Source organism: Eleutherodactylus coqui, chromosome 12 (genome assembly GCF_035609145.1).
Source record: "Eleutherodactylus coqui strain aEleCoq1 chromosome 12, aEleCoq1.hap1, whole genome shotgun sequence".
NCBI classification, from domain to species: Eukaryota; Metazoa; Chordata; class Amphibia; order Anura; family Eleutherodactylidae; genus Eleutherodactylus; species Eleutherodactylus coqui.
In genome coordinates this window covers 100572377-100860734 of record NC_089848.1, presented here as the reverse complement: position 1 = coordinate 100860734, position 288358 = coordinate 100572377, and the positions used below count along the sequence as shown (strand labels likewise).

The following is a 288358-nucleotide window of genomic DNA, read 5'->3' as shown; positions in this document are numbered from 1 at the left end:
TCACATTGAAAACAATGGTTGATGCATTCTGAGTAGAGATGAGCGAGCGTACTCGCTAAGGCAAACTACTCGAGCGAGTAGTGCCTTATGCGAGTACCTGCCCGCTCATCTCTAAAGATTCGGGTGCCGGCGGGGCGGGGAGCGGCGGAGGAGAGCGGAGAGGAACGGGGGGAGATCTCTCTCTCACTCTCTCCCCCCACTCCTCCCTGTTCACTCCCGCAACTCATTGCTCTCCCCCGCCGGCAGCCGAATCTTTTAAGACGAGCGGGCAGGTACTCGCATAAGGCACTACTCGCTGGAGTAGTTTGCCTTAGTGAGTACGCTCGTTCATCTCTAGTTCTGAGGGACGCAAAAAAAATGGACATGCAGCAATTTTTTTTTACCTTGCAGCACTGCTCAGGTGTATGGCTCATTCAAAAGAATGGAGTTCATATCTGCACAAGATTTGTGCATCCGCAACTCACAAAACTTGAGCGACATTCACGCTCGTGTGCACATAGCCTCAGTGTAGTTTTTATGCATCCCATATTTTCACTTACCTTTGCTATTTCTTCGAGCTTCATATTTACCGTGCTAAATAATTTGCTATTAAAAACCAAAAGTCCCTCCATTTTCTTGTACTTTCTGCTACAACTCCCCGTGTCCCCCTTCCTACTCTTTACCCGTTGCATATAAATGCAATATAAGATCTCTGGTTACTTGCTAGAAAGTGTCTTTTGTCCCTGGTCATAACTGCAAGGATGTTTTTCAGATACAGAATTTTATGGTTGGATTAAACTTTATTTTCCATAATAGGCCACCTAATAAAAACTCTGAAGCCATGTCTTTCCTCCAGCTGGGGGCCACGGTTAACACTTTCACTTCATAAATCATTATAGAACGACCAGATGTTCCCAGAAGTAAAAGCAAAAAAAGGAAAAAAATGGAATATATTGGATTGAAGGTGATTGAAAGAAAATGTGCTACAAATTGCTGGCCATGCAGATGTATAAGCAGATTAGAGAAAGGTGTTAGTCAAAAGAACGTGAAAATCCCACCGACAAAACGTCACTTGTGCGGATGCATTTAGTGGAAAGCAGAGAGATCGCAATGTATATAATTAAGTCATACATCTGATTCTAGTTAGGTCCCATCTCCTTCCTACTGGCCTATTAGAGTGTAACTGGTGCCGGCACATAACAGACGGCACGTGACAATTAGGATGTTACAACATGCGATAATTAACATTTGTTAAATTGACACCCTATTAAAAAAAGTTTTCTGCTCTAAGTTATTCAGTGTTCTTTCTTCTTGTTCTCTGCTTGTTTTCCGTCAGCGTGTCCACGTTCGGGGCTGCTCTTGGTTTGGTCTTTAGCTGACAGCTGTTAAGTCCAGCCCGGACGTGTAGGTTGTATCCAATATATACTCTAGTACAAACACAGAGAACACAAAATATATAATAAGGAAGAACAAAATGAGGAGTACAAGGAAATCTGACCCTAACGCCTAGTGTATGGGAAGACCCTATTTACCAGCGGAGCACCTGCCCTGATGCAGGTGACCCCACATCAAAACCCGGAGGTGACCCTGATTGTTAGGTTATGTGTCTGGGACCTGTGGTTCTACAGGTTTCCATGAGCACAGCTTCACATGTCAGAGTTATTTGAGCTGGCTAGATGTGGTGTTTCTCCACCAGTCAATCCCCTCTGGTCTGCTGCACATAAAGACCAGCATCTCTTGGAAGTAGATGCTGGTCATTTTAGTGCTTTACTGCTTTACTCTGTTGTAAACCCACTCAGAGCTGGTGTTATGCATGCTTGTCTGTAGTGTCTGTCTCTCCTTCCCTGAGGATGGTCTAGACACCTGTTGTCCCTCTCCTCCTTGCATTCTGAGATGCGTGCATACACTAGTGTGTGGTATGGTGACTGCACAGGTGCATGCATCCACAGGTTTCTCCCTATCCCTTTACAGGTGCAGCCTCCAAACGTCTGATGTCTTATGTGTGTGTCAGGTGGGTGATGCCTGACACTATTCCCTGTTATGTCAGCACAGTGGTTGACTCTCTGTCCCCTTGGTGTGAGGACATTTAGACTAGCTATAGTTTGCTAGCTTTATGTATATGACTTCTGGGTGAGGTTCCTGTTCTATGTGGTATGCATAACTTTGTGTGTTGGTGTGAACAGTGACTTGTGTTGTATGTCTGTGCAAGTGGCCAGACATGTGATGTATGCACAGTCCTGTTCTGTGTAGTGTGCATTACCGGGTGTGTTAGTGTGAACAGCGACGTGTTTTGTATATCTGTGCAGGTGGCCAGACATGAGGTGTGAACTGTCTTGTCCTCTGTTTTGTACTTATTTCCGGGTTCCTAATCAGAGATAGCCAGGTCCCAGATGAAAACAGTGGGTCTGTCCTTATCAGGACAATCTCCCTGCTTTTAGGCAGGGGTTTCCCACTTTCCCTGGTTAGTAAGGGACAGTTAACATAGTAACATAGTATGTTAGGTCAAATGAAGACAATGTCCATCTAGTTCAGCCTGTTTCAACCTCCCTGTTGATCCAGAGGAAGGCAAAAACCCCAGAAGGCAGAAGCCAATTAGCCCTTTCCAGGAAAAAAATTCCTTCCCGACTCCATAATTGCAGTCAGAATAATCCCTGGATCAACCTCTGATAGTTTCTACCTGTCTGTAAGACCAACCCTGCTGGTAACCTAATGTTTATATCCTGTAATATCCTTCCGCTCTAGAAAGGCATCTAGTCACCTCTTAAACTCCTCTATGGATTTTGCCATCACCACGTTCCATAGTCTCACTGCTCTTACAGTAAAGAACCCTTTTCTGTGTTGGTAATGAAACCTGCTTTCTTCTAGACGTAGCGGATGCCCTCTTGTTACCGACGCAGTCCTGGGTATAAACAGATCATGGGAGAGATCCTTGTATAGTCCCCTAATGTATGTATACATAGTTATTTGGTCGCCCCTTAGCCGTCTTTTTTCCAGGGTAAATAATCCCAATTTTGATAGTCTCTCTGGGTATTCCAGTCCCCTCATTCCATGTATTAATTTAGTTGCCCTTCTTTAAACCCACTCAAGCACTGCAACATCTTTCCTGAGCACCGATGACCAGAACTATACACAGTATTCCATGTGAGGCCTGACAAGTGCCTTATATAGTGGAATAATAATATTCTTGTCCCTTGCCCCCATACCTCTTTTAATGTACCCCAACACTTTGCTTTTGCAGCAGCTGACTGGCATTGGTTACTCCAGTTAAATCTACAATCCACTAGTACCCCCAGGTCTTTTTCCATATCACCTTTCCCTAGCAGTACCCCATTCAGTGTATATTGGTGATATCCGTTTCTCCTGTCCATGTACATCACCTTACATTTATCAACATTGAACTCCATTTACCATTTTTCTGCTCAAGCCCCCAACTTTTCTAGGTCCGTTTGTAGCCGTACATTGTCCTCCGTTGTATTAACTGTTTTATATAATTTTGTATCATCTGCAAATATTGATATTTTACTGTGCAGTCCCTCTATCAGGTCATTGATAGATATATTGAACAGGTTGGGACCTAATACTGAACCCTGTGCCCCCCCCCCCCCCTTAGTGACAGTGGCCTAATCAGAGTACGAACCATTTATTACCCCCCTCTGCTTCCTACCTCTGAGCCAGTTCTTTACCCAGATACACGTTATCGTCCAGTCCAAGCTGCCTCATTTTATATATCAGCCTATTATGCGGCACGCTGTCAAATGCTTTAGAGAAATCCAGATGTACGAGATCAATAGACTCTCCCAGGTCCAGCCTAAAGCTTACTTCATCGTAGAAGCTGATCAAATTGGTCTGACATGATCGCCCCCCCATGAACCCGCACTGATGAGGAGTTATTCCATTGTTCTCCTTGAGGTATTCTAGGATGGCGTCTCTCAGAAACCCCTCGAATATTTTTCCAGTTACCGTAGTGAGACTTACCGGCCTGTAGTTATCAGGCTCTCCTTTGGACCCCTTTTTGCATATTGGAACTACATTGGCAATGCGCCAATCCAGTGATACAACCCCAGTCTTGATAGTATCCATAAATATTAGAAATAGCGGCCTAGCTATCACATCCCTTAGTTCCCTTAGAACCCTTGGGTGTATTCCATCTGGGCCCGGCGATTTATCAATTTTAATCCTCTTTAACCGGCTCTGCACTTTCTCCTGTGTTAGGTATGTAATATTTTGCGAGGGATTCATTTTACTCCCCTGTATCTCATATGACATTTCCTTTTTTTCTTGAATACACTTGAAAAGAAACTATTTAGTAGGTTTGCCTTCCCCCAATCGTCTTCTATGATTTTTCCTGCATTATTTGTTAAAGTGCCAGTACTCTCAGTGCAAATCCTTTTACTGTTAATATAATTGAAGAATAGTTTAGGGTTATTTTTGCTCGCTTTGGCGATCAGTCTTTCTGCCTCCTCCTTAGCAATTTTGATCTTTTTTTACATATTTTGTTTTTTTCCCTGTACGATTTTAGCGCTTCTTCGCTGCCTACTTGTTTTAGTAGTTTAAACGCTTTCTTTTTTTTGTTTATTGTCCCCCTTACAGTCTTGTCGAGCCACATTGGTTTCCTTCTACTTGTAGTCCTTTTATTTTTAAAGGGTACGAACTGCCCGCATGAGGTGATTAGGATCTTTTTAAGCGTTTCCCATTTGTCGTCTGTACTATTATTTTTGAGGGTGTTCTCCCAATTAATGTTACCGATAGTACTTCTGAGCTTATCAAATTTAGTTTTACTAAAGTTTGTTTTTTTTTGTCTCTCCCTAATAAGGTTTCTTATTGAATGACAGCTGGAAATTAATTATATTGTTAATAATAATTACTTCATTGCGGTTTGACACCTCTTCTATCTGCCCTAATAGGGAAGTTTCAGTTTCTTCTGTTGCTTTTGGTGGTCTATAGAAAACCCCTATCAGGATTTTGTTATTTTTTTCTACCCGTATTTCTACCCACAGGGATTCAACGTGTTCATCTCCTGCACCTATATGTTCCCGTAGCCTCCGCATTAAGTACGATTTAACGTACGGACATACTCCTCCCCCTTTCTGGTTTCCACGGTTTCTTCTGAAGAGATTGTAACCTTGTAAATTCACTGCCAAATCGCAGTTATCATCAAGCCATGTTTCCGTTATTCCGACTATATCGTAGTTTTCATCAGTCATTTTAGCTTCAAGCTCACCCACTTTGCCAATCAGACTTCTTGCATTCGTTGCCATACAATTTATATGGGTATTTTTGTTCTTTAAATTCATTTTGCTACTAATGGTACTATTGGCTGTTCTGTCAGTTCTAACTGTACTAACACTACCCCCCTGCTTGACCCCCATTCCCATTACTTGAACCCAGGTCACTAACTACACTGACTACCCCTTGTTTTTGCCCCCACCCCACCCCAGTCCCTAGTTTTAACACTCCTCTAGCCTTCTAACCATCTTCTTCCCCAACACAGCTGCACCCTCCCCATTAAGATGCAGCCCGTCCCTACGCTAGAGCCTGTAGCTGACAGCAAAGTCAGCCCAGTTTTCCAGGAACCCGAACCCCTCCTTCTTACACCAACTCCAGAGCCACTTGTTTACCTCCCTAAGATCCTGCTGCCTTTCTAGTGTGGATTTAGGTGCCAAGAATTTCCAAGAAAACTACCCTGGAGGTCCTCACCCTAAGTTTGGACCCTTAGTCCCCGAAATCATTTTTGAGGGTCCTCCATTGACCTCTAATTTGTTCATTGGTGCCAATGTGCACCATGACTGCTGGATCTCCATCTTTATCTGGAAAGGTGCAATTGGTCTATGCAACATTATGAGAGTTGTTGCGGTTTTATTAGGACACCATCTTGCGTCCGTGCTGAGGCTTGGCGCTTTAGTGTGATGTATGGACTTAACACAGACTTTCTCTAAATGGTGACATGGAATAATGGCAAAGAATAGATGATACACAATGAAATACCACCAGAGTTCAGGGAAAAGATGTTCAAACACTTCAGTATTAACCAGCCATGGAATGTCGTAAAGCGTCATACTTACCCCCTTCAATGGCTCTCCGCCCAGCGCTGGAGTCCTGGTCCTCTCTGCTCCAAGCTTGGCTTATATTCACCATGATACAAGGTCTGTTAGAAGGTCGGAGGTGGACTAATAGGGAAGCTACCTTTCAATAGGTGGCACTGCAGAGATAATGTACCATCTACTATTTGCATACCAAATTTCCCATGGCTTATAAGTGTTAGGTTGTGCTACTGGGATCTGTTGTTCTATATGAGTTTCCAGCAGCACATCTCCATAGTTGGGATAATTGAGCTGGCTGGTTGTGGAGTTTCTCCAGCCGGCCAATCTCCATTGCTCTGCTGCATGTATATATCAGCCCTCTGCTAGAGGAAGCTGGGTTTTCCAACACCCTGGTGTTTGCTCCATGCATGGTTTTGGTGTGAACTGTCCTGTTCTGTGTGTGTGATCAGTGAGGTGTTCTTTGGGTCTGTGCAGGTGGCCAGACTAGGTATATGGACTGTCCTGTTCAGTGTAAATTGTGTTCTGTGTGGTATGCGATCCTTGGTGAGTTTGTTAGTTTTAATGGTGTCCTGTCTGTTTGGATCATTTATGATCTAGGATGAGGTCCCTAGGTTCCAGCACAGGGTCATCAAGCATTCTGGCAGGTTTCTTGGGGTTAGTTGTGTCATTAGGGTAGGGATCTGCGAGACAATGAGGACCCTTGAAGCGTGCTTGCGGGTTTAAGTTTGTTGGCCAATTAACAAACTAATACCTCATACATTCTATAGCAATTCCATCTGTTTATGCGTGCAGGTATGCAGGTGAGTGTCTTGAGTGTTTGTTAGTCATGATTTATGTCTGTTTCTTAGTTATGTCTGCTCTTCCCAAGTTCCACCGGAGAATTGCCAGCTTATGTGTGTGAAAGACGTAACAATAAGGCTTTTCATTTCTAGTAAGTGGTCTTCACAATGAGAAATTGTACCCTTCATAATCTACATAAGGAATAACACTATATCTGGTTCTGCTCTGAAACTGAAAGAATCTGGCTGTGACCATGTACTGTTCATAGTACATGTGATTATGGGGATCCACTTAAAAAAATTGGGTATTTTTTTCTGTACACCATTCCTTGGCCATAACATTTTTCTGTTGATTCTCAGAAAACCTCTTCAAAGCTGTGAAAATGGAGATTGTCAGAAAAATTTCAGTCCCTTGAACCGCCATTTCTTCAGTCTTATATCATTGGTTCCTACAAGCAAGTATCACGCATGTGCAGACTGCTGAGTTATGCGGTATGCTGGTATGGATGTGTGTGAGAACAGAAAATGTGGAAAAGAAAGTTGTATTGGTTAGTCACAGTAAATCGGTTCAGTAAGAAAAGAGTTAACCCATTTAAGACCAAGCACTGTAAATTTACGGCACTTGCTCCTGGGCTTTAATCCCAGGAGATAGTAAAAATATGGTGGGGATTAAAGCCTCTGTTCTGCAATCAATCAGAAGCATGTTAGGTTGTCAGCTGTTAGTCACAGCTGATAACCCGGAGGAGAAGGCAGGAGGGGATGCTCCAGCTACAGTGGAAAAGTGTGTAATAATAAAAAAAAACATGTGCATGTCTCCCAGAGGTCTTATATGATGTCATGGGGGACATAGATAGTAAAAAAACATAATTACATAAAAAAGTTTAAAAAAAATTTTAGAATTAAATAAAAATATACACATAAAAAAGAAAATAACCCAAAGCTGATGCCAACCAAAACCGTCATCGTATGCGCGCTGTAATTCAAAACCATACATATTATATATCAAAACGTCCAAAACAAAATGAGGAACCCAGTCCCATACTTTATTTTAGTGTAAACATACTAATTTAAAAAAATACTATAAATGTTAAAAAATCATTTTTTTAGCTTTTTACCCCCAATGAAACTAAAAAACTGGAAAAAAAAGGCAGTGAAAAAGATATTAAAAAATAGCCCTATTTGTCACAAAAAAAACACAGCAAAAATTTTGGTAGCTAAAGAAAAAAAATAGGGCAGGTAAACCACCATATGGGTAAAATCTAGGGATGAGCGAGTATACTCGCTAAGGCACTACTCGCTCGAGTAATGTGCCTTAGTCGAGTATCTCCCCGCTCGTCCTGAAAGATTCGGGTGCCGCCGCAGCTGACAGGTGAGTTGCGGCAGGGAGCGGGGCAGAGCGGGCGGGAGAGAGGGAGAGAGAGATCTCCCCTCCGTTCCTCCCTGCTCTCCCCCGCAGCTCCCCGCCCCGCGGCAGCACCCGAATCTTTAGGGACGAGCGGGGAGATACTCGGCTAAGGCATATTACTCGAGCGAGTATTGCCTTAGCGAGTATACTCGCTCATCCCTAGTAAAATCGCTAAAAAGTGTCTGATCCTTAAGGTGCATAACAGCCGGGTCCTTAAGGGGTTAAAGCTTCCCCGTACTTCGTGAAAAAGCTACCGTGTGTGTACGCAAGGGTTAAAACCCCCAAACAGCTTGGTTATACATGTTTTTTTGTTTCCTGATGGGGAAGACTCTGGTTTGGCTTATAGTCATGGTCTATGGCCTGTTAGAAGCTTCCAATAGGTGGCACTGCAGAGGCATTGTACCATTTCTAATTTGCATACCAAACTTTCCAGGGCGCATTTCCTTAAGCCTCGATGGCACTCTCCACAAGGGGAAATTATCCCACTCCCAACCCACATCATACCCAGCCAGACAGAACCCTACTGTGCACTGATGGCTAGGAACCCTGAAACAGCTGTCTGTACCTGGGTAGTTTTTCTCTTATGGACAACATTTTGGTTTTGGCTGATATCCTGATATTAAAAGATCTGTATGGGACCGTCTGCATGGGACAAAATTGTCCACAGGACGCAGCACCAATACAGATTTTGTGGATTTTGTTGTATTTTTAACTACAGAATGTCTTGCAGAATTTTACGTAGACTTAGTAAACTCAGTAAAAAAAATGCAGCGGTATCGCAGCGTTTAAAAAACGCTAGTGGGTAAAAGCCCTTAAATTGCGGAATTACATCTCCTGTTTGTTAGAAATCCACAATAACAATTCCGCAAGACATCCTTAATTCAGCAGAAAGCTTTACCTCTTCTAATCTAATCTTGCAGGTTTTGAAGTATAGAAACGTGGATTTTAGCAGGTGCGGAGTTCAAGCTCCCTAGGAATAACATGGTGACACAGAAATGTCTGAGGGGACTAATTTCATGCCATGTGAAAGGCTCCTTAGGAAGTTGGACTTTGACTTATTGGGAAGCTACCTTCCAATAGGTGGCACTGCAGAGGCATTATACCATCTTGTATTTGCATAGAAAAATTCCCAGGGGAGCATTGGAAGGTCTACAAGTCTTCTTACATCTACTTGATGCTTTCCGCAAGCAGTAGCATTCCCAATGTATATCTGACTATTATATGACCTGTATCCATCATCAGTTTCCACCTCTAATTCTCAGCCCTCTCTGAGCTGGTTGGAGGAGTCACTGTTATGTGTCTTCTATACATGGCACATTGATCAAACACCGGATTTCTGCCTCTCTCTATAAACACACACACCCAGTTCACTGAATTTTGGACAAAAGTTTGGTGTGATTTGGTTTGAACCAAACTGGAACTTTAACAATACCACTAAAATGAGGAGGAGTTTCTTCTCCTGTAGCTCAGTTTCCTTACAGTGCTGGGGCCTAAGGTTCAAATCTGACCACATCTTCATAGCTATTATTAGGCCTGTGTCCCAGACATACCTGCCTCTGGTTATTTCTGGCAGACGTAGGTGTCATCCGGTTCCCACAGTAACCTGAACTTCTGTACATTTCTTTACAGCAGTGCAGGGGTTAATTCCTGCAGTGTTTCAGTTCAGCTGCAAAGCATCAGCCATCAGCTTCCTATTTAGCTGTGTTGGGATCTTAGTCTCATTGCCTTAGTGCTGGTGTATTTTGCTACAGCTATCCAGTCTGGTTCCCATTTCCTAGTGCTTCTGTAGTTGCCCGGAGGGTCCTCCAGAATACTCACATCAACTTTGGTCCTATCACACCTGTCTATGCGCTTTCCTTAGTCATAGAAGGTGCTGCGCATCAGAAAAACCCTGTTTCTTACCTTCGTAGGCTCAGAGCTTACTGTTGGCAAATAGCTGGTTACCTATTGGCTGTCTGTCACGCCTCCATTGATTGGTGAGTGAGTCCAGGGCAGGAAACCTTTACATTAGTACCTATGCAGAGTGGGTGGAGGAGAAAAAAGTGCTGGAACTGGGAGAGGAAGTGAAGAAGTCGGAGCAGAGTAGAGCAGGAAAGGAAGAGGAAAGGAGTCGGAGGAGAAGGAATGTGCAGCAAGACGTGGTTGGAGAGGAGGAGTGTTAGTAGCTTAGCCATGAGAGCAGTATTCTTTCCGCTCCTTTATCAAGCCTGCAGTCAGGAGACCAGAGTTGGAGGCTTGAATTCAAAGCCAGAATTAGTTCAACTATCATCTAACACCTGGGTTATACACTTACAGTAAGCCCACCAGCTAACCAATACTGAGTAACCTCTAAGAGAATAGAGAGAGGAAGAGCATTGAATTATTATGTTGTGTAAAGTGTCAATCTACTGTTTCAACATGTTTAATCACTGCATCATTGTCAGCTTTGCTACATCCCTTAACGCTGCAAAGTTCAATTGTATTTCATTTGGCACAAGAAAAAGCTTCAGTAAATCTGCATGCTCTCAGTTAACTAATACAATCTACTGGACTCGTCTCAAGTTATTCTGCCATCATTAGACTTGTGAGTTTGGATTGGAGTACTGGCGTCACCCGTGACAAAACAACTGTTCATTCCAAACGTATTCTCATACATTATTCTTGCCATTATGTGACAACTGAGCAGGGCACCATTATCACCACTGTCGGGAGGGATTACAGAGCCACCCGTGACAACCACCTTACAATCCCTGTGGCTCACCCACTTTGGCGTGCTCACCTCGGCCGTTGCACTTCTCCCGTGTTCGTGCTCCCTAGTGCCGTCCTGTCTTGTATTGTATTCATCTCTGTGGTGAGTCTCTTCTGTTTCCGTATATTGTTCTCTGTGTTTGCATTTAGTTTTTATTTCTCCTTTCCGTTGCTCTGTCGAGGATAGACAGACCCTACGTGAAGACCATGGGGCCGTTCTTGTCAGAAGCAGGGCTTTTCCCCTAATTCTGTTCTAGTTTAGGACAAGACTCCCATCTCACGTGGTCTGTCAGAGGACATTGCTTTACCTATACTAGGTATTCCTTGTACCTCTCCTGCTTGCGGATTGGACGGACTCGCAGCATCGTGCTTCAACACCTCTGTCCACCGGGATCAGCTGCTAACCTCACAGGTCCTGGATTATGGTCTAGCTGTTAAGTTGGCACAGAAGGTCCATATCCACCAGCCGTAACAATGGCATTTGTAAGTTCTTCCCTCGTTTGATAATAACCATCTTTATTTATATAGCATATGCATATTACAAAGTGCTTCACATCACTTGATATTTTCTATCCCCATTGGGTCTTGCAATCCATGTTTACCTATTAGCATGTTTTTGAAGTGTGGGACGAAACCCATACAAACTCCATGCAGATGTTGCCCTTGGTCAGATATGAACCTATGATCCCATCAATGCTAACCACTGAGCCACCATGCTTCTTCCTCCTCCTCAATAAATGCATGCACTATATAAATAATGGCTTAGTGGTTAGCACTATTGCCTTGACCAAGGGAAACATCTGCATGGAGTTTGTATGTTCTTCCTAAAAGGTGAAGGTGATTATTATGAAATACAGGGAGACTATACAACCAACCTCCATTCAGAGTCAAATTTGTTGTGTTGTCAAATTTGAACCTAGGACCCCAGCACTGCAAGGCAACCCGCCTTTTTTATTCATTGATTATGTAGCTATTCCCCCAGTATATATATAAGTTGGCTATTGTTAGTTTGGTTAGTTATTTCTTTCGGTCTAAAGCTCCTGGTGTTACCATGCAGGGCGGCGCTGGTTCCCACGGCCGGCGCGCGGCGCTCCGATGTCGGCTCCGGCGTCCCAGAGCTCTGCTGTCGGGGCTCTCCCGGCGGCGTGGAGCAGCCAGCGTGCAGCGGCGTGGAGCAGCCAGCGTGCAGCGGCGTGGGCGTGTCTGCCCGTAGGGTGCCGCCCGCTCTCCTCCACCTTCCTTATGCAACAGTGGGAGAGTCGGCTCCTCCCACTCTCCGCCCCTGGGCGGAGGCTTTTAGTTAAAAGGCTGGCAGTGACCTGAGCTCACTGCCAGTTATTGGTTCTGCTAGCCTCTAGTCAGGTCTGTCCCAGTCTGTGCTAGTTGCTCGTCAGTAGCCTGTCTGTTTACCTGTGAGCTCCATCTCCAGACTTACTCTGCTTGTAAGTTTTGTTGGTTTGTTCCACCTGCCTCTTCTGTCGGCACTCTGTCCCCTGTTAGTAGTTCCATCTAGGTAGTCGCCAGGTCCCTAGCCAGCGCAGGGACCGCCGCCCAGTTGTCCGCCTGGGGTTAGCCAGGACCGAGGCAAGTAGGCAGGGACAGTGGGGTGCAGGAAGATCAGGGCACCCCACCTGGCGCTCTGGGGGGCAGAGTGCCGTAACATAATAACTGGCCCTTTAAAACCGTTTGTCATGGAGGCGATCAGTTCCCTCACAAACCAGCTGCAGGCCCTGGTGCCTGTGATCCAGGATTTATCTGCCCGCATGGTGGCCCAGGAGCAGCGGGGGGTGTTGCAGGGATCGGACGCCGCAACCAGCCCCGAACCCAAGTGCCCTCTTCCCGAGGCGTTTTCTGGGGAGAGGAACAAGTTTTTTGTTTTCCGACAGGCGTGCCGCCTGTTTTTTCGGATGCGTCCCCGTTCTTCCGGGTCAGAGGCTCAGAGGGTCGGGCTGATAATGTCCCTGCTGCGGGGCTCTGCCCAGACATGGGCCTTTTCCATCCCCGAGGGTTCCCCCTGCCTGCAGTCTGTGGACTCCTTTTTTCAGGAACTCGGGGGTATCTTCAATGAACCGGACCGAGTGGGGTTGGCGGTTTCGCGGTTGTTGGCGCTGCGGCAGGGGTCGGCTTGTGTGGAGGATTATTGCTCCAACTTCAGACGCTATGCGGGGGATACGGCATGGAACGATAGCGCGCTGAAAGACGTTTTTCTGCAGGGCCTCTCGGACGCAGTTAAAGACCTGTTAATTTCCCATCCCGTTCCCGGGTCCTTAAGGGAGGCTATGGAGCTAGCAGTGAAGGCAGACAGGAGGCTCAGGTCTAGGAAGCAGGACAGGCAAACCCATAGAGTCAAGGAGGTCGGTTATCCCGGTCCCTCTTCCTCCTTACCAGTCCCTGTGTCCGAGCCGATGGAGGTGGATCCGCTGGACCCCAAAGAGCGACGCCGGATCCGTTTGTTGCACCGTCTCTGCCTCTACTGCGGGAAAGCTGGACACCGGGTGATAACCTGCCCACTGAGGGCTCAACGCTCGCAGCCGGAACCGGCGGAAAACTCCGAGTCCTAGGCGATTGCAGGGAGGATCGCCTAGGACTTCAGGTACTTCCTAAACTTTTGGTACCGTGTCATGTTAAATTCCGGGATTTTTCCCGATCAGGGCGGGCGTTTATTGATTCTGGAGCAGCCGCCAACTTGATAAGTCTGTGTTTTGTCCGTACTCTGATGGCGGAATTTGTGGCGCTGAAGACGCCAATTCATTTTACCAGTATTGATGCTACCCCCCTCTCTACAGGCCTGGTACGATGGAGGACCCCAAGATTACAGTTCACGGTGGGGATCCTCCACTCGGAAGAACTGTCCTTCCTGGTTATGGAGAAAATGTCGGTTGATGTGGTGCTTGGAATGCCCTGGTTGGCACTGCACAATCCCCAATTTGATTGGTCCACCCGGGAATTGACTCATTGGGGATCATCCTGTCATGACCACCTGTCTACCATAGCTGTGTGCTCCGCAGATACGGTGCTCATTCCGGAGTATTTGTCAGACTTTCAGGATGTATTCTCCAAAAAACTGTCTAAGGCTCTGCCTCCTCATAGGGAGTGGGACTGTGGTATTGATCTGATTCCCGACAGCCCCATCCCTAAGGGAGCCATTTTCAATTTGTCAGGCCGTGAGCATGAAGCCCTCAAGTCCTATGTCTCGGAGGCTCTGGCCAACCGGCATATCCGGCCGTCCAGGTCCCCTGCCGGGGCGGGTCTCTTCTTTGTAGAGAAGAAGGACGGGACACTAAGGCCTTGTGTGGATTATCGGGCCCTGAATAAAATCACTGTGAAGAACCAGTGCTCCTTGCCCCTAATTCCTGACTTGTTGAATCAGGTGGTAGGGGCCCACTGGTTCTCCAAACTGGACTTGCGGGGGGCTTACAATTTAATTCGCATTAGAGAGGGAGATGAATGGAAGACGGCGTTCAACACCCCGTTAGGACATTTTGAATGTCTGGTCATGCCTTTTGGACTTTGTAATGCCCCCGCTGTGTTTCAGGGTTTTATGAACGCGGTCTTCCACGACTTTCTGGGGGTATTTCTGGTCATCTATCTTGACGACATTCTGGTGTACTCGCCTGACTGGGACTCACATGTGCGGCACCTGAGGTTGGTCCTGACCCGTTTGCGCGAGTATCAACTTTTCGTCAAGTTGGAGAAATGTACGTTTGGTTCTAAACAAATATCCTTCCTTGGTTATGTAATCTCACCCACAGAGATTCAGATGGAGTCTGATAAAGTAGCAGCAATCTCCCAATGGGTCAGACCAGACAACCTCAAGGCTCTTCAGCGGTTCTTAGGTTTTGCAAATTTTTACCGCAAATTCATTAGGAATTACTCAGTTATTGCTCAACCTCTGACCGACCTGACTAAGAAGGGGGCCAACTTGGGTAAGTGGTCGCCTGCAGCCCTTGAGGCCTTTAGCCGTCTAAAAAAGGCATTCACGACTGCCCCGGTGCTAATACAGCCGGACGCACAACTACCCTTTTTTATTGAGGTAGACGCGTCTGAAGTGGGGACAGGAGCAGTATTGTCGCAGGAAGTCAGTGGGAGGTCTGGGTATAGCCCATGTGCGTTCTTTTCGCGGAAGTTCAATTCAGCAGAGCGCAACTACGACGTGGGTAACCGCGAACTATTGGCTATCAAATGGGCCCTGGAAGAGTGGCGACACCATCTTGAGGGTGCTAGACACCCAATTACCGTATATACTGATCACAAGAATCTGGTATATCTCGCCAATGCTAAAAGACTCACAGCTCGTCAAGCCAGGTGGGCGCTGTTCTTCGCCAGGTTTAATTTCGTCGTGACATATATCCCAGGAGAGAAGAACGTGAAGGCGGACGCCCTGTCACGGAGTTTCGGGGTACCGGATAGTGAGACCATGACTCCCGAGAATATCTTAGCCCCCGGCGTGGTGGTGGCAGTTGTGGAGTCTAACTTCGTCCCTCAACTACAGGATGCTCAGCAGGACGCTCCTTCGGGGGTGCCGGAGGGCAGATGGTTTGTGCCTGAGACCCTACGCCCTAGAGTCATGGATGAGTCTCACTCGTCGGTTCTCGCCGGGCATCCAGGGTTCCAGGGGACCCTGGAGCTTTGTTCCAGACACTTCTGGTGGCCAGGCATGTCTCAGGAGATCCGCAACTTTGTGAGGGGTTGCTCGGTCTGTGCTCGCAATAAGAGTCGGCGGCGTCCTCCGGAGGGTCCTCTGAGACCGCTACCGGTTCCTTCCACCCCATGGTCGCACCTATCAGTAGATTTCATCACTGACCTTCCAGAATCCCAGAAGTGCACCACTATCTTAGTGGTGGTCGACCGGTTCTCCAAGATGGCACATTTTGTGGCGTTAAAAAAGCTACCCTCGGCAAAAGAATTCGCCACGATTTTTGTAAAGGAAATAATTCGCCTACATGGGGTTCCCCAAAATATTGTATCTGATCGCGGGGTTCAGTTTGTGTCGCAGTTTTGGCGTGCCTTCTGCAGAAACCTGGGAACGTCGCTTTCCTTCTCTTCAGCGTTCCACCCGCAGACTAATGGTCAGACTGAGCGGAAGAACCAAGATTTAGTGCAATATTTACGGTTGTTTGCTAGCGAAAAGGCTCATCAGTGGGCAGAGTTCCTGCCCTTGGCAGAGTTTGCACTAAACAACCGCCTTTGTTCTTCCACTGGGGTGTCTCCATTTTTTTGTGTATACGGTCAGCATCCTCGATTCCTTACAGCAGTCCCTACCCCGTCGGTCTGTCCTGCAGCGGATGTCGCCACAGATACGCTTCAGGGGGTATGGAAAGAGGTACAGAGGAACTTGGAGGCAGCGGGGGCCCGTATGCAGTTGCGTAGTGGGAAGAGTCTGTCTGTGTCTGAACCTTACAGGGTGGGACAGAAGGTATACCTGTCTTCTAAAAATCTCAAATTGCGGGTTCCGTCCTTGAAGCTGGCGCCACGTTTCGTAGGGCCGTTTGCCATCACACGTGTGGTGAACCCTCTCGCCTACGAGCTGGGGCTGCCACCCACATGGAGGGTTCACAGGGTATTCCATAAGTCGCTATTGAAACCTTTTGTCCCTTCGGTGATGCCCACCTCCGGTCCCCCTCCGCCCACCCTGGTCCGGGATGAAGTTGAATACGAGGTCCAGGAGATACTGGATTCTCGTCGGTGTCGAGGAACCCTACAATATTTGGTGGCCTGGAAGGGGTTTCGACCAGAAGATCACTCCTGGGTGGCCGCACGTGATGTTCACGCTCCCGTGTTGGTACGGCGGTTCCACCGTCGTTTTCCGTATAAGCCTGGTCGAGTTTCCGGGGGCCCGGAGGTCCCCCGTCAGAGGGGGGGTAATGTTACCATGCAGGGCGGCGCTGGTTCCCACGGCCGGCGCGCGGCGCTCCGATGTCGGCTCCGGCGTCCCAGAGCTCTGCTGTCGGGGCTCTCCCGGCGGCGTGGAGCAGCCAGCGTGCAGCGGCGTGGGCGTGTCCGCCCGTAGGGTGCCGCCCGCTCTCCTCCACCTTCCTTATGCAACAGTGGGAGAGTCGGCTCCTCCCACTCTCCGCCCCTGGGCGGAGGCTTTTAGTTAAAAGGCTGGCAGTGACCTGAGCTCACTGCCAGTTATTGGTTCTGCTAGCCTCTAGTCAGGTCTGTCCCAGTCTGTGCTAGTTGCTCGTCAGTAGCCTGTCTGTTTACCTGTGAGCTCCATCTCCAGACTTACTCTGCTTGTAAGTTTTGTTGGTTTGTTCCACCTGCCTCTTCTGTCGGCACTCTGTCCCCTGTTAGTAGTTCCATCTAGGTAGTCGCCAGGTCCCTAGCCAGCGCAGGGACCGCCGCCCAGTTGTCCGCCTGGGGTTAGCCAGGACCGAGGCAAGTAGGCAGGGACAGTGGGGTGCGGGAAGATCAGGGCACCCCACCTGGCGCTCTGGGGGGCAGAGTGCCGTAACACCTGGCCCCTTTCTCCTTAGATGATCATGTGATTTCAATTCTGACCAGCTCAGATCTGCTTGGGGTTATGGATTAATTTTCTAGTTGTTTTCTCACTTTGTGTGATGCTGCTATATGCACTCTATCACAGCAACTGTCTAGAGGGGGCCTGAAGCACTTCTGTTGCAGTTGCTGATGATGATCACACAGCTCCTGTCACACAGGTATAACAGATGAGATCACAGCTCATTCTCCTGACCGTATACTTATGGGCTGTAGCTTATTTAGGTGAATATGGAAGATAATGTTAAATAAACTGTTGCCCAGGCAGGCAAAAATGGAATAGCCTCAGTTAAGGCTGTGCTGATGCATCATGGGATAGATGTGAAGCTGGAAGGAAAAGATCCCAGCCTCAAGATGGTGTCTGATAAGCATCAGACAGAAGGCTGCACTACATAGAAGTGACTGGAATACACAGGAGGAGACCTCTGTACTGTGACAAGCAATCAGGTGAGGGGGGCAGGGATGGAAAAATGTGTTTTCACCAGAATGGCCCCTTAAGAGTGTTAGGCATCGCTCTACTACTGCTGTATGGGTTTGACTCCCAGGTTTCTCCAGTATGTCAGGAGTTAAGCTTTCCCAGTGTACTTCAGCTCATCTTCAGACTAGGAGTCATTACTCCTCTATTTAACTGAGCTGGAGACCATCATTCACTGCTGGGACCTTGGAGTGAGCACATTCTAAACTGTTTCCTGTACCAGCTCTGCTGCTTCTGACTGGTGAATTGGTCAAGTCTGTCCACAACCCCATGTCCGTAACAAAAGGTCCCAGCCATGGACCCCGCTAATCCCATCAACAGCGGTATTGCGGAGATACGCCAGGAGTTGTCTCTCCAGCAGCAGCAACAAGAACAAGTATTTTCTTACCTCTTTAATGTGAACACTCACCTAACCTTATTGACAGCCCCCACAGTTGTCCCGCAGGCTCCCTTAATGCATCTTCTTTGGCCTCTCTGCCTGTTGCCATTCCAGAGAGTATGGCTCTCGGCACCACCACGGTAAGAGGGAGATCTGAGACTTTGACGATGGTTTATTAATCAGTGCTCCTTGCATTTTGATCTGCTACCTCACCTATTTCCTATGGACCGTACTGAGGTTGCCTTTCTGATGTTGCACCTCTCTAATCAGGCACTAGCCTGGATGAACCCACTCTGGGAGAGGAGCGATCCAGTGGTTAACAGTCTTGCCCTCTTTGTGGAGAGTCTTTGACTCAGCAGGGCTTACTATGTAGGAGGCCTCCGTACTACTACACTTGTAACAGAGCAACCTTACAGTGGGCCTATATGCCATAAGATTCTGGACCCTAGCCTTCGAATTAGACTGGAATAACGAAGCTCTGGTGGCAGCCTTCTAGGAGGGTCTCGCCGGTCGCTTTAGAGATAAGCTGGCGAGTCAAGATCTCCCTTCCTCCCTGGATGCTTTGATTTCCCTGGCCACTAGAATCGATCTACGATTCCAGGAGAGGATAAAGGAGGTGGCCAAGGAAAGGAGGCCGGTATCCAGGTCTCAGAGGTCACCTTCCATTTCCCCTGTTCCCCCTTCTCCTCCCACAAAACTATAGCCTATGCAAGTAGATAGACTGAAGTTGACCGAGGAGGAACGTAGACGCCGACGGGTCAATGGTCCGTGCATGTACTGTGGTAACAAGGGGCACATAATTTGGTCCTGCCCATTCAGGCTGGGAAACTCCCAAGCCTAGGAACTGTAGGAGAGGCATTCCTAGGTGAAGATGCATCCTCTCTCAGAATAAACCTTTCTGTGTTGTTGTCCACTCCCGGTATTCAATTGTAGGTGTCCGCCTTCCTGGACTCAGCATTAGCTGGGGATTTCCTGCATTAGGCAATGGTGTATCGTTACCATATTCCTACCCTACAGCTTGAGAGACCACGGGTGATGATGCCGTGAATGCTAGGCCCCTTACCGGGGTAATACGATTTGTCACTGTGCCCCTGGATCTAAAGGTGGGTGTGCTCCATTCAGAGAGGATTTCGTTACTGGTTCTCCCAAGATCAACCAGTTCCTTGCTGCTGGGCCTGCCTTGGTTGCGTAAGCACAAAACTACCTTGAATTGGAGAACTGGTAAGATTTTGCATTGGGATTCTTCTTGCCATGTCAATTTCACATCTCCAGTTAGATTGCTTCACCGCGCAATCGTGCCCCAACACCTCCATGGTGTGCCTGAGCCCTATCAAGACTTTGCAGATGTCTTTGAAAAAAAGGAGGTGAAGTGTCTGCCACCCTGCCATCCTTATGACTGTCCGATTGACCTGGTGCCAGGTTTCACACCTCCGCGGGGCAAAGTATACCCTCTGTCAATACCGGAGACCAAGTCTATATATAAATATATGGGCACGCATGGATTCCATGTGGGAAATCCTGCACGAAATCCTCCCGTGCCCACTGCCGGCGACCCTGCGTACCTGTCAGAAGTCGTCTTCTTCTGCACATGCGCAGTACAGATCTCCCCGTGCCGTCGCCTAGGCGATGATGTGGATTCATAACACTTCTGCCATGCTCATTGCAGAAGCACAATGACAGGGACGGCTTCCATTGACTTCAATGGAAGCTATCTCTGCATATCCGCTCTGAAAATAGAGCATGCTGCAATTTTATTGAGGCAAATAAAATCCTCTGGTATGCATGGAGAGAGGAATCTCCACAAACATCAATGGGCACATTGAGCAGAGGATCGCCCGCACCTGTAGACAAGCGCAGAATCCGCTGCTCAATTTTTACCCCGTGTGCATGAGGCCTTAATCTGGGTTTCATCGGCAAATCTTCCTCCCCTGCGAGGGCCAGATTTTTCTTTGTTAAAAAGGATGGGTCTCTCCAACATTGCATAGACTATCACGGCTTGAATACTATCACTGTCAAAAAGAAATACCCGCTACCTCTAATCCCTGAAGTGTTTGGCCCATGTCTTCAAAAAACTCGATTTACGGGGAGCCTACAATTTGATCCGTATTTGCAAGGAAGACGAGTGCAAGACCATCTTCAACACTCGAGATGGTCATTACGAGTATTTAGTGATGGCTTTCGAGTTGTGCAATGCTTCAGTGGCCTTTCAGGAGTTCATTAACAACATCTTAAGGGATTTCCTTTATGTGTGCGTTATTGTCTATTTGGACAATATTTTCATTTTTTCTCAAGACATCAGTTCACATCACAGACACATTCTCACTGTGCTCTTGCGGTTAAGGGAGAACCGACTTTACCTCAAACTTGAGAAATGCACCTTCGAAAGAAGTTCTCTTCCATTTTGGGGCCACATTGTCTCTAAGCTGGGTCTACAGATGGATCCAGAGAAAGTATCTATCATATTAAACTGGCCCTGTCCGTCCGGGATTCGCACCATCCAGTGATTTCTGGGTTCCGCAAATTTCTGGGTTCCGCAAACTTCTACCGGCAGTTTTTTCCCCATTTTTCACCTTGCCCGCACCAATCACCACTGTCTCCCGTAAGGGGGTGAATGCCAAGCAATGGACCCAGGCGGCTTAAAAGGTTGCCTTTTAAGCTTTGAAAGCATTTTCTTCCACAACCCTGTTACACCGTCCAGACATCTCCAAGCAAATCTATCTGGAGCTTGATGCGTTGTCCGTCGGGGCAGGGGTGGTTCTGACACAGAAAGGATCATCTGGAAGGATGGTAACTTGTGTTTTTTTCTCCAAGGCTTTTTCAGCCGCTGGCCATCAAAATGGCTCTGGGGTTTTGGCGTTGTAACGCCCCAATGAACCTACTGTAGGTATGGCCGGAGGCCTAGACTTTGTCACGGTGACGCCACACTCTAGTTGGACACTCCGAATTATGTTGCAGAAATAACGGAGACAAGTCCAGTTTAGTTTAGTAATCTGAGAGTGAGCAGATTTACTAACTTTGGTATTTTACAACAACAGGTTAACTTTACAATTCTCTGAAGACATATTTAAAGTAGGTATTCAAGAATGCAGTAACAACAAGCAAGATACACTAATGTAGAATTGATGGTACTCCGACTTCAATGCTCTCTCTCTTATTTTCCTGGAGATTGATTTACTAGACAATTTCCCCACTAGTGAATTCTGATGAGACAATTTAGTTAGATTTGACTGTAGGATTTTATAGAGCAGAGGGACGAGTGGCTGAATGGCTAATCCTGGCTTTGGTTTCATCGGGTAGCGATAACTCACTGTTAGATGAAGATGAACCTCTGAAAGGATCTTCTGTGTTCTCTGCTGTAGGATGCCAAGGGAGCGGGTTGGTCACCACACTCTACCTTGTGAAATGATAACTGCTGAAGTAGTACTCCTCACCGACTACGGAACTGCAACCTCTCCTTCCTTACTCGTGGCTGAGTCTGCCTAACTGCTCTGCATCACTTCCTTTTATAATCTGTCTCTCTCCCGCACTCTTGAATAGGGACCTGTATCTTTCCTTCCCGTCCTTGGGCTCTGCACCAGTAAGATTCAACTTGATTGTCAGCCAATGAGTGACCAGCTGACATCAGGGTTGAGCTCTATGCTTAGAGCAGAAGGGGAGACACAGGGTCTCTCCCACAGACGGCACCTTCTGTATCCATGGTCGGCATACAGACAGGTGAGACAGGACAGGTGTGTGTGATTGTTCTGTAAGACGCACTGGGTCACTACAAGATTACCTTCTAGAGGGAGCTAATCACTAATGATCTATACTGATCACAAAAATCTGACTTATCTGTGGACTGCTCAGCAACTCAACCCTCGACTGGCCTGGTGGTCCTTATTCTTTGTCCGTTTCGAGTTCATTCTTCACTTCCGACCCGCTGACAGAAATGTCAAGGTGAATGAGCTATCAAGATCCTTTGATTGCAGCGATCAAGGGGAGAGACCGCAGTTCATCATTGATCTGACCAGGATTATCCCTGTGACTCATGTCCAAGTAAAAGATATCCCTCTGAGAAAGTCTTCTGCACCTGAGTCTTAGAAAAGACGGGTTCTGTCCTGGGCTCATTTTTCCAAGATAGCGGGTCACCCAGGGCAATGTAAGATGGGTGAACTTCTTCGTCGCCACTACTGGTGGCCGGGTATGATGAGGGACATTTGTAATTTTGTCTCGGCATGCACCTCTTATGCGCAAAATAAGTCTCCTAGACAAAAACCCACAGGTCTTCTCTGTCTACTTCCCATTCCTGTGGTCTCATGGCAACATATAGGCATGGACTTTATTATGGACTTACCAACTTCCAAGAGATGTACTGTTGTTTGGGTAGTTGTTGACCGATTTGGCCTACTTCATTCCATTACTAGGACTGCCTTTCACCAGGTGTTTGGCAAAAAAGGTAATTGAGTGCATCTTTTGTCTCCATGGGTTTTCTCTCCATATAGTGTCTGACAGAGGGGTCCAGTTCACTTCTAAGTTTTAGCGGGCTCTTTGCAAGCTTATGGAGGCAGTTTTGGACTGCGCTGAAGAGGGCTACCACTCTAGTGAAGAAGTTTGCAGGTTGTAAACATCAACCTCCCCACAGTTTGTCCCAGTGGATAGTCTGGCTCTCCTCTAGACACATCAAACTTAAAGTACCTTCATACAAATCAGCCCCTCGTTTCCTGGTCCTTTTGAAGTAATCAGGAGGATTAATCCCGTTTGTTATAAACTGTGGCTCCCTCCCTCCTTGCGTATCCCTAATTCTTTTCATGTCTCTTTCCTCAAGCCTTATGTCTCTCGTCCTCAATAGATTCTCTGGCAATGTCAAACCCACTACAATACAAGTTAAATCTGAGGAGACCTATGAGGTCAAGAACATTCTGGGTAAAAAGAGAATCAGGAACAAGACCTACTTTTTGGTAGATTGGAAAGGATATGGTCCCGAGGAGAGGTCTTTGGAGCCTCTGGAGAACAATAACGCTCCTCTGTTACTACAGAGATTCCTGCGTAGATTGGGGTTGAAGACGAGGGGACATAAGGGGGTGGGGGGTACTGTTAGGCTGCTGCAACTACCTGCTACATGTGCAAGCACTGCTGTGAATACCTGCTACCTATGGCAGCGCTGCTGCGACTACCTGCTACCTGTACCTGCTGCATCTGCCTGTCTCCTGCACCAGCTCAGTGTCATCCTCCTGTACCTGCTGCCGGCCACCTGTTATCAGCTGCCTGGTGGTTACGCCATCCTTGTCAAAATCACTGAAACTCCAGCGGGTCAGCTATCAACTCATCGGTAAGGCCGTCAGGGTAACCCCTTTGTCAAACCGGTGAGTTGGTCAAGTGGGTCTACAACCCCGTGTCCGTAACAAAGAGCAATATTTTACAATTTGGAAATTGGGATGTATTCCTGCTGTCTGACTCTTGACACTCTTTCCTATTGACAGCAGACACTCCCTTGCTGTTACATAATTGTTGAGTGCAGACCTGCAGGTAGGTATTTTACACCACAGAAGAATAAAGGAATTGCTTTGCTATAGACTTGGATTAAGGAATATCAGTTATTGATTGCGGTGTAATTTAGCCTACTGCAGTTTACCCAGCTGTACAGAAACAAAGGTCCCGAAGTATATTATCTCCTGGAAGCTGGGGCCCATTGCAGAGCAAGTGAATTGCCTTTACGCCTTAATGAGGATTGTCAACAAGCCCTAAGTGTTGATCTAAGGATTCACCTGCTCTATTCTCCAGGATCACAAGGTCACCCAGCCTAGCAATGCTGGTGGGAAACTTTACACTCCAAAGTCAATGGATCAATCCAATAGAATGACATTTCTTTATTTACACAGGAACGTACCTGGAAGCACCAAACCTTAGAAATGAGGACCACCGGATCAAGTGTCAGTGTACATATAAGGCACTACAATTAGTGGTCAAACACCTTGGAGGTCCTCAGAAATTACCGGGACTGTTAAAAAACATTGCTGCCCAATGTGGATCTTACTTGGACATTTTATCTAATTTAGGTTCCAATGTGTGAAAGTCTTTATTCCAAATCTATATGGATGAGTGCGGGCCATTATCACTGGGAGCTGAACTATCCAACAAGGCAGCTGGTAATGCCACCCAGCTGGCATTACCAACTGCTCGGTGATCTACTGCTAAGAAGACAGTAAGCTTATTCCCACGGTAGCATCTGTGCACAAACAATTGTGAAATCCATAGAAAATAGCACCCATTGATTTCCCTGGGTTTGTTCACATGCGTGTGTTTTGCATGTGCATTTCATTTGCGCAAAAAAATAAGCAGCATGCTGTATTTTTCTGCGCATTTCTGTACGAAAATGTTTAACTAATTTACTTAATTACCCATGTCAATGAATGAGAGCATGATTGCGTTTTCTGCACAAGTAAATGTGCATGATTTGCGTGTGCAAAAAGTACAGTAAAATATGTACTTACAAACGCAAGTAAGCAACGCCCAGCCAGCAAATGCGCACCAAAATACTCATATACTCGAGGAAATCTGGGTTAAGGCCCTTTCACACCAGCATAAGCATATTTGCACAGGCCTGAGCGCAGTGTACTTGCAGGCTGAACATTTTTTTGGCATGCGCATCGGCCTATTTTAATGTACTTTTTGCTCTCGTAGGGCATGTTCATTTGCACGCGGCAAACAAAGACGCACCGATTGAAATGCCTAATTAGTCTGAGTTCCAGATGTGTTCTTTCGCATGCACAATTACGCAGTGTTTAACGCATCTCCTAGCGTATATTGCTCACATTTACTATTGACTTCTATGGGGACTTTTGATGCGCAAATGCACAGAAAAATAGAGCATGCTGAGGTTTTTTGCGTGTGTCGAAAAAGCGCAGGAAAAAAGTTTGCATGTGAACAAACCAATTGAAATCAATGGGTTCTATTCTCTGCGTATTGCGTGCAGAAATTGTGTATGTGCAAATATGCCTGTGTGAAGCCAGCTTTAGGGTGCATTCACACGAACGTATATCGGCTCGGTTTTCACGCCGAGCCGATACACGTCGTCCTCATCTTCGGGGGGCGGGGCTGCAAGAGCCAGCAGCAGGACCTGAGCTCCCACCCCCTCTCTGCCTCCTCTCCGCCCCTCTGCACTATTTGCAATGAAAGGAGGTGGGACGGGGCGGGGCTAAGTTTCACAAATTAGCCCCGCCCCTGTCCCGCCTTTCCCCATTGCAAATAGTGCAGAGGGGCAGAGAGGAGGCAGAGAGGGAGCAGGAGCTCTGTTCCCACTCCTGGCTCTTCCAGCCTCCCCCCCCCTGCATATGAGGACGACGTATATCGGCTCGGCGTGAAAACCGAGCCGATATACATTCGTGTGAATCCAGCCTTAGACTACCTACACATGGGCTGCAAATGCTGCAGGAATTCCTTAAGAAAGGATGGGAAAAGAGAAAGAGGGTGTGGAGAGATTTAGACAAGAGGCAGAAGGGAAGTCCGCCTGCTGTGGCAACAAGGCGCAACGCCTGTGAGGAACAATGATCTGTGTAAGCAACATCAAGTCTAGAGATGAGCGAACATACTCGTCCGAGCTTGATAATCGTTTGAGTATTAGCGTGTTCGAGATGCTCGTTACTAGAGCCGAGCACCACGCGATGTTCGAGTTACTTTCACTTTCATCTCTGAGACGTTAGCGCGCTTTTCTGGCCAATAGAAAGACAGGGAAGGCATTACAACTTCCCCCTGCGACGTTCAAGCCCTATACCACCCCCCTGCAGTGAGTGGCTGGCGAGATCAGGTGTCACCTGAGTATATAAATCGGCCCCTCCCGCGGCTCGCCACAGATGCATTCTGACATAGTTCAGGGACAGTGCTGCTGGTGCCGGAGCTGCTATAGGGAGAGCGTTAGGAGTTATTTTAGGCTTCAAGAACCCCAACGGTCCTTCTTAGGGCCACATCTAACCGTGTGCAGTAGTGTGGAGGCTGCTTTTTGCAGTGTTGCACTTTTTTTTTTGTATATCGGCCGTGCAGAGCACTGCGTCCTGCAGTAATTTTACATAGTCCACGGCCAGTAGTGCTGGTGAGGCAGGGACAGTGAAAGACATATCCAGTCTATATACGCAGTGGGCTTTTCCAAAAAAATTTGGGAAAAAAAAATCTATTTGGGCTGCCTGTGACCGTCCTCAGTGTACTGCGTCTCTGCTGGGGGTAGTTGTCCTAATTCATACGCAGCCAGCTAAGTGTTACAGCAGGCTTGCTCAAAATTCTTTCCTGCCTCTGCTGTGCGTTCCGTAAGCGAAGTCAGCCTCCAACCATAGGCCAATAAGCGGCACATTTAATTACAGCGTTCTGTTTCTGCACTACTGGTAATACAGCATGCTGAGGGGTAGGGGTAGGCCGGGAAGATGTGGATGCGGGCGAGGACGCGGAGGCCCAAGTCAGGGTGTGGGCACAGGCCGAGCTCCTGATCCAGGTGTATCGCAGCCGACTGCTGCGGGATTAGGAGAGAGGCACGTTTCTGGCGTCCCCACATTCATCTCACAATTAATGGGTCCACGCGGTAGACCTTTATTAGAAAATGAGCAGTGTGAGCAGGTCCTGTCGTGGATGGCAGAAAGTGCATCCAGCAATCTATCGACCACCCAGAATTCTGCGCCGTGCACTGCTGCAACTCTGAATCCTCTGGCTGCTGCTCCTCCTTCCTCCCAGCCTCCTCACTCCATTACAATGACACATTCTGAGGAGCAGGCAGACTCCCAGGAACTGTTCTCGGGCCCCTGCCCAGAATGGGCAGCAATGGTTCCGAATCCTCTCCCACTGGAGGAGTTTGTCGTGACCGATGCCCAACCTTTGGAAAGTTCCCGGGGTCCGGGGGATGAGGCTGGGGACTTCCGGCAACTGTCTCAAGAGCTTTCAGTGGGTGAGGAGGACGATGACGATGTGTCTATCACTCGGGTAGTAGTAATTGGAGTAAGTCCGAGGGAGGAGCGCACAGAGGATTCGGAGGAAGAGCAGCAGGACGATGAGGTGACTGATCCCACCTGGTTTGCTACGCCTACTGAGGACAGGTCTTCAGAGGGGGAGGCAAGTGCAGCAGCAGGGCAGGTTGTAAGAGGCAGTGCGGTGGCCAGGGGTAGAGGCAGGGCCAGACCGAATAATCCACCAACTGGTTCCCAAAGCGCCCCCTCGCGCCATGCCACCCTGCAGAGGCCGAGGTGCTCAAAGGTCTGGCAGTTTTTCACTGAGAGTGCAGACGACCGACGAACAGTGGTGTGCAACCTTTGTCGCGCCAAGATCAGCCGGGGAGCCACCACCACCAGCCTCACCACCAACAGCATGCACAGACATATGATGGCCAAGCATCCCACAAGGTGGGACGAAGGCCGTTCACCGCCTTCGGTTTGCACCGCTGCCTCTCCCCCTGTGCCCCAACCTGCCACTGAGATCCAACCCCCCTCTCAGGACACAGGCACTACCGTCTCCTGGCCTGCACCCACACTCTGAACTCCACTGACCCCGGCCCCATCCACCAATGTCTCTTAGCGCACCGTCCAGCCGTCGCTAGCGCAAGTGTTGGAGCGCAAGCGCAAGTACGCTGCCATGCACCCGCACGCTCAAGCGTTAAACGTGCACATAGCCAAATTTATCAGCCTGGAGATGCTGCCGTATAGGGTTGTGGAAACGGAGGCTTTCAAAGGTATGATGGCGGCGGCGGCCCCGCGCTACTCAGTTCCCAGTCACCACTACTTTTCCCGATGTGCCGTCCCAGCCCTGCACGACCACGTCTCCCGCAACATTGTACGCGCCCTCACCAACGCGGTTACTGCCAAGGTCCACTTAACAACGGACACGTGGACAAGCACAGGCGGGCAGGGCCACTATATCTCCCTGACGGCACATTGGGTGAATTTAGTGGAGGCTGGGACAGAGTCAGAGCCTGGGACCGCTCACGTCCTACCCACCCCCAGAATTGCGGGCCCCAGCTCGGTGGTGCTATCTGCAGCGGTGTATGCTTCCTCCACTAAACCACCCTCCTCCTCCTCCTCCTACGCAACCTCTGTCTCGCAATCAAAATGTGTCAGTAGCAGCACGTCGCCAGCAGTCGGTGTCACACGGCACGGCAGCACAGCGGTGGACAAGCGTCAGCAGGCCGTGCTGAAACTACTCAGCTTAGGAGAGAAGAGGCACACGGCCCACGAACTGCTGCAGGGTCTGACAGAGCAGACCGACCGCTGGCTTGCGCTGCTGAGCCTCCAACCGGGCATGGTCGTGTGTGACAACGGCTGTAACCTGGTGGCGGCTCTGCAGCTCAGCAGCCTCATGCACGTGCCATGCCTGGCCCATGTCTTTAATTTGGTGGTTCAGCGCTTTCTGAAAAGCTACCCACGCTTGTCAGACCTGCTCGGAAAGGTGCGCCGACTCTGCGCACATTTCCGCAAGTCCCACACGGACGCTGCCACCCTGCGCACCCTGCAACATCGGTTTCATCTGCCAGTGCACCGACTGCTGTGCGACGTGCCCACACGGTGGAACTCTACGCTCCACATGTTGGCCAGGCTCTATGAGCAGCGTAGAGCTATAGTGGAATACCAACTCCAACATGGGCGGCGCAGTGGGAGTCAGCCTCCTCAATTCTTTACAGAAGAGTTGGCCTGGTTGGCAGACATCTGCCAGGTCCTTGGAAACTTTGAGGAGTCTACCCAGATGGTGAGCGGCGATGCTGCAATCATTAGCGTCACCATTCCTCTGCTATGCCTCCTGAGAAGTTCCCTGCAAAGCATAAAGGCAGACGCTTTGCGCTTGGAAACAGAGGCGGGGGAAGACAGTATGTCGCTGGATAGTCAGAGCACCCTCCTGTCTATATCTCAGCGCATTGAGGAGGAGGAGGAGGAGGAGCATGAGGAAAATGAGGAGGAGGGGGAAGAGACAGCTTGGCCCACTGCTGAGGGTACCCATGCTGCTTGCCTGTCATCCTTTCAGCGTGTATGGTCTGAGGAGGAGGAGGAGGATCCTGAAAGTGATCTTCCTAGTGAGGACAGCCATGTGTTGCGTACAGGTACCCTGGCACACATGGCTGACTTCATGTTAGGATGCCTTTCTCGTGACCCTCGCGTTACACGCATTCTGGCCACTACGGATTACTGGGTGTACACACTTCTTGACCCACGGTATAAGGAGAACCTTTCCACTCTCATACCCGAAGAGGAAAGGGGTTCGAGAGTGATGCTATACCACAGGACCCTGGCGGACAAACTGATGGTAAAATTCCCATCCGACAGCGCTAGTGGCCGAAGGCGCAGTTCCGAGGGCCAGGTAGCAGGGGAGACGCGGAGATCAGGCAGCATGTACAGCACAGGCAGGGGAACACTCTCTAAGGCCTTTGACAGCTTTCTGGCTCCCCAGCAAGAATGTGTCACCGCTCCCCAGTCAAGGCTGAGTCGGCGGTAGCACTGTAAAAGGATGGTGAGGGAGTACGTAGCCGATCGCACGACCGTCCTCCCTGACGCCTCTGCCCCCTACAACTACTGGGTGTCGAAGCTGGACACGTGGCCTGAACTAGCGCTGTATGCCCTGGAGGTGCTTGCTTGTCCTGCGGCTAGCGTCTTGTCAGAGAGGGTGCTTAGTGCGGCTGGGGGAATCATCACAGATAAGCGTACCCGCCTGTCAACCGACAGTGCCGACAGGCTTACACTCATCAAGATGAACAAAGCCTGGATTTCCCCAGACTTCTCTTCTGCACCAGCGGACAGCAGCGATACCTAAACAATACGTAGGCTGCACCCGCGGATGAAAGCATTGTTCTCTATCACCATCAATCTGTATATAATATTCATCCTCCTCCTCCTGCTCCTCCTCCTGAAACCTGACGTAATCACGCCGATCCGGCAATTTTTCTTAGGCCCACAAGGCTCAGTCATATAATTTTTGTAAACAATTTTTATACGTTTCAATGCTCATTAAAGCGTTGAAACTTGCACCTGAACCAATTTTTATTTTAACTGGGCTGCCTCCAGGCCTAGTTACAAATTAAGCCACATTAACCAAAGCGATTAATGGGTTTCACCTGCCCTCTTGGTTGGGCATGGGCAATTTTTCTGACGTACATTAGTACTGTTGGTACACCAATTTTTTGGGGCCCTCGCCTACAGTGTAATCAAATTAATTTTTAGCCCACCTGCATTACAGCTGACGTAACATCAGCTGTGATGGGCAATGCAATGGGATATTTTTATGTACCGCCGGTGGGTTCCAGGGAGCCACCCATGCTGTGGGTGCACACGGAGTTGTAACTGCATGTGTCCACTTCTAAAGAACCCCAGTCTGACTGGGGCATGCAGTGTGGGCCGAAGCCCACCTGCATTAAACATGACATTACCTCAGCTGTGATGGGCACTGCAATGGGATATATTTATGTACCGCCGGTGGGTTCCAGGGAGCCACCCATGCTGTTGGTCCACAGGGACTTCACAATAGGGAGTTGTACCTGCCTGTGTCTATGAATTAAAAACCCCGGTCAGGTTGGGGCATGCAGTGTGGGCCGAAGCCCACCTGCATTTAATCTGACGTTAGCTCTGCTGTCCAGGGCACTGCAATAGGATACATTTATGTACAGCCGGTGGGTTCCAGGGAGCCACCCATGCTGTGGGTGCACACGGAATTCCTATTGCGGAGTTGTACCTGCCTGTGACTATTTATAAAAAACCGCGGTCTGACTGGGGCATGCAGACACCTTGACAGAATGAATAGTGTGTGGCACATAGGTTCCCCATTGCTATGCCCACGTGTGCAGCTCCAGATGGCGGTGGCACAGGATTATATTTCTCATTGCTTCTGTACAGCATTGTGGGCTATCGCCCCGCCCCTTTTAAAGAGGGTCGCTGCCTAGCCGTGCCAACCCTCTGCAGTGTGTGCCTGCGGTTCCTCCTCATGGCAGATGCACTTATAAATAGACATGAGGGTGGTGTGGCATGAGGGCAGCTGAAGGCTGCGCAGGGACACTTTGGTGTGCGCTGTGGACACTGGGTCGTGCGCGCGCGGGGGGGGGGGTTGGGCAGCATGTAACCCAGGAGAAGTGGCAGCGGAGTGTCATGCAGGCAGTGATTGTGCTTTGTTGGAGGTAGTGTGGTGCTTAGCTAAGGTATGCATTGCTAATGAGGGCTTTTCAGAAGTAAAAATTGTTGGAAGGGGGGGCACTCTTGCCACTATTGTGGCTTAATAGTGGGACCTGGGAACTTGAGATGCAGCCCAACATGTAGCCCCTCGCCTGCCCTATCCGTTGTTGTGTCGTTCCCGTCCCTTTCTTGAATTGCCCAGATTTTCACAAATGGAAACCTTAGCGAGCATCGGCGATATACAAAAATGCTCGGGTCGCCCATTGACTTCAATGGGGTTCATTACTTGAAACGAACCCTCGAGCATCGCGAAAATTTCGTCCCAAGTAACGAGCACCCGAGCATTTTGGTGCTCGCTCATCTCTAATCAAGTCCTATCGATATTTAAAGGGGTTGTCCCGCGGCAGCAAGTGGGTCTATACACTTCTGTATGGCCATATTAATGCACTTTGTAATGTACATTGTGCATTAATTATGAGCCATACAGAAGTTATAAGAAGTTTTTTACTTACCTGCTCCGTTGCTAGCGTCCTCGTTCCCATGGAGCCGACTAATTTTCGCCCTCCGATGGCCAAATTAGCCGCGCTTGCGCAGTCCGGGTCTTCTGCTCTCTTCAATGGAGCCGCTCGTGCAGAATGCCGGCTCCGTGTAGCTCCGCCCCGTCACGTGCCGATTCCAGCCAATCAGGAGGCTGGAATCGGCAATGGACCGCACAGAAGAGCTGCGGTCCACGGAGGGAGAAGACCCCGGCGGCCATCTTCAGCAGGTAAGTATGAAGACGCCGGACCGCCGGGATTCAGGTAAGCACTCTCCGTTTGTTTTTTTTAACCCCTGCATCGGGGTTGTCTCGCGCCGAACGGGGGGGGTGGTTAAAAAAAAACAAAAAACCGTTTCGGCGCGGGACAACCCCTTTAAGCCATTGCAAGACTGTGAAACCGGGTCACATGAATATTTAAGACTTACTGGCTCCTCCGTTTCCTCACCTATTTGGGCTACAATGAGAACCGATCAAGAGAAACTGAGACTTTTGGTGTAAATACTGTTCTTGTTATCATTGGAATAGAAGTGTTACATTTTGGTTACTCATATGGCTTCCCGCTTTCCCTATGAGTCCTTTCCTTGGGGCAAAGGGAATTTCCGGGTGTTACGGTACTAGTGGGGTGCTTAGGTACGCACGGCGTGGGGCTCCCTGATCTACAAACACAGCACTGTCCCTTCCTGGAGATAGTCCTAATGGTGGACACGTCCAGGCCGCCAACTCTGACCCTACGCTTACTAGGGGGGACAGGCAGGGATCGCAGTACCTATGCAAGAGACTACCATCCACTAGCACCGACAGGAAAGGCAGATGACAAGAACCCACACGAAACAATACAAACGGAACAAAGGCAGATGGTAAGGCCTGGCTGATAACAACTTGGTCTAGTAGACAAGCTGATAGAAGCAAGATACAAACAAAGGGCGGACTGGAAAACCCTAGCTGATAACAGCGAGGTCTAGCGGACAAGCTGACAGAAGCAGGATACAAACAGAGGGTACTGAAAACTGAACATAAAAACAAGGTCTAGCGGACAGGCCTGGCAGATAACAGAAAGTAAAGCAGACAATAGCAAGGTCTAACGGACATGAAAATAATCGGCAACTCCCAGGCAGCAAGAGCTGGATATTATAGGGAGGAGCCGATAGGTCGATAGCGCTGTCAATCACCAGCACACATCTCAGACACATAGCAGGGTAATTAACCTGACTGGAAGGCACAGGAGATGTGAACCCTGGCTCGTCTGGACAGAACAAGGTGTGCTGGCAAAATTAACTATGAGCTGACAGGCATAACATCGGGACTCCAATGTTGATGACCTATCCTTTAGTACATCAATATCTGATCAATGGGGGTCCAGTACTTGACCTATGAATAGGACATCAATATTGGTGTTCCAGAAGACCCCTTTTAACTTGCCCATATCCAGGATGGTCAATGTTGTCTCTTCTAGAGGACACATTGCTTCCTGTTTGGGCCTACTTAATATTCCTGCCCGCAGGAACTGTTTTTCTTAGGCGGTTCCCATATTCTAGTGGTCCACCTACCACATTGTAATCAACTTATTCTCTGAAGACCCTTATCTACACCCTTAACCCCTTAGTGACCAAACCCGTTTGCACCTTAATGACCAGGCCAAATTTTGGAAATCTGACATGTGTCACTTAAACATAGAATAACTCCATTAAAGGGGTTGTCCCGCGGCAGCAAGTGGGGTTATACACTTCTGTATGGCCATATTAATGCACTTTGTAATATACATCGTGCATTAAATATGAGCCATACAGAAGTTATACACTTACCTCCTCCGGTGCTGGTGTCCTCGTCTCCATGGCGCCGACTAAGTTCAGCGTCTAATCGCCCGATTAGACGCACTTGCGCAGAAGGATCTTCTCCCTTCTGGTTGGTCCAGGCACGAGCGGCATTCTGCTCCGCCCCCTTCTACGCGTCATCGCGTAGCTCCGCCTCATCACATGTGCCGATTCCAACTTCCTGATTGGCTGGAATCGGCACGCGTGACGGGGCGGAGCTACGCAATGACGCGTAGAAGGGGGTAGAGCCAGAACACCACTCGTGCCCGGACAAACCAGAAGGGAGAAGACCCTTCTGCGCAAGTGCGTCTAATCGGGCGATTAGACGCTGAAATTAGACGGAGCCATGGAGACGGGGACGCTAGCAACGGAGCAGGTAAGTGAATAACTTCTGTATGGCTCATAATTAATGCATAATGTACATTACAAAGTGCATTAATATGGCCATACAGAAGTGTATAACCCCACTTGCTGCCGCGGGACAACCCCTTTAAGGTTTTGCATATCCAAGTAATTCTGACATTATTTTTTCACCATATACTGTATTTCATTTAGGTGGTAAAAATAGATTGATAAAATTGGTATATTTTTACTAAAAGTGCTAAAATTGGAAAAATTTTGAAAAATTGTCATTTTTTCACATTTTCAACTGCAATACCTCAAATATGTGCAAATATACTGTACAATTTTTCATGAGATATATATTTCCATCTGTTTACTTTATTCTGGAAGCACATTGGAAAAACTTCCGTTTTTTTAACCATTTAGGAGACGTACAAATTAAACATTAATTACATTTTGAGGAACACTTTGTTTTCCTCCACCAAGCCAAGATTGCAAAGGCTCATAGGTATGATAGACACCCCTACAAATGACCCCATTTAAAAAAAATACACATCTTAATATATCTCCGACAACAGCCCACGTGGCTTTAATCCCTAGAGCGAGTGTGTTTTTACAGCCCTGGGTATTAAAGCCCAATTAGGCGGGACGTAAAAACACTATGGGGCCGTCACTAAGGGGTTATGGATGCGGTCCTTTTTTTTTCCCCCCCCAAAAAATAACTTTTACTTTTCTGTTTACATCACTACATGAAGGCTTGTTTTTTGCGGGACAAGTTGTATTTTTCAATAGTACCATTTAATGTACTGAAAAACTTTCAAATAAATTCTAAGAGTTTAATGGAATAAGCACAATCCTGACATATTTGGGGGATTCTCGTGTTTATGGGTAACATATTGCAGCAAAAATGACAAGATAACTTTACTCTATGGGTCAGTACTGTCATGAATGGGAGAGATGCTCAAACCCCGATCGATCCTGCCTCTATCACCGATATGTCATGGATCGACTATTGCAAGTGTTTTCACCGCTGCGAACACTTGTCATGTCAGAGCCTCGATCAATCACTATAGCGGGATTGCAATCGCGGAGTCATTAGAATTAAGGCGGATTTGTACCCAGCTTTCCCAGGCTTCTGTACGCATGCAAAACAAAAGCACAAATTACCACCTGATCCGGTCTAATGGCTCCCGCACTCTACAATGCCCACACACACTTGCTACAACCACCAACTTTTGTTTCCCATGTTAGTTGGAACCCAGGTTTATGAATTGTTAACACAATCTTTGGAGTTATGGTTCATTTAAAAACGGACAAGCTTTGACTAATAAAATGGCAGATTAATTTTAAAAAGACTAGCAGTGCTAAATATGTACAAATATATATATATATATATACATATATATATATACATATATATATATATATATATATATATATATATACATATATATAGTCACTGGAAGCAAATAGGAAAGTCCTTACACTGTGGTGTATCTCTGAACGTCTGACAACTGGGTTTCTCCGGGGCCCTTGTTTTTAAAGTTTCCCCAGAGCACACCTCCCCCCCCCCCCCCCGCCCCCTCTAAGGCCATTAAGAGAAGGGTGGGGTCAATGCATATATACCTGTGAAAAACCATAGTTCCCCATTTGGGCCATAAGCCTGGCATACTTATGGACACGATTTTATCTACTCAGTGATATCAAACGTGACACGTAAACTATTTCCAGGTACACGGATACGCCATTTGGGAGTGTTCAGTGGTCTGCATCGCAATAAGTTTGGATGTGCTCTATTCTGGCCCACCTGATTCTGAAAATATAATTCATATCGGACTAGCATTTTCACATGACCTATAATCCTTGTTAAAAGATTTTTCCCTAATTTGAATTTTGAAGCCGGAGTGTCTGTGAGAAACCAGCTCCTAGGTGAATGAGTTTTCTTAGACTTAATTAACAAGTAAATGGTATCCTCATGCTAATTCTAAACTACTGGGACAAGTGGGGAAGAAGAAAGGAAGGGGGTTCTTTACATCACAGCTCTTGTCCAGGCTAAGGGGAGACCAGGTACCTATCTAAATGTGAATATTCAAAAGGCCACAAGCCTGAATGGGATTATACAGTGGATACAAAACGGATGCTGAATATAGGTCTAAAGTCTGACACACACTGCGAAAATGGCTGACGGCCTACCAGTCTCTATATCACAAGTACGTTGACTTCAATACCAAATTTATAGTTTATTGGCCCATCTACCAATGTCCAGGCGACCAAACTTTCTGATAGGTCCTAACACTAATACCAGGTGGTTTAATCTTAACCTGGGAAAGATGGGTACCTACCTCTCAGAATGCTCCTTTCTTGGGACTAAGTCTACAAGTAAAACCAGGGAGGGCAGGAGAGGGTTCTGAGAGGTAGGTACCCATCTTTCTCAGGTTAAGATTAAACCACCTGGTATTAGCATTAGGACCAGAGATGAGCGAACGTACTCAGTTCGGGTGTTTTTGCACTCGAGCACCGCTTTTTCCGAGTAACAGGGGGCGGCGTGGTGGAGCAGGGGGTAGCAGTGGGGAACAGGGGGGAGCTCTCTCTCTCGCCCCCCCCCCCCCCCCCCCACTTCCCTCTGCAACCCCCTGCTCCACCACCGGCGCCCCCCGAATCTTTTCGTCCGAGAAGTCAGTTACACGCAAAAAGCGGTGCTCGAGTACGTTTGCTCATCTCTAATTAGGACCCATCTGAAGGCTTGGTCACCTGGACGTTGATAGATGGGCCAATATGATTTGATCAAATTATATACCAAGAACCTTTCATCATTTAATGTGGTTAGAGTATTGATAGGTGTGTTTACCTTTGATAGTAAATGTATTATGAGTGCTGTTGCCTTTTTTGGTTTCTGCTTCCCCTGTATAATGGCCAGGAAATCACAGTGGTATGTTTGAATCTATATGTCACAATTTTTAAAGCCCTTCACAGATATAGATATAAAATTCAACTTTTATTAGGATTATTTTAAAAAAACGAAACAAGGGCAAACATAAAAACACTTACGAACATGTATTGACAGGACAAACAGGAAAGAAGCAGGAAGGTACTGGATACTGGGCCTAACACCCTAGTATGTGACCAATGCACTATTTTCTGTCTATCCCCTATAATGCTGGAAGGGTCGACGTATGACAGAATGTGAATGTTATAGCATAGTGTATTAATACACCATAGTTAGATAGATCTCTCATGGGTTAAGTCCACTCCAGAACCTTATTTTATTACCTTCTCGTGTTCTTATTTTTCTTCGATACCCAAAATGATATCCTCACTTTATTTCATCCTTAGATTTGCGTGCTTCATACATTCAGTGCTCGACGCGTTTCAGACAGTTCATCAGGAGCGGGGTATGAGCAATGCCTCAAAGTATAAAGGATCAGATAACGAGGATGATATGTAGCATTATTTTGCCTGTCAAATCAACACATAGACCATCGCGGAGTCCTTATTTATGTCTATGTTATGTACTCCGCTCTGATCGACCAACTGTTTTATTCAGTCCTGGCAGTGTGTTCTACTGAGTGGTAGGTTATTAGTCACTCCGATCTCTAGTCAGCCCAATTTTACGGGCCCCGGGAGTATAGCTCCTTGGTCAAGGGTGTTCAAGCCCGTATAGTCACTGTTAGATAACTCTGTTGGTCCGACCTTATTGTGCTGTCATGGATTAATGTCTGCGTTCAGCACATATGTAGTGTAGCCTACTGTCACTCCTAAATCAATGAATACCGAGTGTTGTATACCCCAGAAAAAGCCACTGTTGGGGAGTTACTTATGTATGCCGTTGTTAATGGTTAGGCATATACCAGTTTATTTTCGAATGGTCCCAGACACAGTGGCAGAAAAAAGGGGGGTGGGGGGGGGGACCCTCAGTACGATGCAGAAATGGCGCACTATAATGTGTTCAAGAGATCTGCAAAGCAGTCACCAAAAGGTTTTGTCATTGATATCTCGGTTAGCCAGCTCAAAAATGGTTATACTGATGATAGAGCCTAATGTCAACTATAACCCTGAATGAGACAGAAAGGTTGCTGCATCAGTCATTTGCAACTAGTAGATAATAGTTAGGGCCATGACTGAGCGCCAGGTAGCTTTTACTGCACAATGGCAGAATGCTTTTTTCGTTGCTCCTGGACAGCAGGTAGCTGAAAATAATAGAGAAGAAGATAGAGGTTAGTTTCTCTATTTCAGACTAACTCGCTTAGGCCTTAGTCAGACTGGCGTTTTTTCGCGCGATTTGCGCATGCGATTCGCGCATATATAGAACCAATGGTTCGCTATGGTATCAGTCACATCTCTTTTTATGCGCAAATCGCACGAAAAAACGCCCGTCTGACTAAGGCCTTAAACTGCACGTAGGCAGTATAGTTTTTCTAACTCACTACTAGGTAGAAACATAGATGGAGTGAAATAGATTATAGAGCAGAGAAATTGCCGATAGCACCTGCTGCTTCTTTCCTGTTTGTCCTGTCAATACATGTTCGTAAGTGTTTTTATGTTTGCCCTTGTTTCGTTTTTTTAAATAATCCTAATAAAAGTTGAATTTTATATCTATATCTGTGAAGGGCCCTGTATAATGGCCGGGGCTCGTAATTACAGGCTGAGCTCCCATTGATTTCAATTACAAGCACCGGACATTATACAGGTTGCTCCGACCCAAATGTATCCCAGGGGGTGCTTCCTAGTTAACCCCTTTATTAAGCACGGTCGGCGGACCACATAAAATGAGGTGATGGTAGGATTTGGCTCGCAAGCCTTGTGCCTAAGGCCTCATGTCAACGGGGAAAATCAGGCCCGCTACGGATTCTACATGGAGAATCTGCAGCGGGTCCCTCCTGCCCCGCGGACATGAGCGCTGAAAATAGGAATTTAAAAGAATTTACCCATCCGTAGTGGGCGGGGAAAGTCTTCTCTTCCTCACGGCCGGATCTTCTTTTTCGGCCGGCGGATGAACTCGTCACGGCTGCGGCACGTCGCCGGCACGTCGCCGACGTGCCGCGCGCATGCGCCGGGCACATCCGCCGAGCCGAAGCAAGAAAGATGCGGCCGTGAGGAAGAGAAGACCTTCCCGGTCTGCTCCGGATGGGTAAATTCTTTTAAATTCCGGACGGCTTCCATAGGCTTCAATAGAAGCCCGCGGGAGCCGTCCCCGCGGGAGACCCGCATGAAAATGGAGCATGGTCCAGATTTTTTCATGCTCCATTTTTTTAAAAATCCCTTTTATTGGCCATCCGCGGGTATTTATCTACCCCGCGGGTGGTCAATGCATCCCTATGGGGTGCGGATCCGCGGGCAGGAGAAGAGTTAAAATCTGCTGCGGATTTTAATTCTTATTTTGCCCGTGGACATGAGCCCTTAGGGTTTCCTTCACACTGGCGATCGGGATATCACCACGAGAAAATCGCGGGAAAATCACTTTTTTGTTCACGTGATCCTTTTTCCTGAGAATAATATTGCTTTGCATTCTGTGCGAAAAACAATAAGAGTTTTAAATGTTAAAATCACATGAATATTACAAGCTCATTAGTTGCGATAAATCGAAGGCTCCATAGGAAAACATGGGTGAGGATAAAAAAGAAAACGCAAAATGCAGAAACATAGGACATGCTGCGATTTTCAAATCTCGCAACATCGCAGGACAAGAAACATCGTAGATGGGAATGAAAACATTAAAAGTCAATTCTGCGTTTTCATTCACTCTTGCACCGCTTAAAAATCGCATACTTTTCTGGCCAGTGTGAAGGCACCCTAAGGCCTTAGTCAAACGGGCGTTTTTAGCTGCGATTTGCGCATTCGCATGCGTCCGGCGATTTTATAAAACCATTGCTTTGCAATGGTATCGGACACATGAGCGCTTTTTATGCGCTCGTCCGATAAATTATAGAACAGAAATCGCAGATCGCACCTATCTGCGATCTGCGATTCCTGTTCTCTTCTCTATATGCGCTCAATGGGGCCGGCGGCAGCAGCGCCGACCCCAATGAGAACATATAGAAGACAAATCATTCTTCTCTGCCACAGCTGGAACAGCTGTGGCAGAGAAGAACGATGTTTGCCCATTGAATTCAATGGAGCGGCAATACAGCCGCTCCATTGAAAGCAATGGGCTGCCGGCGTGCGCGGGGTGAATTGTCGGGAAGGGCTTAAATATATAAACCCTTCCCTGCAATTCATCCTAAAATGTGTTAAAATAAAAAAAAATTGTATACTCACCTTTCCGCTGCAGCCGGAGTCCAGCCGCGGCCGCTGTCAGTTCTCCTGAACTGCTTCTTGGCACTATTCAGCCGGCGGGGCTTTAAAATCCCCGCCTGCTGAATGATCTGCCTCTGATTGGTCACAGCCCTGACCAATCAGAGGCCGGTTTCACTCACACACCCATTCATGAATTCATGAATGGGTGAGTGACTGCTGCCTCTCAGCGCTGAGCCAATCAGGGGCAGGTCTGACTCACATCCATTCATGAATGGGTGTGAGTGAGGCATGCCTCTGATTGGCTCAGCGCTGAGCCAATCAGGGGGCAGGTCTGACTCACACCCCCTTCACACCCACTGCAGGACGGCCGCGCGGAGCTCCGGCTGCCGGGAGAAGGTGAGTATACAATTTTTTTTATTTTAACACATTTTAGGATGCATTGCAGGGAAGGGCTTATATATTTAAGCCCTTACCGACAATTCATCCTGGGCTCGCCCGCAGCGCATTGCTTTAAATGGAGGCGGCTCTATTGCCGTCTCCATTGAATGCAATGCGCTGGACAGCTCCGGCCCGTTTCTAATGAAACGCGGCTAGGAGCAGATTTTCGGGCGATTTGCGGGCGACTTTCGCGCACCGGTCACGCGATTTGCGGATGCGCATCCGTCATGCGATCCGCAAATCGCGCGAAAAAACGCCCGTCTGACTAAGGCCTTAGAGTGACAGATTGCTGATGGGTCTTTGCCTTAAACTCTAGTCTAGTCAGGGCTTTCGTTAATGTAAAGCGACTTATTGTTTGGCATAAACGACTTTTCAACGACTGCAGCTGACATGACCAAAAAAAGCATCGCTCATGTGCATTCCCCCGTCTGCAGAAGAGAATCCCGTCAGCGCTGAGGACTGCAGGATCCCACAGCGCCGTAGACCAGCGTGAGGGACACAGATGCTGGCGGCTAGGTGAGTATTATTTTTTTTAACCTAGTGTATCTAGTGCTTATTTTCAGTGGGACCTTATATTTCAAGCCCGCCCCTTTCCCCCCCAAAATTGGTGTAGAGCTTATTATCAGGTTAGGGCTTATTTTCAGGGGAAAATGGTAGGTCTGGTCATCGGAGCTAGATGAGGTGATGCCAGGATGTCATTGCCAACCTTGTGGGGTTTTCTCATGTAACGATGTGGAGAGTATACCCAGAATAGTGTGATTAAAGAAAAACATCCAGTGAAAGGAGATCCTGAGGACTGAAACAATTTGTCACCGAAAGGGGTCAGAGGAGGATGTCAAGAATCATTCTGATGTACAAGAGCTGCACAGTCAAGGAAACTGCAACTGAAAACAACGCTGGAGCTCCAACTAATTCGAGCGCTGTGATTAGATTGAGCGCCAGGCAATCAGAGCTGGCTCTCAATGAACCAATCACATTGTTTACCAGAGGCCGGTATTCAAAGCACCGTTACCCAGAGAAGAGAATCCTGTCACCGCTGAGGACTGCAGCCTGCAGTAGCGTGGGGACCAACGCGAGGGACACAGATGCCGGTGGCTGGGAAAGTATAAGACACCCCCCGAAAATAAGATACTGTGTCTCTTTTGAAGCAAAAATGAATTAAGACAGTGTCTTATTTTCGGGGGAACACGGTAGTTGGAAATCACTTACATTGCTGGATTTTCCCATCTAATGTGGATTCACACTGAAACTGATCCACGGAAAACTTGTCACGTGATTTAATGCTGCTCTCCGGAGTCATGGGAGAATTTCCATACAGGGATGCTGGATCCGTGAAAAGGCTGGGGCTTTAATAAAGTTCTCATTTACTGCACATTTACACTTTCTATAGTCAATTTAGGGCCACAGGGCATATGTCCCACCTTTGACCATAGTCAAGTTGAGTAACCTTGGACATGCTTTACCTATATAGGCTGTATTACATCTCTGCAAGAGTCACACATTTGGCGCCAATTTTTTTTTTTTTTAAGTTTTTCCTACATTTCCTTATCAGGATTTACTAATAAGTTGTAGTTTACTTGCTGCTGCACTGTATTGCAATTAACATAGAAAATGACCATCCCTCCCAATGTCTCACCTATAACATGCAGATCTGAGGGGTGACGCAGACTGTCTGACTATGGAAGATATTCATAAGCATATGTGATCATTTCCCCACATGTTCCTGACATGATTTAATCCTCTTATTCCTCCCTATAAAGGCTGTCTTACTTCCTCATAGGAATCACAGCTGTGCCTTATAAAAGAGTCACCATATAAACAAAAACACATCTTGTTCTTCAAATGGCCTTATAACTGCAGATATACATTTCAGTAGCTGGGAGTCGGGAGGCTTCATCCCTCTAATTACTCTGTTATTTGTAGCGGCTTCGTTAGATGTAAGATGTAAATGCGCCGAATTCAGAAAATTAATGAGATGATGCTTTTTCAGATTTCTTTCTTATATTGTGTTCATTTTTTTCATGCAAATACCCTGTTTCCCTGAAAATACGACATAGCATGATTTTCTAGAATTTTTGAGGATGTAAAATGATTTTTCAGGCTTTTTGAGGATGCTTGAAATATAAGCCCTACTCCAAAATTAAGCCCTGCTAACAGTTAATTAAAAAAGTCAATTTAAATAGTGTCCAGGCAGCTATACATGTAAAAAAGTTAAACCTTTTTGAACAAAAATTAATATAAGACACTGTCCTATTTTTGGGGAAACACGGGTAGTTATAGGAGTGATGTAAAAGCTGTCAGCCCCAGGGAGTGTTTTGGCTGTGGGGCGAGGGGACCCAAAAGCAAACCCCCAACTCTTGAACTATGTAAAGAGGGACAAGTTTTGTAACGCATGCAGAACACCACTGCAATTTTTTTCCGTTAGGCTATGTTCCTTTACTCTAATCCACTTCTTTTGTGTCCCCTCACGGTAATAGTGCTCCCAGTGCTCCTCTCACAGTGATAGGGCCCTTTACTGACGCACTCACAGTAATAGTGCCCCTGAGTGACCCCCTCACAGTAATAGTGTCCCTCTCACACTAAGTGTTCCCTCCTGCCTCCTTCAGTAATATTGTCCCCCACTTCCAAGTATCGCTATCATGCTATTGTTGAGACTAATCCCCAGTACAGCTGAGTCCCATTCAAGTCAGTTGCTATACTAGGCACAGCCACTATACAATGTACGGCACTGAGCCTGGTATGCAGTGAAGAGGCCGCTTTAATCAGCTGACCGGTGGTGGTGTCGAGTAGCGGACTCCATTGATGAGATATTTTTGAACATGGGATCAGATGAGGGTCTGACTAGGGCATTCCGCTGGGGCATCGATCGCCCAGATATACCTCGAGAATAGTGTAATGTTAAAACAACTTTTTCTCAACACAGGAAGTCGAATGTTGCCTTTTTTGACCAATAGACAAGCAGGATCAGGTGGCAGCATCTCAGCTGGGATAGCTCAAGGCAGAAACAGCTTGTCTCCGTTGTTAGCTGTGCCACACCGTGCCCATGTGCTAGTGATACTTTTACTGTGTCTGTAGGGTGGTTAAGTTTAGCTTCTCCGAGGGCCCTCACCATGTACCCTCTCTCTACCCCACCTCACTCCCTTAGGGAGATGCACATAAAAACCCATGATCACACTACTTGGTCACATGATCTCCATCGTCCAATCAGCCACCTCACTGCTCTAACAAAACATATTTCAGCAGAATACCTGGCTTATCTCCTTGGCCACCAAACCTTCCCACTAATACTCCTTAGCAGGGCTCAACTATATCAGCTGTGTAGCAGAGCTACCCCTCTACACTAATTCCACATTGGGAATCCCGCAAGGAATCCACCTGTGCCCGCAGCCGGTGACCCTGCACACCTGTCTGTGTTTTCTTTCATCTGTACTGCAGATGTGTGCGGACGTGTAGGCGCACATGCGCAGTACGGATTATTATTTTTTAAAATCTCCTGCTCTTCCCACGGAATCCAGGGCTCACTGCGGACGGGCCGTGGGGCGGACAGCTTCCAATGACTCCAATAGAAGCCATCCGTGCGGGAACCACAGTAAAATGGAGCATGCTGCGATTTTTCATCCGCGAGCAGAAACCAGAATTAGTTTCCGCCCGTGTGCATAAAGAATCGTTTTTCCATAGCATGCTATGGAGGATTATTGCTGCGGAATACAGAGGAGGACGCAGGCTCCAGATTCCGCAGCAAAACTATGCCCGTGGGTATGAGGCCTAAGGATAACTCATCTATATTTGAGTCCTGGAAACCTCTTTAGGGTGCAGTTACACGTTATAGAAGCGCTGTGCAAAAATCGCAGCAGAAGAGTTTACTATTAAAATGAATAGGATTAAGGGTGGATTCAGATGACCGTATATCGGATCGGTTTTCACGCCGAGCCGATATACGGTGTCCTCATCTGCGGGGAAGGGGGGGGGCAGGGAATGGAAGAGCCAGGAGCAGGAACTGAGCTCTCGCCCCCTCTCTGCCTCCTCTCCACCCCTTCTCCGCCCCTCTGCACTATTTGCAATGTAAGGAGGTGGGACGGGGGTGGTGCTAAGTTCCAAGAATTAGCCCCACCCCCATCCCGCCTCTCCCCATTGCAAATTATGCAGAGGGGCGGAGAGGGGGCGGAAGCTCAGAGCACTGCTCTTGGCTCTTACAAGCTCCCCCCCTGCAGAGAGAGACGACGTATATCGGCTGGGCGTGAGAACCGAGGTGATATACGTTCATCTGAATCCAGCCTAAAGCAAATACTGTTCCCGTGTGGAGGAAAAAAAATGCTGCAAATTCTCTGCGGTAACAGAGCTTTAAGGGCTTGTTCACACCAAGCGTTTGCTCTGCATAATATGCGCACAAAATTTGCACGTGCACTACACAGTGAATAGAGCCCACTGATTTCAATAGGTTTAGTCACGTGTATGTTTTTTCCATGTTCATTTTGGTGCTACAAAAAAAAAACCCTGCAGCATGTCTAATTTGGGTGCGTGATTGTTCTCAGTGAGAGAAACCACGTAATCTTGTAGATATGATACCTTTCAATAGCTAACAAAAATACATGATGTTACAGCAAATCTTCGGGTCTTCTATCAATCCTTCATCAGGCTAGAATGAAACAGGTTTGGATGGGGCACATGTGTACCTGATCTGGTGCAGTTAATGTCCAGTTGGAGGGCTTTATATCAGGGAAACAGGATGAAAACTAAGAGCCAGGATGAGATCTCATCGCCACTCAATTAAAGAGGGAAAGACTCTGTGGCAAAACATTTTTGTGGCTAGGGACACAGCATAGAGCAGATGAGAGTTATTATACTGAAGGGCAATTTCAAGTCGCAATTTCATGACCTATGGCCATGTTTGATACACTGAAGAATGGAATGAATCTCAGCACGGGATTTCTTGCATAAGTGGAGAGTATGAAAAGTCTGAAGGAAGTCAAAAGGAATGTCCTCTTCCCAATCATTTTTAATTTTTTTTTTTTTTAACTTTATAAAAATTCAGAACTTGACTTGTAATAATGTTGCCATCCAATAGGTGGTGCTGCATCTCCTTCCATGTGCAGGTTAAAGGAGAAAGACGAGACACATTATAAAACTGTCACATTCCTGAGCTCAGTGGACTGATTACGTATTTATGTCTTAGCTCAGTTTGTCTGATGTTTTACGTGGAGTTCAAAACAGTCTCAAATTTCTGCATGTGAACATTTGTATTTCAATCAAGAGGGGTGTCCTCTCTACATTTGTATATTATGTATGTGCCCCATTCATCCCAGTTCCATTCTAGCTTGATGAAGGGTCGATAGGCGATCTGAACGCTCGCTATAACATCATGTATTTCTGTTAGCCATTAAAAGGTATCATATCTACAAGATTACTTGGTTTCTCTCACTGAGAACAATCACACTTCGCTCTACTGGCTAACACGGTAATTTGGGGGTGTATTACGCACTAATTAGCCCAAGTTAAACTTAATTGGCCACTGAAATCAAGAGGGGGCATGCTTGCATGTTGTTTTACATATGAAAATACACAGGACATCTGCGTGCAAAAACACCACACCCATCATGCAGCTACCTGCGTAAATATGCTGAAGTCCGCGTGAAGCTGGCCCGCTTCACATGTGCGGATTTGTGTACGAAAAATTTCCCCGCGCAATGCACAGTGAATAGAACACATTGATTCAATGGATTCCTTCACAAGTGCATATTTTACCTGCACATCTCAGACACACACAAAAAAAACACAGCACGCTCTATTCTCTTGCGTATTCGCGCACCAAAAGTCCCCTTAGAAGTCAATGAGGATACACAGTTACACGCAACATATGCTAGGAGATGTGCGGCATTGCACAGAAAAAAGAACACATGCGAAACTCATTAAACAGGATAGCCATTTCAATCCGTGCGTCTTTGTTTGCCATCCGAGTGAACACGCCTTGCAGACAAAAATATGCCGATGCGTTCATTCTGCAAATACGCAGCGCTTGTGTGAAAGGGGCCCATCTCTAACCTGCAGTTTTGCTGTTTCCGAAATGTGTGAACGCACCGTTAACATATAAACAGAATGTGGCAAGCTCCCCCTAGTGGCGGCTGCAGGTAGCCACGATTTTATCATTGATCACTATATGGGTGCAGCGTATCTGGTAAAGGATATATCAGATATATTAATAGAGCGATCAGCACAAACCGTCGCGTCATATTATTAAAAATAACATGGTGTTAAAAGGCGGACATTCACTTTAAAATGCAGCCAGATGACGGCGCAAAAGATAGGATCACTTTATTTCCAACGATTCTCTCCCCTCACAGGAGCCCGAGGCTCTTTACTCACTTGCACAATGCAGCGCCTCTCCTAAACATTATTAATTTGGGGAAAGTAGGAACCATATTTTTTTGGATCCGACTCCTGGTCAAGTCTGGAAAAGTAATGCTCGCGTCGCCCCGGCGCAGGCATCTTACCGCATTCCTCCATCACTGGCTCGCTGTTTTACAAACTGAAAGAAAGCACACCTGACACTTGTGAGAGGGCTGAAGTGTCTCTGAGCGCGGGATCATGGGCACTATTTACTAAGTGCTGCTAATCCACAAGGTGCCTCATGTCTCGGCAAAGTTTAACGAAGGCAGATGGAAGACGATTCATTGCTCCCTGCTGGAAGGATATGTGCTGATATCGCTATATAAACGTGCTCCGTAAAGTTACATGGAAGCCGATATTCTGTGATGAGGGGGAGGCATCGCTTGTTCTGGGACTACAGGAAACTCTGCTGCGTCTCAGACATCTTTATTTCTACAATGTTTCTTACATGATCTCAAATCTTTCATACCTGAGAAAACATCGACATGTACATTGTCCGACCAAAGCTAATCGGCCCCCTGAGCAAGAATGAAAAGTATTTATTTCCATATGTTAATGCTTAGTGGGGCTCCTTTGGCCATAATGATATCAGATACTCTCTGTGGCATACTTTCTACTAATGTCTGATACACTTCAGCTGGTATTTCCCTCCATTCATCCTGCAAATGTCTGGCGAGTTCTCTTAAAGGTGGACGCTGTTCATAAATTCTGACCAGTTCATCCTAAAGATGGTTAGTGGGGTTCAGGTTGGGACTCTGCGCAGCCGGTCCAATCATGGGACATCCATATCCTCAACGCAATGACATTATCAGGCTCAAAGGTGGAGAACAGGGAGCTGTGTTGGATACTCACAGGATGCTCCGTTCCACCGCTGTGTCCCCATAGTTGGTGCATGCATACTGCCAGCTCTGTGCGTCTGCTCTACCATTCATCTCAATGGGAGAACGAACACACAGAACTGGCGGAAGAGCCACGCTGCGTGCGGGTGCCACCTTAGCAGGGAAAGGGCATTTAGTGAGTATCAAGCAAAGTTCCCCAGACTCCAAATATCTTACAGGGCTCAAAAGGTGATAAAGGGAACCTGTTAAGTGAAAATCCTAATTACAATTCATAGTATAACTCATGCAGTGCTGAAGATGAAGCTCCAAAATGTGATATTTCCAGAGTAGTAAAGCAATATATTGTCCTGGGATGAAGCCTGCTCCAATAGGTCGTGTTAATAATACCCTTATTAGTGTAAGTCAGTGGGTGACTACTTAAAAGGGGTTTCTCAGGACTAAAACTATTTATGACTTCTCAGGATAGGTCATCAATATTGATCCGTGGGAGTCTGCTGCTCAGGATCAGCTGACTCAGGTGACAGCAGCACTCAGGTGAGCACTGCGACCACGTCAGTCCATGCTAGGCACAGGATGATAAATTGTATAGCCGTTCAATCCCATTCACTTGCAAGGGACTGAGCTTCTCGCAGACCCTTGTGACTGAACAGGACATCAAATGTCTGTGAAGAATCTGTTGCTTATGCAAGCGCCACAGCCTCTTCAATCAGCCGATCGGGGGGCGAATCGCGAGCAGCATACCGCCCTGACCAAGTATTGATGACTAATCTTGAAGATAGGTCATTGATATAGAGCGATTCAAAAGGAACGGTGCAGAACCTATGCTGATTTCTTCATACATAAATTGACATAAAACAGCCAGAATGACAAGAAAAAAATTAGGCTCTTCCAGTTTTTATTGCACCTTACAGATGTTGGAGCTGTTGGTGACACTAGATGACCTAATACAAAAGCATCTTCGCTGCAATGGAATAGCGGAGAATGTACCTGGCAGAACTGGACTACCGACTTGACATCTGCCGTGTCAACAAAGGAGCAAATATCGAACATATGTGGGATGCAATAAAAACTTGGGAGTTCTCTCTTTTCATGTCATTCTGGCTCTTGCATGTCAATTGATGTATGAAAAAAAACAATCAGCTTTACATTTGCACCGTTCTTTTTTTAAATGCCTGGTAGTTTAAAGTCCCCCAAAACACTTTTAATCACCCCTGTAGTAGCGCTGTTACAGCGCTAAATGAGGTAATGCAATATGAAAATTATACACATCATGCACAAAAAGGGGGTTGTTGAATTTTTGTTTTTTAATGCTGCTCACGACAAAACATAATGAGCGATCACCTCTCTGCAGCTCCAGCCCCCCTAAAGACGCTGCAGTCAGCCTGTGTACTGGATGGCACCGGACACTTCAGCCAATGTGTCCGACTATTGAGGTCTACGACGTCCCAATCTCAGACTGCGTATGTAGCCTGGATACAGACTCGGTGCCGAGGATGGAGGTGCAGTGCTGGAACTGTGAGGACCCGAGAGACCAGCATGGGATTTTTTATTATGTTTTGACAACGAGAACAGGAATTTAAAAAAAAAAACAAGAAAAAAAAACAAAACACAACCCCTTTAACGCTCTATATCTCATCAGTTACATGTAGATGTTTAAGTGTAACCGCACTTTTTACAAACTTTTGACGAAAGTTTCAAAAGTTTTGATCAGTGGGGGTTCCGCTGCCGAGATCCCAGCTAATCGCTGAAATGCGAAGACCGCAGAGCTCAGCCAGCTGAGCGCTGCACCCCTTCTGCTGTCTTCGTTGCTTTCAAGCTTCTCTTGGCAACAGAAGATGGATGGTCTATAGATATCTTCTATGGGCGAGTGCTACAGTGACCTTATTTCAGCAGTGGGACCTCCACTGACCAAAACTTTTGATGTGTCGCTCTGACACGTAAAAAGTTTGTAAAAAATGCAGCTATTCTTTCATCTCTGTTTCGGGATTTTGCAGCTTGTTGTGTGGCAGTTTTATTTGTATCACTTAATACTTCCACGGTTATCGCTTTCCAGTGGAAAAGGCTAATAATTTTGTTTACCCCCATTCTCCTCTATGCCCTGGTCCCTCTAAACAGAAGATCATCTTAAACCCCTTAAGAGCAGAGACTTCTCCGTTCTGTTTTTCTTTTTACTGGTACTATATAATGTATGTAAATTTTTATGTGCGGGGTGGAGGTGGGGAAGGGGGGGGGGGGGGTTAAAAAAAAAAAAAAGTGTGTCTGTTTTTTGCCTTTTGTGTTTACACCATTAATAGTGTGATGAAAGCAACATGTCCACTTTATGTATTTAGTATTGCCATAATTGTACTGACCTGCAGAATAGTTTTTTTTGTTTTTTTTTAAATACTATCTGAGACCCATAACTTTATTTTTACATCAACGGGGCTGTGTGACGCGAGAGGTACATATGCAAGTAACAACAAAATAGGTCCGCGCTCCGGGAATATGGCACTTCAATACTTTAATCTCCACAACGCGTTTCATCCCTCTACAGGGACTTTATCAAGTGTGGCAATGTATTACATACACAACATTTATAGTAAAATTTACATACCTCCATTACATGCGGTCCGCTGATAAAGTCCCTGTAGAGGGATGAAACGCGTTGTGGAGATTAAAGTATTGAAGTGCCATATTCCCGGAGCGCGGACCTATTTTGTTGTTACTTGCATATACTTGAACTGAGCGGCTCTCTGTGAGAGAGACGGAGGAGGACCGCAGCTCCCCAGCTGACTGGCCCAGCAGGACATCAGGGAATTAAAGGCGCAGGAGTACATATTTATGAGAGAACCTGGATAAGGAGTGTTAGTGAGGACCCTAATAAACAGGATCCTCACTAGGCACCGGGTGAGTGAGATATAATTTATGCACCTATATCTATCTATACTTTTCTCAGTACACTCAGGCAGCGCTATCCTAATTTTTTTGCGAGAGGTACATATAACCTTTATTGAATTTGTTTGGGAGAAGTTGACAAAAAAAAAAAAAACCACCACTATGGCATAGTGTAATTTTAAAAAAAAATTCAGGACAAATAGGGCAATCTCAGCATCTAGGTGGTTAAAAGGCCATATACAGAACCAGCTCAGGTCGCGGATGCTGGTGAGTGTCTGCTGTAGCACAAAGCTGGTACCCGTTGAGCATTGAGCTGGCCAATCACTCCCCCACTGCCCCCCAGTGACCACATGACATATTTACATTCTCTAGTTGTGAAGGAGGTTTTAAAAAGGTAAAAAAAAACAAAAACAAAAACAAAGCAGGTTCAGAAATTATAACCAACACACTGAGATACTAGAGTTATGCAACAATTGCTTTATTAACAGATCGCCATCTAGTGGTCAGGTGTAAAACTACATCTGCTTACCATATTATGGTAAAGTATATAAGTTTTCCATCCAAGAGACAGAAAATGTTTTAAAAAAAAGGTCAAAAGGATTTTATGTCCTGAAATTTCCAGCAAGTGAAAGTCCCCAGTCTGCTACTGCTTATAGATCACGACAAGAAAACCGAACCTGCAAACGTGTTGCAGAAGAAACGGATGCAGTTTGCAATTAGCAATACAAAACCCCTTTTCCATCAATCATAGAGCCTACAGTTTATGAGCACTCGGCCTCCTTCACACAAGTGGGTTCAATTTTGGTATGTGAAAAACAGAACGATTTTTAATCTTTATGCAAGTCTGTGTTGCATCCATATGCGCTTTTTCCTCTCTTCTGTGCGTCATCAGTCTTTTGTTTTATTCTAGTGCACAAAACAAACCCAGGAGGCCCACCTTTTTTTAGATTACTTGGCAATGATCTGTGAAAAATGTCATACATGGATGACATACATCCGATCCTTTCTTTTGCGCACCTATTGACTTGAATGAGCGACCGACTGACATCCGAGAAATTTGACCAGAATAGGACTTGATTTTTTTTTTTTTTTTTACACCAAGCACCGGCCATTGAAAAAAATGCATGTTTGTGTAGCTCCATTGACTGTAACGGGTCTGTATGCTGTCATGTGCAGTCATTTGCAAAAACGGACAAGAATTCTGCCCATGTGAATAAGACCACATTAACACCTTCTTTTGGCTTCCAGACTGATTTCAATTATAGGAGCCGTACAATGAAAATACCAAAAATACCGGTCATGATTGCCGTAACCGGACCTCATTGACTATAATGGGGTCTGCCAGCTTGCAGCCTGAAACATTGTGCCGGATCTGCACCGAAGACCCTGAATGGAGCCTTGGATGCAGATGTTAATGGGGCCTAAACCTTGGTATAACATTTAAAATGAATCCACTATATACAAATAGTTAAAGGGATGGCACCAGGATCACAAGTTATATAGTATCTATAGGATAGAGAATAACTTGCTGATCAGTGGGGGTTTCACCAAAGAGACCCCTACTGATCCTGAGAACGGGAGAGGGTCCCATGCCAGTCATCCTCCTCACTGCAGGCTTACTGCACCCCCTCTCTCAGGAGAAGACTGAATAGAGGACGTAGAAGTGCGCTGCCACTCCCTTAGTTATCAGTGGGACTGCCTAAGATAGTAGAGTGGTAAGTGCTCGAGTATTTCTATCACCCCACTGGCACGCACGCGCTTGGCCAGCGATACACTCAATGTGACATCATTGCAGGTGGGAGAAGCATCCCCGTAGTGAAGAAAGGGGGGCTTACAGGATCAGTGGGGGTCTCTGCACTGATCAGGAAGTAACTAGCAATTCTGCTACATCCCCTTTAAAGCACACTACGGCAACACCAGGAACTCAAGACTGATATGATTTCCCCAACTTCCCTCCTACAAGCGCAGCTTGCTGTCCTTTGTCTGCAGAGCTTTAACTGCCAAGTCTGCCCTTTGCGTGAGTAACTCTGCCTCCTCCGCGGTCTTCTGCGCACGGACGTTCTTCAGCAGGAAATGGGAGATGAAGAGTTTTAGACCCTCGCGAAGCATTGCCAGTTTTGGGTTGTCAGAGATCCTGATGAGAGAGCAGGACATGTTACTGGTTATTACCTCCACAGGACCGCTGTAACAGAGGTTAGTACCACCACGTTGGGCATCTTCAGACACAGTGGATGGTTTCCACCAAGGATTTTGCAGTAAATCTTCAACTAACCCGTTCCAAAAGCCACATCTTACATGCAATGAAACCTGCTGTACTTGTGCACTGCAAATCTGCAACATAACAGGCATGCTGCACATTTGGGAATCCAATGTGTGTGAATGGGGTTTTGCAAGATCCCCCCTCACCAGCATTGTCCAGTGATCCCTCAAGCTATAATGGCAATGTCAGAAGCGCCTAAAACTGAAGCCCTTGCACCGGAGGATCCAGCCAATGAGCCCCTGCATGTCACTGGCAGACCCCTGTATTACTGAAGTGCCTGCACTGATTGGCTGTCTAGTAGCCTCTCCACACTATTAAATGTCCCAGGATGAGCTGCTTTTTCGAACACCAACTGCAAACGACTCCATGTTATTTTTTGGTGTTCTGTGCAGAACTGTGAAGATGCTGCTGTTCTCATCATAGAAAGTGATTTACATTTTCCAGCAGCTCTTTCTGACTTGCTTTATCTGTATTACTTAGTTTTCTTCTCTCGAGTTCACATTTCAGGGGTTCTTCCTAGAGTCTGCCTGTACATTAGATGATGGCACCCTAGCTCAGAATCGGTTTAGTTTATCATCTTTTCCAGTTCTGCGCAGCATCTTCGTTGTAATGCTGCCAGGGCTTGCTGTAGGTGGGACTACTAGTGTCAAGGACTACAGTTCCCATGATGCCAGCTAACTACAACTAACCTCCATTACAAATTGTAAGGGTGGCTTTAAACGGGCCAACTACAGGCTAAAAAAAAATATATATATATATATATAAAATATATCACTCAAACTGGCAATTTTCAGTGATGGTTGTCCCTTGTGAATGCAGGACTTAACAGGGTACTGAGCGAGAAGTCACTTATTAGTCGCTGGTCACTTTATTTCAGCTCATAGAAATAAAGCAACCAGTGAGCAAGTTCTCACGCAGTGTAAACAGGTAGTCAATCTTTCAACGACTGCCTGTTCACAGTGAATGGAGGTGGGTGGCTGGAAGAGATCCCGGAGCGCTCCACCTCCATTCACCATATGACTATTGTTCCTTTGCAAAAGCACAAGAGCGATAGTCATTGGGACAAGTGTCAGATACAGAAGTGCCCGACAGTTGTCTCATATAAAGCCACCCTAAGTAAGTGCTGTAATTACTGCTTACTGACTGTCTACAAAGAACGTCTCCGCCTTGAAGGAGCCAACCTGATCATGCGTTAAGGAAGATTTCCTTCTACAGCTTTTCATGGCAGCTCTGTTCTGATCACCAATCAGAAAGAGCCGAGAACTTAGTGCAGCTCCGCTGTTGTAGTCCTCACTGAAGTGAATGGGAGCTACGAAAACAGTATAGCACAGCGCCCTGCTCTGTCCCCCTAACAGTGTAGCGCGCCCTGCTCCGCCATTTCCTTAGCTCCTATTCACTTCAATGTGGACTACAGAAACAGTGCTGCGCTAAGAACTTGGCTCTTCCCTACGGCTCCGGCCAGGGTGGCTGGTTTTCCATCCTGGCTATAAACCGCCGTGATGGGAATACCACTTTAAATAGAAAATTCACCGATTTCAATGGGCACATTGTAATGCTTCATTTATCCTGTGGTGGCGCCGCAGGGAAAACAAAACACTTGTTTCCAGATTCTCTTGCATGTTATATCCGATCACCAAGGGTCCCAGCTGCAAGAGACCTTGTCATCTGCTTATTTCTGAGGCACCCTTCTAACAAAAAGTGATTGTCCAAAGTGATCTGGCATATGGACTCGTGTGTATTTGCTCTGGTGCAACCAAATTACAAAACCACTTACTTCCCAAATATGACAGCGAGATCATCAGCTTCAGAATCCATCAGCAGCTTGTAGAGAACTTGACGCAAGAAGGAAACTTTAACTTTATCCAATTCGCTGAACTCTATGACCTGGATAAAGATTTATACAACAAGTTTCAGTAAGAAACGTACAAGTTTTGCATTAAAATCTGCACTTTCATGCTTGTTTCCAGTGGATGGTCCTAACTCAGGATCAACAGCCATCCCTGTAAGCACATTTGCATAGAGAAGGCTGTCAGTCAGCAGGTAGGACCGCCCACTGGACTCCTAGGCCCACGTTATATCAGTCTTCTGCTGCTCCTCCTGCTCTATAACAGGGGACCTGCAGAGCAGTCAAAGTTGGCTCAAAGGGATTAAACATGACGATTTCTGAAGTTGCTCCTCCTTATATTTCAGGTGCATTGAAACAAATGGTTGTATAAGTGCATGTGTTAGGGGAGACGTACTCATCCTGTCTAATACTCATTGTGAACATAAGACTAGACAGTCTTAAAATGCACCAAATTTGCTACAGTGGTTCATGCAGGATGATAACTGGTGCATTTTTTTTTTTAGATACTTTTGCCTAATTTTACCTACAGGTGGGCTTACTGCACACCAAAAGTTTGGTGCAGAATGTGACATTTGAACCACATTGCTTGTGGAGTGAGGGAAATATACATATAAAATAGATGTGGTACAAGGCATGAACAGAGAATGGCGGGATTGAGAAAAAAAACATCCAGGGAATCCTTTGGATAAAAACAACTCATCGATGAAAAGGGTCAGAGGAGGATGTCAAGAATCGTTCTGTCAGGAGCGGCTAAATACAACTCTGGTGCGACAACAAATGCGCCCTAGAGCACAACTGGTCGTTTCTTAGCACGTGCAAAAGAGCACAAAAATTGTATCACTGAGCAGCGGAAAACCGTTGCCTAGTCAGATGAACCCAGATTTCTGTTTCGCCGTGCTGATGGGAGGGAAGAATTTGGTACAAGCAGCATGAATCAACGACCCCTTCCTGTCAGCTGGTCAGAACAGGTCAACCCCTCCATCTAATGTGCAGCCAGTACAAGAAGCTTCCTGTCCGCAGGGGCCGATATTCCTGCAGAACAATTTCTAAATCTAGTGAACTCTACCCCATGATGAATTGCTGCGGTTCTCAAGGCCAAAGAAGATCCAATGTGCTGCTCGAGTGACCAATCAGTATAAAATGGATATATAGCTAAATCGGAAAGTCAAGCATCACTGACCTCCCGGTATCGTCAATCCTAATTACTTACTTTAAAAACAGAGAGTGGCAGGGATTTGCTTTTAATCAGGCGCGTCAGAAATTGGGTGAGGTTCGAGAACGTGGTCGCTGACAGACTTCCCAAGTCACGAAATTTATCCCACATACTGAACTGAAAGGTCATCTGAAAAAGAAGAACACATGTGAAGATACGGCACCTTTATACGGGCACAGATGGGACCTGCTGGCCTAATGCTAACAGAACTGACAAGTTACTGAAGAGATACGGCCTCTCAGAGTGTGAGCTAAATGTAATAGGGTGTGCAGCACGGCGGGCGCCGCACCATCCTAACAGGCCATCGCTTTCCTCGAGTACATGGCCTTCTTTGCATAATTAAAATCTTAACACTTGCCAATATACCTTCAGGTGTGAAGATCTCCGCTTGCTGCCCTTCAATAGGAACCTTCATTTGTTCACCTCCAGTGGATGATGAGGTCTCTGGGTGCTGTGATGGGTACGGCTTATTAGAAGGCACGACTCCGATTCTCATATTGTAAGCGGTAATCCGTCGAGCATCGGTGTCTCCATCACAAGACCAGAACAGACTTATCCACTGGAAGTAAGAGTAAGGCCCAATGTCCACGGGCAAAATTGTATTGCGGACAATTCGCAGTTCAAGCAGCCCACAGAGATGAATGTGGCATCCGCACTTAATTTGACACCTGCGGTTTTGATTTGATAATGGCACGTGCAGAAAAGAAATCGCAGCATGTTCCATTTTACCGTGGGTGACGCGCGGATGGGTTCCATTCACCTCTACGGGAGCGGGTGATCCGCAGTGCATCCGCAAATACAACTGCGGATGCACTGCGGAACTGAAGGTTAAAGTCAATTAGGGAGGTGGGGAAAAGCCTGGGAGTTGGGGTTACTGATTTTTTCCACGTGGATGATCAGCTCTGCATCTACGTGGAAAGAAAAAAAAAACCACAAACTGCGAACTCCTGCAAGCAATAAAAAAAAAAAAAAAATTTAAATATTATATATATAATATCTACTCTCTATCTAATATCTACTCTCTATCTAATTTGTATCTATCTCTCAATTTAAGGCTGCCTGTCCACGGGCAATTTTTCACTGCGTTTCACGTAGCGATAATCCGGCCGTGGGGAACGAAGTGAAAGCTTTCCATAGACTACTTTCCATAGACCGCAGCCCCGCTTTCCACAAATGCTAGCGATTCTCCGCTCGAAGGATTTAAATTGTAGCATGCTGCGATTCTCCGTGGTGAGCCCATCTGTCGATAGGCGCAGCGCAGAGAGCAGTCAGCTCTCCCCTGCTCCCCGGGGGTGGCTCCCGCGGCGGAGATCTGTTGCGGGATATCGCTACGCCCGTGGACAGGAGACCTAAATGATGACTTGCAGTGCAGCTGCTACGGAAATCAACATGAAAAATCTACATGTGCCGTGCACATCAGGCCTTGGGCCCAATGTCCACGGGGAAAATAGATTTAGCTAAACAGTGCGCATCTCCCGCGTGTGCAATCTGCACCCATAAATACCCGTGGATATCAGGTTTTTCCCCGGTGTGCGAATTGCACGCGCAGGAAACCAACTGCATGCTTCATTTTGTGCGTTTTTTCCGCATGAATGGCTTCCACGGCTTTTATTGAAGCCAATGGAAGCCATCCGGATCCGCGGCACAGACGCAGCCGTCACTGCAGCCCTGCTGCAGAAAAGCAGGAGTTTAAAAAAAAAGCACCGGGCAGAAGAAAGAAGATCCGGCCGTGATAGAGGAGAGCCCTGCAGCGTCTGGACAGGTGCGTATACTCTATTTTTTGGCCTCATGTCTGCGGGCCAGGTGGAATCCGTTGCAGGATTCTGCACAGGGAAACCGTGCGGACCCGTGGACATGAGGCCTTAAAGGGGTTGTCCCGTGAAAGCAAGTGCGGTTATACGCTTCTGTATGGCCATATTAATGCAGTTTGTAATATACATCGTGCATTAAATATTGGCCATACAGAAGTTATACACTTACCCCCTCCGGTGCTGGCGTCCCCGTCTCCATGGCGCCGACTAACACTGCCTTCTCCTTCCATTAGACGCGCTTGCGCTGTGCGGTCTTCTGTTCAATGGGGCTTCTCTGGTGTCCTCGCGCCGGAGAGCTGGTCTGCGCATGCGCAGAAGACCTCGGCGGCGCGAGCACACCAGAGAAGCCCCACTGAACAGAACAGAAGACCGCACAGCGCAAGCGCGTCTAATGGAAGAAGAAGGCAGTGTTAGTCGGCGCCATGGAGACGGGGACGCCAGCATCGGAGGAGGTAAGTGTATAACTTCTGTATGGCCAATATTTAATGCATGATGTATATTACAAACTGCATTAATATGGCCATACAGAAGTGTATAACCGCACTTGATTTCACGGGACAACCCCTTTAAGGTTTCAGCTAAATGACAGCAAGCACACAACCTGGTGTAGTCTGTCTGACCCTGCAGTCATACCCCCTTTTATTGGAACCCCACTTTTTATTAACATGCACTAAATGGCCGCTTTATTAGAGACCACAATGCTTTCAAGATTGGAGCTTTCCTGTATGGAAATTGCCGTGACCCCAGACTGCGGAATAAAATTCCATGACATGTTTTCGTGGATCAGTTTCATTGTGAATCCACATTAGATGGGAAAATCCAGCGATCTGAGCGACTTCCAACAAGGTCTGATCATCAGTGCTAGACTAGCCGGTCCGGGATGTCACTGCCAACCTTGTAGGGTTCTCATATAAGTGTGTGGAAAGTATACAGAGAATGGTGTGATCAAGGAAAACATCCAGTGAGAGGGGACCCTGTTGACAAAAACAATTCATCACCGAAAGGGGTCACAGGAGGATGTCAGGAATTGTTTTGACCAACAGATGCTGCACAGTCAAGAGCAGCCGAATACAACGCTGGCGCTAACAGGTCTGAACACACAACTCATCATTCCTTAGCGAAGATGGGCGGACCACCAGTTCCAGCACCACTGTACCCCTAACAGAAAGGTGAGGCTCTAGTGGGCAAAATTTTAATCACTGAGCAATGGAAAAACATTGTCTGATCATATGGATCCAGATTTCTGTTGCCCCGTGCTGATGGGAGGTCAGAATTTGGTACAAGCAGCGTGAATCGATGACCCCTTCCTGTCAGCAGGTCAAAACACATCAACACCGCCATCTAATCTACAGCAACTACAAGAAGCTTCCTGTCCGCAGGGGCCGATATTCCTGCAGAATGATTTCATCACCCAGTGGAATCTACACTATGATGAATTTCTGCAATTCTGAAAGCCAGGAGATCCAACGTGCTACTAAGATGAATAAAGTGGCCATTCAGTGTACACTCAGTTATTCAGGATCAGATTACAGAAGGTTTGTTTGTAGTCTGTTACCATGGAAATGCATAGATCTAAATAGGAACTGTAGACCCAAAACGGTAGAAAATATAAATAAAAGCTGTTGCAAAGTTGCTTCATTTTTCTTCCCATTTATGTTGGAGTCATAGAAGTTGTAAAGGTGAACAAAGCATTTAAAAGGGCATCGTGGCCAGGGGCGTAACTATAGAGGGTGCAGGGGATGCGGCTGCACCCGGGCCTAGGAGCCTTAGGGGGCCCATAAGGCCTCTCTTCTCCATATAGGGAACCCAGTACTATAAGTAAAGCATTATAGTTGGGGGCCCTGTTACAAGTTTTGCACCGGGGCCCAGCAGCTTCAAGTTACGCCTCTGATCGTGGCGGATCATTACCTGGAAGCGTCGGTCAAATTCACAGAACTTGCTGGACAGGAAGGCGTAGAAGGGGTTGTAGGATTTCTCCTGCAGACAGCAGTCAATGAGAACATGGACGATCTCTCTTTCTTGTTGGTCTTTTAGGCCTAACCTGAAACAATTAAGGATAAATGAATGCACTGCCTATTATTTGTATATGGGCATCTAGAAATATTGGGAAAAACTAGTTTTTCTCAAATCGTTTTTTTTTAATTAGGTTTAAACAGATTTACAATAAGCAGATCTCCGGAGCAAAGAGGACAGCATGAGCGATAGCCAATATGTCAGCACAGACAATGGAGAACATAGAAATGGGACATCAACTGAGGTGAAATGAACACTTGTATCACATATCCTATTGTCTGGGTGAATGGAGCAGTAGCGCACCGTGCCAACTGGGTACGAAAAAAAGAATAAAGAGCAAAAACATAAGCATTAACCCCTTCAAGCCCCAGGATGTACATTTATGGAGTGGGATTGGAGGTCTCAGGTGATCCTGAGGAACAAGAAATTTTAGCCCACTTTGCTAGGGAAGAGCATTATGCCATTAGTAGTTACAGCAAGGCCGGTTTCACATCTACGTCAGAACGTCCGGCGGGATGTTCTGTCGCAGATCCGGCTGACAGTACTGGAAGAAAAAGGGCTGCAGGCAACGCTTTTTCTTCCATCCAAAAGCCATGCGGAAAGCAGGCTGACCCCATTATAGTCAATAGGGTCCGTCCGACGCGGTTTGGCTCGGTCCAGAGACGGAACCGTTCGGCCATGGAGATTCCGCTTTCCTGTTCCCTGAATGTTACGATAGGGAAGAAATGTCATGTACGCAGAACATCTTTTGCCAATGGCGTCCCTTTTTCAAGTGCTTTACTTACTTCAGTAGGTTCTCAAAAGCATCCAAATAGTCTTCACTGGTCATGATAACACAGAAGATGTTCCTCCTAATGTCCGTGTTCATCCGCTGCTTGCGGGCTAGCTCCAAGATCTTTGCACTGACCTTAAAAAAAAAAGAAAAATGCACATAACTAAGAAAATTAAAAGCCGGCCATGTTGCCTCCTCCTTGGGTGCCTAGCAAAAAATTCAGAGCCCACAGAAGGCAGAGACAGAGGCGTCCTTGTAGAAAATTAATTAAAAAAAAAACTTCTAAAACTTTGTAACTGTGTGTAATACTTGTATGTGAAATGGAAGTCCATTTTCTACCCGCGTGCCGCTTGTCTATGTTGCTGACATCACATATACAGATCCCAATGAGTCTTTGCGGCTCGGAGTATGTCAGGATCTACATCAGTCTTGAGGAAGGAGGGGGGGGGGGGCTGTCCTTTTATTTGCAATTTTTTCGAAGAGGAGAGGAAAAAATAAACTCGAAAAAGCGAAAAAAATGGGTTCAGCACTAAGGGGTTAATCAATATGCACCTCAAAATACTACCAGTGAGAAAAACAACTCATCCCATATAGAAGTAAGTCGATGGAAAAATAAAGTTATGGCTTTTTGAATGTGACAATGATAAAAAAAATATTTTTATTATAATGCTATACCGATATCAAGTGAGGTACCTTTCCAACAGCTTGTGCCGCCGTCTTGGCTGAGGACTGCCCAATCATTGGTGCTCCACTCCATGAAGATCCAACAATCCACCAGCGACCAACCTTGTCAGCTTCCAGAATATTCTCCAGGGATACACGGAGGCGAGTATCACTCCCAGACACACTGTTGTGAACCTGCGCAGTCACATCAAATGACACAACTTTATTGAAACACTGATTCATAACACATCAATAATAATATCATCCTCATTAAAAGGGTTGTCCAATAGTAAGCTACTGCTGACTTTTCGGGACAGGCCATCAGGAGCAGATTCATAAGGGGGGTTCAAGGTGGCGCACCCCTGCCAATCAGCTGTTCTCTGCACTGATACGCTTGAACATGAAGCTGATGTGTGCAGGAATCAGACAGCTCTGTTCCCACTGGAGTGGTCAGACTTGGTATTACAGGCAAAGTTCCCATTGAAGGAATGGCAGGTCACGGCAGTGGGAACAGAGCTGTCCGTTTTCTGCAGAAGTCATCTCAATACAGGAGTGTAACAGCCCAGTGAACAGCAGGTTGGTGGAGTTCCAAGGGTGATAGACCCCCCCCCCAATCTACTATTGTTGGCCCATCTTGCGGAGAGATAATCAATGCTTTACAACTGGACAACCCCTTTAAAAGGATATGGAACGATTTGTTTTATAAAGACAATGCCTATGTGTATCCTTGGTTACAAACCACAAAAAAAGCTGTGTTTTAAAGGGTTGTCTAATTGTACACTATTTATGACCTATCATTAGTATAGACCATGCATACTAGATTGTATGGGGTCTGCCACTGGAACCCCCCACAGATCAGCAGTTCTCTTGGCAAGTTCATGCTCTAAGCTGATTTCTAGAGGAAGCAGACAGCTCCGCTCCTACTGCAGTGGCCAGGCTTGGCATTACAGCTCAAGTTCCCATTCATTTCAGTTAGGACTTTGCCTGTAATACCAAGCCTGTCCACTCAAGTGTGAATGGCGTTGCCAGTTTCCTGCAGTCTAGTGCATGAGCGAGCGCACCAGCCTGGCAATCAGCAGGGATCCTGGGCTGCACTCCATTGCTGATCTAATAATTGATGGCCTATCCTAAGGGTAGTAAAACTAGGGATGTGCAACTGTACAACCCCTTTAACGCAAATACTTGACAAATATTTATCAACTACATCTTAGGTGACAAATCTTGCAAGATACACAATTTTTTCCCCCTTACCAAGGAGCGTTGAAGCCTACGTAGTTTTTCCACTGGTTCGGGATCATAACCAGGTATCTTTCGCATATCATTGTTCTTTAATGCCAACATGATCTCCAACATAAATCGAACCTGGAGTAAAGGAAGAAACAAATGTCTTGGTTACTTAACCCCTTAGTGACTGGCCTATTGCGCTTTTATGTCCAGCGGAGCGATTTCCCTTCATACACCTCAAATGCCAGCTGTTTCTTACAGCGGACACCCGGCGGCAACAGCTGCGATGACCCGCAAGGCTCGACGGCGCTGTTAACCTTTTACATGCCGCTGTCAGAACTAATAAGTACCCCAAACGATGTTTGGGGTTCCCGTTCCACGCCCTTCCCTCCCCCGTCAAAGATGAGATTCTGAAAGGCCCCAGGGCTTTCATGGCAGTATGCCCATCAAGCCATCCCCGTGGGGTGGCTTGATAGACTTCCTGTCAGATTGCAGTATGATATTACTGCAGGAGCGATCAAAGCATCGGATGCTGATGTCCCCTGTGGGGACTTAAAAGCAAGAAGAAAAAAAAAGTAAAAATAAGAACAATAAGGTTTTACTATTTAAAAAAAAAAGTGATAAAAGTTAAAAAAAAAATAAATAAATAACCTTTTGCCATATTTGTAATAAAAGACTCTAAATAGTAAAACCAAAATACATATTTGGTATCTCTGCGTCTGTAAAAGTCCAATTAAAATAATGCATTATTTACTCCGCATGGTGAACGCTGTCTCCAAGAAAAATTGTAATACAAAGTGATCAAAAGTCGTATGTATTCCAAAATGGTACCAATGCAAACTACAGGACGTCCTGCAAAAAACGAGCCCTCACGCAACTATATCGACGGAAAAATAAAAAAGCTATTGTGCGCAGAAGATGGTGCCAGAAAATAATTTTTTTCAGTACATTAAATAGCACTATTGAAAAATACAACTCGTCCCGCAAAAAATAAGCCCCATACAGCTACGTCGATGGATCGTTTGCCATTGATGCCAGTGTTTGCAATGGGAGGGGTGGGACAGGGGCAGAGCTAAGTTACGCTCCATCCCTCCCATTGCAAACAGTGGCGAGGGGCAGGGAGGGGGGCGGGAGCTCAGTGCACTAGCTCCCGCCTGTCCTGCCTCCTCCCCTACCAGAGGGGCAGCGTATATCGTCCAGGCATGAAAGTCTGACCGATATACGCCCGTCTGAATAAGCCCTTATCCTATGCAGAGTAGATAAGCAGATGTGAACCGAGAGTGGTGGCAAGACTGATGTCAGCGCCTCTTCAGACCACCTCAGTGGTGATCATCATTATAGTCGGAAGCACTAATTATCAAAATGAAATTAAAATTGTATCAAAATTAGAATTACAGATGGGCTCAATGTGATCCAACACACTGATATTGTTTCCCATAACGTTTTCTATTGCTCTTACAAGTTTTAAGTTTTTGTATTTTATTCATTTTTGCAATCTACAAACAAAAACTAATTGCAGGAAACTTTTGAACTTCTGCTACACTTAATTATGGAAACTCCACTTGCACACATTTTACTCAATGACCGGAAAGAAGAGCACTAGCAGCATGACCCCCATTAGGCAACACAATGCATTGGATGGCTGGCGGAGCCCTGGGCACGTGCAGAACTTCCACCAGTAAAGTGGCATAAGCCCAATTAGGAGGAATAGCTCAATGGGGGAGAATTAGGCACATGGGAGACCTGTGACAGGGGATTGGAAAGAAGGGAGGAGTCGGAGGCTGCAGGACCATGGCGGTGGCATGGGAGCATCACCACAGAGGGTGAGGAAAAGGTGGTGTCTGTATACTTACCCAGATGCCATACTGACCTATGCACTGAGAATGGTGTGGGTACTCTAGAAGAGTGTGCCCAACCTTCGTGGAGAAGGGAGTGCTCCTGTAATTAGGGAAGGGGGTGGTGGGGTGGGGAAGATGCTATTGCTGGTGGTTTGCGATTCACTTAGCCTGTAGACCGTGCTCCATTGTCTTCTGAGTGTAGGGCATACAACAGGGTGGTTGGCTCCACACTGTTAGCCTTCCCCAGGGAGAGTCTGGTGCCAGCCTTGTATTCCTAGTGCAGAAAGGAAACACCAGTTGAACACCGGCAAAGAAAGAGGTCTGCCTCATACAGACACTAAGCTAAAACTGATTAGCCTGGTGCCTGAAAAAAGGGTTCTGGCTGGTCGGAGGAGCTTACACTTTTGCTTAGTGTCCACCTCTTTGTAGGGGTTGTGTGAGGGTTTGTTCTTGCGAGGTATTATTTTTGGGTACATACAACTTTGTTTGCTTTTGCTTATTACATTTTTTCTTAGACTGTGTGACAAAAACAAAATGCCGTTCTGGAGTTGTGCATTTTTTTCTGACGGCGTTCAGTATGTGGGATAGATAATGTATTATTTTATTAAACTGAACTTCTACGAACATGACAGTGCAAAAAATATATTTTTCTTAGATTTTTTTTCATATCAAAAATAGAAAAAAGGGGACAGTTATTTTTAGTCACTAAAAAAAAAAAATATCATTTATTTTAATTCAATAAGGGACTTGTGATCGTTTGACTGCTTATACAATGTATTGCAACAATGCCAAGCCATAAGCGTATTATGCGGCTTCCCTCCCATTGATTTTAACAGGAGTGAAGCCACCTCTGAGACATCCTGCTCCGACCCCGATGGCTATGTCTGGCCCCGCTGCATTGACAGTGGGCCGGATAATCAGCTGATTGCCGGGGATCCCGAGCAGCAAATTTCCGGCAGTCGACTATTGATTACCTATCCTGAGGATAAATCATCAATAGTATTTGCCCAGGTGGGTTAACATCACTACTTTAGGAGATCACTAAGAAGTTGAGGAAGGAGACTTGAGGCCCATTTACACGGAGCGATGATCCAAAAAAAAAAAAACCGCTAAAAAGCGATTGTTTGAGTGATAATCGTTGCATCTAAACATGCAGCCATTCTGCACTTTTTGTGCACTAACAGCCAATCGTTAAATTCAGGTGAACCTAAAAATCGTCATGTGGTCTTATCAGCAGTTCTCCACGGGTAGTGCTGATAGCATTGTTTCCTGTTGGAGAACAAAGGAGCAGAATGCAGATAAGAGCCCTCTGACTATTAACTGCATTCAGCTAAAGACTTCATTTGTACGCTAATAAGCTATCAAGTACTTTAGTAGCTACTTAATACTTTATGCAAAATGATCGCTCTAAGCTGTCACGCAAACTGTCGCTTGAGCGATCATCGCTCCATGTAAATGGGCCTTAAGGCCATCCATGCTCCTCTGGGTAATATGTAAATAAGGAAGATGGAACAATACCTCCTCTGCAGCACCACTTATCAATTCCCAATCAATGATTTGAAGGAATGCTGCCATCCAATAGGCGGCGCTACAGAGGATTTCACCCCTTTAATCAATACATTTTGGACTAGTTCTCACTCGAGATTGATCCTGGAACTTCTTATCCACGGCACTGGCTTTGTTTTGAGCTTCGCAGATGAGCTCCTTTAGAGCCAGAGCGTCGTCTTTCCGTAGAGAGAAGCCGACATTCTTCAGCAGCAGCAGGATCAGCTCTATGTTCCTCTCTGTAAATGTGGACACCAACATCTTCAGAATGTCAAACATCAGGCGGGAGTCAATGACGTGGAAGTTGTACAGGTGTCCGATGAAGGTGAGCAGGTTGTCGCACTCTTTACTGTCCGTGACGTGTTCATGCTGGTCATGGAATTGCTTCACCACCGTTTCCAGGATGTGCGCCCCCACCTGGTAACAAAAAATATCCCCAAAACAATAGATTATTATGAAACTCCCAAAAGGAATAATCTGTAGTCACAGAGAATGGTGCAAATGAATGGAACAACATTTTACAGCACGCTTGGGTCTATTCAGTGTACAACAGATCAGGAACCACACTTAAAGGGAAAGCGTCACAATGATTGTGTGTGTTGATCCAACATGACTAGCCCGCAGGGCAATCTGAACCAACCGCTTTTTATGGCCAAACGACCCCAATTACCTTTGCAAATCAATCTTGAATATTTCAATCATAGAAGAGTCCCGAAACTCCGGACTACCACTGAAGTTGTGCTCCCAAAGCGATGACTGACCGCATAGTAAATGTACTGGTCCTAGTGAAATCCTGCGCTATCTGGATTTGTCACAGTGCAAGCTCAGAGATTTACTCCTGTACTCCGCCTAGCCTTATGTACCTCGCGTACATGCACAAGAAAGCTGCTGCGTGAGAGGGAGCCTGATATAAAGTGCAGTGCAGTAGCCTTAAAGGGGTTGTCCCGCGGCAGCAAGTGGGTCTATACACTTCTGTATGGCCATATTAATGCACTTTGTAATGTACATTGTGCATTAATTATGAGCCATACAGAAGTTATAAGAAGTTTTTCCCTTACCTGCTCCGTTGCTGGCGTCCCCGTTTCCATGGAGCAGTCTAATTTTCAGCGTCTAATCGCCAGATTAGACGCGCTTGCGCAGTCCGGGTCTTCTTCTTTGCTGAATGGGGCCGCTCGTGCCGGAGAGCGGCTCCTTGTAGCTCCGCCCCGTCACGTGCCGATTCCAGCCAATCAGGAGGCTGGAATCGGCAATGGACTGCACAGAAGCCCTGCGGTCCACCGAGGGAGAAGATCCCGGCGGCCATCTTCAGCAGGTAAGTAAGAAGTCACCGGAGCGCGGGGATTCAGGTAAGCACTGTGCGGTTTTTATTTTTAACCCCTGCATCGGAGTTGTCTCGCGCCGAACGGGGGGGGGCTGTTGAAAAAAAAAAACAACCCGTTTCAGCGCGGGACAACCCCTTTAAGTCATCAGACATTATCTTGAGCGGCATCTTTCTTACGCATGTGCACGAGGTATACAAGGCTAGACGGAGTAGAGGTGGAAATTTCTGAACATGCCCTGAAACAAAGCATGTGCTGGATTTCACTAGCGCCAGTACAGTTACTATGCAGACAATCTTCGTTTTTTGGGGCGTGGCTTCAGTGGCAGTCCGGAGTGCCGAGATTCATTTCCAGAAATTATAACTCTGCCGCCTCATTAGCATACAGCGTGAGAAATACTCAAGATAGATTTGCAAAAGTAATTACGGTCATTCGGCCATGAAAAGCAGTTGGTCCAGATTGCTTCCACTTGCCCTGTGGGCTTGTAATGTTGGCTTAAAACACAAAACTCTCATGACAGGTTTTCTTTAAAGGGAACCGGTCACTGGTTTTGGTCATATTGTGCCCCAGACATCACGATGATATCTAGAACTACAGAATTGCTGATTATTTACGATTAAAAAACTCACTTTTATTGTGTCACGCGCAGTATGCAGATAGTTGACCTGGAATCAACAGGTCAGGATGGCCCCAAAGGCTTCTAGAACAGCAGCTTTAGAGGGATTGTCCAAAATAAGTCATCACTAGTAGATTGGCAACCGTCCATTGCCTGAGACCCCCTGCCGATCAGCTGTTTGCTAGGCCAGCGCACTTTCTCACCGAGCCGATTTCTGCAGAAAACAGACAGCTTCGTTCTTACTGTAGTAGCCATTCATTTCAATGGGCACTTGGACTGCAATACCAAGCCTGACCACTACAGTAAGAACAGAGCCGTTTGCTTCCTGCAGAATTCAGTTCAGTACATGAGAGCAGCAGCCCAGCAAACAGCTGACTGGCAAAGGGGTCCTGCGGAGAGGCCATTAATAGTTTACAACCACTTTAAGTTCACCCCCTCCTTCCTAATTAACCTCTAAATTGACTAGTGAGGTCAGCACTAGTATCCCGCACACTCCGTTCCCTTCAAGTCCTCAGATCAACGAATTCAACCGTTAAATCTAGCATACACAAGAACACTCGAGCGCGATAATGATGGCAGCCAACTGGAGCATGCGCCGGATTACAGCGCACTCGTCACCAGCCCAGAGAAATGGTAATTAAGGAGGGGGTGCAGTTAGAGCTGTGACACTTTGTCTTTAACATCCACTGACAAAATTGTCCATTTATATAGTACATGCTTCATTACCTCAATCCCCACTGTATGGTGTAATACACTAGTGAGAAGTACATGCTCCATCATTAGTCGGTCAGGCATCAACGCTGGAGTGATGCAGGCACTGAGGACAACGTGGGATAAGGTGTCATTCATGTCCTTCCTACTGTTGGTCATGTAAAGTTCTTCCAGTTGCCCAGAGATAGACGCCATATTTGGTTCGCTCAATCTAGGAAAACACAAAAGATGTTAGCAGGTGCTACAAGCATTATTTCATGCAGATGTTCAGAATCCTATTACATACATGTCCACCTTTTAACACAATGTTGGTCTAAAGTCAACATATGTAATATATTGGTTAGGATAAACCACCATTATATATGGCGGGGGGGGGGGGGGGGGGGTAAGGGGATGATCTCTGGGACCCCCACTTAGAATGAAGGCGTTATAGTGCTGACTTAGGGCTGCAGCCCCTTCATTCTCAGGATCATTGGGGGGCTCAGAGAGGAGATCTCCACCAATCAGGCATATCCTAATGCTTGGCAATCCCTTTATAACATGTGAATTACCTATTAAGCAGGAGATTTTAAATTCTGTATCAAAAAATCTGACATCCAAATGCTATAAAAATATAAGAATTTGTTGCAGAGTTTGACCCATTTAGATAGAAGAATCAACACTGTGATCAGGAAATTCGGGTTAAAAGCATTCTCCCATGAAGAATATTGTACAGCCCATAACTATACACATTGTTTATATTTACACTTATTTAAAAATGTTTATATTACCTGATATTCCAGAACTAATGTTAGAATAGCGCCACCTGCTGTTTATATCCCCAGATATTCCAGGACTAATGTTAGAATAGCGCCACCTGCTGTTTATATCCCCAGATATTCCAGGACTAATGTTAGAATAGCGCCACCTGCTGTTTATATCCCCAGATATTCCAGGACTAATGTTAGAATAGCGCCACCTGCTGTTTATATCCCCAGATATTCCAGGACTAATGTTAGAATAGCGCCACCTGCTGTTTATATCCCCAGATATTCCAGGACTAATGTTAGAATAGCGCCACCTGCTGTTTATATCCCCAGATATTCCAGGACTAATGTTAGAATAGCGCCACCTGCTGTTTATATCCCCAGATATTCCAGAACTAATGTTAGAATAGCACCACCTGCTGTTTATGTTCACTGATATTTCAGGACTAATGTTAGAATAGCGCCACCTGCTGTTTCTATTCACTGATATTCCAGGACTAATGTTAGAATAGCACCACCTGCTGTTTATATCCAGATATTCCAGGACTAATGTTAGAATAGGGCCACCTGCTATTTAAATCCCCAAATATTCCAGGACTAATGTTAGAATAGTGCCAGCTGCTGTTTATATCCCCAGATATTCCAGAACCCAGTTTTACAACGAGTCACTATCATACATGATTTTCACCTGGCTGCCAAGGTAATTGGCTAAAAACGGGGTGCAAGTGCAGAAGAAAAAAATAAAAAAATCAGCCATTACTTATTGGACCAACCCAATAAACAGCGGCCGTATACTTACCGTCCTCGGGGCTTGTTCACACAAGTATACATTTTTGCACACGTAATATGCCGAGAATAGAACTCTCTTCATTGACACACGTGTGTATTTTTTCACGCGATGTACAATTGTGTGGAAAAATAAGCAGGACGTATTACACACTGCAATAAGCCAAAAGGAGTGAATGTTCCGGGACAAATATGCAGGAAGCCTGGGTATGCACTGCATATTTACACAGCAAATCAATGAGCCTTTCTGTGTATTTTTTTTGCGTGTTCAAATACAGTGTATTTGCATGCAGCAAAAACCACAGAAGTGGGCAAAATCCGCAGGCAAATGCTATTCTTCTTCTGGTAAGTATTCTTCTATTGGTATTGTTGTATTATGTCACCACCGGAAGTTAGGGGTGGCGACATAATTCAGGAGTTTAACATGCAGTCACACCCCCCACTTGTGATTGGCTGGGGGTTGTGGCCTGAGGAGAGGCAGTGTCGGCCCCTGAGCTATCGGCGTCATCAGTACAGGCTGGTGCGGCGACAGGAGGCAACGGTGGCCTCGGCACCAGGACAGGGAGCGCCGCCGGCGCCACCAGGAGATGAAGCCCCGACGGCAGGACCACAGACGCTGGTAGCGGAGGCTGGAGGGTGCGGCGGCAGCACGAGGACAGGTATTGGCGGCAGCACAGAAGCAGCTGCTAGTAGCCGTTGCAGGAGAGGAATTAGCAGCAGCGTCTGCATTTCATGTTGCCTGGCCTAGAGGGTTAGGGTGAGGGTTTATTTTCCTGTGAGGCTTACATATTATGTAAGCCTTACAGGACCACCAACCCTAAACCTCCAGGCCAGTCAATCTTGCACACCGAAAATGCTGCTACCAGCCTTGAAAAATCCGCCAATCGGGAGCTGGGTGCGTGAGAGGCGCGCTCCTCCTGTCAAACCCCTACCTTCCGGTGGCGTCAAGGTACAATACTACCCAGCACATTTACACAACTGAAATCCGCCTGTCTGAACGAGCGCCGACACCCGGCCTTTGTTCAGCACTGTAGTACCGTGGATAAGGGATTGCTCCGACCCGCCTGCCTCCAGTCACAGTAAACAGGCAGTTTACATGAACCGGTCCGTCATTCTGCATGCAGAAACTGAATGATAGGTAAATGAATTCTCATTCGCGGTTCAGTCGGGGCATGTGTTTACACTGAGCGGGAATCAGAACAATTAATCAGCCCGTGTAAAAAAAAAACCTAAGGCCGTCGTCACACGGGCGAGAATATCACGCGAGATTTGTGGGTTGTGAAAAGCACAAATATAAACCCCATTCTTTTGAATAGGGTCGTACACATGAGCAAGTTCTTCCCGTATGGCGATGCTGGAATCAAATCGCAGCATGTTGTATCTTGTGTGTGCTCTCGCACCGCCCATTGTTCGCCATGGGGCTGTCGGCAGCATCGCACCACATGCTAGGTGCACGCCATACGATGCCCAACTCTGCGAACCTCCGCAATAGCCATCAGCTGCAGCGGAGGTCCCCTACATCCCCGAAGTGATGCGAAACGGTTTTCTGAAAAATCAAGTTCAAATGAATCAGCTAATTTTTGGCGCAGTGTAATAACCCGCTGAAAAGCATCGTAGACCTTCTAGTCACTGACTGGTGGCGACTTCTGTAATTCTACATTCGCAGTCTGTCACTCTGCAGCGCGACGTGAAGCTAATCAGTCACCGACCAATTAACGTTCAATCATAAATTCTAACATACGAGTTGACGAAGCGATAATTGGAGAAGTCTTACACTTCCAGGTGCACTAATCAGAAAAAACAGCGACAAAGGGTAAACTCCATCCATCAGCGGGCGACCCGCCGCGTCCGCGCAAAACAAGGGACTACATTAATTAGCTGAAGCTGCAGAGTGATTTACGGCTGATTGAGTTTCATGCTGTCAATTAAAACTATGAACTATAAAAGAAGAAGCTGCACTCCAGGCCCGGAGCCAAGATGGAGCGGGCGGCTCAGGATCAAGGACGCCATTATTTAGGGGGCTGCATCGTGTGATACCTGTTCATCAATCCCTTCACGCTTTTCCTCAGCCTCTCCAGCTCTTGCCTCCTCTTTGCATCCGCAGCATCAGAAGATTGTCTCAGATGGGGAGGAACATATTTGTTGTCCGGACTTGAAGTCTAAGAAGAAAGTGGAAAAGGTTATCAGAGCTTTTTGTAGGACAAGATGAGAGACTGCTGCTAAGGAGCAACTGCAAGCAGATAGGACGATTCTTTTAAGAGGGATGCGCCATCAGAGAAAGAAATGTCTTATTGTATAAATATGTTTTTATATTAAACGATTTAAGGATTTGGAGCGATTTTATTTTTTTACATTTCTGATGTCCCAATCAATATATTAAAAAATAAATAAATAAAAATCCTAAAATCTGCAGTTCTCACACTGACCACTAGGCCTAATAATAGACAGTTACTTCCTGTTTCGGAGCACAAACTTTTCAGATGGCATCTTATTATCATCACAGGCAGGATTACACTGAGAGGAGACACCTATATATAGATAATACAGGATCCACCTTCACGATAGGTTATGTCACAGCTCACCTCTTCCCCCTCCCTGCACAGATCAGACTAATTGCATCTGAGTTATTCTGGCACAACTCATAATACAGCTGTGAGAAACTTTTATGATCTGCGGTGTCTGAACCTCCATTCCTGACCCAGATCCAACACTGGGGCGTGTAGTATGGGCCTACTCGGTGCTGATCACAAGAGGCTGACCGTTTGGCTAATTTAAATAACTAAGCCAGCCCCCTTCTGTGTCTACATCAGGCGAACGTGGCATGGACAGAGCGGGTCCACATCACATGACCTGGTGTCAGAACCACATCAACATGGTAGGCAAGGTGAAGGATTTTGCCTCCTTGGACAACCCCTTTAAATCAACCCTCTGGCTTCGGGGCAAAATTCTCTGGTGGGGGGTATGTTACTTGCAGTTCTACTTTTCTGCCATCCGTCTGATCGGCGGCTTCCAATTTCTGTTTTCGGCCAACCGAGATGGCCGATGAAGTCTTCAGATCACTTAATCCCCACAGGGTATTGTAACCTTAGACTGCTAATACACTTTAGCTGCTCTTTGATTAGTCAAACCTGCTCATGTCATTAGCCAATCAAGAGAGCAGTGCAGTGCGTGCTTCAGGTAGTCAGAAAATTGCTGAAGCCATCTTGGATGACCAAAAACAGGACCCCAACAAGTGGAAGTGAGAGGCAGCAGAGAAGAACAACTGCAGGTAACATACCCCCCTCCGCATCCTATCCCAGCACAGAATTTCGTCCCAAAACCGCAAGGTCGCTCTAAGAGCTTCCATCACTTCTTTGGCAAGAACCGTGCAGCCTTCAGAACTGTTCTTGCAAGCAAATCAACTGAACCATCAATGGAAGACGCAGGTGGATAAGTCAATGGTGTCCATCAATCACGCTTCGAATCAGTCTCAGCATCATGGCTGGTGTAAACAGGCCCTTAACACTTTCCAATCCAATTTGTATCCTGGTTTTCCTAGGGGGCTTACTCTCTTTCTGCCGTTATACAACGGCGCTATCTGCTGGCTAAAGCCAGTACTGCATGAGGTGACACATTGGATAGGCTCCGACAGCAGAGAGGCTGGCAATATACAGTAAGAGAACCCCGACGGACGTCTTCCAACATCGGAGCTGTGCAGCCTTAAAGGGGTTGTCCCGCGCCGAAACGGGTTTTTTTTTTTTCAACCCCCCCCCCGTTCGGCGCGAGACAACCCCGATGCAGGGAGGTAAAGAAAGCTCACCGGAGCGCTTACCTGAATCCCCGCGCTCCGGTGACTTCTCTACTCACCGCTGAAGATGGCCTCTTCCTCCGTGGACCGCAGCTCTTCTGTGCGGTCCACTGCCGATTCCAGCCTCCTGATTGGCTGGAATCGGCACGTGACGGGGCGGAGCTACACGGAGCCCCATAGAAGACTGCAGAAGACCCGGACTGCGCAAGCGCGGCTAATTTGGCCATCGGAGGGCGAAAATTAGTCGGCACCATGGAGACGAGGACGCCAGCAACGGAACAGGTAAGTATAAAACTTTTTATAACTTCTGCATGGCTCATAATTAATGCACAATGTACATTACAAAGTGCATTATTATGGCCATGCAGAAGTGTACAGACCCACTTGCTGCCTCGGGACAACCCCTTTAAATCATAATGTCTTCAGAGGTCAGACAGTGGATTGGAAAGGGTTAAAACTGGCTAACCGGTTTTGACAATAAGTGTAACTTTTTCATTTTCCCGTCAATGTAGCCATATAAGTGAGTGGTTTTTGTGAGATGAGTTGTGGGTTTTATATAACATATTAAATAACGTTAATATAGGAAAAACAGAACACGCTAGTTTCTAGTTTTCTCACTATATACTGTTGATGACCTAGAAGAGGTTAACAGCAGATCAGAGGGGCTCCGTCGCTCCCCTCCTGTTAATGTCAATGGGAGTCAAGCAGTGTATTGCACTTCCGCTCTTACCACCGATGCGAATGACCAGCTCCAACGCATTGACAGTGATCAGCAGGGATCCCGAGTGGCAGACCCCCACCGATCTGCTATGCTGACCTATCCCGAGGATAAGTCATCATTAGTTTGAAAGTGGGAATGTCCCTTTCTATCGATGGCAGGGGCTCAGACGCTAAGCCTGTGCTATACATAGTGGGAGCTGGCTGTGACAACAGCAGGGATCCCCGCTGTGAACTCCTCATATGTGGCAATCAATGTTGGGCGCGGCACATAAAGGCGCTCCCTCTGTCACGTCATCAGACCACCACAACGTAATCGCAGAGGGCCCGTGGGTTTCCATGGCAATGGGGTCTGGCTTATGAGCTCTATGAATGGCAATAATGCATTGCAGTACAGAAGTGGTTTTTCTGCCTGCCCCCCAAAAATGTAATAGATGTTATACATTATATGTACCCCCAGAAAATGGTAAAAACAAAAACTACAGCTCGCCACACAAAAAAACAAGCCCTCATACAGCCGTGTCAACAGGGGAGGGGGGGGGGGGGGGAGGTTATAGCTATTGAAAAGTGGAGATGTAAATTCTCCCCCAAAAGCACCACATACTTAGAACTAAAGTATGCCGCGTCATTAAGGGGTTAATCTGCAGTGGCTCAAGTGTATAGAGACCCTTCACCACTTCAGTCTGTCAACAAAGATTAGCAGGGAGAACTGGAGCGGCAGTGCTGGCTCAATGGAGAAATGCAGTGGAGAGTAGGACTTTCTCCCAATTTTGCCGAAACTTGGAAAACTCATCTAATGGGGTTGTACGAAAAACACCTTTTACCAACTAGTCATGGGATAAGTGATAAAAGTCTGATCAGTAGAAGCTCCACTGCTGAGACCCTCACCGATGCCAAGAATGGCGGCCCCGTGTCCCCCTCTTTTCTGCATGCACTCGCAGCAAGGTGGAGACTTAAAGGGGTTGTCCCGCGGCAGCCAGTGGGGTTATACACTTCTGTATGGCCATATTAATGCACTTTGTAATGTACATTGTGCATTAATTATGAGCCATACAGAAGTTATTCACTTACCTGTTCCGTTGCTGGTGTCCCCGTCTCCATGGTGCCGTCTAATTTCAGCGTCTAATCGCCCGATTAGACGCGCTTGCGCAGTCCGGTCTTCTTTCTTCTGAATGGGGCCGCTCGTGCCGGAGAGCTGCTCCTCGTAGCTTCGCCCAGTCACGTGTGCCGATTCCAGCCAATCAGGAGGCTGGAATCGGCAATGGAACGCACAGAGCCCACGGTGCACCATGGGAGAAGACCTGCGGTCCACCGTGGGTGAAGATCCCGGCGGCCATCTTAGCAAGGTAAGTACGAAGTCGCAGCAGCGCCGGGATTCAGGTAAGTACCGGACGTTTTTGTTTTTTTTTACCCCTGCATCGGGTTTGTCTCGCGCCGAACGGGGGGGCTATTGAAAAAAAAAAAACCCCGTTTCGGCGCGGGACAACCCCTTTAATGGACCGGTGGTCGTACATGCACAGTGCCAATCCTCTCATTTTTAAAGGGACTGCTAGCGATAGCCAAGTGCTTGTACTCAGCAATTTTCTTTAGCTCTACTCAAATAAACGGAGAGGCGCTGTGCGTGTATGACCGCCACTCCATTCAATCTCTACGCTGCACTGGGTGGGGGCAGAGGGCCTGCAGTGACAGAAGAAGACTTTTGTTCTGGGAGAGGTGATAAAAGTTATTTTGAGTACAACCCCTTTAAATGTCAAGGTTACATTTTATACATCGGTATCGCTGCAGATTGCTGTACACTATCCTACCACAAGTCATTGGACAACCGAGCCAGAATCAGAAGTAGTATTTATTTCCATATATTAATATTTAGTGGGGCTCCTAATGACAGTGGATACCCGCCGTGGTATACTTTCTACTAGCGTTTGATACACTTCAGCTGGCATTTCCCTCCATTCATCCTGCAAACATCTGGTAAGCTCTCTCAATGAAGATGGCTGCTGTTCATATATCCTGACTAGAGATGAGCGAACGTACTCGGATAGGCACTACTCGTCCGAGTAATGTGCCTTATCCGAGTACCTCCCCGCTCGTGCTGAAAGATTCGGGACGCGCTGCGGAGCGGGGAGCTGCAGGGGAGAGCGGGGAGGAACGGAGGGGAGATCTTTCTCTCCCGCCCGCTCTGCCCCGCTCCCCGCCGCAACTCACCTGTCAGCAGTGGAGTGCCCCGAATCTTTCAGCACGAGTAGAGCGGTACTCGGATAAGGCACATTACTCGGACGAGTAGTGCTTATCCGAGTACGTTCGCTCATCTCTAATCCTGACCCGACGTTCCACTTCCTCCCAGAGATGTTCGGTAGGTTCAGGTCATATGAACATCCATATCCTCAAACAAACATAAAACATCGGTGGATTTGTGACAAGGCAGGCTGTCTTGTTGGAAGTATGGCCGACCATTCCCACAGTATTACCACATTGTTGGCAGCACATAATTGTCTAGAAGGTCAAGTTACACCTCCATGCTCATGGCAGAAATTCGCACGCAGCTTTAATCAGGTCAATGGACAAAATTCACATGCAGAATTTCCGATGCATGCCACTTCCGGTGGTTTCACACGGGCGAAAAAAAATCATGCGATTTTTGCCTGATGCGTTAGGCAGTAAAAAAGCAGTTTAGGAAACCAATGATTTGCAATGGTTTCATTCCCATCAGCAATGTTCACTGATGCGTTGCTCAGAGATAAAACAAATCGCGGCACGCTCTATCTTTCTGCGATGTGCAATTTATTTATCTGCTATATATCCCTATGGAGCCTGCATTTTATCGCATCGCAATGCAACAAACACGCGATGTGATGCGATTTTAACATTAGAAAGTCCATTGACTTTTAGGATAAAAAAAATTGCGTGATTTTATCGCGGGCGGCAGTGATGCGGGACAATTCTCTAAAAAAAATAAAAACATTGTTGACGCTCAAAAATCGCAGTGAACAAAGATGTGATTTTGCGCGCTTTTCTCGTGGCAAAATCGCTATCGTCTGTGTGCCTTATTCATTCGGAAGTGCACTGTAAATTCCACATGCGGCCATCGCCTATAGACAGGACAAGAACGACTGATATCGCCCTCGTCAGTGTGAAGGAGCCGTAAGGGTGAAATCACGCCCCACGCCCAGCTAAACCATAGCTACACAAATTACTGACAAATTGTGCCGCAGGTGGGCATCATCTGGCTGTATGCAGCACCAGAACCAAGCCCACGCTGTAGTCCATTAAGTAACAGTCCCCTGCTGTGGTCCCACTTAAAGGCCCATTTAGACAACAATTCCCGCTCAAAATTCGTTTAAAGCCATCTTTTGAGCGATAACCGTTGCATCTAAATGCACAGACATCGTGCAGTTTTCGTACATGATTCGTTCCTCGCTCAATTCTAGTTTTCAGCTTGCGTCCCCCTGGTAGTTCACAGTGGGACGCGAGCTGTAAGCATGGAGAACAATGCAACTGTTTGCTTATGCAAAACTGTTGTATTGTTCCTCCAGTGATAGCGGCTGTGTCCCGTTTCGCCTACATAGCTCTTTAGTAGCTAATTTAGCTACTATAGACTATGCAAAAATGATCGCTCAAAACTGTCACTCAAACTGTCCTTTGTGCAATTTTTGAGCGATCATCTTTCAGTGTAAATGGGGTCTAAGTAATAGTGTTCTCCCAAAAAGCAACAGTGCCCCCGCTGTGATTCAACTTAGTAATAGGACCTCTATGTGGCCGTACTTGGTAATAGGACTCCCTCTCTGTGGCCCCAATCAGTAATAGGTCCCCCACAGCAGCCTCAGTTAGTAATAGTGATCCCAAATTAGTAATAAGATCCTTCTGTGGCCCAAATTAGTAATAAGATCCTTCCGTGGCCCAAATTAGTAATAAGATCCTTCCGTGGCCCAAATTAGTAATAAGATCCTTCCGTGGCCCAAATAAGCAATAGATCCTTCCGTGGCCCCAATAACTAATAGGGACCCTTCCGTGGCCCCAATTACTAATAGGGACCCTTCCGTGGCCCCAATTACTAATAGGGACCCTTCCGTGGCCCCAATTACTAATAGGGACCCTTCCGTGGCCCCAATTACTAATAGGGACCCTTCCGTGGCCCCAATTACTAATAGGGACCCTTCCGTGGCCCCAATTACTAATAGGGACCCTTCCGTGGCCCCAATTACTAATAGGGACCCTTCCGTGGCCCCAATTACTAATAGGGACCCTTCCGTGGCCCCAATTACTAATAGGGACCCTTCCGTGGCCCCAATTACTAATAGGGACCCTTCCGTGGCCCCAATTACTAATAGGGACCCTTCCGTGGCCCCAATTACTAATAGGGACCCTTCCGTGGCCCCAATTACTAATAGGGACCCTTCCGTGGCCCCAATTACTAATAGGGACCCTTCCGTGGCCCCAATTACTAATAGGGACCCTTCCGTGGCCCCAATTACTAATAGGGACCCTTCCGTGGCCCCAATTACTAATAGGGACCCTTCCGTGGCCCCAATTACTAATAGGTCTGCCACGGTACTCCAATTGATAATAACGACTCTGTGACCCCAGTTGGTAATACGGACTCTTCTCTGGCACCAATTAGTAACGGACTCCTGCTGTGGCCACAGTAAGCAACAGTGGCCCTCTGTAGCTCCCAATTAATAATAAGACCTACTGAAGCCCCAACAAGACACCCCTCTGTGGCCTCTTCAATTAGTATAAGTCCCCCTATGTAAAAGATAAAATGTGGTCGCTTGCAGAACTTATAGTAGCTTCCTATCAGAGAGACAGCGCAGCGTTGGACTTCAGGTTCTCCTGCAGCATCACCACGCTCCTCCCCCAGCTCACAGATACTATGGTGCAACGTCACATCCCGTCTCCTGTGTGACTGTCTCTCTGATAGGGAGCTACTGTAAGTTCTGCGACTTTTAAGAACAGGAGGAACGGTGGCCCAGACACTTGCTGGGGACCCGGCATGGTGGGCTCATACCTCCCTGCAAATGTCTAATTACACAATCCTACGAAAAGTATACAAGAACCCTAGATAGGCTGCCTGTATACGGACGACTTGTCATTGCGTTACCCGCGACGTTAATCCGGCCGCGGGTAACGCAGGGAATGCTTTCCATAGGCTTACTATGGAAAGCGCAGCCCAATGTATACAAGGATTCACGAGGCATGATGCGATTTTCCGCAATCAGCCTATCTATTAGACAGGCTCACCGCAGAGACCTGTCAGTTCTCCCCCCTGCAGCGGAATATCACTAGTGACATCTCGCCTTGGCATGGACAGGCAGCCATAAACCCTGAGCCAGTAGTGTAAAGAAAAACTTACCGGAAAGAGGTTAAAAAAAAAAAAAAAGTAAATAATACAAGTCGTGACTAACCTTGTTGACGGTACCTGGTTCATCCACTTCTTCCCCATCAGAGTCCCCAGGAGTCCCTCCTGACTGGTCCTCCTCCTCCTCCTGGGTGGCGTCCTCTTCCCCAGAGTCCTCCAGTATCGGCTCCAAGGCCTCATCCTCCTCAGACAGTTCTTCAGAGAAACCTCCTTCTACATCATCTCCCTCCATGTCCTCTCCCCCATCACTGTCATCGTCCATCCCTTCCTCCTCACTCCTATCCTCCTCCTCTTCATCACTCCCCCGATTCTTCTCACCCCCTTCCTCATTGCGGCCATCATCCACATGCTCAGACAGTTGGCGCAGCTTATCTGTAGTGTTTACCTCCTCTTCCTCATCATCATACACCCCAAATGTAGAGCCCCCAGGTTCCAGGACCCCCAGAATATAATCCAGACCATCCTGAGTGAAGGCCTGGGGTAAGGAGGCCTTGTTTTTCCTCTTATTCATCCTTAGGCTCCTCTCCAGCCTCTTGATCTCCTTCTCTTCTTTCTCATTGTCCTCCAGAAGATTCTTCTTCCTGGCTTCTTCTCTGCTGAGCTTTTTTTTCTTCTTCTTGGAGTCTTGCTTCTTTATTTGCTTTTCCCTTCCCCCGCCCTCCTGACCAGGTGCTGCAGGTTTGGGTGGCTGCTTCTTCTGACCCTTCTCGGTTGCTTCGGGTGTTGGTGGCTTTTTCTGTCCCTTCTCAGTTGGCCCCTGGGGTCCTTCCTTGCCTGAGAACTTCCTCTCATAGTAGGCTTTCCTTCTGATCTTCTTGGAGAGCCTCTTCTCCTTCCTCAGCTCCTTCCGACTCTTCGTCCTGCCTCCAGCCACCTGGAACCTCGCAGGGCCCGGAGTATTTCCTTCCGGATCCCCGCTGCCGCCCTCCGCCTTCTCCACGAACTGCTGCACGGAGAGCTGGAGCTTCTTTATCTTCTCGGGGCCGCTGCCCCGGCCCGAGATCTTCCGCTTCATCCCCATAACTTCCAGCTACGCACCAGCACCCACGTTGGACATGGGCGCCGCCATACTGCGGAGACCGAGCTGCTGCAAGGAGATAGAGTGGCTAACGCGGCTCTGTAATGAGCAGCGCCATCTAGTGCGCAAGAGGAGAATCACCACCTACAAAAATCACACTCTTCACGCTTGTGGCTGGAAATGTCTCCATTGTTCCCAGATTTGTTCAATGTTCCATAAAAATAGCTGAGAATGAACAAGAGGGAATATATAAGATATACTATTGGAAATACTTTTGGACAGCAGGACTAGAACCTGATCTGGACTGACTATAACAGGTTCATGTAATACATGTATAGCATATACACTGACTGGCCCTCTCACCGTTGGAGCCTCCCTTTATGGAAATTCTCCCAGTGACTCCGAAGTGCAGCATAAAATCACGTGACAAGTTTTGCGTGAATCAGTCTCAGTGTAAATCCACATTAGATGGGAAAATCCAGCGGAGTGATTTCAACGAGGCCCAGTCTGCAGTGCTAGCCTAGGCGGGGCCAGGATGTCACTGCCGGTATTGTTGTATTACGGTATGTCGCCACCAGAAGTTAGGGGTGGAGACATAATACAGCTGGGTTGACATTGATTGGCTGTCCCCACTTCCCTCTCAGCTCAGAAGTGCCGTGCTGTCCTTGCATGCCTGAGTGCTCAGAAGTGGCATGCAGATCTGTACTGCCGGGACGTCAGAAACACTTTCCTCGCCCCTAGTGTTGCGGTGCTCACCGGTGTGGAAGAGCCTGTCTGCTCCCCTGCCTCCACTGTCTTCAGCAGCTGTCACGGGCACTGCTGGCAACAGGACAATGGCGGAGTAGCCATCAGCGTCCGCTCCCCCCCGCGTGCGCTACCTTCACCAGATGTCATGGGCGCCAATGCCGACAAGCGCAGTCCCATGGCTGGCAACAGCAGCGTTCTGACTGTCGGCGGGGGACCGTGGCACAGAGTGCGGAGCCGGTAAGCGCACTGGGTGCTCGGCTTCACACACTCTGCAAACAGGAGCGTTCTGACAGCCACCGGGGGACGGTGACACAGTCTTCGGGACTCTTCCTGCCACTGTGCTACAGTCATTGGGAGCATAACCCAAGGCGAGGCTCTGCACAATCCTGGCTGCCAATCGGAAGCTAGGGGCTTGACAGGGGGCGGTAACTTCTGCAAACCCAGATCAGCCCCTAGCTTCCGGTGGCAACAAGATACAATTATAATGTCACTGCCAACCTTGTAGATAACCTTGAGTTTCTCATGTGGAGTGTATACCGAGAATGGTGTGATCAAGGAAAACATCCAGTGGAGGGGGATCCTGGGGACAGAAATAATTTGTTGCCAAAAGGGGTCAGAGGAGGATGTAAGGAATTGTTTTGATGGACAGGTGCTGCACAGTCAAGAGCAGCTGAATACAATGCTGGAGCTCCAATTAACATGTTCAAACATACAACTGATTGTTCCTGAGCACGGATAGGCTATAACAGCAGACGACTAGTTCCAGAATCATTGTGTATAAGAGAAACAGAAAGGCGAGACTCCAGCGGGCAAAAGAGGGCAAAAATGATATCACTGACCATCGAAAAAACATCACCTGGTCACGGGCGGACTGGCCATTCAATCCATCAGAAATGGTTCCTGGTGAGCCGGTCGGGACGTGAAGCCAGTGGAGGGGAGGAAGCTTATTGGTGAAATGTGAAAAAAAAAACCTAAATTATATTTATTACTGAATGGAGATTATGCGGGGCATTATTACTGAATGGGGATTATAAGGGGAATTATTACTGAGTGGGATGCTATATGCAGCATTATTACTGAGTGGGGGACATAAGGGGAGCATTATTATTGAGTTAGGGAACTTTTACTGTGGGCACTTATGAAGGGACTATAGACGGCACAAAAAGGGGGATACCATTACTGTGTGGGTCACCTCAAGTGGCATTACTACTATCTGGTAGCTCAAAATAGTCATGTATCCAGCAGCACAATATAAGAGATCCGACAAATTTGGAGAGCCACGTAGGTGCACACTTACAAACTGACCCAGACTTCACGGATCATTCCAAGTATAGCAAAGAGTAATATATGGAGCAGCACACACTTAAGTGGGGCTGCATCCTACATCAAGGATACACTGACGATTGCACAAAATACGGAATTTCCCTGTTACTGATTAGATTATTTTTGGGCTCATTCGATGTCATTTCTCTGTATAGTAACATAGAACATCATGGGGTTCTGCAGGCAACCAGGGACCACCTCAACCATTCTGGTTGGTCACATGATTGCATTGAGTTTGTAATGACACTTCTGGAGGATGTTCTAACGAAAAACGTGTTCCTATTTGACGGTACGTTTTACCGTCAGAAAAGAGGAAGTGTGATAGGCTCAAATGTGGCATCGACCTATGCAAAACTTTACATGGATCGCGTGCAGGAGTATCATGTATGTACCTCCCCAGCTTGGACCAAGGTGCGGTTAATCCCTTGCAATCCAATTTTGGATTCAGGGTTTCCTAGGGGTTTTTCTCTTTCTACCATTATACAACAGGCACCATCTGCTGGCTAGAGCCAGTACTGCGGTATAGGGCATGCTGGAGAGGCACCGACAACAGAGCAGCCAGTAATCTATAGTAAGAATACCATGCCGAACGTCTTCCGACATTGGAGCTGTACAGCCTTCAATCACAATGTCTTTGGATGTCAGACAGTGGATTGGAAAGGGTTAAGGTACATAGATGACATTTTCTTCATCTAACAGGGTACTGAGAGGGATTTGCATAAATTCCGTAGGGAGATCAACAATATTTTTGAGGAATTGAAGTTGACCATGGTCTTTTCCAAGAATCACATTCAATTTGCATTAACCTGTCCCTAATGTTGGGAACCTCCATTGCTATCTTATCGCAGGGGTCCCAACATTAGGGACAGGTTAATGCGCACTGAAGGACCAACTAGTGTATCGCCCTCTAAACAGACGTTTAGTCCATCTAAAAAAATGGATGTTTCTCTTGCATGAGTTGTGTGAGTTGTAACCACTTGATCAAGGCCAACAAATCCTCGCATCCTGGCACGGGTGCTACCTACACGATCCCTAGGAGGTTTACATGCCTCTCTACTTATGTAATTCACATGATAACCTGTCCATGTGGATTAATCTACATTGGAGAGACAACTACAGAGGTTAAGAATCGCATCTCGAAACATAAGAGCACAATTTGAACTGGGAACATGGACGCACCAGTAGCGAAACACTTTTTGGAAAAGGACCACACAGTATCCCAACTTCGATTTCACGTGATAGATGGGGTACCTAGATCATTGAGGAGTGGAGATAGGGAAAGGAGACTGAAGCGATTGGAACTCAGATGGATCTTCCTACTAAATTCTCCACAACAGCAGGGTTAAATGTCCAGTATAACCAAACACCTTACTTCTAGAGATGAGTGAGTATACTCGCTAAGGGCAATTGCTCGAGCGAGCATTGCCCTTAGCGAGTACCTGCCCGCTCGAGACAAAAGGTTCGGGTGCCGGTGCGGGGGAGCGGTGAGTAGCGGCAGTCAGCAGGGGGGAGAGAGGGAGAGAGAGATCTCCCCTCCGTTCCTCCCCGCTCTCCCCCGCAGCTCCCTGCCCGCCGCCGGCACCTAAACCTTTTGTCTCGAGCGAGGAGATACTCGCTAAAGGCAATGCTCACTCGAGCAATTGCCCTTAGCGAGTATACTTGCTCATCTCTACTTACTTCTGATGAGTTTTTTCTTTCATGTGCCCTCTTTTTTCACATACTTTAATTGGTCTTTATGGCGGTATATTTGTTTTTTCTTTTTGTTTTTTTATCCTTTATATACATTTAATGCATTGTTTCTTTTCTTTTACCCTATAGGACGGTATGGGAAACATCTGGATATAAGGCTACTCTTTAAACTCTAATTGTCTACCCTATGCTGCAGAGAATATAAACCATTATTCATTTTTTGGTTCTCATGATGATTGGGTGACCCCATTGTTATTATCTCTGCCTCCACTTGTGGCATATGTTGTTATGTAATAAAGGTTCTCGAAACAACATGTCGGTGAAGATCTATACACATGACTATGGATGGTACTAGATTTTGATACAGTGTATTATATATGGGTCTATTCAATTGGGGGTTGAAATATGAGCTTTACTGCATGTATAGTAAAAACACATCATTTCCTATACATTTAACTTTATTTAACATCTAATGTTAACATTTTACAACACTGCTGCCATAGTATCCGGTTGAGGTGGTGTACAGGTTGAACAGATTCAAATGATGCGCTCTGTAAGTGTGCACAGGGCAAGCCTTCTAGGTGCCATGTTTACCATACATTGCCCCTTCTCTAATAGGCTACTCATATATGCACCTCATGTGGTGGCTTTTGAGATATACACAATACGGTCTCTTGGGTATGTGATGTCTTCCTCTCGTGATCCTTGAGATCACATGCATGCTCCCTGTGAGCTGGATGTGCTGTGAGACGCTGATCGCGGTCTCTAGGGAGAGTGACGCTGTTCTCAGTCCGTGTGATAACGCGCATGCTCAGTGGGAGCATGTTACGTGATCATGAACACCTGAGTTTACAGCGCAACAAGATGACAAATTCCGGCGCAATTGGTTTGACGCGGAAGCTGGACGGAGTTGTGATTCATCCACATGGACCATCTAGGCCTATGTGTGCCAGATGTTTCCCATTTCCATTTGATTAGTAGAGGTGTGTTCTATGTTTGTGTTTGTGGTTAGTCTGTAGGTATACATATATGTGAGGAGAGTTTATTTTTTTTTGTAAGCTTGACAAAGGCCGGGACATGGCCGAAACATGATTTTTTATGGAAATTCAATAAAGGAAGTGTCATTATATGCTAGACATCTTTTACTGAAAAAGTCTGTGTGCTGCTCCATATATTACTCTTTACTAATATTTGGGTCACACTGGATGGGGAGGTTAAGGTCCTTTTAGATAGAATGATTATTAGAGAAGAGCAAGCATACTCGCTAAGGGCAATTACTCGAGTGAGCATTGTCCTTAGCGAGTACCTGCCCGCTCGGTAGAAAAGATTCTGGTGCCAATTCTGGTATCCAGGGGGCTTCTGGCTCAAAGTAGGCAGTCCCAGTCCTAGTTCACAGCTATTTGTGTGAGCCTTTGTTCGCTGACAAATTTCCCTAATAATTAGCGTTCGCCGTGCTTTACTAATAGCAAGCCTGCTCAGCCCCTAAAAGTCCCTTTACATGTGCATGTGGTTCAGTTTTTAATGAGGCCGACCTCACTTACGATCCATTGTGGCTGGATTCCTCGCTGTCCTCTGGTGTGACTTATTCCATTGGTCCAGCAGCACAGCATCATGCTCTCTCTTTCGATGCCACAGACAGTCATACTCTCTGTCTCTCTGGAGGCCTCTTTGCAAATTTAGGCAGTTCCCAGCAGCCCACTGTAAAGTCCCAGCGTCCTTTTTGCAGCTCCTGTTGCTCATCCTGCTGTCCAGAAGTCCCTGCAGCTTATTGCTCTAGAGATCCTCACACAGCTCTTGTTAATCCTCTGCCCTCTCTTCAGGCCTTTGTTCGACAGCAGCAACTTCCCTCCATCCAGCAGCATTTTGGTTTTCTGCAGATCGTTTTGCTGTTGCTCCAAGGGATCCTCTTCTGCAGGCTATTGTGTCCCCAACTTCCTTCTCCTGCAGCACTCAGCTTTGAGACAGCCCTGTCCGTGCACTTTCTTATGGCCGCATGCACGCGCTCGAGTTGAATTCCGCATGTGGAAGCCTGCAGCATAATCTAACCCTGTGCCCACCTGGCATCCACGCATACCTGTATCTTCTTATTCTTTTCTGTACTGCAGATGGTCTGCACAGCTCGCCGTTGGACATGCACAGTAGAGATTTTTTTTAAACTCCTGCTTCTCCTGCGGAATCTGCGCCGATCCGCAATGTCAGTTTTGGATGGGCCGCAGGTTGTACGGTTTCTTTTGACTTCAATGGAAGCCATCCGTGTGGAATCCGTAGGAAAATGGAGCATGCTGCTATTTTTTTTTTTTCATCCATGAATGGAAAACCGCAATTGGTTTCCATTCATGTGCATGAAGAATCATTTTTGCATTGCATGCTATGTGTGGTATTTACTGCGGAACCTGGAGGCGGTCGCCGGCTCCGGATTCTGCAATTCAATCCTCTGCAGAGCCTAGAAAGTTCCAGGATCTTCTTAATAAAAGCTGCTATGTCCTCCTCAATGTAATATTTCTCTATTGCCTGTGTGGCACAGTCTACTGCAGCTCGCTGGATGTGCTCAGACAAAACAGCGTTCTTTACATAACAGATAAAAAAAATTGTCAGCTAAGTTGTCCCCAGCCCTTAAAGCAGCCAATGGTCCAGGGACAAATTTAAAGCTTGATTGGGGAAAAGAAGTAATATTACCTGCTGTCTTCCAATTGTACCCCTCTTCCATGGATCTGCCAGTACTTGGGCTTCTCTTTTGCCATCTAACATGGCCGTAGCCCTTCTCAAACTACCCGATGCAATACTTCCAACAAAACAACACGCCTCATCACAAATCCGAACCTGTTTTACGTTAAATTGAGGATAGCGATGTTCCACCATTGGACTGGCTGCACAAAGTCCCAACCTGAACCTACTGAACATCTCTTGGACAAACTGGAACGTTAGGTGAGGAAATATGAACAACAGCCTTCTTCTTTAAGAGAACGTCGTAGATGTTTGCAGGATGAATGGAGGGAAATACCAGCTGAAGTGCATCAAACATTAGTGGAAAGTATGCCATAGAGAGTATCCACTGTCATAATGGCCAAAGGAGCCCCACTAAGTATTAACATACAGAAGTAAATAACCTTTTGGTTCTTGCTCAGGTGTCCAATTACTTTTGGTAGGATGGTGTATGTCTTCATTCATTCACTATATAGAAATTTGAGACAATCGGTATTCTTGCAAATCATTTCTGGAGAATTAGCAGATTTTTGTTTTAACATTGGAAAGCTGATATTTTTATAGTTTGACTTGACCAAAATGAAGGACATTTGAAGAAAAATACCATATGGCAATAAATAAAGCGAAGCTAAAAAGGGAAGAAGTTAGAAGTTTAGCCGAACAGAATCATAAATATGCCGTGCAATGCGGATCTGCCAGCGAGACGGTTAAAACAGCGACAGGCAATGTCGAAAAAAGATCAGAAACTTATTCTGCGTGTCCTTGATTAACATTGAGCCTTTCAGCTGATTCCGCACAGAGAGCCAATCCATTCATTACCGTTAATGAGACAGCATAAGAATGTATAGATTAAAAAATGCTGGTCATCAGACTTTATTAGTCACCCACTATAATTATTGACAGGGATCAAGGATATTAGGTTCCAAAGAAGATCACTTATTATATTAAGACTCCGGAGAGGTATAAAATACATTTAAATTTAATTAGAACGGAACATCCATAATTTCAGAATAAATCTCGCCCTTGTGTTTTTTAAAGATTAACTTGATTTATGTCCTTTGGCATTTCTAACAATGTTGGTGAGAAGTCCTTCACAAACCTCTGTGATCGGGAGGTAAATGAAACACAGACATGTATACAGTCCAGCCCCCCTGATGACATAGAAGCTTAGTTGTTCTACTGAAAGGTTCACCTCCAATATTTGTGTCGGATACATTTGGCCACCTTATTAGAGACCCCCATCTAGTGTTGGTTTGGACCTCTTTTGGCCTTCAGAACAACAGCAATTCATTATGACGTCCATCCATGGGTAACAGAGGACCAGGGTATGCCAAGAAGACATTCCTTACACCATTATTCCACCAGTCTGACAGGAAGTGGTCATTGATTCATTCTGCTTGCACCAAATTCTGACCCTCCATCAACATGAATTCATGTGACCAGGAGATGTTTTTCTATTGCCCAGTGATTCAATTTTTGCACCCTTCTGGCCACTGGAGTCTCGGCTTTCTGCTTCTCTTTAGTTAGGTCCACACCATGGAATCAAATGCAGATTTTTCCACTTGGATTCTGCCTCGAAACTCTTCAGCTAAACTGCCGCATATTTTGATCCTGTTCCATGGACAAAATCCATGTGTGGAGTTTCCAACAGGGATTCTACGCAAATGCTAAGAGGTGGCATGTCATTTCCATTTTCTTTTCACAATGTGGTTTCGAAATCAATGGTGAAAAAGTTTGCATTGTGAAGACAGCAACACTGCATTTTGTTTAAATGAATGGGACATGTAAGTGAGTTTAGGCATGGATTTTGGTTAACAAAATATTTATTGATTTTATAATGGTTTTAACAAATGAATTAAGACTTACAGCATTACATTGATGTGTAAAGTCAAGATGCAACAACATTGAACAAAACAATCAAGAGTTACATTTTCTGAAACTTTCTTGCATAGTTAATAAAATAACATAAAATACTCATTTTCCGCTTTTCCAAAAACTGTAATTCCCTACTAGAATGGATTAGTTTAAACACAGTAAGACCACAAACGGATTTACTGGGAGGGGAAGGACAGAGAAAGTGGAAAGAACACATAAGAAATGTCGAGAAGGGGGGAAGGGTTCAGGCTGTGATATGGCTCATCATACAAGTAAACCTGAGATGGGAAATTAATATGAACTTCTTCTATTGACCTGGTCGGAACTCATGTTCCTCATAAATCCACTGGGTAAGTAATTGAAATGCTTGATGTTAAACTGGATTGTCCTGGAAGGGACCCCCCTCTGGCTGTTGGGTTCCATAGACGCATGGACTGTGAATAATGATACCATACAAACACGTCTTTTCATACAACCCTTCACGATCCATAAGGATAGCTGCCAACTTCTCATTGACCATGATCCAAGATAATTTTGTTTTCACAAAGTCAATACTAACTGAGGTTTTCCTCCAGGAGCAAGAGATTGCAATATGTCTAGCCAGAAAACAATAGGCTATCCATTTGGTTGTGTATTTGGGGATGTTAGGGATTTGTTTGCCCAATAGAGCTTCACAAGGGGATTTTTAAATCCTCTGAAACATAAGCCTGACGTCCCCAGAAACATACCAGCTATTCTTCTTGGAACCAGATACCAACACATTGAAAGTTTATAGCCCGCCTCTATAATAACTATGTTAATAGAGAGTTTTGTGGTAGATATGGCTATTTTATGCCAATCAGAAATTGGCAATTCCTCGCCCAAATACTCTTCCCACCTCCGCTTATATGGGAGTTTATCCATGGGTTTTGTAAAGTGGGTGTACAATTTGGCAATTGTTCTAGAAACCCTGGTATTACAGTTGCATAGACTTTCAAAGGTAGTTAACTCCGTGAGACCTCGTCTATTGTCAGTAAGGGCTAAGACATAATGTTTAATTTGTTGAAGACAAAACATCTCCAAGTTAGGGATGGAGAGGACATCTGGGAAAAACTGAAATTGGCTGAAACCAAGTCTATCTACAAAATCAACTATTCTGGTGAGGTCCCTGGCTATCCACCATCCAAACTCAGTTTTTTTCATACCTGAGGGGAAGGCAGGATTACCAAATATACTGGATATGGAAAAGTGTCTAGATATCAGGTTATAAAGTCTATCTCAAAGGGCCAAGGAGGAAGACAAGGTAGGGTTCATGATTGCCTTTTCATGTTTCATTCTGTGCCAAAAAACATCTTCAAGTGATTGCAGCGAGACTGCCTGTGCCTCGATCAAAACCCAGTGGGGTTTATCATGATGGGAGAAAATGGAGGTTAATTGTGCTAGTTGGGCCACGTAATAATAGTTTATGATATTATGAAACCCCAAGCCTCCCACACTCCAGGGCGCGTATAGGGTAGACTGCTGGATACGCCTGGTTTTGTTAGAGAAAATAAAGGACAATACTTTGGATTGTAGGCATTGTAAATCCACTGCTAGGATAGGAATGGGCAAAACATAAAGGAGGTATAGTATTTTTGGGAGCCAAGACATTTTGATAGAGTGAATTCTACCTAGCCAGGATAAATTAGGTTGCCCATGTGTTTAGGTGTTGCTCTAAATTCTTAGTCAAGGAAGGATAATTAGCTTGTTATAGCGTCTCATAGGAGTTTGTGAGGTGTATACCTAAGTAGAGCAGACTCTGTGACCCATTGAAAATTAAAGTAAAGTTTTAGAAGTTTGAGCATGGGGAGAGGCAGGTTTAGATTTATAGCAAATGATTTGGTGTCATTGACTCTGAGGCCTGATATCGCTCTGAATTTATCCAGAATCTAATATATATTAGGTAGGGAAGTGAGAGGGGAGGAAATAAATAATAGCCAATCATATGCATATAGAGCGCATTCGTGTTCTTCTCCTCCTATGTGGATACTCTTAACATTTGCATTCACTCTGAGCAAGGATGCTAACATCTCAATTACTAAGGCAAAAAGGAGAGGTGATAAGAGGCAACCCTGTCTCGTACCCCTCTCGATTGCTATCATGTCAGATTCAAAACTGCGTATCCGGACTGAAGCAGAAGAGAAGGAATAAAGAGCTTGGATTAGGGTTCTAACTTTGTCCCAAATCCCATCTCCTCAACGATAAAAAGTAAATATTGCCAGGAGACTGAATCAAAAGCCTTTTGCAGGTCAAGACTGTAGAGAAGTCCTTGTTTGGTTCTTACTTCGTCCCAGCCAGACCGCACTGCCGAGATATCAATTGCCGTCTTGTCTGACCAGTGGCTTGCGGATGAGGGATAAATCCAATTTGGTCCAGGTGAACATACCGACCCATAAAGGTGTTAAGTTTAATGGACATGATTTTGGAGAGAATCTTAAGGTCATTATTGATTAGGGAAATCGGACGATAATTTTCAAATGTTGTGTCGTCCCTATTAGGTTTAGGGATTATGTGGATGAAGGCCTAGTTTACATTGGGGGATAAGTATGGAGTTTTTAGGAGAGAGTTGAGAAACCTAATCATTGGACCGCCCAGAGTTGCAAAAAATTTCTTATAACATATATTCGAAAAGCTGCGCAGGCCTAGAGCCCTAGAAAGTTTGAGTGCTTTTACCACCTCCCACGCTTCCTCTACAGATGCCTCTCTTTAAAGAATGTCCCTATGTTCTGGTGTTAGTCTTGGAAGGACCTTGTCTAACAATTTCCTACACATTTGCTGTGGGAAATGTTCTTTAGTATATAGTTTATTATAAAAGCAACCAAATGCTCTACCAATCTGTGCTGGGTTTTGGCTCAGGGTACCATGATGTAACTTGGGGAGGGCTGGAAGGAAGGGTCTGGGGGCCAGACGTCGGGCCAACAGTCTACCCTGTCTGTCTCCCTGTGAAAAAAATTGTATCTGGACCATCTTAATTGTTTTTCTGCTATCGTAATTAAGCAAAGGTTGAGCCCTGTGAGGGCTTTAGCTATCTCAGACAAAAGATCTGGAGAAGGATTCGATTTATGATGTTCTAACAGGGAAGAATAATGGGCCTCTTTTTGCTGTAGCTCCAAAACCCGTTGAGCCTTTATCCTAGAAGCCAATTGAATGAATCTTCCTCTAATCACCGCCTTATGTGCCTCCTAATAAGTAGAAAATGAGGTGTCTGCAGGGAGATTATGTGCAAAAAAATCCTCGATTGAGAGCCAATTATTGTGTCTGAAATTATTAAGAACCTACCCTCAGGGTCTTGGTAGGTCTTCCATAGTGCAAATGATGTTCATCTGGAGATCCATATCCCCACGCCTCTCTTTTTCTCCCTTGCAGAAGCCAGGTAGTGAGTTGGGTAGCTGCGGTGAAAGAATGTTGGAGTGAAAGCAGGGGAAAAATTAGTTACCTAGAGGAAAACTATGTCTGCCTGAGTCCTATGATAGTATTCAAAAGCCTTGCATCTTTTGATAGGAGAGTTAAACCCCTAAACATATTTCAACCAGATATTAAAATGTCTATAAAAATGTGTGATGCAAAACCAGAGGTCAGAACTATCATGAAGGAATCCCTCTGGATTACCCTGCCATGAAAAAGAATACCCAAAGCCCTGCATGGTAGGGGGATAGTTGAAGACAAGAGAAAAGGAAACAGACATGAGGAAGGGGGGAACTGGGAGTACAAGAATAACAACGAATAAACTATAAATGTTGGGGGAAGTATTCCCCAAAGTTGTGTCACAAATGTAACCAGGGATAGAGAGATGGTGGAAGTAATTTTCAACTGCCAAACCATCATGATAGGGAGCAGAAACTCCTAAAGCAGATATATATTCAAAATGTGCCTATATCACCTTCAAGTGCAGCTTTAAATAATCAACTGCAAATAACTAAACATAGCAATAACTAGAAGGACACCTGTGATTTGTGTCTAACCGTAAAGACTAAACAAAACAATTGGATTATCACATGAAAAACAGTTCAGAAAGCGGTTAATTCACTCGTGTGTAACAAGATGTAGAACAGACCCCTTGTGAGGAGGCCAGACTTCTGCAATTCAGGTTGTGAGTCCTGTCTTCCTCTCGGACTTCTAAAGTGGCGAGATTGGTCTTGAGTCATCAGTAGAGTTAGCTGGCTTGGGAAGCTCCTTAGCGAAGATGCAAAGTTGGAGAATTCGCCCTCTGCAAAGGAATTAAAGCCGTATTGCTTATCATAGTATGAAAAGCAGAGACAAAAGGGAGAGACCATCGATAGCGAATGTCACTAGAGTAAAAGTGGTTTCAGTGCCCTTCGCCTCTGAATTGTCCCAGGGGAAATATAGGTGAAAATGTAGGTCTAATAGCCTGCGAAGGAGATGGAACTTCTAGATCTAGAAGCTTGGATCACCTTCTTTTTAATAGGGTATGGCTTGAGAAAGGTGCTTTTTGTGCACCGAAACGCATCGCCTGAATAAAGCACTTTGTTTATTACTACGCTGTGGAATACAGTACTGCATTTTGTGGAAGACACTCATAGGAGGGGGCATCCGTGCATCATACCCCCCTCCTGTCAAAGTAAGTGTCATATTAAAACATCCTGCTTGTGATGCTCATGCATCATATGTCCTTAGTCTCTACTCCATACTGAGCGCGGATTTTTTTCTGACTTTCTATTATCTGTTATATCTGGGGGAGTTCTGGTTTCCAGACCCCCCTGTTTATATCTGCAGCTCTCCTTTGATTCAGAGGATTGGAGTACTGAGGAAAAGATTCATCTGAGTAACTTACCATACCTAATCCGATACGGATCACATCTACCTGTGGCTCTCTCTACGATTTTCTTGACTTCTTTTTAATAGAGTAGTAGTGAGGTTTCTCAATGTTATCTTGGGGGGGGGGGGGGGAATTTGGAGAGTAATTTGGTTGGCGTGTAGCCGCTGGCACTGGCATAGTGGACAGAGATTCCAAGCCCTCTAGCAGTTGTGTGATATCCATGCCAGTATCAGCTTTGACAGTATCAGCCATCGTATTCTTTGGTGGTTGGGTCTTCTTTTGCGACTGATCTGTCCAAGCATTATAGATTTTTGTAGAGATTGCTCGCATTACATGGTCAACTTACGTGAGCCTGAGCCCGGTCATCCTGTCCTCCAGTGATATATCGGGTCTTATACACTTCAGGACTTCTCTGTTTGTTACTCTCGCTGTCCAGGGTATACGCAGCAGCTTTTGCCAGTACCACAGCTCCAACGCATCAATCCACCTATCAACATTTTTCACCAATACGTATGCGTAAAATATAAACACTATTTATTTCTTAAACTCTTTTTATTTCTCCAAAGCATAATTATTAGAGATGAGCGAGCGTACTCGGATAAGCGGTACTCGCTCGAGTAATTTGCTTTATCCGAGTATCGCTGTGCTCGTCCCTGAAGATTCGGGTGCCGGCACGGAGCGGGGAGCTGCAGGGGAGAGCGGGGAGGAACGGAGGTAAGATCTTTCTCTCCTTCTCTCCCGTCCGCTCTCCCCTGCTCCCCGCTGCGACTCACCTGTCAGCCGCAGCGGCACCCGAATCTTTAGCCCCGAGTACAGCTATACTCGGATAAAGCCAATTACTCGAGCGAGTAGTGCTTATCCGAGTACGCTCGCTCATCTCTAATAATTATTTATAATATTATTCAGGTGGTATAAACCTCTTCGCAGCAGGCTCTAGGACTTCTCTAACGGCTCGGGACTCAGCTTATACTCAACCTTGCACTGACCTGTCATACTTGCTTGCTCTTTTCACTATCATGGCAACAGCACAACTCTCTTTGCCTGCCACACCCTGCTATTTATACCAAACATAGGCACCACCTTGCAGGGTGAGACGTGCCTTACCATTCGTCTGACGGACGCACATGCTCCACGCAGCACGGTGACTAGTTATGTGAACCTTCAGAATGGCTACCATGTCTAGGATAGAGACCACTCACACAATGTCCACAGGGGCAACGGCAGTGTGTGTTATATCAGTCAGACTACACACCAGCGCAGACAATGCAAAGTTCAAGCCGCCCATAGGGACGCATGGGACAGGAGGCCTAAAACACATGATCTGTGAGTAAGGACGCATGTACGCGGGCGGGTCGGATTCTGTATTCAGGAGCCCGCAACGGAATCCGACTCTGTGCCCAGCTGGCATCCGTGCGTACCTGCTTTACTTCAACTTTATCTGTACTGCAGATGGTCCGCACGGCTTGCAGTACAGATTTTTTTTTTTAACATCTGATTTTCCTGCAGAATCCATTGACCGCAGGAAAATGGAGCATTCTGCAAGCTTTCATCCGCAAGTGGAAACCGCAATTGGTTTCCGCTCGTGTGCATGAGGAATCATTTTTCCATAGCATGCTATGGAGGGTTATTGTTGCGGATAGCAGCTCCGGATTTTGCAACAAAAATCCGCCCATGTGCATGAGGCCTCAGGGTGGATTCACACAAGCAATAAAATTGCGCAATGTGAAGGTGAGTAAGAACACATAATTATGAAACCAATGGTTTTCAATGGTTTCCTTCACAAATGCGATGTTTTCACTCATGTGATGTTGCGAGAAGAGAAAAACGTGGCATGCCCTATCTTTCTGCGGTGCGCTATTTTTTTCCCCATTATTTCCCTATGGAGCCTCCTTTTTATTATATAGCAAAAGCACGAACTTGCGATTTGCATGCAATGTGTTTTTAACTTTAGAAAGTCTTATTGACTTATGCGCTTAAAAAATACTGTGAGAAAATCGCAAACTGCAGCGATATTTTTGCAAGAAAAAGCAGCACTGACATTTAAAAATCGTTGAAAGACATAAATTTTTTCACAATTTTCTCACAGCTATATGGCAATCGGCTGTGTGAAACTAGCCTCCGAGCTCATTTACACAGGCGTAAATATGCACTGTATCACGCGCATAATATGGAGCGAATAGAACCCATTGATTTCAATGGGTTAATTCACATCAGTGTATTTTTCATGTGTATTTCAGTTACATGAAAAAATGCACCAAAAGAGCACATAGAAATCTATGGGGATGTGTAATTACCCAGTGATCACTGCGTACTTACGCGCGGAAAAAAAGCAACACGTAGGGGAGCGTGGCAGGCGGCTGTGTTGGATTAAATTGCCGTTGAATTTTCGGTCTAGTGTTTTGGGAGAGATCACGGCAAGGCAGGTTGTGATTGGATATGTGATTAAATGTTTTGGTATATATATATGTGCAGTGTATGGGGGGGAGTGCATACTTGAAAAAGACGCAAGTCGAAACGTTGTATTACCATCTGTGAAGGAAATAAAAGGAAAAACCATCTTGAAACCACCGTGTATGCTGCCATCGCTTTATATTTCACCTTGGAACTTTTGGATCTGATCAGGTAGGATCTGTAAGGTGGCTCTTGCATTTGTGTGTCCATCCCTTGCGGGTGTTTAAAAGTGTGCTGCTGACATCCATCTACATACTTGTTCGCACAGAAATAGGACATGCTGCGATTTGTTTACTGCGCAAGTTTTCACGCGGTCAAATCGCGACTGTCTGCATAGGATTACATTATTGAATGCAATCCTATGGCAGCAGGCATGGGCGGAAATTCTGTGGGAAATACCAGCGCGGAATTTCCGCCCGTGTGCAGGAGGCCTAAGTCTATGCGTATGTTCTGGACTCTGGCTGTTAACGCTCAAATTTGTTTTGTTATGTTCTTCACATAATTTCAATAAAGAAAGAATTATTATTAGGGGTAACTACTCCCTACTGATCCTCCTCGATCTCTGAGCAGCATTTGACACTGTTGACCACAAACTCCTCCTCAGTATGCTTCGCTCCATCGGCGTAAAGGACACTGCTCTCTTCTGGTTCTCCTCCTACCTATCTGACCGCTCATTCAGTGTCTCCTTTGCTGACTCTACCTCCCCTCCTCTTCCACTTGCTGTTGGGGTCCCCCAGGGTCAGTCCTCGGCCCCCTCCTTTACTCCATCTACACAGCCCCTATTGGATAAGGCCTCATGTCCACGGGGAAAATAAGAATTAAAATCCGCAGCGGATTTTAACTCTTCTCCCGCGCGCGGATCCGCACCCCATAGGGATGCATTGACCACCCGCGGGTAGATAAATACCCGCGGATCGTCAATAAAAGGGATTTTAAAAAAAATGGAGCATGAAAAAATCTGGACCATGCTCCATTTTCATGCGGGTCTCCCGCGGGGACGGCTCCCGCGGGCTTCTATTGAAGCCTATGGAAGCCGTCCGGATCCGCGGGAGACCTAAAATAGGAATTTAAAAGAATTTACTCACCCACAGCGGGCCAGGAAGGTCTTCTCTTCCTCACGGCCGCATCTCCCTTGCTTCGGCTCGGCGGATGTGCCCGGCGCATGCGCGCGGCACGTCGACAACGTGCCGCCGGCGTGAGGAATTCATCCGCCGGCCGAAAAAGAAGATCCGGCCGTGAGGAAGAGCAGAGCGTCCCCGCCCGCTACGGATAGGTAAATTCTTATAAATTCTTATTTTCAGCGCTCATGTCCGCGGGGCAGGAGGGACCCGCTACGGATTCTACATGTAGAATCCGTAGTGGGCCCGATTTTCCCTGTGGACATGAGGCCTAAGCCATCAGGAGATTTGACCTTCAATACCATCTCTACGCTGACGATACCCAGCTATACACCTCTTACTGTGACATCTCTGCACCTTTCCTCCAGAACGCCACCGACTGTCTGTCCGCTGTCTCTAACACTATGTCCTCTCTCTAACTAAAACTGAACCTCTCAAAACTGGCCTACTGGTATTTGGTATGTCTGTATCTTGACGCCACCGGAAGTAATGGGCGGAGACAAGGCTGAGGCTGTTTGACAGGCCGGTCACGCCCCCACTTGGTGATTGGCTGCAGGACCTTCTCACTGCATGCAGCCTCCAGAGTGTGTAGCGGACGCCGGACAGGTATTTATGTGCTGTACCCCTGACTGCGCAGCCCAGCCTTGTCCCCTTTCCCAGCACTTGCCTCCCCCTTTAGTTGTGGCCTTTCCCTGGGTTTGGCTCCCCCGGAGCTGCATACCTGTGAGAGTACCCGTCCGGAGGGATTACTGGGCGCCTCGAAGGGGGCTTCAGAGGGACCGCGTACTGAGCACCGGTGACAGTGGTCGCAGGTGTCCATAGCATGGTGGCAGTGAGAGGGAAATATATGTGTATGCAGGTAGAAGATATGGATATGTATATATATTGCTATATGTCTTTCCTTTTTATATGTGTTCTAATTCTATGCAATACTATAATGCAAAAACTTAATATGGACCTTAATAATACTCGACCAGATATTATGCCAGAACTTTGCAAGGCAGAGAGATGTATTCTAAGGCTAAAAGAGAAACAGGATGCGCTGACCGCGTGTTTGGCTGGTTTCTTAGAATTGACTAAGTGACTTTTTGCACAGAGACTGAAAACCAGTAGTGTCTTATCTGGATAATGATTAACTTAACTGCCTATATGACTAACCCTGCCTCAGGGGGAACTGCAGACATTATATATATGGTTATGAGGTGGATTTGAGCCAGTAAGACAATTACACATTCCTAGTGACGCAACAAGGAGTATAAAACATTATGTAACCTGCAATAAAGTGTGCAGTTACTCCTGTGTGAGGAACGATGCCAGACCTCCGTGTGTGGTGTTTTCCTTTACCGTTGGCTACTGGGCATTTGGGTTGGTCTGATTGGTGCTGTACGCAGTATTACCCTGACAATAGTGACAGCGCCGTAACTTGCATGCAGGCCGACGCTAAGGAGAGTGTACAGAGACCAGCAGGTGACACTGCGTGCTAGTATCCATGGCACCCCAGGGGGACAGTGGCGGCAGGGATCCATGGGATGCCGGGGGACAGTGGCCGCAGCCATCTATGGCACGACCGCTGTCACACTGGCGGAGCTACCAGCGACAACCAGGTGCTACGGGGCAATTAATGTATTTCCTGGCAGCCGAACACCGACCCCGCTTGCCTCCCTGTAGCAACGTGGTAGCAGCAAGCCCACTGAGGGTTGCCTTGGAGGGAGGGTTACGGTTAGGGATACTTTCAGTGTTGGCTGAATGCGGCAGCCAGGCTCATCTTCCTGTCCAGCTGCTACTCAGACGCCTCTGCCCTGTGCCAGTCACTGCACTGGCTGCCCATCAAATACAGAATTCAATTTAAACTCACTACCTTCATCCATAAAGCTCTCCACAGCACCGTGCCACCCTACATTGCCTCCCTCATCTTAATTGATCAGAAATCAGACTCTTGAAATATGCCTCTTTAATTTTAACCTCTCATTCCCAGCTCCAAGACTTCTCCAGAGCAGCACCAGTCGTCTGAAACGCGCTACCCAAAACTATCTGGGCAATTCCTGACTTACAAAACTTCAGAGGTGCTCTAAAAACGCACCTCTTCAGAGAGGCATACCACATCTCCTAAACCAAACCCCTCTGTACTCCGCCTTATAACATGCTCCCTGTACTACAGACTGCAATCCCTGCTAGTCACCATCAAAAGTCCCCTGCAGTCACACCGAATCAGCTACCACACGGCTTAAGTCTGACCACTGTCTATGTGTATAGCATCCCACACTCTCCACCTCGCCGTAACGTGCACATCTCCAGTCCCTTTACCTTCTGTATCACCCCATTATTTGTAGTATGTAAGCTCGTTGGAGCCCCTCACCCCTATTGTGTCCATCAACTTATTACTACATGTAACCGTGATTTTTGTACTTTTGTCTTTCTGTATCCCCCTGTTTTTGTAAGCGCTGCGGAATATGTTGACGGAATATAAATAAAGATTATTATTATTATTATTAAAAAAGCAATATAAAGGAATTACACATAGTTTGGTCGCGTAAATACACTGCGTAGCTACACGACAAAACACGTATATACCCGTGTACTAAGTGTGCTTTTTTTGGAGCTGGCAGATAGTGAGGGATGCTCTGTGTAATAAGGGGGTCTCACAGGAGCCGATAGTAATAGCAGATTCCGCAAGCAATTTATCTGCAGTAATATGTGAATCAATCAAATGCATTGGACTACGCAGTTCAGCTCACCTTAGCGGGTTGGAATTGGGCAATCTGCTTGAAAAAAATAGAACACAGCATGTTCTAATTTACTGCGGATATCCGCAACATAGAGCCCATTGTACTAAGCATTGTCATAGGAAATACAAACAAACAAACGAAAAAAAGGCTTTCTATTTTCCTACGAAGTAGCGAGCGTTTCCGCCGCTCATACATAATGTTAATTGTGTTTGGGCGATGGAACACTAGCATCCATTGCCTTAAATGGAGGCCAATGTGCGTGGAGTCCGTGCAAAAATCGCGCATCACTGCTACCTGCAATTTTAGCACGAAAAAGTTAATAGGAGTTTCCAATGTTAAAAACGTATCGCGTTGCACGAAATCATGCGATGCCATGTGATAAAGAAGGAGGCTCCATAGGGAAACATGGGAGATAAAAAAAAGCACATCGCAGAAAGATAGAGCATGCCACCATTTTTTTTCTCGCAACATCACATCAGTGAAAACATCGCTAATGGCTCCTGCACACTTACGTTTTTTTCACGCATTATAGCTTGTCTTTTTTTCGCGTGATTGTCAATGCGACTTTCTAATGTTAAAAACGCACCAACTTGCAATGCGTTTTAACATTAGAAAGTCCCATTGACAATCGCGTGAAAAAAAAAGCAGCTATAAGGCCGCCTGCACACGGGCGGAAATCCGCCACTGAAAGTTTGCATAGGAGTGCATTACAATACGCACTCCTATGCAGACGGCCGCGGTTTGGCCGCGCGAAATCTCGCGCGGCAAACAAACCGCGGCATGTCCTATTTTTGTGCGGGGCTCGCACTCACCTGGCTGCCGGCTCTGGTCTGCGCATGCGCCGGCTGCGCCGCAGCCGGCACATAAAAGAGCCAGGGCCGCCAGGCGCAGGTGAGTACGCGCTCGTCTCTGCAGGCTCTCGTGTCGGGTCCCGCGGCGAGAATTCTCGCTGCCCGATCCGACCCGCTCGTCTGCAGGCGGCCTAACGCGCGAGAAAAACGCATGTGTGCAGGAGCCCTAAGGCTGGGTTCACACGGGGCGGATTTGCTGCGGAAATTCCGTGGGGAATTTCAGCGCGGCAAATCCGCATGCGGCCGCTAATTCCGGGATTAGCCAGCCATGTGGACGAGATTTCTGAGAAATCTCGTCCACACGGGACGGCAAATCCGCTGCGGCTAAGCCGGCAGAAGCCGCTGCTGCGGCGTGGATTTGCTGACAGCAGCATGTTCTTTTTTTTTTTTTCCGTTGCGGCCGCGCTTTCCTCTATGGGAGCGCCGGCCGCAGCGGAAGAGCGAGCGGCCGGGCCGCTTCAAAACCGCCGCGGGTTTTGAAGCAGCGGTTCTCCCGGCGGAAATCTCGCGATTTTTCGCTGCGGCCAAACCGCGAGATTTCCGCCGGGAATCCGCCCCGTGTGAACCCAGCCTAATGGGAAGGAAACCATTGAAAAGCATGGGCTTCACAAACATACATTTCGTTGTGCTGTCGCATCGCTGGAAAATCGCGTGATTTTGTAGCCCGTGTAAAAAAGGCCTAAGGGCTCATTCACACGGGCGTATTTTTCATCAGTTTTTCGTGAGCCGAAACCAGGAGTGCGTCTGAAATACGGAAGAAATGCAAATCTTTCCATTACAAATGTGAAGGAAACCATTCAAAAGCGCGGGCTTCATAATTCTGCGTTTTCACTCATTCTCGCATCACGCAAAAATTGTGCGATTTTACCGCCAATGTGAAAACGGACAAAGAAATTGCCGAGAAACTTGTGTGAGATTTGTGCGTTGCGAGCCGCACAAATCTCACGCGAATATAAACTCTACTCTTCTGAATGGAGTCATACACACGTCCATCTTTTCACGTTCCTCGGAACGCATTGCCATTGTTTTCAATAGGTCAGTGAAACACACTGAACGCCGTGCGATACGAGGTTTGCTATTAAAAGCAATGGGAAACACTTGCTGATCCGCTAACGCGCCTGAAAGCCGCGCCGGAGGATCGCTACTTCACAGAAGTGATGGGAGGCGTTTTTGCCAGAAAAACGCCTTACATCAGCATGAAAACACATGTTGGCAAGCTTGATTACTGAGTTTTTGGCGTAATATGGCGGTTGCCCTTGTATAGGTAGCCTAGGGGTGGCTCCACACGAGCGGATGTGCATTTGTGCGTGGCTGAGCAGTGTTTACGCGTTGATTGAAATAGTGAAATGGCTAATTAGTCTTAATGAGGTCCAGATGTGTTCGTTTTCCTGCGGAATTACGCAGTGTTTCACGCATCACTTTGAGTATTGCGCACGTATTTTTGCACCCACCATTGACTTCTCTGGAGACCTTTGGTGCGCAAATATGCAGAAAAACAGACCATGTTCTTTTTTTTTGTGCGACTGAAATGCGCGGCGAAGTACGGAAGTCTGAACGAGCCCATTGAAATCAATGGATTCTATTCTCTGCGTATCGCGCGTGTAAATAAGCCTGAGTGAAGTCGGACTTAGACTGCCAATGAAAATGCCGATCTTAGGCTGCTCTCACATAGGCGTTAGTAAGAATGTGTGTTTTTAAACGTAGCGTTCTACGGTGTTTTCAAACGCAGCCCATCATTGGAACGGCTGATGAGGTGCGTTAAAAATTGGTGAAACGCGCTAAAATAGAGCTGAACGCATTCAAACTCAAACGCTGGTCTGAGAAGACCCTCAATGGAGGCGTTTTACAGCGTTTTTAGCGGGCGTTTCAAACACCGCACTGTAAAAATATGCTCGTTTGCGACCGCCTTAGTAAACATAGTCAAATGACGGAACGCATTGACTATAAACGGCGCCGCCTGATTTCCACCATTTTACAAGAAAAAATACTATTTTTTCCGCCATTTATGACAGAAAAAGTATTGTACCGGTATATAGTCTGAAAAATAGGTGTAAAAGCTTATTTTTATTACATGTGTTCTGTTGTTTTTTTTTATTGTCATGGAAACATATGATACCAGGGGTGAAAAAGTTCCCTTTCCTGCTTTTTACACCAGGGCAGCACTATTATCTCTGCCCTTATCTAGCTCATCTTTGTTTACTTTCCACAGCCTCCATGACGAAGGCAGTGGGCGTCCATAGTAGCCGCCTCGCATCTGCCTCAGCCACCTGCCTCATCTAATAACACAGCGGCGCTCGCTGACAGGAAGGCAGAAGGCGGGAACCCAAACACACGGCTCCACCAATCACAGGCGCTGACACAGGAAACGACCCGCGGCTGCCCTGTCTCTGCACCAATCACAAGACGCGTTACTTGTGAGCCGCGTGTGCTCCAGTGTTTTGGGCAGAGCGGCGGCTGAGGAGGAGGACGAAGCGCATCCCGTGGACGGGGGGCCGGGGCTTTGTTATTGTTTGCCTCCTTCTGTCTGCAGGGGGCCGGTTGGACGCAGGATGGCTTTCTAGCTCGGTGTCGGTCCTTTCTGGGCTCCAGCAATATGAAGGATGGAAGAAGACGACGTGACCATCAGAGAGCAGAACTTTCACAGCCAAGTTAGAGAATGGATAGTAAGTTGTGACGAGCTGTGTGTCATGTCCCCTCTTGTCACACATGTGCTGCCCTACAGATGGGATGTGTAGGGACTCTGGTTGTCCTCACTTCCGATTGACTCCTGCACAGGATGTCATCTGGGTGTCAAAAGTGCATGAAAAAGTGACAGTGAGCGGTGACCTCTGGGGGGCGCTGATGCGTCAAAACATGGCTGTATTTACAGGGGCGGTTTGCTTGTACGAGTCTTGTGCGTTGTCAGACGCATGAAAATAGAACCTGCTATCTGCAACCGGTCTATTTACATGCGAGATAGAAAAATCGCAACATGCGTTTTTTTTGTTTTTTTTTTCTTTTTTGGGTGGTACCGCCCACAAAAAAAAAATGGTGTGATGTGTTTTTCCTATACAAATGTTTTTTTTTTTTTTGCGTTTAAATTCTCGCAAAATGCGCCGCACTCACGTGCAAACTGCGCCTTTTGTAGGTGTAATATCGGCCTCAGTGTCTCGGGGCTGATCTTGCACTCGCCTGTGTGACATTTGCGCTGCGCTTGTTGCCTGTGACCCTTGTCAGCTTCCATAGCGCCCTGAGTTAGGCCCAATGCACTCAGTCGGACTTGCGTTGTGGACTCCTGAGCGGGTCGTTCGCCCCCGGATTCCGCAGCAAATAGCGCCCATAACCATGCTTCCATGAGCGGACATTGATTGCAATTTTTCCGCTCGTGGAGGGAAAAATCACAGCATGTTCTATTTTAGTGCGGACAGCTTCCATTGAAGTCTATGAAAGCCAATCCATTCTGCAGTCCATCCACAGCTAACACTGCGGACGTGCTGCGGAATCCACGTTATCGCCTGCATAGTCTGTACTGCACATGTGTGCTGGCCGGCACATCCGCAACACAGATAAGACAGCGGACAGGTACGTGGGGTCACCGGACGGGCACAGGGTTGGCATCCGTTGTGGGATCCTGCATGCGGAATCTGACCCGGTCGTGTGCATTCGGCCTTATAGCTTCGCACGGCCAAATTTGCGCACATAATACGCTGAGAATAAAACATTCGTTTTTAGGATAGGTTCGTTTACTGTTCTGTATTTTGTGAGTGCATTTCGATCACGATTTTTGGTGCATTTGCGCACCTAAGGCCGGCTTCTTACAAGCTGTAGCGTGACTGCGTGCACTTCAGCGCAACGTATTTAACCACTGAATAAGGCTTTTTTGCGCTCGTATCTTAGTGCTTAAACAAACGTTTTTGCGCGCGTGAATATTGTGCCCTCAAAACATGACAAACCAATTGATCACAGTAGGTTTGTTCTCACAAGCGTGTTAATCATGCATATTTCCTACATGGGAGAAAAGACAGGACCTACCCTATCTTTCTGTGTTTTATGCAGCAGGCTCCCAAAGAAGTCTATGGCAGGCTCAGAAAATATATGGCAGACAACGTAGCCGTTGTATTCCATGGAAAGGGAGTATTGTGCACGTGCGCAAATTTTACGTTACTTTGCGCTGCAAGCGTGTAACAGTCTGGTCATTGACGTCTCCTAACCCTGTTCATGTGCAAATACACTCTGATGCGGTGAGCCTATTTGCACATAAGTTCACCCGTCGAGGCCCTCACTGCACTTTTTCTGCCCGCAGGGCGTGTTCACTTGAGTGCGGCAAACAAACAGAATGATTGAAAAGGCTGATTAGTTGTAGATGGGCTCTTTTTCCAGCAGAATTGGAGTTTCACACATCCCCTTGCGTGTGCATCTGCGCACCCCTGATTGACTTTGGCGCGCAAACACACCAGTTTGAAGCCGGCCTAAGGAGCGTTTCAGACAAGTGGATTTTGGCTCTGTATGTGGTGCATGTTTTGTGTACTGTAACATGGAGGTAATGGAAATCTAAGTATTCACAGGGCAGGACTTTTTTTTTTCTTCCCCAAAACGCAACATGACCTACCTTTTGTGTTTCTGCCTCCATATTGGTGTTATTTTCTACTGGATAAATATGGATCAGTATTTGCCCAGTAGAAGATAAAAAGAACAACAATACGGAGGCAAATACTGCTGAAATACAGTTGTAATATCATTAATTACGGATGTATTTAAATATGCTTCTCTGTAACCGGCCTTAGGCCTCATTCACACTGGTGCATTTGCCCTTTGCAGATAAGGGAGATGGAATAAAACATTCACAGTGACACCTATTGGAAGGCAGCATTCCTTTAAGCCAAAGTCAGACTGTTTATACAAGCCTTGTAACAATGTCTGGGAATTAATAGCAAAACAAGAATCCATGTACATACAGCTGTTTCAGGGTATTTGCCCTTCATCAGTTTACAGTAGGAGTCTGGCTTTGCTAGTGAGAGGCCTGGGATGGGTGTCTGAAACGCTATCTTTTATCCTTAGGCCTCTTGTCCACGGCTAAAATAAAATTTAAAATCCGGAGCGGATCACCCGCAGTGTGATCTGCGCCCCATAGGGATGCATTGGACACCCGCAGGTAATTAAATACCTGCGGATGACATTTTCCCTGAGGCCGGATTGCGTGTGTGGGAAAACACCCGCAGCATGCTCCATTTTAGTGCAGGTCTCCCGCAGGCTTCTATTGAAGCCTATGGAAGCCGTCCGGATCCGCGGTACAACCGCAGCTGAATTCCTGCTCTCTGGCGCGGGAGAGCAGGAGTTCAAAAAAGAATAGAGTGCACGTCGCATGCACGCTGCTGGAATGCCGAGCACATCCCCCTGGCTGAAGAAAGAAGATCCGGCCGTGACGGAGGGGAGATCCAAAATTAAAAAGAAACAAAAACGGGATCACTGCATGACAGCATGCGTGAGTACAATATCGCTGCCATATGTGGCTAAAGGCCAGCTGACCGCCTGCTTCACAGTGGTAAAACTCTGTGACTCGCGTACGGCCGTGTGAGCCCAGCCTTACAAGGAAATGCATCGCAATGTCAGCAAACATTTATTGCACCTACGTTGCACTCAACCATGTGAATACAGCCTTATTTCAATTGGCAAGCACAGGTGAAGCCCGGCGACTAGAGGTAATCTGTATACGGTTTCCACAGATCATCACTTTGATATACACTGAATAATTAGGCATCCCATTGGTGCCTGATACGCTATGTTTTCTCCTTTGGGAGAGCATCTAGACAGTGAGTGAGAAGACTAAGGCCTCATGTCCACGGGGAAAATCGGGCCCGCTACGGATTCTACATGTAGAATCTGCAGCGGGTCCCTCCTGCCCCGCGGACATGAGCGCTGAAAATAAGAACTTATAAGAATTTACCTATCTGTAGCGGGCGGAGAAGCTCTGCTCTTCCTCACGGCCGGGTCTTCTTTTTCGGCCGGCGGATGAATTCCTCACGCCGGCGGCACGTCGTCGACGTGCCGCGCGCATGCGCCGGGCACATCCGCCGAGCCGAAGCAAGGGAGATGCGGCCGTGAGGAAGAGAAGACCTTCCCGGCCCGCTGCGGGTGAGTAAATTCTTTTAAATTCCTATTTTAGGTCTCCCGCGGATCCGGACGGCTTCCATAGGCTTCAATAGAAGCCCACGGGAGCCGTCCCCGCGGGAGACCCGCACGAAAATGGAGCATGGTCCAGATTTTTTCATGCTCCATTTTTTTTAAAATCACTTTTATTGACGATCCGCGGGTATTTATCTACCCGCGGGTGGTCAATGCATCCCTATGGGGTGCGGATCCACGCGCGGGAGAACAGTTAAAATCCGCAGCGGATTTTAATTCTTATTTTCCCCGTGGACATGAGGCCTAAGGCCATTCATGCTCTTCTGAGTAATATGCAAATAAGGGAGATGAAATAATACCTCCACAGTGCCACATATTGGAAGGCTGCATTCCTTCAAGTCAAAGTTAGTCTCTTTATACAAGCCTTATAACAATGACTGGAAATTGAAAGCAAAGCCAGACTCCATGCACAGACAGCTGTTTTCAGGATATTTGCCCTTGGTTGGTGTCTGATCGGGCTCAACTGCTGGTATCTAGAGCAATGCTGGAACTGCAGAGGAAGTTATCCACTATAAGACTACCCCTTCAATCGTAATTCACAGCTCGCTTTATTTATGTGCGAGAATCCTGTACTTGTGTGCTGGGACTTAAGCCCATCCCCTGTGCTATACATCATCGCTGAGTTTTACAGAATCCACACCGCAAACCCGCAGCACATCTGTCCGGTTTAGACCTGGTGTAAAACTTTAGATTTGGGGCTACGTTGCAGCTTTGGCTGCAACACAGGTCACATAGCCAAAGGTGGCCCTGCACTATCCTAATCTAATAGAAGTCAATGGAGATTGTGGAGCAACTTGCAAATTGTTGTCTGTAACCTGCAAGTTGAGGGAAAAAATGGCAAGATTGGATTTTTTCCCTATTTTTGTATTTGAGGGTTGTAGCAACTTGAAATGGAGTGCAAGCTGCATGGACTTGTGTTTAGTTTGGGACATTGCAGTGCTACACCATGATCCTGTCTCGCTGCTCTAAAATCTGCAGAATTGTGGATATAGTAAATACTGTTCTGCTGTAATTGGTAAAGGGGTTGTCCCGCGAAAGCAAGTGGGGTTATACACTTCTGTATGGCCATATTAATGCACTTTGTAATGTACATCGTGCATTAATTATGAGCCATACAGAAGTTATTCACTTACCTGTTCCGTTGCTAGCGTCCTCGTCTCCATGGTGCCGTCTAATTTTCAGCGTCTAATCGCCCGATTAGACGCGCTTGCGCAGTCCGGTCTTCTGCTTTTCTCATGGGGCCGCTCGTGCCGGAGAGCGGCTCCTCGTAGCTCCGCCCCATCACGTGCCGATTCCAGCCAATCAGGAGGCTGGAATTGGCAGTGGACCGCACAGAAGAGCTGCGGTCCACCGAGGGAGAAGATCCCGGCAGCCATCTTCACCAGGTAAGTAAGAAGTCACCGGAGCGCGGGGATTCAGGTAAGCACTGTCCGGTTTTTATTTTTAACCCCTGCATCGGGTTTGTCTCGCGCCGAACGGGGGGGGCTATTGAAAAAAAAAAAAACCCGTTTCGGCGCGGGACAACCCCTTTAAGTTCCTGCTTAACATTTTATTTATCCAGCAGCACTATTTCTGACACCTTAGGCTTTTAATGTCTGGCACAAAGGGCTGCATACGGAGCGTGGGACGGGTATACAAATGTGTTCTACCACCTTTCTGCTCTGAAGTAGTGGTCCGTGCCAGGTTGTTGCTGCGTCCTTTTCCTCTATTGACACGCGCCTGCCTTGGAAGAGACGCCACTTGTTACTTTTGCTACAAGAGCCAGAATGTCACTCTTCATAAAATATCCGGGGCTAAGGTGTAATTTCTCTGAAAATAGTGGTTGCAGCTGTTATAATGCCGCTCTTCTCTTTGGCCACCTGCACACATGTGGATTTTTGCTGCGGATCCACAGACGGCGTCCGCACGGAGGATCCGCAACAAATACCGTTCGAAGCATGCTATGTAAACTCCGTTTTTTTTCCCTCACACTCGCGGAAACTAATTGTGATTTCCGCGAGTGGAGGAAAAATTGCCGCATGCTCTGTTTTTCTGAGGACTCCACATGGACAGCTTCCATTGAAGTCAATAGAAGTCGTCCGACCCACAACTCATCCTCAAAAAAAATCTGTAATGCGCATGACCAACGTTAAGCGTCCGCAGTACAGCAAAATCAGGTACGCTGGGTGACCGGCTGTGGTCAGAAAACGAAACCCGCATGCGGAATCTGGCTCTGCTGTGTGCAGGCAGCCTTACGTTTCCTACCTCTTATGTTCAGGACAGGATGTGACCTTCTGACCACGAGAAAAGCAGGAAGTGTAGGAGAAGCATGGCGCTTCAATTGATTTAATTGGGAGTGAAGCTGGTGCTTTCGCTTCTTGTTATCACTGATGACATGTGGGCGGGGCACTGATAGCGGGCCCGACGATCAGCTGGTAGATGAAAGTCCCAAATGGCGGATCTCCATCCATCAACCACAAAGAAAGACCATAATAGCCCTTTAATTCTTCTGTATATGTAAACTGATCCAAAGTGGTCATTCCTCTATACATGAGACTTCCACATCTGCTTGCTGCCGTATTTTGAAGTGGACTACACATGGACAGTCAAAGGGGCTATGCAGATATGCGTTTTTCTTTTGACACGGCCCTACGGTTCATGTAAATATCGGGGCATATCCAGTTCTAGTCCAATTTCCTAGACATTATTCAAGTAAGGCCCAGTGTCCACGAGCCGATCTGCGGGAGCCTGCAGCGGAATCGGACCCTGCCCGTGGCTGAGGACACTGCGTTACCAGTCCGGGTCTTCTATTGCCTGGTCAGCATATGTGTGCGGAAGCTCCAGCATGCATGCAGTGCTTTTTTAAATTTATTTATTTCTAATTAATTTATTTTTATTTTTGAACTCCTGCTTTTACGCGGCATCCGCAGCCCGTTAACAATTCAGTTGCGGACAGGGCCGTGGATCGAACAGCTTACATTGACTTCAACTGCACTGAAATGGAGCATGCTGCAATTTGTTTTCCGGACCAAAAGCTCTGCAAATCCAATCTGCAAGCTTTATTTCATTTGCGTATGTACAGCGTCTTCATATGCACCCATAGAGAACAGGGCTCTAGCGCACATAATATCCAGTAGAATAGAACATGCTGCTTTCTTTTATGTCCGTATTATACGCAATGAATATACACAAGTGTGAATGGAACAGTTAAAATCAATGTATTTGAATTGCCGTGATTTAGCGCGTACTGTGCAAGTGTAATACACAATTCAAAGACGCTCATTTCTCGCTTATGTGTTTTACTGCAAAATTTTCCATCCCGCACATCCACAAATTAGTTTTTAAGGCTAGGTGCACAATAGCCATGTGTGAGAGTTGTACAACGCACATCAGACCACTTACTGCTGAGGCAGCACATTGATATACATTTCCATGTTCTATTTCTCATCCGTGAAACGGACAAGAATAGGACCTGCCGTGAGTACGTTTCCCCCCCCCCCCCCCCATGTGGTCTACCGGTCCTCATGAAAAACCGTCAATGTGCCTTTCCTCATAGGTATATGATTGGACCGTGTGCTCTCTGTGGGTTAGCGGCGACACCACACAGCCCATAATACACTAGTGTGTGAGGGACCTCAGGGGACTTGGCAGACTTCTTCACCTTTCATATTCTTCTTTGCTGATCTAAGTAGCTGCTGTGACGTCAGACATGATTTCTCACATACATATCCCCGTTGTGTATTCAGTTGAGTATTCTAGTAATTTCTGACATCTATCGTCGTGTCTAATATTTTGCTTAAAGAGTTAATGGGAAACTTCTTTATGAAGAGAAGGAGCATGTGATATTAGGGCATTGCAGAATTAATAGGGAAAAGGTGTGACTGTTTGTCCAGGATCTGATATGGCAGATTTCAATACCAACCTGTATTTTCCCTCTAGTCTGCTGTCCTCTTCACGTCATGTCTGAGCCACCCATCAGACGTATATGCTGCAAGTATTCTTTGATGTATGTCAAGTAGTATGTGCTACCCATTGGCCACAGTTAAAGGGAAAAAAGTATACTGTGCAGTATACTCCTTGTGGTGACCTACTTGTTTTGTTTTTATGCACAGTATGCTGATGCACATCACCCGGCACTCTTTTGGCCTTAACAGAGGCGTGTGGATATGTTTGGAGTACGTTCTGCGAATGCTCCTGACACATTCTCACAAAACGAGATAAACTAGATGTGAACATTGCCTAAAGTGTACTTCCATGGATACTTGCCCATACAACCTGACATGGGAGATAGAGACAGCTGCACTTACGGCAGTACAGTTGCCTAAGAAATCATATAAATTACCCCAACATCCCACCCGGTAAGTATTGGGCATGTCGTATAATATAGTTATTAGGACCCATGTACTCGCTGGGTGTCATATGATTTCCTAATTGTTTGTACCGCTTTGTGCAGATGCGTCTCCCTGTATTCCCTATACATGGACATCTGTAGGAGAGTGTGTGGACAGCAATCTGAAAAGTCAGATTTCCCCATGACATCATGACAGCATACGCTGGAGGTTGCTCACCTGCTGACCTGAAGGGACAGGAAGAGGCAGAGTATAAAAAGAACCTCCCCTCCACCAACACCAGTGTTTTTCCTGTCCCTTCAGGACAGCAACGGCAGAGCTCCAGCGACGCTGTCCCATGCCGGAGGAGGACTTACCGGCGAAGCGGCGGCGTTTTTCTTCGGGCAGCCCCGGCAACCCCAGTGGGAAGTACCCCATCTGGGCGCTTTCCGGGGACTGCGTGGGCCGGGGTCCAAGTACGGGCTGCCGGCACCACTGCGGCCGTCATTTCAGGAGGCGGCCGCCATCTCTGGGTCCAGGGCCGACAGGGCGCTCCAGGGGGGTCTCGGCGGAATACAGCGCGGTGACATCAGACGCTCCGCAAAGGGGCGTGGCCTGCGAAGGGGGCGTGGCCTGGCGCGGCCGGCGCCGAATTTAAAAATCTGCTGCCCCTGCATCAGCTGGTGGTGTTTCCCCACGCTTAGGAACGATCCTAAGTACAGGAAGCGTTCCTGCAAGACGCAAGATGTCGGCCAGAGAGGACCCAGAGACCCTCCAAACTGTAAGTGCTCCGGTGGACCAACCTACACCTGCACTACATACACTTCCCGACTAACAGAGTTTCCCTTGTCTTACAGGACAGGGATACTCAAAAACCGAGCGAGGCTAGACGAAGGAGTAAAAAATGTCCAGTATGTCTAACCAAACTCGACGACTCCTGCACAAAAACGTTATGTGCTACCTGTTCCGCAAAAGTTATGCAAGAGGAAAAAACTTCCCTTATGGCTGAAATTCGGTCAGTCGTCCGGGAAGAAGTGCAGTCCTCCCTCTCGGACCTCCAACCTGGGCCTTCCGGGGTTACACGCAGGTCGGTTCCGGCGGTGTCTGAGTCCGACTCCGACATAGCGGAAAATATGGATTTTTGACGGGAAAGTGACGCAGGAGGACAAAAAATATCTTTTCTCTACCTCAGACATGGATCAACTGCTAAAAGCTGTACGCAGAACCATGCAGGTGGAGGAAGATGTGCAGCAACCCCGCACAGTCCAGGAGGATATGTTCGCGGGGTTACTCCCGCAATGGAAATCTTCATTCCCCGTAAACGCCACGCTCAAGCAGCTGATTCTAAATGAGTGGGAGAGCGTGGATCAGGCTCCGCTAATCCCTAGGGAATTCAAAGAACGCCTTTTGTTTTCGGGAGACGAGGTGTCTTTTTTGGACGAGATACCAAAAGTCGATGCGGCAATTGCCATGGTATCCAGAAAGTCCGGATTACCCTTTGAGGATACGTCCCACTTAAAGGACCCGTTGGACCATAAGGTGGACACAACCATGCGTAAAGCCTGGTCTACCTCCGGTCTGATCATGAAATCCAACATCGCGGCCACTTCCGTGGCTCGTTCCATGGCAATCTGGTTGGACCAATTCGCAGCCCTAGGCGACCAAAAAGCCCCTAGGGAGGAGTTCGCAAGTGGCATCCCTCTGCTACGGATGGCAACAGGGTTTCTGGCGGATGCTTCAATGGAAACAGTCCGCTTCGGAGCCCGCATGGCAGCACTATCGAACACTGCCAGAAGGACAGTGTGGGTAAAAGAGTGGTCGGGGGACTCAGCTTCCAAAAATAGCCTATGTACCCTACCGTTCCCTGGCGGGCGCATATTTGGACCAGACCTGGATCATCTGCTGGAGAAAGCAGCTGACAAGAGTCACGGACTACCTGCCACCAGACCACCCAAGAGACCCTTCACTCCTCATCCCTCGTCCACGTACGCCGGGAAGGGGAAGACCGGAAGATGGTCTTATCCAAAGGGCGGAAGGGGTAAGACTTTAACTTTTGTTCCTCAGCCCATACTTTCGGGCCCGGTAGGGGGCAGACTGGCTCGCTGTTCCAATAGCTGGCGTAGTATTACAACTAACGAGTGGGTACTGCACCTAGTGGCGGAGGGGTACAGGATCGAGCTACTATCCCGCCCCCCGGACAGATTTATGATAACCCCAACCCAGTCTCCAGGCCTAGAACAGGCTCTGTTGGAGGGCGTACGGAACCTGCAGGGTCTCGGCGCGGTTATCCCGGTCCCCAAGAAGGAACAGGGGAAAGGTTTCTATTCCCCCCCTCTTTCTGGTTCCCAAACCAGATGGCTCCCACCGCACCATTATCAATCTCAAACAACTGAATAGATTCATTGAATATAGGAAATTCAAAATGGAAACCATTAGAACTGCAACTCCTCTAATTGCCAGAGATAACGTAATGGCTACAATAGACCTTAAGGATGCCTATTTTCACATCCCTATTTACGCCAACTCACAAAAGTTCCTGAGGTTTGCGCTGAGGGTGGAGGGGGAAATCTGCCACTTTCAGTTCGTCTGCCTCCCATTTGGAATCTCCTCGGCTCCGCGAATTTTTTCCAAGGTCGTGATAGAAATGGTGGACGAAATCAGGGTGTCATGATCATCCCCCTACTTGGACGACTTCCTATTGGTGGCAGATTCCCCGTCTACTCTGAGATCACACTTGGAGTCCACATTGCAATTATTTAAGGAACTTGGCTGGATTATTAACGAGTCAAAATCCAACATGGAGCCAGAAACCAGGAAGAAATTCCTGGGTGTCATCCTGGATTCCAGTCTACAAAATTCATCCCTTCCTCCCCTAAGAAAACATCTTATCATAGAGGAATGTTCCAACCTCTATAAAAAACATAGGGTAACGATAAGAGACGCAATGCGGATCCTGGGACTAATGACTTCGTGCATCGGCGTGGTCCCCTGGGCCCAGTTCCATAGTCGCGGACTCCAGTCACTAATTCTCCGGAATTGGGACAAGTTGCAGGCTTCGCTTGATCAGACAATCCCTATTTCGGCGGAAGCCAGAGCTTCACTCCGTTGGTGGGTGTCGTCGGACAACCTGTCTCAGGCATCCGATTGGAATTTGGACCCGGCAGTAATAATCACGACCGATGCCAGCGCCAAAGGGTGGGGGGCCCACTTTAAAGGCGGTTATGTACAGGGGGCCTGGGACGTTCACGAGAAAGCTAGCTCATCGAACTTTAGGGAGCTTAAAGCGGTATGGAAATCCCTGCGTAGCCTGCAAACACGGTTAGTGGCGAAGCATGTGAGGATCTTCTCAGACAATATGACAACAGTATCACTCATTCGCCACCAGGGTACCACCAGGAATCCTCCACTACAACGACTGGCGGGGCGGATCCTTCAATGGGCGGAAGGCACAACAAAGTCCCTATCGGCCTTTCATATAAAAGGAGCCGAGAACTCAGCCGCGGACTTTTTAAGCAGAAGGAAAGTGGACCCAGGAGAGTGGGAACTCCATCCAGAGGTGTTCAGCCTTCTTGTGGAGAAGTGGGGGGTACCAGAAGTAGACCTCTTTGCGTCAAGCGCAAACACCAAATGCCGGCTTTTCTTTTCCAGAGGCGCAGAGAAACAGGCCTTGGGCACGGACGCTCTCTCTCACCCCTGGGATTGGGACCTAGCGTATGCCTTTCCCCCTCTACCACTAATCCCGCTCCTGCTAAGGAAATTACTGCAGTCAACCCTAACAGTAATTTTTGTAGCACCATATTGGCCCAAAAGACCGTGGTTCCCCCTCCTGAGATCCCTGTCAGTGGGAGATCCTTTCCACCTTCCAACAAGACCGAACCTACTGTCGCAGGGCCCTCTTCTTTACCTGGAAGTTCACAAGTTCAGGCTTACGGCCTGGAGCTTGAGCGGGTAAAGTTCCTAGGGAAGGGTCTTTCCCCTAATGTTATTTCCTCCATTAGCGAGAGCCTTAAACCCTCGACACACAAAATCTACTCCAAAGTCTGGAAAAACTTTTCAGAGTGGTTAGGCCAGGACATCCAGCAGCTGGACCAGCCAGACGTCCGTAAAATCTTAGATTTTCTCCAGGCGGGCCTGGATAAAGGTTTGAGTCCGAATACCCTCAAAGTCCAAATTGCGGCCTTGGGGGCATTCTTCGATCTCGCGCTGGCGGAGCACAGGTGGATTAGGAGATTTCTTAGAGGGGCGAGCAGATTACATCCATTCACACGGCCCACGGCACCACCCTGGGATCTGACCATAGTCCTTCAGGCCTTCTGCGATTTCCCCCCCCCCCCCTCCCCCATTCGAACCGATTACGGATCTATCGATCGCCTGGCTGACGTACATGGTAGCCCTGCTTGTGGCAGTTACGTCGGCCAGACGCGTGGGGGAAATCCAGGCCCTCTCACGAAGGGCCCCATATATGACTATCCACCCAGACAAAATAGTATTTTCTTTAGACCCGTCCTTCCAGTCTAAAGTATTGTCAGATTTCCACAAGGGCCAACCAATAGTTATTCCAGCCTTTTGCCAAAATTTCAAAAATAGAAAAGAACAAAAGCTCCACAATATAGACGTCAAAAGAGCGGTACTAGCGTACCTTGAGGCAACGGAAAGTTTCAGGAAGTCTGACAAACTTTTCGTTCAATTTCAGGGGCAGGCCAAAGGAAAGGCCGCTTCTAAAGATGCGATCGCCAGGTGGCTCAGGAGAGCCATCCAGGAGGCTTACAAGGCCAAGGGCATCCCCCCCTCCAGAAGGATTGAAGGCCCACTCAACGAGAGCAGTGGCATCCTCTTGGGCAGAGAGAGCGCACGCGTCGATTGAGCAAATCTGTAACGCAGCCACATGGACTTCAGGCCATACTTTCATCAAACATTATAGGCTGGACTTTAAATATAGTCAGGACGCATCCTTCGGTAGAAAGGTGCTCCAAGCCGTAATCCCTCCCTAAAAAGCCCATGCCACTTATTTGGTATTCCTCCAGCGTATGCTGTCATGATGTCATGGGGAAAACGGGAATTTTTTTCTTACCGATAATTCCCTTTCTGGAAGACATCATGACAGCATACGGCCTTTCCCCCACCCCCCCACCCCTTACCAACATGGTTACCCTAGTTTGTCCAACACATGAGGTAATGTGTATGCTTTGACTTCGTTTTCTGAGGTGTGTGATGTCAATAAAAGCACACCTTCTGGTTAAATAGCTGGTCACTGTGGTCATTTGGAACGCACTGGTGTTGGTGGAGGGGAGGTTCTTTTTATACTCTGCCTCTTCCTGTCCCTTCAGGTCAGCAGGTGAGCAACCTCCAGCGTATGCTGTCATGATGTCTTCCAGAAAGGGAATTATCGGTAAGAAAAAATTCCCGTTTTTCGTGAACTTCATGACAGCGTGGGATTGAGAGAGCAGGTGAGTATTTTAACAAAAAATGCGGCAACTTGCAAAATTGACATTGAATGCTCAGCAAATCCGGACCTAAATGGTGTGGACTTGCTGCAGGTTTCAACATGGCACAATTTTCTGTGGATTTTCCATGCCGACCCTCCAAACAGGAAAATCTACAACATTTAGCAAAGCAGCAGAGCAGATGTGATTTTTCTATATGCTGCGGGAAAAAAATCTGCGCTAAGGCCTCATGTCCACAGGCCCACACTGTTTCCCTACAGAACTCTGTAGAAGATTCCACCCGGCCCGCAGACATGAGGCCAAACAATACATTTTGCTCATCTGTCTGGATGCTGCAGGGCTCTTTTCTGTGGTGGCTGGATCTCCTTTCTTCTGCAGGGCGGATGCGCTCGGGATGCCGGAACCGTGCGTTTGATTTATTTATTTTTTTTAAACTCCTGCTTTCCCATGGTCCACGGCAAGAATGTAGTGACAGCTGCGGACATGCCGCGGGTCCAGGCAGCTTCCATTGGCTTCAATGGAAGCTATGGGCACTGTCCGTGCGGGAAAACCGCATCTAAATGGAGCATGCTGCAGTTGTTTTTCCGTGAGGGCGATCCACACGCCGGGGGAAAATGGCATCCGCAGGTATTTAATTACCTGCAGGTGCCCAATGATTTCCTATAGGCGCGGATCGCACATGCGGGAGACCCACGCAGAGTTTGTAAATCCATTTATGCTGTTGACATGAGGCCTTAACTGGTGGTGAAATTGACATGAGGTGCGGCTTTTAAATCCGCACCATGTCTATTACAGCAACGGAAATTCCATGCGGATTCCACCTCTTCAAATGAGGAGTGATTACTACACTAAAATCTGTACCAAATGCTGTGACTTTTGATGCAGGGTTTGCTCTGCAAATTTGCTATGGACACTCCACAGCAAATTTCCCCTCTCCACCCCGTGTGGACATAGCCGGCAGCATTTATTGAACCGTGTGACAGCACCCTTACAGAGCATAGAGCTCTTCATATTGACGCTATGGTATCACATGACAGGCGAGCTGTTAGGAGATCTCTATTTCCATAAAAATTGTCTAAAATAAGTCATTAAAATTAGTATCCTGGAACTATCATTAGGACAGCGTTTTCCTTCTCCTTAAAATCTTGTTTTGAGCTCTCAGTATCCTCGGGAGGCATCTGTAGGCAGCTATAGAACGCTGCATCGTCATCACTTCACTTGTGGAGATGATATATCTAGAGATGAGCGAGTATACTCGCTAAGGCACATTACTCGATCGAGTAGATACTCAGCTAAGGCACTACTCGCTCGTCTCTAGATATAACGTGATTGTTACGGTAGATAAAACAGGCCATTGTCAGGACTCTGTAGACGCCACATTACGTACAAAATACGCCTGAAGCACACAACTGTATGACGGTGCTGCACAACTTGTGTTGTATGAAGCCTTAATAACGTGGCCGGACTCCAATTTGATTTGTGGCATTTTTCCATCGGATGTCATTCGTACATAAGTATACCCCCATTTGTGTGGCGGCACACAGAATGCATGTGGTTTTGTAGAACAGAACAGTATGTACTTAACTTACCCCTGTAAAAACCTGGGCACACTATTTCTACTGCGCGCATGAGGTAATTTTTGGGAGGGCTTGACTTTGGAGAGAAGAAAAATCCTGTGTCAGTACTGTATGCATTGAGCTTGCTGCCGCCCGGCCATCTGCACTGTATAGTGTGAATGAGAGCAGTCAGAAGGTAATTAACTAATTTACAGGGGTTTTCCATGATTAGAAAATTGATTTTCTAATCCAATTATGGGCAATCCCTTTAAAGCATGTTTCCAGATATTTGTGCTGTTTCTCAGAATACTAAAAACCAGCGTGACACATTTTATGAAAACTGCTTTTTATTTTGAACTTTGGGGGAGATTTAACTGCTTTTCACCAGTTTTATTGCAGAAAAAAATGCAGCAAATGTGACGCACATCATAATTTGCAAATTATTTTCACTTTTCTCAGACATACTAAAAATGGAAGGGGCTTACCAGGAGGACGTAACGCGCACTAACCACCGCTCACCTCTCCCGGCTGCCCCGCGAGTCCCTGGTCAGCAGCTCTGGTTCTCCTCTCTGACATATTGTTTACTGGCTGCAGAACCCTTTTTATGGGACGTTCCAGGCTCCTGCAGCCAATCGTAGAGTTAGGGCTCACACAGGCGCATGTGTCCCACGTATTAAGCGTGTAAAATGCACACATATGCCTATTTAGTGCGTATGTTAAATCTCCATAGCTCATATAAGTGCTCATCAGGCACTAAAATGGGATATGCTTTTTCTTTGATTAACCCCCCCCCCCCCCCCCCAAAAAAAAAACAAAAAAAAACCATGTGTGTGGGGAAGGGGAAAATGGCAACTGTGAGTGACCCAATCAAAATCGCTGGACTTTTTAGTACTGTGTATTATGAAAAATATGCCTGTGTGAGTGAGCCCATAGGCCTCGTATCCACAGGCATGTGTGGATTCCAAGTGCAGAAATCCACAGCGGAATCAACCCGTACCCGCAGTCATGGACATTTTACTCACCTGTCCGGATGTGGTGCAGGTCTTCTCCATCCCGCGATTCATTTATGCCCGTGGACATGATGCTCTAATCTGAGCGTTTAAAGGGAACCTGTCATCAACTACATGCACCATGAAGTTCTAAAGTTTCTGCGGGAGATTTCCCTTCCTGGCTCTTGTCTGTACTGAGCCACGGCTGAGCCTCCGCTTGGGCTGCTCCTGCCCCGCCCAGACTGTGCCCTGTCACAGATTTTGAGACTGCTTCTCAGTGCTCAGCACTCGCTGGAGTTCTCATTAATACTTTCTCCAGTCCTCTGCTGGAATGGGCCTTGGTGCAACTCCTCATTGCCACCGACTACATTGCCCCTTAGTGTGACTGTACCAAAGGGAAGGTATCTGGGGGGCTGTGACTGGAGAAGGGATGGTTAACGGGCAGGGGGCTGTGATGACTAGAGGGGTGAATAGTATGTGGGGGCTGTAATAATGGGGGAAAATGGAAACCCAGCTGTTATATAGAACTAAACGTTTACATAATTGAATCACATACACAGAAATTCTTTGACAAGTACTGATGATCACAATTGTCCCATTCAGTTCCAATTAGTAAAGGGGTATTCCAGGCATTTACTATTGATGCCCTATCCTCAGAATGGGTCATCAATAGTTGATTGGGGGTCTGCTGCTTGTTATCCCGGCCAGTCAGCTGAACAATCTGGTTCGCTGTCAGTTCAGCGGGGCCAGACGTTTAGATTGGTGGTCAGAGCTGTAAGTGTAATAAAATGCTTCCCTCCAATTGATTTCTATGAGAATGAAATCTTCTGTTACACTAATGCATCAGTGGTCAGAGCTGGGTGTCCAGTTTGTCTGCACTGACAGCGGGCAGAAGGATCAGTTGATTGGCAGCTATACTAAGTGGCAGACCCTGCTGATCAATTATTGATGCCCTGTCCTGGGGATAATCTATATCTCATGTTTACATTAAAAAAAAATTGCTAATAAAATCATCATGACAGTTCATTTTTATGTGTTTCTGTTGAGTAATTCAAAGGAATCCACAAAACACTTTCCCACCCAAAATAAATAAGAGCTGGGGAGTGTGCCAGTGGCAGGGAAATTGGATTGGAAAGGGTTAATAATTTGTTTAAAGATCTTTTTTGGTATAGAAGTCAGGCTCACAGGCCTGTAGTTTTCTTGGGTCTACCTTCCCTTTTTTTCCGAAGATGGGACTATATTTGCCCTTTTTCAATCTTCTGGGACTTCTGGAATTTTTAAAAATTCGTATCTTGAAACTAGTGGGCAAAGGCAGATGTGTAAGGAGTCATTCTTAGAAAAATATTATAAATCTACATATTACAAACATTGAAAATACAGTTTCATGTCTCAAGTGTACTTTAAAGCAAAAGCACAGGACAAATGAACAAGTTAAGATGATTAAAAATAAGGCCCGGTGCCCACGGCCGGGTCGGATTACGACTGTGGAATTTTGCAGCGGAATCAGATTCAGCGCTCCCCCAGAGATCATATGCTCGCCTATCCGCTGCAAGAGTCTTTGTTGGGCGAGCAAGTGCAGCGCATGACGCATCGGTCGGGGACGTGATTTCCTGCGATACTTCGTGGGACGGACGGCTTCCATTGACTGTAATGGAAGCTGCCTGTGCTTTTTTTTTTTTCTTTTTTCTTTTTTTTTTTTTTTTCTACACAAATTAAAACCTGCTACGATTCTCCCCCGTGGGTGGAAAATTGCAGTTGATTTTTGCTCATGGGCAGGGGAAAATCATTTGTCATAGCATGTCTATGAACGGTTATTGCTGCGGAAATCGCAGCAGGTGTCTGGACGCGATTTCCGCACTGATAGTCCGTCTGTGGGCATTAACCATAATAGTTTAACTTTATTTCACCAAATCTACATTTTTGACTCTTCAAAGTAGCCCCCTTTAGCTGATATAATAGCTTCACACAATCACGGCATTCTTTCTACTATTGCATTCTCATATTGTTCAGAAATTTCTTCTCAACACTGTTGTAAGTTGCTTTAATTTCACCCTTCTGTTCAGTTCATCTCAAAGAAGCTCAATGGGGTTTAATTCTGGAGTGTGTGAAGGTCATTCCATTCTTTGAAGCCTTCTGGCTTCTTGTCTTGGGTAGCTCTGACACAGCATAGAAGTATGTTTTGGATCACTGTCTTGCTGTAATATCAACCTCTGACCAACTAGGTGTACACCAGAGGATATTGCCTGGTGGATCAAAATGCTGCAGTCGCCCTTTCTGTCCAGTCCGCCAATCGCCCTGGTTGCCAACTGTAGATCCAGCAAAAAGCCCCATACCATCATGTTTCCTCCTCCATGTTTAACTCCTTTAAGGACCAGGCTGTTTTCTTTAATTATCAAAATAATTTTGTGTGTCTTTTTTTCTCTCCTTTTTTTCCCATTCCCTAAACAACAACATATAAAACTATTATTATTTTTTTTTTTTTTTAAATATCTCACTTTTTGCAGTTTTTTATTTATTTATTTTTTTTTAAAGTTTTATTGGGGGTAAAAAGCTGAAAAGACAAACCTTTATCACCGTTTTCCTGAATACTCCTTTCTAAAGAGTTGTACATTTTGTGCCAAGCAATAAGTTCATCATCTCAACTTTCCTTCCATAATCCTTGGTCTATAGAGCTTTAGGGCTCATGTCCACGGGCAAAATATGATTTAAGATCCGCAGCGGATCTCCCGCATGCGGATCCGCATCCCATAGGGATGCATTGACCACCCGCGGGTAGATAAATACCCGCGGATCGTCAATAAAAGGGATTTAAAAAAAAATGGAGCATGGAAAAATCCGGACCATGCTCCATTTTCGTGCGGGTCTCCCGCGGGGACGGCTCCCGCGGGCTTCTATTGAAGCCTATGGAAGCCGTCCGGATCCGCGGGAGACCTAAAATAGGAATTTAAAGTATTTACCATCCGGCGCGGGCGGGGAAGGTCAGCTGTTCCTCACGGCCGCATCTTCCTTGCTTCGGCTCGGCGGATGTGCCCGGCGCATGCGCGCGGCACGTCGGCGACGTGCCGGCGACGTGCCGCCGGCGTCAGGAATTCATCCGCCGGCCGAAAATGAAGATCCGGCCGTGAGGAACAGCTGATCTTCTCCGCCCGCGCCGGATGGTAAATACTTTTAAATTCTTATTTTCGGCGCTCATGTCCGCGGGGCAGGAGGGACCCGCTGCAGATTCTACATGGAGAATCTGCAGCGGATCTGATTTTCCCCGTGGACATGAGGCCTTAGGGCTCATGTCCACGGGCAAAATATGATTTAAGATCCGCAGCGGATCTCCCGCATGCGGATCCGCATCCCATAGGGATGCATTGACCACCCGCGGGTAGATAAATACCCGCGGATCGTCAATAAAAGGGATTTAAAAAAAAATGGAGCATGGAAAAATCCGGACCATGCTCCATTTTCGTGCGGGTCTCCCGCGGGGACGGCTCCCGCGGGCTTCTATTGAAGCCTATGGAAGCCGTCCGGATCCGCGGGAGACCTAAAATAGGAATTTAAAGTATTTACCATCCGGCGCGGGCGGGGAAGGTCAGCTGTTCCTCACGGCCGCATCTTCCTTGCTTCGGCTCGGCGGATGTGCCCGGCGCATGCGCGCGGCACGCCGGCGACGTGCCGCCGGCGTCAGGAATTCATCCGCCGGCCGAAAATGAAGATCCGGCCGTGAGGAACAGCTGATCTTCTCCGCCCGCGCCGGATGGTAAATACTTTTAAATTCTTATTTTCGGCGCTCATGTCCGCGGGGCAGGAGGGACCCGCTGCAGATTCTACATGTAGAATCTGCAGCGGATCTGATTTTCCCCGTGGACATGAGGCCTTAGGAATAATGTGCTATGGTCAGATCCTACTAGCTTCCATTATCATCCCAATGAGGGAAGTGATACCAAAGGATAATTAACATTTTCAGTTTATTATGAACATGTAAGATGTTGTCGGGAGCGACTCTGTCATCCAGACTATAGTGCGGCTCACGGAGTGTCTCATTGGAGTAGTACGCATAACACGAGCAGCCCGTTGATTCTGGAGGACCGTACGTTTTCTCTGATATCAATTTGGTGCTCGTTTGTAATTTATTCTGATTTCCTTGCTTTTGTTGTACCGTATTTTATTCTTCTGTGAGATTAATTAAAAATGGGCAGCTTGACATCTGATTGGAAATTGATGGAGCTTGTAGAGCTTGTCAGAAACTTTATCTTCGGGAATTCATGTCACCAATCTTCATAGCTCGATTACGGGGTAAAATCCTGACAGCTGTCACCAAGCAAAGTGCTGTCACGCTGGTGAGTAAAACTGCATTATTATGTAGATCTTACCAGTCCCTCACTTGCTTCCATCAAATTAATCTCCCCTTATTCTCGGCACAAGAAAATAATTCTGTTTGATCTGTAAACGCTTTAATTGGCTTTTAAAGTGGATATTCACTCCTCTTATGTAGATATTTCACGTGTTAATTGATAACCTGAATTGCTGCCCGGTTTCAGAATTTATTGCCTGATCGTCTCATTAGTGTTACGAGCTTCACCTTTTAGATTTCGGCTTTTAATATTCCATTATTACAAAGGACAGTGATGGTGGCGGTCTGATCACCTCTTTACATCTTAACCTGATGACCCAGACTATTAATAACTTCTTATTAATAATGGCAGATAAATGAATCACCTCTTGGATGTACACGAGATAGATGGTCAGCAGATCTGCATTCGGGAATAAGGCTAGATAGAATCTATGCAACTTGGACATTCGTGGCCTAAAGTTTGGAGACTGTCACAAAGTTTACTACTTCAGTTTTTATAGTGGCAATATGCATTAAGGCTAGTTTCATGCCGGTGTGGTGGATATCGGGCCGTGATTCACGACCCGATATTGCACTTTCTACCATGTGAAAGCCTCGTGGATGCAAGGCCGTTTCATGTGAAAGCAGCCTCACATCACTGCGGGGAATCCCTTCATTCCATTGCTGTCAATGGGGCGGCAGCAGCGCTGGCCCCATTGAAAACAATAGGAGAACTTTGCGATTATCTGTGACAGCAGCTGCAGGGGATCCCTTCAGCCCCGCCGCGCCTGAAGAGATTTTCCCTGTGGAGATGAAGGAATTCCCCGCCACAGAGTTTTCCAGTTTTTTTTTTTTTTCAAGGGGGGCCAATGCTGCCAACTGTCCCACTGAAAACAATGGGTGATATCGCAGGAAGATAGAACATTCTATGATTTGTTTGTAGCCTAGTGTCACAGTGCCATGCAGCAAAACATCGCTCATGTATATGACCCCATTCAAATGAACGGGCTTCATATTTGTGCGTCTTGCAACGCACAAATCTCACGCGATTTTTATCGCCCGTGTGAAATCGGCCTTACTTTAGATTGTTCTGAAGAGGGATTGGGTGAATTGCAAGAAAATTGTAATATATAGTTTTTTTTTTCTCCTTTTTTGCTGTACTACTTTTTATTTCTTTAAGATAGATTTATCTATCTTTTAAATTATTTTCTGTTGCCATCTTCTGACCGCATTGGCTTTTTTATTTTCCTGTTGGCATAGTTGTGAGAGGGCTTATTTTGTGCCGGATGTTCTGTAGTTTTCGTTGGTACCATTTTTAATACATATGACTTTTTGATCGCTTTTTACTACATTTGTTCTGGGAGACTGGGTGACCAAGAAAACACAATTCTGGCGTTCTTTCTTTCATTTTTTTTTTTTTTTTATGGCGACGTTCACCATGCAGGGTAAATAATGCGTTACTTTTATGTATCTGACTTAAAGGGTTAATAATAGGGATGAGCGAGCGTACTCGGAAAAGCACTACTCGCTCGAGTAATTTGCTTTATCCGAGTATCGCTGTGCTCGTCCCTAAAGATTCAGGTGCCGGCACAGAGCGGGGAGCTGCAGGGGAGAGCGGGGAGGAACGGAGGTAAGATCTTTCTCTCCTTCTCTCCCGCCCGCTCTCCCCTGCTCCCCGCTGCGACTCACCTGTCAGCCGCAGCGGCACCCGAATCTTCAGGGACGAGCACAGCGATACTCGGATAAAGCAAGTTACTCGAGCGAGTAGTGCTTTTCCGAGTACGCTCGCTCATCTCTAGTTAATAACTTCCAATCAGCCGCGGTCGGCTGTAAGAAACGGCTGGCAGCCACGATATATGGAGTATGATCACCCTGCGATCTACCTTTATACATACCCTGCAGCTGCAGGACATAACTGTACATCCTGTAGCGTTAAGGGGTTAAAGAGGATTCAGGTACAGGATTGGTTCAACACCAGTGCAGAGCTTGCTTGGGACTGGCAGGTGTCAGTGCTTCTGCATGCACAGTGTTGTGAACGTTTTTGGAGGCTGGTCTGGTTTAAAGAAGGGCAGTAAAGAAGCCACTTTTCTCCAAGGGAAAACCTCAAGGACAGACTGACATTCTGCAGGAAGTGAAGGGATTGTACTGCAGAGGACTGTGGTAAAGCTTCTCTAGTGAGGCCCCCTTCAGACACTCTGGGACATTTGGAAGAATGATTGTCCAAAGAAGAAAAGGCGAGCGCTATAATAAGTAATTAGTCATGCCAACAGTAAAGCATTCTGAGACTATTCATGTATGGGGTTGCTTTTCACCCAAGAGGGTGGTCTCACTTACAGTTTTGCCTAAGAACACTGCCATTAATAAGGGCTAATGCCCATGGCTGGATTTCTGCCGCGTTTTACTGTACTGCGCAAGCGTGCAGGCTCGAGGGACGGGAATAACGCGGCGGATCCGGGATGTGAGTATGTGGGTTTGGGGGGGGGGGGGGGCGCCGTGGCGGACTCCGCTGCGATATTCCACTAACAGAGTCCGCCACGGCTGTGGGCGTGAGGCCTAAGGAATGATATCTAAACATCATCCATCCAGGAGCAAATTGGTGATGAACAGTGCCTTTTCCAGCATGATGGAGCAATATGTCACAAAGCCACAGTGATAATGAAGTGGCTCAGTGAACAGAGCATTGAAATTTTGGGTCTAGGAAACTCCCCAAATCTCAGTCTCATTGAGAACCTGTGGTCAATGGTCAAATAGCAGGTGGATAAACAAAACCTAGTAATTATGATAAACTCCAAGCACTGAGTAGGCAAGAACGGGTTGCCATCAGTCAGGATCTGGCCCAGAAGCTGATATCCAGCATGCCAGGGCGAATAGCAGAGGGGGGAAATACTGCAACAGGAAGAATGAGCATGTAGAATGCCAGAAATGCACTTTTTTTTAGTCACAATGTCTCCCAGAAAAAATGCAATAAAAAGCGATCAAAAAGTAGTTTTTAATCCAAAATGGTACCAATGCAATCTACAGCACGTCCCGCAAAAATGAACCCTTGCACAACTATGTCAATGGAATAATAAAAAAGCTATTGCGTGCAGAAGATAGCGGCAGAAATAATTGAAAAGAATTAAATATCTTTGAGAAAAAAGTAGTACAGTAAAAAAAAGTTTGGTATCGTAGTAATCGTATTGACCCATAGAATAAAGTCAGCATGTAATTTGTGTTGCAGTTCTGCGCCATAGAAACAAGACACCCTAAAAGATGGCAGAATTTCATTTTTTTTCCATTTCTCTCTACTTAGAATGTTTTAAGAGGTTTTTCATTGCATTATATGGTACATTAAATGTTACCATTTGAAAAATAAAACTCGTCCTGCAAAAAACAAGCCCTCGTACAGCTACACTGATGAATAAATAAAGGTTTTATGATTTTTTTTTTTTTTTTTTTTTATTTTTTTAAACGGGGAAGGAAAAAAACGAAAATGGAAAAACAAAAAAAGCTCCGTCATTAAGGGGTAAATATTCCTCCACACAAAAATTTCATGTACAGTTAGGGCCAGAAATATTTGGACAGTAACACAATTTTCACGAGTTGGGCTCTGTATGCCACCGCATTGGATTTAAAATGAAGCCTCTACAACAGAATTCAAGTGCAGATTGTAACGTTTAATTTAAAGGGTTGAACAAAAATATCTGATAGAAAATGTAGGAATTGTACACATTTCTTTACAAACACTCCACATTTTAGGAGCTCAAAAGTAATTGGACAAATAAACATAACCCAAACAAAATATTTTTTTTTCAATATTTTGTTGCGAATCCTTTGGAGGCAATCACTGCCTTAAGTCTGGAACCCATGGACATCACCAAACGCTGGGTTTCCTCCTTCTTAATGCTTTGCCAGGCCTTTACAGCCGCAGCCTTCAGGTCTTGCTTGTTTGTGGGTCTTTCCGTCTGAAGTCTGGATTTGAGCAAGTGAAATGCATGCTCAATTGGGTTAAGATCTGGTGATTGACTTGGCCATTGCAGAATGTTCCACTTTTTTGCACTCATGAACTCCTGGGTAGCTTTGGCTGTATGCTTGGGGTCATTGCCCATCTGTACTGTGAAGCGCCGTCCGATCAACTTTGCAGCATTTGGCTGAATCTGGGCTGAAAGTATATCCCGGTACACTTCAGAATTCATCCGGCTACTCTTGTCTGCTGTTATGTCATCAATAAACACAAGTGACCCAGTGCCATTGAAAGCCATGCATGCCCATGCCATCACGTTGCCTCCACCATGTTTTACAGAGGATGTGGTGTGCCTTGGATCATGTGCCGTTCCCTTTCTTCTCCAAACTTTTTTCTTCCCATCATTCTGGTACAGGTTGATCTTTGTCTCATCTGTCCATAGAATACTTTTCCAGAACTGGGCTGGCTTCTTGAGGTGTTTTTTGGCAAATTTAACTCTGGCCTGTCTATTTTTGGAATTGATGAATGGTTTGCATCTAGATGTGAACCCTTTGTATTTACTTTCATGGAGTCTTCTCTTTGCTGTTGACTTAGAGACAGATACACCTACTTCCCTGAGAGTGTTCTGGACTTCAGTTGATGTTGTGAACGGGTTCTTCTTCACCAAAGAAAGTATGCGGCGATCATCCACCACCGTTGTCTTCCGTGGACGCCCAGGCCTTTTTGAGTTCCCAAGCTCACCAGTGAATTCCTTTTTTCTCAGAATGTACCCGACTGTTGATTTTGCTACTCCAAGCATGTCTGCTATCTCTCTGATGGATTTTTTTCTTTTTTTTCAGCCTCAGGATGTTCTGCTTCACCTCAATTGAGAGTTCCTTTGACCGCATGTTGTCTGGTCACAGCAACAGCTTCCAAATCCAAAACCACACACCTGGAATCAACCCCAGACCTTTTAACTACTTAATTGATTACAGGTTAACGAGGGAGACGCCTTCTGAGTTAATTGCAGCCCTTAGAGTCCATTGTCCAATTACTTTTGGTCCCTTGAAAAAGAGGAGGCTATGCATTACAGAGCTATGATTCCTAAACCCTTTCTCCGATTTGGATGTGGAAACTCTCATATTGCAGCTGGGAGTGTGCACTTTCAGCCCATATTATATATAATTGTATTTCTGAACATGTTTTTGTAAACAGCTAAAATAACAAAACTTGTGTCACTGTCCAAATATTTCTGGCCCTAACTGTAGACAGGCCCGAGGAATGTGGTAGCTATATCCCCCTGCTCACAGTTCTCTACTGTAAACCGTTCATGAACCCGTGCCAGGGAGTTGCAGGACATGTGGCATGTTGCCCCATCTTGCTGTAGCAGTATAAGCAGTACATTCTTTCTTCTGGTGTTAGTTGGGCTCACTATTCATGTTCCGGGTCCAAAAGCCAATTCTCTGGTCTTGCAGTGGTGTTTCGTGAGTCGGTGGGGATTTTCAGTAGATCGGGGTAACATTCTGTGCATTAATATGACTTGAACAAAATGTGGTTTCATTTATCGTTATGAAGTCCTCTAGCAACCATAATCGGCAAACTTGTACCGTGATTTACCTGCTTTTGTCCAGCTCTTTCAGGTCCTGCCTTCATATGTGGTATGGTTTCACGTCCTTAGTGATACACCAACAGTCAGAGGTGATTATTAAGGGCTTTTTACAATTGGCTGTTGACTATCACGGACGACTTTACACATCCAGGCTGACGGAGGCCTCAGTTTCTTAGTGTTTGCAAAAGATCCTGTTTGACGCCATTTCTAAACCAGGCTCTGAATACAATGTTTAGCTGTTGCAGAAAGAACACCATGGGGCAGATTTTATGAAAGCTGTCTAAAAGACAATGTCTTTGTTGCCCATAGCAACCAATCACAGCGCAGCGTTCGTTTCTTAAACTGCCGAGATAAAGGGAAGAGGCTACAGCCTTCTCTGGTGGAGAGCGCAGTTCTGGGATTGGAGGTGGGCTACTTTTTTGTGGTCTACACATGTGCAAACCGGTTTTAAAACTTGTGCCTATTAGAGTACTTTTACCTGGGGATGAATGTTGCTTCTACGCTTTCACACAGGAGCAATAGCCATTCAGTAAATGGAACTGAAGCGCGCTGGAAATGTCTTCTAGCCGTCTGCCTCCATTGACGGTAAACGGACAAGTCATTCAAAAATTGGAGAGAACTCTCTCGCTAGTCCTTTAGTTTCAGTGAGCTGAACCAAAGTGACTAGTGACTTATGATCACCATTAAAAAACATTCCCTCAAAGTCTGGGATTCCATAAAGTACTCTGGGAAACCAATCTCCCTCACTTACCCCTCCTACCATTTTTGCATAACTCCTTATTCCCACCAGGTCTTGACTCCCCACTGTCCATTGAGAATTGGACAAGCAAAGGCATATCCAAAATACACCACTTACTTTCGTTAAATGGTATAATTACATTCCCTGCCCTTCAGGAGAGGCTTGGCCTACCATCTTCTGAAATATTCTGTTATCTACAGATCAAGAATTTCATATCCTCTCTTCCTAAAAACACATCTCCCCATTAAAAACAACCCCCTTCGAAACATTCTGTCTCAAATACCCACAAGCAAAAGGCCTTATCTCACAAATATATTCAGGCCCTGTACATACCTCGTACCGTTCGCAACTACCATATGTAGCAAAATTGGAGCGACCTATAGGCAACATTCTAGACGATCAATGGTTCCCAGATTTGGAGCTCAACCAATTGTGGTGCCCGCAATACACTGAAGTTAGAAACCTCCTATAAAATCTTACTACGCTGGTACTTGGTCCCTACAAGAATTGCTCATGCCGTTCTAGGCCGCTCTAAAGAGTTTCCGGGATGCTCCTCCCCAGGAGATATGTTCCACATGTGGTGGTCCTGCACTCGAGTCTGGATTAGGGTATACTTCCTCATCTATACAGTAACTAATCATAACCTGTGTAAAAACCCATGGGAAGCCCTACTGAACAAACGGATTACGAATATTTCTCTAAACTCTAGAAAGCTGATTTCGTTTTTCCTAACCACAAAAACCACATTGCTCGATCCTGGCAAAAAAACTGGATTTCTGAGGTTAAACGCCGAATGAATTGGTACCTGATTAATGAGAAATTAACATCAATATCAGAGGATAGGTACAACAGACTTCTAAATAATTGGAAGAAAATAACTCTAGCAGCATGCAGGTTGCTGTATAAGATGTAATCTATTGCCTCATGACAGGCAAAGACAGCGACGTTTTGGTCATATGGCGGCCTTCAAACTTGAAGAAGGCCATATGGCTGAAATGTCTCTGTCTGTGATGGGTAATAAATTGCATCTTATACAGCACCCCTGCATGCTGCCAGAGTTATTTTCTTCTATGCATGGATTTTCTATAGGAGTTTTTGTTTGAACTCCTTTCTGGCTGTTGCATCCTGTAGCCTGACCCAGAGTGGGGATATTGCTGGTGCTGCTACAACACTATTTTCTCTTAAAATTTCTAAATATTTGGACCCCATGGATAGATTACACCCTCCCTACAGCCCTGCCCTGGCTGACCCTCACCCCACAGGCAAACGGATCTAATCATTAACCCTTTTGGGACCCACCAATTGCTTGTATGTTTTAAATACCAGCTGAACTGACGAAGGGGTTATCCCCAAACGCGTTTTCATAAGCTGATCACGTACTTTATTAAATAAAAAGTTTCCCACACCTTTGGTCACTTCCTATTTGCTTTAATCTGGAGTGTTGCGCCTCCTCCACTGCCAGTTTTTTTTTTGTTTTATTCTCTTACAGTGGAGGCTGGCACCTTAACTGCACTATAGATACAAAGCCTGAAGGATAACCTTGGGGATCCCTCCCCCACCCCAATACCTGCTACCTCCCTCCTTCTGCAAGTTGGCCCTGGCCAGGCCACTGAGGTTCTTGAATCGTTTCTATGACAAAAACAACAATAAAAGTCTGAGAAGAATCTGGATATAACTGATTAGAATTTTCTTACCATTGTTTTAAAAACTCATTTAGAGAGATTTTTTTATTTTTTATTTTTTTAAGCCAACAGTTGGCCCGTGTAAAAGTACCCTTACAAGTGCCCAATGCCCACCTCATAGGGAAACACTGAGTGTCATCATGGTTGCAGTAACTTGTAGTGTTATTGCCACTGAAAGTTTCCACAGTTAAACTGTTTAGGCCTCCTTCCCACGAGCGTGACGGGGTCCGCCGCGTAATATTACGCAGTGAAGCCCGTCACGGCGCCCCCCAGAGCCCCTATACTTACCTGCGGGAGATAGCGTGAAATCGCTTCCCCGCCCACCACCGCCGCGTCACCGCCCACCACCGCCGCGTCACCGGCCGTGTCACGTGCACGGCCGGCCGTGTCACGTGACGCGGCCGGCCGCGTCATTTGGCGTCATATGACGCGCGGCGGTGGGCGGGAAAGCGTTTTTTCACGCTATCTCCCGCTGGTTACAGCGGGAGATAGCGTGAACGGACGGCTTCCATTGACTGCAATGGAAGCCGTCAGTGCGTACAGCCCGTCCTCACCCGCAGAAAATAGAGCATGCTGCGGGTGAGGACGGGAGAAATCGCGGTGCGTAATTCCGCGCTGGAATTACGCATCGTGAGCATTGTGCTATTAGGTTCAATAGAACCTAATAGCTGCGGGCAACGCAGCGGATTTTCGCCGCGAATTACGCGGCGGAAATCCGTTCGTGGGAAGGAGGCCTTATTCTAAGTTTTCCTAATGGAAGGTCTTGATGCGGCTGCAGCTATAGAGATTGTCGATCTTAAGTAGATTTGTAATTTAGAGGACTGAGACAAATAAGCCACAGCCATTTTGTGAGTTGCAATGGCATAATTATTTATTTGTTACTTTTAGAAAATGCAGAAGGCAAAAAAGTGATATCTTTAAATTTATCTTAAAATTTGCAATAAGCTAAAAACTCATGGGTAAAATATAAAGTGTCTGTAATATTTGTGTACCCAAAGGCCTATGACCTACTGCTAATAACCACAGGTATTAGTGTGGAGTTCTTTAATCAGTCATCTACGGTTTAAGGCCTCAGTCAGACAGGCGTTTTTTCGCGCGTTTTGCGCATCGCATGTCGGATGCGCATGCGCAAATCACATGACCGGAGGCGAAAAATCGCGGGGAAAATCTGCACCTACCCGCGTTTATCGTCGCTGCAAAACGCCCGTCTGACCAGAGAAAAATCGCCGTGCGCATCAAAATGCGCATGAAACTTCGTCTGACCGGCGAAAAAAATGATTTTGGTGCGCACATAAAAGGGCGAACGCAGATAGGCGCGATTTGCGAATCGTCGTGTCCTATAATTTTTCGCAAAAGCGGACATGTGACCGATATCATAGCGAACTATTGGTTCTATATATGCGCGAAACGCATGCGCAAAACGCGCGAAAAAACGCCCGTCTGAGGCCTAAAGCTGTAATCTGGGTGCCCTCTAGTGGTAAAGTATATTATTGCAGTTGTAGCAGGATGATGTGTGACATCTTGGTTCGATTCGTAATGTTTTTGGTGTGTGTTCTTTTTAAATCTGGGATAACCCCTTTAAAGCACAGACAGATTTATTTTTCTAAATATGGTAGAATTACAACACGTTTGTAGCTTGCTGCATCTGCGAGGTCGTTCCACTCTTCCTCATTGAGTTTTGTATACATGTCGGCAGTGGTGATATACCTGTGCACCCACCTGACTATTGCAGCCAGTCAGGTGGGTGCACAGTGTATGGTACAATGGCTGGCTGCAGTGGTCACGTGGATATAAAATCAGGTTAATGTTGCAGCCATGTAAATGGAAGCATGGTGTGGAGAATCAAAGTGATGGTGGATCAAATCAGTAAGTGTTGTGTTTTTTAATTTTACTGCATTTAGAAAAAAAAATAAAATAAAAAAAAAATATATATATATATATATATATATATATATATATATAAAGGCCTCCTGCAGATGGCCGGGTCAGATCTGGCAGCGATAATTCTCGCAGCGGGACCCGACCTGAGCACCGCAGACTCACCCCGCTCCCGCAGCTCCGGCTCTTTCATGTGCCGGCAGCCGGCCAGTGAGTGACGTTTCTGTGCTGGGCTCTGAGAGCCCCGCACAGAATTAGAGCATGCCGCGGTTTGTTTGCTGCGCGTGATTTCGCACAGACAAACCACGTCCGTCTGTATAGGATTGCATTACGGCACGCGTCCAGGGGCGGAAATTCTGCGGGGAATCCCGCCGCTGAATTTCCGCCTGTCTGCAGGCAGCCTAACTGAGACAACCCATTTTCAAGAAGTTTAGAGCGATACTTGAATTCTTACGTCTTTGCTTAGTTAGAATCAAAATGCTAGAATATAAATGCTAAGGAGGTCTGTAATATCCAGATTTGATGATTTGCCATTTTGTATAGTTCCATTTATACCAAATGAAAGATTTTATTTACTGTATGTAATATATACATTTTCTTGTTTCATGTGGTTAAAGGGCATCTGTTTACCATGACCCCTCCTCCTAAACTACTATAATGTGCAAATAGCTGGAGACACAACTCCAATGATCTAATTCTAATCTCTGAACTCCTTTTCACTCCATCCGCTAGTAAGACAACAAACCGTACTCTGTGCTGTAATGTATCCCTAGGACTCCTACAATGTGATCAACAGGACAGCAGGACTCCTAGTTGTCTCATTAGCATCCCGAACAGCTTACTGCAAAAGGGGGTCAGAGAAGTACATCTTGGGGGATCGGTGTGTCTTCAGCTATGCACTCATTATAGTAGCTCAGGGTTCTCTTTCATGGTGAGGAGTTCCTTTTTAATACCAATATTTACTACATGACTTTTTATACAATTTCTTTTCTTCTTTATCCTTTTTAGATTTGCTTTCTTTTGTTTGCCATTTTATACATCGTGTCTTATTTCATCATCAAAAGATACAAAAGGAAAGCGGGTAAGTCTCTGCCGATTTATTTCTTCTGAGATATATAACCCCACTACATGATAGTTGTATAACTGCTTGTACAGGGTATTCAGTGCAGATTGATCAGGCAGCTCGAATTTCTTTAAAAAGGGGGAATCTTGTGAAGACCACTCCTTACCATATACCCTATTAGGGCTTTATAGACGGGGATTGCTCTCCATGAGCGGCTTCTGTACTGGCAGACTTTGAGCACCCATGTTTGCTAAGTGGTACAAAGCAAAGTCAATGCCTTTAAGGAAAAGCAATCCACTTTGAAAGTATTATCCTCTTTAGAGAGGTTGTCCCATCAGAGACAACGCCTTTCAGAATGTGACCTCTGGGACGCTAACAGCTCATCGCCCTGGTCCCAGTCCAGGGATCCCCCAAATAGCTTGCTGGGGTAAGCTGTGGCCACCCAGGCAAACTTAGTATTACATGATGACCCTTCAATGAATGAGCCATCCTTTTATTATAAGGCCTGCCAAAGTCTAGCAGAATGGAGCATAGATTCCGCTGTGACACTCATATTCCTTAATAGGGCATATGAACAGAGGGTTGTGTTCTTGGCACACTCCCATTGAAGGGAACCTGGCTGACGGATCTTATGAGCTTATACACGGGCTCATGGGACAGGGCCACTCAATTCTGGAGTGTGATTTGTTATACTTGCCTGCCTCTCCTTTCTCTAGCTGTCTGCCTGGCAAGTCGCTGTTCGATCCATGCAGAAAGGAGTCCAATTGTGGGCACGTGCACTGAGTGCTCAGATGAGTATGATACATGAACCGAGTGGTGGCTACCTGGGTGGACAGCAAAGGAATGGCAAGCATTAAAAGCACAAACCTGGAATTTGGTGGCTCTTGTCCTATTAGCCCATGTGACGGGGCATAATAGGTGAACGTTAAGTACAATATACTGCGGTATTGCAGCATATTGTACAACCAAAAGTTCAAATTCCCTATGGGAACTAATAAAAACTGAAAAAATAAGTTTAATAAAAGGTTTTAAAATCTAGTAAGTATTTAAACCTCCAAACCCCTCCCTTTATTGTTTTTTTTTTAATTTTTTGTAAAATTTTTTTTAAAGGGGTTGTCCCGCGGCAGCAAGTGGGTCTATACACTTCTGTATGGCCATAATAATGCACTTTGTAATGTACATTGTGCATTAATTATGAGCCATACAGAAGTTATCAAAAGTTTTATACTTACCTGCTCCGTTGCTGGCGCCCTCGTCTCCATGGTTGCCGTCTAATTTTCGCCGTCTAATGGCCAAATTAGACGCGCTTGCGCAGTCGGGGTCTTCTCCTTTTCTCAATGGGGCTCCGTGTAGCTCCGCCCCGTCACGTGCCGATTCCAGCCAATCAGGAGGCTGGAATCGGCAATGGACCGCACAGAAGCCCTGTGGTCCACCGAGGGAGAAGATGCCGGCGGCCATCTTCACCGGGTAAGTAAGAAGTCACCGGAGCGCGGGGATTCAGGTAAGCGCTGTCCGGTGTTGTTTTTTAACCCCTGCATCGGGGTTGTCTCGCGCCGAACGGGGGGGGGGGGGGGTTGAAAAAAAAACAAAACCCGTTTCGGCGCGGGACAACCCCTTTAAAGAATGAAAGAAACCTGATTGGCATCAGTATTTCTTCAAATTTTCAAACTATTAATTTATCACATTATTCATCCTGCATAACAAATGCCATAATAAAAAATAAATTACATAATGCAAGAATTGTGTTTTTTGCTTTTTTCCCCACATCACTTGTTGTTTTCCATTTTTCTGCAATAAAAACCCCTTTTTTGGGAAACTATTTGTTATTCTAAATCGCTGCATTCAAAGTCCTAAAAAGTTTTCTATTTTTTTTCCATGGACGGAGCTTTGTGAGGCTTGTTTTTTTGCATAATGAGCTGTAGTTTTTATGGGTACAATTTTGGGGTACATACGACTTTTTTGATCACTTTTATTGCTTTTTTTGAGAGGCAAAAATGAAAAAAAAATTAGCATTCTGCCTCAGTGTTTTTCTTTTACGCTTCTTGCTGTGCATGTTAAAAAGTGTGTTCAATTTGTTGTGAGTTGTTATGGTTACAACGATACCAAATATGTGGGACTTTAATTTTAACAATTTTTTTTTTATATTAATAAGGGGAAAAAAGAGCAAAAAAGGGTATTTACTTTGCACCATAGCACCTATGATCGCTGTGGCAATGTATTATCACTTGTTATAGCAATCATAGCCATTCGCAAAGCAGGACACCTGTAGCTGATGTCCTGTTGCCATGGCAACCCGTCGAGCTCTCCGTGATTACATTGCGTGAGTCCGATGACGTCCTAGAGGGAGCGCACTCCCTCTGTGAACCCTTTACACGACACAAGCCCCATAGATCACGCCGTGTAAGTAGTGAATGGTGGGGGACCCTGTCCCAATGCACCCCCGTGGTTGCAATGGGAGACCAGCTATCGGTCTAATCCATGAATAGGCTAAATCCATGTGCAGAATTCAGACATGGCAAATCTACGGCAAAATAAACAACATTTTCACATCAAAAACTGAGTCAAAATCTGCACCATTGGTGTGGATTTTGACTCTGATTCAGCTGTGGATCGGCAGCTGATTTCAGCCTACACATAACAGCACTCCTTTCACCTCCAAATACTGAGTGCCGTCTGCAGCACTTGGGCTGCTTTCACACCTGTGCTGGAATCTCCGTTCAGAGGGCCTGTCACAGATCCAGCACAAAATACCACAAGAACAAGTCCGGCATGCAGGCCTTGTTGTCCGGTAAAATGCCGGTCAGCTGAACAGATCCCATTATAGTCCGGGTCTTCACTGCGCGCATGCGCGGCAGAGGTGTGTTTTTTTTTTTGTTTTTTTTTTTTGTTTTTTTTAAATTTATTTATTTATTTTTTTTTTAACTCCTGCTTTCCCGCAGAATCCAATTGACATTGTGGACGGGCCACGGATCAGACTGTTTCAACTGGCTTCAGTGGAAGCCGTCCGTGCGGCAACCATACTGAAATGGACCATGCTATGATTGTGTTTTCCAGACCAAGAGGTCTGCAGAACAAATCCGCATGCTTTAATTCCGCTGCGGATGCCCATGTTTCTCTATGGGTGGCTTAAACTGCGGCTCACCCGCGCAGTTGCCCCGCACGGATTCTGCAATTTAGGTCCACCCGTGGACATTGGGCCTTAAAGGGGTTGTCCCGCGCCGAAACGGGTTTTTTTTTTTTTCAATAGCCCCCCGTTCGGCGCGAGACAAACCCGATGCAGGGGTAAAAAAAACAAACCGTCCAGTACTTATCCGAATCCCCGCGCTCCGGTGACTTCTTACTTACCTTAGTAAGATGGCCGCCGGGATCTTCACCCACGATGCACCGCGGGTCTTTTCCCATGGTGCACCGTGGGCTCTGTGCGCTCCATTGCCGATTCCAGCCTCCTGATTGGCTGGAATCGGCACACGTGACGGGGCGGAGCTACAAGGAGCAGCTCTCCGACACGAGCGGCCCCATTCGGAAGGGAGAAGACCGGACTGCGCAAGCGCGTCTAATCCGGTGATTAGACGCTGAAAATTAGACGGCACCATGGAGACGAGGACGCTAGCAACGGAACAGGTAAGTGAATAACTTCTGTATGGCTCATAATTAATTCACAATGTACATTGCAAAGTGCATTAATATGGCCATACAGAAGTGTATAACCCCACTTGCTTTCGCGGGACAACCCCTTTAAAGGGGATTAGGGGTGGGGATCCACCCTTGAACTATTGATTACCTATCCTCAGGATAGCTTGATGGTAATTGAACAGGGGTCTGCCACCCGGGAACCCAGTCGATCGGCTGTCTATTGGGCTGGTGTATGGAGATTAAAAGAGGCAGCACCGTACACTGTGCAGTGGCCCAGGTTGGTATTGCATCTACTGTGTCCAGAAGCATTGATGAGACCGTGCCTGTTTCTTGAAGACCTCACTGTCAGCACTCCCCCTGCCTCTAATTGACATGGATGATGTCACTATGTCATCCACAAATGGGGTAAGAAGTCGATGTCCCAGAAGTCAGAGTGGCACTGACACACGTGCTGTTTTGTTATACCCTGTAATGGGCAGACTTGTTTTGCTCCTTTGTGCATGCCGCAGTGCCACTTTGACATCCACAACATCAGCTTCTTCTCCTGCTTGTGAATAATGTAGAGACGTCATTCATGTCAGTCATAGGCAGGGGGCTGGTTCTCAAAGAAAACTGTTGGCGGTAGGCACAGTTGGGCTGTGCCCACCGGAGTGTTAATCCTTGACTGGCATGTGCTGTGGGAGATTTTTTTTTTTTTTAATACAAAATTTTCTGGAGGTATACAGGCCTAATAGATGCATGCTAGTATTACTCATGAATAACTCTTTGCTATCGTGTAATCGGTTTAGAAGGGTTAAACCTGGTAACAGCAAGTGTCATATTTTCATCAGTCAAGTTAGAATTTTTTTTTTAATCTCACCAAAGATTTGCCTCTAAATAGACCCTTTATTTTTCATGTAGTTTTCACAACATACTAGTAGGACTAAAAGTAACTTTATCTTGCAGATGAACAAGAAGATGAAGATGTCACTGTCAATCGAGTTTCGTACGTACATTTCTTTTCCTATTAAAACCAAAGAGTTTTGGAGTGTTCATAATGTGTATTCAAATGTGGCAGATTGGTTGCTAAAAATTGAGCCTTGCCGAAATCCATCTGCTTGTTACAGAAACAAAAAAAACAATTTTTAAAATTAGATCGAAGTGACTGAAAACAAAGGGTCCTCAGCCCCCTGTAGTGATCAGCACTGCAGCCCCGAAATTCTCCCCATCTCTGTTGCCAGCAGAAGTCGGGTGACTGCTGCCTGCTAATCAGAGGCCGTAGCATCACCGCTCTGAACTCCTGGCATCATGGTGACCAGGGTATGAGCTGGTGAGGCTGCAGCTTCAAATTGGCAGGCAGTGGTCACCTGACTTCAGTACAGCGCTGGATTGCTGGAGCTGAGGACCAGTAAGTACCCTTGGCACTGTATAAAACCTGAACAGACAAAATAAGACATTATATACAGTATTATACTAATAGTAGGGGAGATGGCCATGATTGCAAGAGTTAACAGTCTGAGGAAATGGGGGTGACACTGGGGGCTTACAATCTGAGGAAATGGGGGTGACACAAGGGGCCTTACAATCTGAGGAAATAGGGGAACACAAAAGCTCACTATTTGAGGAAATAGATTAATAGCTTGTGTAAGCAGGCCCCTCACAACTATGTGGAAATAGGGGTGAGAGTCCTGATCGCAGAAGCATACAATCTATGAGGAAATAGGGGTGACATAAGAGCTTACAACCTGAGGAGGAATGTAGAAGTGCTGTAACCGGAAAAGAGTTAGATTGGGAGATGGGATAGGCTTTTCCTAAAGAGTTATGTTTTTAGGGCTTGCTTAAAAGTGGATATTGATGGTTAACCTGATTTGTTTGGGGTAGCGCATTCTAGGGAACTGGTGCAGCTTGGGAAAACTCTTGGAGAGGGATTATGAGAAATTTGGTCTAAGATTATTAGCAGAACAATGGATTGAACTGATTTTCAGTTGCTGAAATTTCTGCAACAAATCTGTCTTGGGCCCCCTGCACACTGCAGGGCCGGATTCCGCATGTGGAAACCACAAGTGTGCAGGAAGAATTGATTTCCGATAGCATGCTATGGGTGCTATTTGCTGTGGATCTGTGGATTCCGCAGCAAATCTCCATCCTTGGGCAGGAGCCTTTAGGCCAAATTCAGATGGCCGTATGTAAGTTGTGCTTGAGAATCTCGGACGTGACAGACGCATATTGGACGGCATACGGAGAGTCATCCGTGCGCTGTCTAGTCTGCGGCGACCATGCACATTGTGAAAATATGATAAACGAAAAGGATATGCAGCAATTTTTTATTTTTTTTCTTTTGTTCATTTTTTTCCCCACAGATATAAAAAAATACTGCTGTCTGATTAGCCCACATAAAAAGGCCCTTTAGACTTTATTCAAACAAAAATGGTTGACCGAATGCTCTTTTGCCCAGTCTTTGGGCTGGGTAAAAGTGCAAGGAGTCAGCCAACAAACAAACAAATGCTCGTTGATTTGCTGGTCGTCTCGTTAATGGAGCATAAAAACACGTGCTGTACATCTCACCGTGTAAACAGGAAGATGTGCAACCAATCATTGATGGGTCTGTGGGGCTAAACTATCAAATTTAAGGAATAGTCTGAATCTGCCCTGTGTAAAGGCCTGGTAGGCAAGTGCTGATCTTGTTGACTGGTGCTCATCTCCCAGAGCGACTTGCTCATTGTAAAATGACCTTTTAGGCGGGTGATCGAGCGTATTTGGGTCACATTTATGCATCAGACTTTGCCTGTATAAATTAGAATTGGTTTTGCATAGCTGTGAAGGCTTGGTTATAAACTGAAGCCATGACACTAATGTGAACTGAGCCTGAAACTGGTGTATAAGCGGTTATTACCCACATGCTGCAGTTTTTTCAGCACAGCATAATTTCGGCTGGTGTCTGCCTTTTCTATTAGAGTTTGTAGGCAAAAGATGCAGAAAGAACCATATCTAGTAGAGTAAGGCCATGGAGATTTTTTATTTTTTATTTTTGTCAACCTCTGTTTTCTATTAGGTGACTAATTGTATTGTAGTTGAATATTAGTTGTTGTAGATGTCGAAGGCCTCATACACACCTGCTCTTTTCTGTTTTTGGTGTTTGACTCCTTCATAGCAGAACTGTCAGATTTGAACGGCGCCTGGTTAACCCCATTACTATAACTGGGTCCATTGGGCTTCCAAGCATGCTGGCCAGTTGTTTTCCACCTGAAATAGTGCGGCATGCTGCGCTTTTTAACTTAGGGCCTTATGCCACATCTGCACTGGAGGCATATCTGAACTTGAGAGGAACAGTTCAATTAGACACACCTGGGTTGGAGCTGTTTCAGCATCATCGTACGTCATAAAAAGTATGTTTCTAGTCACTATAAAGATTACATTATAACCTCTCTTTATGTTTCACTCCTAGATTGTTCCTGAGTACGTTCACACTAGCGGTTTCAGCTGGCGCTGTTTTGCTACTTCCCTTCTCAATCATCAGCAATGAGATCCTTTTATCGTTCCCTAAAAACTACTATATCCAGTGGCTGAATGGCTCTCTTATACATGGTCAGTAGCAGACAGTAAATTCACTTTTTTTTTTTTTTTTTTTAAAACCCCTAATGGCTTTTTTGGAAACTTTAAAGGGAATCTGTCACCTCTAAACTAAGGTATGGTGCTTATAGAGTAGTGAGTAGAGGGGTGTACTTTTTGTACTTGCTGGGCTCCCTGTTCCTGTACTGTCACACAAGGAACTTGGCGCTCCATCTGTCAGCATTACTCTTCATTCAGTCTGTTGATGCACACGGCACGGTTCTCTCTATGGGAGTGCGTGCACAGACTGAATTAAGTGTCATGTTGATAGATGAAATGCCAAGTTTTGGGGGTAACAGTATGGGAACAGGGGGGCCGAGTAAGTATGTGTGTGTATATATATATATATGTATGTATATGTATGTATATATATATATATATATATATATATATATATATATATATATATATATATTATATATATATATAAAAATACACTGCCAGACTCAGTCGGATCTATCTTACAAACACTATAACTTAGTATATGTTGCTTATAAGAGGTGATGGGTTTCCTTTTAACTACTGATGACCTATCCCCAGGATGGGTCATGAATAGTTACATAGTATGTTAAGCTGAAAGAAGACAATGTACATTTAGTTCAACCTCCCTTGTTGATCCAAAGGTAGGCAAAAAAAACCCAATGAGGCAAAAGCCAATTTAGGCCATTTGGAGAAAAGAATTTCTTCGCGACTCCATAATGGCAGTCAGAACAATCCATGGATGGGCAGGGGTCCACCACTTAGGATCCCTGTCAATTAGTTCTGATCAGGCCCTCTATCAGTGTGGATGTAGCCGGAAGCAGACAGCTCTGTGCACAGTGCAGCTGCTCAGGTTGGTGTTGCATTGGTTTTAATGGGAGCTGTGCCTGTATTGCCAACCTGGTCCGCTGCTAAGTATACAGAGCTGTCTGCTTCTGGCTCTGTCCACACAAACGGACGGCCACAGCTGTTTGCCGAGGATCTTGAGCGATGGATCCCTGTCAATCAACTATTCATAACCAAAGCCCTGTGAATCTTGACTCGCTGCACTGATGGAATACGTTTGTTAGCTTATTATATTTATTACACTTGCGGCCCTATATATATAAATTGTGCAGCTGTGCAAGGCAGCTATATGTTCTAATTTAAAGGCTCTGTTAGGCTTCTTGTGTACAGTGAGATTCTCTCCTAAAAGCAAATCTAGTGGAGAAAACCTCTGTATGTATGCAGACCCATGGTGCATGCCAGCTTTTGTTTTTCGTTTTGAAGTTGTGAATCCTTTAACCCCTTGAGTGGCACGGCCGGAGATTTTCCAGGACTAGCTCCACTGCCCATAGCGATATAGCCCGGAAGGTTTACGGGCTATGTTTCACTATGGGAGCTGCAGAACATAATGCCATAAGGTGTGCTTGCACAGTCCCTCATAGAACAGTTCAGGACTTTGAAAATAGAAGCGGAAGATTGCCGGCAGATCGGTAATATCTCCCTGCTTCTTTTTTTCAAAGTCTTGCACTGCTTTGTTTACAGGTTGCCATGGAGACCATCGGCTTGTTAGAAGCCAGCTGATGGTCTCTATAGCAAGGAGAGCTGGTGCTTGGCTGTCAGAAGATAGCCAGGCACTACCTCTTACACTACCTCTTACTACCAGGCACTACGTCTTGCATCTATGGCACACAAACTGCAACAAAAATGACATGATAACTTTATTCTATGGGTCTATGCGACTGCAGCATGTAAAGGGCTGTCACCATTGGACCCCCAGAATGTGATCAGGGGGTCCTGATGGGTCTCTGTGGAAGTCCCTTAAAGGGACCAAAAATTTTTAAAATTAACTTTTTTCTCTTTTTTTTTTTTTTTTATTAAAAAGATAAAAATGAAAACGCTTTTCTCCATTTACTTTGTAAAAAAAATAAAAAAAACTAAATTACATATGTGGTATCCCTGCGTTGTAATGACCCAGAGGAGGAAGTTAGTACGTTTTTTAACCCTTTAATGACGCGGCCCCCATTTCCCCCCTCCCCCCCCCCCCCTTCTCTTTATTTTTTTTTTTCTCCCCCGGTTTAAAAAAATCTTAACTCCTTTATTTATCCATGGACTTCGCTGCATGAAGGCTTGTTTTTTGCGGAACGAGTTGCATTTTTCAATGGTGCTGTTTAAAGTACCATATAATGTGCTAAAAAAACGTTTACAAAATTCTTAGTGGAGTAAAATGAAAAAACGACATTCCGCCATCTTTCAGTGCGTCTTGCTTCTATGGCACACAAACTGCAACAAAAATGACATGATAACTATTCTATGGGTCAGTATGATTACTACGATACTAAACTTGTAATGTGTGTGTTTTTTGTTTTTTTTTTGTTTTTTTTTTTGCTGTAATACTTTTTTTTTTTTTCTTTTTTCAGACATTAAATTTTTTAAATCATTTTCTGCTGCATCTTCTGCGTGCAATAACTTTTTTATTTTTCTATTGACATAGTTAAAGGGGTTGTCCCGCGAAACAAAGTTGGGGTATACACTTCTGTATAGCCATATTAATGCACTTTGTAATGTACATTGTGCATTAATTATGAGCCATACAGAAGTTATTCACTTACCTGCTCCGTTGCTGGCGTCCCCGTCTCCATGGTGCCGTCTAATTTTCAGCGTCTAATCGCCCGATTAGACGCGCTTGCGCAGTCCAGTCTTCTTTCTTCTGAATGGGGCCGCTCGTGCCGGAGAGCGGCTCCTCGTAGCTCCGCCCTGTCACGTGTGCCGATTCCAGCCAATCAGGAGGCTGTAATCGGCAATGGACCGCACAGAAGACCTGCGGTCCACCGAGGGTGAAGATCCCGGCGGCCATCTTCGCAAGGTAAGTAAGAAGTCACCGGAGCGCGGGGATTCGGGTAAGTACTATCCGTTTTTTTTGTTTTTTTTTAAACACATGCATCGGGTTTGTCTCGCGCCGAACGGGGGGGGGCTATTGAAAAAAAAAAAAAAAGCCCGTTTCGGCGCGGGACAACCCCTTTAAGCAAGGGCTCATTTTTTGCGGGATGTACTGTAGTTTACTTTAGTACTAATTCGGAATGCATACAACTTTTTGACTGCTAGTTATTGCATTTTTTTTCCCTGGGAGACAGGGTGACAAAGTGCATTTCTGGCGGTTTTATTTTTTTTTCGGACTTCGTTCACCGCGTGGGGGTAAATAATGCACTACTTTGATAGATCAGACTTTTACGGATGGGGTGATACCAAGTATGTATTTTTCGTTTTATGATTTTAGTTTTTTTATTTTTTTATTATAGATATGGCAAAAGGAGGGTGATTTAAACTTTTTAGTCTTTTGTGTAGTAAAAAAAAAAAAAGGTATGCATTCAATACATTACATATACCCAAAAATTATGCCATCAAAAAGTACAACCTGTCCACCCCAATTGACACAATATACCATATGAGTATCACAATTAATAAAGCTAGTTGTGTGGTTTCACAACTGCGCCAGGGGTTCTGGTTTCTTACTGCGTTTCGGGAAGCACGAAAAGGGAATTCCTGGGCAGAACTACTGTCTTTGGACGGAACCGAACAGCACTCAGTCTCGAACTGGGTTACAATAAACCTTAAAGGAACTTTTTTTTTTTAATCTATTCTCAAATTTTGGAGTTAGATTATTTCAACAGTAGCCACTAGATGGCGATACAAGTCCATGAATGATCTTTGCGGGCCTCATCATGCTACATACAAATGAACAAAGTTGCCTGTCAGCAAAGATCAATAATCTGTGTTATAGTGTCAATAAGAACATGGGCAACAGCGTTCACAAAGATTTTTTTATCTTGGGCTATATTCACATTGGCATTAAGCTTCTTCACTATATAGATCTGTGAAGTAAACCGCTTCAGGAGTCGGTCACAGCAGTAACAGCTAATGAGTTCAGAAAAGGCTTACATGATGTCGTAAGGCCCAATTACACGTGAAGATTATCGCTCAAAAGTCATCAAAAAGACGGATTTAAGCGATAATCGTTCAGTGTGATTGCGAAAAAAATCGCTCATTTGTCGTTCGCTGTTTGTAAAACTGACTTTTTAGTCAGCTTAAAAAACCTTGTTGGATCACTGGCTTCTTGTCCTGTGTAAATGCTCCCTGCTTCCCGCTTCACATAGGAGGTGAAGCGCTGAGCGAGAAGCGGACGAGAACCCCGCGATCCAGCGGCAACTCTAAGTTTAACCCCTTAACGACCAGCCCATAGTGTTTTTACGTCCTCCCGAAGTGGGCCTTATTCTCTGAGGACGTAAAAACATGCTTCCTGCAGAGAATAGTGCCCCTCGGGCTGTGGACGTGACAGCTCCATGCTGTCGGTGTCCGCAGGTAGCTGACAGCATGGAGCTGTCATCCCGGGCTGTTCGGAGCCCACCCCGGCATTGCGATCGGCGCTATGCAATGGATAGCGCCGATCGCAAAAAAGTAAATAAAAGTGCAATAAAAGTTAAAGATTCAGCTGCTGTGATGGATCGGATCCATCGGAGCAGCTGAAATTACTCACCGATGTCCGTCGCACGAGTCCCAGCTGTCCCGATGCTCCGGGCGCCGTAGCCGTACTTCTGCGCATGCGCGCCTGGCGGCATTACGTCAGCCGCATGCGCAGAAGGCCCGGCGGCGCGGGACACTTAAAATCTCCTGGCTCCCGGCTCCTGTAGGTAGCCGGGAGGCAGGAGATGTCAGCGGGGACTGCGGTGAGCGGTCCCCGGTACCGCGATCGCCGTTATCCAATGGATAGCGGCGATCGCAAAAAAGTTTAAAAAAGTGTAAAAAAAGAAAAGTTTCACCTCCCCTCATGGATCGGATCCATGAGGGGAGGTGAAAATACTCACCTCAGGTCCGCCGATGTCCTCCGGGCGGTGTCTGGACCCCCCGCTGGCTTCTGCGATGTGCCGATGCGGCGCGCATGCGCAGAAGCCGGCGAGCCCGGCAAATTCAAAATCTCCCTGCACCCGGCTGTCACAGATAGCCGAGTGCAGGGAGATATGACTGGGGACCGCTGTATGCGGTTTCCAGTCATATGATCACCGTTATCCATCAGATAACGGTGATCATATAAAGTTAAAAAGTAAAAAAAAAAAAGTTAAAAGTAAAAAAAAGTTTAAAAAGTTAAAGTTTCATCTCCCCTTATGGATCGTATCCGTAAGGGGGGATGAAATTACGTACCCAAGGTCCCGGATTTGTTCCCTGGTGGGATGTTGATCCGCGGATGTTACCCCAGCTTCGGCGCATGCGCCCGTCAGCATGATGGCGGACGCATGCGCAAAAGTGAAAGATTGCCCAAGAAATATAAAATCTCCCTGCTGCTGGCTACAAAAGGTAGCCAAGAGCCTGGAGATGTCACGGGGAGCCACGGTATGCGGTTACTGGTCACGTGATCACCGTTATCCAATGCATAATGGCGATCACGTAAAAGTTCTTTAAAAAGTGACAGTTTCATTTCCCCCCACCGATGCGATCGGTGGGGGGAGATGAAACATCTTCTCGGAGGCTTCCGCATTTGAATCCAGATGCGATTATCCTCCATGGACCCTTCCGGCTGCTGCGCATGCACCCGCCGGCAAAATGCCGGACACATTCGCAGGAGGCGGGGAGCCCAGGAAATTTTAAATCTCCTTGCTCCCAGTGACCAATGGTTGCTGAGTGCTTGGAGCAGTGACCGGTGGCCTCGCTGAGCGGTCCCCGGTCACGTGATAAAGTAGCGAACTAACATTAGGCCGGTCACGCGTGACCGGAGAGGAATTTCAGGTTCTGCATGCGCTTGATCAGCGGTAATCCACGGATCAATCGCATGCATTGGATTACACAATTCCCCCCAATTAGCGGGTCGGAATTACATAATCCACTCGCAGAAACAGAACACAGCATGCTATATTTTACCACGAATATCTGCGACCTAGAGCCCATTGTGCTCTATGACCGCGGATATACTCGCACCCCATATGCAAACACCTTGTGTACGGGCTGCGGGTACCCGAGTCATCTCTAAGCGACGGCGCGGGAAATGCAAACAAAAAACCGCCTGTGTGAGTAGGCTGTTAAGCGCAGTACATTACGCAACCGTACGCAGGGTCACAGCCGGGCTCACAGCTGGGATCCGCTGCGGGCCTCCGCAAGCAGATTCCGCCTACGGCTACGTGAGCCCGGCGTTATTCAGACCGCTACCTGTAATACGCAATTTACAAGAAGCCCCGGGAACGCTCGCCTTCCTGCAGTTCCAGGAGCAGCTTGTTGAGCGCCTTCTCTGTGAGACCGCTGCACCGCAGCAAGATTACAAAAGCCTCACAGCGCCACTTTCTACAGCCCATCCCCGCTGCTGAGGTTACGAAATACCCCCCAAAATACATGAGAGGAGGGGGGGGGATACCCGGTTTTCTTGCCCCATGTGCCCAGCCCAACCAGCCTCCGTAATTACCCCTGTCTTCGGACATAAAACGCATTTATATTACCTTTATCTAATATTTAGGGAATGCCAAAAAATGGGGATGGTGGGGGATGGGGGGGATTATTTTTAGGAAGTCAATTTTTTTTCTGTATAAGTGGGCAATGGGGCCTTGAATTTATTCAGTTCTGCCCTGAAATCCAGCGGGCATTCCCTCCATTATGGGCCTAGCCATGTGTCCTGTAAGTAGATTAGGGCCACAATGGGTATGTTTCTGAACAGGGGACAAACAGGGGTATCCATTTTGGGGTGAACGTCTTCATTCCTATGTACACTGTACGAAAAAAACAGTTTTTAAATTGACAAAATTGCCAAACAAATGAAAATCGTAATTTTTTCCTTTTGCTTTGCTTAGATTCATTCAAATACTTTGGGGTCAAAATATGCAGTACACCCCTAGATGAATTTGTTAAGGGGTCTAGTTTTTAAAATGGGTCATTTGTGGGGGGGGGTTCTCTATCGTTTTGGACGCTCAATGGCTCTACATGTGGGCAATGGGGACTGGAATTTATTCCGTTGTACCCTGAAATCCAACGGGTGCTCCTTCCATTATAGGCCTAGCTATGTTTCCTTTAAGTAGATTAGGGCCACAATGGGTATGTTTCTGAACACGGGACAAATGGGGGTATCCATTTTGGGGCGAAAGTCTTCATTCCTATGTACACTTTCCAAAAAAAACAGTTTTTAAATTGACACAATTGCCAAAAAAATGAAAATCGTAATTTTTTCCTTCTGCTTGGCTTAGATTCATTCAAAAACTGTGAAGTCAAAAAAGTCATCCTACCCCTAGATAAATTCGTTAGGGGGTCTACTTTTCAAAATGGGGTCACTTGTGGGGGTTCTCCATCGTTTTGGTCACTCAATGGCTCTACAAGTGGGCAATAGGGCCTAAATCTCCTTCAAGCAAAATTTCTGTTCCGAAAGCCACCGGTTGCTCCTTTCATTTTGGGCCCCATTGTGCATATAGACGTAATACTAGGGCCACAATGGGTATGTTTCTGTGCACAGGACAAACAGGGGTATCCATTTTGGGGTGCAAGTCTTCATTCATATATGTGTGGTACAAAAAAAACTGCTTTTGAAATGACAGAATTACCAAAAAATGAAAATCGTATTTTTTTTCCTTCGGCTTGGCTTAGATTCATTCAAAAACTGTGAAGTCAAAAAAGTCATCCTACCCCTAGATAAATTCGTTAAGGGGTCTACTTTTCAAAATGGGGTCACTTGTGGGCGTTCTCCATCGTTTTGGTCACTCAAGGGCTCTACAAGTGGGCAATGGGGACTAAATCTCCTTCAAGCAAAATTTCTGTTCCGAAAGCCACCGATTGCTCCTTTCATTTTGGGCCCCATTGTGCATCCAGACATATGATTAGGGCCACAATGGGTATGTTTCTGAGCACGGGAGAAACAGGGATATCCATTTTGGGGTGCAAGTCTTCATTCATATATGTGCTGTACAAAAAAACTGCTTTTAAAATGACAGAATTACCAAAAAAATGAAAATTGTAATTTTTTTCCTTCGGCTTGGCTTAGATTCATTCAAAAACTGTGAAGTCAAAAAAGTCATTATACCCCTAGATAAATTCGTTAAGGGGTCTACTTTTCAAAATGGGGTCACTTGTGGGGGTTCTCCATAGTTTTGGTCACTCAATGGCTCTACAAGTGGGCAATGGGGCCTAAATCTCCTTCAAGCAAAATTTCTGTTCCGAAAGCCACCGATTGCTCCTTTCATTTTGGGCCCCATTGTGCATCCAAACGTAAGATTAGGGCCACAATGGGTATGTTTCTGAGCACGGGACAAACAGGGGTATCCATTCTGGGGTGCAAATCCTAATTTTCATGTGTACTATAGAAAAAAGTCCTGTCTTTCAAAATGACATATTTGCAAAAATATGAAATTTTTGTTTTTCTCTTCTAAATTGCATTGACTCCTGAAAAAAAAACTGTGGGGTTAAAATACTCATGACACCCCTCAATGAATACGTTAAAGGGTGTAGTTTTTAAAATGGGGTCACTTGTGGGGGTATCTATCATTTTGACTCCTATGAGCCTTTCCAATCTTGGATTGGTGTAGGAAAACAAAGTGTTCCTCAAAATGCTGAAAAGTTATGTTACATTTGTACGTCTCCTAAATGGTTAAAAAAAAACGAAAGTTTTTCCAATGTGCGCCCAAAATAAAGTAAACGGATGGAAATATAAATCTTAGCAAAAATTTCTATATTATGTTTGCACATATTTGAGATATTGCAGTTGGAAATGTGAAAAAATGACGATTTTTTCAAAATTTTCCCAATTTTGGCGCTTTTAATAAATAAACACAAATTCTATCGGTCTTTTTTTTCCACCTAAATGAAGTACAACATGTGGCGAAAAAACAATGTCAGAATCGCTTGGATATGCAAAACCTTTCTGGTCTTTTTCCATGCTAAAGTGACACGTGTCAGATTTGCAAAATTTGGCCTGGTCATTAAGGCGTAAACAGGCTTGGTCACTAAGGGGTTAAACTATCTGCAAGAGCGCTGATGGTCTTAGTGTGACGTCAGCGCTCGTGCAGTTGTTTTACATGAGCCAACAGTCTTTTAATGGTATTTTTTTTTTTTTTTTTAAAGGAGCCTTTCATATGGGACAGAATTGCACCGCAGGAAGCACTGTAAGCTGCATAAATTCCGCACCAAAATTCACAGGCTACCTGCGGGTTTTGATGAGGAATTGAAAACTGTCTAAAACCCTCCTTCAGTTCCACATAACAATCCGCAGTTAGACTTACGGATTTTGTTTTGGAATTCTGCAGCTTTGGATTTGACTGCGTCCTGCGGTGTTACTTTGTCTGGTGTGTAAGGTCATTGTTTTTAATGGGCTCATACACCTGAGCGATGTAAGAAACAAATAGCGGCATGTTCTATCTTTGTGCATGCTCTCGCATCTCCCATTGTCCCATTGGGACCGGCGGAAGCATCGCACAACATGCTAAGTGCCCGTGGCGTGATGCAATGTTTTCCCCATTGAAAACAAACTTTACATCTGTACTCAGAGATTTTTGCTTGTGGGGATGGGGGGGGGGACTTACTATGTCAAAACAAAAATATGGTGTTTTTGTAAAGGGGAAAAAAAGACTGTTAGACCACACTTAAAGGGGTTATCACAACATCTAAAATTATCATCGGTGAGGGTCCTGCCTCTGAGACCCCCCTCAGTTCCTGAGAACTGTGCTTCCATGTAGTCATTTAAAAAGACCCAAGTATGGAGTGAATCGTACTCTGGACAGCTTTCCGCTGGCTTCTCTGTGTCTGCAGCATTTATGAGTAAGGCTGCTTTCACATGGGCGACACAATCGCACGATTTTCTCGCAATGCAACAGTGCTACAAATCGCATGTATGTGAAGCCCATGCTTTCCAATAAGTTCCTTCACATTAGTGATGTTTTGTAGACTGCTACCCTGTTTCCCCGAAAATAAGACGTGTCTTATATTAATTTTGGCTCCCAAATATGCGCTACGTCTTATTTTCAGGGGGTGTCTTATTTCGCCGCTGCAAATCCGTCTGTGTTCGCTAATCCCTCAATTGGCTGGCTTTGTGGACGAAATTTCTCATAAATCTCGTCCACATGGGTCAGCGAATCTGTCACGACAAAGCTGGGAGAAGCCGGCGTTGTGGTGCGGATTCACCGGCCACAGAAACTGAAAAGCGTGCGGCCAGGTCTTGGGTTTTGAAGCAGCGCTTTCCCGGCGGATATCTCGCTGTTTATCGCTGTGGCCAAACCGCGAGATTTCCGCTGGAAATACGCTCTGTGAGAACCCAGCCTTAAGAATCACACACAGGTTGCCTGACTTACACACAGTCAGAAAAAAATAAGGGCTGTAAAGTAACGTACCTGTCTGCAGACTTTAATTACTGGTACCGTATCACCGACAGAAGGTTCTGTACCACTTGTAATCAGGGATGGTATTGCAGCTTCCGGCCACCAGGGGGAGCTCATCACAGCAGACGTGTACAGCAGGAACAGAATGTACAGTATGGCATTTTCCGACCAGCAGGGGGAGCTCACGACAGCACACTCGTACAGCACAGCAGGGACAGGATAACGGCGGCAGGAGAAGGGGTAACGGCAGACTGTCTTCAGATCTACCGATACATCTGGCAGTAGGAGACAATGGGGATAGCAGTAGGGGACAGGCCTCTTGACATGCCTGCACATTTACAAGCAATGGCCGCGGAAGGGAACATCGGGATCGGCGGCAGGTAACTGTCTTCATGTCCTGCATGCAGCTGCTCTGCAACGGACGGTGAAGGTAGGGGACAGCGGCGGCGGGCTAAAAGGCATCATAGCTGCATGCTCTGGTGTTCTGTTCGGTGGGCATTCTTACATACAAACACACTTTACTATGCCTTACTATCGGGGGATGCCTTATATTTGGGACTTCTTCAACTGTCTTACTATGTCTTTCTTTCAGGGGGTGCCCTATTTTCGGGGAAACATGGCATGTTGCGATGGGGAAAAAATTGCGGCATGCTGAAATACTGCCGTGATTTCTATGTTTTGTAGCCCATGTTTCCCTATGAAGCCTTGCTTTGTGTTATGTTGTGATGCAACTTTTATAGTAGGAAATCCTATTGTTTCCCGTAAAATAACCCCTAGCTACAAAAAACCCTCCAAAAACAATAAATCACCTAACCGGTGCTGTCCGCTCCACCACACTTCTCTGAAGCTTCGGCACACTTGTCTGTAGTCTTTAGCCAGCGCTTCCTGGTCAGAGGGTTCAAAAATCCTGCCTCCAAAAAGCGCAGGCTCTTATTGGCTGAGCCACGGCACTCGAGAACCAATCACTGCAGCGATCGATGAATCAATCGTCCCCCCGACTACAAAGTCGCAAAATCACAGTATTTTCTCGCACAGAACACAGCTGCGATATTGCTACAATTTTCTTGCGGCAATATCGCTGTCGCCCGTGTGAAAGAGGCATAAAACGTAATATAGTGTAATAATGACGGGAAGCCTGTGGTTCAGGCAGCATGAATCTGCTGACAGGTTCACTTTAATAACAAAGTAAAGTCTTTGGGTGTTTAAGTCTTGCGTCTACTTTGCTCCTGATTTTAATTAACTTTTTTTTTTTGTTTTGTTTCAAATTTCAGGTCTCTGGAATCTTGTTTCACTTTTCTCCAATCTGTGTCTTTTCGTGTTGATGCCGTTTGCATTCTTCTTTCTCGAATCTGAAGGCTTTGCTGGGCTTAAAAAGGTAAGTGTAATTTTTAAAGGGGTTGTCCCGTTACCAAACAACATTTCTGCAACAACTCCAACTGTCTGAAAATTACAAAAGAGCAGTACTTGCCCGTCCTCTGCCATGCAGTTCCTGCGACGTTGCCCCGCCGTCCTACCAGTGATCGTTGTGTAAGATTATGTCAGCAAAAGACACCTGACTGCAGCAGACAAACAGAGGCTGCAGCATCTCGCTTCAGAACTGCTGCAGTGGGTAAGTAATTGGCTCAGTGATAGAAAGCCATGACAACCCTGGGGCCTTTCAGAAGGCCCCCAGCTGCCATGACACCCGCACGGCTCCCTGCGATCTTATCGCGGGGTCCATACAGGACCCCAGAACATCATTCTGGGCATTTAAATGCCACTGTCTGAATTGAGAGCGGCATTAAAAGGGTTAACGCTGTGTGGCTCATTGCAGCTGTTGCTGCCAGGTGTCGGCTGTAAGAAACAGCTGGCACCCCAGATGTATGAAGGGAGGTCGCAGCGTGGTCTCTCTTTATGTGAAGACCGCCCATACAGGCTGTCAAAAGGCGTATCGGCGATCGATAAGTGGTAAATATGTAAATGACCTGGTAGGATTGTGCAGTAATATATCAGTATTTGCAGATGACACAAAACTATAAAAAAGTAATTAACACGAGAGGACACAAGGTGTTTGCAAGAGTGTCTAAGTTTGGGGCAGAAAAGTGGCAAATGAGGTTTAACACTGATAAGTGTAAGGTTCTGCACACGGGCAGAGGAATTACATGTCACCATTACACGCTAAATGGGAAACCACTGGGAAACACTGACATGGAAAAGGACTTGGGTTTTTTTTTTTAGGTAACTGTAAACTTAAGTAGAGCAACCAGTGTCAGGCAGCTGCTGCCAAGGCAAAAGCGGATCATGGGGGAGCATCAATAGGAGCACATGACAAGAACATTGTTCTTCCTCTCTACACATCACTACTCAGACCACACATGGAATATTGTGTACAGTTTTGGTACGTAAGAAGGACATATCATAGCTTAAGTGGGTACTAAAGTAATAGAGTGGGCGGACTACAATACCCAGAGAGGTTAGCAAAATTGGGATTATTTAGCTGGGGGATGACCTAATTAGTATGTATAGCTATATCAGGGGACAATACAGAGATCTCTCCCATCATCTATTTATACCCAGGACTGCAACAAGGGGGGCCCTCAACGTCTAGAGGAAAGACTGTTTCTACACTGACATAGAAGGGGGTTCTGTGTTATGATAACATTGAATTTACATTGTGTAATCTTTATTGAAACTTTATTCATTTTCATATGGAAAACATTTCAAAGTGTCGTTTTTTTTAAAATTCCATTCATGTACTCGAGTGCTTGTGGATATTTTTTGTTTTTCCGTCTGGTGCGTACACGAATAAATCCGAAGCTTTTCTGAGGTGTGAGCTGGCCACATACAGTTGTCCATGTGAGAAGCACGGATTCCCCAAATCTATCCCACACACTTGCAGCGATTGTCCTTGTGCTTTGTTAAAGGTTATTGCAAAAGCGAGTCGCACCGGAAACTGTAAACGTTTGAATTCAAATGGGGCATATCTGTTGGGATAATTGGAATCCGTGGCAACAGGACATCTTCCCCTTGAATTTCCCATTCAAAATTGTAGCTTCAATGACATTGTTCATCATCTTTTTCACCAAAAGTCTTGTACCGTTGCAGTCGTGGTGGATTGATGTTTCGGAGAAGAATGATAGGCACGCCAATTTTCACTGTTAAAATGTGCGGTGGCATAGCTGGAAAATCGAGTGAATTCAAGAATTCCGTCGGGTAATTGACAACGTCATCTTGATTCATCACAGTATCGGTGGACTTATACGTTGTCGCTTCACCTGGTATTACCGTTTGAATGCTGGAGTTGCTGGCATTGACATCGTTGTTGGTAGCCACTAATATAGCACATGCACGGAGACACTGATTATTGTTGTAATTCCGCACGATATTTGGGAAAACCCTTTGAATCAGTTCGTCTTTGGTTGATGTCATCCTACCAAAGTTTGTGGGCAATGTGATACATTGTGTAGATCTGTCGATTGCCATCTTCCCATTCCCAATATCCAGCAATTGTTTGGCGCATGCATCATTTTGTAGTTGAACACGCATGTTGGTTTTCAAAGTCAATTTCTTAACATGTCGCCATAGAACTGATGATTTGAGACCTGCATTAAGTTCATCAGCGGGTGTTGAATGTGGTATAACTGGCAGAGCTTGTTGAATATCACCAGACAATAAAATGAGTGCTCCACCGAAGGGCTGTCCATTTCCTCTCAAAACTTGCAGTGTACGATCAAGCGCTTCCAATGCTTTTTTTGTGAGCCATTGTTCATCTGTCCCATATAAGTTCACATGTTTGGAGAACTTTGCCCATTCCGGAATTTTTGGTGATATTGCATGTTGGCGTCTCAGTGGTTTGCAAATTCAACGGCAATTTCAGTACTGAGTGCGCTGTTCAACCACCATCCAAAAGTGTTGCCGCAATCGTAGGATAGATGTACTATGCCAGAAACCTTCGCCGGCGTGTACTCAACAACTTCCTGAAGTTTCATGGCCATCGGATGAATGGTGTAGTAATACACAGTGCACTGAGTAGATGAAGAGGTGCAGCCCCGTTCACCTATACAGAAATGTACGCCATGTCTAACCTGGCATACATTTGTGGTATAATTTACCCCAGGTGTAATTATACATAAATCTGTTGCTCTGGGACAGGCAAGCACACTGCTCAGAAGCCTGCCCGCTTTAATTAAAAAAAAATTTCAGTGCTAGCGCAGAAAGGTGAGAAGTCACACAATTTTTGCACAGATGCACGTTTTGTCGTGAAAAATGGTTGCAAATTTTTGCTCCTATTGGCCTAAAACCTTTCAAAAATTATCCCCTATATGTTTTTGGAGTATGAAAGGAAAGTGGTGAGCCCGGACGAAACCCTCACAGGCACTGGGTGATCATGCAAATGTTGCCCTTAGTAGACTTTAAACCCGGGACCCCAGCGCTGCGAGGCAGCAGTGCTAACCACAGAACCACTGTCTGCTGACCAACGTCTGTTTACATTTGACATCATTATAACACATCGGCACCAACTGTTCTACATTTATGCTTCCTTTGGTTGCCTTTCTGCAACAAAGTCTGCGACGAATGTGTGGGGTCACAGTGCGAAGACTTGGTTCACTGTACGTTGCCAGGTACAAGTGACCATGAGCAGGATTGTAGTGCTCAGAGCTCTGGCTTGTTGGTCGGTAGGGGAGGGGGTGGATTCAAAGGAGTGACTCAAGATGCCATGAACACCGCTCTGCGGGTTTACAAGTGCGATACCTCGGCTAGTTTCTCTGACCGATATTGTTCTCGCCCAAGTGAATACACCCAGATGTTAAACTTCTTATACTGCAATATTCTTGTACAAGTACCCAACCATTCCCATCTTTGTATTCCCTATAGCTTAGATACACATTTTATGCCTGATTTTATTTTGTCATTGTGTATGTTTTAAATGTAGTTATTGCTATTTTGATCTGTTACATCAGCTTTGGGATGTAGACGTGTATTGCACATGTCACTTCTATGCCACAGGCGGTTTTAGCACTTTAACATTATTTTTTTTTATGCGGTTTGCTTTTATATTCAATAAATGTGTCATTTGGTATAAATTTGAGGAGGAGTCATTTACGATTCTGAAACATGTTGATTTCCACAATTAATTTTCTCTGTTTTGCATTGACTTGTTTTTCATTTTTTAAGTGGGATGTTAATTGGCATTATTTGTTTACTGCTTACGACACGTTTTTGTTTTGTTTTGCCATCATTCTTAGGGATTTAGATCGGCAATTCAGTCTTGGTTTAAAAAAAAAAAAAAAGTACAACTTTTATTGTGCTCTCAGTATATTAAACCAGTAAATTAGTGGTTTTGGTATACAATACTTCATTGAGTCATCTTTCCCTGACCTGCGCCGTAAGCATTTAATTTCTAACTTGCGTTCGCTTCTAATAACCTCTTGACTAATGGCCTTGATTATGAGTATTGGATTTGTGCCATACGACTGTACATCGCAAAACAGACCGAGGAAAATACTCTGCTTAGTTTCTAATTAAAGCTGGGCATTAATATAAATGGACATTTAGGCCTTGAGGGGTTGTCTATAGGCTTTATTTTTCTGTAGCAGCTCTTTCTGTAAGCTTGCAGTGGCTGCCTTTTATAGTCTCCACCACCTTTTTATCCCCTTTGCCTTTACAGTAACTATGAACCCTAGGAAGTGGTTGTAAAATCGAGGAATTCTATTAGAAGATATGGTAAATATCAGGAACCTTTCAGACACAGTCCTATTCTGTCTGGCTGTGTTCACTTTGTAAGGCCTTTTAAGTCCACATATATAAATGTCTGTTGTTTTTAGGTTTAGGTCTGAGACTCCTAGAGCTATGGATCTTTTTCTGGAGTAGTTAAAGGGCTCCTACGGATCACTTCAAACACTGTGCTAAACTCAAACACTTTTCCATTGATTTCAATGGGGCTTCTCAGACAAGTGTTTCAACGCAGTGTTTCTTTGCATTTTTTCTCTCCTCTCCCTGGAGGGCTGAGAACACCATAAGCTGTGCCTTTATTTGCTGCTGTTAACCATCGCTGTTTCCTGGAGCTTCGCAATGTTTGAGCAACTCCTGTTTACTGTGAATGGAAGTGGACAGGCGCAACGATCCCCGGCCGCTCTGCCTCCATTCACTTGAACGGTTATCACTCCTGTGTGAAGCATTAGGAATGATGGTCAGGCGGTCCAGTGATAAGGATACCTTATGATAGAAAAGTATATGATCACAGCTCATCGCCACTTTAGTGTATGGGGCTGTGCTGTAACCGTTGCTTACCTGGGTAAGAGATGATAGTAGGAAGGCAAGCTGCTGGAGGCAGTGTAATGCTTTGGGCAATGATCCGCTTGGAAATCTTGGGATCTTGCTTGGTTTTGGTCGTGTGATTGTCATTTGACATCCTATGATGTCCTAAACTGTGCAGACCATGTACACCCCTTTTGTGGCAGTCCTTAATGGCAATGCCATCTTTCAGCAGGATAATGTGCCCTGCCACACTGCAAAAGCTGTTCAGGGTTGGATGAGGAATGTAACCAAGAGATCAAGATGATGACTTGGCTCAAAAATCTCCAGATCCTAATCCAATAGAGTATCTGTAGCATGTTTTGGAAAAACAAGTCAGATCTGTGGAAGCTGCACCTTACAACCTTATAGGACCTTAAGGATCTGCTGCTAATGTCTTGATCCTTTGATGCATGGACTCCACAAAACTTATGACGTTGTCCTGTCTGGCACCAGGGATGTAGTTTGCATACAATGCCAGCTCAGGAGCTGTGCATGCTACATCTGCAAGGACTCTCAGTTGTCACATACATCTGACACTGCTGCAATAGCTGGGGTTAGAGTTCAATCCATTCTTTGGTTTTTTTTGTGTCTCAAAAACTGCATCAAACAATTTAAACAAAACTTGCATGTGTTTGGGTGGCTTTACTCTGAAATACTGTTAGGGTGGCTTTACTCTGAAATACTGTTAGGGTGGCTTTACTCTGAAATACTGTTAGGGTGGCTTTACTCTGAAATACTGTTAGGGTGGCTTTACTCTGAAATACTGTTAGAGATGGATCAGATTCCATGATGCTTATATGAGATTATGAAGAGGGGGGGGGGGGGGTCGGTGGGAAGCAACTGCGAGAGAGAAGCAGAGGGACACACACACACTACTGCTGGCTCTAGTAAGTGTTTATCTCCCCTCGGGGCTGAATTCACATCTACACCGCTCAGTATTGCTGTATAATGTCCTCCCTGCTGTGCAACAGAGGTAGGTGAGCAGGATTATCTCCTCTCTGTAGTGGATGAGACGGGTAACAACTTGACTTGTAACTAGTCTCCTTATTTTCAATTTATCTCTGTCTATCTTTAAAGCTAGTTTCTCATGGCTGAGTGCGATATTGGCTGTGAACCTCTGCCTGATATTGTGCATGTGCAATTTTCCCACTGATGCAAGGCAGGCATTTTTGTTTCAAAAACTTCTTCCAACACTTAAGTACAGTTGCAGTCTTCAGCCGCGTCGGAGAATCGGCCAGTGTTTTCAATTGTCTTCAATGGGAAACTTTGCATCACACTCGCATGCACATCACACACCATGCAACGTGTTTTCCGGCCCTATTGAGAGAAAACGCCCAGATAGAACATACCATAATCTTTTCCCGCACTACGAGAAGAAAATGCTCGTGTATATGACCATATTCAAAGGAATGGGGTTCATATTTGTGCGCTGTGAGACCCATGAATCTCGTACGATTTTCTCGGCCATGTGAAAGCTGCCTTAGGGTCACTTAATCAGAAAACCTCACAAAGGTATAAGATGACTGTACAAGGGTTCTTAAAAATGTCCATAAGGAATTTGCTGCTGACTCTTCAGTAGTATATATGACCAGAACATCATCCTGGACTTCATTCCATAATGATACAAACATGCATAAAAGCGGACATGTGCAGCGATGCTACGACAGATGGCGTTGCACAATGTTTCGGGGAGCCACACCTACTTTCTCGACTGTCTAGGTCGAGCATTTTTTATACTTTATTGCTAGCAATTTAATTGTTGCTATTTTTTTTTAAATATTTCCCTACAGCAGTAAAACAATGTAAGTTTGCTACGTATCCGTAATGTTCATTATTTATGTGACCACAGAAACCTCTTGAAACTATAGGTGTCATTTAGAACCTTAGGCTGAACCGCGTCTGCTTTAACAGTCCAATACACCCCATGCTGCAATAGGAATTCCTGCCGACTGAAATCTTTCCATCAGCCAAGATATGAATTAACAAGCATTAAGACTCGCACTAGAGATTATAGACCTCTTGGGAGGGGGGCATGGGTGGATATTTTCTTCTATGCAAGTATTTTTGCAGTTGGGGCTTAATAAATGTTTGACCTTTTTTGATGCGCTGTTTGTCTTCTCCACAAAGACAGTTGACCCAAAGCTAATGCTAATTGGAGGAGATTAAACCAACAAAACGCAAATTTAGAGAACCACAGATAGACACATAATATGTAATAAAATATAATAAATGTATAATATACAATACCAAAGTCCAAAATGTTCACCCATGAAAAATAACCAAACCAAGTGGAAGAAGGACCTAATGTCACAAGCACCTACCACCCACAAAGAGTGTGTATTCTTTCCTGCCCCTCCCCTTTTAAAAAAGAAAATTAAATGGATGACCTATCCCATGCGTATTGAACAGAGTAGGTTATCAGTAGTTGATGGACCGAGGTCCACCGCTTCGGATCCCCCTTCATCAACTGATCGCCCAGACCGCTGTCAAGTGTAGTGGGCAGGACGTTGTTGTCAGCTGACAGCACTGGAAGTGGGAGCGTTCACTCCCATTGAAATCAGTGAGAGCGCTGCGCTGCTGCTCCACTTCAAGCTTATCTCCTGGTCAGGACGTCCAGTCCTTACAAGGAGAGAAGCATGAAGTAGAGTGGCAACATGGCACTACCATTGATTTTAATGAAACCTGCACTCTGAAACTAGTGCTTCTACTTTTTGTACTGATTAAAAACATCTGGCTTTCTGCACTGGACAGCGAGCTGGACGATCAGCTGATGGATGGGGATTCCAAGCAGCAGACCCCCGTCTATCAACTACTGATGACCTATCGAGAGGATAGGTCATGAGTTAAAGGGCAGAAAAGCCTTTTAACATACATATCCATAGAGGTAAAGACCCCTACCAACCATTGAGTTTATTCATACTACACAACTTCTTAGGTGTTCATTTATGCCATTTACAGTCCGGTCTATACTTTTGTCATCTATTTGCTGTGTAATTAGGTCCTTTCCCTTTTGGTGTGGTTATCTTTGTCCTTTTTGGTGTGTTTTTGTTGACTAATAAAGATTTTCTTACATATTTTTGTATCTGTGGCTCTCTCAATTAGTGCGCGGTTTGTCTTCTGTAGCTTTTGCTTATCGCTGTATATAGACACTGCAGTTTGTCTCAATAGAAAATCCTTCAGTGAGGCTGAACTGACATCTTGGTTCATCTCTCCTCTCCTGTGCCGTCTTACCTGGTAATTTATGACCACAACAAGATTTCTTTATTCTTATCAGTTAATGTATGATCACAAGTGCAGGAGAGAAGAGTTGAGGGCTGAAAACTAAACTCTCAGTCCAGCCTCACTAACTGATCTCCTATTAAGACTTATACTGCAGTCTCTATATACAGTGATGTATAGAAGCTGCAGAAGGCAAACTGTGCAAAATATTTAACCAAACCCTATTGTAAAAATGGTTGGCAGTCCAAAATACATGCATTTTAAGTAAAGAAAAAAATGTGTCCGCCAAAGGTGCCCATACCCTTTAAGCCCCCAAAACTACATGATTGGGCTCAAAGGTGAGGGAGCAGGGAGTCTGAAGAGCTGTGTTACTTGCTCACCAGGTGCCCCATACCTCCTCTCCCCCCCCCCCCCTTCAAAGTTGGCACACGCAGCTTGACAGCTTTCAGAAGATTCTATGCACATGCTATCCCGTACATCTCTGAGAGATTCTGCGCACAGAGCCGCCCGAAAGAGTCCCACTATTTGCACACGCTAACTTCGGAAACAGCGAAGAAACGGAGCTTCCGGTGAGCCTGAAACATAGCTACTTTTTAAGCCCCATAACGGAATTTATGGGGCTCAAAAGTAATGACAGGTTCCCTTTTAAGGTCTCTAAGGAATAAAATGGGAGAGTCAGAGTGGCACAACAAGATATACTAAGAGTGGCATAACCCCAGAAATAAAAATCGTGAAGAAACTGCTTTGCAATAAGAGTAAAAAGGCTCAACTAAGGCCCACATCATCTATTGCTCCATGTACCCCTGAGGACGCCAGTTGTCTGGCGAAACATGTTGGGGGAGCCCTAGTGCTAGGTTTCAGCTTCAGATCCATGTTGTAGGCATTTAACTCCTCACTACTGTAGTGCTTTCAGTATATTGGTACCACTGATACCAGTCAGTGACTAGTGTTGTATATGCATCAGTTCCCATGGTCATATTGGTTTCTCTAGCTCAGTGTGCATAAGCCATTGTCCTGGTGTCAGGGGAGTGAGCGCTATCCACTCTTCCTAATAAAATATATATACACCTAATGTATTTAGTGAGGCTTTATCCATGCTTGAATAAAAGGGCATGGCTCCCTGATGCTTTGCATCACAGTGGGGATCTTGGAGTGGAAGCAACTGAGTGCATGAAGGCTTCTATATGCATTGTTATGGAATAAAGTTTGAGATGATATCTGGGTTATATATGCTACCGAAGAGTGAGTACTGATTTCTTCATGGATACTATTAAGAACAAATACATATTTGCTTCTACCTTGTGCCGTGTATAGAGATGTCATGGCAGCAGTCTACACCCACCATCTCAGAGATGGGAGAGAATCTCTTCTCTGTATATACTGTGTTTGGAGACATCATAAAGGCACCCACCAGCTCAAACGGTGAAGAGGAGATCCTGCTCTCCTATGTATGCAGTGTATGGAGACAATATGGCGGCAGTCTACACCCACCAGCTCAGAGATATAAAAGAGATCCCTCTTTCCTATGCATGTAGTGTATGGAAACAGCGTAGCGTCGTTCTACACCCACCAGCTCGGGGAAGACACAGAATTCTAGATGGAGTCTGTAGAGGGTAAAACTGGTGACAAATGCAGGAAAGTAGTCCTATGGCCAAATTTAGTGTTCCTCATGTAGACACAATGCAGCTTATTCTGAAGATGACAAGCATGCTTTAAGAAAATATATATATATTTCACTTTACACTGACACTTCTTACTCATTTCTGCTTTCCCAGTGAAGACTCCACTGCTTCTTGTATGATTTATACCTTATAACCTGCCCTCTCTACCCTGCCGGTGCAGTAAGGTGCCTCCATCCTGTGTGTCATTGGTTCCCCCCCCCCCTTTTTTAATACTGCACATCATACTACAACTTGTTATATAAAACTGAACATGAGCGACAGAAACATCCTGACCAATTACCTAAATGATCCAGACGTTCCCAAAATGTTGAGTGGGATTAAGAGGTTAACGTCTAAAAACATCAAACAAACGCACTGATAATAAAAGCAAATAGGATAAGAAAAAAATGTAAGGTAACTTCCTCGCTTAATTAATTAGGTGGGCCAGGTGGAAATCGAAGAGGTCGGGTCTCCAGTTTGCAAGGTCTATAAAGCTGAGGAACATGACAGCGCAATGGAGAAGAAAGCAAGATTATTTTTTTTTTTAATATGCTTCTATCCTGTGTCACAGTTTGAAATTGTCCTGGTTTTTGTCCCTTTTGGCAAACTTACATAAAAGTGACCCAGTACTGTATTTTATGGCCAGACGAGCCTTTATTTTCCAGTGCTTTTTAATTCGTGTCAGACCTCCGCTTTTTAAAGAGTTGCAGCATTGGGTTTCGAAGCAAAGCCTGTTTGTCTCAATTGACTTGCACTGAATTCTTTTCATTATTTATTTTTTTTGCCACTGATCATCCATAAATTGTTGGAAATGAGTGATTAAGGAAGTGCTGCTTAATGTTACCAACACCATGCAGGTTCTCTCTATGACTTTTTGTGGGTGAGAGGAAATCGTGCACTGCCCTAACAATAAGGAAGACCCCCGCTGGGGACCTTTCAGGAAAATTTGTCTTGCATACTGGTTTGATCACCGGGTTTTCTTATTATACAGAATGGGATTTAACTATAACAGCTGCAGTTATAAACCAGTCACCCAGCGAGGTACAAATATGAGCAAAGACTGATAATTAACATTGCATATTGCTTGTTAGGAAGCGATTCTTATGCTTTAGTCAAACTGTCCCTGGAGGATCTCCTATTTCTTCACATTACAACATCCATATTTGCAGGATAAATACATTCACGATTTTGACATCTGCTTCAAACTTTTTTGTGTGTACAGATACTGTATGAATGGGGCCCATTTCTGTTGTTTTCCTGGCTGTTCAGTCATACAGAAGTTATAATGTACTTTTTCCCCCCAGTTCTCTGCTTGCATTCAGCAATATGTATTTTTCATTCTGTATGCCAAGACTCTGTAGAGCTCATTAAATGGTTATTATGACGTTATCCCTTATTAACAGGTTGGGGGATAACTATCGGATTGGTGGCACTCCCATCAGTCCCAGAGAACAGGGAATTTCCCTGTAACCTCTAATAAACTATTTCTGGAAGTCCCATTGAAATATATGGAATGGCAGCTCAATTCACTCCAGGGTGCACAGAATCCTGTTCTAAGGATCAGTGTGGGTCCCAGCAGTTGGACCCCCACTGATCCAGGTAGTTCATATTGCTTGAATACCCCTTAACCCCTTGAGTGGCAGGTTTCCTACCACCCTGTCGTGCCCACCAGGGCAGGTTTTTTAAAATGGTCTAATCATTGAATTTCAACTAGTTTTGCCGTTGCATCTCAAGAACCATAACTTTTTCATTTTTCCATTGACATGGCCATATAACGGCTTGTTTTTTGCGGGACAAGTTGTGATTTTTTAAACAGGGGGGAGGAAAAAAAGAAATGGGGAAAAAAGAAAAAAAGGGGCCATGTCATTAAGGGGTTAAATAATGTATTAACTTCCTTCTCTGGGTCACTACGACGCACACGGATACCACATGTGGGATTGTATTTTGGATTTTTTACAAAGTAAAGGGAGACAAGTGTTTTTTTTATTTTTTAAATTTTTTTACTTTTTTTTTATTTAAAAATTTTTTTTTTGTTGTTGTTGTCCCTTTTAGGAGACTTTCACAGGGACCCATCAGGACCCCTGATCACATTCCAGGGGTCCAATGGTGACAGCCCTTTACATGCTGCAGTGACAACCCTTTACATGCTGCAGTCACATAGACTGCAGCATGTAAAGGGTTAACACAGCAGAGATCAGAGGTTTTCTCTGATCTCTGCTGTAAGAGCAGGTACCTAGCTGTCCTCTGACAGCTAACAACCAGCTCTCCCTGCCACAGAGACCATCGGCTTGCTTCTGACAAGCCGATGGTCTCTATGGCAACCTGTAAACAAACCAGTGCAGGAGGTTGCCGGCATGTCGGCAATATCTTCTGCTGGTTTTTCAAAGCCCTTGCTTTGCTCTCTGTGGATCTGTGCAGGCAGAGCACACTGTCACAGCTTGTGGCATTGTGCTCTGCAGCTCCCATAGTGATACAGAGCCCGGAAATCTTCCGGGCTATGTTGCTATGAGCAGTGGAGCTCGTCCCCGGAAAATTTCCGGGCGTGCCACTCAAGGGGTTAAAAAACAAAACTAAATATATATAGAACCCTGTCTATACACATGGTATGACATTTGGAGATTAGAAAGAAACCAGAGTGCTCCCATAACAAAGGAGAAAACGAGAGTTCTTTTGTTCTTGGGTTGGGCAGAGCACTCAAAATATAGGGGCAAATTTGAAACCCCTCTTTCCCCAATTTCAGAACTAGCTTATTTGCTTACAAAATCCATACATTTAAAGGGACACAGGCAGAATCAATAAGTATTTACGCAAGTGATTCACAAGTGGCAACTTCCTTGATTTGGAGTAGCTCAATTTTTTTTTTCTTTTCCATTTGGCTCAGGCCACCATGAAGACTTCTAAAAGACTGCAGAGTTTGCTGCCTACGCATTTTTAGCCAGGGATATAATTGTAGGGGGCACAGGAGTAGTAGTCACACCTGGGTACTGTAGCCTTAGAGGGGTTCAAGGCCCCTCTGTCACATAGGGGCACATGGCAGCTGTTGGGCCCAGGAGATTCGGGTTATACCTCTGGCTCTTACATCTAGAGCCCATTCCCACCCTCCTGTAGTAACAGAAGTCCCCTGTCCTGCTGTTGCCCTGTGTGTGTGCTCATTGCTGTACCAACCGTGCTACCCGATGCCCCTAAATGTTCTACTTCTGCAATAAACCCCCTGATAATGCAGATACAGTGACGTCCGTATGAAGGAAGCGCTGGCTGAGCATACATGGTTAGCATTCCATTAATTTCAATGGGGCTGACAAATACCCGAGCGGGTTTCTCCAGGGTACATTGAAGTGAACAGAGTGCTAGTGCACAATCAACGCTCTATTCTATTTCCTCCTCACTGCTGGGAGTGCAGTAACACCACGGTGGGAATGATGGGGGACACGGGACCACTGATCTTGAGATCAACAGAGGTCTCATCAGTATTCTCCTCTATCCTATTTAAAGGGATCCCCACCAATCAGATTTACATCACCCGTCCTTCAGATGTCATAAGTCTATCTAGGTACAACCCTTTTAAGTGCTGCAAAACTGTTAAACACCACAATTCTCATAGGTTTTTTTCACCCTATTCAAAAAATTGTGCTTCTCCTTCACCTTTCACAAGTGGCACCCTTAGCAGTGTCCTACCTCTTATCCCAGGGACCACACAAGGGCTGACTGTGCCCCAACCGCCCCCCCCCCCCCCCATCCTGTTACCAGTTAGGCGTGATATAAAAATTCAGATGAGAATCGTTGGGTTAATCTTGTTGGGACGATGTAAATGTTTCGCACCCGCAGGCGTAGTCCTTAATATCTTACTGGCGCACTTGAATACCTGAAGTTTTGTGTGTTGTCATTTCGCAGTATAGTTATCAGACTCGGAGTCATTCATTCTCCATGAACTGGGAGAAATGTTTAGCAGTTATACATTATATTACAGGCAATGTCTTTCCAGAAGAGCTTTTTTTTTTTTTTTTTTGTACTGGAGACGAGTTGTTTAATCAGTGACATCAAAGGCGATGGTTCGTTCCTCGGTATTTTTGACATGAACCAACATTTCAAGAGTAAGAAATAAGGTCCTTTTTCTCCTGCAGAACTCCCATCATTAAACAATCACCCTCACTTAAGCATTTATTAGTTTTCGCATGCAGTTTCTGAGCGTTGGGGCCCTTCCTACCGTGGGGCAGGTCACACAGCAATTATTTTTTAATAGTTAGAAGCCATCACAGACAGCAGTTATTATAGACCATTTTTATTAACGTGAGGGCCGTTTCAGACAATACTTCTAACTCCAGCTGGTAACGAACATTTTGTTCCTCTAGTCTCTTGGACTTTCCAGATACCGGTGCTCTTCAGTTCCTAAACCATGTAGTGATGGGAATGGGGCAGCAATTTTCTAGGACTTCATAATTGAAGTACAGATAAGCAGCCGCCGCCTTTTCACGCTTTTCAAATGAAGGGCGATCTGTACTGATTTGTTTTATGCTACCACTCAAGCAAAAAATGCATCAGGGTGTAGAAAGCTCTTGGTCGTTTTTTTTCATGAAACCGTAAAATACAAATTGAGGATGTATCGGCAGGATGCTAATCTGAGACACGGACCCCTTTTCTTGTGTTGCTCTGCAGGTTTTACAGTGTGCGGTTTTTTTTGTTTTTGTTTTTTACATTTTTGGGATCTTTTAGAGTGAATGCACATGGTGGAAATTCGGCAGCGAGATTTCCTGATGAATTTTCGCCCGTGTACGTGGCCATAGGATTGCATTGCTTTATGTAGTCTTATGCAGACAGCCGGGATTTGACAGCATGAAAATTCGGGCGGTAAACAAATCGCGGCATGTCCTATTTCTGTGCGAGCCTCACAGAGACCTGCACAAAGTCACCACTGACTTGTCAGCTTTGTGCATATGCAGCTGGGTGCCAGCCAGTACATCGCAGAGCAGAGAGAAGACGCTAGAAGGAGGTGAGCCGGGGTCACTGCAGGGGCACGGGTCGCAGCATGATTCGACCCAGCCGTCTGCATTCACCCTTAGGGTGCTTTCACATCTGCGCTAGGGATTCTGCTTTCCTGCTAGGTTCGGGAAGCCGGAAAGCAGAATGCCGCGGCCAAAGGTTCAGTCTCTGGACGGAACAGAACAGCAGTGAGTGGACCCCATTGACTATTATAAGGTCTGCCCACTTTACGCCCATTTAGCTGGCTTTTGGATGGAAGAAAGTGTTGCATGTAGCACTTTTCCTTTCTGTATTTTCAGCCGCATCTGTGATAGAACCTTCCATCGAAGGTTCCAACACAGACGTGAAACCGGCCTTATTTATATAATGCAGACATTGCCTTAAAAACTAATTTTGATGCAGAACTGCTCTAAAACCCACAACATAAAAGTCTGGATCAAAATCCACATGTAAGAAGGCTGATTTTGATGTGGTTTTGCACCAATATCCGCAGTGGATCCTCTGCTGCTGCCTTTGGTGTGGATTTTAGCTCTTTAAATGAGGGGGTGAAATCTTCATGTACCATGCGGATTTTAAGAGGTGAGGTGTAGCCATACATCTTGCCATAGAATAGATATGTGGGCATGTTCACATGGAACTTTCTTTGGTTGATCCATATCTGATCTCTTCAACGTGGCTCTGCCAAAATAATCTGTGGCAGGACTCCGGGACTGAGCCTCAGAGTTTTGCCGTCGATCTGCACATGGACCCTATGCTGAATTTGCATCTACGGTCAGCAGTAATTGTGTTTTTTCTTTTTTTTTCCCTTCTTCTTCTCCATAACACAAGTTTCAAATTTTTAACTTGATGGGATATACAATTGATGATTACAATGCAATTTTTGGTGCAGAATCTCCATCAAAACTCTTTAAGAATGAGGCCTAGAGATACTTTTTGGGGGAAAGATTAAATATAACTTTTGAACCTCTGCTTTTTCTATGCTTGGAGTCCAGTGGGCGGTCTTACTAAATTATTGACAACCTGTGTTCATACAAAGATAGCGGTCAATCACTGAACAGGACTCCTAAGCACAGAGCTGAGGATTAAATGAATAAATCAAATGTTGTTGGTTCTTTTTGTGTCTTGCGATGTGCAAAAATTGCACGAGAAACCTGCCTGTGTGAATGCACCCTTAAGGCCTCATGTCCACGGGAAAAATCAGGCCTGCTACGGATTCTCCATGGAGAATCTGCAGCGGGTCCCTCCTGCCCCGCGGACATGGGCGCTTAAAATAGGAATTTAAAAGAATCAACTCACCCACAGCGGACCGTGCAGATCTTCTCTTCCTCACGGCTGGATCTTTTTCGGCCGGCGGATGAACTCGGCACGTCGCCGGCGTGCTGCGCGCATGCGCCGGGCACATCCGCCGAGCCGAAGCAAGAAAGATACGGCCGTGAGGAAGAGAAGACCCTCCCGGCCCGCTGCGGTTGAGTTAATTCTTATTTTAGGTCTCCCGCGGATCTGGACAGCTTCCATAGGCTTCAATAGAGGCCTGCGGGAGCCGTCCCCGCGGGAGACCCGCACGAAAATGGAGCATGGTCCAGATTTTTTCATGCTCCATTTTTTTTTTTTTAAATCCCTTTTATTGACCATCCGCGGGTATTTATCTACCCCCGGGTGGTCAATGCATCCCTATGGGGTGTGGATCCGCGTGCGGGAGAAGAGTTAAAATCCGCAGCGGATTTTAATTCTTCTTTTGCCCGTGGACATGAGGCCTAAAAGTGCTATTTTTGTTCACAATGACTGCTGAATGATAAATATGGCACAACTTTCGATTGTCTAGCTTTTATACCAACCCCCTTATTACTGTAGTTGGCTTAGTTTATACAAAAATATGCACCAAAATTTGCACCAAATTTCGATGCACGATCCTGCATTTAGGCCACGCCCCCTTTGGGCAAAAAAGTATATGAAAGTGTTTAAAACACACGGTGAATGTGGTGCAAATAATTTAAGATGGTTTTCTGGTACAACTTCCACCAGAAAGCTAGAATTAATTAAGACTAAAGCTGCTTGTTGATTTTGCTGTGATTGCTATTATGTGGTGCTTCCCAGCTCCAGATCTTAGGAGAGAAGATGATTTCGATATACCCGAATCTTCTACTTCATTAAGTTCTGTGTTAATGGTGTTTTTATGTGACTGTTCTCAGTAAGAGAAACCACGTTATCTTGTAGATATGATACCTTTTAACGGCTTGCAAAAATACATGGTTATAGCGAGCTTTCGAACCAATGCAGGATTCTGCTTCAGGCTTAAGTGAAATAGATCCGAAGAGGCATGAATATTATACTTATGACAAGGCACAGACATGGATGTGCATAATTTACACTTAATAGAATACTGCAACAGAAATACAAACCTCTTTAAATGGTCCACTGATAAAGATGTAAAGGTTTTCTAGTGTTAGGGGGTCACCAGGCCAGCAGTGTTATCAATGCTATAGATTTCTCATACTTCCCAGTCACACATGAACCCTCGTGAAGAATTTTTAGCCCTCTACTGAAAGTCTCAAAGGTTGTTATAAATTTATATCCCCAAATTCTTCTTTGGCTTTGTGACTTGAAATAGCCTTTCAGTATCATAACTTTCATATCTTCTATGTTGTGTCTGTGACTAGAAAAGTGCTCAGCTACAGGGACTTCTGTCTTTCCTTGTTAACTTGTGTGGCGATGAGATCTCATCGTGGCGATGAGATCTCATCCTGGCTCTGTTTTTGTCCTGTTTCTCTAACATAAAGGCCCCCAACTGGACATTTACTGCCCTGGATCAGCTACACAACATCAGACGTGGAACATTTGAATGTCCCGGGATCTTATAGTCCCGTTGTGTGTTGGGGATTTATATCCTGTCTGCGGTCCGTACATGTCAGCAGGTCACCCAACAGGTGTTTAATAAGTGCATTAAAGTGATGTTCTCATCTTGGACATACGGATATGCAATAAATGTCTTATAGATGTGGATCCCCCACCCTCTGATACCTGCACTTATTACCCCCTACAACATGGAGCCCCCAACGCCATCCTCCTGCCTCACCTCTTCGCTTGCAGTGACATCCAGACATTGACAGGTGGACAAGTTTTACAGTAACCGCGGAGCATTGTGTTCTACGTTGTTGACGCAGCTCATTTTAAATAAATGGGAGTTGCGTAAACAGCGTAGCACATTGAGCTACTCTTTCCTGAACCTGCGGGGTCCTTAGATTGTTCGGGGTCTGCGTTTTCACTAACCATCTATTTGCAGACACCGTGAGGACTGCCCTTCATTGTTTACCAGCCCCAGCTCTGTACTGTTAGCAGCAGCCCAGCCAGATATTACATCGCAGTCCCAGTCACTTGAATGAAAGTGAAGCTGTAGTAGCTTCCAATGCATTCCTCTGTATATTGGGCTCTAGAGGGCGCCTGTGATCTTCAGTACATATTTCATAATTTAGTCTCTAGTCTGCAGAGTAGTTTCTAAAAACTTCAGCAATGAAATGGTTAGAAAAGCAACAATAGATATTTCTTATGTTTTTGTGATTTGACTAAATTACAGGCAAACTGTAATGAGCTCTTATGTAGTCCAACAGCATAAAGATCAGCGTAGAGCTGCTGTGGTTATACCTACCCTTTTTTTAAAGTGCTTTCTTGTTGGTTTTTATTAATATGTGAGCTCTAAAAGTAATATAATTGAAGAAAACAAACAAACCTTACCCACCTTTTCTAAAGAAGAAACGGTCCGTTCTCCTTGCTTTTGTGACAGTAAATACTTGTAGGGGCAAGAACAATCATTCATAAACTGGGATAAGCAATTGCACAACGCAAAAAAGTAAGAAAAAATGCTACATAATTACTTAAAGTATTCCCTAAAACTGACAGGGATGTGATCTCAGAAAATGGCTACTTGTACAAATCAAGTTTTTATGTTAAACATCTAGTTTGACATTTTTTTTTCTTTCACAACTTATATTTAAAAAATAAAAATCCTATAATTTTGAAGTTTTTCAACTCCATTCTAAAGCCTAATAGTCTAATACTTCCTGTTCTGTAGAGAAAACTTCTCAGCCACAGGATTACACTTAGGTGACCTCTATATAGATAATAATGAGATCCACCATTCACATTAGGTGATGGTCACCGCTGACCTCCTGTCTAATGCGTCTGCGACTCATGAGGCTGCTGTAAAGCCTATCTCTGCAGCAAAGATAAGATAGCCACCCCCCATAGTCATGTAATAGAAAGTGTTTCACTATCTAAGATTATGCAAAGAGAACCTGTCATGTCCTCAGGTCAGTGGGGTGGGCTATACAGTCAGCGGGTGCCAAATATAACGAGACTCTGTACAAGGTAGGAGGAGGAAGAGAAAAGAGGAAAAACTGCGATTGTCAGCAGGGCTTCGGCTGTAAAGCTACACAACTGGCCATACTGCTTCGCAGAATAGGTTATCAGTGGTTGCTTATTGGGGTCCGCCACTTGAGATCCCCACTGATTGTTCAGCCCTCTCACAGTGCAGCAGGCCGGACGTTGTCATAGGTCAGGGATGTCCTAGTCCTTTTCACCGAGGACCACATCAGCCTTATGGTTGCCTTCAAATGGCCAATTGTAATTGTAAGACTGTATAAATGTAACAACTCTTTAACAGTTAACCTGTGTAATGCCTTCTATGGTGCCCTGCATAGTAAGATTTGGTTGGGGTGGGGTGTAGGTAGCCCCCCCCCCAATTAAGTAGGTGCCCCTAGTAGTTAAGTAACTTCTCCCAGTTGATAGACACACCCCTATAAAGTAGCATGGGGGTATTAATTATATAGAAAACTCCTATGCTGCTCTACAGGTAAGTGCCCCCAGAAAGCCTGCTGCAGGCAATGTGTAAGTGTTAAATTACCAAATTATAGAGGTGCTGACGTACTCCATTTACTCTACTTGCCTGCTACTCCTTCCACAACCAGGGATGAAAAGATAATGGCGCCTGGCGTGTTGATAACACGCGCTGTGGCTCCACCTCTACATTGTCATGGAGGCGGGGCCTGCTGCACCACGGAGAGCAGACGAGTGGATGGGATGGGGGTTGGTCTTGGAAGAAGTGTAATAGGAAGCAGGGCTTCCATTGATTTCATTGGGAGTGAAGCTGGCTACTACACCTCCGGTTCTGGCCAACTATGATGACTGGCCCGTTGCACGGACGGTGAGCCGTATGATCAGCAGGGATCCTCAGCGGCTGACCCCTGCCATTAACTATTGGTGACTATACCTGAGGATCAGCTATTTAATTTCTGGAATCCACTTTAAATCTCGTGCTGATACAGTTGCAGTCAGGGGGTCCCCTGCCATCTGTAGTTAGTTTTTTTAACGTGATAATCTGCCGTACCAGCATGTGACTCCTTCAGCCAATCAAAGAGTTGATGTCAGGTGTGCAGCGATCCTCCTAGCGATTTAACTGGAGTGGTCATGGGCTGTTAAGGACGTGTATAGGAGCAGCAGGGATCTAAAGGGTGACCCTCTGGGGGGGTTTTCTTAAGCCCAGAAAACTTCTTTTAAATGTGTCTGCCGGACTGTAGGATATATCTGCTGTTCTTTCATTGCAGCTTCTTTCCCCAAAACCTCAATGATTTCTCTTCATTCTAATTGTTCCATTTGATAAAAATGCTGTGGAGCGCACAAAAGCAGATCCGCCGGTTAGAAAGACACCAGCGACTCTTTAACATCATCTCTCTTTGTGGAGAATAATCCTACATGGCAGGACGACGGCATCAATGAGACGCGAGTCCTTTTGACCTGACAGCTGAACATGCGGACTAATATTGCCCCGTACTCGTAGCGATGGTTTAATCGCCGGCTAAAGCAACAGAGACAGGTGATGAACATGTCGGTTTGCTCTCAGTTCTTGCTTTAGACTAATCAGCACCTGCGTTTTATTATCATATTCCCATTCAGGGCTTACATTTATCTTCTCTAGATGACGGAAAATGGCTTGCAGTCCAAATGACTTGCTAAGTAAACTTTAACCTAATGTTACTAAGAGACCTCTTCTTCTTTTTTTTCTGTAGAAGGGGAACAATGGCCGAAATATTTATTTTCAGTGTGCCATGAATTGTGAGGTTTTTCCCAGGCTTGCTACATGGGCGGAGGTATCATGTATAAAGTGCTGTTTACATACCTTACAGCGGGTCAACATGTTTCAGCTTTTGCAGTATTCCTTTGCTCATTGCCATGGAAACACATGGCATTATTGCTGAGAATTTGGTGGATCTTATCTATTTTTTTGAAGTTTAGATAATGTTTTTCTAAAGCTTGTTCCTGATACTTCAACTTTTTTTTTTTTAACTCTGTTTACTTGACCACAGAATATAGTAAAGAAGTCCTATAATGTATAGAGATGAGCGAGCATACTCGCTAAGGGCAATTGCTCAAGTGAGCATTGCCCTTAGCAAGTACCTGCCCGCTCGAGAGACAAGGTTCGGGCGCGGGGGAGCGGTGAGTAGTGGCTATCAGCAGGGGGGAGCGGGGGAAAGAGAGGGAGAGAGAGATCTCCCCGCTCTCCCCCACAACTGCCTGCGTGCCGCCGGCACCCGAACCTTGTCTCTCGAGCGGGCAGGTATTCGCTAAGGGCAATGCTCACTCGAGCAATTGCTCTTAGCGAGTATGCTCGCTCATCTCTAATAATGTTCAACGTAGTACTTATTATAGATAATAACAAGTAAAACCTAAAAACTCAAAGGAGACTTGCAAGGAGAAATTTAGAACAGGCCTGTTAGGATAGAAAATTAACGTGTGTTTTTTTTTTTTTTTTTTTTTTTTTTTCTTTTTTAAATGGTAAATATGGTAAGTTTTCAACAAACTTTTGCTTATGTGGTAACTAGTCGTGGTGCAGATCCTTTTATTTACCTAAAATGATTTTTGTGCTGAAAAATCCCTAACCATTAGGGTTCACCCTTCTAATTTGGTGTCCACTGTCTGTTATGTGAAGTGTGTCTCTAGTAACCTATACCGAAATTGATTTTTAGGGGGGGGGGGGGGACTTTGCTGTCACATGATGCCCCTAGAAGCCTATGGAAAGGTGGAGGGAGACTCCCACAGAGATGTGGCTGCAGCTTCTAGTTAGTGATTTACTGTCTCGTAGCTACTGTAATCACATCTACACTGCTCAATATTGCTGTATAATGTCCTCCATGCTGCTGTTAGTTATGAGGGTGTGTTGCAGAGAGATAAAGAAGAGATCCTGCTCTCCTATGTGTGCAGTGTATGGAGGCATCATAGCAACAGTCTACACCCACCAGTGTAGCAAGCAAGCTGACATTCTGCTCCCCTATGTGTGCAGTGTATGGAGACATCAGAGAAGCCATCTACACCTAACAGGGATAGAGGAGAAGAGATCCTGCTCTCCTATCTCTGAGCTGGTGAGTGTAGACTGCTGCTATGATGTCTTCATACACTGTACACATAGGGGAGCAGGATCTCTTCTCTATCTCTGAGCTGTTGGGTGTAGACTGCCGCTATGATGTCTCCATACAATACACACATAGGAGAGCAGGATCTCTTCTCTATCTCTGATCTGGTGGGTATAGACTGCTGCTATGATGTCTCCATACACTGCACACATAGGAGAGCAGGATCTCTTCTCTATCTCTGAGCTGGTGGGTGTAGACTGCTGCTATGATGTTTCCATACACTGCACACATAGGGGAGTGGGATCTCTTCTTCTCTATCTCTGAGCTGGTGGGTGTAGACTGCTGCTATGATGGCTCCATACGCTGCACACATAGGGGAGCAGGATCTCCTCTTCTCTATCTCTGAGCTGGTGGTTGTAGACTGCTGCTATGATGTCTCCATGCACTGCACACATAGGGGAGCAGGATCTCCTCTTCTCTATCTCTGAGCTGGTGGGTGTAGACTGCCGCTATGATGTCTCCATGCACTGCACACATAGGAGAGCAGGATCTCTTCTTCTCTGTCTCTAAGCTGGTGGATGTAGACTGCTGCTATGCTGTCTCCATACACTGCACACATAGGGGAGCAGGACCTCTTCTCTATCTCTGAGCTGGTGGTTGTAGACTGCTGCTATGCTGTCTCCATACACTGCACACATAGGGGAGCAGGACCTCTTCTCTATCTCTGAGCGGTGGTTGTAGACTGCTGTTATGATGTCTCCATACACTGCACACACAGATGAGTATGATATCCTGTGTGTGCAGTGTATGGAGACGACATAGCAGCAGTCTACACCCATTAGCTCAGAGAGAACAGAGAATTCGAGGAGACGCAGAGGGGACAACTGGTGAAAAAAGCAGGATACAAGTCCTGTAATGGCCAGATGTAATTTTGTTCCTCATGCGCACACAGCAGGTCATTCTAAAGTCACTTGCAAAGTGCGGGCATGCTTTAAGTCTGATGGTGAGAGGGGTCCGTTTTTTTTAAATTTTTCTAACCCATCTAACATTATAGCTGTGGGTTGCAGACCTCTACTAATGGCTGCTTGCAGGAAGTTCTGTCTCCTAATGATGTCGCAATCATGTAATTTCAAGGTTCATTTGGTGTACCACCGTGGCCTTCACTATTGATCAGCATTGGCCGGGGCTGGAGTGGAATAGTTTCACCATGATGCAATGGGGGTTGGGGGTAGACTATATAGAATAAACAAAAACAAACAAGTGTACATTTATCTAGATTTTATTTCTATTGATTTATGTTTTTTGCCTTTCTTGTATTCGTCCTGAATAGGACAAGGTGGCCTTTTTTAGAATTACGGTTCCTTTATCACTAAAGTAGTAGAAGTTTTCACCACCCTTGTATAATCTGAACATGTGTACCGGCATAGTGATACATCTCCGACCCTCAGCAAGCAGTAAGTAAAATCAATTGCAGGCAGGTGTCTATAATAGGGTTGTTAACCTCATCAAGGATTTCCGCTGACTTCAAAACTTCCCGTCTGAAGGTCGAGTGCTCCGATATGTAACTGAAGACAGTGTTAACAGTCTAATTTATGGAAGCCTGTCTGGGTTTAATTTGCTCTTTTTCTTTTGCTTCTGATCCCACTCAGACCTGAATCAACGTGATCTCCACCTTTTGTCTGTGCACCTCTGTTAGATGGAAGGATTTACTCTGCAGTATCTCTTCTCTTGTTACAGTGTAGATGGATCACACGTGAGATTCGGAAAAAGTTCTGGAATTTTTTTAAATTGCCGAATTCAGTGAAATTCTGGGCACCTGTAGAGGCTTATCTTAACCCCTAGGCGACATGACCTATATAGACCTCATGTGTACAGGGGAAGTATAAAGCAGGTTCAGGAGTCCAGGTCCAGGGGGTTATCACTTTTTTTCCTCTTTTTAATACAGCGATCAACGCTATCTAGGGCTCATTCTGTCGCCCATTGGAACCACACAAACGAAGTGCGATTTGCAACGCACGAATGGATTCCCATGGCAACTAGAGGCCGTTCAACTCGGCCTATTGGACCCTGCCTCTGGCAGACTGTAATAATCTGATGTCATAGGCATAGTAGAATGCACTACATAAGTAATGCAGTGTACTATCCTAGTCATCGAACAATCACATGAACTTCAAGTCACCTTAAGGGACTGAAGTGTGAAGTTCAATAAAGTTTTTAATACAAAGTAAAAAAATCCAGTTAAAGAAATGCTCATTTATTCCCGCCCAAAAAATTTTAAGGGTCTCCTTCACACGATTGAAGCGTACTTGTGTGTTTTTTGTGGAATAAAAGTTGCCTGTTTGCACGTGCAGCTGCGTTTTTCTATACTGTCTGTCATTTTAGCACGCAAGTCGTGTGCATTTGAGCGAGGGGAAAATTTAAAATGGCCAAATTCTTTAATGGCTGCCAGATGTGTCCTTTCCCTGCACAAATGCTCAGGAAAATTGTATTCAAAATTGTATCAGCATTCTGTGTTTTTTTTTTTCTGTGAGCAATTGCGCACGCAAATTATACGCTTGTGGACCAATCAATTGAAATCAGTATGTTCTATTTTCTGCGTATTGTGCGCTCAAATTTTGCGTGCGCAAATACACACTACATGGACAAATTACCCCCCAAATTTTAAAAAGACAATGGACCTAATGGGGGTTACCGCACTCGTAACAACTGCGGACAATGAAAATATTTTATTTATTGCGCATGGTGAACACCACAAAAATAACTTTCAAAAGTGATGCCAGAGTTCCTATTTTTCTTTTGTTTGCCTTCTAGAAAATGGAATAAAAAAACAATCCAAGTCACTCATACCCCAAACTGGTAGCACTAAAACTCTTCCCACAATAAACAAGACCTCATGTAGCTCCGTTGCTGGAAAAATACAAAATACTGTGGGTCTTCGAATGCGGTGACGCCGATTCAATTGTTTATCTTTAAAACAAGTTTTTATTGTGCAAAAGTAGTAAAAAAAAAAAAAAATTATATATATAAATTATTGTATTGCGGTAATCGTGCTGATCAAGAGAAGAAATTTATGCCTCAGGAAGGTTTTTAAGAGGATCTGAAAGCTTGCTGTAACATCATGTATTTTTGTTAGCTATTAAAAGGTATCATATCTAAAAGATTACTGGGTTTCTCTTACTGAGAACAATCACATTTTACTAAATGGTGAATGTAGTAAAAGCAATACCCAAAGACAATGGAATTTTTTTCTGTCCCTAACGCCCTCCACCCTCCCAAAAAACACGAAACCTGTTCTTAAAGTTATACAATACATTATATGTGCCCCAGAATACCGCCATTAAAAAATACAACTTGTCTCAAAACAAGCCCTCATACAGCTATGTCAACTAGATATGCCTCTTGCAATACAGCAATGACAATGGCTTGATCCTGGAGGCACAATATAGGCTTGTCACTAAGGGGTTAAAGAGATTTTCTGGGATTCTACTATTGACGACCTAATCCTTTATAGATTATCAAGCCGTTCGGCGGGGGTGTCTTTCATTTGGGACCCTCGGCAATCGGCACTTTGGACAGAAGCTGACAGCTCTGTACACGCGGCAGCGGCTTGGGCTGGCATCGCATTGACTTCGGTGGAAGCTGTACCTGTAGGTACCAACCCGGCCCCTGCTGCAGTGCATACAGAGCTGGTTCTGTCCCCACTGAGAGAAGGCCTAATATCAGCTTAACGCCATTATGGGAGCAGGATAATGGAATCCGCTGGCAGAAATGAGGCGGGCTAAACGGACCCGTTTGACTATAATGGGTGCATTCAGGTTTTGTCCTGTGTTTTACAGGATGCAGTAGTGCGGCCATGTTGTTGTCTCGTGTTTTTACAAAATTCAGTGCCAGAATGAAGCCAAACTAATTATTGCTGATATACCAGTAACCTTTACTGTATAGTATCTAGTTGAGTTCACCTTGGTGCCATCCCAAAGTTATGGTGGTGGTGGCCGTGGTGCGCACAGCTGCTCCATTCACCCTAATGGAGCCGCCAACAACAACTAAGCAATCCCCTGCAGCCCGGTGAAGTGAATAGAGCGCTGGTGGGCATGTGTAGCCGGTGCTCTCGATTTCAGGACACACCTGGGTCATTGTCTCAGGATCTCTGGTGGTCCTAGTGATCGGACCCCAATCCTGGAGATAAGTGGATAACTTGCTGAAATGGTAATAGGCCTTTAACCGAAAGAAATAAGTAAATGCAGAAAACTTCAGCCTGAAGGGAACTTGGAATGCTGTGCCCCCTTATAGTGGTCCGTAAGGCCACTGTTTGGGTTTTTTTTTGTTTTTTTTTTATTAATGTGGGGTCCAGTGTAATTATCTATAGCCTGTGATTGGGGGGGACTGACCACCTCTGATCAATATCACAGATGGCCAATCTCCAGCCACAAACTGCACAGTGATACCCACAATGTTGCTATCCGCTGCATTCTCTCTGGACAGACTATAGCGGTTTTATTATTTATTTATTTTTTAAAGGGGATGTATCGCCTAATTTGTTTACCCAGAAATTCAAACCGTTTCCATCTTCTCTTTATGTTCTAATTTGTAGTGTTTTTGTTGTTTGTACATGATTATGGTGGCGACCATCTTGCCTGAGCTGCAGTTAATAGCATTTCGAGAGATTCTTTATAGCAGCCTCATGGGATGTGGTAACAATGAACAGGGAGAGACCTATTGACTTTTATGGGAGAGTGCTGTGGACTTGCTCCGTTACATGAGCAGGGAGGGGGAGGAGGTGAGCTGTGACAATCACCCATAAACTTTGGTGAGACAGTGTTGTGAGCATACTCTCTGGCCTGTGCAGGGAATGGAGGAGGTGAGCTGTGACTATTGTGAATGATTGATCCTGTGTTATCTATGTGTAGGTGTCGCCTATCAGTGTAATCCTGTCTATGATAATAAGATGACCGATGAGAAGTTGTTTTTCTTCTACATAACAGGAAGTGTCACACTAGTAGGCCTAAATATGTTTAAATATAAAAACTTAATTCATTCAATAAGGCATCTTCTGATGACTCATTTCCTGTAAAGGGACACTCTAACCACAGAACAGCATCATAGACTTCTATATGACGGAACCCAATCTACCACATAAGTGAACGAACCATTCAGTTATATTAGTTATGACCTACATATTGCACAGTTTACACAAATGGATAAGAAAAAAGTCGTATGGGACTTGCAGTGTCGTTTCTGTCCACATGAGGGCTCTGTAGTCTTCAAAGACTGATGCACAAGTCCATTTGCTTGTAGCGGCGTTTAAAAGGGATTACCTCACCATACCTGTGCGATGCCCAATTCTTGGCACGATGCCACATCTTGGCAGCTCGCCAGTGTCTTCCATTCGCTTGATTGGAATCACAGATACAATTTGCTAATCCACTTTTTCAGCCTTGAGAATCAGAAATATAATCCATCTTTTAAAAATGGCGTTGCACAACGATGACGTTATCAGGGAAGCTGACTTTTCTTTCTTAGAATATTGGAGTCGGTGAAGTCTTGTATCTTATTTTCATATTCGTCATCTTAAAAGTCTGATGAAACCAGGACTGGGGAAGCCGTGTATGATAAACGAGTTTTCTGCTTAAAATCTCAATCCACTTTATTCATGCAGCTCATGTCCATATGTACATGTCACTGACGATAAGTAATGTGTTCATTGACTTTGGGATCTCGGCTTGGGAGCAGAATTTATACATGGAAGTGAACGGCGCTCCATGGGCGGCATTTAATTTGGTCATTCGTTTATTTGCGCTCGCTCATATGGTTGACTCGCTTATGGATGAGTGGTGGCTCATTCGCGGAGGCCGTTGTAGGGGTGAGCACGTTTTTGTGGCTGTAGACTATTTGATTCATAGAAAATCTTGATGTTTAACATAAATTAAATGATAACACTATATACATAATATTTTGTAACCCCCCCCCCCCCTTCCATCCACAGGGAATCAAAGCTCGGATATTGGAGACGGTAGTCATGCTTATTCTTTTGGCATTGCTCATTTTTGGCATCGTGTGGGTGGCATCTGCACTGATTGATAATAGCTCTGCAAGCATGGAGTCTTTGTATGGTAAGTTTCTTCCCACATACCTGTTCAGATTGTTTTATTCCAAGCGGTAACCGTATCAAGCAGGGCCTGTCTGATCTCTTAAGCTGTTTGCATCTTCTCTTAGAAGTCTCCATTGTCATTCCTCTGCTGTTCCTCCTGGAAACATAAGTTGCAATAAACCCTGCTGTGTGGAAAAACTAGTGTGGGCTCTAGAAAACTGTTGTCAGTCATTTTCTTTATCATGTGTGGTAAACACAGTATCTGATGTGGCCACTAGAGGGTACTAATCATGAGGCATCTGTGAGGGAAAAGGAGTGGGCATGCCACTCACTGACCATAAGTAATAGGCTGGGAGCTCCTGGGGTTCTGCTACCCCATCTGTGGGGGAAGTGACCCCTCTGTACTGCAGCCCAAGAATGGATAATGGACTGAGATTATGATGAGATGTTATGTGATGACAGTAGGCCTGTGAGTTAGGGACAAGTTTGGTGTATAGTTAGTGGCTGGATGGCCAGGGCTTGTTGGAGCCGGTTTGCAGTCAGTGTGGAGTGCTGCCAGTTTTATTCCAGCATCTTTTTTGTGTTGGACTAGAACTAGCGGGTGCCAGATAAAGCGTTCCGGTTGTCAAGTAATTTTCTGAGAGTAACTCCAACTCCCTTGTCTGTTGAAAATGGTGATCCCGAGTCATGACTAATTTCCTAATGTCACTCATGAATAATTAAAGGGGTTGTTTCAAGTTATAAAGTTATCTCCTATCCACAAGATGGGGTATAACTTTATGATCCGTGCTGGTCTGACCACTCGCACTTCACGGAGCCCAAGAACGGTGGTCCAGTTGGTCCCCAAGTGAATGGAGTGTAGGTCGCATAGGTGTGCCGCTGCTCTATTCACTTCATTAATGGCTCCGGAGACTGTCAAAGTGATTCAACTCCGGTGCTGTAATAAAAGTGAATTGAGCAGCGGCGTGCCTATCTTGCCTCTGCCCCATTCATTCAGGGAACAACTGGACCCCTGTTGTTGGGGTTGGTGCGGGTCCCAGTAGTCGGACCTCCAATGATCATAAAGTTATCCTGTGAATGAGGGAGAAATGTTGTTAGTGGAAAAAACAATTTAAAGGGAACCTGTGCTCCACTTTGAGTTCCGTAAACTAAGTTAAATTGCTCAAAGGTGAGTGGGGATGCTGGGGAGCTGTTTTATATGCTCGCCCATTCCTGAGCTGAGAAGTTGGCATGCACGCACAGTAGGACTCTTTTCAGACATCTTTGACTGCGCTCTGCCATAGAGATCCATGAGAGAGGTGTGCTGACGGCCTTCTGAAGAGTCCTGCTGTGTGCTGGCTCTCATTTCTTAGGGGCACAGTGCCTGGTGAGTATAAAAGGCAACTCCCCAGACTCTCCTGTCCCCCCACCTTTTGAGCCCCATAACTTAGTTTATGGAGCTCAAAGGTGCTGACAAGTTCCCTTTTAACTTTCAGGTTCGGCACAATTAAAAGTCCATGTTTCAGTGTAAGTAGTTAGATAAGTGGCTGCAGGCTAGTGGTATATATTTTATGGGGAGGTCTGTAGGATCAGGCAGGTCATTATTACCCTCTCTGCCCATTGGAAGTGGGTCTGACAGCGCCCATGGACATAATAGTGATGTTGGGGCTACGTAAATCTACTTTCTCTTTGAGGATGAAAATGTGATAACTCTGGACCGCTTTAGGAGCAAATGATAAGGGTCCCATTACTGACCCCCAGCATCACTCCAGCCATCTATTTTATATACTGCTGCATTAATCGGCTCAGTAAAATTTCCTTCTTAACTTATCAATTATGTATATCGTTTTTACCGGTAGCTCATTTTAAAGGATGCCATAGACAAAAAACAAAAACCAGCCATTAATTTAGGTATTACTGACGGTCATCTCCCAATGTTTCATTACATTACACTATCTTGTTTCTTAGTGACAGTGTAACGTGTCATTTATTTAATTGTTGCCTAATAGACCAGTCAAATCATACACAAAAAAGGGCTCGACCTTGCTAAAGGTCATCTAGCTCTAATTTTTTATTTATATGTTGTTAGGACCTAAGCCAATAGTAAGAAACCAAGTTTGCAGCTTTGAAAGACCTCCAAGTACGTAATACCCAATAAACTGCAACATTTGTTCACTTTTTGCTCAGTATATTTTCAAGTAGATTAAATTTGCTAAAATGTGAGCTGTCCCATAGCTCCGTAGGTCCAGTACTTTCTGAGATACAGCTCTTCAAAAATTGGGCATTTGTTCCAAAAAGTGAAACCTTTTCGTTTTAGTCATGTATCCTGTCAAATCTAGTGTGAAGTACTCCACCAACGAGGACGGTCATAGGTAATGAATCTGAAATACATTTATTTTGCTTGGAATGAGGTGCCTACCTTGAAATATAAAGTACTGAAATTTTTTGTGCTTCATTGTGACAATGAAACTTGCCAGATCTTAAAGGGGTTGTCCCGAGGCAGCAAGTGGGTCTATACACTTCTGTATGGCCATATTAATGCACTTTGTAATGTACATTGTGCATTAATTATGAGCCATACAGAAGTTATAAGAAGTTTTATACTTACCTGCTCCGTTGCTGGCGTCCTCGTCTCCATGGTGCCGACTAATTTTCGGCCTCCGATGGCCAAATTAGCCGCGCTTGCGCAGTCCGGGTCTTCTGTAGTCTTCTATGGAGCCGCTCGTGCCAGAGAGCGGCTCCGTGTAGCTCCGCCCCGTCACGTGCCGATTCCAGCCAATCAGGAGGCTGGAATCGGCAGTGGACCGCACAGAAGAGCTGCGGTCCACGAAGACAGAGGATCCCGGCGGCCATCTTCAGCGGTAAGTATTGAAGTCACCGGAGCGCGGGGATTAAGGTAAGCGCTCCGGTAAGCTTCCTTTACTTCCCTGAATCGGGGTTGTCTCGCGCCGAACGGGGGGGGGGTTGAAAAAAAAAAAAACCCGTTTCGGCGCGGGACATCTCCTTTAAGAGCCAAATCCCAAACTGCAATGTATAAACTGGAAGGCAATGGTCCCACATCAAATCAAAGCTGTGGGTTCAATATTTTCGAATGTCTACTCTCATGAAGCTATTCATCCAGGCAGAGCGAATGGGTGAATGGAAGCTTCACCTGGACACTGTCCATAAAATGCTGCCATTCTTTCATTACGCCAGTCACTTGTTCTACGCAAAGAGCGCACATCTATACCTGAAGATATGATGGCTTTAGAACAGCAAATGGATCCAACGGAGTTTGAGATGTTCACAAAAAGAAGTTTCACAGTGCGCCGATCTAATAAGTTTTGGTTCGGCCTGTGGGACAGATTTGACTATCGAGCAGAAGCTGATGAGGTTGATGAAAAGCTGCAGTGGATTGACACAGGGTGAGGAATCTAAAGCAGTGTGTTCGCATGGTGGACCATGGGAATGGTGTTTATGGTGAGCATATGCGAGGAAGTGGAATGTTTGGCACCTCTCCTGTCCTACTGCTGAACAACATGTTGATATGACGCCTTTTTGAATCATTCAAGATAGTGCCAATGTTCAAAAACTGAAAGACAGGTTCATTCTTCACCATCCATTTCCCATTACTGATTAGTTGCTTTCCATCAGTAGTGGAATTGTAGGAGTTCGAGACATAAATTGCCACATGGCCCAAGAACTGGGAACCAAAGGAGTGATGAAAATTGTTGGTAACACATTTGGTAAAGTAACCTTCAAGCAGAAGGACAAATTGGTGGCCAAATTGGAATCCATCGCCAACTCCGTTAAAGTGGCAAGCGAGATTAGTCATTGATCCACTTAACAATTTTCCAGAGGGTGTGCATAACAAAGAAATTGGACGAGGAATTAAAAAAATCATTTTGGGTATCTATAAGCCCCATTCCTAATGTCTTTGTTCAATCAGCAGGGGATGCGAAACGGAACCAAGTCCAGTCTCTACTCTGCTTCTACTGCACTCGCCAGCCACACGCCAGTTGACACCAATACACAAGTAGTTGTGGATGGTGGATACCTTTTTAACACAAGGTTGTCTGGCACAGGAAAAATTCTGTTACACCATTGTCTCCATTCTATTGCTATGTAAAAAAAAAACAAAAACACTTTGGCAGCAATGTCTCGATTGTTTGTTTGTGATGGATACCCCGAGGAGGCCGCCAAGAAAAACCCCAAAAGTGTTGAACGACTGCGACGCTGTGCTGCTAGCTTCTGCAGTGACATACTTTTTGAGGAATCCACAATCATTCAACTATCTCAGGAAAAACTATTGGCCAATGAAAACAACAAGAGGCGCCTCATCACACTTCTTCGTGATACATTCGAGCAGCCGGGCGTAGAAGTCAAAGTAGCTGAATCAGGACATGATTGACATGGCACTATCCAAAAGTCCAATATTTGACTGTGTGATCATAGCAGGAGAAGATGTGGACCTCCTCGTCATCATTGTCAATGGTTTGGGCTCAGGCGCAACAAACCTCTACCTACAGAAGAGTAGCAGAGGTGAAGCCGGCTCCGACAACGATGAGCAAGACTACCCTAGGTTTACTGAACAACGCGAGGAGCCTTCACCTGCGCAAGAGAAAGATTTCTCAAAGCCAGGGCCTTCAAAAAAGATGAAATTATAATTGGATAGATATATATTTTTCTATTTAAATATTCATTATCTATTTTACACCTTTTTTCTTGAAATTACATTACATTACTACGTGAACTATTTTTCATTGATTTTTTTCCCCCCCCCAAAATCAATTTATACAGGTTTTTGGTTATATGCCTTTTGTGAGAGAACCATTGGCCATATCGGTGCCCGTCGGAGCGCAAATTAAAACAAAATAAGTGTATTACAAATTCATTAATTATTAGAGATGAGCGAGCACCAAAATGCTCGGGTGCTCGTTACTCGAGTCGAACTTTCAGTGATGCTCGCGAGTTCGTTTCGAGTAACGAACCCCATTGAAGTCAATGGGCGACTCGAGCATTTTTGTATATCGCCGATGCTCGCTAAGGTTTTCATTTGTGAAAACCTGGGAAATTCAAGAAAGTGGGAACCAAACAGAAACGGATAGGGCAGGCGAGGGGCAACATGTTGGGCTGCATCTCAAGTTCCCAGGTCCCACTATTAAGCCACAATAGTGGCAAGAGTGAGACCCCCCCAATCAGATTGGTCCCTGCGCTGAGCCAATGAGAGGCAGCAGTCACTCACCCATTCATGAATGGGTGTGTGAGTGAGATCTGCCTCTGATTGGTCAGGCTGTGACCAATTAGAGGCAGCTCATTCAGCAGACGGGGATTTTAAATCCCCGACTGCTGAATACTACTCACAGCTGTTCAGAGCAGTTCAGGAGGACTGCCGCCGGCCGCGCTGAACTCCGTCTGCCGGGACCAGGTGAGTATTTTTATTTTTTTATTTTTACACATTTCTGGATGAATTGCAGGAAAGGGCTTATATATTTAAGCCCTTCCCAACAATTCATCCCGCGATCGCCGGGAGCCCATTGCTTTCAATGGAGCCGGCTGTATTGCCGGCTCCATTGAATTCAATGGTCAGTGCTTGTTTAATCGAGACGAGTACCGCGTGGTGCTCGTCTCGAGTAACGAGCATCTCGAGCACCCTAATACTCGAACAAGCATCAAGCTCGGACGAGTATGCTCGCTCATCTCTATTAACTATGACTTTCCTTGTTGGATGACTATTTTTGACTATATTTTGACAAGATACATACGGTAACTAAAACAAAAATGTTTCGCTTTTTGGAACAAATGCTCAATTTTTGAAGAGCTGTATCTTGGAAAGTACTGGATGTATGGAGCTATAGGACGGCTCAAATTTTAGAAAATTGAATCTACTTGACTACAAATAAACTGTATACATATATAACTTTTTCTGTCAGAAGCATACTTTAGAAGATATTGAGCAAAAAGTGAAAATTTCGCTGTTTGTCGGGTCATTCAAAGCTGCAAACTTGGTTTCTTACTATTGGCTCAGGCCCTAACAACATATATAAAAAAAAAACAATTACAACTAGATGACCTTTTGCAAGGTTGGATGTATAAATTGACTGGTCTATAAACACTGAATGGCCACGTCATTCGCGCCCCCCCAACCCCCCTCCTCATCTACTAGTGCTTTTTGGACATCCTTTGGCCTTCAGAACCACAACAATGGCATCCATCCACGGGTAGGAAGCATACCCTGGTCCTCTCATTACACCAATACTCCTCTTCCACTAGCTGAAAGGAAGGGGTCATCGATTTCATGCTGCTTGCACAAGATTCTGACCTCCCATCAGCACAGAGCAACAGAAATCTGGATTCATCAGACCTGGTGATATTTTTCTGCTGCTCAGGGATACCATTTTTGCACCTTTTTTTTTTTGCCTATTTGTTTCTCTTCAGGCACAGTGGCGCTGGTGGTCTGCTGTTCTAGCCCATCTGTGCTAAGAAAGTACTGTTTTTGCAATCTTCATGTTGGAGCACCAGCATTGTATTCGTCTGCTCTTAACTTTGCTGTGCATGTTGGTCAGGAACCATTTATAACCTCCCCTTCTGATCCCTTTCTGTAACCGGTTGTTTTTGTCCAGACTGAAACTGACCCACAGAAAATTTGTCGCATAAACAAGTCTCTAATAAAGTGGCCATTCAGTGTATGTAGTAAAGTAAAACATGAATGTTCGCATGCCATGATAATATGGTGATAACAGCTAAATTCTATTTGTATTTGTGTCTTTTCTTTTATTTTTTATAACCTTTCTTTTTTTTTTTTATTCCAATTTAGATCTTTGGGAATTTTATCTTCCCTACTTATATTCCTGTATTTCACTCATGGGATGCCTCCTGCTACTCCGTAAGTAATGTATCGTATTATAAAACTTGTCCCAAAGGGGTTGCCTAGTTAAAAACTATTAATTGGGATATCCTCACGACTGATCATCATTAGTAAATCACTAATCAACTGTTTGCTGAGCCGCTGTGCTCCTGCACGGAGCTGATAATAAGCAAATAGCAGACAGTTCCGTTCTCGCTGCAGTGATCGGGCTTTGTGTTCAATAGAAACTTTGCCTTTAAGTGAATTGGAACTTGGCCTGTAATACCAAGCATGGCCACTGCACTGTGAAGGGAGCTGTCTGCTATCTGCAGAAATCTCTGTGCAGGGGCACATTTGATCAACAGGGCATTGGACCCCCGCCAATCTACTATTGATAGCGTATCCTAAGGATAGTCCATTAGTAGTTTACAACTGGATAACCCTTTTAATCTAGGTCTTTGTCATTGACTGATAAATTCTCAAAGGGATTATCCAAATTGATGGCCTGCCCTCACAATATCAGAATAGTGAGGGACCGCCATTGTGGATTCCCACAGATCATTTGATTGAAGGGGCTGCGAAACTCATGAGCTGTGAGGCCTCTTCAATGTTTACATTATTGCTATGGGCCTGTCTAAGAAATATTGGGTTTTCCCATTCACTTCATTAGTGTTCTGCAGTGCGAGCATGTTCAAGATCAGATGTAAATATTCAAAAGGCCGCTTTTGTAAGCGATGCAGCCCCTTCAATCGTAGTAACATAGTATGTAAGGCTGAAAAAAGACACATGTCCATCCAGTTCAGCCTATTCCCCCCCCCCCCCCCCCCCCACACACACAATATTGATGCAGAGGAAGGCAAAAAACCCCAATGAGGTAGAAGCCAATTTTCCCCATTTTAAGGAAAAACATTCCTTCACGTGATCGGCGTGGATCCTGAATGACGGACCCCCAGCAATCAGATATTGATGGTCTATTCTGAGGATACACCATCAATTTTACAAGTTTGGATAATCCCTTTTAAAGAACATTTGCAACTTCTAAGAAGATCATTAGCGGATCCTTAGGTGTGTCACCTTTTATAGAACCTAATGATTGCTGTGACAATCTTAATAGTCTAATTTGATTAATATGACGGTTCTAATATAAAAACCTGCATGAATATTAATAATTCTCTTAATTCTATGAGTGTCCCTAAATATAATTGCTTGTATCTCCTTACAGTATGTACACCTGTTGGCCTTTCTCGAATGTTTACAGTAATGGGTCAGCTTTTAGTGAAACCGACAGTAAGTGTTTGAATTATTTATTTTATAGTTGTAAGGAAAGCCCTGATGTAGACATATCTTTAGAGGGAATGTGTCATCAGAAAATGATGACCTGTATAAATCAAGTATGACAAACGGAGTTTTAAAGGATTTTTGATTATTTTCTTTTATTCTAGGTCTCTATCTAGATTATAAAAGCATCCTAAAATCCTGCAGTTCTTACACTGACCGCTGAGCCTAATACTAGTCTGACACTTCCTTTACTGTAGCCGTCCTCTCATTATCACCAAAGGCACGATTACAATCAAAGGTGACGCCTATATAGATAACACAGGATTCAGCATTCATAATCGGAGGGGTTACAGTTCACCTCCTCCCCTCCGTGCACAAGAAGTCCATTGTGTGCTGTAAAGCATCTCTCTAAATGCTGTTAACTGCAGCTCAGGCATGATGGCTGCCCCTACAGTCATGTACTGACAATTCACTATTCACAATAGGGGATGTCACAGCTCGCCTCTTCTCCCTCCCTGCACAGGTCACAGAGCATGCACACAACACTCTCCTATAGAAGTCAGTGGGTCCCCTCCTGTGCATTATGTCTATGGCCTATGAAGATGCTGTAAAGCAGCTCTCTAAATGCTGTTAACTGCAGCACAGGGGAGATGACCGCTCCCACAATCATCTACAGATAATAGAATTAAAAATCTAGAATCTGAAAAGAGTGAAATATTTTCACATTTTCTCATCTATTTCATTTTTAATTGGTAAGAAAATTGTAGCTGATTTTATTCCCTTTTAAAAGCAGCTTTTGATATTTCCTCGCAATTAAATGTGTTCAGTAATATGGGGTCTTTTTTTTTTTTTTTTAAACTATATACGACTTATTTCTTTAGAAATAATTACTGTCATGGAGGCTAAACGCTGAGAGTGACGGGCTCAATTAATTGTCGAAAGGAAGATTTATTTTTTTTTCCTCTCTAAGCTGCCTTAAAAAGTTCTTGTTTGTCCTGTTTCAACACTCTAAGTCAAGTAGGAGCGCACCGTTCTTATAATTCACTCCTCACTCTGAGGCGTCTCTTGTTCTGGTGGACAGCCACTGAATTCCTCTGACATTCCTCCTGAGCTCTTTATATCCCTCTTGCATCAATCCCAAGCCCTGAGTCCCATGAACCGGTGACCTTCATCCACAACTTTACTTGTATTTGTCACTGTCATTCCTTTCTTGGCATTCCCCATAGTTCTCTAAATTTCCAGACACATTTCTTGACTTCTGCTGCTGTTATGACAGAAATCTCTAATATACCTACATAATTTTAAAAAGTTCTTCTTTTTTGTTCTATCATTGTACAGAGTTCCACGTTTCTCGTGTCTTCTGTTTATTTATTTATTTATTTTTTTACTTCTGTCAAATGTATAATTATAGTCTAATTAGAGCTCATGTCCACAGGCAGGTCGGATTCCGCATGTGGGAGCCTGCAGCGAAATTCGACCCTGCCTGTGGCCGAAGACCCTACCTACCCGTCCGATTCTTTTTTTCACTACTGCAGATGTGTGCGGAAGCGCCGACCGGCACACATGCATCGTAGACGTTTTATTTTTCAAACTCCTGCTTTCCCGCGGATTGGCCCACGGATCAGACAGATTCCATTAACTTCAATGGAAGCCATCCGTGCAGGAAACGCACTGAAATGGAGCATGCTGCAATCTGATATCCGCACTTAAAGGTCCGCAAATCAAATCCGCATGCTTTAATTCAATTGCGGACGCCCATGTTTCCTTATGGGCGGCTTGGACTGTGGATTCCGCAATTCAAATTCGCCAGTGGACACGAAGCCTAAACTTGTGATGTCTTTTGTTTGCTTTCTTTTAACTCCCATTTTTGTATTTATTAACAAAAAAATAAAAGGAATAACAAAGTCTTAGTTGCTTTCTAACTGCATCGTTTTATGCTGATATGAATAATCTAAAACTATATATACACCATTCATTTTACATTTTAAATTATATGCTGCTGATGGGGTTTTTTTGGGTGGGGGCACTTTTTTTGTTTGTTCACTTTATTTTGCACTTTTATATAACACACACATATTTTGCAGCACTGTACAACACTTGTCCCTACTGGGGCTCACAGCCTAAGTTCACCTATTAGTATGTTTCTGTATTGTGAAAGGAAGCCGGAATACCCTGGGAGAACATACAAGCTTCATGTGGATATTGTCTTTGAACCTAGTTCTTCAATGATACAAAACAACAGTGCTAACCAGCGAGCCACTGAGTTTTATTTTTTTATGTGGTTAGTCTAGATTATATATTTATTTTGGTATAATTTATCTTAAAATATTTGTCATCAATGCTTTAATACATTGCCTTATACACTGGATAATGCCTCAGGTGGGGTACGACAAGGATCTGTCCTAGGCCCAGTGTTGCTCAACATTTTTATAAATGATCTGGAAGAGGGCATTGAGGGGAAACTGTTCAAATTTGCCGACGGCACAAAGTTAGCTAACACTAGAGAAGAGCGCGAGGATTCAAAAAGATCTAGCGAAACGTGAACAGTGGGCAGCCACTAACAGAATGGCATTTAACAAAAAATGGGAAAAAAGCACATAAAGAATGTGAGGAATTGGGTTTAACAGCAGCACATGTGAAAAATACTTGGGTATACTAATAGATCACTGACTGAACATGAGTCAACAGTGTGATGCAGTAGCAAAAAAGGCAAACACATTTCTGGGATGTATTAAGAGAAGCATAGAGTCTAGATTGGGTGAGGTGACTATTCCTCACTACTCTTCCTTTGTCAAATCTCATCTGGAATACGGTGTCCAGTTCTGGGCATCCAAATTAAAAAAAGATTAATTTTAGATGAATTGGAGCAAGTTCAGAGAAGAACTACCAGGTCTGCAAACCATGTCTTATGAAAAGCAGTTAAAGGATCTGGGAATGATTAGCCTGCATACAAGAAGGCTATAACAGACGACCACTTCCACCGCCATTGTGTCTAAGAAAAACAAAGACAAGATTCTAGTGGGCAAAAAAATCTTTAATAATTGTCTTATCTTTCTCTTTTAGATCCTTGAAGACCTTGATGAGCAGATGTACATCGTAACTCTGCAGGAAGAGGCTTTACAAAGAAAGCTCAATGGTACCTTTCTATGTAACTCACCTTTTTATTCCTTACATGGGTCGTTTAAAGGACTTGACTTTGCCGCCATCTGTTCAGCCAGTCCAAAGAGAATGCATCTGTAGACCAGAAGGGACAAGGCTCAGGAATCTGCCTCTCGCCTTAACACCACACTGTCCATTCTTATCTGGCTTACTCTTCAGCCTAAGGCCTCTTTCACAGGGGCGACAGCGATATCACTGCTACAAAATCGCTGCAATATCGCAGCTGTGTTCCTGCGATTTTGTAGCATCAGTGATGTGTTTTTGTTGCGAAAAATCAGGCAGTACTTCGCTGCTGCAAGCGATAAAATTGTGAGAAGGTTAAGCCCTACCCCTAACATAAGTCCTAGCTGAAATCCCTGGAGAAAAAACAAGGGTATACTTACCTAAAAGACTCAGTCCAGGTCGTCCTACTGCTCTCCGGAGCTCCGCTGGGCATCCTGTAGTACTTGTTCGCCCACAGAAGATAATTTTCTGGTTGCGAAATTCAAAGATCCTGTCTCTAGGAAGTGATGGCTCTGATTGGCACTGGATGAACGTAATCAATGCAGCGCCTAACAATGCGAAGGATTTGATTGGGTCATCAAACTCTGCATTGATTGACTGAACAGAGTTTGAAGAACCAATCACATTGTGGAGGCGGGATTTATGAACTGGCCAATTAATGCCGCGGCTCATCCAATTCCTAAATCCTGCCTCCACATCGTGATTTGTTCTTTAAACTCTGCTCAGCCAATCAATGCAGAGCTGGATGAACCATTTGCAGCCCTCACATTGGTTTATCGAGCGCTGCATTGACTGGCTGAGTAGCGCTGGATGAACAAATCAGAGCCATCGCTTCATGGAGGCAGGATTTTTGAATTTTGCAACCAGGAAGTGATCTTCAGCTGTTCGAACGAGGACTGCAGGACGCACGGCGGAGCTCCAGACAGCAGCAGGAGGACCCGGACCACGCCTGCTAGGTAAGTATTCCTTTTTTTTCTGGGAATGCAGCTGGGGCGTATTTTAGGGGTAAGGAATCACATCTTGCGAAAATTGCTAGTTCGTGAAATGCGAGAAACAAGAAGGCTCCATAGAGAAACATGGGCTACAAAACCTCGCAAGTCTCAGCAGTATAGAGCATGTCGTGTTTTTTTTTTTTCTTGCAACATCACATCCGACAAAACATCGCTAATGTGAGGGAACCCATAGGAAAGCATGGGCTTCACATACATGGGGTTTTGTAGTACTGTTGCATTGCGACAAAATTGCACGATTTTGTCGCCCGTGGAAAAGCGGCCTAATGGGACTAAACTGACTGGCATTAGGATCTGCCTATGACCCTACTCTCTTGCCCCTCCAGTCCAGCAATGCATTCAACTCATCCTATCATAGGTTGATCACGAATTACATGGACTGTGGCTGTTGTGTAAAATTCTTTGAAGATTTTTGGCATGTCACAGTGATATGTTAGCTTTTTCCATCCATGTCGGATCCCCACTGATCAGTGAAACAAGCTCTTATAAACCGCTATTCTCCTTTTTCCATTTGGACTGTGAGCAAAGCGGTGTGCAAACTCATAGGGGCAAATTTACTTAAACTGACATATAAAGCACAGGTCTAAGTAAAGATTGCATGAAGTGAATATATTAAGAGGCAGATGCATCTTTTACACACTTGGTGCATCTTCAGGCCATTGGTGTGCTAAACCTAAAATTTTTGCCAGTTTGGAGTGCAAGCGGCATGGTGTGTGGATTTCCTTACTTTTAAAGCAACCCTCCAGTCCTGAACATATAAAGATGGCTGCACCAGTTCTCCAACTACCTGATGCACACTGTGCACTAGTGTGCATCAGTAATCTAAGACACTACATGCTGCTCTAACTGGCCTGCACTGCTCACATGGGCAGCATTTGGCAATCAAAGCAGCATGTAGTGTCTTGGACTAATAATGCATAGTAATGCACAATGTGCATAGGGTAGTTGGAGAACTGGTGCGGCCATCTTTAAAGATTCTTCTGGCGTGACCCACCCATGTTTGAAATCTGAACTCTATGTCGGCTTACTAGCAAGTGTAAAATATCAAAATGTCACACGTTTCGGCACACCAAAATGCCTTGCCCAAAAAGAGCATACAATGGTGCACAGTACTCGGTTGAGCACTTCTGCCTTTTTTGTTTCAGTATATGGCAAAGGTTTTATGAAATACCAGGCTGCTATCGCATTGCAGCGTTTCTCCCCTGTAAAACACAGGCAAAAACCAATTGCAGCTGACACCCGGACTCGTCATAGTTCAGATACCGGTCACAATCGGCAGAGCTCCACCTGTATTTTTGGGAGAGTGACGCTTGTTGAATAGCTGCATAATAGCCCCTTAGGCCTCCTGTCCATGGGCAATATTGCATTGCGGTATCGGCGGCGATAATCCGATAAATGTTTTCCATAGGATTACTATGGAAAGCGCAGCCTGATGTCCAAGAGCAGAAAATTGCCGCAATTTTCCTGCTCGCATATAAAAACTGTGGCATGCCGCAATTTTCCTAAGATTGATAGGTTCATTGCAGAAAAGTGCAGTGACTTTAGCATTCTCCCGCGGTAGAAATCCGCTGTGGGAAAACTCTACGCCTGTGGACAGCCAGCCTTAGGGCTAATGCCCAGGTACGAATGATCGCTGCGGAAATCGCGGCCAGACAACTGTCGCGAATTCAACAGCAATAACCCTCAAGAGACAGACCATGTAAAGCGTTTCTCCCATGCCCACGAGCGGAAATCAGCTGCGATTTTTCTGCTTGCAGGGAGAATCCCAGCATGTTCTAATTTGTGCAGGAAAACGCATGGGCGGCTTCTATTGCAGTCAATGGAAGCTGTCCATCCCGCGATACTTCCGCTGTGAGCGATTTTGGAAGTATTCCGGGAAATCGCGCCGATGCATCATACCCTGCAATGCACATGCTCGCTGGTAGAGACTCTCGCCGTGGATCATGGAGAGGTGAGCATAGGGTCTCTGGGAGGCAGCGGGTTTGATTCCGCTGTGATATTCCACAGTCTGAATCGGACCCGGCTGTGGGCATGAGGCCTTAAAGAGGTCTTTCGGCAAAGGCTGATTACCGATAGGTAATCAATAGGTAATCGCTGGGGACCCACTGCATGGTCTCCCTGGTGATGGCCTGATTACCCTGCTTGGCTGTCAGTCATAGAAGGTGGAACCGCAAGTGGCCTAGCTGGCTTCACTACCCGTCACATTGGGAGCTGAAACAACTATTACACTTCCGTCACTTCCACTGCAACAATGGAGACAGCCGATTCAGGTCTCTCTTTGATTTCAATGTGAGTGAAGCCAGCTAGGTCCCCTCCAGTTGTGCCTCCTATTACACATGGTCAGATGGTCAGGTAATCTCCTGTGACCTGTGGAGTCCGGGGATGTAACTTTTATACTTGCCTTCCTCGTTGTTCCTCTAGTGATCAGGTAATCGCCTGGGATTCTGTGTGGCAAGTCCCCAGTGATTTAACTATTGATGACCTATTTTCAGGATGGGTTATCAATAGTTTTTGTCCAGATAATCCTCTTTAAGCTGCTATTACAGGAGAGATAGCGACAGCCGCTGGCGCTCGCGTTGTCCCAACGGTTGCTGGACTGTACCTGAAAGTGCAAGCGCAGCCTGGCAGGAAGTGATCTTTCACAAGTGTTAACAGCGCTTGTGTTTTAGCAGCTTTACAATTTTTAACTTTTACAATCTTGGAAAACGCAGTTAAACTGTTCAGTAATCGGCTGCAGGTAGATCCCCCGGGGATCCTCTCCTACATTAGTCATCCACGTGTTCGTTGTCCTGTCTGCTAAGCAGTCACTTGTTTGCTGGCGTTTTAGACACTAACGATTGAAAGACGTAAACATCTGTTGCTCACTGTCCTTGTAATTTATGTTGGTGGGATTTCTTGGTTTCACATATTTTTGCTCTATTTGTGGAGTTGAAAAGACTTTTTATTTAAGAATTAACAAATGCTGATTGATGGACAACAGACGCCTGCTATTGTGTGGTAAGGCTTGTATGTATGTTTAAATACCAAATTTGTGCAATTCTCTAAATTTTGTCTCGACCAGAAACTTTCGTAGTGAGACTTCCGGGTAGATTCTCCCCCTCCACTCCCCTCTCCCTCTGCAATCTTAAAGTGTTTTTCCTGGCAAATGATATATTGATGATTCATCTTTAGGATAGTCAATCAATAGTTGATTGGCTGGATTCCACCCCTTGGGACCCCGACCGATCAGCTAATTGGGCGCCCGCTCTCAGCGCCTTAACACACGGGAGTATGGAGCGAAAGCATTTGGCTCCGACCCCTGTATAGTGACTGGCGTTCATAATTTCAGCACTCATTAAAATCAGTGACTGCTGTGCCTGTGATTACAGGTGCTGGCCACTTACACAGCAGGCAGAGCTAATTGTTTCCGGTCCTTACCCATTTGTGTTGTGGTGCTAACAGTGGGCACCCAATCAGCTGATCTATTGATGACCTATCCTAAGAATAGGTCATCAATAGTATTTGCCTGGAAAACCCCATTCGGGGTGCATTCACGCCAATGCAGAAATACTGCATTTTGTTGCCAAATTTCCAAATCTGATCCACCGCAAATCTGCAGGTTAAAGTTGCAGTATAATCTTTTATCCCACTCACTTTGCCAATAAACCTTTCCGCTGCAGCATTTCCGCAGCTGCACTGTAAGGGGGTTTCTAGGACTTGGCAGAGGAAGGGTGTAACAGAATGCCAGTCAGTTGTACGCTGAAAAGCCTCTAACACTACATACATTCTGCAGTCGAATATGCAACGGTTTGATCACTTACATAAAGTACCCGTGATGAATAAAGTGCTCCCTCACAAAATGTAAAACCCCACATAATTATCGCTACATCTAAAACTAAATAAACTGTAAAAGTATTGTCAATTTAATCTGCACAGTGAGCAGAATGTTTGGTTTTTTTTTTGCTTTTCTTCTTTGGGAAGGAGGGGGGGGGGGTGCGATGGAAGGTGACATATCTATGGCTGCCAGTTGCCCCTTAAAGGGACAGTAATCTTTTTTTTTTTTTTTTTTTTTTGTGGCAGTTGTATTTAAATTGGGCGCCACCTCTTCCTTCCTGCCTCTCCCTCTGTACCCTAAGGAGGCTGCTGGTTTTTGGTTTATGCTGATTAATGGTGACAGTGTGTAGTCTCTGCTGATCTTTCTAAAACTTCAGAGGTTAGGGTCAACCCACCTTTTACCCTTTTCCTGTAAAAATCAGGGCCAAGAAGAACTTTTCTGCATCCTATAAGAAACCGTTCATTCACAAATCCTTTGAAAAGGTGGTGAATGAATAGTGGAATCTCCTCACTTGTGGAAAGCATGCATGGAATTCATCATGAAGTTGCTTCCGTTTTAAGGGAATCTGTCAGCACTTTTTAAGACACGGTTTTTGAACCAAGCCCAGCTATTGAACCAAGCCCAATTTATTGTCCCATGTTTATTTGTGAAGCCATACCTGTGTTATCGCTGTTTAAAATGTTCCTGTGCAGCATGTGAATTGGGGAGAGTGGTCCAGTGTTCGCCCCAGACCGTCTCTCTTCTCAGCAAGCTTTGCTGTATGCCCGGCTCGCTTTTCTAAGGTAGCGCTGCAAATTCTCACAATGCCACTCATTCTGATAGCTCAGATTTAGACCTTTTTGAAGATTAAGAGATTGATGTTGTTGAAAGTGAACCTTCAGATGGCCATTTTGGGGAAAACTTTCTTTTTTAATGTACTTTCAATACAGAACAGCCATTGAAAGTAGCCAGAGCAACCAAGATTGAGAATATGAAAGAACCAAGATCTACGTATACAAGATCGAATATTGGAGGACCTGGACTGAAAGACGGCACTTGCTTTCCACAAGAATATCAAAATATGATCACTAAAAGTTGTAGAGAAAAAAGATCTTTAGGCCTTAGTCAGATGGGCGATTTTTTTTTTTTGCGCGATTTGCGCATGCGTATGCGTCCGGTGATTTTATAAAACCATTGCTTTGCAATGGTATCGGACACATGAGCGCTTTTTATGCGCTCGTCCGATTAAATTTATAGAACAAAAAATCGCAGATCGCACCTATCTGCGATCTGCGATTCCTGTTCTCTTTTCTATATGCGCTCAATGGGGCCGGCGGCAGCAGCGCCGACCCCATTGAGAACATATAGAAGACAAATCATTCTTCTCTGCCACAGCTGTAACAGCTGTGGCAGAGAAGAACGATGTTTGCCCATTGAATTCAATGGAGCCGGCAATACAGCCGCTCCATTGAAAGCAATGGGCTGCCGGCGTGCGCGGGGTTAATTGTCGGGAAGGGGTTAAATATATAAACCCTTCCCTGCAATTCATGCTAAAATGTGTTAAAATAAAAAAAAATTGTATACTCACCTTTCCGCTGCAGCCGGAGTCCAGCCGCGGCCGCTGTCAGTTCTCCTGAACTGCTTCTCGGCACTATTCAGCCGGCGGGGCTTTAAAATCCCCGCCTGCTGAATGATCTGCCTCTGATTGGTCACAGCCCTGACCAATCAGAGGCTGAAAACACTCACACACCCATTCATGAATTCATGAATGGGTGAGTGACTGCTGCCTCTCAGCGCTGAGCCAATCAGGGGCAGGTCTGACTCACATCCATTCATGAATCCATGAATGGGTGTGAGTGAGGCATGCCTCTGATTGGCTCAGCGCTGAGCCAATCAGGGGACAGGTCTGACTCACACCTCCTTCACACCCACTGCAGGACGGCCACGCGGAGCTCCGGCTGCCGGGAGAAGGAGAGTATACAATTTTTATTTATTTTAACACATTTTAGGATGGATTGCAGGGAAGGGCTTATATATTTAAAGGAGATGTCCCGCGCCGAAACGGGGTTTTTTTTTTTTTAAACCCCCCCCCCGTTCGGCGCGAGACAACCCCGATGCAGGGGTTAAAAAAACCACCCGCACAGCGCTTACCTGAATCCCGGCGGTCCGGTGACTTCAATACTTACCGCTGAAGATGGCCGCCGGGATCCTCTATCTTCGTGGACCGCAGCTCTTCTGTGCGGTCCACTGCCGATTCCAGCCTCCTGATTGGCTGGAATCGGCACGTGACGGGGCGGAGCTACACGGAGCTACACGGAGCCCCATAGAGAAGAGGAGAAGACCCGGACTGCGCAAGCGCGGCTAATTTGGCCATCGGAGGCCAAAAATTAGTCGGCACCATGGAGACCAGGACGCTAGCAACGGAGCAGGTAAGTAAAAAACTTCTTATAACTTCTGTATGGCTCATAATTAATGCACAATGTATATTACAAAGTGCATTATTATGGCCATACAGAAGTGTATAACCCCACTTGCTGCCTCGGGACATCTCCTTTAAGCCCTTACTGACAATTCATCCCGGGCTCGCCCGCAGCGCATTGCTTTCAATGGAGCGGGCTGTATTGCCGTCTCCATTGAATGCAATGCGCTGGACAGCTCCGGCCCGTTTCTAATGAAACGCGGCTAGGAGCAGATTTTCGGGCGATTTGCGGGCGACTTGCGCGCACTGGTCACGCGATTTGCGGATGCGCATCCGTCATGTGATCCGCAAATCGCGTGAAAAATCGCCCGTCTGACTAAGGCCTTACTCTCATAAGCTTCAAGAGGAAGTATTTTTCTGCTGAAAACGATGCTGGAAAGTGGGTTAAAACCCCGAAAGTGTATGCTTCTGCAGCCCGCCCCTGAAAACACATCTATCCTTTTGAGGATACTGGTCTACTGAAAAGTTTTGTGGACAAAGAATCTTAAAGTCTTGAGAGACTAATACAGCTTACTTTCAGTTAGTTGGACAGCAGAGTTTTGCAAAGAGGCGTAGCGTGGATTTTTTGGAAAAATGGCTGACCTTTTTTTCCCTTGTCCTGGGCAAAACTCCTTGAAGCAGTGAGAGGTGAACTGCAATACCAGACTCAACCCATGGACAGATATTACTCTGCTTCTGGGAAAAGCACTTTTTGTTTTTTTTGGTTAGTTTTCCCTTTTTAGACTCCTCCTACGATCTCGAACTTCTGGCCCATAACTTTGGATTCCATTGAGCCGATCCGCAGGGATACAATGTGGTCAAGCTGAAATAACTTCTTTCACTACTGTCTCGCTTTACTCTTCAATCAGAAATTGGTTGTTCTGTCATTGAGGCATATTGGAAAAATGATTCCTTACTGCCAGTCAGTAAGAGAGAAATCCCGTGACATCATGGAGGCTATATAAAAATCTATGTTAAAGGGAATCTGAAATCTACTTTTCGTCCTATAAGCTCAGTTTACCTGCTCAAAGAAGGCAACCTGTGGAGTCCGGGGATGTAAGCGTTATACTTTCCTTCCTCGTGGTTTCTCTAGTGTGAGCGCTGGAAGCCACTACTGAATGTATTGAGTGGCGCAGTGAAGAATTCTTCCCATTCTAATTTTATAATGGGTGGACTACTTAGCAGTGTCGACCAATGCATTTAGCAGCAGCTTTCAGCGCTGACATCTGGGGAATGACTGGGAAGGTAAGTGGAAAACTCCATTGCGCACTTTCTTTCAGCCCATAAGTTTAGTTTTATAAGGCTTAGGCTAGGGTCACACAGGGCGGATTTGTTGCGGTTTAGCTGCGGTTTTTCCGTTGTGGTTTTGACGCAGAAGAACTGCTTCTGCGGCAAAACCGCTTCAAAGGTTAATTTGGGCTTGCAGATTTTGCTGCGGATTTTCGTGCAGAAAAATTCGCAAGCGTTTTTTTCCGCAGCGCTTTTTTTTTACTTATGTTGCGTATTTGGTGCGGTTTTGGCTGCGTCCATAGAGGTCTATGGACAAAAAAGCGCTGCGGAAAAGACCAAAGAATGAACATGCTGAATCTTTTAAAACCGCGACGCAGTTGCATTTCCGCACTGCGGCTGTGCGGAAAAAATCCGTCCTGTGAGAACAGCTTTTTGGCAAATCTCATTTGTACTGCATTGCACTGCAAACGCAGCGGTGTTGCCGCAGTGCGGATATGCAACGGCAATCCGCGGCAAAACCGCAGCAAATCCGCCCTGTGTGAACCTAGCCTAAAAGTTGTTGACAGATTCCGTCTAACATCTTATTTTTAATGCATTTAAATGTATGATACCATGTGACAGAAATTAGAGAGGGAATGTAACAGTTTTTCCTGTAAATTACGGACAGCTCCTTCCCTAGCTGCTCCCCAGTTGTGAAGGTGCATCCACTGCCTTTCCAGTGAGCCATTACAGAGGGCTGCATGATGGTGTAAAGGAGAGCGGAGAAAGCTCCTGTTAAGGCCAGACTCACATGGGCATATGTGCAAAAACACGTAGTAACGCAGGCCATTTGTGCCATGAGTAATGCACAAAAACGTACACAAACTGCTGGACTTTTTGCACTTGCAGGGCCTTCTCACATGAGCGTAGATCACAGCCGCACCACAATTCAGAAGGCTATTTAGGCTAATTAGTTCCAGATGTGTGTTTTTCTCTGCGAAATTGTGCAGAGTATTAAGCAATCGCGGCTGTATTGAGTGGGCATTTGTGCACCTCCCATAGGCTTTTATGAGGCCTAAATTAGAGCATGCTGCGTTTTTTGTTTTTTTTTCCCCCATGCGCGCACAAATGCTACTGGTGAGGATGAACCCATTGAAATCAATAGGTTCTATTATCTGCGGATTGCGCATGCAAATTTTACACACGCAAATCTGTGTACAAACGCACCCCTGTGCATGTGTGCCCTTACAGAGGACTGTAATTCACCCCAGCTGCTACATAAGAAGGAAAACTCAACATGACAAACAGAAAAGTGTATATTCTTTTTCTGCATGGACTTCGTAAGATTTGTGCATTGATTTTTCATGCAAAAGACTTTAAAAAGTATTTCCTCTACTTAAAGCCTATAGACAAGTTTGTGGCACTGTTTTTTTTTTTTCATTTAAATGCGTATATTTTAGGTTGGCAATCATTTTTGCAATAGGGTTTGATTAAAAAATCTTGCATGGTTTTGTCTTCTGCAGCTTCTACAATATCCCCGTATTTGTGCAGTCTAATACTCAGTAGATCTGTCTGAGGGCTTATTCCAATGTACGTTTTCACACCCGGCCGATACACGCTGTCCCTCTCTGCAGGGGGAGGAGGCGGGCTGGGAGCAGTGCACTGAGCTCCCGCTCTCTCCACCCCTCACCACTGTTTGCAGTGGTGGCGGAGCCAAGTTCTGCCCCACCCCGTCTCACTGCAACTAGGGGTGAGGGGCGGAGAGGGGGCGGGAGCTCAGTGCACTGTTCTCGGCCCAGCCCGCCTCCTCCCCCTGCAGAGAGAGACAGCGTATATTGACCGGGTGTGAAAACCCAGCCGTTACACGCACGTCAGAATAAGCCCTGAGGCTGCACTAACTGCTTAGTTTCCCTCTCCGTTCTTTTCCTGCACCACCTTATTAGCTAATTTATGACAACAGCGAAGACAAACTCTAAAGTCCCTTTTAACCGGTTATTGCCATATTGTAAATTTCATATGAGAAGTCTGTAGGATATGCAATCATTTTGTGATTGGTGAGGCTTTAAGCTCTGGGACCCCCCAGTCCGAAGGATAAAAGGGCCGCAGTGCTACTGCAGGCACCACTGTGCAGGAAAAACTTAGAAGGCAGCACCACATGAACGCTACGGCCCCTCTAGTTTTATGGTCTGTGGGGATCTCCGAGGTCAGACCCCCAGCGGCCACAAGGTGATTGTTTATCCTGGCGGTATGCCATCACTGTAGAAGATAGGAATTACCTCTTTAATGCTGAACGGTTTCTACTGTGTTTGCCTAAATCTTCATGGCAGAGTGAGTTAATAACTGGAGAAGTCAATGCAACGGAAGGGAAAAAATCTTTGGTTGAGTTTCAATATGTGAATTAAATCTAGTGAGGGGGAAAAAAGAGGAACTTAGAAGTTGAATTTGTGGTTAATGAGCGTAACAAATTATGACTTACACCATCTAACTAATTAATGAGAAGCTAAAACATCAATTACATCAGCACACAGGCAAGATTTAATACTCCATCGATAGAGAATTGCTCAGCAAAAACTAATCCCGCACTGAAGCTTGCAGAGGCAGCAACTGCAAAACTGGGTAGCATGACTTTGACAGACCGGCGGAGAAACAGCAGTTCTGCTGCTCTGATTTACATGGTTTGCGTAGAAGTGGATTATCGCATGAATGAACCGATCTGCCGCTTCCACTTTCTACTTCAGTTCACCTGTTTCCCAGTGATGAAAGCTCTCCGGAATGGAGCTCTTCAGACTTTAACCTTAAGTACTACAAATTGGTGAAAGGACAGGGTACTTGGATGACATCACAAGAGAACGGTTGTCATCACACACTAGTTTTCGTTTTCTGCAGCCATCCACAATGAATTGTCTCCCTAGTTATGGTGTTCCAAGTTGTTTAGAGGTCATAAAAGTAGTAGAAGTTCGCTCCTTCCCGCTGCAGCAAATTTTTGTTTTTTCATTTTACTCTACTCTAGTCCATTTTTCATAAAATTAACTTTTTTTTTTTAAACTTTTTTTTCAACCATGTACAACTAAAAGCATAACAATCTTTTTATTTTTTTTTTTGTAGGACAAATTGTATTTTTCAATAGTACCATTTAATGTACCATGTAATGTTTTTTTGAAAGCTTTTCGGAAAATTAAGTGAGGTGAAGTGAAAAAAAACACATTTTCGCCATTTGGGGGATGTTTTTAGGGCATGGGCAGTTATCTTTATTCTGTGGTCAGAACAATTATAGTAATAACAAATTGATACAGTTTGTTTTATGTTGTGCTGCTTGAAAAGTTTTATATATTTTTTCATATTTCTTGCTGTCGCAATCCTTTCACCTCTATCTTTTTGAATTTTTTTGTTGATACTGGGTGAGTTTTTTTTTTTTTTTTTTAGAGGGCAATCTGTAGTTTTTATTGGTAGCATTTTGGTGTAGCCTGCTTAAACCTTCATTGATGGTGCATATGGGTTCAGTTCAGGTCCCTTCCAGGACATTTTTTTTTTTAAACTGAAACCCCAATTGGGACTCCTGGACAGAAGTCCTAACAAGGTGTGCCCAGGCCCGTGGACTATGTTCACATCTGCATTCTTTTAGCCGTAACAGATTTGTCGTTTTCTCTTCAAAAAAAAAATGTGTAACTGATGCAAATGGAGTCGTCAAAAAAAGGGATAGATTCTGTTTGCATCGACTAGACATGCGATTTTGGTTTGTAAGAAATGTAGCTCTGTTCAACAACTGTTCATGCGCAGGTGAAACGCATGCTTTATAAGGAAGCTTAAATGGAGTAGTTCCCATTTGTGTCCGTCCCCCTATGGCATAAATAAAATTCACTTTAAAACCTGTAAACTCCATTCTTTTCAGTTTCTGTCAATTTGGACCAAAAAAAAGACATCCCGCCAGTCAGTCTCTCTCCCTCCGCTTTTACTGTGTGCTTCAGTGCCTGAAAGCCGCGGGGTGTGATAATCTGCCAAACTTTTCCGACGCATCCACGGTGCACCACTGAAGTTGAGCTGTAGACACCTCAACCCGGTGTGCGTGTCTGTTTTCTGTGGGGGCTGCGCAGCACAAGCATGGAATTTCGCTGTGATTTGTGCGGTCAGCGGCAGGAGTAGGTGGTCATGTAGTGGAGGGGGCGTGCATAATGTAATGCCTCTGTGACATGCAGGCTCTTGCGACCCCCCCCTACCCTCCTTGATTTGAAATGTGCTCATTTGCATACTTTGCGCCACTTTATAAATGTACATTTTTGGGTTGATGAGCTTCCTGGGAATGCATACAAACATGTCTGGGGTGCATTAAAGGGAACTTGTCATGAACTAGAAACTAAGTTATGGTGCTTATAGTCTAGATGATGTGGAGTTCGGGTCCCCCATTCCTGTGGTGGTCCCCAGTGAAGTCAGAGAGCACACGGTAGCTTGACTCTTTTCAGAAGGCTGTGTGCACGCATACTCATTGGGATGAATGGGAGTGCATGCACAAAGTCTGAAAAGGGTCAAGTTGGTGTGCGTGTGCTGACTTCGCGGGCGGACACCGTAGGAACAGGGGATCAGGAGAGTATGTAAAGAGACTATAAGCACCATAACTTAGTTTATGCTGTTTATGGTTGATTGCAGATTCCCTTTAAATGTGCTTGAGAGCACTATGGTGGCAGTTTATAGTCCAAAAACCTGCTGAGAGGTTCCCTTCAACGGGGGTGTGAAATTTTTTCTCGGGTCAAACATACATAAGGCAGGCTGAGGGTTCAATAAACCTTGAGATGTTCGTTGGAGGGGGCCCAGAGGATTGATTTTTTTTATTTATTTATTTATTCTTTTTAATAAGATTTATAAATTGTAATGTTATAAGAAAACTCTGCGCTCCAGTAGTTCCAGGCAAGAAACTGTTAATCTGAAGTTCTCAGTACAAAGCTGTAAGGTCTGAAAGGCCGTACCTTAATACTTTGTTCTGAATCCACTGAAGGATTAACGTCTGTCTCTTACTCAGTGCTCAGCAAAGCCCGAAGTGTCTTTATCAGCAGACGTATTAATCAAAGGAACATGCTGATATTACTCTGGCACTTGCATGCTAATGAGAAGATGAAGATGTTACCACATTTTTTTTTCACACTTAGCATTTTACAGTTCTTATGATGATCTGCATATTGAAGGAAGGTAGAACAGGTATACGCCATGATAACATTCACCCAACATGGCAGAAGATTTGCTAGTCTAGATAAGTCAATTTCAGATCATTTGAATATTCCTTGTGCATTCTGCGAAGAGCAAAGAATTGCTATAAGCAGGAAGATTGCCAGGATTAGCCAGGTCTAGCTGCTCGGAGGGCATCGCCAGACCAGAGATTGGAGCTGCAGGAAGATCATTTGCATATTACCTGTGCATTCTGGGAAGAGCAAAGAATCACTGTAAGCGGTAAGGTTGCCGGGTCTAGCCGCTCTTGCTGACAACTTTATCTTCCAAATGGTTGAAGAGAAAACAAGGGGATCTGCTATCTTGGACCTAATTCTTAGCAACAGGGAGGAAATGGTTGAGGGAGTAAGGGTGGCTGGGACCTTAGGAGGCAGTGATCATGCTATCCTTGAATTTTGGATAAAAAGGGGAGGAAGACCCGAGAAAACTCAGACCTCAAGGTTAGATTTCAGAAAGGCAGATTTTAATGAACTCAGAAAGAGGGTCGGAAGAATCCAATGGCTGGATATTGTTAAGGACAGAAATGTCCAAGAAGGTTGGGAAATATTGCAAAATGAGATTCTCAAAGCACAATCGTTAATCCCTAAAAGTAGGAAGAATGGGAAGCATTTAAAGAAACCAGGATGGATGAACACAACTTGTTAAAAAGGAAGAGAAATAGGTTTATCAAATGGAAAGAGGAGGGAATATCTAAAGAAAAATTTAATGCAGTCTGCAGAAACTGTGGGGCAAGTGTCAGAAAAACTAAGGTAATAATGAATTGAGGCTTGCAACAGAGGCCAAAATAAATTTAAAAAAAAAGTAATTTGGGGGGTATGTCAAAAGCAAAAGAAAAGTCAAAGATGCTATTGAATGCTTACATGATGAAAATGGTGAATTGGTTAATGCTGTTGAGAAGGCCGAACTTTTAAATTGCTATTTTGTATCGGTTTTCTCTCAGAAAGTAGATGGAACATCAACTGATTTTCCCTGTGTTGTTAGGGGAATAAAAGAATGCAGGCTATTTATAAGCTGAGAGATGGTGAAGGAACACTTGGCTAACTTAAATGAATTCAAGTCTCAAGGTCCAGATGAATTACATCCTAGGATACTAAAGGAAGCATCGAAGGTAATTGCTGAACCACTCGCCATAGTCTTTGAAAATTTCTGGAGAACAGGAGAAGTCCCAGAAGATTGGAAAAGGGCAAAGGGAATAAGGTAGATCCAGGAAACTACAGGCCTGTGAGCCTGACTTCTATACCAGGAGGGATCTTTGAACAAATTATTAAACAGAATGTATGCAGGTACTTGGATAATTAATCAAAGCCAGCATGGGTTTATAACAAACAAGTCATGCCAGGCAAATCTAATTTCCTTCTATGACAGAATCACGGCTGGGTTGATCAGGGAAATGCAGTGGATATAGTGTATCTTGACTTTAGTAAGGCATTTGACAAAGTATCTCATACCATACTTATTGAAAAAATGACCAAATATGGGATTGACAAGGCAACTATTGGGTGGATTCAGAACTGGCTGAGTGATCGTACTCAAAGAGCAGTCATAAATGGCTGCACATCCAAGTTGAAGAATGTATCAAGTGGGGTACCACAAGGCTCTGTCCTAGGCCCAGTGTTGTTCAACATTTTTATAAATATTCTGGAGGAGGGAATTGATTGGAAGCTGATCAAATTTGCAGATGACACAAAGCTAGGAGGGATAGCTATCACTAGGGAAGAGAGAGAGAGGATTCAAAAAGATCTAGACAAGCTTGCACAGTGGGCAGCCACTAACAGAATGGTATTTAACAAGGAGAAATGCAAAGTCCTACATCTAGCCAAGAAAAATGGAAAAAAAGCACATTCAGAATGTGAGGAATTGGGCTAAGCAGCAGCACATGTGAAAAAGACTTGGGTATACTAATAGATCATAGACTGAACATGAGTCAACAATGTGATGCAGCAGCCAAAAGGGCGCAAACAATTCTGGGATGTATTAAGAGAAACATAGAGTCTAGATCACATGTGGTAATTATCCCCCTCTACTCTTCCTTAGTCAGACCTCATCTGGAATATTGTGTCCAGTTCTGGGCACCCCACTTTAAAAAAGACATAGACAAACTGGAGCAAGTTCAGAGAAGTTACCAAGATGGTGAGCGGTAAGCAAATAAGGCCCTATGAGGAACGGTTAAAGGATCTGGGAATGTTTAGTTTGCAAAAAAGAAGGCTGAGAGGAGACTTAATAGCGGTCTACAAATATCTGAAGGGCTGTCACAATGCAGAGGGATCAGCCTTATTCTCATCTGCACAAGGAAAGACCAGAAGCAATGGGATGAGACTGAAAGGGAGGAGAGACAGATTAAATATTAGAAAAAACTTTCTGACTGGGAGGATGATCAAGGAACAGGTTGCCACGGGAGGTGCTGAGTTCCCCTTCAATGGAAGTGTTCAAACAAAGGCTGGACAAATATCTGGGTTGATTTAGTGAATCCTGCACTGAGCAGGGGGTTGGACCCGATGTCCCTGGAGGTCCCTTCCAACTCTACCATACTATGATTCATTGTACGCACGCTCTACCCAGTGTAGTAGTAACTACTGTAAGGCAGCCTCAGGCTTGGGGCCTTTAACTTCAAGGAATCAGATCTCCACATAGAAGAGGGTTGGACCCAATAACACTAGAAGTCCTTTCCAACTCTAAAATTTACGAAAGCCTTTTAATGATAGAATGGTAATCTACTGTATTTTTAGAAGGATTTATGACTAGTGCCGCCCTTTTCAATATGTCCTTTGACCTGTGCTGGAACTGCTCGTCTGCGGTTGTATCCCAACCTTGCTGAGAAACGTCGGGTTGTGCATTTGGATACTTTAGTTGGAGCACTTAGCGGCTCTTCTCTGTTCAGTGCCTGTTCATTTAAAACGATTCCTAACCCGCTCCTCTGGCCCCCTTCAGCGACTATTTCTTTTCCTCCACAGGCTCCCATTTTGCTTTTTTTTTTCTTCGATCATGCCATTCTCAATATACTCTCCATGCGTTCCCCAAGAAAACTCTACACGGTTGACAGTGAAATCCTGGTCCAGGCTTGATTGGAAAGTCCAGCGATCTGAGCGAGTTCCAATCTATCGTGGACTCCTAGTGTCTGTAACAAAGTGTCCATTCAGAGTTCTGCTAAGATTAATTAGTATCTCTGCTGACGAATCCAGCAATAGGTTGTCATGGCTTCATCACAAACAGGTGCCATGATACTCGTGTGAACAGAACCTTAAAATGTAGCTTACAAGTAATCCCTATGTTAGGTAATTCATAGGTAAAGTGGAAAGGGGCTGCGTTAATATTCGGAGGGGAATGAAGCAATCAAAGCCAGAGTTACTGTATGGGTTTGTAAGCCAGAAAAGTTTTTTGCGAATGAAGAATCCATTTATTTAGTATTGTGAGCGGCTAGGTCTCTGCATAAAAGAAGCAAATTTACCCCAGGTTTCTCGCTTCATGGAAAGTTTCTTTTATGTAGAAAGGCTTTTGTGTACATGATCTATAAACTCCACCTAACCTCAGCTGTGTAGTAAATGACCCGGGATGGACAAAGTCAAGGTGAACATGTAACCCTGAAGCCTTTGAGTGTAACGTTACCATTAACTCGGTGTTCTGAAAAATGATTATAATGCACCTCTGTAAAACATCAGGAATGTCAGCGCTTATCTTGTACACAAACAAATCCCTGACACTTTTGCCTTTTGATTAACCCCGGTGAATTCCTTAATATCTAATTACACTCAAATTATACATAGGAAGTTTCAGGAGAGCTCTGTAGCAAAATGTATAATTACGTGCCATCTCGCTCCGCACCCAAGGGTTGGCTTTCAGTTTGCTAACACAATCGAGAGTTGTGATTTGTCCATGCTACCCCCCACCCCCCCCCCCCCTCAAAAAAAAAAATCGGCGAAGGTAACTTTCCAATGTCTTAAGTTTCACATTATAGCATCAGGGTTTTATCGAGAAGAATAAAGCAAAGGAAGATTTTTATTTTTTTTTTTCCTTTTCTAGTATATTAAATATGCCTGCAGCTATTGGTTTTCCAAAATCCACAGAGACGGGTGTGGCAGGATCAAAAATCCGTATTTGATCAAAGTTGTTGGGTTAGACGGTATCTTTGCAAAGTTAACAAAGATGAAAGGTGCTGTTTTTATTGTACGCTAGTAACAATGTAATTTCAAACTAATTGGTGTAGAGATGCCAATCACCCGAAGGGAGTGCAAATAGATACTCTTACTGTTTCCTTTGAGGTACGAAAACCTGATGTTGGGGCTGGAAGAAAAACAAAATAATACAGTTAAATTGACCTTAAATGAGCTGCTTTGTGGTTTGTATGGAGAATCCATCACTTTTTTTTTTTATTTTAGAACTAGTCCATGCAAGCCATGTCTACCAACTTAATCTATTGGCTAGACTATTCTGACACCATGTAATGGGCACTTCTCTGAAATGTTTTTCGTGTCTTGTTTAATGCCAGTTATGGACAAATTTAAATTTGAGTCAAGTCAATCTTAAAATAACCCCTTTATCACAGGGTAGACTATCGAAGTCTGATTGGTGGGGTTCTCACCGTTCAGAACGCCAGCAATTCCAAGAATGGAGGGGGTTTCCTGTCCCCCTTTCTTTCTTCCTTTACCCCACCACAGGAAGGAAAAGGTTGAATGGAGTGGCAGCCGAGCATTCTTAATGCTGCTCCATTCTTTTCAGTGGGATTGGCAGATATAGCCAGGTGCTTGAAAATGAACGGCACCTCAAATGCCTCTCCATTCAAGCTTCTCTTACTACTGCGAGTGTAGTGAGGCGAAGACTAAGGGACATGGGACCCCTCTTCTTGGGATCAGTGGGGGCTTCAGCTTTGATAACCTCATTTATCAGAATATGATCACCTGTTCTGTGGATAGGTGATAAGTCAATCTTGGGGAATACCAAGATTGTCCACTGCCTGCTGTGATGGGATGATGTGGAGAAGGGGATGAGTCCTTGTGCTCATTGAAATGTATAGAGAGCAGAGAGGAGGGGGGAGGAGAGACTCATGGACACTGCCTGCAGGTAATAAGTCACAGTTTACAGTGTTTCAGCTACAGAAATCACATCTATGTTGCTCGGTATTATTCTACATTGTGTGTGTTTATAAACATTAAAATTAATCTGTCAGCTTGAACATGCTTTCCAAACTGCAGGCATCATGTTGTAGAGCAGGAGGGACTGAGCAGAGAGATACATAGTTTTAGGGGGGGAAAGTCTGTTTTTTGCTTTATTAATTTGAAGGCTGTTTTTTTTTTTGTTTTGTTTTCTGAGCTTAGAGGTCAAGTGGGCGATCCTATTGGTGACAGCTGTGTATGACTGTACATACACAAAATAGGCAGAAATAAAGCACAAGGTATACAGAACTATATAGCGATCTACTTAACTCCTTGTGCTCTATAGCAGGCTGCCAGCAAAATTGACTGTACTTTTAAGCATGCCTATACGGTTTTCAAGTGTATACATTAAGTATATAGCAATATGTCTGTAACCGTCACATCAAAAAACGTAAAGTTTTGTAGTTAAACTCTCCTTTTAAGGCATTTCATAACTAAAAATGAATATTAAACGTATGGAAACACACAGCCATACATTTCCATACATTTTCCGGCAGATCGGCAGTTCTCTGTATACAGTGTGCAGAATACAGCACAGCAGCCAGGTTTCTCCTACCTGCCCTGAGAGGATTGAGTATCAGATGTATACCACGCTGAGGGGGAAAATAGGAAAAAAATGCAGGATATGAGTCCTATAATGGCCAGAAAAGATGTTGTTCGTCGTGTACAGACGGCAGCTTTTTCTTAAATGTTAGCTGAACTTTTAAGATTTTCTTTTTGTTTTTTGTGTCCCCCCCCCCCCTCCCCCCCCAGGAGGAAATTCTGCAGTAGATAACAATGCAAAGAGGATTGAGCATGATCTTATGAATGCAAAGGCTATGAAGTCCAAACTTGGTTAGTACGTTTATGTTTTGGCATCCCCTATATACTTTATAAGTACTTTGGTATTATATGATAACCTTGCTCTGTGTAGGTCCATCTCCCACAAATCAAGTTATCCTTTAAAGTGAATGTGTCATCCGAAAATGACCTATTATATAAATCAAATTAAGTCAGGATGGGTACATTTTCTCCTTAGGGAGAGCACCTAGAAGGCGTGAGGAGACTTATAAGGCCATGCATGGTCCTCTGGGAAATATGCAAATGAGAAGATGCAATAATGCCTGTACAGCACCACCTAAAGGAAGGCAGTATTCCCATCTCCCTATTTACGTATTTCCCAGAGGAGCCTGCATGTACAGTACACATTAACAACTAGACACTTCCTGTTCTGTAAAAATAAAATCTCAGCCATCATCTCATTATCACAGGCAGCAGTACACTGAGAGGAGACACCTATATTTAGATGACACAAGAGCTACCTTTTACAATAAGTGATGGTCACAGCTCACCTCCTCCACCTCCCTGCACAGGTCACAGAGTATGCCCACAACACTCTCCCATAGAAGTCAATAAGTCTCCCCATTGTGTTTATGGCCCATAAGTCTGCTGTAAAGCTCAAACAAGATGGCCGCCCCCCATAGTCGTGCACAGACAGAATAAAAAAAATCTGCATTTAGAAAATAGAAAACCGATTTAGGAAAATGTTTCACTATCTGGTTTTAATCGGTTAACAAAATATAGATGATTTCCCTTTTTAAAAGTATAATGTCTCTTCAGAATGATCATGCCCGTTTTCTGTGGGGTCTGCGATTAGGGAGTTGGCGTCTGCTGAGCTCTTGGCTGTGTTTGTCACTATAATTATACAGCTTTGTTTTTTGTTTGTTTGTTTTTAAAGAGAGACGTAAGAAAGCTTCAGCCTGGGAGAGGAACTTGGTGTATCCAGCTGTAATGATACTGCTGCTCATCGCAACGGTAACTGTATCCCATCACCCCTTCTGTAGAGGTTGTCCTAAGACCTCCTTAACCGTTGGTAATATCATGGCTTTGTATTTTCCTTTTTAGTCATTCTCTGTGATTTTGGTGTCCTGCAACTTCCTGAGACTGCTGGTGGACGAGACTGCAATGCCAAAGGGTTCAAAGGTAGAGGGGTCATGGATTTTAGTGCAACAAGTCTCCTAAAATGATCGACACTGCTACAAAAGATTTCGGGAACACTTACAGTTGTTGTTCCAATATAACCAGAAAGTTACTTACACTTCAGGGACATTTAATCTGTCCAGTTAGGAAGCAGAAGCAATTGGGAATCCATGTCACCTGTTTTGTTGCGAATAAAGTGACAAAAGAGGAACAGCAGGACGCCCCAAAAAGAGACTGGAGACAATTCCTCTCCTTCCGGACTGATTCTTCTCGACTTCTGCTTTTGCTGGTGTTCTTTCACTACTGGTACATGAGGTGCTACCTGCACCCTAATTGGGTTGTACAGGTAGTCCTGCTCCTCCAGGATGGCAAATACCAGCCGTCACAAGAAGGCTTGCTGCGTTTCCCCCCCACAGTCTCAATATCCTGGAGTAGATATCAGGACATGGGCCATAGAAGGGCATCAACCCAGCATCAGCACTGGAGGAGCGCTGACAGGGCCCTACAAATATCATCCAATTGACTGCGTACACTGAACCATGCTCCGTACATGAACAGCACTTGGTCATAATTGGGTTAAGGAACTTTTAGGCCTCCTTCCCACGAGCGTGACGGGCTCCGCCGCGTAATATTACGCTGTGAAGCCCGTCACGGCGCCCCCCCAGAGCCCCTATACTTACCTGCGGGAGATAGCGTGAAATCGCTTCCCCGCCCACCGCCGCCGCGTCACCGCCCGTCACCGCCCACCGCCGCCGCGTCACCGAGCGTGTCACGTGACGCGGCCGGCCGCGTCATATGGCGTCATATGACGCGCGGCGGTGGGCGGGAAAGCGTTTTTTCACGCTATCTCCCGCTGGTTACAGCGGGAGATAGCGTGAACGGACGGCTTCCATTGACTGCAATGGAAGCCGTCAGTGCGTACAGCCCGTCCTCACCCGCAGAAAATAGAGCATGCTGCGGGTGAGGACGGGAGAAATCGCGGTGCGTAATTCCGCGGTGGAATTACGCATCGTGAGCATTGTGCTATTAGGTTCAATAGAACCTAATAGCTGCGGGCAACGCAGCGGATTTTCGCCGCGAATTACGCGGCGGAAATCCGTTCGTGGGAAGGAGGCCTTAGTTCAATTTTGTCAAATGAGTGTTTTTGTTTCTTGCTGCCAAAGCAAACACAAATCTGGGGAGAGGTGATGCCATGCCGAACTTGTACTACTTTACCCTGGCAGGGTGTTTCTTGCTTTCTCTTACATTAATGCCCAGCAGATGGACACAAAATAATGTGGCTGACCATGAAAGTTTGATTACTTTTGGGCCTGCATCTGAATATATCCTAAATCCTACTAGTATGTAAAGTGACGAAAAGCCAAAAAAGTCAACTTCTCCTGATATCCTAGTCCAGTATATGAATTATGCAGTGACTACTGATCCGATTTTCTGTCAGTCTTTACCATTTACCCTTGATACAATATATTTTACTTTAACCTTTGGGGGATATCGTTCATGATGCATTCATACTTTCTGCATTTTCTCCTCTACCCACACGGAAGGAATTGAATTTCTTCCCTTTGTAAAATAATCCTCAGGTTTTTTTTTTTCTCCCTAAATTTACCACTTGGCTTTTTGCTTGTCTGTTTTTGTGTAGAAACCTGCACAGGTGTAAGAAACCATTTCATGAAGCGAGCTGTTGTCTGCGCTTACGTTTTTTGGCATCCGTGGCACATTCTCCTTTTAGAACCTGTCTTAGACTTTTATCTTTTTCTTCATGATACCTGTACAGCGGCTTTGGTGAATGTCTGCAAGTCAGAGGAAGCTGGATTCTGGCCAGTGCTCTGATCTCATCGCGTGGAGGAATTAATTTATGTTCCGCAAGAATCATTAAGCCCGTCTTAAAGAACTTTATCTTCCCTCCGTAATTACGCTTAACATTTTTAGATACTGTTTGAGGTTTTGTTTCTTTTTTAATACCGTGTAAAAGTTTACAAAAAAACCCAAATATTTTGCATCTGGATGTATGATATATTTTGCACACAAATTCCCACCATGATTTTAATAAACTCTGTATGATAAATTTTCTGGCGCATCTGAGTGCACTATTAAAAGGGGTTGTCCAATTGTAGATCTATGAATGGCCTATCTGCAGAATGGGCCATCAATAGTAGATTGGCAGGGGTCTACCACGCAAGACCCCCACCAATCAACTGTTGGCCGGACTGGTGTGATTGTGGACTGAGCGGATTTCTTCAGGAAGCAGACAGCTGCATTCCCATGGCCGTGACCAGGTTTGGTATTACAGGTAAAGTTCCCAATGGAGTGAATGGCCTGCAAAACCAAGGCTGGCCACTGCAATAGGAACGGAGCTGGCTGCAGAAATCAACTCAGTGCATGTGAGCACATCGGCCTGGTGAACAGCATGGATCCCAGGCGGAGAACTCATACAGGTCTTCTACTGATAGTCTATACGATGAAGCTCATTGCGCAGTTTAAACAGCGGCCGTTCAGTTGCGAACGGCTGCTGTGTTATGTGAATAGAGGTGAGGGATCGAGAGGAGAGAAATCTCCTGCACTGCCCCGCCCCCCCTACTGGCTGCTCCGTGAACCAGCCTGCTCTGCTAGCTCCCGTGCAGGAACATGGGAGTAAGGAAACAGAGGGATGAGTATCGGGCATCTTTTGCCCGACAGTCGTCCCGTGTAAAGGGACCTTTACTCACATATTCACACCCTAGTAGATTATGTGCCTACTTTTCTTTAAATGCCTTATGTGCAGTAAGGTAGAAATGCTGAAATGGAATTTTCATAAAATATATAGGATTTTTAAAAGGGTTATCCGGTTGTAAACTTTTGATCCAACGGAAGATCGCAAAGTATCCCACTCTATAGGCATGGAGGGGGATACGTTGCCATATGTCTTCTGAAGTCGTTCAGCATAATGCTATCCACCCTCCCCCCCCCCCCCCCCCCATCACTCTCACCCCCTACCACATAAGGGTGTAAAGGGAAGTGCTGCAAGTGGGTGAATTCACCAAGGGGTGAGGGAATTATGAATTATGGCAAGAGGGGAGCCTATACCCATCCTTTTTTTTGTTTGTTTTTTTTGTCCGTCTGCCGTCCCCACTACTCTGCTATCCGCTTGTTTCCACAATCTCGTGCCCTCTAGACATATGACTACTGCAGCCAATCACTGGCCTCAATAGTACCAATACTGAGGCCAGTCATGAACCGCTGCAGACACATGCTTAGGTGGAATGTGTTTGGGCTACCCAGAGATGAGTGAATCAGATTCACGGCAATACAAAATTGCACTTGTATTGACCTCATGAGAAATAGACGCAGCTCCGTGCAAAACGTTTAGGCAGGTGTTGAAAAAAAAATGCTGTGAAGCAAGATTGCTTTCTGAAATATAAGTGTTAATAGCTTACTTTGTGTCGATTAACAAAATGCAAAGCGACTGAACAAAAGAGAAATGTAAACCCCATCAGTATTTGGTGTGATGCCCTTTGTCTTCACAGCAGCATCAGTTCTTCTAGGTACACTTGCACACAGTTTTTTAAGGAACTCGGTAGGGAGGTTGTTCCAGACATCTTGGAGAACTAAGCACAGATCTTCTGTGGATGTCGGCTCGCTCCAATCCTTCTGTGTCTTCATGTAATCCCAGACAGACTGGATGATGATAAGATCGGGACTCTGTGAGGCCAAATCAGCACTTCCAGGACTCCTTGTTCTTCTTAATGCTGAAGATGGTTCTTGCTGACATTGGCTGGATGCTTGAGGTGGTTGTTCTGTTGCAGAATAAATTTAAGGCCACGCCCTCTATTTGTGATGGCTTTCTTGCTTTGCAGCGTTCCCCCCCCCCCCCCCCCCACACACACCTGCCTAAAACATTTGCACAGAACTGTTGTATATTGTAAAATTAATCAGCATGGAATTTTGATAATTATAAAAAGTGGAGGAGATTCTCGTTAAGCTCCATAGTAAAGAAAAATATTACTAGTTATGCGTCATTCAGAACTATTAATATACGAATGAATGAATGAATGAATTTTTATTACATTTAATAATATTGTATGAGGTTTGTGAAAAATTAGCAAACTTGTTTTTTCTTTTTTCCCCAGGGTCCAGGTTTTGGAAATGCATCGTTGTTCACCTTTGGGTTTGCTGGAGCTGCCTTGGAAATCATTTTAATTTTGTATCCTTTTATTCCCTGACTCACTTCTAACTTTATTTTAGTTTTTTAAAGGTTTAACCATCTCGCCATTCTCTCTGTCAGACTGGGAAGTCGCTGCTTGGTGCATTGCACGGGGTCATCTCTGCTTTTAGTGTGCACATAGAGAACAGTATGTGTTTTCTCAGTGAAAGAAGAAATCGGTCCACACAATGCACCAAGCAGTAATGATGGGAAACCGGAGGCCAGGTAAGTATTGAAGAAAACACCTGTGGGCTCCATGGCCCATGTCCGATGAGCCTATAAACTTAGTTTATGGTGCTGGTAGGACATGAGCATTTCCCTTTAAAAAGGACCATCACGGCGATGCCAGCATCGTGACCTTGCGAGTCTTGCACCATATTACAGGATCAGACTTGTGACAGCAGTCTGCGCTGAGCGGATCCAGCAGTCTGCGCTGAGCGGATCCAGCAGTCTGCGCTGAGCGGATCCAGCATTCGAGCAGAGAAGGTCATCCGCTAACAGGGAAGCAGATGCTACAGCACTGCTTTCAGATATGTATGTAAACCCCTTGGCAATGAGCAATCTCTATGATCTACCAGGTGGACAAAACTGGATCCCCTCTGCCGCTGTCACAGGTGTGATATGCTGAAATAGTATAAAACTCATAAGGTCGCACTGCTGGAGCCACTTTGGCATTGTCTGCACTGATTGGACAGTGACAGAGTGACTGAGGTTCATGCCTCTTTGACACTGGGTGGGGGAGACCTCCCAGTTGCCAATTTTATTCTTTAATTTGCATATTGGAAATGAACAGGGCTAATTATTGGGAAATGGAGGCACTTACAAGCAATGCAAGTAGCAACCACAAATAATGCAGTTTTGCTGACAGATCCAGCTGTACTTTTTGTTGTGAAATCATCATATTTGAAGAGTCTGATGAGAAATTTCACAGGCTGATTCACATCTGTCTCCTGGAGTGCTGGGTGGGTGTGAATCCATCAGCTTAGCCCCTCTACAAGCACTTGAGGTGTTTTGTGTTTCCATCAGAGGTGACTGAGTACTTGAGCAAATCTGTTGCATTCTTCTACTGGCAGACTTCCATTACTCAGTTTCTTGTTACCTTGACTCTTACACAGTTATCTGATGGTTTCCTCTGTGGTCGGCTTCTACAGCCTGCGTTTTTTTGGAAGTTTTACCCCCAGGAAAGATGACACGACAATGACAAAGGTAACAGTAAATGGTGATCACCCTTATGGCTGCAGTATTGCACCCCAATAAGTGTTTTCAGCTCAGAAGCCATTCTAGTAATTGTTTCTGATGGCTCATTTGCTGCAGCGTATTTGTTTGTCCCTCCGTAAACACAATGAACTGTAAGATTCTCTAAATGCAGAATTAGTGGGAAAAGCGGACGTGCGCTCTGTTTAATTTGGACACCATCCATTCATCGGATAAAAAAAAAAAAGACCCGAGAGAGACGGCAATTACCAGACTTGTTAACCAGCCATAGAAGCGGTGAAAGAGAAGTTTTCTTTTTTCTCAAAGGAGCGTATCGCTAATGAGTAACTTTGTGCGAACTGTACTTCACTCGGGCAGTTTGATGTCTGAAGAAGCTCGGCTCCTGCGAGGAATACAGGCCACTATTCACATTTAAATAATTAAAGTAAGGCTTGGAGGGGCTCTTTCAATAACTTCTTACAAGTTAAGGCTAATTTGACTTTGCACAATCTGACACCAGCCTGAGAAGAACGAAACTGTTAAGTAACGCTTTAACAAAAACGTATACGTTTATTTTTGTTGGATATTCCCACAAGCCGGCTGAGGAGGTCAGGAACTAAGGAGCAAGTATTGTCCTGTTTAATTGCCCATATGACACGGTTTTCTTAATAGTCTTCTTTTCTCCCATCTCTGAAACTCTCTTAACCCTTATGCTCTCAGCTAATTACAGTACGAAAATCTACTCCTAGAAGTTAATGATTCAGAGAGTCAGTTGTGTAATAAGACATAACCCTGAAACCGTTAAAATGTAGTCCTTACGATTTAGGAAAACATCAATGGATTGTGGATTAGCAGAATTTGGTGCAACAGATTGAGATCTGGTTCAAATAAGGGTTTCTCAGAATGTCAATTTCTTTGGGAAGGGAGAAAAGAAGAGCGATTTCCTCATATAATAATGTTGGAGTAGAAAAAATACAACCCAATGCATGAAGGCTCTTGGCACTTTGTTTCTGGCCCGGTTGCAGAGTTGGGTTGTAAGGCCTTTTGTGGTCTCAGGAAAGCAGAATATTGAGCACCAAGGGAATGGTAATGGCTAGTTTTTACCATGGACTACTTCAGACTAATCTTCTAAGATGTGCAGGTCTGGGCTGTGGCTTCTATCTTTACATCCAATATGGATTTTGTAAATCAAAACTCAGTGGAAAATGGAGTCTGAGATTAATGTTTCTCCTTGCGGAAAGCACCACGAGGGTTTAGGGAGCTTTACAGAGCATACAATGCTCCCTAGGAAAAAGCTATGCAAATGAGTGCTTGAATAATGCTCTTCAGCGCCTCCTATAGGAAGGTAGCTACCCTGTGTATCAATATACGAGGCTCAGGCCTTGGTGGCATCCTTAGCAGCAAAAATGACCACCTAGCTGAATTCCTGGGACACTGATGCAGCGTGTAAAACGTCCTTCACTGGACTTCCCTTTGTAGGTTGCCGCCTCTTTGGTGCTTGGCAAGACAAAATTATTTCAGAAGCAATCAGTTGTAAGAGCTCCCACCTAGCTCAGAACAGCTCTAGCTGAACGAGGTATACTCAGAATAAGCGCCCTCTGTTTCATTCCTTTCAGCGCTCCAGTTCACATACTGCAGATGCCAAAAAAAAACCATACAGAATCCTAGGAGGAAATCTTCCTTCAGACCTCCTGGCAATCCCGTCCTAAGGCTCCCAAGAAGTCCTCGACAAAATCCTTTGCATGAAGGGTGGCTCCTTCAAGACATCTGTTTTTCCCACTTCTCCAATGCCTGTCATCGCATCCATGGAATGAGGCGAAGTACTGTCATCCATTGACATCAAGGACACATTCCTCCATTTGCAGAGCACATCAGTGTTTCTTGCGCTTCACAGCTCAGTACGAACACTACCAGTTTGTGGCTCTCCCGCGGCTGTTCATAAAAGTTCTGGTGACACTGATAGCCCTTCTACACTCCAGGAAGATTCACTATCCCTTATCTTGAAGACCTCCTAGTAAAGGGACCTTTCCACTCGGCTGCTCTGGAGAGTCTCTAAATTGCCATGGACACTGCCTAATTTTGGGTAGATTATCAACTGTCATGTCCTCTCTCTTTCAAACTGTCTGGAATTTCTAGGCCTGGTCTTTGATGCGGTAAATGCCCGTGTTCTGCTACCATTGCAGAAACTTCAAGCACAGACTCTGATCCCCATTTGACATTGCATGAGAGTTCTGGGGTTAATAGTCTCTTAGTCTGGGGCGATCCCATTCAGTCAATTTCACGCCTGCCCTCTTCAATGGACAATCTTCTTTCAATGGGGTAAATCCACATACTTGCTGGATTGGAAAATTCCCTTTAGTTCACCAGGGGTGATCCTTTCTGACACTTCAGCGGTTGGTTAGCAAAGACGCCAGTCTCATCAGATCGGGAGGGACGTTGCACAACTTCACAGCGCGGGGGACCAGCAAAGTACAAAGGTTGTCCCTCCCGATTAAATGTGTTGGAGCTTCGGGCCCATACTACTGTCGCTCAATTATTTTGCGCAGCAGCTGTCGGGGTTGTCAGTTCATTTCCAGTCAGACAACGCGACTGCTGTTGCGTACACAAAACCTCAAGATGGAAACCCACAGCTCAGCAGTCATGGAGGAAGCTGAAAAGAATCCTGGCATTTGCAGAAGCACACCTCCCAATGATCTTGGCAGTCCACATACCAGGCATGGACAACTGAATAGCCTACTTCCTAAACTGAAAGTCAACCCAGCAGAATGGGAACTCCATCCTGACATCTTTCAAGACCTGTGCTGCAGACTGAGTCACCTGGATGTCGACATGATAGCATCCAGAATCAATTGCAAGATTACAATCTTCATGTCCAAGTCGAAGGATCCCCAGGCGAGTACAATGGACGCCTTTGTATTTCCATGGACAGGCTTCAAGTTCCGCTACATATATTCTCCATTCTGGCTCATTCCTCTACTCCTGAAGAAGCTCAAACAGGAAGGTCTTCCAGTGGTACTTTTGGCTCCGCACTGGCCTCTATGCACATGGTATTCAGATCTAGTCAACTTACTCTTCGACTCTGCATGGCACTTTCTACTTTTGAGACTATATTGTCTTGCAGGGATGCCTCTTCTATCCAGGTTTGGCTAAACTTCGTTTCACGGCATGATTGTTGAAGCCATGATTCTGAGGGATCGGAGTTAAGGTTGCGTCCACGAGTAGCTGATTTGCTGTCGGATTTTGTTTTACAGCTTTTGGTGTGGATCCACAGGCCTTTTTACACCTTCAGTTTGAATTCAATTAAATGGATTAAATAAGCGGTTAATCTGCATAAAACTCTGCAGCAAAATGTGCACAAAATCTGTTACATTGGAACGCACCTTTCATCACACTAAAGTAGGTCATTAGGTCTTCAGAGCAAAATCCTAACATTCCTAGGAAAGCCCTGTTTGTAATGTGTGACTATGATGGCTACAGCAAGTTGTAATATGGATTTCTTCTATTGCAGATCATTGGGAACTGTGTCTCAATTCTGGTGCTCAGCTCAGCTCTACCAGTCATGTCCAGAACATTAGGTATGTCTGTTGTGCAAATTTTTTTTATGCGGTGATCAGTTACCAAAATTTCCTTTTTACACCACAACTGTATTTTGAACGAGCTCTGTTCATTCTGAGAGAAGAGGACATTAAATTAGAACGATCTCTGTTGTTCCAAAACGCTAAACGGCTACTGATGTGTTTTCAGTATTATTTTAAAGCTGCAGTTCTGTAGTTTAGTTGGGAATACTGCATAAGCAGCTGTCATTTTAGTCAATGTGTACAACAGAGAGAGAGGGAGGAGAAGGGGAGACCAGCGGCAGCAGAGAACTGTCCTTCTCTTGCCTCCACACCCTTAACCCCCAGGAGAGGGAAGGGTTATCATGAATTTTTGTTCATGTTGTCACCCACCCTCACCACCCATCAATCAGAATACATATGTGCTCTCTTATTGTCCCATATGGGGTTTTCCCCAGAAGAGTAAAATGATGAGGACTAACCCTGTAGATGCAGCAGTCATTCCTGACCCATGGCATCTAAATGTTTTTACAGAGAAAAAATGTAAACTTTATCCACTAACACAAGGCTTTAAGTATGGAAAAAAAGAAAAAAAAAAGTACACATATTTGGTATCGCCACATCCCTAACAACCCATACTATAAAATATCACCATTTATTCAGCACAGTAAATTCTGTAAACAAAACTTTTAAAAAAATAGACGTTTTCTGATCTTACTTACCCAAAACAGGAATAAAAAATTAAATTTAAAAAGTCAACCTCAAAAGGGTACCAGTAAAAACTACAGGTTGTCCCACAAAAAGCAGGCCTGATACAGCTCTGTTGACTGAAAATTAAAAATACTGTGGTTCTGGATTGTGATGACGCAAAATCTTTAAAGTGGTAAAGCCTAAAACCTCTATAAATTTGGTGTCCTCATAAAAGGCAACATAATTCTGCCACACTTTGTGCGACATAAAAATAAATAGCAAAAAACAATGGTGCAATTCATTTTTGCTGCAGAGCCGTGTACACAAACAAAGAATTTAATAAAAGTTACTCAATGCATTATATGTACCCAAAATGGTTCCTAAAATAACTAGAACTCATTCTGCAAAATACAAAATGTCATACAGCAACTTTAATGCAAAAATAAACGAAATTAGGACAGCTGGAACACAAAAGGGAAAACGATTTACTAGTCCTGGAATGACGCGGTTAGTCACATAAATCGACCTGTCCGATCACTGCCGTTCCCTGCGAGCAAGAGCGAGTGTAAGTGGATTTAAAATTTTATCTATATATAGACGTATATAAGAGGATTGTAATGCTTGAGAAAGGCAAAGTTCTATTGCCGAAACGCGTTGCACAATAAATGTATTAATCGAGGAACGGATCGCAGATTTTTCTGGGCTCCTGAGCGCGGGGATTTTTCTTGTATTGACTGCACTTCATTACATCCCAGAATTGTGTTTGCCTTTTTGGCTGCTGCATCACACTCTTGACTCATGTTCAGTCTGTGATCTGTTAGTATACCCATCTCATAATTAAGTCAGTAATTACTCCATTCTCATCCAAGTACTTGCATACAGTACAGTAGAAGGGCCTGCAGAAATTGTAAAAGCTGCCTTCTGTGTGGTAATCATTAGGGACAGCTGTGTGGGTGTGTCTGGAGGAGTTAAAACCTCTTGACACATTCAGTTCCCTGTTGAAAACTAGAGAGCCAGGCTACAGAGGCAGCATCAGGAACTGTAAGCCTGAGGTCCTATGCAGACCAGACTAGGCCCGTCACGTGTATATCAGGGAAGGACAACCCGTAGACACCCTGGTTGGGGGATAGTGACAGGGACCCTGCGGGTTGTGAACCCTAAAGGTTGTACCAGTAGGTTGCCAGTATGTTGTACCATGTAACCTGTTGCCTGGTGAAATAAAACTGCCAAAGCCAGAATTTCAATTAATCCGGGTATTCGGAGTTTCTTTAAGAGTGGTGACAACCATCTTGGATGGAGAAGATGGTGAGTAAGTAACCTCCATCCTGCAGCCACATGTGTTCCTCTCGTGGTGGCTTCCAAAAGGCATTTTCCAGCAGGATAATGCTAGGCTGCACACACGCAAGGGGATCACAGGAATGTCTCCACAACATTTGTCAAACACTCTCGTGACTGCCCAATCACCAGATTTATCACCACTAGAATATGTATGGGATCATCTGGGATGCCAATTTTTACAAGTTTGCACAATCTAGAACCTCAGTTACAGCAAACGTGGAGCGATATGCCGCAGGATACCATACGGAACCTGTATGCCTCCATGCCCACATCACCTCTTGCATCCAAGCATGAGGCAGCCCAGCAGGGTTCTAGAAACTCCATGCCTGCCTGTATTACATCTTGTATCCAAGCTAGGGGCGTCCTAATTGGGTACTAAAGCCTCCATGCCCACCTGCATCACATCTTGTATCCAAGTTAGAGGCGGCCAAGCAGGGTACCAGAACCCCCCATGCCCTCCTGTATCACATTTTGTTTCCAAGCTACAGGCGGTCCAACAGGGTACTAGAGCCTCCATGCCTGCCAGTATCACATCTTGTATCCCAAGCTAGAGGCAGTACAATAGGGTACTAGAGACTCCATGCCTATCCGTATTTTCTTAACAGTATCCAAGCTAGAGGTGGTACAACAGGGTACTACAGCCTCCTTACCCTCACGTATTGCATCATGTATCCAAGCTAGAGGTGGTACAACAGGGTACTAGAACCTCCATGCCCCCAGTATCACATCTTGTATCCAAGCTAGAGGTGGTACAACAGGGTACTAGAGCCTCCATGCCCACCTATATCACATCTTGTATCCAAGCTAGAGGCAGTACAACAGGGTATTAGAGCCTCCATGCCCACCCGTATCACATCTTGTATCCAAGCTAGAGGTGGTACAACAGGGTACTAGAGCCTCCATGCCCACCTATATCACATCTCGTAGCCAAGCTAGAGGCGGTACAACAGGGTACTAGAGCCCCCCCCCCCCCCCCTACAAGGGGTCAGTTCTCACAATAAATTCTCCTTTTGCTCTGATACTGTATTTACTTATAACAACGTTACAATCCTACAGATAGTTTTATTCCATCCGACGACTTCTAGGGGTAGGATTGTTCCGACATTTAGTGTATTTTCTACCATGTGAGTATTACAGCGGTTGTGGCAGCACTGACTGAGAGCTTCCCGTTTTTGCCTCTGTCACTTTTTGGATATTCCATTTCCTTTTTGACTATGTAACAGATTGGATTAACTCTTCTGTCTCTTGACCAGAAGAAAGCCAAGTATTAATCTGTGTGTGTAAACAGATATAAAAATACTGTGGGAACTAACAAATAGCCTTTTGTGCGGCTTAAGCCCGTTCCCTCTGCGCTTTGGTAAAGCTGATTTTGCGTGCACAATAATACAAGATTGTTGGTAACAGTTGGTAGTAATGTACACTAGTCATTGAGAGGAAGGGCGCTTGCTGGGCACAATTGTTGTTACAAAGAAAACAAATTAATAGCGAAAGCCGCCTTTTTTCTTTTCCTGCCTCACAAACGACATTCCTGAATAGTTTGCCATAGAGATCAATAAAAGAATGAGATAGAAGGTAGAAAGAAGGATGGTACAATTAGAGCGCGGCAAACAAACGCGCTGTCACAGCTGTCCAAACAGGATTAATAGACTGCATTAGGGTACAGTGAGTCATGTGGTGCTTTGCAAAATATCAACATGCATTGCGCTACATGTTATGCCCAGCGCTTTTCAATAGATAAAAGGGAGTAAATACGTTAAACAGATTCATCATCTTCTCACAGTATTTAGGGGAAAAAGTTTGTTTTCTTTTTAAAAAAAATTAACTCAAAGAAGTAACTAGATCGGCAATGATGGGAAAGGCAAACTCAAGCGATAAAGTGATTCAAATGACATTTCTTTTTCTGTGCTTAGTGTGGAAATAAAGGTAATACTTCAGAATCTTAAAGGGGTTGTCCCGCGCCGAAACGTTCTTTCTTTTTTTTCAGCACCCCCCCCCCCCCCCCCCCCCCCCGCGTTCGGCGTGAGACAACCCCGTTGCAGGGGTTAAAAAAAGAACACCGCACAGCGCTTACCTGAATCCCCGCGCTCCGGTGACTTCTTACTTACCGGCTGAAGATGGCCGCCGGGATCTTCTCCCTCGGTGGACCGCAGGGCTTCTGTGCGGTCCATTGCCGGTTCCAGCCTCCTGATTGGCTGGAATCGGCACGTGACGGGGCGGAGCTACACGGAGCCGGTATCCTGCACAAGCGGCCCCATTGAGAAAAGAAGAAGACCCGGACTGCGCAAGCGCGGCTAATTTGGCCATTAGACGCCGAAAATTAGACGGGCTCCATGGAAACGAGGACGCTAGCAACGGAGCAGGTAAGTGAAAAACTTCTTATAACTTCTGTATGGCTCATAATTAATGCACAATGTACATTACAAAGTGCATTAATATGGCCATACAGAAGTGTATAACCCCACTTTGTTTCGCGGGACAACCCCTTTAAGTGACGTCTTTACAGTTGGTGGAGTGGCTTGGGCCCTCTGTAGCCTAGTACATGTACTATGTGGTAGTAGCTAATAACACACAGGCCGTTGTACCGCTCTTGTGTTTTATTGAGTAACATACACAGTGTAAGGAAAATAAAATAAGTGAACCCTTGAATTTAATAACTTGTCCATCCCCTTTGCAGCTACAGGAAACATTTTGTATAGGCGATTACAGCCAAATATGATTTTCACAATATTGATTATGTAACCATCCCTCTCTGCAATTGCGTTTCAGATCATCAGTATTTCTGGGATGCCTTGCATGCACAGCACTCTTCGGGTCATGCTGCAGCATCTCTATTAAAATTGCATTTAGTTTCAATAGCAAAATGTAAAAATCGCATATGCATGAACCTTGCATGGACGTATAAGTGCGATGTGATATTTTTTGTAACTTGCCCATACGAAATAATGGCTGAGTTTTCTGCAGAATCACAAAAAAGTTTCTAGCTCGTGGCATCGCTGTGAGAGAGAAATCACATATGAAAAACGCCTATTAAAAATAATGGTTTGTATTTCTGAGTGAGTTTTGTACGTCTCGCAATACACAAACTTACACAAGAGTATCTGCTATGTAAATGCTGCCTAAATGTGCTCTATTGTGATGTCATGAAAAGGGAGGGGTCCAATTTTTTAAAAATTCTCTTCAGGAAGCTCCCTCTAGTGGTGGTAGTAGGCAGCCAAAATATTGTCATTTAATTCTGTTACTGTGTACCGTGAATTTGGAAATGTGACACCTTTTGGGCGCTCGTGTAATAGCACCCTAAGCGGGCATTCACACATAGCGGGATTGGTATAGATTTTCTGCCCTGAAAATCTGTAGTAAAAACTGCGTCAAAATCCACAACAAACTTCACCCCTTCAGTTTAAAGAGTGAAATCTGTTTATCGATGTCAGAATCTGCACCAACATCCGCAGTGCACAATACAATATGCTGTGGAAGTTGGTGTGGATCCACACCAGAACATACCCTAACATACCCTAACAGAAAAACAGAGCTCTGCACCCTGAAGATGTAATTAAATGGGTATTCTCATCTGAGACTTTCATGACCTATTGATAAGCTGTGGGACTGGCGTCAGTCTCTAATTCCTGCCCCCACTATCCCTGGCTTGGCTGAAATCGTTGTCTGCGGGTGGTCGGAACTTAAGGGAACAATGTCGAGAAATTGAAGTTACGGGCACGATCAGCACACTGAGCTACGCTGTTTCCGCAGCTTCCAAGTTATGGCAACAGTATAGTGCTGCAAGCTCAAGCTTGACCGCCTCTAGCCACTGCATTCAGCCAGGCCAAGGGCAGTTGTGGCCAGAACTTAGTGCAGGTCCCAGAGGTGAGTTATGAAACGATCAGATGTTCATGACCAATCCTATGGATAGACCTCGAAGGCCTCAGATGGGGATACCCCTTTTAGGGTGCATTTTCACAATTGTGAAGTGCGTCGGATTCATTCTCGCTTGAAGTACTTTGTGTACATTGGAAAAGTACTGTGCTTTTATGGTAATTACATTTGATGTATAACATGATTTACGTTCTCATTCTCTGTTTTGTGCATACAGGAATCACTAGGTTTGACCTGTTGGGTGACTTCGGGAGATTCAACTGGCTGGGGAACTTCTACATTGTTGTTACATACAATTTGATATTTGCCGTTGTGACAACACTCTGTTTAATGCGCAAATTCACTTCAGCAGTTCGGGAAGAGCTACTAAAAGCAATAGGTAACATCTACTTCTATCTTTGTTTGCAATAGAAGGAGCCTGTAACTGGAAACGTGTCAGATGGAGGAATAGGATTTACTAGCCGGATCAATAAGTTGGCGCAATACAACTAAAGATGATGATTACCTTTTAGAGGGGTTATCCAGACAGGCAAAATGCTTACCTGATTACAGTGGTGCCAGCACCTCCACTTCCTATGCAGGGTCACATGGTTGCATGTACGTCTTTTCAGGTACCAAAAGATGCCATTAACATTCGAGAACCGAACTGAGATCCTCCTGATGTTCAGTAACTGATGTTCAGTAACAGAAGTTCACGTGAAGTTGCTGAAACTTCCAATCCAGAACACCCAGGAAGACGCCATTGAGAGCACGAACTGTCAGGAAACTGATTACGAAGTTTAGGGGATCTGGTTGTGTCGAAAACAAACACTGCTTGGATGACCAGTTCTCAGTTTGTCCCGTACAGTTTACCTGAACTTCTGAATTGGTTTCCTGACACTTCATGGCCGTCTTCCTCGATGTTCTTGATTGAAAACCTCGGTCACCTCATGTGAACGTCTGTTACTGACCATCAGATTGATCACAGTTCTGTGCTGGATTGTTAATGGCATCTTCTGGTACCTGAGAAGACAGGTGATTTAGTAATATAACTTTATTAATACTCAAGACATCATCCAACTCGAAAATGGTGGCAGGTAATGAAAAATAAACTGCAAACTATTTAAATCCTGGATCTCAGGACCTCCTTTTTATTGAAGTTTCTTGAGCTGAATCCAACTTGGCTCCTAGAAAGATGGCTGAAAGGCACCACTATAGTGTTAAAATGTTTTCCCCACGCATCTTAATGTTCTACGAAGTTTCCTATTTGTATCTCTTTTTACCTAAAAGATATTCCGGGTCGCCTTGACTTTTGAATCGCCCTATAGATAGGTGAAGCTGCGGATATGATTTTTCCCTATACTTCCACAGTACCCCGGTCCAAAATAAGTTCTATCACTCTTTGCTTATAAATTATGGATTTTCATGTTGCCAATGACCAATTCCTTGTTTCTTCACAGGTTTAGATAAACTTCAGCTATCCAATGAGCCCAGCGACTCGCCATCCCCAAATGGGCATCAGAAAACACTGTGAATTCCCACAATTCTGCTGCGACTGACATTTCTCCGAGCTCAGAAGGTGGCTGGTTGCTTGATATGTTGCTGTTCATGTCCACACAGCTCTATAGACTTAGCAAAGACTTCGAGAATAGGTCACTTGTGGCCTCAGAGCTGCACTTCTGTGAACGAGACTTTCACTTTTTCTTTGCAGAAGTTAAATGTGACTGTAGCTGAACCTCTAGAGAACTTACCAAGAACCAGGGCAGGTTCAGCTTCATGTGTCAAAAATGTTCTGCAGAGAAATGGTGGTAGGCATTACTGACCATTAAAGGGGTTGTGCCAAATTCTAATGTTATCTCCTATCTACAGGGAATATAACTTTTATGATCGGTGGGGGTCCAACCACTGGGACCCCCACGATCTTGAGAATGGGGGGTCCAGTTGGTCCCTGAGTGAATAAAGCGGCGGTTGCACAGACACGTTTCTGCTCAACTCACTTCAGTGTTTGTGGTGGAGATTGCTGAAGCCCTTGAACTCTGTAATTTCCGGCGCTGTACCTGCATGACATCCACTACATTCACTCAGGAACCAACCGGACCCTCGTTCTCGGGATCGGTGGGGGTTCCAGCTGTCGAAGCCCCACCCATCATAAAGTTATCCCTTGTCCTGTGGGTAGGGATTAACTTTACAACTTGACACAACCCATTTAACATTCAACTCCTTAGGAAAATAAGGCTAGTTCTTCGTAGATAGTTTTCATAGATGAAGCTCATTGGTGGAGAGTTTGGGGACACCCTTGTCTGTCGTAGTGTCAGAAGTTGTGTCTTATTGGATTGTTTCCTACTGCGCTTCTCAGGTTGTGTGTATGTCCTGTCGTTAAATATGGGTACAACTTGTAGAAACCATTTAAAGCAACCAAATTTGTCCAGGGACCAGAGGGAGGGAGTTATATTACCTGGTGGTGTCTGCCCCGTTTGTCCCCGGGGCCCCTCTTTTGTTCTTTCATAATGGCCGTGGTGCTCTTGCTACTACTTGTTGCACGATGTGCTCTACTAGTCCGAACAGTGCATGCTGCCTCCTGATTGGCCAGCGCTGGCCAATCAGAGCAGCGTGTACTGCTTTAGACTACCAATGCACCAGCAGTGCTCTGTGTGTATTGGGTAGTTGAAGAATAGCCTTGGATGTATGAAAAGAGACCCTAGCAACAAGAGGATCAGTGGTCGAACCAAGAAGAGGATGGCACGAGGTAATAGAACTCGCTCTCTTTTCGTTCTCTGGATACATTTTGTTTCAAGACTCGAAGGTCGCTTTAAAGGTATTAGGTTGATGGCAAAAAGGAGGTTGTATGGCAACATGATTCACAAGACTTTTCTTGAGCCGCACTTCAGTAGAGGTGTGTGTAAGTGATGGGCAAGATTTACGTTGTTGCACTCAATTGCTACATGCTGTGACTACCGAAGAGCGCTGCACACGCTGTGAGACCTAAGTAGAAGGTTGGCCTACAATGTTACATAGGCCAATCACCAGCTTTAAAGTGGAGCAGTGCGCTCTCCGGAGAGGTCTGTGTTATCCAATACCCACATTCCCTATAAAAGTAATAATTTTGGAGAACCTTTTCATAAAACTCTGTCTTGAGTTCTTCTGTCGTTCCTCCTGGAAACTTATGAATAAATTAACAGCTGGGTGTCACTATGACATTGTCCAATTAGTGTTGATATTAGCAGACTGTGTAGGGGACAGCACTTTGACAAGAGAAATGGAGATGCCCAATTGTTTTCAGTTCATTCATACATTTCCAGGAGAAATAACAGAGGACTGACACAATCCAGACTTAAAGGATAAAATACTATTGATAACCTATCCTCCTTCACTTCACTTTCCCTGTAATACCAAGCCTGGCCACTGCAGTAGGAACGGCGCTTTCTGCTTCCTGCAGGAATCACCTCGGTGCACAAGCGGCCCAGTGATTAGCTGATCAGTGATGTTCTTGTGTGGCAGACCCTCGCTGATCTACTGTTGGTGGCTTATCCTGCAGATAGGTCATCAATGGTTTACAACTGGACAACCCCTTTCACATTTCCACCAATGTTCCTGTAAATAAAAATTGTCAATATTCGAACTCGGCTTTTATATTCCCTGACAAGGTCCTATTTACAGGATTGGGAGTAACTGAGACTGGAAATGCGGACCTTCCATGTCACCGTTAGTGGCAGCACGCTGCCGCGGTCTTATAAATGGCCAGCCAATGAACTTTGGTTACGGCATATCGCTCTTCTGAGTCCGTGGATTCTAAATCACAAGGCTTGAACTTTTCTAACTGCGATTGTAAAAGCAATACTCCCATCTCATACTGTGTAGTGTCTGCAAGAATACTAGCGCCGACTCGTTTATCTTGTTAAAGGGGCAGTCTTGGGAGAAAACCTTAAAGGGGTATTTGATTAAAAGGAAGTTATTCTCTATCCACGGAATTGGGGATAACTAACTGACGGGTGGGAGTCCAACCGCTGGGACCCCCTATGAGAATGGGCGTCCTGTTCGCCCCATTTCCACTCACTTCTGCATTGCAGCTCCGCTTAGTAATTTCCCTCTTCCCTATTGAAATAATGGAGTTGCACTGCGCATGCACTGCCAGCGCTCCATTCACTCCAGTCGCAGCAGCGATACCGCTTCGACCGCAAGTGAGAATAGGACCCCTTTGTTCTCGGGATCAGTGCAGGTCCCAGCGGTCAGTGCCCCACTGATCTGTCAGTTTTCACCCTTCCAGTGGATAGGTGAAAGCTTGGAGAGAAAAAAAACTCCCTCTTACCAAAATAGCCCTTTAAATTGAAATCTGCTCAGTGCTGTGTAAACGCATAATAAGTCATACTGCAGCAGATCCCCTGCCGTTCCCTTGCTGCACGCTTCTTGTGGCTGCAGTGACTACTGCAGCCAATTACTGACTGATCCTGAGTTACATGGGATATGGCAGTCACATGTCCATGTCGGGACAACATCGCCGGAGCATGAAGAAGAGCGCAGTGGGGGACCTGGGCACTGTTAGAACAGCAGCTATAGGGGAAGCAGAAGAGGTGAGTACGACTTAGTTTTCTGTGTATTTTTATTCAGCGCTGAGCAGGTTTCATTTTATTATATTTTTTTTCTCCACAGACCGCCCCTTTAAAGGTTTTTCCGGGAGTGTAAATGATAATATAAGTAGGGAAAGGTGAAAAATAAGCCTCTTTTCCTGGCCTTCCTGTTCTGGCGCAGGAGTCCTACTCCTTGCAACGCCGATCCTTACAGAAGCTGAGGCGGTTACATGCTAGTCATTGTGCACATGACCACTGAGCCAGGCACGAGCTTCAGCAGTTGTGCTGCCACGAATGGCCCGTGGCTGCTGACGGCAGTGATTTCTTGAGCGGTCATGTGCACAGTAGATGGAACGTGACCAGCTGCTTCCTCTTAGGATTGGAGTTCCTGCCCTGGTCTGAGGGGGAACCACAGGAGGTATGGTCTTGTAGGCTATTATTTTCTGATGTCACATACTACGCTGGCCGTGGCACTGGCATTAATGATGTGCTGTTTTAAAAGTGAAGGTAGCACTGAAGACATCCTGCAGAGAGCCTTCCCAAAGAAAGTACAAGGTTTTTGTTTCTTGGAAAGCACAATACAATAATATCACTCATTGTGAGCCCAAAGCATGGCGCACCTTCTGGAACACCCGGGATGCCGTTGTGTAAAGCCTCGGGTAACTGTTCCAGACAGTTGCATATGGAGTCAGACGGGTGTTACATGTATAATCCTGCCTTCAGCTCTGCGATATATCACAATCCACTGCGTAGCAGACGCTATTATGTAGCCCAAACTTTCTTGTTTTATGTGTTTTTGTTTTTTTTTCATTCCCATTAGTGCATAGTATGTTATATCACATGTAGTATAGTTATACGTCTGTATACACAAGACGCAGCGTTACTACTGCAGAGCTTGTATGTTAGCAGATTGAACCCCGGCTCTATAAAGTGGCTACTGCTGACTGCAGCATCTCTTGCATTACACAGCGGACATCGCTGCGCTGAATGATTCTCTGCGGCTCACAACCGCAAAGGTGTTTTGCAATAAACTTTTAATATCTCTTGTCTATGCACCGCTACAATTAGAACATAACATGAACTTAAAGGGAACCTGTCACCGGGCTCATGCTGTCCAAACCAGGGACAGATATGCCCATTACCCCCTGTGTATGGGGTGTTCCGAAACGCTGCAGTGTTCCAAAATAAACACACTTTAAAGTTGGACTCCGAGTGCTGAGTCAAAGAGGTGGGCCGAGCCAGCCTCCCCTGCCCACTGCATGTAGGAGGACAGGTCTCTGCAGGGAGATCACTGTCAATCTGCTGGCAGGGAGAGGCTGGCTCCGCCCACCTCTTTAACTTAGAATTGAAATTTGACTAGAACCGGAGATCTGAAATTCCCCAACGTTTCAGAATAACAGCTGCCCAGGCGCAGCGGGCATATCTGTACCGGGTAGCATGAACCTGGTGATGGGTTCCCTTTTAATGTTCTAGGCAATAGTGTCTTCCATGTTCATGGTATTCATCAATCATTGCTGCACAGTACAGTCTTAGAACATCCTCCAAGCCCCTTGTCCTAATGGGACTTTATGTATAAGTTGTCGGACACGGACTTAAACCCTTTAGGTTATATAGTTTGAGCATTACTAGTAGCGCCTTTACATCCGAGAATCCTCTACTCCTTCGCCTGTGTTCCCTTATATGTGAATCTTTCATTGCTTGTATATAATATCCATATGGTTCTTCTCAGATGACTGCACCAAAGTACCTTAGAGCCCCTCAGTCCCGTTCATTGTACCCTACAGCAGATAAGTCCCACTGTGGTGTAAAGGAACATGTAAACGCAGCACACGTCAACATGAGAGTATATATAGAGAAGAGGTGGCCGCGGTCACTATAGTGTATTTTAGCCTGATTTTCTACAGTCACAGCATCTTCACTGCATTAGAGCATATCCATTAAAGTTCATATCTGCTATATAAAGGCAGCTCGGCCTGCCTATCTGTTATAGGATGCACCTACAGTATTAGCATTAGGCCAAACAATTAAAGGAACACTCCAGGCAAATCTGATACTGTGCCTATAGCAGGGCCAGAGGGGCAACAGAAATCAAATTACACCAAAGAGAATCCTTGTCGGCCTCCACCCCTTCAGGTCCTGGCATAACACACTATTGGTTTTGTCATGATATCACTTTTGCACATAGAAAACAGAATCTAACTCCATATGAACATCCAGGGCCAGCAAAGTGTTACCAGAGATCACAGTGTAGTCAAAGCTAATGCAGATTGTGCAAGTTGCCACAATCCACGGATCCCAAAAATTCTGACCTCAGTGGATTTGTTGGGATTTGCAGTCAACTTTGAGTCTCAGCACGACTGCATTGACTTCCGTTAGATTGCCAGATCGCAGGGTTACATTGTGATCTTTGGGCAACTGCTTTCACAGCTGTAGTCGCTCTGTAGCCTCTACAAAGGTCTGACTGTTCTGATCGGTAATCGCATCCTATCAGCGGCCTCCTGTCATCGTGGAGATATGTCCACATTCCTCTGTGAACGCGGACCTCAGATTTTGTTGCTGGCCGGCCCAGAATGCTGTGTGGGATCTCAGCACTTCGGTAAGACCCTGTAGACCACCTGCTTTGGGAGCCATCGGTGGTCTGAGCTCACAGCTTGTGTTTATCTGCCTTGATTCCCTCTTTTAGGGGAATTTTATGACATTTTGTAAAACATGGCTACTTTATTCGGAAATGACGCCATGCTTGCCCATGGACCAGCTCTGGTATTGTAGATCAATCCAATTCACTGAAATGGGTCTAAGCTGCGACACCAGAGGCAGCGCATGGATGAGTGTGCATTAATACCATTGTCCATTGGAGCAACCTCTGCTTTATACAATCAATTTAAATGGCTAGGACTACAAACTATATGGCACGATCACTTGCTGTGACATTCCTTGGAAAGCATCACGTTTTTGGTAAACATAACAGTGGTTTGGGGGGTTTTGTAACTAAATACTACACTATAAATCACATTACCATCACTGTTTTCTAAAACCCCATGTGATACTCGTCCTCGTTCCTGCCCAACGGTCCAGTCCATCCCTAGTGATAAGGGGTTTTATTTGGCGTTCTACATAAAGTTGATTAACTAGGTATTGTCTTAGAGGGGAGGTCCAGCCACTTATAAAAAAAAAAAAGGTCTTGGAGTGCTTAAAAATAATACCTCACCGAATCCCCTGTCGCTTCCTGAGGTCCTTGCTCTCTGTACTACTTATGTGACCACTGCAGCCAATCACTGACCATTGTGGTGTCCTGCTACAGCCAGTGATTGACTGCAGCAAACACACGGCCGAGTCAACAAGGACCAGAATAGTAATTGGCTGCAGCAGTCACATGTCCGAGTCAACAAGGACTAGGGTGGCCAGTGATTGGCTGCAGCAGTCACATGTATAAATTAACAGGGACCAGGATGTATAGAAACAAGCTGGGGACTGCTGGGAAGCATCAGAATAGGACCAGTGCGGGATCGGTAAGAAAGTATTCTCACTTTTATTAATTTAAAGCATTCTGAGCATTTTCTGTGGCCGAACACCTCCAGGCAGGCGGGTAGAGCTGTAGATGAAGATTGCTCATGAGGCTCTATATACACATTCCTTATTCATCAGCCCTTGTTAAAGGGGATTTGATTTATCGAACAGTACCTAGTATGCCGAGTCTGGAGACGTAGTTAGGATCTACCCTGCTATTTTATAAGATCCCACCAATATGTGAACTCTACCCCATCCAGTCGTTACGCAGAGTAGGTTTTATATGCCAAAACCTGAGCCACCCCCCCTCACCCACCCCCTATCAAAAAAAAAAAAGAAAAACCGCAAGTTCATATATTACAAAAACTTCCACTCTTTCCACTTCAGTGGATTGTAGATCCCAGACTGCAGCGTTTATTTCCAGCCCAGGGCGGAATCCCCAAACTGATCTCCATGTAGCTAAACTTTTAATATCTACCCTTCCCCCTCTTACTACAAGGCAATAATATAGAAGGTGACTTAAATACTGCTAGCTCTGCGGTTGGAGAGAGCGGATCGCTGGGGGAGTTTAGGTTTAGCTAAATTCAGTGTTATCACTTTCTTTTAGGTTCAGAATTTAACATTTTTGGTCATTTTAAAGGGGTTTGGTAATAGTAGCGTCATAAATAAGCAGATGTGATGAGCATTAGCAACTTACAGTAAGAGCTGCTACAGATGACCATATGGGCAACACAACGCATTTGCGACATGAACTTGGTAGATTTACGTGCATTGGCGGATAATGCTGTGCTTTTTGCGTACGCAGGGCCTGTTCACATGTGTGCGCAAAACACATTGAGAACAAACCCATTGACATGAATGGGTTCTATTCACTGCGCATTGTACGTATATTTTACACATGCAAAAAGGCGGCAGCTATGGTCGTCTGAAGAAGTCCCAAGTCCCAGGCTGCTGTTTATGCATTGCTGTACTTATGGTAGTGGTCTGTAAACTGCTGCTCCCTAATAGCTGCAGCTTCACTGGCCTCCGGCATTGGTGCAGATATTCGCTGTAGTGCACAAGGCTGACGTGTAGACGATACATACGATAACTGCCCCTCAGATATCAGTTCAACATAGAATGAAAACGACAAACTTCCATATCATGCTCTTCATCATAAAATGTACACAAGCCAGCAGCAGTCCGCTATACACCTGCTTTATCGCACATTACCGGAGGGCAATATGTTCACCCACCCACCGTCCCATCTGTTTACATGCACCCAACGCCCCGCTTCATCTCACTCTTACATTCAGCGAATACATTTTGTGTTTACCGATTTCTCCTTTTCATTGTGACCGGAGAATAGACGGAGTATAAAATGTGAATACGATCACTTCAGGACGTTTCGTTGTGGTCTGTGCTCGGGTTTATTTGCATTGCATTTTGTGTGTATTTTACTGGACTTTTTGTAAATGTTTATATGTTCAATAAACTTTTTTTCTGTGTTTCCTAATTCGTCGGTTTAGGAGATTTTAAACTTTTCATCAGAAACCTGAAACATCACTATTGTGAAGATGTGTAGAATATCTTAAAGGGGATGTAAAATCACAAAATGACTTTGTAGAAATCACGTTTTATGCTAAACATATTTTTAACTAAATGTAACATTTTCAAAGTCATGGTCTATAGAAAAACACAATCCTGAAATCCTCCAGTTCTCACACTGCCCACTAAACCAAATCATAGTCTTATGTTTCCAGTTCTGTAGAGAAAACTTCTCAGCTATCATCTCATTGGCATCAGACAGGTTTCCAATTGGAGGTAACACCTAGATATATGTGTATAACACAAGATTCACCATCCACGAATTGTGATGGTCACAGCTCGCATCCTCCCCCTCCCTGCACAGGTCACACTCTTGCATAGGAATCGGAGGGTCAGCTCTTTTCTATTATGTGAATGGTCCGTGAGTCCTGCTGTGATAGTTATATAGAGCTGCACTAGCAATTACGAGCGCCAGAGGGGTCTGAGTAGGGCATCCGTGCCAACCCTATTGTATCGCAGTGGCCACTTTCTGGATCACCCCTTTTACAAATAGAATTTTTAAGTGACTGAAGAAATGTCAGGGGCTAGAGAAGGAAAATATAGAGGATTAAATATGAGAGGTTAAAGGGGTTGTCTCACGAAAGCAAGTGGGTCTATACACTTCTGTATGGCCATATTAATGCACTTTGTAATGTACATCGTGCATTAATTATGAGCCATACAGAAGTTATTCACTTACCTGCTCCGTTGCTAGCGTCCCCGTTGCCATGGTTCCGTCTAACTTCGGTGTCTTCTTGCTTTTTTAGACGCGCTTGCGCAAATGGATCTTCTCCCTTCGGCTGGTCTTGGAAGCATCTGCGTTTTGGCTCCGCCCCTTGTACGCGGCATCGCGTAGCTCCGCCCCATGACGTGCGCCGGTTCCAGCCTCCTGATTGGCTGGAATCGGCACGTGACGGGGCGGAGCTACGCGATGACGCATACAAGGGGGCGGAGCCAAAACGCCGATGCTTCCAAGACCAGCCGAAGGGAGAAGATCCATCTGCGCAAGCGCGTCTAAAAAAGCAAGAAGACAACGAAGTTAGACGGAACCATGGCAACGGGGACGCTAGCAACGGAGCAGGTAAGTGAATAACTTCTGTATGGCTCATATTTAATGCACGATGTATATTACAAAGTGCATTAATATGGCCATACAGAAGTGCATAGACCCACTTGCTTTCGTGAGACAACCCCTTTAATAAGACACTTTGTAGCAAGCCTCAGGTGTCCATAGAGGGGCGAGTATTATATATACTGGCATACCAAAAGCCATGGGATAGCTGTATGTAAATTGATTATGAAGTGGTGTTACATCATGTGGCACTTGGGGATGCCCACATCTATATAACTAGTGAGGTGTTATCTTGTGAGTGAGGGTGAACATTGGGCAGCATGCTCATGGGGAGGGGATGTAGTCAGTGTTCAAACAAGAGATGATAGTGGGTGCCAGACGGATGGGACATTCAATTTCCAAAGTTGTGCAGGCGTTCAGCATTCCCCTATCTGCAGTGTCAGAAGTCATTACCACCCATAGTGGACAATACATTGGCCGGCCACAAGTGCTTAATGATCGCATCCTGCGGCATCTGGCTTGAATTGTCCGAGTAAACAGACAAGCGACTTTTACAGATATCACAGCCACATTCAATGCAAGAGGCCCCCTAGGATACTGCACTGTGCCATCGGGCACAAGTTGTCCAGAATTGGTTCAAGACCATTTCAGAGAATTCCTATGAATAGTGCTTGTATGTTCGTCCAGCTTGAGCCCAATGAAGAATTTATGATCTGTGGTGGAGAGGTCCGGTCCCACCTGTGATCCTACAACTACCGCGATCTGTGGGTGGCTAGGCCAATGGCTAAACTTCTCTCCAGTCATCTTCCATCCACTTGTGGAATCAAGGTCACACTGAATTGCTTCACTGCGCCAGGCTCGAGGGCATCCTACACTGCATTAGTTCCTGTTCCATGACTTTTGGCATTTCGGTGTACATGCTAGACATATTATATGTCAGTCTAGTTTCTTGTGATTTTTTTTTTTTTTCTTAACCTTTTTCCCCGCGTAGTTTCAACAGCCACTTCAGGAAAGTACATTTTTCATCTCTGCCCACTGCACCTGATTGCAAAAGACATAGAGGAGACCTCCAGCATGTGACAGGCAGTCACTTCGTTGCAGTGCAGCCTCCTGTCTGATGCTTATCAGAAACTGTCTTGATAAAGGCCCATTTAAACACAACGATTATCACCCAGAAGCCATCTTTTGAGCGATAATCATTCTGCCTAAACGCGCTACCATCGTGCACTCTTCAGTGATCGATAATTTCTAGCAAGCTATGGTAGAAATCATTGATCACTTATCAGCGCCGCACGCTGATTTTCTTTGATAGTATTCTTTCAGCCGGCAGTTGTCAGCGGGACATAAGCTGAAAGCTCTGAGAACAATGTAGCTGTTTGCATATACAAAACAGCTGCTTTGTTCTCTGTGCTATCGCGGTGGTATCCCGCTCTGCCTGCATTAACTCTTATGTAGCTAATTAGCTACTCAGTTATACAAAGATGATTGCTCAAAACTGTCACTCAAACTGTTTGAGCGATTATCTTTCAGTGTAAATGGACCTTAAGACTTCTTCCTACTTTCACTATTCTGTGCTATCAATCCCATGATGCATCAGCACATCACAGCTTACAGCGTGTACAATTACCTTCTGTATTTACCTTAATAAAATACAGACGATAATTATAGTCAGAAGGATGAGCTGTGGTCTCCTTTATTATTACTGTGTGATCATCATCAGTAACTCTGTCTGCAGTTCCCCTCTAAAGATCATTGTAGTAGGGTCCACATAACATCATCTGAAAAACTGACTTATGTGAGAATACATAAACCCAAATAAATCTGAGCTGGTCAGAACTGAGATCACATGACCCACCAGAGGGGAAACAGTCCAGAAGATTCAGATAGAAATGAATATCTAACCAAGGTAACAGTAGTCACTCCTATATACTGTGGGGCAGCTACATAATAAATAAATAAAATTATCGGGGAGGACCTTTATTAGGGCCGGATGTTTAGTCACAATACAAAACCTTGATAAGTAAGGGGATTAGCTGAAAAGAGAACTTAATTTTTTTGAACACTGTCCTTGTGGCAGTGAATAACATATTCTTGTATTGAGGGGCGATCCTGTGTTCTCAAAACCATTCCGTCTCCTTCATAAGTGGCTTGTGTATATTAGTAGGAAACTAATTTACTGTAGTAATGTGTGTGCGTGTATGTATATATTATACATGAAATGACATGCACGGCACAGACACAGCTCTGCTCCATGACGAGCGTCACAAACACTGCTCTGCAACATGACGTGCTGGTACAGACTCAATTGCATGTGCATGTCACAGACACAGTTCTGCTACGTGACATGCGTGGCACAGACACAGCTCTGCTACATGACCATCACACCCACGGCTCTGGTACTTCGGCGTGTGACAAACACACAACTGTGCTACATTACATATGCATGTCAAAGACACAGCTCTGCTGTATGAGAGGCACATCACAGACAGCTTTGCTGTGCGACAGGTGCATCACAAACAACTCTGCTACGTGAGATGTGCAAGTCACAGACAGCTGAACTACATGCACATCACACACACAGCTCTAGTACAAGGGCGTGTGACAGACACCCAGCTGTGCTACATGCCATGTGCCTCACAGACACAGTTCTGCTACATGACATGCGCGGCACAGACGGCTCTGGTACATGACCTGCACGGCACAGGCCCAATTACATGCGCATGTCACAGACACGGTTCTGCTACATGACATGCGTGGCAGACACGGCTCTGCTACATGACATGTACTAGTCACAGACGCAGCTCTACTACTTGCACATCCAACACGTGGCTGTGCTACGTGACATGCGCATGGCACAGACACGGCTGGGCTACGTGACATGCGCGGCACAGACACACATCTCTGCTAGATACACGTGACACACAGTTGAACTACATACATTCTTTGTCGGCCTGTGCTGGTCTGCTCTCACACAGGTGATTGATCACATGATAGTGACATCTGCACAGGTCCTGTTAGCACACGGCTGCTGGCAGGCTCTGCTTTACGCATTAGGACCTGCGATCATGCCACAATCGTAATCAGGAGACGGAGCTAATTGTCGGTGGCTGATCACATGACTGACAAAGATCATGTAAGCGCATGACTGCTGTCATGCTCTGCATGTTTCATGCTGTAGGACCTGCGATGACGTCACCGTTATGTGATCAGGGCGGAGTATGAGAAGCACCCACACACATACTCACGGACAAGTGGTCGTTAGTCGTTTGACTAGTAATTATTAGGAAATTATAGTACCAGTGTTTCTGATGGCACAATGCGCCACACAGCTGTGCTACATGGTACATGCATTACTATGCCCACACATTACACACACAGCTCTACTACATCCATCCTGATTCCCAGACATCACACACAGCTCTACTCCTGAATGTTGATGCGCACACATCACACACAGCTTTACTACATGTAATGTGGTAGTCTGGAGGTGGGATTTATGAATCCTGTAACCAAGAAGTGATGTTATACAAGCACAGAGGACTGCAGGAAGCACAAGCCGGAGCTATGAAGAGGAGCGGAAGGGACCTGGACCTCCACCGAGTCTGCTAGGCAATTATAATAAGACACCCCGCAAAGATAAGTCCTAGTGCCTCTTTTGGGGCTAAAATTATTTTAGGAGAACCGTGTTAGTGACCCCCTACAATGGCTTCAGTAATATTAGGACTCCGCTATATCATCCCCAGCAATAAAAATGACCCTCCACGTTGGCCTCAGTAGTATTAGCGCCCCCCCAAAGACTCATATACTTAGCCATCTCCTGGTCTTCACAGCGCAACTGCTCCTCTCAGCACTGCTGCCGACAGAAGTTTGTGCGCCCGTCTCCTCCCCTCCCTTGCGGAGAGAAGGGGAGGAAGTTCCGGATGCACACACTGCCATCAGTGTGTGTATCCAGGCACGCCTCTCTGCAGAGTGATTACTGGTTGGGAAGCTGTTGCACCCTAGCCAATAATCACTTTAATGGTGACCAGACGTTCCCAAAGCAGGACTATCCAGGCTAAATCCGAAGTCTGGTCACCCTCATATATATAATTTTTGAAGCCAGAATTTATGTCTGTACAGTTCTACCAACTCCAAGACTCTGACTGCACAGTCCTGCTTAACCCCTTAGTGCCTGCCCACACGTGTTTTTACGTCCTGGGTGTCTGGGCTTTAATCCCCAGGGCCGTAAAAACACACCAGGGCTGCAGACTAAAGCCGCGGGGTCATGAAATGTAACAGCCTGGAGCTGTTATCGGGGATCGTGGTATGCAACCCCCAGTCACGAGATCGCTGTTATCCAATAGATAACGGCAAACACATTAAGTTAAATAAACTTAAAGTTTTTATCTTCCCTCACGGTATGTGGCCTCCGGTCACGTGATCACCGTTATCCAATGAATAACGATGATCATGTAAAGCAAGGGGAGATGAAATTACATACCTAAGGACCCTAGATTTGTCTACGACTGGATCTTTATCTGCAGACCTTACGCCGACTTCTGCACATGCGGCCGTCGAAAAAATGGCAGACTCATGCGCAAAAGCCGAGAATTGCTGTGGAACTTTAAAATTTCCCTACTTCTGGCTACCAAACATAGCTGAGAGCCTGGAGCAGTGACCTGTGGTCTCAATGAGCGGTCCCTGGTCATGTGATAAAAAGATAGCAATCTACCTTAGGCCGGTCTCACATGACTAGATAGGAATTACAGATTCTGCATGCGTTTGATCCGCGGGTCAATCAAATGAATTGGATTACATAATTCTGCTCACATTAGCAGGTCGGAAGTACCTAATTCACAAACAGAATGCAGCATGTTCTATTTTACTGCGTATATCTGTGACATAGAGCCCGTTGTGCCCTTAAGGCTGGGTTCACACAGGGCGGATTTGCCGCGGTTTTGCCGCGGCAAATCCGCCCGCGGCCGCTAATCTTGGGATTAGCCAGCCATGTGGATGAGATTTCTCAGAAATCTCGTCCACACGGGACGGCCAATCTGCTGCGGTAAGTCCGGCTGAAACCGCGGCTGCGGCCGCCGCAGCCGCGGTTTTAGAATATGCAGCATGTCCATTCCTTTTTTTCATTCCGCTGCGGCCGCGCTCTCCTCTATGGGAAATCTGCGGCCAAACCGTGAGATTTGCGTCGGGAATCTGCCCCGTGTGAACCCAGCCTTAATATGCATTTTCTATTCATTCACTTGTACGACTCGGTGGTCAAAAACTCTCTGGTCTTTATTCATTCTTGTAAATCAATTTCAAAGGTTCTGCTCAACCAAACTGTCATTTTACCTAAATCCAACGGTAGAGAACATTATGGGGTCACTTGGTCCGTGGGAAGAATTAACAGGAAAACATTTTCTTTTGGTACGAAGAGCGGCACAAAGGGCAAACAAGACGTTCCCCCAATGAAAACTCCTCAAATGCCTGAAGACAAGTGTGGTGAAACACATGGGAGCAAGACAGAAGGACAGTAAGACGGGGAGGTGGGCTCCTGTGTTCTTCGTTAGAGGGACTCAGCGGCATGATACATATGGGACAGTCCAGAATTTCCTGCCGCACAGCCTAGATGAAAGAGGAATTAAATATTCTCAAAGCTGAGCGACTCACACACAAGATCAGCATATGAAATGGAAAACCGGGTGCGCTCCCGATGCAGCGCAGCAATTTTTTAAGTTGCATCTTAAATGTCTGCATGTCATAGTCTTAAAGGGAACCTGTCGCTTCCGAACAGCAGTATAAACTAAGTTATGGTGCTGTTTGGGGAGGTGATTGGGATTCGGGGGATGTGTTTTTCTTATAACCTGTGTTCGTGCGCTGTCTCCTGATGAAGCCCGTTGGCAGTCTGAAAACATGACTCTTTTCAGACCACCGTACGTTCGCTCTCCCATAGACATCAGATTTCCAGACCGCCTGCAGACTTCACCACGGGAACATGGGAGCAGGAGAATATGAAAAAGAAAAAAAAAACTGCAGCCCTGTATGATTACATAGCAGATGGCCGAAGACATTAATCACAGCATTTAAGGTGTTAACAGCAAGGACGGGTGTTCTCACTGATCCCCACTGTTGCAGCATGAGGCTGGCTGTCAGTCACAGCTTTTGAGCCCATGCCATCCGTAGGACGTAAGTGTAGGCCCTAAAAAAGGAACTGCTTCCCAGGCAGGGAAAGCATATAGAGCCTGGGGCGGGTAGGGGTTAAAGTGGTTGTCCCACCAAGAATAAAGGTTGTAGTTAAATCTAGACCAAAATGATATATATTTTTTTATATATTTGAACGGGACTAACGTTAGAATAGCGCCCCCTGCTGTCTATATCCCCAAATATTCCAGGACTAATGTAAGGACCACTATTACGTTGTTTATGTCCCCGGATATTTCAAAACTGATGTTAAAATAGCGCCCCCAGCTGGAATATCTGGGGTTATGAATAGCAGGTGGCACTATTCTAACATTAGTCCTGGAATATCTGGGGATAGAAATAAAAAAAAGCAGAACTAACTTCATACAACCCTTCAATGAATGAGCTCACATCCGGGTGTCCTTTACCACCAAAGTATGTTCCATTTTACATGACTTCCACATCCAGTATGCCATTTCATAATTGTAAAGCAACAGAGAGTATATAGATGTCTAGTATATAAGGAGATCTCACCTGGAGCTGGATTTTTTCCCAGTCAGCTTCATCAATTTCTAGGTTACACTTTTGTTCCAACTGATGGAAAACCTTGTGGCTCATGGCAATTGAGTGATCAATCTCTCTGAACAGGCCATCGAGGTCGGAGCTGCAGCATCTTACCAGCCGGTCTGAGATTTCTGAGAACTGAGATATAAAAATAAATCATCATGAAACTGGAAAAATATTTACCTAAACTATAAAGTACAACTGGCTAAAAAACTCCAAGCGGAAAAGAAAAATCCCCTACCATTTTATGTCTTCCTTTGTAGTAGATGTACAGTTCTGTGCAAAAGTTTTAGGCGGGTATGGGAAAAATGCTGCAAAGTAAAAATGCTTTCAGAAATAGAAGTGTTAATAGTTTATTCTTGTCGATTCGCGAAACACAAAGTGACTGAACTAAAGCAAAATCTAAATCCCATCAATATTTTATGTGACCGCCCTTTACCTTCACAACAGCATAAGTTCTTCTAGATACACTTGCACACAGCTTTTGAAAGAACTCGGCAGGAAGGTTGTTCCAGATGTCTTGGAGAACTAAGCACAGATCTTCTGTGGATGTCGGCTCGCTCCAATCCTTCTGTGTCTTCATGTAATCCCAGACAGACTGGATGATGATGAGGTCAGGGCTCTGTGGGGACCATATCAGCACTTCCAGGACTCCTTGTTCTTCTTTACACTGAAGATGGTTCCTACTGACATTGGCCAGATGTTTGGGGTTGTTGTACTGCTGCAGAATAAATTTGGAGCCAATCGGACGCTTTCTATGTCTGAAAATATTCTTACTTTGCAGCATGTTATTCCCACACCTGCCTAAAACTTTTGCACAGTACTGCATCTACTTCCACATCCCTTATGAAATATATGTCAGCTCTTGTTCACATCAGTGTTTTTATTTTCATTTAAATGGATCCGTCTTGGAGCAAATAGCAAAACGGAATTCAAACAGAAACAGACAGACGCCATAACTTTCCTTTTTTAACAGATCCGGTAGACAGATAAAGTAAAAAAAAAACAACAGTTTCTATCAGTTGTTTCCATTGATGTGCGTCTAGATCCATTTTATATCCATTTTGACTCTCTAACCTTCTCCGCATGCTCATTTAAATATGGCTCCAATATCCGGACATCAAAAATGGATCCAAATGGAACCTTTTCCGTTCAGTCCCATCTCCCATTGACTACAATGTAAAACAGTGTCTCACAGTACCCAGATACCCCCAAGACTCAGGCAGATTCAAACAGTGAAAAAACAAATGAACCAACTACAAGGCTAAGCAGCAAGGGCTAAACTAAAACTAACTGCAAGAACAAGACTACACTTACAAAGCTAGACTAGGAGCAGGACCATAGCTTACACTATAGCCAGCGACAAACTGCAGAGGCCAGGATTATATAAGGAAAAGCTAACCAATCAGGAACTTCTCTCCAAACGAGCTTGGGCAGCAGCGGAGTGGTCAGCTGTGGCACAGTTACATAGCAACTGCCCTAACAACCAGCTAGAAAATAGGAGATGACAAAACAGAAGTAGAATTCCCGCTGATCGTACGGTGAGTCTAGAGAGACTTACGAATCTCTCACTTTTTCTGACATGCTATTATGTTGTAGCCTTGTGCAAATTCAAAGTTTTACCCCATCATTCTGCACTCAATACCTCATAAGGACAAAGTGAAAACAGAATATCTGAACTCTTTGTAGATTAAAAAAAATTGAAAAACTAACATTTTGCATTGACAGAAGTATTCAGACCGTTTAGTATGACACTTAAAAATTTTGCTCTGGGGGCCTTCCATTTCTCTTGATCATCTTTGAGATGTTTCTAGATCTTGTTTGGAGTCACTTGTGGTAAATTCATAGTAACATAGTATGCTAGGCTGAAAGAAGACAATGTCTATTCAGTTCAGCCTGTATCCACCCCCACCTTGTTGATCCAGAGGAAGGAAAAAAAATAAAAAATCAACGAGGCAGAAGCCAATTTAGCCCATTTGGGGAAAAAATTCCTTCCTGACTCCATAATGGCAGTCAGAATAATCCCTGGAATTATCCCTGCAAAAAACTATTTAATAGATTTGCCTTCCCCCATCATCTTTCACAGTTTCTCCTGCAATATTTGCTAAAGGGCCAGAGCTTTCATTGCAAAGCCTTGTACTGTTTACATAATTGAAAAATGATTTAGGGTTATTTTTGCTCTCTTTGGCAGTCAGTCTCTCTGTCTCCTCCTTGGCAATTTTGATCTTTTTCTTACATAATTATTTTTTTTCCCTGTATGTTTTTAGCGCTTCTTCGCTGCCTTCTTGTTTTAATAATTTAAACACTTTCATTTTTTCACTTATTGCCCCTCTTACAGTCTTGTTGAGCCACATTGGTTTTCTTCTACTTGTAGTTCTTTTATTTTTAAAGGCTCACATGAGGTCATTAGGGTGTTTTTAAACTTCTCCTATTTGTTGCCTGTACTGATATTTTTGAGGATGTTGCCCCAATTAATATTGCCAAAAGTAATTCTGAGCTGATCAAATTTTGCTTTACTAAAGGCCCCCTGCACACGGGCGGAAATTCCATGGTGGGATTTCCCGCAGAATTTCCACCCGTACACACCTGCATAGGATTGCATTACAATACGCAATCCTATGCAGACGGCTGCGATTTGTCTGCGCGAAATGACGCGCAGAAAACAAATCGCAGCATGCTCTATTTCGAGCCCCGCACAGAAATGTCACTCTCCGGCCGCCAGCTCCAGTCTGCACATGCGCCAGCTGCCCGGCAGCCGTCGCATGTGCAGGTGAGTGCCGCGCTGCTCCCTGCAGGGGCGCGGGTCAGGTCCTGCTGTGAGAATTCTAAAGTTAAGTTTTTTTATTGCTCCCTAATAAGACTTCCTATTGAATGACAATAGTGGGCACTATTTCCCAAGTGTTCCTCAACCTGCAGCCCTATGATTCTGTCCGGTCTGATGGCAAATAATAAGTCCAGTTGGCTCTCTAGTTGGCTCCCGTACAGGTTGGCTATGGTAGTTATCTTTAATTGTTCTCAAGAACTTATCATCTCTGTGAGATTCGCAGGTTTTGTTTTCCCATATTATATCTGGATAATAAAGTTTTTCATAATAATTACTTCATTGCGGTTTGACACCTTTTCTATTTGCCTTATTAATAAGTTTTCAGTAGAGATTAGCGAACACGTTCGGCTCCGCCCCTTTTTCGCCCGAACACCGAACTTTGCGAACACTTCAGTGTTCGGGCGAAAAAGTTCGGGGGCCGCCGTGGCAGCGCGGGGGGGTGCGGCGGGGAGTGGGGGGGAGAGGGAGAGAGAGAGGGCTCCCCCCTGTTCCCCGCTACTGCCGCCCGCGCCGCCGCGCATCTCCCCGCCCCCCGGCGGCACCCGGACACTTACGCGCGAACACTGCAGTGTTCGGCAAAGCCGGTGTCCGGGTGCGGATGTGTCCGTAACGGACACGTTCGCTCATCCCTAGTTTTCAGTTTCTTTTGTTATTTTTTGTGGCCTATAGAAAACCTCTTTCAGGATTTTGTTATGTTTCCTTCCCTGTATTTCTACCCATAGAGATTCCATGTGTTCATGTCCTACCCCTATATCTTCTCGTAGCCTCTGCATTAAGTAAGATTTAACATACAGACATACCCCTCCGCCTTTCTGGTTCCCACGGTTTCTTTTGAAGAAATTGTAACTTTGTAAATTCACCGCCCAATCGCACTTATTATCAAGCCATGTTTCCGTTATTCCTACTATATAGTAATTTTCTTCAGACATTCTCACTTCAAGCTCACCTATTTTATTGATTTTCTTGCATTCAGTGACATAATTGTAAAAGACACTCCCCTGTCTACATAAGATCTCACAGCTCACATTGCATATCAGAGACAAAACCAAGCCACGAGGAGGAAAGAACTGCATGTAAAGCTCAGAGAAAAGATTATGTGGAGGCACAGATCTGGATGAGGTTACAAAAAAAACTGCTGCACTGAAAGTTCATAAGAGCACAGCAGCCTCCATAACTCTTAAAAGGAAAAAGTTTGGAACTAGCAGGATTCTTCCAAGAGCTGCCAACCCATCAAACTAAGTAATAAAGGGAGAAGGGCCTTGTAAAGAAAAGTGAGAAGAACCCAATGGTCACTCTAGCTGAGATCCACAGACCCTGTATGCAGATGGGAGAAACATCCAGGTCAGCCATCACTGCAGCACTCCACCAGTCTGGTAATTATGGCAGAGTGACTAGAAAGAAACCTCTCAGTAAAAGACACAGGAAAGCCTGCTTGAAGTTTGCCAAAAAGCCCCTAAAGGACTCTCAGACTGTGAGGAACAAGATTCTCTGGCCTGATGAAACCAAGACTAAACTTTCTGACCTCAATTCTATGTGTTATGTCTGGAAGAAACCATGCACTGGCTATCAGCTGCCCAATACATCCCTACAGTGAAGCATGGTGGTGGCAGCATCATGCTGTAGGAGTGTTTTGCAACGACAGAGACAAGGAAACTGGTCAGGGTTTATGTAAAGCTGAATGGAGGAAAGAATAGAGATATTCTTAGAATGGAATCCTCATCCAGAGCACAAGGGTCCTCAGACTGGGCAGAAGGTTCACCTTGTAACAAGACAATGACCCTAAGAAAAAAACCAAGACAACACAGGAGTAGCTCAAGGACAACTCTTTGAATGTCCCTGAGTGGCCAGCCAGAGTCCTGACCTGAACCCAATCGAATATCTCTGGAGAGACCTGAAAATAGCGTCCATAGATGGCCCCCATCCAACTTGACAGGGCTTCAGAGGATCTGCAGAGAAGAATAGCAGAAAATCCCCAAATCCAGATGTGCAAAGACTGGAGGCTGTCATTGCTGCTAAAAATGCTTCAACTAAGTGCAGAGCTTGAATACTTATGTCAATGCAAAATTGTAGTTTTCCTTTTTTAAAAATTTACAAATTTTTTTAGCATTCTGTTCTCACTTTATCATTATGGAGCATACAGTGCAGAATCATGGGGAAAACTTGACTTTTTTTAATTTGCCCAATAAAATGTAAAAAAAGTGAAAGGGTCTTACTGGACCCACTGTAACTGGATGTTGTCCATGAAAATTACAGCAAAATGCCAAAACAAAACAGCAACTTGTGGCGCCCACCCACTGGCGATTTTTTTTTCTTTGCGTTTTGCGTTTTTCCTGCAGAGCAATTAGAATTGAATGTACTCCTGTCCACTGGCGTTTTGCGTTGCGTTGCGTTTTTTAACATAGGAACTGTCAGTTGCATATGTGTCCTTATTTTTCTCCTAACGCACCCATGAAAGTCAATGGAAATTAATGGAAAAGCCGCGAAAACGCGGCAAAAAACGCCGCGAAAACGCAGCATTTTTCACGCGCGAAAATCGCAAACGCCAGTGGGTGGGCGCCCTAAGGCACAAAAAAGGAGGGACAAAGAGAATTAGCCATATAGAAATCCTCAGGATTCTCTCTCTATGCAAGATAATACCTAGGAAAAGGAGGATCCTTTACAGATATGTACGAAGAGATAGGTGTACATGCTGTACACTTAACCCCTTGAGTGGCACGCCCGGAAAATTTCCGGGGACGAGCTCCACTGCTCATAGCAACATAGCCCGGAAGATTTCCGGGCTATGTATCACTATGGGAGCTGCAGAGCACAATGCCACAAGCTGTGACAGTGTGCTCTGCGTGCACAGACCCACAGAGAACAAAGCAAGGGCTTTGAAAAACCAGCAGAAGATATTGCCGACATGTCGGCAATGTCCTGCTTTGTTTACAAGTTGCATAGAGACCATCGGCTTGTCAGAAGCAAGCCGATGGGCTCTGTGGCAGGGAGAGCTGGTGCTTGGCTGTCAGAGGACAGCTAGGTACTAGCTCTTACAGCAGAGATCAGAGAAAACCTCCGATCTCTGCTGTGTTAACCCTTTACATGCTGCAGTCTATGTGACTGCAGCATGTAAAGGGCTGTCACTGCAGCATGTAAAGGGCTGTCACCATCGGACCCCCGGAATGTGATCAGGGGTCCTAATGGGTCCCTGTGGAAGTCCCCTAAAGGGACAAAAAAAAAAATTTAAAAAAAAAAAAAGGAAAAAAATTATAAAAAAAAAAATAAAAAAACCACTTGTCTCCCTTTACTTTGTAAAAAAATCAAAAATATAATCACACATGTGGTATCCATGCGTCGTAATGACCCAGAGAAGGAAGTTAATACATTATTTAGCCCCTTAATGACATGGCCCCTTTTTTCTTTTTTCCCCATTTCTTTTTTTCCTCCCCCCTGTTTAAAAAAATCACAACTTGTCCCGCAAAAAACAAGCCCTCATATGGCCATGTCAATGGAAAAATGAAAAAGTTATGGCTCTTGAGACGCAACTGCAAAACTAGTTGAAATTCAATGATTAGACCATTTTAAAAAACCTGCCCTGGTGGGCACGACAGGGTGGTAGGAAACCCGCCACTCAAGGGGTTAAAAGGCCCTTTTACATGTCCGACAGTCTTTTCAGCACCTTCCTGAGCGCTGACATCACTGCTAAAGTCGTCAACGCTCGTACGGAGCATTCAAACGGAGTCCTGTCAGCGGGTTGCTGGCTTCTCGCTCAGCGCTTCCCCCGCCTATGGGAAGCGTTGAGTGGAGAGCTTTTACATGGGATGAGAAGCCAGCGAGCGCCAACAAGGTTATTTAAGCTGACTGAAAAATCAGCTTAAACAACCGTGAACGACAAGTAAGCGATTTTTTTCGCTTCACACTGAACGATTATTGCTCACTTTTGCTTGTTTGAATTTTTAATGATAATCGTTGTGCATAAAAAAGCCTTTAGGTTGAAGTCATTACAACTCAAATTTATCCCCTCCACCGATTTTATGCCAATGATGTTTCAAAGATCTGCTTCGCATACGAGACAACAAATTAGTTTACAAATGTAACTTATAATTCACTGTACCAAAAGGTGGAATTCCGGAACCTTGACAACTTTGTTTCTTTGAGCACACTTTAGTAATATAGTTTACTTACCTGCTCCCCTTGGATTGACATCCCTACAGGCTGGTCACATGACTGCCTGGATGCATTTTTGTGACCTCCGCCTATGATGTAGGCCCTACATCATGCCCCCCCTTCTGGTCGTGTCCATGTGTGCTGGATGCAATAGTGCTTGTGGGCTGAGAAGCCAGTGCAAGTAATTATGGGTATCATCAACCTCTGCCGGAAGTTGTGACAGTGAACACACCGAGTGGGGAGCGCTGAATTCAGCAGGAGCGGCAGAAAACTCATAAGGGAATCATAGGGGGGTTTGGACACTTGGCATACGTTTTTATCAATGCTCTCTGACTGGTATTTTTGGTAGTTCAGTCTCTCCCTCCCCTGACCCTTTTTTTCTCCTTTTTTTATTTTTCCAGATTCCCCGATTCACTTCATGTTTTGAGATTTTTAGAATGCAATGATGTTGTAATGTCTGGATTATTTGATTCAGAATTATTTATTATTGTTCATGTTTTTTTATATATGTAAAATCTAAAATACTCTCCAAAAATAGAGATATTCGGAAAAAAATAGCTTGAAGATTCCATTAAACTATGTCATGGCTTGAGAAGAGTATGGCAATAGGCTAATTGACATTATTTGAGTTGATTTGCGGTGCGGCCATGATGGTATTTTACGGCCAAACTTCCAGGTCTACTTGTCTCTTTGCTTTCCATCATGGAACAAATCTAAAGAAATTAGCCAAGACATCAGAAAATGAATTGTGGCCCTCCACACGTCTGATATATCCTTGGGTGCAATTTCCAAACACCTGAAGGTACCAAGTTCATCTGTTCAAACCATAATATGGGGTCACTCAGTCGTCAGACCATTTAGAGAGGAGACACGTTGATGCGATCAGGCACCAAATGAAGTCAATACTCTGTGCAGATCACTCACATTGCTCCACACCAAACTAATTAAACCATAGAGAGGAGCCAGGATCGGAAGGCCGGTGCAGGAGGGAAGTACATGCTGGGCTTTGGGGCACAATATGGAATGCAGGCATCTGTGGCTAGCACAATGGGGGCATCTAAGGCACTATTAAGGGGTATGTCTGGCAGGCACTTTAGAGGGCTATTTGAGGCACTGTATGGGGATAGAGAATAACGTGCTGATCAGTGGCAGCTTCGCCACTGAGATCCCCGCCAATCTCAAGAACAGGGGTCCTGTGTCCCTCTTTGTCTGTCACTGTGGGTGACGCTTTTTCCACCCCACAAGCACGTCAGAATAGATGGAGTGCTGGCCGAACATGTGTAGTCAGCGCTCCACGTATTTCAATGGGGCTGATGGAAATACCGCCTCATTCAGTCTCCTCATCGCTTTAGGGGTGCAGTAACCCTGCAGTTAGGAGGGCAGGGGACACAGGATCCCCATTCACAAGATCAAAGGGGGTCTTCAGCGGTGAGACCCAAACAAATCAGCAAGTTATCCCCTATTCTGTGAATAGGGGATAACTTGAAATCTTGGTACAATTGCTTTACATAGCCTACACTCCGGAAGAACATCTGTATAGGTGAACTTATGACAAGCACCATGGAGACATGTGCCCACATGGCACGCACTAGCTTTCTTTTTTCCCCGTAGGTAGAGGCGCCATCCCTCTGTACCTCCTTCACATGTTGTAGGGTATGAAACTATGCAGAAGTGAAAGCAATGCACACAAAGTATTGACACGACAACCACCATACATCATAACTTACACTCCAACTACTACAAAGAGCTGACAATTTAATCCGGACAGACAACAGATAAATCATTCCACAAGCCTTTCAGAACAACTTCAATTACTACTTTTTCTAATTATCCATTTTTCATCCAGCAGAAAGCATTTCCTTATAGGATATTAATGAACCTGACATTCTGCTCTCAACTTCACCAAATATCGCAGTCTGAAAAGAGGCGAAACTTCAGCAAAGTCAATGAGAGAAGCTTTCCATTAGCGGCAATGAGCAGTCCTCGGGCTTAGAGAAGTGTTTGCTTAGCAGAGAACTGTGCTGCTCATTATGGCCAGCGGCCTGCAGCCCCGGCATTGTGTTCCTATGAAGAAAGACGACAGATCGTTACAGCTTTTATAAAGTGACGTAGTAATGTAAACCAATTAAGACACCATGTACGCCTTTCATATCCAGCCTCTAATCTATCTCTGCTGAAAGCCCCTTTGTTGCCGACGCAAACATGTACACAACCCTATATTTGTTGGATATACACTGCATCATTCAGAGGAACAGGTAGAAAGGTGCGCCTCCTCACTAATGAACTACAATACATAGGTATAGAGGTCTCCGCTCTCTCCTAAGGACCAAGCACGGTAAATATATGGCACTTGGTCCTGGGCTTTAATCCTGGTCGATAGCAGAAGTACGGTGCGGGATTAAAGCCTCTGCTCCTGCAATCAAGCAGGAGCAGGTCGGGTCTTTAGCTGTCAGATACAGCAGAGGACCCGGAGGAGAAGCTAAAAGTAGTTTTTAGCTGCTTCTGCCTTCCAGGCTACATAGCACTCCGTGAGAGCTATGTACTAAAAAGTTGAAGTATTACTTCCACTGTGCGACCCAGGGATCATGTGACCGCCAAGATCCCCTGTCACAGCAGAGCTGCAGGGTCCTAGGAGACCCTGATCAGCTCTGTTAGTGACTATTGTCACTACATGGGGATATTTTCCCTTGTATCTGGGGCTCCTATGGATGCTCCAGCTACAGTGGAAACGTATGAAATAAAAAAAAAAAAGAAATACAATGTAAAGACCTCTCTTCCGTGACATCTTGGGGAACATAGATGTAAGAAAAATAGTTACAAAAAGAAGTAAAAAAAAAGTTACAGAATAGAATAAAATAGTCAAACCTCAAGTTTCATTGTCTTCTAGTTTAGCAGGTTTCCAGTTTCATTAATTTTGCAAGCCAGAGTTTCGCCTCTAGTTTCACTAGCTGCTTCTAGTTTTATTGGCAGTTACCGGCACACGTGATCTCCTGCTCAGCGTCTCCTCCTCCTGATGCTGAAACGCTACCCTCCTTTCTCCCAGCGTCGCTGTGGGCGCTAGTAAAACAGTACTGTAGTGTAATGTAAGTGGCCGTGTTTACCCAGATAACATAGTGATAACTTAGGACAGATAACACAGTGATGTCACCTGCAGTCCTATGTAACACCACAGGTAAAACACAGTGACAACGCTGAGGACAGATGATGAATCATTATCTATCCTCATTATTAATGATGTCACCTGCAGTCCTATGTAACACCACAGAGAGCACAGTAATAACGCTGAGGACAGATAATGATGCCAGCTACAGTTCTACGTAACAGTAGAGAACACAGTGATAACGCTGAGGACAGCTAAGGATGCCACCTGCAGTCCAATGTAATAGCACAGAGAACACAGTGATAACGCTAAGGACAGATGGTGTAATAGATGTGACCTGCAGTCCTATGTAACAGCACAGAGAGCACAGAGTAACATGTTCAATAACATGTAATGTTCATTTATTCTTTACAGTAGTCTTTTATATTCATTCACTGTTGTTATTGGTAATAAAAGCATATTTATTCTCTATTAAATGTAGTTTGCTGTGCTTTTTGGAATGTCTAGAACAAATTAATTGGATTTACATTGATTCTTATGGAAATAATTGCCTCAGGTTTCAAGTTTGGCCGATTGCTTTCAGATGGATTACCAACGAAACCAGAGGTCTGACTATATATATATATAAAAAAAAAAAAAAAAAAAAAAGGGAAAACACACCGTATGCACCCTGTAATCCAAAACTATACAAATTATAAAAACGTCCAAAACAAAATGAGAAACCCATTCACATCATTTATTTTAGCGTAAACATACATATTTTAAAAATAAATAACTATGAATTTATTTAAAAAATTATTTTTTTTGTTTTTTACCCTTAAACTAAAAAACGGGGAAAAAAAGTAAGTGAAAAAAATATAAAAAATAGCCCTATATGTCACGTTAAAAAATGCAGCAAAAATAATTTTGGTGGCAGAAGAAAAGAAATAGGGCAGTAAAACCACCACAGGGGAAAAATACCTAAAAAATGTCTGGTCCTTAAGGGAATAAGACTAGTCATGTAGTTGGTGATAACACATTATTCACATGTAATATGGGCTTTTATGCAGATACCAAGGTTTATGTACTATGAAGGAGTCTTATAGATCAGTGTTCCCCAACTCCAGTCCTCAGGGATCCCCAACAGGTCATGTTTTCAGGATTTCCTCAGTGTTGCACAGGTGATGTAATTATTGTCGGTGTCTTAGACATTGCCACAGGTGTACTTACTATAGGATATCCTGGAAACATGACCTGTTGGGGGTCCCGGAGGACTAGAGTTAAATAAACACTGTTTTAGATTGAGTATTCCTCTACAGCGCCACCTACAGGAAGGCAGCTACCCTATGAGTCAATATCTGACCTTTTAATAGACCTTGCAACATAACAAGGAATGGAAGCCAAACCAGAATAACAATGTATAGACAACTGTCTCAAGGTTCTTGTCCCTCATCAGTAGGGTTCATGTTGGCTATGTGAGAGGCCATTAATATGATTCCAGGGGTTAATGTTTCTCCTTGTTGAGATCATCATAAGGGTGTAGGTATAGCTGACATCCCTAGTCATGTTGTAAGGCTTGTTAAACGCTTGATATTGACTTATAAGGTAGCTACCTACCAGTAGGTGGTGCTATAGAGGATTATTCCAGTACTCATTTGCATAGCTTTTTGCCCAGGAAGCATTGCACGTCCTGAAAGCTCTCCACAAGGAGAAACATTACCTCTCCTCCTCTACCCTCGGACTCACATTGATGTTCTTCTACTCAGCCAACCAGAATCCTGGAATGGCTGTAAATACTGATGCAGCACTTCTGAAATTGAATTTTGTGATGCATAATATAGCATGCCTATGTAATTTGTGTAGCCCAACATTCATTCTATGTGCATAATGTGCCAAATGACTGTATAAATACATGAGGGCACAATACAAGGATCTCTCCCAGGATCTGTTTATACCCAGGACTGCAACGGTAACAAGAGGGCATCCACTACGTCTAGAGGAAAGAAGGTTTCATCACCAACACAGAAGAGGGTTCTTTACTGTAAGAGCAGTGAGACTGTGGAACTCTCTGCCTGAGGGTGTGGTGATGGCAAAATCCATAGAGGAGTTTAAGAGGGACTAGATGTCTTTCTCAAGCAGAAGGATATTACAGGATATAGACATTAGGGGACAAGCAGGTTTGTACTTCCGGGTCTTATATTTAGGTAGGAACTATCAAAGGGTGATCCAGGGATTATTCTGACTGCCATTACAGAGTCAGGAAGGAATTTTCCCCCAAATGGACTAATTGGCTTCTGCCTTTTGGGGTTTTTGCCTTCCTCTGGATCAACAAGGAGGTTGAAACAGACTGAACTAGATGGACATTGTCTTCATTCAGCCTAACATACTGTTACTATGTTAAACAAAAGTTAGGGGCATTAAATAAATAGATTGAGCACGTCAAACATAACCCATACTAGAACTGTACATAGGTATTATTTGGCTTACATCTTTAGGGCAGTTTCAGACGACCATATATCGGCCGGGTATTCATGCCAGCGTCTCTGTCTGCAGGGGGAGGAGTCTGGAAGAGCTGGGAGCAATGCTCTGAGCTCCCGCCTCCTCTCCGCCCCTCTGCACTATTAGCAATGAGAGGAGGCGGAGCGGGGGCGGGGCTAAGTTCCCAGGATTTAGCTCTTCCCCCGTCCAGCTTCCCCTCATTGAAAATAGTGCAGAAGGGCGGAGAGGAGGCAGAGAGGGGGCGGGAGCTCAGAGAACTGCTCCCGGCTCTTCCAGCCTCCTCCCCCTGCAGACAGAGACGCCGTATATCGGCCGACGTGAATACCCGGCCGATATACGGTCGTCTGAAACAGCCCTTAGTCATATTGCACGGCCTGTAAGTGCGTTTTCACACGGGAGATGGAATTGGTCAGCATTATGCACCCTTATCCACACCTTCATTCACTGCTGCAAATTCTGCATCAACACCCACAAGTCTCAATGCGGATTTTGAAGCAGAATTTCCGGCAGAATTAAGCCATTTTGAATTATGCATCAAAATCTGCACAGAGCCATACGGATATTGGTGTGGAATTTACAGCGTATTGTGGGCTATTCCCACCTGTGTGAAAGTACCCTACTAGGGTCGGATATTAACTCACAGAGTAGCTAACCACCAATAGGTGGCGCCGAGGGGTCAGACCATCACTGCTTTGTAATGATGTACAAATATCGGCATGGCAGAGAACCAATACAAATATATAGCGCTCACCTCAGCAGAATCTAAATAATTCAAAAAGATGATACGTTAGTCCACAATAACTTGTGAGAAGGCAGAAGAGTCATCTCCAGGGATACAGCAAGTACTTGAGGAAAACGTCATCCAGTACAGGAAAATAAAATCCGGACATTTGTCAGTGCAAAATTAACAGATGAAGCAACACTTAAAAGGGTTGTACCAAAATTACAAGTTAGTCCCTATCTACAGGATAGGAGATAACTTGCTGATCGGTGGGAGCCTCGCCGCTGAGACCTCCAACAATCCCTGCTAGTTCTGGGCTTAGGAGTCCAGTGGGCAGTTCTATCTGTGATGGATAGCCCTAAGAGTCCAGTGGGTAGTCCTACCTCTCCCTCCATGCACGCTCTTACAGGAAAGCCTGCACATGCAATGATGACCCGGCCTTTTTGGAAGTCGCTCAGATCGCTGGATTTTCCCAACTACTGTGGATTCACACTTAAACCGATCCACGGAAAACGTGTCCTGTGATTTTATGCTTCACTCAGAGGTCACGACTCTAATCTCCATACAGGAAAGCGCCAATCGTGAGAGTGCCAAGGGCTCTAATAAATTGTCCCTTCAGTGAACGTATGTGCATATCCACTGGAGAAGAAAGATAAAACGCCCCTGTGCTAACGTTTAAATCGTCCCCCATTAAAAAGCATAGAAATGCAACAAAGAAGCGATCACCTGTAACTGCTTTTTATTTTCTACATGGCTGACAAGACAACAAAGACGTGTTAACAGATCCACAATGCTGAAATTAGCTAATGTAGTACAAGGAGATTACGGATGTCTGGAAAAAGTATATACAAAGAAGAAAAAAAAGAAGGCGCAGGTGAACTTTCCACATTGCGAGGAGACTTTTTTTTTTTCAGGTAATCCATCTTAATGTCAGCAAATTGCTTACTAATGTGTTGATTTACTGCAATCTCGAAAAGTAAAATGAAAAGGCCTGGAATTTACTGCAGATGAATGAGTCAGTGAGAAGACATTACGGGGTTAATATCTTCCTGCCTGCCCCGACGGGTGCTAGTTGATGGCAGAATGTTTGCTGGTCAGACCAATAAGTAAACCCACGACCGGCCCAGCGCTTGGTGAGACTTAAATTAAACCATTTGGAGAAAATGTCATAACGGGAGAGACAAATCCTACAGCCTCCCACCTTATTTCACAGCCAAACTAGCTCCTTATAAAGAGCAGGGCCGGCATTAAATCCTGCTCCGGATAATGTAATGCATATGAAAAAGATTTACTGGCCCCCGTAAAATGAGCTGCTTCAATTAAATGGCTTATGCAAGCACGGTTTATAGGGAAGGATCAAAGCGGCAGCGGCTACATTGTAGGTAACAGTTTGCTTTCTGTACACACAGATTGTGGATATTGACATAAATGAGATAGTCGCTGTGACCTTTTAGGGACTCTTAGATCTTAGTAAAACTACTGTGGCTCTGTCAGACGTGTAATAAACATATCATTCTCAGTTCATGTCCTGGACGCAATCAACAGAAACACGGGAACCCAGAAACTAGAGGAAGACCATGATTCACCTCCCGTGTCCCCGGAGAAACAGCAAGACGCTTCTCTCAACATTACAGGGTTTAACGAATAGGAAATAAAGGACAGAATGTTATTTTATGACCCCTAATGATAGATTGAATCGCCCCGGGGCTGATTGTTACCTCCCGCTTAATTAAAGGGGTTCAAGACAGCAAATCAAAACCTTAACTAATCTGTGTCTATCTCATATCTATCTAGAATCTATCCCATCTCATATCTATCCCATATCCATCCCATATCTAACTATCGACTTATCTCATATCTATTTATTATTCATCTATAGCTATCTATCTCTTTCATATCTATCATACAATATACAGTACATCTATCTATATCCATCTATATATATCTATATGTGGCGATGGGTGTGATATGGCCCATTCAGAAGACACATGCTGACTTAAAACTGCTTGGAGGAATATCCCGTCAAGAATTTGTGACGGGTTGAGGTACATTGGGGCAGATTCACCATTAAAAATGTGTCCGGTGCAAAATGAGCCAAAAAACTGTCTTACGTGCTTTGTAAAACATTTCTGATGTGTTTTAGACACTTTTACACACTTTTTTTTGCCTCATCTGAAGAGGGGACATGGCCTAGGTAACTCCGTGTGCAAACTAAGTGCCTAAAGATGTGCCATATTTATCATGAGCCACTCTGATAAAATTGGAAAAATTTTTAAAACCACTCCGGTGAATTTATTTTTTTTAATCCATTATGTAACGATCCTCCAGTACAAATAGTCCCCAAGTTACGAACAATGCTATGGCATTACATCATACTGTGCAGGGACCGGACAGGCTTCTATCAAGCCTGACAAGCCTGTCTGGTCAGATCGTGGAACACTGTGCTGTTGCTAGGCAGCTGGGGGCCTTCTGAAGGGCCTTTAGGGCTCATGTCCACGGGCAAAATAAGAATTAAAATCCGCAGCGGATTTTAACTCTTCTCCCGCATGCGGATCCGCACCCCATAGGGATGCATTGACCACCCGCGGGGTAGATAAATACCCGCGGATGGTCAATAAAAGGGATTTAAAAAAAAATGGAGCATGAAAAAATCTGGACCATGCTCCATTTTCATGTGGGTCTCCCGCGGGCTTCTATTGAAGCCTATGCAAGCCGTCCGGATCCGCGGGAGACAAAATTCGGAATTTACTCACACGCTCCGTTTCTTCTCTTCGCGGCGGCGCCATCTTCTCTCCGTCGCGGCCGGATCTTTTTTCTTCGGGACGGCGCATGCGCGGTGCACGTCACCGACGTCATCATGCGCATCCGCCGAGCCGAAGAAAGAAGATCCGGCCGCGACGCAGAGAAGATGACGCCGCGGCGAAAAGAAGAAACGGAGCGGATGGGAGGTGAGTTTATTCTCATTTATTCTTATTTTCAGCGCTCATGTCCGCGGGGCAGGAGGGACCCGCTGCAGATTCTACATGGAGAATCCGTAGCGGGCCTGATTTTCCCCGTGGACATGAGGCCTTAGGGCTGCCTATGCAGAGCGCCTATCAAGCCGTGCGCTTGAGAGGCACACTGCATAGGCAGCCCATGGCCTTTCAGAAGGCCTCCGGCTGTCTAGCAACTGCACAGCATCCCACGGTCTTATCGCAGGACACTGTACGGCCGCCCTGAACGTTGGGTGCCGGCTGTTTCTTACAGCCGGCACCCGGCGGCAGCAGTTCCGACGAGCCCCGCACTGCTCGTCGGAACTGTTAACACTTTAAATACCGCTCTGACATCGATATTTAAAGTGTTAACAGTTCCGACGAGCGGCGCGGCTCCTCGGAACTGCTGCGGCCGGGTGCCCGCTGTAAGACCAGCCTGCACCCGACGTTGTATGGAGTGGGATCCACCCACGATCCGGCTTCATACAAACATTTGTTCGGACATACGAACAAATGTACTTGCGAACAGGCTCCTGGAACGGAACCTGTTCGCAAGTAGAGGACCATCTGTATATATAAATCAGCTAGTGTTACCTTAGTTATTCCTTTCCATCTGAAATTCCTGGCCTCAGGTGGTCATGCGATCTCAATTCTGACCAGCTCAGATTTACTTGCGTGTATGTATTCTCAAACTAGTCAGTTTCTCAGTCAGTCAGCATAACTGACTGATGGACCCTAACACACGAGAGGGACACAATCATTCCTATCAGTTACCGATAATGATCACACAGCTCCTGTCACACAGTTCTAATAGAGGAAATCACAGCTCCTGGCTGTATAATTACAGTTTGTAGTTTATTTAGTTGAATATAGAATGGAATGGCAGTGTCCTACCTACAGCAGAGATGGCACAGTCTCTAGCTGCAAATGTAATATTGTCCTCATGCATCAAGGGACTGATAGCACAGATCAGTGAAAGTGGAAATCTCAGCATCAGACAGGAGGCAGCACTGCATGGAAGTGACTGCTGTATACAGAGGTGAACTCCAGAGAGAGAGACAGAGAATTAGGTGAGGGGTGCAGGAATAGAAAATGTGCTTCCACTAGAGTGGCCCTTTTAGAACGGTCTCATCTACATTTGCACTGTCTATTATACTGTATAAGATTAGTAAATCTGCCCCATTATGTATCTGGATTATCAGCCGAAAACATAAATACCTCTATAATGACTAATTATCACCATAATATAATACACAACCAAATAGGAAAACCATATTCGTACTGTAATGTGAACAGTTTCAGTCCTCACTTAGGACATAATAAGCCTATTAGCCTGACAGACATTTTATGAGGAAACGGGCAGACTGGAGATTTGCAGCCTTTTTATTGAAATGTAATGAAGTAAATTCTTACAACTGGTTGCCTCCTACTTACTGTGCTTCTTAACTTCACAAGGATGTCACACTACAGTTTAACCATTTCTTACAACATCAAAAGAACAGGTACCTTCTCCTCAAAGAACTTTTTCCGTAACTTAGGGTCTTTGGGTGGTGTTGTTTGTCGTAGATGTCTGTACCATTTCCGCACTATGTATCCCCTCCAACAGGCTTGTATCCTGAGGAATGAAGAAGCAAGAATGAAAAGGCCTTACTCACCCGAAAGGACTCTTACGGTATGTGAGCGCAGCATTACCTGGTGGCACATTTTGCTCTGAACATCTGAGCGGCATCATGGATGACTCTGGTCTGATACTGATTCCTTCTACACATTGGACATGTTTTTCTTCCGGTGAATTTCTCATAGGCTTCCAGGCAAATCTGGAGGGAAACAGATTTAGTTTCATCAGACACCAGCTAAGGAGGCTTCTAATTAAAGGGGTTTTCTGGGATTTGACTATTGATGACCTATCCTCAAGCAGTGGTCCCCAGCTAGGAGCCCTCTGCGATTAGCTGTCAATGCGGACAGAGTCAGAAGCCGATAGTTTTGTACACTTAGCAACAACCCAGGTTGGTAATGCAGGAGAAGCTTCCATTGAATTCAATGCAATTCCAACCTTACCCAACTGGCCACTGCAATGCTGACAGAGCCATCAGCTCCATACACACTGACAGCAGGCTGGGCAACAGCTGATGGCGGGACATTTTGAGCGTCAGTCTATTGCAGATCAACTATTGATGGCCTTTCTTGAGGATAGATCATCGATAGTTCAGACCCACTTCAAGTTTCATTAGCAAAAAATGCAAAAAAAAAAAAGACTACTCAAAGTCCAACAGTCCACAAATGTTGGTTCATCCTGCACTCAGATGTGGATATAATCTACTCCCGTCATCAGCTAAATATAAAAAACCTTCATTACATACGGTGGTGATTACAGCATCAGAAGTATAAATGCACTATATAGTAGAAATATTTCACTTACCCTGTGAAACACGTGAGAACATGAAAGCAGAACCTGTAAAACAAGCAGCGTAGAGACATATCACTGTCAAATGAGGAAACTATATAAGGTACAGTACTATGAGCATCCCGATATGTTGTCTAAGACTCTGTTCACATATTGTTGGAGATATACTTCACCAACATATAACCTCTAAAAGAAGGCTACACCATACACTATTCTACTTATTGGGGCTCTTTGGTCCTAAAGACATCAGATACTCTCTGTGACATACTTTCTACTAACATCTGATACACTACAGCTGGTATTTCCCTCCATTCATTCTGCAAATGTCTGGTGTGTTCTCTGAAAGACGGTGGACGCTGTTCATATTCCCTGATTCGATGTTCAGTTTGTCCCAAAAATTTTCAGTAGGGTACAGGTCAGGACTCTGTGCAGCCAGTCCAATTATGGAACATCCATATCCTCAAACCAACATAAAACAGTATTGGATTTGTGACGAGGCGCGTTGTTTTGTTGGAAGTATGGCCGACCATTCCCACAGTATTACCACATTGTCAGCAGCACATTATTGTCTAGAATGTCAGGGTATACCGCAGTGTTCATGGTTTTTGTCACTACAACCAACAGACTGAGTCCATGCTATGTAAAACATCCCCAGACCATAACAGAACCTCCGCTGTACTTAACTGCTGGCACAACACACTCCGGCAGAAGCTGTTCCTCATCATCCTCCACACTCAGGTACATCCATCTGATGTGAAGATGGAGTAGCATGATATGTCACTCTACAGAACGTTTTTCCATTGCTCAACTGTCCAATGATGGCATTACTAGCACCATTGTATACAGATTGATGCATCTTTTTTGAGAGGACATTCCAGACTTTGGCAGGATGAATGGAGGGAGATACCAGCTGAAGTGTATCAGACATTAGTAGAAAGTATGCCACAGAGAGTATCTGATGTTATTAGGGCCAAAGGAGCCCCACTAAGTATTAACATATGGAAATAAGTGCCACTTTTGATTCTTACTCAGGTGTCCAATTACTTTTTGTAGGATAGTGTACATCACTTTACAAGGCGCTGATTGTAAAAGTATGTCTACCGTAATACAGGTGTTCTTCTGTATTTCACTGTATAAGAAAATGTAGTATAGTGAACTTTCCTATATAGTTAGATGCAGTAAAAATAAGGTACGCCAACACATATCACAATTATACTCAAAGTCGGGTGCATGAGGCGCTATAGATGCTTCTGGCGCCCCACTGATACATTTATTATTATTTTGGTTTCTTTCCTCTGAACTCCACTTCAGCTCTCCACTCTTACTCTGGTGTCCCAAACTGTAGATTAGTAGTTTGTGTACAACTAATGGGCATATCCACTGGAACATAAATTTAGACTGTTTTACATTTCACATACAGAATAAATTTACATTCAAAGTTGAGTAACTTTGTAACTGCATTACAGAACTTTACTGTACAGATCCTCAGTTAAAATCTACACTGAATGGCCCCTTTATTAGAGTCCCCGGCCCTTGCACAATTCGTGCTTTCCTGTACAGAAATTAGATGTGTGACCCCGGAGCGCAGCATAAAATGAAGTTACAAGTTTTCCGTGGCTCAGTCTCACTGTGAATCCACATTAGATGGGAAAATCCAGCAATCTGAGCAATTTCCATCAGTGCTAGACTAGTTGAAGCCAGTACGTCACTGCCAACCTTGTGGGGTTTTCTTGTGTAATACTGTGAAGAGTATACAGAGAATGGTCTGATCAAGGGAAAATATCCAGCAAAGGGGGATCCTGTAGATGGAAAAAAACGCATCACTGAAAGGGGTCAGAAGAGGATGTCCGGAATCATTCTGCCCAACCGACGGTGCACAGTCAATAGGAGCCGAATACAACACTGGTGCTCCAACTAACATGTCCAAACACATAACTTGTCATTCCTTGGCACAGATGGGCTATAATAGCAGATGACCAGTTCCAGCAACATTGATGTCTTAGAGAAACAATAAGGTGGGACTCCAGTGGACAAAAGAGCACACAATTTGTATCGCTGATCAGTGGAAAAACATCTCCTGGTCAGATGAATCCAGATTTCTGTTGCACCGAGCTGATGGGAGGTCAAAATTTGGCGCAAGCAGCATGAATCGATGACCCCTTCCTTTCAGGCTGGCGGAGGTGCAGTAATGGTGTGGGAGATGTTTTGTTGGCATACTGTGGTCCTCAGATACCTCTGGATGGATGCCACAATGAATTGCTGGGGTTCGAAAAGCCAAACGAGGTCCAACAGGCTACTAGATGGGGATCTCTAATAAAATGGCCATTTAGTAATAACCAATAAACTATTATAACATAATATAAGTACTTTTAACCATAAACAACTAGTTTCATCAATGCACCACAAAGTGAAGGATTCTAATTGGCTATATTATGGTATGTAAACTGACTGAACAATAAGGATCCCCAACAATCTAAATTTCAACAGATTACTGATTAATCATATCCAATCTTTTTTAGTACGTAGTCTATATACATAGGCACTATGTTGCTGGCTGATTTCTTTTACTTGTTGGCATTTCTTCATGCAAATCTGCATTTTCTGCCCACAGTGGGCATTCCCTGTGCAGCATGGTCTCCCTCTTGCCACCCGTTCTCTAACCTGCGTGTTCTACCAGCGTCCGCTTTCATGGCTGAGCCAGCTAGACTTTCTGATGGGAAACATAGTTCAGAAGTCTCCTTATGCATGTGGTATATGAATAACTCACATATAATCTAACCCGCTGTGCCAACTACAGTGCTCAGAATTAGATTGGCAAGGAGGGTAGAAGGAGTGTATTTTTTTTCTTAAATTCATTTGCACGTTGATGAAACCTGTAGCCTTCCGATGTGATCTGCATTGGGATGATGAAGTCTTCAATTAATTTGCTTCATATGAACTGCTTCTAGTAGGAGAGATTGGGAATGAACCACTTTCTATAACATTCATATGCCGTTTCCGTTGCAGACTAACCCAAAACATGGCATGCAAGACCCTCCCCTGTGGTAGGATGTAGAATAACTACCATACCTGTGGGTGGAGTTTAAACTCTTCCTTACATATGACACATGGCTGCAGAGAGTCGCCTTGCTCAACTGACCGCTGCTTGACTTTTGACCACTCATCACTGGTTAACGGCATCGAAGGAGCCTCAACTATTCCAAGTCTCTGAGCTTTAACCAAAGATACAAAGTACAAAGTTAACACATGTATATGTTCCTCATGAAGAGGTTTTCCGACCCTGAAAATGGATGTTCCAAAATTTTCACTATCAATGACCTATTGTCAGGACAGGTCATCAATAGCTGATCGGCAAGGGGCCCACCGATAAACTGGTGGTCTGTCCTGCTGTCAGTACAGTGGGTCGGATTTCGTTATCCTTGGTGGTCACGGTCGGAAATGTAATAGCTGGGTTCACTCTCACTGAAATCAAGGGTAGCGCTGCCTTCTATTACATTTCCGGCTCCTCATCGTGGTCACAGCCGGAAGTGTAATAGGAGGCATTGCTCCCACTGATTTCATTGGGAGGGTAGCCTGTTATTATACTTCTGCCTCTGACCACTGCTGACAACATCTGACGTGCTGCAGTGCCCTGAGGGTCATCAGTAGTAAAAGTCCTGGAACAGTCCTTAAAAAAAAAAACTGCCCCAGTGAAGGTAACGACATAAAAAAAAATGTCCGTTAGGCCACTTTCACACGACTGAGAAAATTACGTGAGATTTATGCATTGCGGTGCAGCAAAAAAAAACCATGGCATGTTCTAACTTTTCGTATTCCTCGGAACACATCGCCTGTTGTTTTCAATGGGAATGTAAAACACATTGCGCCGCGTGCGATGAGCACATAAGTGTGAGACGAGGTTTCCCATTGAAAACAATGGGAAACACGCCGATCCTCTGCCGCTGCTGAAAGCCGAGCCGGAGGATCGCAACTTCCCAGAAGTGATGGGAGGTGTTTTTGATAGAAAACCACCTTGCATCCGTGGGTACCTCACACGTTCACGAGCAGGATATCGGGCCGAGTTTCCTGACCTCACTCACCCTTTCTGTGTGCCCCTAGTCCAGTGCTGCCAACTCGGTCCCTTTCAGTCTGATCTGTGCTAAAAACAAGAAGTGATAATGTCATGCTCATCGCTCACATGACTGTTGCAGCCAATCGCTGGCATCAGCAGTCATGTGTACATGAAAGGCACCAGACTGCTGAAGCTAGCAATTGGCTGTAGTGGTCATATAAGCAATGAATGGGAAATCCCCTCTTCCGGTTGGACCTAAGCGAAAGGGACCAGGTCGGTGCTGCTGGATCGAAGGCACAGTGTAAGTGAGTAATGGCTACTTCCCTTTTTTTATGGCATTCCCTAACCTGCGACAAACTTTTTTTTAAAGGTTGTAAGTAGTGATGAGCGAGCATACTCGCTAAGGGTAATTGCTCGAGCGAGCATTGCCCTTAGCGAGTACCTGCCCGTTCGAGAGAAAAGATTCGGGTGCTGACGCGGGTGAGAGGTGAGTTGCGGCAGTGAGCAGGAGGAGCGGGGGGGGGGGGGGGGGGGGGAGAGAGAGGGAGAGAGAGATCTCCCCGCGGCTTCCTGCCCGCCGCCGGCACCCGAACCTTTTCTCTCGAGCGGGCAGGTACTCGCTAGGGGCAATGCTCGCTCGAGCAATTGCCCTTAGCGAGTATGCTCGCTCATCACTAGTTGTAAGCCATCTTTACTAATGTCGAGCGAACCCAACCAGTAGAACCCTGCTTTCAGACGAATTTTGCTAAAGGTTTGGCAAGAACCCAAACCTTTATCAAATATCTACCTGAAACCGGTTTCTACTGTTTCGGTTCCCTCAACTCTAGTCCTGAACACTGGTGTATAACACTGTCTAAACCCTGTGCAACACTATCAGAATGTTATACAGGACTGTTATGGCTTAGACAGTGTTATACACCAGTTTTAGTGTCTTCAGTGAACTTACTGTTCGGTTCGAACGAATTCAGACTGAACTGAACTTTTAACAAAAGTTTAGCGAACTGGCAAAACTGAACTTTTCGCTGAAAAGTTCGCTCATCACTACCTCTTAGAAACATCTGCATAACATGCAACTAACTGATAATAAGTGTGAAGAACTATCGACTGCTGGTTGCCCTGCCTTATGTAACTCTTAATGTGTTCAGACATGGTAGAAACCTGCCACAATGCCTAATTGATGATTTGATTGCAGTCTGAATTCTATTTGTCTTGGCTAACCTCGTGTGTAGTGTCGACGCTGCACTAATTATTTTTATGCCTTTACCACTGACACCTTTAGTGACTGACTAGTAATGACAGCTACATGGTGTAGAGAATACATCTAGAGGGCAATTCTCCCGAGTCCTCTTTTGTCCTGTCAATCATTACAATGGGGAAAGACATCATACCCGTAATCAATCAGTCACATGGAGAGCATTAGGAATTGAGTCATTCAGAGAAAGAAACCATTGCTTCTTGAGCTCAGAACAAATCTGAAGACTAACTTAAGCCACTGTATGACATTAATCAATGTCAGGGGCTGCCTATTACTGTGCTGCATTATACAGATGAAAGCAAGACAGCGCCGATGATGAATGAAGACCAACGGGCTCTACTTCACTCCTCTGCAGAGGGGATTAGAAGACTCCCATACGGAGGACACCGAATGATGCGCTATCGTACAGCCGTGTGTCCAAGTCAATAAGAGGGATAATTATCATCTGCATCTTCCTAGATACATGTTCACCGTTCCATAGGACCACATCCTTATGAAATGTATCATAAACACCTACACTGAATGACGACTTTATTAGAGACCCCATGTAGTAGTGCTTTCGACCTCCTTTGGTCTTCAGAACCGTAGCAATTCATCTTGACATAGATTCCATTAGGCGATGAAATCATTCTGTAGGAATACCGGCCCCTGCGGACAGAAAGCTTCTTGTAGTTGCTGCAGATTAGATGGAGGTGCTGACATGTTCTGACCAGCTGACAGGAAGGGGTCATCGATTCATGTTGCCAAATTTGGACTGCCCATCGGCACGGTACAACAGTAATCTGGATTCTTCTGACTAGGAGAGTTTTTCCCACTGCTCAGTGATACAATTTTTGCACTTTTTTGTCCAATGGAATCTCGACTTTCTGTTTCTTTTAGACACAATGGTGCTGGAACTGGTCGTCTGCTGTTAGTCCATCCATGCTTAATAATGATGGGCTGTGTGCAGCTCCTGTTGGTCAGAACAATTCTTGATATCCTCCTCTGACCCCTTTCAGTGACAAGTTGTTTCCGTCCACAGGATCCTCTTTCATTAAATGTTTTTTCTCGATCCCACCATTCTCAGTGTACTCTCCCCACTGTTACAACCCCACAAGGTTTACAGTGACCCCCTGGCCATGGCTAGTCTAGCACCGATGACCAGGCCTCGTTGGAAGTTGCTCAGATTGCCGAATTCTCTCATTCCAATGTGGATTTACACTGAAACTGACCCATGGAAAATGGGTTACAAAATTGTATGCTGCACTCCGAGAATTTCTATACAGTAAAACGCCAATTGTGAAAGGCCTGGGGTCTTTAATATGGGGCCATTCAATGTATATTATGCTTATTTACACCTGTGCAGGTGATCTCCAGTTCAAGTCCCCTATGGGTACTAATAGAAAAAACATAAGAGTAATAAAGTTGTTTTCTTAATTATTAGTAAATTTTAAAAAAAGACAAAGTCCTTGTCGTCTAATCAAAATAATAAATGTAAAAACATGTTATCAGCGCATTCGTAAAAGTCCAATTTATTAAATTATCAGATTATTTATGTTGCATGATGAACAGCGTGAAAAACACTACACAGAATTGTGCTTTTTGGGCATCTCAAATTCAAGAAAAATGGAATAAAATGAAACTGTGGGCCAGAATGGGCCGCACGTTCCTGACCTACAGTAATATTATACACCCGCATAGAAAAATGAACAAACAGTGACTTGCCCAATGTTAGTTTTGGACCAAGTGGATCCAGGACATATTCCTCCTCTGCACTACTGATGGTGGTTTTCCCTTTAGGTCTCCTCTTCATCCCACTATCGACAACGGGTTTGACCACCTTTTTGCCCGTAGCTTGGGACGCGGTCATCTTCACACTTCTGATTCCTTTACAAGGATCAGCCAATGAGAGATGCTGAAGTTGGAGATTTTGTACAATATGATCTTGTAAAGCTACGGCCGTCAAAATTATTGGATGTCGACTTCTATCTGGATTCTAAAACATAAAAAATTAATGACAAATAAATAATCCCTGTGGTTATATTCATGCTGAATCTGATTGTAACCTGTGGATCTCTGACATGGATTTTCATTAACATCAGAAAAATCCTTGTAGTCTTAGGGAGGAATTTATTAAAGAAGTTGCCCCAAACTTCTGTCTTTAAATAGTTGCACATTTTTTAGCAAGTTGCATTACACACAAGCTTGCAACTTCTTGGCCTTTCTGCTTTTTCTAAAAGTGGGTGGGGCTTAGCAAAAAAAAGGAGTGATCCTTCGAATTGCTATTTTTTTTACACCTCTTAAAAGGGTCATTCTAGGACTTCTACTACTGACCAATTCTCAGGATAAGTCACCAGTAGTTGATTAGTGGGGGTCTGCCGCTCTGGATCACTGCCGATCTGCTGACTGTCCAGCCCGCTGTTGGTGCAGCAGGCAGGACGTCATCATCGCTGGTCTGGGTTAGAAGTTTAGTAAACCGCTTCACTCCCATTGAAATTAATAAGAGTGCTGCCTCCTATTACACTTCCAGCTCTTTATTGCAATCAGAGCCAGAAGTGTAATAGGAGGCATTTCAATGGGAGAGAAACAGTCTACTACAATTTCAGCTGCGACCACCAATGACAATGTCAGCAGGCCTGACAATCAGCTGATCAGCAGGAATCCAGAGTGGTGGAACCCCATCAATCAACTATTGATCCTCAAGTTAGGTCATCAACAATAAAAGCCTGGAATACCCCTTTAAAGGGAACCTCAAACAAACTAAGTTATAGTGCTCATAAGGTAGGTCCAAAGGAGTGCATGGATTTACTGTTCATACTAACTCGTCTCCCCGTTTCTGTGAGGTCACCCATGAAAGTTGGCACCAGCGGACTCATATCTGCTAGCTGCATGTAAGCACTCCCATGGAGAACAGAGTGAGTGCACATAGACTACAGAGATCAGGCCGCTGGTGCCGATTTCCACGGGCGACAACGCAGGACTGGAGAGCCGGGTGAGTATAATAGGGGGTGCTGATAAGTATTGACCCTTACCCAGAAAAAAATTGAGCTAGGAAGCTTAAACTGCCGCACTATCCTACATATTCCCCCAGGATGTCAGTGCCCTTGTGACATCTCCTGCAGCTTTTTAAGTCCCTGCAGTTCTTCCGACTGCCGGTAAAGCCACTCATTTGTAGCATTAGTTGCCTCCAAAACATTCCCAAACCGCTGTCCCTTTAGATGTTTTTTGAGATTGGGGAACAGATGGTAGTGAGACGGAGCCAGGTCGGGTGAATAGGGCATCAGTTGAAAGCCAGAGGTCATTTTTACCATACGGGCACCTGCAGTATGTGACAGGCATTGTTCCGCAACAGGATGACACCTTTGGAGAGCTTCCCTCAATGTTTTTCCTTAATATTTTGCCTGAGCTTTTTTCAGTAAAAAACAGTAATATGCTGCATTGATGGTTAAACCCTTTGGGAGGTCGTCCAGAAGCAGAACTCCCTGCTTATCCCAAAAAATGGCTGCCACGTGCTTCTGCGCTGACCTTTACACACTAAACTTCTTTGGCCTGGGGAACTACTGTGCCTCCATTCGTTAGACCGTTCCTTTGGATCATAACAGTAGATCCATATCTCATCACCAGTTAGTCCAGGAAATCTGACTCCTTTCTTAAAAATGCTCTGAAACAGCCACCGATGTCTCCACACGTCTCCTCTTCTGTTCGGTTGTCAAAAGTTTCGGAATCCACTCTTTTATGTGATATCCCCAGATATGTAGCAATACTTTTGGCTGATGCTCGGCGGTCCTCCATGATCATGTCATGGATGGCTTTCACATTTGCCGGCAAGTAGACGGAGACTGGCCTCCCACTGGGTTTCTCACTTTCAACACCAAAATGGCCAGTTTTAAACTTTACAACCCAACATTTTACTGTTGTGTATGAAGGGCCGCTGTCACCCAAAGTTTGTGACATTTCATCCTGGATCTGCTTTGCACCTTTCCCTTGGAGAGACAGGAACTTGATTATGGCCCTTTGCTCTTCCACACTGAACGTCTTTGGAGATGCTGCCCTGTGTCCACTTTGGATCGGAAAAAAAGATAAGTTAAGATCATAGCGAGTTGGTTTTTGCATCCCTGAATATAGACAAATAGACAAGGGCACCCAGCAATTTACAGCTTCCTAGCTCAATTTGTTCTGGGTAAGGCTCAATACTTAGCACCCCTTCGTAAAACCTGCATTCTGAGACTCCTCGGGACCTGCCATATGAGCACCATAACCTAGTTTTATGGTGCTCATAGGTGGTGAATTTCTCTTTAATAGGAAACATTGAAATTACTATATACTGCAATACTGAAGTATTGCAGTATATAGTAGTTGTTGTTAGCTGTTTAGTCGTTCACGACCCTCGGTGACCCTAAAAAGGAGCCTGTTTTTCAATTTTGCAATGCTTCTTTCAGTTGTGTGATATCCATGCCAGTATCAGCTATGACAGTGTTAAGCCATATAAAGCCAGTATATAGTATAAGTGATCAACTTTTGCAAATTAAGTCCCATATAGGAGCTAACAAAAAAAATGTAGAAAAAGGTTTAATCAAGTTTTCAAATATATATTGAAAAAACACATATTTGATATTGCTGTATTTGTCAAAGTTTGAATTATTAAAATATCGCACTATTTATTTTGCACAGTAACAGAAAAAAGGACAGAAAGCCAGAATAACTGCTTTTTGGTAACTCCATCTCCAAAGAAAAAAATTGAATAAATTAAAGGGGTTGTCCCGCGGCAGCAAGTGGGTCTATACACTTCTGTATGGCCATATTAATGCACTTTGTAATGTACATTGTGCATTAATTATGAGCCATACAGAAGTTATAAAAAGTTTTATACTTACCTGCTCCGTTGCTGGCGTCCTCGTTCCCATGGAGCCGACTAATTTTCGCCCTCCGATGGCCAAATTAGCCGCGCTTGCGCAGTCCGGGTCTTCTGCAGTCTTCTATGGGGCCGCTCGTGTAGAATGCCGGCTCCGTGTAGCTCCGCCCCGTCACGTGCCGATTCCAGCCAATCAGGAGGCTGGAATCGGCAATGGACCGCACAGAAGCCCTGCGGTCCACGGAGACAGAGGATCCCGGCGGCCATCTTCAGCAGGTAAGTATGAAGACGCCGGACCGCCGGGATTCAGGTAAGCGCTGTGCGGGTTGTTTTTTTAACCCCTGCATCGGGGTTGTCTCGCGCCGAACGGGGGGGGGGGGTTTAAAAAAAAAAAAAACCCGTTTCGGCGCGGGACAACCCCTTTAAGCTGTATTTACACATGCGAGTGAGATTTTGGTCAGTCAAAAACTGACTGTTTTCCTTGCAGTTTTAATACGATTTTCATGCATTTGCTATGGGTTTTTACATGCAGTTTACGCCTGTTTTTCACTGATCTGCACTTCCTGGTTTGTTTTTCAGCATGGTGGCTCAGTGGTTAGCCTCGCTGTTGCCTTGCAGAGCAGGAGTCCAGGGTTCAAATCCCCGGACAATATCTGCATGAAGTTTGTATGTTCACTCTGTGTTTGCGTGGGTTTTCTTCCACACTCAAAAAACATACAGATAGGTGATTGGATTATCAGCCCCAATGGGGGCAGAGCCCAATATCAAGTGCTGCATAATAGGCATGCGATATATAAAGGTGACTATTAGAGATGAGCGAGCGTACTCGCTAAGGCAAACTACTCGGGTGAGTAGTGCCTTATGTGAATACCTGCCCGCTCGTCTCTAAAGATTCGGGTGCCGGCAGGGGAGAGCGGTGAGTTGCGGGAGTGAGCAGGGAGGAGTGGGGGGAAGAGTGTGAGAGAGAGATCTCCCCCCCGTTCCTTCCCGGCCAGCACCCGAATTTTTAGAGACGAGCGGGGAGGTACTCGCATAAGGCACTATTTGCTCGGGTAGTTTGCCTTAGCGAGTATGCTCGCTCATCTCTAGTGACTATTATTGTCATGTGCGTTAGAAACTTATCACACTTGCATTTTTTGTAATGCTCCATGGAAAATAATGCCTGATTCTTGAACAAGAATTGCACAAAAATAAGACAAGCAGCGATTTTTCAAACTCGGACTATCATGACTCGGACTATGCGTGAATGAACCCATTCAAATGAATGTTTTTTTCCCATGTGAGTTCTGTCCATCTCAGACTTGGACACAACTTGCACGTGAAAATCACCCGTGTGAATGCAGCCTTAAAAAATACAACTACAAGAAAAAAAAAAAAATAATAATATACTATGTTGAGGGAAAAATAAAAAAGTTGGAGGGTGGAGACAAAAAAAAAAGAGGAATAAAAAAAAAATTAAATCTCTGCTACTGGAAAAGTTATACACTGACACGGTGTCTAATATAAAACAACAAACCAAAAGTAGATTGTCCCTTTAAGAAATGATTAGCTGAGAGGCCGAGAGATCTGGATGGTTCCGAAAAACTACAGACATGTTATTTGGATAAAGCCGGGTATGGAGGTAAATAGTACAATCCTGATTGCGATCTCTAAAGGGGCCGTCAAAAGCAAGAAACTCTTCAACTCTTGTAAAAAACAGGAGACATAAAGCGGCACAAAGTGTCATCGTTGTAAACGAATATTGACGTGTGTGCGAGAGATTTTATTGTGAAATTTACCTTTGAAGCTTTTGTTACACTTGAAACTGAAACAGATGCTCCCCTCGGCCGTGAACTTAAATGATGAGCCATTCCGTGTCCACGTGAGAAAAGGACGACCTGCAGCAAAGAACATACACTACACAATGCAAACTTACTTTGTGCTCCGGTCAATGATTAACAATATGCTGTCCGTGCTATAAACCCTGAAAAGCTAACTATAATGCAGGACTCCATGAAAAGCGATCACAGGGGCGGACACAGAAATCATAGCGCTCCATAGCGAGACTAAAAACGGAGACTTCTGATCAATTACATAATGTTGACTACATGCAGCCACCACTAGGGGGAGCTCACTACGCATGTATCCATACAGCTGGTATTGGACTCAGTGGGAGCTGTATAGGTCTGTATGCAGTGAGCTTCCCTAGTGGTGGATGCAGAAGACCGCTATTACAGCAACCTATACAGATGTAACAATCATTAACATGACTGGCATATTGTGACAACTCAATTTACACCATTGTGGTATAGGGTGTTTTAAGGGGATGTACATGCCAGTCCCAAGCCCGGATAAATGGGGAGGGGTGGAGAAGCAATGGCAAACTACTCCACTATTTCTGCCAAAATACTTTATGGATCACAGCCGGACAAGGATAGGAATGCATGGAGAATGATGATCCATAAGGTGACCGAAAGTTGACCTTGACTGACCGGATAATCACCACCACCATGACCACAAGTTGTTCCCTATCCAGGAAATAACGTGCTGATTGGTGGGGGTCTCACCGCTGAAACCTACGCCGATCTCAAGAGCAGGGATCCCATGTCCCCCGCTGCCTGTTACTATCGCATCACTTTTCCCCTGCAGTGACATCAGAATGAATGCAGTGCTGGCTGAGCATGTGCAGTAGGCGCTCTATTCATTTGGGTGGGGCTGATGCAAATCTACTTTGCATAGGACTGCAGTGATAGCGGAGTGGCACCCATTGAGGTATTTCTGTCAGCCCCATTGAAACGAATGGAGCACCAAATGCACACTCTCAGGCAGCGCCGCATTGTTTTTGACGTCACGGTGGTGGGGAGAAGTGACCCCACAGTGACAGGCAGAGGGGGACGTGGGATCCCTGTTCTCAAGATCGGCAGGGTCTTAGTGGGGAGACCATCACTGATCAGCAAATTATCCCCCATTAGAAATACCCAAGCACTTGCTGCTCAGCTATCACCGCAGTCCAATTAAAAAAGTGAATGGAACGTTAGAGACCAGCGCTCCGTTCACTCTTCTCCTCACTGTGGAGATGGGAGGGGTAGGGGCTTCCAGTAACCTTTGGAGACCAACCAGATCCTGTTCTCTAAATCAGTGAGGGTTAGAGATAAGCGAGCACCCAAATGCTGGAATCCGCGTTATTCGAGTCGAGCTTTTCGTAAAATTCAAGAGCTCTACTCGAGTAACGAACCTCATTGACTACAATGGGAGTCTCGAGCATTTTTGTATGTGGGACGCCGGGTGCCGAGCTTTTTTTCCTCAGTTTCTCTCTCTCTCTCCCTTCCTTCCTGCCAGACAAAAATTTTTCCAATGACGCGCGCTGTGGCGGGGAGGGGCCAAAACAGGCATGTCAAAGCGGGGAGGAGCCAGAAGCTGGGGCGGGGTCGAACACGATTTAATGCTCGTTCGAGTAACGAGCACCATCGAGAACGCTAATACTTGAACGAGCATCAAGCTCGACAGAGTACGTTCGCTCAACTCTAGTGAAGGTACCAGTGGACAGACCCCCACTGATCAGTTTTCACCCATCCAGTGGAAAAACTTTAAAAAAATGTTGGTCTCCTGAATACCTCTATAAGTTACTGTTTGCTACATCTGCAGAAATAGGAGAGGAGGAAAAGTTGCTTCATGTGAAGACTCCCAGGACAGGATAATCTGAGGGTGGGTATAACTTGCTCACATGATTAGGTTGCTTGTCATGATCGGTAGGGCGATAAAACTGGATTGGGTCATCCTGACTGAATTGTTAGCAAAAATTGCTAGAAAATTGTTTTGCAAGTAAAGTAATGACTGAGCCATCATGCTTGTTCTTCCTTCCTTCCTTCTTGTACTTCCCCCTCCGGGGGTGAAGTAGAAGGAGTAAGAGAAAGAGAGGAAGGAGAATAAGATCTTTTTTCCTTCTCTGCAGAATAAGAACAGGAAGAGGAAAAATAACAAGGTTGGTGCCTCAGTGACTAGAACTTGTGTTCTAGGTCACGGCTGATTAGAGATGAGCGAGCATACTCGGCCATGCCCCTTTTTCACCCGAGCGCCACGATTTTCGAGTACTTCCGTACTCATGTGAAAAGATTCGGGGGGCGCCGTGGGTGAGTGGGGGGTTGCAGCCGGGAGTGGGGGGGAGAGAGAGAGGGCTCCCCCCCGCCCCCCGAATCTTTTCACCCGAGTACGGAAGTACTCGGAAATCGCGGTGTTCGATCAAGTAATTACTCGAAACGAGTACGTTCGCTCATCTCTACGGCTGATTATGGACAATATCTGCATGAGGTTTGTATGCTATCTTAGTGTTTATTTTCCTTGTTCTTCTCCTCCTCCTCTGGAGAAGGAAGAAGAAAGCGGAAGTGTGTGGTGGCGCAGTTGCTAGCACTGCTGCCTTGCAGTAGTGGAGTTCTAGGTTCAAGTCTGTCCAATGGCAACATCTGGATGGTGTTTTTATGTTTTCTTTGTGTTTATTCTTCCTGTTCTCCTCCTCCTCTGGAGCAGAATGGACACAAACAGACTTAGGGTATCCAATTTTTTATACACATTGACTTTAATGGAAGTCAGAATCCGGCCATACAAATTCCTGATTATCTTTTTAGAAATCGGGTCAGTTTCAATAATTGCTCAGCACTAGTTGTGACTACACAACACTATCTACACATGAGGGATGAACCTTGAACCACTGCCCGGACCACAGATGTCAGACACCTGTGGTGCAGGTGAAGGCATCAGGGTAAACAGAATTTGAACAGAGCACTATCCGGTACAGGTAACAATGGAATCAGCTGGGGATGGCTTAGGGTTCGTTCACACTTACGTGACAGCCCTCCATTGTTCTGCTACCTTCTAGGAACCAATTTTTTAGGCAAAAGTCTAAATGCTGCATCCGGCACATGCTGGACCCAAGGGGAACCGAACGGAACCCATTGCCTATAACGGGTTCTGTTCTGCGCTGCCATGCTTTCTGGCCTATTCACAAACCTGTACTAGAATCTTCCACAGATGAACAGCGACATTACAGCATCATGGCCAACAGAGGAAGCAGTTTAGTGCTGTACACCCCCCCACCTGGGCACCAAAGCAGTCACATTCCCTGCTACTATTGTTGGTATGCCAGTGCAAGACAGAGGCTAAGCTGTGCGCAACTAAATCTGATCAGTTTCTATGATGAAGTAAGCTCTAGGCTGGACCTGGCAGAGTCTATTGATCTTGTATATCTGGACTTCTCTAAAGCATTTGACACCGTGCCGCATAATAGGCTGATATTTAAAATAAGGCAGCTCGGATTGGGTGAAAACGTGTGTAAGTGGGTAAAGAACTGGCTCAGAGATAGAAAGCAGAGGGGGGTAATAAATGGTTCGTACTCTGATTGGGCCACCGTTGCTAGCGGGGTGCCACAGGGTTCAGTATTAGGCCCCACTCTGTTCAATATATTTATCAATGACCTGATAGAGGGGCTGCACAGCAAAATATCAATATTTGCAGATGATACAAAATTATACAATATAATCAATGCAACAGAAGACAATGTGCGGCTACAAACGGACCGAGATAAGCTGGGGGCTTGGGCAGAAAAATGGCAAATGAAGTTCAATATTGAAAAATGTAAGGTTATGCACATGGGCAGGAGAAACGGATGTCACCAATATACACTAAATGGGGTGCTGCTAGGGAAAAGTGATATGGAAAAGGACCTGGGGGTACTAGTGGATTGTAGATTAAACTGGAGTAACCAATGCCACTCAGCTGCTGCAAAGGCAAATAATGTCTTGGGGTGCATTAAAAGAGGTATAGGGGCGAAGGACGAGAACATTATCCTCCCATTATATAAGACACTTGTCAGGCCCCACATGGAATACTGCGCACAGTTCTGGTCACCGGGGCTCAGGAAGGATGTTACAGTACTGGAGGGGGTTCAAAGAAGGGCAACTAAACTAATACTTGGAATGACGGGACTGGAATACCCAGAGAGGCATCAAAACTGGGATTATTTACTCTAGAAAAAAGACGGCTAAGGGGAGAGCAAATAACTCTGTATAAGTACATGAGGGGGTAATACAAGGATCTCTCCCATGATCTGTTTATACCCAGGACCATGACGGTAACAAGAGGGCATCCGCTACGTCTAGAGGAAAGCAGGTTTCATCACCAATATAGAAAGGGATTCTTTACTGTAAGAGCAGTGAGACTGTGGAACTCTCTGCCGGAGGAAGTGGTGATGGCAAAATCCATAGAGTTTAAATAGGGACTTGATGTCTTTCTAGAGGGGAAGGATATTACAGGATATAAATCTTAGGTTAATTGTTAATCCGGGTATACAGGCAGGTAGGAACTATTAGGGGTTGATCCAGGGAACAGTCTGATTGCCATTAGGGAGTCGGGAAGGAATTTTTCCCCAAAAGGGCTAATTGGCTGCTGCTCTCGGGTTTTTTTTGCCTTTCTCTGGATCAACACAGGAGGATAGAAGGCAGGACTAGATGGACATTGTCTTCATTCGGCCTTACAAACTATGTTACTATGTTACACTCATTGTAAAAACAAATCAAGCCCCTAGTAGCAGTTGTTGGGCCACCTCTAGCTTGGATACAAGATGTGATACGGGGAGCATGGAGGCTCTAGTACCCTGTTGGGACGCCTGTAGCCTGGCTATAAGATGTGATATGGGGGGCATGAAGACACTAGTACCCTCTTAAGACGCCTGTAGCCTGGCTATAAGATGTAATACAAGGGGGCATGGAGGCATATGGGTTCCGTATGGTATCCTGCTGCATATCACTCCATATTTGCTGTAACTGAGCCTCTAGATCGTGCAAACTCAAAGACTGTCAAAGTTGACATCAAAGATGGTCCCATATATGTTCTTTTGGCGATAAATCTGGTGACTGGGTGGCCACAGAAGTGTGACAATGTTGTGGGGACATTCCTGTGGCCCCCTTGTGTGCGCGGCTGAGCGTTATCCTTATGCCTCTTGGATGACACCATGAGAGGAGCACACAACAAAAGGCAGGATTGAGGTCTCCAGACACGAACACGGCAGTCTTCAGCACCCAAACCGTTCCTTTGGATGAACCTTACCGCATATTTTAAGGGATTGCTAAAACAGCATATGAACTTGGCTATCTCCAATGGTCCCGCTGAACTAAATGGAGTGGTAGTGCACATGTGATCACTGCTACATTCATTGTGAGACGCTCGAGACAACCATTCACAGGACTGATGGGTTCACAGTTTTTAGACTTCAGTGATCAGCAAGTTATACCCCATACAGTAGCTAATGACGTGCCGAATCAAGCACAAGAAGAAAATGAACAATGCCCAATGGACCACTTGGACAATAATGGCTTCTGTTGTCCAGGATTGGGCACCATACCTGTGCCGAAGGCTCCACTGACGCAGAAGTGGCCGGAGCTTTTTACCAGTATATTAGATTACCGTGCAGTGCTGCGTGTGCGGACTGGAGATTTCAGCTCTGAGGCCAGCGGGATTATCATGTTCAACATCCATCCCAGATTCGGCAGGGCACAGCGGGAGGCAGGAGACCATATCCCACAAGGGCAGCTGGGAAGGGAGCTAAATAAGAAACACCCTATACTCACCTCTTACTGATTGGGGGAGACACGGGGGTATTATTACTGGCTGGAGGAGATGCGTGGGCATTATTACTGACTGGAGAGAGGTGGGGGGCATTATTACTGACTGGGGGAGATGCGGGGGCATTATTACTGACTGGAGAGAGGTGGGGGGCATTATTACTGACTGGGGGAGATGCAGGGGCATTATTACTGACTGGGGGATATGCAGGGGCATTATTACTAACCGGGGGAGATGCTGGGACATTATTACTAACTGGGGGATATGCAGGGTCATTATTACTGACTGGAGGATATGCGGGGGCATTACTACTAACTGGGGGATATGCGGGGGCATTATTACTAACTGGAGGAGATGCGGGGGCATTATTACTAACTGGAGGAGATGCAGGGGCATTATTACTAACTGGGGGAGATGCGGGGGCATTATTACTAACTGGGGGATATGCGGGGGCATTATTACTAACTGGGGGATATGCAGGGGCATTATTACTAACTGGGGGATATGCAGGGGCATTATTACTAACTGGAGGAGATGCAGGGGCATTATTACTAACCTCGGGAGATGCGGGGGCATTATTACTAACTGGGGGAGATGCAGGGGCATTATTACTAACTACGGGAGATGCAGGGGCAATATTACTGATTGGGGGAGATGCAGGGGCATCATTACTAACCGGGGAGATGTGGGGGCATTATTACTGGCGGGGGAGATGTGGGGGCATTATTACTCACCGGGGAAGATGCGGGAGCATTATTACTAACCGGGGGAGATGCGGGGGCATTATTACTAACTGCGGGTGATGCGGGGGCATTATTACTAACCGGGGGAGATGCGGGGGCATTATTACTAACTGCGGGTGATGCGGGGGCATTATTACTAACCGGGGGAGATGCGGGAGCATTATTACTGACTGGAGAGAGGTGCGGGGCATTATTACTGACTGGGGGAGATGCGGGGGCATTATTACTAACCGGGGAAGATGCGGGAGCATTATTACTAACCGGGGGAGATGCGGGGGCATTATTACTAACTGCGGGTGATGCGGGGGCATTATTACTAACCGGGGAAATGCAGGGGCATTATTACTAACCGGGGGAGATGCGGGGGCATTATTACTAACCGGGGGAGATGCAGGGGCTTCACTACTAACCGGGGAAATGCAGGGGCATTATTACTAACCGGGGGAGATGCGGGGGCATTATTACTAACCGGGGAAGATGCGGGAGCATTATTACTAACCGGGGGAGATGCGGGGGCATTATTACTAACCGGGGGAGATGCGGGGGCATTATTACTAACTGCGGGTGATGCGGGGGCATTATTACTAACCGGGGAAATGCAGGGGCATTATTACTAACCGGGGGAGATGCGGGGGCATTATTACTAACCGGGGGAGATGCAGGGGCTTCACTACTAACCGGGGAAATGCAGGGGCATTATTACTAACCGGGGGAGATGCGGGGGCATTATTACTAACCGGGGGAGATGCAGGGGCATTATTACTAACCGGGGGAGATGCTGGGACATTATTACTAACTGGGGGATATGCAGGGTCATTATTACTGACTGGAGGATATGCGGGGGCATTACTACTAACTGGGGGATATGCGGGGGCATTATTACTAACTGGAGGAGATGCGGGGGCATTATTACTAACTGGAGGAGATGCAGGGGCATTATTACTAACTGGGGGAGATGCGGGGGCATTATTACTAACTGGGGGATATGCGGGGGCATTATTACTAACTGGGGGATATGCGGGGGCATTATTACTAACTGGGGGATATGCAGGGGCATTATTACTAACTGGGGGATATGCAGGGGCATTATTACTAACTGGAGGAGATGCAGGGGCATTATTACTAACCTCGGGAGATGCGGGGGCATTATTACTAACTGGGGGAGATGCAGGGGCATTATTACTAACTACGGGAGATGCAGGGGCAATATTACTGATTGGGGGAGATGCAGGGGCATCATTACTAACCGGGGAGATGTGGGGGCATTATTACTGGCGGGGGAGATGTGGGGGCATTATTACTCACCGGGGAGATGCGGGGGCATTATTACTGGCTGGAGGAGATACAGGGGAATTATTACTAACTGGGGGAGATGCGGGGGCATTATTACTAACTGGCGGAGATGCAGGGGCATTATTACTGATTGGGGGAGATGCGGGGGTATTATTACTGACTGGGGGAGATGTGGGGGCATTACTACTAACCAGGGGAGATGCGGGGGCATTATTACTAACTGGGGGAGATGCGGGGGCATTACTACTAACCAGGGGAGATGCGGGGGCATTATTACTAACTGGGGGAGATGCGGGGGCATTATTACTAACTGGGGGAGATGCAGGGGCATTATTACTGATTGGGGGAGATGCAGCGGTATTATTACTGGCTGGAAGAGATGCGGGGGCATTATTACTAACTGGGGGAGATGCAGGGGCATTATTACTGGCTGGCGGAGATGCGGGGACATTATTACTAACCGCGGGAGATGCAGGGGCATTATTACTAACTGGGGGAGATGCGGGGGCATTACTACTAACCAGGGGAGATGCGGGGGCATTATTACTAACCGGGGGAGATGCAGGGGCATTATTACTAACTGGGGGAGATGCGGGGGCATTACTACTAACCAGGGGAGATGCGGGGTCATTATTACTAACTGGGGGAGATGCGGGGGCATTATTACTAACTGGGGGGAGGGTGAAGGGGGTATTATTACTGGCTGTCAGAGATGTAGGGGTATTATTACCGGCTGTTGGACGTGTGGTGGTTTTATTACTGGCGGGGTACATGTGGGGGTATTATTACCGGCAGGGGGTGCGAGGGCATTATGACTGCATGAGGGACACTGAATGCCACTATTAGTCCACCTTCACACTTGTGAGCGCAATATGTGGCCAAGAAACCCAGTCCAATATCGCGCTTGTCAACATTCATTGTTATGCGCGTCGGAGGATCGGTGTTTCCCGCTGATCGCAATGAGAACCGTCCCATCGCATGGCGGTCAATGTACCGGACCGTCTCACTGAAAACAACGGCGATGCGTTCCAAGGAATGCGAAAAAAAAATAGGACAAGCAGCAGTTTTCATTCTCCTGTGCGGCTGCATAAAAAAACGGAGCTCATACTCGCGCATATTTTGTGCGTCTCGCAACCTACAAAACTGACACTAGATTCGCGCTCGTGTGAATGTGGCCTTAATGTGAGAGCGGCTCATTAAACGGCACTAATTCTGTGAGGGGACACAAATGGCGTGACATGGCATTAAAGGGGCGCGGGCCGTTATGGAAAAAAATAACCCTTGCTGCCACATACGACGCAAGAAGCACCCGGCGTTAATCGCTCCCCCAGTTAGGCGCTCGCCGCACTCTGCGGAATATAATACAGCGCTGGAAAAATAACGCAATTAGGTTATTCACTCTTTTACACGCGCAATAGTGAACACAACGGCGGCGACACGAGCACCGGCCGAGCAGCCTGTCACGTGACTGGGTGGTCGGTAGTCCCGGGTAGATGGGGCAGATTGTGCCCCCCCCCCCCCCTCTATACATAACAGCCGGCCAATAGTCATAGGCAGCAGAAGAAAAGCAGGAACCCCGCAGTGCATGCTGGGACCTCCTGACAGCTGAGGTTTCGGTACTCTACAGGTAATCACACGGAGCATCCCCCATAACCCACCTCTTCCCCGGGCAGCGGTGTATTCACGTTGCCAGGCAACCGCAGTCCGGCAGGAAAGGGCGGAACCCAAACGCTCGCTCCGGTAGCCCCGCCCCTCACGCCGCTCTCCTCACACTCACTGTTCCCGCCCTCTGTGATGTCTGTCTATTACAAGGAATTTATCACATTACTTATAAACAAATGTATCAAGACTGTGTAAAAGAATAATTTTGTTTTTGTTGCCCAGAACAACCAATCACAACGGAGCTTTCATCTTACCTCAGCAATATAAGGAAAAGCAACCAATCACAGCGCAGCTTTCATGTCTTAAAAATGGAAGTTGCGCTGTGATTGGTTGTTCTTTTTCTTATATTGCTGAGGTAAAATAAAAGCTGTGCTGTGATTGGTTGCTATGAGCAACTGAAGGTTTTTTTTTAAGCCATGTGTGATAAATCTGTAGATAAGTGACTGGAGCACTATGGGTAATTGTGTAAAATATGGGGGCGCACGGCACCTGATTGCGTTGCCCTTTATTTCTGTCACAGAAACCATTTATTTTGCATGGCAACGGCGCACACTCTTTTTCCCAGCCCGCACGTTAGTAGGCGCTGTAAAAAGTGTCGCAGGGCTTCATAAATATGCAAACACCATATTTTTCAATGTGTTTACACCAAAAACGGACAGTGATAAATCAACGCTTGTATTTTTATTGCCATTTTGGGGTACGTAGCAGGGCTCTCTCACACGAGCGTATGCTACTGTGTATTACATGCGCAACAAGGCTCCCTGCGATATCATCGCAAGGGGGCCGTACGAGGCCCCCGAACATCGTTTGGGGGTTTTAAATGCTGCTGTCAGAATTGACAGAGGCATTTTAAGGGTTAACTCCCCTAATCAGCTGCGTGGCTGATCGGAGCTGTTGTCGCCAGATGTCAGCTGTAATAAACAACCTGCACCCGCAATCTATGATGAGAGATAGCCACGTGATCTCTCTTCATACTTACCCCCGAACCTGCAGGACGCTCATAATACGCAATACCAATCTCACATTGACTATCTATTGTACCTCTCACAGCAATGCAAAATACGCACGCTACAAGGATCTCGGCATGGACTATCTTGGCGTTTATGACGCGCGCATATACGCCAAGGTAGGCCAAATGCCCACGGACGGATTATCGCTGCGGAATTTATCGCCAGTCGCCCGCCGTGAATTCCGCAGCAATGTCCGTCCATAGACATGCTATGATAAAAGATTCTCCCATACCCACGAGCGGAAATCAGATGCGGTTTTCCACTCGCGGGGAAGAATCGCAGCATGTCTAATCTGTGCGGAAAATCGCGCGGACGACTTCCATTGCAGGCAATGGAAGCCCTCAGTCCCGCGATACTTCCGTAGCGAGCACTGCAGAAATATCGCGGGAAATCGCGTCACAGCTCAGCGTCGGCGCTTCATGTGCTGCACTGCGACAGCTCGCCAGCCAAGACACTCGCGGCAGATACGAGAAGGTGAGTATAGAGTCTCTTGGGGGGCACCGGGTCTGATTCCACTGCGATATTTCCCCGGCCATGGGTATAAGGCTGTAGTGTATCTGGATTGCTGGCACGCAGCAAGTACACACGTCATTGCATATTCGTTGCCCGCGTGATTATTTTTACGCCGTTCTCCGGTAACTACATACTGGATTTATAGTCTTTGGGCTAATTTCACACAGGCGAGTGTGATATTCGGTCGTGAAGCTTGGCCCGATATCGCGCTCGCCAACATGCGATGTCCCCACGGATGCGAGACTGTGTTAAAACCACCTCACACCACTTCAGGGAAGCAGCGATCCTCTGCCGTGGTGGAGGATCACAGAGTGTTTCCCATTGTTT

General features: G+C 45.3%; 3 protein-coding genes across 3 annotated transcripts; 1 reads left to right on the top strand and 2 right to left on the bottom strand.

Moving 5' to 3' along the window:
• Window positions 1-51297: 51297 nt before the first annotated feature.
• NOM1 (nucleolar protein with MIF4G domain 1) lies at window positions 51298-81145 on the bottom strand. Its single transcript, XM_066585734.1, has 11 exons — window positions 80113-81145; window positions 72244-72365; window positions 68690-68885; window positions 66122-66445; window positions 62673-62783; window positions 61452-61616; window positions 60772-60893; window positions 59882-60014; window positions 56160-56291; window positions 54878-54987; window positions 51298-52977 (listed from the first exon to the last, which is right to left on the bottom strand). Exons 1-11 carry the CDS (start codon window positions 81085-81087, stop codon window positions 52800-52802), a joined length of 2568 nt encoding a protein of 855 aa, XP_066441831.1. The 5' UTR covers window positions 81088-81145; the 3' UTR covers window positions 51298-52799.
• Window positions 81146-103788: 22643 nt separating this feature from the next.
• LMBR1 (limb development membrane protein 1) lies at window positions 103789-237390 on the top strand. The gene is made up of 17 exons (XM_066584983.1): window positions 103789-104025; window positions 134980-135052; window positions 139613-139652; window positions 142092-142231; window positions 153819-153922; window positions 182064-182190; window positions 188944-189012; window positions 190196-190260; window positions 193315-193387; window positions 212998-213078; window positions 213962-214038; window positions 214129-214206; window positions 218310-218383; window positions 219499-219589; window positions 223086-223152; window positions 229247-229408; window positions 230469-237390. The coding sequence occupies exons 1-17, from the start codon at window positions 103963-103965 to the stop codon at window positions 230540-230542; spliced, it is 1458 nt and encodes a 485-aa protein (XP_066441080.1). The 5' UTR covers window positions 103789-103962; the 3' UTR covers window positions 230543-237390.
• Window positions 237391-244965: 7575 nt separating this feature from the next.
• RNF32 (ring finger protein 32) lies at window positions 244966-286545 on the bottom strand. Its single transcript, XM_066585721.1, has 9 exons — window positions 286505-286545; window positions 276996-277094; window positions 272091-272361; window positions 268150-268292; window positions 265096-265128; window positions 264369-264493; window positions 264183-264291; window positions 246406-246573; window positions 244966-245316 (listed from the first exon to the last, which is right to left on the bottom strand). Exons 2-9 carry the CDS (start codon window positions 277065-277067, stop codon window positions 245095-245097), a joined length of 1143 nt encoding a protein of 380 aa, XP_066441818.1. The 5' UTR covers window positions 277068-277094; window positions 286505-286545; the 3' UTR covers window positions 244966-245094.
• Window positions 286546-288358: the final 1813 nt, after the last annotated feature.

What these genes read in the sequence shown, in the direction of transcription:
- RNF32 (XM_066585721.1), bottom strand. Translation starts at nt 277,067, where the DNA reads ATGGCTCATCATTTAAGTTCACGGCCGAGGGGAGCATCTGTTTCAGTT. An exon ending in TGGTCCAAAACTAACATTGG is followed by an intron (nt 268,293 to 272,090) that starts GCAAGTCACTGT and finishes CTTTGGTTAAAG; the next exon opens with CTCAGAGACTTGGAATAGTT. An exon ending in GGGAAAAAATCCAGCTCCAG is followed by an intron (nt 245,317 to 246,405) that starts GTGAGATCTCCT and finishes TCTTTCATCTAG; the next exon opens with GCTGTGCGGCAGGAAATTCT.
- NOM1 (XM_066585734.1), bottom strand. Translation starts at nt 81,087, where the DNA reads ATGGGGATGAAGCGGAAGATCTCGGGCCGGGGCAGCGGCCCCGAGAAG. An exon ending in GTAGGCTTCAACGCTCCTTG is followed by an intron (nt 61,617 to 62,672) that starts GTAAGGGGGAAA and finishes GTGACTGCGCAG; the next exon opens with GTTCACAACAGTGTGTCTGG. An exon ending in GCTTTTGAGAACCTACTGAA is followed by an intron (nt 60,015 to 60,771) that starts GTAAGTAAAGCA and finishes TAATTGTTTCAG; the next exon opens with GTTAGGCCTAAAAGACCAAC.
- LMBR1 (XM_066584983.1), top strand. Translation starts at nt 103,963, where the DNA reads ATGGAAGAAGACGACGTGACCATCAGAGAGCAGAACTTTCACAGCCAA. An exon ending in AGCTTTTAGTGAAACCGACA is followed by an intron (nt 190,261 to 193,314) that starts GTAAGTGTTTGA and finishes TTTCTCTTTTAG; the next exon opens with ATCCTTGAAGACCTTGATGA. An exon ending in AGAGCTACTAAAAGCAATAG is followed by an intron (nt 229,409 to 230,468) that starts GTAACATCTACT and finishes GTTTCTTCACAG; the next exon opens with GTTTAGATAAACTTCAGCTA.